This window comes from Leopardus geoffroyi, chromosome B1 (genome assembly GCF_018350155.1).
Source record: "Leopardus geoffroyi isolate Oge1 chromosome B1, O.geoffroyi_Oge1_pat1.0, whole genome shotgun sequence".
Lineage (NCBI taxonomy): Eukaryota > Metazoa > Chordata > Mammalia > Carnivora > Felidae > Leopardus > Leopardus geoffroyi.
In genome coordinates this window covers 28418902-28707259 of record NC_059327.1, presented here as the reverse complement: position 1 = coordinate 28707259, position 288358 = coordinate 28418902, and the positions used below count along the sequence as shown (strand labels likewise).

Below are 288358 nucleotides of genomic sequence, written 5' to 3'. Positions count from 1 at the left end.
CTTACGCACCTTATTTTATAGAATAATGTATGTCATGTTATAATTGCCCTTCTTTTGAGATAATTACTCAGAAAATATAAATCTCTCAAAAATCTGTTGAAGTGTATCAAGGAATATGTTTATCCCAAACTTTGATTATGAAATTCAATGTTTATTCATTTTTAAGAGAAAGAGTCCAAGTGGGGGAGGGGCAGAGAGAGAAGGAGACACAGAATCCAAAGCAGGTGCCAGGCTCTGAGCAGTCAGCATACAGCTTGAGGTGGGGCTCAAACTTATAAACCATGAGATCATCATCTGAGCCAAAGTCAGACCTGAGCCACCCAGGTGGCTCTTATAAGTAGCAGCAACATTACTTACATATTATACAGTTATCATTTAAATTCATGAATATCCAGCTCTAACAATTCTAAACAGCTCTGTAAGAGTCTTGCTAAATATTTGTGTTGTTTTCCCCATGCTATTTTAAAAACTTTTTATTATTGATTTATTTTTGAGAGAGAGAGTGAGAGAGAGTGTGTGTGAGCAGGGCAGGAGCAGAGAGAGAGAGGGAGACACAGAATCCTAAGGGGGCTCCAGGTTCTGAACTGTCAGCACAGAGCCCAATGAGGGGCTTGAACCCACAAACCGTGAGATCATGACCTGAAGTCAGGTGCTTAACAGACTGAGCCACCCAGGCACCCCTCCCCATGCTATTTTTAAAAAGATTATCTTAATGTAGTGATTTGAGAATCACATTGGAATTTAGGAAACTGGGTTGGCCTCACAGCTCCATCACTAAATTCCTCCTAAAACATGAGGTAGTGCTGTTTAAATTCCCTGAACACAGAGAGATGTAACTAGCAAAATAAGTGGACTTTGTGTGTAAAGTGAATTCTAAGTCACATCATTTTCATTGTTAGAAATTATGTCACATAGGTTCTTAAACTAAGATAAAAATAAATCTGCTTAATTATTCACTTTTTTAAAAGCACTTATTTACATACTTTACTATCTACATAGTCGATTCATTATATATATAAAGTTCTAAAGTTCTAAAATTCCTCATCCATCCCTTAGGACAGCATGATGCAAATTCCAGGGTAGTCTGTGCTGGCCATCAAATACAATAGCAAGGACCTTTTGCAGGTGTAAGAAACCTCAGTCTTGGTGATAGTTGCTATCCTGAGTCCATCTTGAATTCTCATTATCAGTGCCCTTATGAAGATGATGCCTTTGGTTAACCATAGCTACCTATTTCCATGACTCTAGCTGTTCACCTAAGTGATGAGTTTCTCTGTAAAACCTTTAGATTTAGAATTCCAGAATTGGAAAAAATCATAGGGATTATCTCTATATACCATCCTGCTCATTTTATAAAAGAAAAACTGAGAGGGATATAATTTGCCAAAGGTTACTCCATTTATACATTTGATTTTGATGCTAAGATTGGTGGATTAGCATATGAACTAAACTGAGGCAAAAATGATCAGTGCACCCTCTGGAGAAGCTCAAATTTGCAAAATTCTATATTATCAAGAGGATCAGTGGGTGGATTTTAATTCTGGTTCCATCAATCTCTAATTTTGGGCAATTCACTTAAATTCATGGATCTCAGTTTTCTATTCTAAAAAGGCAAGCATTCAATTACTCTTGAAATCTCCATGAGTAAATAAGATAAAAATGTTTATTCCTATTAGACAGAATAAACACTAGATGGGAGACATTAGAATATAATTGATAACATTTATTGATAATTTACCATGCTTCAGATAGTGACCTAAATGTTCTATATGTATTTATTTTATTTAATCCTCACACCTTTGAAACAGATTCTACTATTACATTGATGTTGCAAGTGAGGAATTGAGATGTAATGAATTTAAGTAACTCAGCCAAGATTTCACCTATGAAGTGGAACAGTAAGGATTTAAATTCAGGTTGTCTAACTCCAAAGCAATGCTTAAATACTGCACTGCCCTTTGGATAACTCAGTTTGCTGTCTTATTTCTTAACTAGTCACTTTTCTGGACTTATTTTTTTCTCGGAGAACAAACGTGCTTCTCCATGACTCCTGATAAAATCCAATTCCTAGCTCTGTGGGCAGCCATTCACTCTATTTCCGTTCCCACTGGCATCTGTAAATTAGCCTCTGGTAATTATCTGTGTAGGAAGCAGCAGGCAGTGTACAGAACAATGTAACTTTTGGTCAGATTCCAACATGGGAATTTAGCATTCTTGAGTCATAAATCAACCGACCATAGCCCAACTGGAGGATGTATTTGCTCAAGCTATAAAAATAGGCTTAACTGCATAGCTGTAGGCAAATACACCTTCGTAGACCTGAAACAGTAAATCCTCAATCTGTGAAAAGAACAGGTGTTCACACCTTGCCCTCAAAGACAATTGGTTCCCACTGTGTTTGACCAGATGGTGAGTACAATTTGGGGGCATCTGTCCTCCCTTGAGAATGTACTGTCTTCAGTTCCAGAAGTCATATACAGGGACTTGAAATGTAGTCATAGAAATAACTTTCATTCAAAAGTTAAGATTTAGACTCAATACCAGAATAACTTTTTAAAAGGCCTAAAGTTTCACAATGTTGTGTTTCATTACATCCCTATGCTATGGAATACTTACTGTGTTTTCTTATACTATTTCTCTTTAGGGAAACTAGAATAACTTGGGAGAAATAAAACTAGAACCCAAGAAAATAGGTAACCTTGGGCTTAAAGGAAGGGTTGGCAAACTACAACGTGTTTGCCAATCCTACTGCCACTTATTTTTGTAAATAAAGTTTTATTGGAACTCTGTCACATCCATTTGTTTACATACAGTCTACGGTTTCATAGCTTTCATGCTACCTCTGCAGAGTAGTTTTGGCAGAGACTATATGACACATAAAGACTAAAATGTATATTATCTGGATTTTCATAGAAAAAGTTTGCCAACATCTGGCTTAAGGCATGGTGAATTGGTAATTTTTTTTAATTTTTTTAATGTTTATTTATGAGACAGAGCTCAAGCAGGGGAGGGGCAGATAGAGAGGGAGACACAGAATCTAAAGCAGACTCCTGACTCTAAGCTGTCAGCACAGAGCCTGATGCGGGGCTTGAACTCACAAGCCATGAGATTATGACCTGAGCTCAAGTCAGACACTTAACCAACTAAGCCACCCGTGAAAATCTTAATGTACTTACCATTTTTCAGAAGTTTCTTTTAATAATGTATCTATAAATTAAAAAGCAGAAGTGCTCTGATCATGTTAACCATTTTATTTCATAAACTGCAACCTAGCAAGCTAGAATCAACTCCTTTAACATCAGTTCCATTAGCAGATGATCACTGTGCTCTTCCCTTAATACTCAACCATCAAAATGGCTCAGTACTCCTGGTAGAGTTATCTCATGAGAAGTTGTACATACTGAAAAAGATGGGAAGGGAAAGAAACAGCGCCTGGCACCATAAACACATTTGAGGGCAATGAAGACACTTTATTTCATAGCTACTCCTAGGTCCGGCCATATTTTCCCTTACAAAGTATGTCAGAATAGGAGATCATGTAGACCAAGTCTCCTCTGAGGCCTGAGATCAAGCTCTAAAAGTGAAGAACAGCAAACATGCTGATCCTTCGTCTAAGCAGAGATGGAAAACAGCTTTAAAGACATAGCACTTAACAAAGGTGAATCAAAGAAATTGCATGGAACGTAAGTAAACCAGATCCTGAGAGAAATTATGGTTATAATTTTCTACCAAGGATCTAGTCTTCATTTGGTCTCCTATACTTCAAAGTACCTGTCCATTTTATTCATGAATGATCTTAGAATTCCACTAAGTACCACTGTAAATTTGAGTGATAGATCACTAAGGAAAAATCTAATTAATATTTCAACATCCAAACAAGTAAACTCTTGAAATTCTAAAACTTAAAAGTTTACTGAAGCACAAATTTGTATTGCATGCTTTGTAAAATAGGTGAACTGAAATGAGTCATTTAAATAATGAGTGAGCACAGCTGACAGCCAAGCTCCCACATCTCAAAATAGCTTTATAGTTCGCTGTTCACCTTCTAGATGAAGCAACATTCGTAAAGTGATTATAAAAATGGTGCCCCAAGGAATACTACCTGCTACGACTCATGATAGAAGAGAAAAAAGGCTAAAAAATGATCATTCTAAAGCCACAAAGTAGAAAGCTTATGAATACATGCTATAGAGTGATAGTCGTGAACATAAGTTTTTCAAAGTTCTACTGGCTACACTCCATGCTCGTGTCAAGGGAGAGAGCAGGAAAGAATGGGTACAAAGACAAGAAATTTGGTGGTGGTACTTGTATACTCTGGGACTTGCAGCATATCATGTATGGTGCATGGTGCAAAGTATCAAACACCAGAGCAGTGGGTTTTGGATACCTTCATGGTAAAGGAGAACATATACATGATTATCTATTAGATCCTTCAGGGGAATTTAACCATTAAGTCACATGCACAGACTGTGGGCAAGTGCCATCTCTATCTGTCAACATAAAGTGAAATATGAAAAAAGTCAGCACATTTGACAGTTAACAACTAGCATGAAGACTATGAGAAGGAATATAGCAAAGCAGAGAAAGAAACTATCCTTCTGAAAGATCAGATGAAGAGCAAATATCTGCAAGTTCTGTATAGAATCCAGCAGGAAACTTTAGGCAACTATTTAGTATTCTCAGTTGTTGTTCTTTTTTTGGTTTGTTTGGTTTTTTAATTTCCACTCTAAGAGAGTATTGCTATATGGAGAGAACAGGTCAAAATAAGAAATTTGAAGTGTGATGAAAATGGGGGTGCCTGGGTGGTTCAGTCAGTTGAGCATCCAACTCTTGATTCTGGCTCAGGTAATGATCTCACAGTTTGTGGGTTTGAGCCCCATGTAGAGCTCTGCACTGACAGCACAGAGCCTGCTTGGGATTCTCTCTCCCTCTCTCTGCCATGCATGCTCTCTCTCTCACACAAAAATAAACATTTTTTTAAAAAACATGATGAAAATGTAACAGGATGAAATGAGCACATGGATGGATCAATGGGAGTTAGTGTTCCACTCTAAGAATTCACTGGGATGTTATCTGCTCACCAGTTTTCATTATTTTTATTTATTTTTATTACTAATATTTTCATGTCTTTTGACGAAAACAGACATGCATTTTGGAGGTTACATGGCAACTACTGGACCATAAAGTATGTTTATATTCAATGTTAGTAGATACTATCAAACAATTTCCAAAGTAGTCATACCAATTTACAGTCCTATCAGAAGTACAATTGGGGTCCTGGGTGACTCAGTCGGTTGAGTGACTTTGGCTCAAGTCACGATCTCATGGTTTGCAAGTTCGAGACCCACGTCGAGCTGTATGCTGACAGCTCAGAGCCTGTAGCCTGCTTCAGATTCTGTGTCTCCCCTTCTCTCTGCCCCTCCCTTACTCACACTATCTCTCAATAATTGTGTGTGTGTGTGTGTGTGTGTGTGTATAAACATTAAAAAAATTTTTTTTTAAGTATATGACAATTCAAATTGCCCCACACCCTTGACAACACTTGATCCTTAGTCTCTTCCAATTTAGTCATTCTGACATGTATGTGTGTATTACATTGTGATTTTATTTTATTTTATTTTATTTTTTAATTTTTTTTTTTTCAATGTTTATTTATTTTCGGGACAGAGAGAGACAGAGCATGAACGGGGTAGGGGCAGAGAGAGAGAGGGAGACACAGAATCGGAAACAGGCTCCAGGCTCTGAGCCATCAGCCCAGAGCCTGACGCGGGGCTCGAACTCCCAGACCGCGAGATCGTGACCTGGCTGAAGTCGGACGCTTAACCGACTGCGCCACCCAGGCGCCCCTACATTGTGATTTTAATTTGCATTTCTGTAATGGCTAGTGAATTTGACCAACATTTCATGTGTTTCTTCCAATTTAGACATGCTCTTTTGAGTTCACATCTTTACTCATTTTCTGTTGGTTATTTTTTCTTTTTCTTATTCATTTGTAGGTGTTCTCATTGTGGACATGAGTCCCATTTGAGGCTTTCCCTTTCACTTTCTAAATCCTTCTTTTAAACACTCACTTCATTTTAATATGGTCCAATTATCAATTTTTCCTTTATGCTTGGCCCTTTCTGTATCTGTATTTGTGTACCACTCAGAAGTCTGTCCTAGATATCCTCTGCTCAGATTATAAAAATTCTATTTTTTTCTAAGAACATTATTGTTTTACCTTTCATGTCAAGATCTATGAATTCACCTGGAATTTGCTTTTGTGCATTATGTTAGCTAAGGGTCAAAATCCATTTTTCCATGTTGATAGACAATTGAACCAACAGGATTTACTGGCACTGCAATGGAGAACCTTTAACCATCAGTATGGTCACCTATATATGGGTCATTACTGACACCTTTATGAAGCTGAGTCTTCCTATCCACTGGTTCTGACCGAAGGCTAACCCTGTGAACCTAGAACTTACTTAATGCAATACTGAGATCATGGTAGGAGTTTATGGAAGTCATGTAGCAAATACAGTTATGACTTAAGTCCCCACATAGTCAGTCCAATGGAATGCTGGACCTATCACAGAGATATTTTTCTAGTTTCTAGGAATATCATTGAATAGATATACTCAGTAACTGACAGAATATCCACATTAGCTTCCTGACCCATTGAGTAAGAATTATTATGCTAAAAAAGGCAAAGTGGAAGCCCCTGGTCCCCAATCCTTATCAAAATAATAACTTAGAAATACAGTATTGGTGATTTATATTAGAGAGCCATTTGACTCACCACCTGGCCTATGCCAGAAGACCATTGGATCTTGGAAGACAGCACTGAATCATTGCAAACTAAAACAGGTGAGGACTTTAATTGGAGATCCTGTTCCAAATGTGGTCTCTTCATAATGGTAGATCAAAGCCCCTTTAACCTATTTTTCAAAACTGACACAGTGCTATTTTATCCTCTAAAATTGCTTCACAATCCCACATGACATTCCGATGGTCTAGTACACTGATGATCTCATGCTGATTGGACCTGGTGAGAAGTATCAGGTACCCAGATACATGCATGCCAGCAGATGAGAAATAAATCCAATTCAGGGGCTAAGTTCCTAGGAGTCCAATGGTCTGAGCCATACTAGGCTATCATCTCTAATATATAAGACAAATTGCTGTATGTTAATCTCACCAATTCATCACTGATCAATTTTTGTGTCCCACTTGTATTATATGTAAAATATATACCATATTTGGATGGGCTACACTTATTGAGTCATCAATGAGTGGGCTCAGAGCAAGAGAAGGCTCTCTAGCCATCCAGTTGCAGAAAAAGTGAACTTTGGCCTAGCAAATTCAACAGTTCTCAAATGTGCATAGTCCACCAGGGCACTGTGTGAAGATTGTAGCAAGTACCAGTAGAACAATCACAGCAAAATCCCATAGAGTTTTATCAAGTAAGTATGCTTTTGATTAAAACTTTTGAGTAGCTACCAGACCTTGGGAGAGAATCAGTGCTTGACCATGGGACATCAAATTAATATGCGACTAGAATGACCCCTCCTGAGTTAGGTATTAGCTAATCCCCTAAGCCATAAAGAGTAGAGCACCCAGTAGGATTCTATAATCAAAAGTAAGAAGCATAAATGGGATTGGATTCGAATAGATGTCAAGGCATAAAATGTAGGAGTTTGCTTTCCATTCCTAGTGTACTTACTCACACTGCTCTGCCATGTTGCCATTAACACACCCTTATGACCTCATAAGGAGGTCCTCATGTTAAGTTGATGAAGAAAAGTATTTTTCCCTGATTTACAGAGAGCTCTGAAATATATGAGTAAATCAGAATTTCCAGGATCATGTTACCATACTGGTCAAGATTGGAAGATGGTCTGAGGTATGAAAATTCCCAATTCATGGGAAATAGCTGATGGTTTGGCCAGATGGTAAGGGACTTGTAAGCAACTAGATGGGAAAAATTGATGTGAAAGGAGGTTTGGAGAGAAGTTAGTGGACACAGAGTGTGGATTATTTCTATCCCATGAAAATGCTAATCAAAAGACCCCTTCTGTGAAGGAGTCTCTCAAGGAAGAAGCCTAAAAATAGTTCCTATGAAAAGCTCAGTTAAGGGGCGCCTGGGTGGCGCAGTCGGTTAAGCGTCCGACTTCAGCCAGGTCACGATCTCGCGGTCCGTGAGTTCGAGCCCCGCGTCCGGCTCTGGGCTGATGGCTCAGAGCCTGGAGCCTGTTTCCGATTCTGTGTCTCCCTCTCTCTCTGCCCCTCCCCCGTTCATGCTCTGTCTCTCTCTGTCCCAAAAATAAAAATAAACGTTGAAAAAAAAAAGAAAAGCTCAGTTAAGAAAACAAAGTACAGAAAGGACAAAAGTAAAGAAAATTGAGTATAAATGCTTGAAGTAGTTAAGATGGCAGAGAAGGAGGGGGATCCTGGACTTCCCACATCCCTCGAACACAGCTGGATTGAGGTCAGATTACTTGGAACACCCAGGAAATTGATCTGTGGAATGGCAGAAGGTTCTCCATAGTTGGAGGGAGACAGGTTGGCAGGAGTGAGGTGCATGGATGTGAGTTGGGGGAGAAAAAAACCAAGGACCCTTGGAGGGAAGTAAACTCCTTCCATGGAGAGACAAAAGGGAGAAAGAGCAGGGCTGGGGGAGGGGTTGGGGGTTAAGATAGTGGGGCACTGAGTTAGCACAGAGGGAAACCTCTCTGGACAACAAACTGGAGAGCAATAAGTACTGGGTGTCCCAGTTTTTATGAACAGTGTGTGGAGGTCAAACTTGGGGATTCTGGAAATACCCAACTTTCTCCAGAGAAGCACGCTCCTGGGGAGGGGGAGGGAGTGCATAGTGTGATGTAGCAATCTCCGGGATACACTAGGAGAGAACAATCCCCTTTCTGGAGTACTTTTGGAAGAGAGTTTATTGCCTCCCCAAGGACAAAAGACCCTGCAGGCACCAGCTAAAGGCCTTCATCAACGGGGTAGAGAGGCTCTATCCAGAGGAGGTGAGTGGATCCACGCGATGCAGGGTCTTTTAAGGGGGGGGTTTTGAATCCCAGCCATGTAGCAAGTGGCAGGTCCTTTAAGATCTTAGATTTTAAATCCTAGCCATGTGCACCAACGAGACGGTGCAGGATAGTTGTGCCACAGGGTGAACTGACAGCACTTGCTATTCTGCGAGGACTGCCTGAACAGCTGGGGTTGAGATCCCCAGTCTGGGGATGAGAGATTGGAGTGATGCCATTATTCCCCCCACACCAGCAAAGTGAGACTCCAGAGAACAGCACAGTGGGCCCCAAGGGGGCAGGACATACTTACACCAAACCCTGCCCCTCTATCCCTGGCAACTGCTTATTTACTAGGTCAAGACTGCCTCTGAGCCTACACAGCCAGCCTCTTTCCCAGACCAGCACAGCCAGCACCACCCAGACACAGACAGACAACTTTTTTCTTTTTTTCCCTTTCTTGTGGAATCAGGCTCATAGTTTCTGATTTGTTTTTTTGTCATTTCATTTTATCTTTTATCTTTTTTTCTTTCTGAATCAGGCTTTTTTATTCTTTTTATTCTTTTTTTCTCTTCCTTGTTTTTCTTTATTCTCCTTTTTCCTTGGAATAAGTCTTATAGTTTTATGATTCTCTATTTGCTTTTCTTTTGTCCCCTTTCTGTCCCTCTTTTTATGAGATCAGAGTTCACCCCTTTTTCCTTTTTTCCAGTGTTACTTCAACAAACAAATCAAATCACAGCACAGCACACTTAGGTCCAAACACTTCACTACTGCAAGCAAGGAGGAGCTCTGCAGAGGACTGACCGGTGGGAAAGAACAGCTAAAATGCAACAGCAAGGTTTAACAGCATATACCAGAAACACTTCTTGAAGTGCCAGGCCCTAGACAGTGGATGACCCCTTTTTAATACAGAAGTACTCTCAGATGCAGGATGCGTAACAAGCTTCTAAAATATACAAAAGACAGAAACTGAGCCAAAATGACAAGACACACCAATTTTCCCCAAAAGAAAGGTCAGGAATAAATCACAGCCAGGGATTTGCCCAAAACAGATATAAACAATATATCTGAACAAGAATTCAGAGTAACAGTCATAATACTACTACCTGAGCTTGAACAAAAAGCATAGAAGACACCAGAGATCAAAGAACTGGTCAGGATGAATTTTAAAATGTAACTGAGATGCAAAATAAGCTAGATATAGTGACTGCAAGGACTGAAGAAGCAGAAGAGAGAATAGGTGAAATAGAAAATTAAATTATGGAAAATAATATATGGTAATTATGGAAAAAAGAGGGAAAGTAAATTACTAGATCACAAGGGGAGACTTAGAGAACTAAGTGACTCCATGAAACAAAACAGTATCTGTATCATAGGAGTCCCAGGTGAAGAGCAAGAAAAAAGGTCACAAGGTTTATTTGAAAAAATTATAGCTGAGAACCTCCCTAACCTGGGGGAAGGAAAGAATCATCCCAGTCCAAGAGGCACAAAGAACTCCCTTCAAAATCAACAAAAACAGGTCAACATGACAACATATCATAGTGAAATTTGCAGAATACAAAGATAAAGAGAATTCTGAAAGCAGCTAGGAACAAAAGGTCCTTAACCTACAAAGGTAGACACACAAGATTGATAGCAGACCTGTCCATGGAAACTTGGCAGGCCAGAAGGGAGTGAGAGGAAATATTCAATGTGCTAAACAGAAAATATGCAGCCAAGAATTCTTTATCCAGGGAGGCTGTCATCAGAACAGGAGAGATTAAGACTTTCCCAGACAAAAACTAAAGGAGTTTGCGACCACTAATCAGACCCTGCAAGAAATTTTAATGGAGGCGGGGGGGGGGGGGGGCCCTTTGAGTAGAAAGCAGCAAAGACTACAAAGGACCAGAGAACATCACCAGAAATTCCGACTCTACAGGTAACACAATGCCACTAAATTCTCATATTTCAAAAATCATACTGAATGTAAATGGACTACATGCTCCAATCAAAAGACACAGGATAACAGAATGGATTTAAAAAAAGAACAAAAACAAAAAACACAACAAGATCCATCTATTTGCTGCCTACAGGAGATTCATTGAAAGTGAGGGGATGGAGAACCATCTATCATGCTAATAGAGGTCAAAAGAAAGCCAGAGTGCCCATACCTATATCAGACAAGCTAGATTTTAAAACAAAGACCGTAACAAGAGACAAAGGAGGACATTATATCATAATTAAAGAGTCTATCCATCAAGAAGATCTAACAATTAAAAATATTTATGCCCCCAACCAAGATGCATATAAATCAATCACAAACAAATTCATTGATAAGAATACCATTATAGTAGGAGACTTTAATACTCCACTTACAACAATGGACAGATCACCTAAACAGAAAATCAACAAGGAAACAATGGCTTTGAATGACACACTGGACCAGATGGACTTAAAAGATATAGTCAGAACATTTCATCCTAAAGCAGAATACAGATGCTTCAAGTTCACATGGAACATTCTCCAGAATAAATCACATACGGGACCACAAATCAGCCTTCAACAGGCATAAAACGATCAAGATCATAGCATGCATATTTTCAGATTACAACACTACAAAACTTGAAATCAACCACAAGAAAAAATTTGGAAAGCCCTCAAAGATGGAGGTTAAAGAACCTATTACTGAAAAATGAGTGGGTTAACAAGGAAATTAAAGAAGAAATTAAAAAAAAAAAAGAAAACATGAAAGCCAACAAAATGAAAACCGGACAGTCTAAACCCTTTGGGATACAAGGCTATCTCTGGGATTCAGGCCTATCTCAAGAAGCAAAAAAGGTTCCATATACACATGTAGCCTTACAACCTAAAGGAGCTAGAAAAGGAGTCACATATCAAGCCCAAAACCAGCAGAAAAGGGAAATAAAAATTAGAGTAGTACAGGGCACCTGGGTGGCTCAGTTGGTTAAGTCTTCAACTTCAGCTCAGGTCATGATCTCATGGTTCGTGGGTTCAAGCCCCACTTCGGGCTCTGTGCTGACAGCTCAGAGCCTTGAGCCTGTTTCAGATTCTGTGTCTCCCTCTCTCTCTGGCCCTCCCCCACTCGCTGTCTAAAAATAAACAAATGAGAAGTAAATGATAAACAAATCAAAAAAACAAAAACCATAAACAGTAAAACAAATAAATGAAACTAAAAGCTGGTTTTGTGAAAGAATAATCAAAATTGATAAACCCCTGGCCAGACTTCTCAAAAAGAGAGAGGACCCAAATAGATAAAATCATTAATGGAAGATCACAACCAACACCACAGAAATACAATTATTAGACAATACTATGAAACAGTATATGTCAACAAACTGGACAATCTGGAAGAAATGGACAAATTCCTAGACACACACTACCAAAACCCAAACAGGAATAGAAACTTTGAGTAGACCCATAACCAGCAAAGAAATTGAATCAGTTATCAAAAATCTCCTAACAAATAAGAGCCCTGGGCCAGATGGCTTCCCAGAGGAATTCTACCAGACCTTTAAAGCACAGTTAATACCTATTCTTCTGAAGCTGTTCCAAAAAAGAGAAATGGAAGGAAAGCTTCTAAACTTACTCTATGAGGCATTACCTTGATTCCAAAACCAGATGAAGACCCCCCTAAAAAGGAGAGTTACAGAACAATATTCCGGATGAACCTGGATGCAAAAATTCTCAACAATATACTAGCAAATCAAATTCAACAATACACTAAAAGAATTATTCGCCATGATCAAGTAGGATTTATTCCTGGGCTGCAGGGCTGGTTCAACATTTGCAAAATCAATGTGATATACCATATTAATAAAAGAAAGGATAAGAACCATATGATCCTGTCAATATAGATGAAGAAAAAGCATTGGACAAAATAGAGCACTCTTTCTTGATAAAAACCCTTAAGAAAGTAGGGGTCGAAGGAACATACCTCAACATCATAAAAGCCATATATGAAAGGCTCGCAGCTAATATCATCCTCAATGGGAAAAAACTAAGAGCTCTCCCCCAAAGGTCAGAAACATGACAGGGATGTCCACTGTCACCACTACTGTCCAACATAGTACTGGAAATCCTAGTCTCAGCAATCAGACAACAAAAAGAGATAAAAGGCAAACAAATTGGCAAGGAAGAAGTCAAACTTCCACTCTTCACAGATGACCTGATACTCTACATTAGAAAAAAACCAACCCTAAAGAGTCCACCAAAAAACTGCTAGAACTAATACATGAGTTCAGCAAAGTTGCAGGATATAAAAATCAATGTACAGAAATTGGTTGCATTACTATATACCAATAATGAAACAGTAGAAAGAGAAATCAAGAAATTGATCCCATTTACAGTAGCACCAAAAACCGTAAGATAACCTAGGAGTAAACCTAACCAAGGAGAGAAAAGATATGTATGCTGAAAACTATAGAAAGCTTATGAAAGACATTGAAGAAGACACAACGAAATGGAAAAACATTCCATGCTCATGGATTGCAAGAATAAATATTGTTAAAATGTCAATACTACCAATTCTACCCAAAGCAATCTATACATTCAATGCGATCCCTACCAAAATAACACCAGTATTCTTCACAGAGCTAGAATAAACAATCCTAAAATTTTTATGAAACCAGGAAAGACCCTGAATATTCAAAGCAATGCTGAAAAAGAAAACCAAAGCTGGAGCTGGAATCACAATTCCAGACTTCAAGCTGTATTACAAAGTTTTAATCATCAAGACAGTATGGTATTGGCACAAAAACAGACATACGTCAATGGAAGAGAATAGAGAACCCAGAATGGGACCCACAAATGTATAGCCAACTAATCTTGGAGGAAGCAGAAAAAACATCCAGTGGAAAAAAGACAGTCTTTTCAGCAAATGGTGTTGGGAAAATAGAGGGACATGCAGAATGAAACTGGACTACTTTCTTATACCATAAACAAAATAAACTCAAAGTGGATGAAGACCTAAATATGAGGAAACCATCAAAATCCTAGAGGAGAAAACAAGCAGCAACCTGTGACCTCAGCCGTGGCAACTTCTTACCTGACATGTCTCTGGAGGCAAAGGAAATAAAAGCAAAAATGAACTATTGGGACCTCATCAAGATGAAAAGCTTCTGCACAGTGAGGGAAACAATCAGCAAAACTACAATGCAACTAACAGAATAGGAGAAGATATTTGCAAATGACATTGGATAAAGAGTTAGTATCCAAAATCTATAAAGAACTTCTCAAAATTAACACCCAGAAAAACAAATAATACAGTGAAGAAATGGGAAGATATGAATAGACACTTTTCCAAAGAAGACATCCAGATGGCTAACAGACACATGAAAAAATGCTCAACATCACTCATCATCAGGCAGATACAAATCTCACACCTGTCAGAATAGCTAAAATTAATAATTCAGGAAACAACAGATGCTGGTGAGGATGCAGAGAAAGAGAGGAACTTTTGCACTGCTGGTGGGAATGCAAGCTGGTTCAGCCACTCTGGAAAAAGTATGGAGGTTCCTCAAAAAATTCAAAATAGACCTACCCTCAGTCGGTTGGGCGTCTGACTTCGGCTCAGGTCATGATCTCATGGCTAGTGAGTTCAAGCCCCACGTCGGGCTGTGGTGGGGTCTGTGCTGACAGCTCAGAGCCTGGAGACGGCGTCGGATTCTGTGTCTTCCTCTCTCCCTTCCCCTCCCCGACTCATGCTCTCTTTCTCTCTTGAAATAAAGTTCAAAAACAAATACTGATGAAAGAAATTGAAGAGGACACAAATGGAAAGATAGTCCGTGTTCATGCATTGGAAGAATATGATCAAAATGTCCATATTACCCAAAGCTACCTATAGATTCAATGCAATCCCTATCAAAATAGCAGCAGCATGTTTCGCAAAACTAGAATAAATAGTACTAAAATTTGTATGGAACCACAGAAGACCCTGAATAGCCAAAACAATCCTGAGAAAGAATAAAGATGGAGGTATCACAATTACAGATTTCAAGATATACTACAAAGCTGTAGGAAGCAGAACAGTATGGTACTGGTACAAAAATAGGCACATAGTTCAGTAGAACAGGATAAAGACCTCAGAAATAAACACATATTTATATGGTCAATCTAGGACAAAGGAGGCAAGAATATACAATGGGGAAAAGATGGTCTTTTCAATAAATGGTGCTGGGAAAACTGGATGGATCCATCTGAAAAAACGAAACTGGACTACCTTCTAACACCATACACACACATACTGAAAATGGATTAAAGACCTAAACGTGAGACCTGAAACCTAAAAATCCTAAAAGATAACATAGGCACTATTTTCTCTTACATCAGCCATAGCAACATATTTCTAGATACAACTCCTAAGGCAAGGGAAACAAAAGCAAAACTTAACTATTGGGACTACATCAAAATCAACTGCTTTTGCACAGCAAAGTAAACCACCCAAAAAAATAAAAGACAACCTGATGAATGGAAGATATTTGAAAATGATATACCCAATAGGGGTTTAATACCCAAAATATATGAAGAAATCATACAAGGGCACCTCAATGGCTTAGTCAGTTAAGCATCCGACTTTGGCTCAGGTCACGATCTCAAAGTTGGTGAGTTTGAGCCCCACGTTGGGCTCTCTGCTGTCAGCACTGAGCCCGTTTCGGATCCTCTGTCTCCCTCTCTCTCTGCACCTCCCCAACTCATTCATTCTCTCTTAAAAATAAATAAACCTTTTAAAAAAAAAAAAGCATATAACAACACCAAAAAAACAATCCAATTTTAAAACGGGCAGAAGACCTAAGTAGACATTTTCCCAAAGACATACAGATGGATAAGAGACACATGAAAAGATGCTCAACATCACTAATCGTCAGGGAAATGCAAATCAAAACCACAATGAGATATCACCTTACACCTGTTAGAATGGCTAAAATCAAGAAGAAGAGAAACAAGTGTTAACAAGGAGATGAAGAAAACAAACTTCCACCCACTGTTGGTGGGAGTTTAATTGGTACAACCACTGTGGAAAACAGTATGGAGGTTCAAAAAATTAAAAATAAAAATACCATAAGATGCAATAATTCCACTATTTGTTATTTACCCAGGGAAAACTAAAACACTAACTCAAAAAGGTGCATTCACCCTTATGTTTATTGCAGCAGCATTATATACAGTAACCAAAACACAGAAGTAATTTAAGTGTTCATCAATAGACAAATGGATAGGACACCTGGGTGGCTCAGTCAGTTAAACATTAGACTTGATTAAGGCTCAGGTCACGATCTCACAATTTAGGAGTTCCAGACCCATATCAGGCTCCATACTGTGAGCACAGATTTCTTTGGATTCTCTCTCTCCTCTCTCTGCCCTCCCCTGCTTGTGCACACACTCTCACTCTCTCTCTCAAAATAAATAAACTTTAAAAAAAAATAGGCAAATGGGTAAAGAAATTGTGGTTTATAAACAACGGAATATTACACAGCTATAAAAAGGATGATTGTGCCACTTGAGACAACTTTGATGGACCTAGGGAACATTATGCTAAGTGAAATAAGTCAGACTGAGAAAAACAAATACCATAGGATTCTACTCACAAACGGAATATAAAAAATGAATAAACAAACAAAAGGCAGGGGCACCTGGGTGGCTGAGTTGGTTAAGCATCTGACTTCAGCTCAAGATATCATGGTCCGGGAGTTCGAGCCCCATGTCGGGCTCTGTGCTGACGGCTCAGAGCCTGGAACCTGCTTCGGATTCTGTGTCTCCCTCTCTCTCTCCCCTTCCCCCCACTCACACTCTGTCTCTCTCTCTCTCTCAAAAATAAACAAACATTAAAAAGAAAAAAGGCAGAATCAGAACTACAGAGAACGGGGGCGCCTGGGTGGCGCAGTTGGTTAAGCGTCCGACTTCAGCCAGGTCACGATCTCGCGGTCCGTGAGTTCGAGCCCCGCGTCCGGCTCTGGGCTGATGGCTCAGAGCCTGGAGCCTGTTTCCGATTCTGTGTCTCCCTCTCTCTCTGCCCCTCCCCCGTTCATGCTCTGTCTCTCTCTGTCCCAAAAATAAATAAACGTTGAAAAAAAAAAAAAAAAGAACTACAGAGAACAGACTGATGGTTGCCAGACGGGAGGGAGTTGAGAGTTTGGGCAAAATGGGTGAAGGGGAAAGGAAGATACGGTCTTCCCAGATATGGAATGAGTCACGAGAATAAAAAGTAGAGCATAAGGAAAACAGTCAATGGTATTTTAATAGCAACGTAGGGAGACAGACAGTAACTATACTTGTGGTGAACATAGGATATATAAACTTGTCAAATTACTAAGTCTTACACCAGCAACTAACGTAACATTGCATGTCAACTATACTCAATAAAAATAAAGTGATGCCTGGTACAGAGAAATCATTCAATGAATACTTATTGAATAAATGCATAAACATACTAGTATATGCATAAATTTTTTTCTGATAGGATGGAGAAAAGGCTAAGTGGTAACCTTTAGAGAGACGGTGCATGAAATGGGAAGGGATATTTTGTTTCTATTCCACACCTTCATATATTATTATTTCAATTATCCCATTATGTACATGTTGAATCTATTGCTTTTCACAAGTTACCTGATGTTTTTTATAATTTTGTGTCCTAGAAATAAGTGATTTTTAAGTAATGAGATTTATATCTGCAATGAGACCTTTCCTCCCAACTTAAGGGACACATCTTTTCCACACATCAGTGAAGTTAAATACCCACCCTACTGCCCTATTGCCCACCACTCTTCTCCCTGGAGGAGTATACCCTACCTCAGCATGGCCCATTCTAAAGCCCATGCAAGGATTTGCAGTGATTATAAGAAAAGAGTAGAGGAGTGTCATTAGTGAGCATCATTCCCATCAACTTGGGACAACCCTAGCCTAAAAATATTTCTGAGTCCACTTTCTGTTCACCAAGCATAAAATTTAGCTCAAGAGTTATACCTTCCTTACTGTATGGATCTCGTATATATCAACTTCCCTTTCAGGCCAGCCTTCTTTCTCTGGGATCCTTGATCTCCAAAGTGCTGAGAGGCAGCACAAGGCAGATGCACCCACTTACACTTACCACTCTTTCTTCTATCCCATCCACTTCCTCAGCTCAGGCCATCTCTTCTCACCTCCACACCCCACTTCAATTCTTAAAGCCCTCTCCATTTCAACCATGCCTCCAGAAATTGGTTTTTATTGCTGGTATTTTGGGGTTTAAAACAAAAAGCCCCTTAAATCTACCATGGAGTCATAGAAGCCCAGACCTCCAAACAGAAAGCTCCAAATATTCCCATGCTATAGATACCTGATGAGTTTATAGCTTAAAAAAAATTTTTAAGCTTATTTTTCAATCAAGTAGCCATGGTCTATACAGAAAGAAGAATTTCTGTAATTCATTCCTAATCCAACTATCAAAAGATTACCAGAGCTAAAGTTCTGGTGCATTTCCATGATTGTATCACTGAAATTATCTAATGTATTTAAATATGCATATTAATTTATTCACATTCCATTGTAACACAAGCAATAAAACTTCTTTATAAGCAGAATTTAAATGGCCAATCATCTCACGATATGGACGCAAAACAATTTACCTTAGTTATTTCCCATTCATTGGATATTAAAATTGTTTCACTGGATGCACATAATTCTTCTGCACTTTGGATCATTTCCTTAGGACTAAGATTCTGAGAACTCGAGGTGCCAAGTCACACAATATTAGTAGTTTAGGGGCTTTCCATATATATAATCTAATATAGGAAGTTAATTACAAATTTATACTCAGAGCAAGTGTGCTCAAGCATTAGACATTTGCTGTTTGATAACTAGAGTTGAACAATGCCAGAGTTAGGGGTACCGACCCTCCATGCAGTCGAAAATCTATGCATAACTTTTTATTCTGTAAAAAAATATATATATAATAATAATGTTAATGACACTGGCACCTGGGTGGCTCAGTCAGGTAAGCATTCAACTTCAGCTTATGTCATGAACTCACGGTTTGTGAGTTCGAGCCCCACGTTGGGCTCTGTGCTGAAAGCTCAGAGCCTGGAGCCTGCTTCAGGATTCTGTGTCTCCCTCTCCCTCTGCCCCTCCCCAGCTTGCCCTCGCCCTCGCCCTCTGCCCCTCCCCAGCTGGCCCTCGCCCTCACCCTCGCCCTCTGCCCCTCCCCAGCTTGCCCTCGCCCTCGCCCTCTGCCCCTCCCCAGCTTGCCCTCGCCCTCGCCCTCGCCCTCTGCCCCTCCCCAGCTGGCCCTCGCCCTCGCCCTCGCCCTCTGCCCCTCCCCAGCTTGCCCTCGCCCTCGCCCTCTGCCCCTCCCCAGCTTGCCCTCTCCCTCTCCCACTGTAAGAAAAACATTAAAAAAAAAAAAGTAATGAGTAACAGCCTACTGTTGACCATAATACTGATAACATAACTGATTTACACCTATTTTGTGTATATATTATATACTATAGTTTTACAATAAAGTAAGAGAAAATGGTAAGGAAATCATGAGAAAAATACATTGACAGTACTGTGCTGTATTTATCCAAAAAAATCCACATGTAAGTGGACCCTCACAGTTCAAACCCATGTTGTTCAAGAGTTGACTGTGTACACATAAAACAGTACCTCATTCTTTTTGTATTAATTTCATTCTTTTTGAAATTAACGGGTTTTTTAATATTTTTTTTTTAAAGGTTTATTTATTTTTGAGACAGCATGAACGGGGGAAGGGCAGAGAGAGGGAGACACAGAATCAGAAGCAGGCTCCAGGCTCTGAGCCATCAGCCCAGAGCCCGACGTGGGGCTCAAACTCACAGACAGTGAGATCGTAACCTGAGCTGAAGTCGGATGCTTAACCGACTGAGCCACCCAGGCACCCTAAAGGGTTTTTTTTTTTTTTTTAATGTTTCTTAGAAAAGTTTTTTTTCCTCCTTTTTTAAGTTTTGGTCTTAATATATATCTCTGTACGCCAAATACAATATTACCTTAGGTTTTTTTGTTAAAAATGCTTTCCCGAGTTGTTGCATGCCTTTTACTGTGTATTGTTTTGTTTTATATTTTTAAGTAGAGAAAATGTGGGCTTTTTAAGATCATTTTTATGTGAGAAGTCAAGTCTATTAGTCTTCTCTTTCATTGCCTCTAGGCTAACAAATCCTTTCCCATCCCTGGCTCAGATAACATTCATCTATATTTCTGTCATTTTCATGTTTTGTTGACATTTAGTGTTTTAATCCATCAGAAAATAGATGATCATTTAGTAACAGAAAACTTGAAAACATTTTCTAATTTTAGATGTAATTAATAATCCTACCCTTTATTATTGATTTGTTCTGCCTCCTTTTCAGGCATTAAATCTTATTTGCATCAAGTTATTTTTCTAAATTATCTATTGATTCATTTATCTACCAGTACCATGCAGATCTAATTGCTATAGTTTTATAAGAGATGCTAACATTTTCAGTAGAATCCAGGGAAGGTTGCTTCTGCCTCATTATATTTTTTTTCAGCATTTTTTAGTGCTGTTCTTCTCATATGTATGTTCTTCCACATGATGTTAAAAAGATATTTTGGCAATTTTCAAGGAAAAAAATCCTGTTGGAATTTTTATTACATTAAAACTGAAATTTGGAAAGAATTGACATTTTCACATAAATCCTGCTTCCCTTCAAGAACATTTTATATCTACATTGTCACAATTCTATTATATCTCGGTTGAGTTTTATAATTTACTCCATAGAGATTCCCACATTTCATTTTATTGTTATTCATAGACTTTTTCTCCCTTTTATTACTATTGTGAATAGAATCATTTTCTCACTGTTACTGCTAACTGGTTATTGCCTTAGAGATTAGCCACAATAATATTAACCCAGAAAACGTTTAAAGTATTACCAAGTGCTCTTTTCAACAAAAGAGAAATAAGTTTCTATAAAGTATTCATAACGCATCTAACTTTAAGAATGGAAAAATATCTCATGGATTGGAAGAATATCATTAAAATGTGTATACTACCCAAAGCAATCTACACATTAAATGCCATCCCTAATCAAAATAACACCAGCATTCTTCACAGGGCTAGAACAATTCTAAAATTTGTATGGAACCATAAAAGACCCCTAAGAGTCAAAGTAATGTTGAAAAAGAAAACCAAAGCTGGAAGTATCACAATTCCAGAATTCAAGCTGTATTACAAAGTTTTAACCATCAAGACAGCAAAGTGGCACAAAAACAGACACATAGACCAATGGAACAGAATAGAGAACCCAGAAATGGACCCACAAATGTATGGCCAACTAATCTTTGACAAAGGAGGAGAGAATATCCAATGGAATAAAGACAGTCTCTTCAGAAAATGGCATTGGAAAAACTGGACAGCAGCAAACAGAAGAATAAAATTGGACCACTTTCTTACCCCATACAGAAAAGGAAACTCAAAATGGATGAAAGACCTAATTGTGAGACAGGAAACCACCAAAATCCTACAGGAGAAAACAGGCAGCAACCTCTTTGACCTCAGCCACAGGAACTTCTTACTAGATGTGTCTCCAGAAGCAAGGGAAACAAAAGCAAAGATGAACTACTGGAACCTCATCAAGATAAAAGGCTTCTGTACTGCAAAGGAAACAATCAACAAAACTACAAGGCAATGGATGGAATGGGAGAAGATATTTGCTAACAACGTATCAGATAAAGGGTTAGTATCCAAAACCTATAAAGAACTTCTCAAACTCAACACCTAAAAAAACAAATGATCCAGTGAAGATATGGGCAGAAGACATTAATACACACTTTTCCAAAGACAACATTCAGATGGCGAACAGACACATGAAAAGATGCTCAATAACACTCATCAGGGAAATACAAATCAAAACCACAGTGAGAGACCACCTCACATCTGCCAATGGCTAAAATTAGCAACTCAGGAAACAACAGATGTTGGCAAGGATGCAAAGAAAAGAGAACCCTTTTGCACTGTTGGTGGGAAAGCAAACTGGTGCAGCTACTCTGGAAAACAGTATGGAGGTTCCTCAAAAAATTAAAAATAGACCTACCCTATGACCAACAATTCCACTCCTAGGTATTTATCCAAAGCATACAAAAATGCTGATTCAAAAGGGAACATGCACCCCAATGTTTACAGCAGTAAACAATAGCCAAAGTATGGAAAAAGCCCACATGTCTCAACTGATGAATGGATACAGAAAAAATGGTATATAATGTATATATATTATATATAATACACACACACACACACACACAATGGAATATTACTCAGTGATCAAAAAGAATGAAATCTTGCCATTTGCAACATGGATGAAACTAGTATCAATGCTAAGTGAAATAAGTCAATTAAAGAAAGACAAATACCATATGATTTCTATTCATATGTGTAACTTAAACACAACATAGATGAACACAGGGGAAGGGAAGGAAAAATAAGATAAAAACAGAAGGAGGTAAACCATAAGAGACTCAACTACAGAGAACAGACTGTTGGTGGAGGGGAGGTGGGTGGGGGCATGGGCTAATGGGTGATGGGTATTAAGAGGGCACTTTTGAGATGAACACTGGGTTTTACCTGTGATGAATCACTGAATTCTACTCCTGCCACCAAAGAAATTAAAAAAAAAAAAAAAAGGTCTTGCTGATGAACCCTCTAAAATAAACTGTGCATACTCCTATGTAATTCAATAAGTTGATTTGCTCAATTGCTTAGGCCATAATTTTTATATATAGGGTAATGCTTACTAAACCGTTAGCAAAACTTATTTCAGAGCAATTATTCTAACAATTAGGTATCAGAGCCAGTTTTCTACTGAGATTTCTCCTAGTCTATAAAAATGAAAGCATGAGAAAGCATGAGATCTGTATAAAGGAGACTGCTTCATTTTCTCTTCTCAATAACAGGATGAAATGGAGAGAAAGGGATATGGGTCCACATCATTTGAGAATGCTGTAAAGTCTCTAAGATACATATGCCCTAAAGAAAAAAATACCAGAATGTGTCATTTTAATTCTACGAAAATGAATTTCTTCAGACTGTCATGAGCATCAATGGTTGCAGGTGAGAAAACTTCAACTCAATCAAGCTCTAGACCAAACTGACTCACTGACTCACACGATTAGAAAGTCCAAGAGTAGACAAGGCATACTCATGTTTCTTTCCTCCACAGCCCTCCTCTTCCTCTACATTATTCTTCCTTTTGGTTCTGCTTTTCTACGCTTCTCTTTGCATATTGACTTCATTCCCCAGTGTCAACAAATAGGGTTTATCTCCACCCCTGGAATTCATGTGTCTTCCCGTGTACTTGCTACCCATTTCCCATTCTGCCTAATAAACTTCTTAACATAAGGAACCAATGTGAAGTTCTGCATGGTGTCCAGATAGTCTAAGTCCCTTCATACTGTATTATAACAGATGGAAGGAGAGTTAGCATAGTCCTGTGGCAAGATCACAAATATTTACTGTTATCTAGTCCACATGAGTGAAAACTGATTCTGATCCTTTTCTTGATAAGGATGAAAAGACATTCACCATATTGATGGCTGCACACATAGTTCTGAGGCTGTGTTAATCTGCTCTAACAAGAAGTATGTCTGGCAAAGCCACCACAACTGATGCTACTACTTGATTGTATCTGCAGTAGTCCATGATCATCTGCCAGAAACCATTTCATTGTCAAGACTGGTGAACTAGGGGCACCTGGGTGGCTCAGTCGGTTAAGCGTCCGACTTCAGCTCAGGTCACGATCTCGCGGTCCGTGAGTTCGAGCGCCGCGTCGGGCTCTGGGCTGATGGCTCAGAGCCTGGAGCCTGCTTCTGATTCTGTGTCTCCCTCTCTCTCTGCCCCTCCCCCATTCATGCTGTCTCAAAAATAAATAAATGTTAAAAATTTTTAATTAAAAAAAAAAAAGACTGGTGAACTAAATGAGGATTTGATGAAGACCATTTCTGCCTTTTTTAAGTTTGGAGAAAGGTATTAATATCAGAAACAACTCTAGGTTGTAATATTGTGTTTTTATTTACTCTCTTGGCCAAGACGTAGGACAGTTTTTTAGGCTTCCCCCACATGACAGCTCTTAACCATAGGCCAAGAAACAACAGGAGAGTGCTACCAACTTCCAAGTATGTCCATTCCAATAAAACCTTTCTAATTTTCAAATGTAAACATTTAAAGCTAAAACATTCCCTCTATACATGACATCAGCTGCATCTTCCAATGTGTTGTATTTTCGTTTTTAATTAGTTTGAAATATTTCCTAGGGTTTTTCTGGGGTTTCCCCAGTATTGGGTTACCTGAGTAAATAGCCATCATCCCTTTGAAAGAGAATGGAGAAATTCCTTAACGTTTACACTTGTCATAGCACTTCAACATTTTCCCTCAGGGGAATCACCTTCTTCAGGCAATGGCTTCTGTGTCTGAGACTTGACTCAGTCCAAAAATTGGGTAAGGATAGTGACATTTTATTTGGTTACTTGGGATCAGCCTCTTGATCATCCATCCCTAATTTCTCTTAATAGTATCAAGTCTGTAATGCTCTTGTTAATCGTCATCTACTTGGACCCCAATAACACTGTGTGCTAGAAACCATCTCCATAGCTCTCTGAAGTTCAGGCCCACCTCACTACCGCTCCAACCCCACTGCTCCTTACAATAATGGCCCTCATCTTGTTTCAGATGGTTAAGCAGGGCCCACCTAGCCCCTGTCAAGGACAGTTCTGTAACAGCATCTCCTATCATCAGTTCCGACATACAAAACTTCTCACCAGAGGCCTCGCCAATCCTGTGAGGAGCTCTAGACCCGGGTTGGACTTTCAGACTTATCCCAAGTTGCAACAAGTTCTCCAGGCCTTCGTACCCCTGCATTGACCAGTCACTGAATTCAGTCTGCTGCCCCTGTCCCCCACCTGCAGGAGAAGGTGTCACTTTTGGTGAAGCATCTACCTTCAGCCTGAAACCCCCAAAGAGATGCAGCTGTGAGCTGTGACAAGCCAGCACTCCTGGCAGCTAGGGGAATGAGTGCTTCAGTCCAGAACAGGGATATGGTTGGTACATCACAGCATCCACCACAGTAACATACATTTGAGAAATGATTAATAAAATAAAAGGCCTATAGTTTGGGGAGAGTGGAGGAGTAGAGGATTTTGTTTTTTAACTGACTTAATGACACTCTAGCTCAAACCAGCTGAAGCCATTTCCATAGAGCTAATAAAAATAAACTCAGGTGATGAGACATAGTTTCTAAGTTGTCACTGAATCTCTCTCAAGGCAGGACACCTTCTCCAGATACTTTCTTTACTTTTATGAAGAACTAGAATAATTGGATTGCACATTGGAGCCCTAAAAGTGCAAAGCCTGCTCACAGATGTATTTTGATGGGTACCCAGTATTTCTAAAAATCAGATTAGTTGCAAACAGTTAAAACCAATAAATCTCACAAAAATCAGATTGTTTACTTCTCTTGAAAAAAAGATCTAGAAACACTGGTCAAACAAGAGTACATTCTCAGGAATAGACTTCATTCTCCTCTTTGTTCCACTCAATGGCTGGAACCCTAGCTAACCTGGCCAGTCTCCTGGTAAAGGCACTTTTGATGGCCTGTGGCATAACAGATTTAAGTTGGCAGAGGTTCGGGTTGCAGTTAAGTTTGCACCACTGAGCAACTGAGAGCCTGCAGTATATTTTTTATTTCCTGGAGTTTCAGAACATCACTAGACTTTGCAAATACCTTAATCCACTGAATTCTTCTTGACCCTTTATCTCCAAAGGTCAACCATGTGAACAGACAGTCTGGGACAACGATGCCCACAGTGAAAAGAAGACCTTGTAACTTATCAGCCAGTCCAGACCATCCACTTTTGGATGCAGCTGTAAACAGAAATGAATTATTCTATGCCCCATAAGGCTGGCTTCCAGATTAGATATTTTTAAATTTCACCCAGATCATAATCCTACCCTACCGTTCAATATTAAAAGCTATTTTCTAAGAACTTGGCCATTTTAAATGTGTGTATCTTTACCTAAAGAATATCCCGTAGAATAATCCTCCTGCTCATTTACTCCAAAGCATATTCTGGCATTCGGATCCCCAAGAATCATAAATCTCTTGCAGAATATGTAGAATGGGCCAATGAACTTTGTGTGACCATCTGCTCAAATAGACAGCAAGCACCCTGACAAAAGGGAATATAAGTATTAAGAGCAATCACACCTAGATGACCGGAGAACCAAATAAGGAAAGCAGAAGTTTCTTATCACTCACACCAGGGACTCAGAAGCAACCACCTTAAGGTTGGGGGTGGGGGACAGGGGATAGTAGTAACTTTCATTTCTAACAAAATATTGTACTGTCTTTTCCCCCCAGCACCCAAGAAAGACATCAAGTCTAAACCTTGATTACAGTCTATAACACAAATCTACTGATATTACCAGCACTCCAAAAGCAAACCATCTATATGAAAACCCTGAAGACCTTTAATCATGGGGGATCAGCTAGAGGGTTCCTAATAATCATTCTTTTTTTGGCGGTAATGGGTTTGGTGACAGCAAGCAGAACAAAGGGAAAGAGGGGATGGTGACAGCCTGGGAAGAACAAGCTGAATGCTGAGGTAAGAGTAGAAGGTTCTTAACACTGGATACTCTCCAATGATAAGATAAATCCATCTCACTGGCGTCTTGTGGGAATGAGGTAATCAAAATTATGCTATGGCTTATTATGCATAGAATGATGAACAGATGTTTTCACTCTCCTCTGAAGAGCCAACAAGTAGGGAAGGGCACACACTGCAGCACAAAGGATGTAACTGTGTTTGTGCATCCACAACACCTACTGAAGCCAAATCTCTCGGGAACAGGGTCAGGATTTGGCATCTTTAGCAAGCACCAGAGGTGAATCAAATAGAGATGGTCTTCACACCATATTTACATAAACCCTGAACATAAGTGAACCAGAAGGAAGACCTTTCTAGAAGTTGGGAGTGAAGTGATAAAAGGGATTACCAAAGACACAGAACAGAAATCCTGATTAGTGACCTGTACATAGTTCTGGGAGACACAACAAGGGAAGTTTGAGGCAAAAGTTATTTTAGAATAAAACCTCACTGGCTATATCAGCAGGAGGTCAAGAAGTAAACACTAGAGTGGAAAGAGGTCTAAACTGAGCTTCCTGGGAAGTGCCGGTCTCCCACCAGCTCTAACTGGCAGAGTAAACTTCCACAATTGCTTTACTCTGCACTTCTTTAGGTACAGTTTTCTTCATAAATAAAATGAGATTAGCCTAGAATTTCTAGGTGCCCCTAGTTTTATTTATTTTCAGAGAGACAGAGATGGCACAAGTGGGAGAGGGACAGAGAGAGAGAGGGAGAGAGAGAGAGAGAATCCCAAGCAGGCTCCTTGCTGTCAACACAGAGCCTAGTGTGGGGCTCAAACCCACCACACTCCGAGATCATGACCTGAGCCTAAAACAAAAGTCGGATGCTTAACTGACTAAGCCACCTGGGTGCCCCAGTTTTCTATTGCTTTATAACAAATTACCACAAACTCAGTGACTTTTTTTTTTTTAACGTTTATTTATTTTTGAGACAGAGACAGAGCATGAACAGGGGAGGGTCAGAGAGAGAGGAAGACACAGAATCTGAAACAGGCTCCAGACTCTGAGCAGTCAGCACAGAGTCCGACACTGGGCTCAAACTCACGGACCACGAGATCATAACCTGAGCTGAAGTCGGACGCTTAAACCGACTGAGCCACCCAGACGCCCCTCCACAAACTCAGTGACTTTAAACACAGGTTTACTATCTCACCATTTCTGGAAGCTAGAAGTCCAGGCCTAGCAAAGCTCGTAGTGTCACCAGGCTGAGACCAAGATGTCAGCCTGGACTGGTTTTTTTTTTTTTTCTCTAACCTAGAGGTCAGAGTCTTCCTCTGTTATAGACTCAACTTTGTCCCCAAAGAATTCCTACATTGAAGTTCTCACCACCGGTGTGACTGTATTTGAAGAATGAAACTTTAGGGAGGTAATTAAGCTTAAATGCTATCATAAGGTACAGTCCTCATCTGATAGGGCTGGTGTTCTTCTAAGAGGAAGAGGCAACAGGAACCTCTCAGTTGCTCTCTGCCCTCCGCCCCTCACTATCCCAAATGCCCATATGAAGAAACAATGAGAAGGCAGCCATCTGCAGGCCAGGAAGAGAGACCTCACCAGAAACTAACCCTGCCAACATCATCATTTCCAGAACCATAAGGAAATACTTTTCTGTCATTTAAGACACCCAGTCTGTGGCATCCTGTTATGGCAGCCCTACCAGGCTGATACATCTTTCAAGCCCACATGGTTGTGACAGAATTCAGTTTCTTGTGGTCCTAAGACTGAAGTCCTGGTTTCCTTGCTGGCTGTCAGCCAGAAGCTATTCTCAGCTCCTACAATCCACCTGCATTCCTTGCCATGTAGTCCCTCATACCTTCAAGTTAGCAATAAAGAAGTTATTGCACAATGAATCTCCCTCATGCTTCAAATCTTTGACTTCCTCAGTCTCTAACCTATAGGCTCAGATTTTAAAAGCTCACTAAAATGGGGTGCCTGAAGGACTCAGTCGTTAGGCATCTGATTTCAACTCAGGTCATGATCTCACAGTTTGTGAGTTCAAGCCCCGCATCAGGCTCTGTGCTTGGAGCTTGGAGCCCGCTTCAGATTCTGTGTCTGTCTGCTCCTCCACCACTTACACTCTCTCGCATTGTCTCAAAAATAAATAAGCATTAAAAAAAATTTTCTTAAGCTCACTAAATGGACAATGTGATTACATCAGCTCCACCTAATAAACTATCCATTTTAAGGTCATTTGTGACCTACCTTAGTTACATTTGGAAAATCTCTGTAAGCACCACCAACATTAGTGCTTGATTCAACAGTTGAGAGAAGTTGTATGTACAACAGGGTCCAGGAATCTTGGGAGCCATATTAGAATTCTACCTACCACACCCCTTCAAATCAACTAAGTGCTAATGTTTCATAATTGTAGGATGTAAAGATTTTAATCACTCATTATATTTCATGAGAGTACACATTTATAATGTCATGTTCCTGGCAAACCTGGACGTATTACATTGTACCATCATAAAGTTTCTGGTTTTATATGTTTCCCCTTAAAATGTAATTTGTGGGGGCGCCTGGGTGGCGCAGTCGGTTAAGCGTCCGACTTCAGCCAGGTCACGATCTCGCGGTCCGTGAGTTCGAGCCCCGCGTCAGGCTCTGGGCTGACGGCTCAGAGCCTGGAGCCTGTTTCCGATTCTGTGTCTCCCTCTCTCTCTGCCCCTCCCCCGTTCATGCTCTGTCTCTCTCGGTCCCAAAAATAAATAAACGTTGAAAAAAAAAAAAAAATTAAAAAAAAAAATAAATAAATAAAATGTAATTTGTGGTCATTGTCTTTTTTTTTTATAAGGAGATTAAATAGGGCTGTAATTAAAGTTTGTTTTAAAAACTTAAGAACAGGTAAAAAATACACTTGGACTATTAACTTCCATCTATAAAAGATTAAAACTAAAGATAGTTTTTCAACATTTCTTTAGCTGAGAAGCTCTTCAATCAAGTGAAATCTTATACAGAAGTTGAAATAACAAGTAGGCTATTCCTCTGAAGTGAAATGAGATCCCATTTGGCCCACACTAAAAATAGAGGCATATCTGTATGGAACAGAATCCTACTCCTTCACTTTACTGAAACTTTCAAGTTTAAAGACCATATACTTCATCTAAGCCTATGTATTAAAATCACTGGTAAAGTCAAGCCTAGAACTCAGATTTCCCACCTCTTGGTTTAATGGTCTTTATGGTTCAGCATGTGTAACAAACTGTAGTTCTCTCCCTGATCCTTTCTACCATGCAATAGTTGGAAAAGTGGAGTCAGCCCACTTCCAGGGATGAAATCCAATTGTGATTTCACAATTGGGGACAGTGGTCCCCTTACCTTTGCCACAGTTAATTGGTTAAGGTCAACTAGACCTAAACCACTTTTTGAGTAGTATATTTATTCATTTTTGAGATGGAGATAGAGTAGGGGAGGGGCAGAGAGGGAGAGAGAGAATCCCAAGCAGACTCTACAACATCAGCATGAAGCCCAATGCAGGGCTTGAACCCACCAACCATGAGATCATGACCCAAGCTGAAACTAAGAGTTGGGTGCTTACCCAACTGAGCCACCCAAGTGCCCCATGAATAGTATTAAGTCAAAGGTAAATGATTCAGAAATGAGCACATTCAGGCCATTTACTCTTGAGGGTAAGTGAAAATCCCTCCCTCTTCTGAGAGAGTCAATACAAGCCTGTCCTCACAAAGACTGATGCTTAGCTTTGACATATCTCAGTATCTAAGTTGAGGTAATCAGTCCCTGGACTCCCTGTCCTCCAAAAGCAAAAGTAAATCATCACTGGAGAAAGAGAACACAGTCCAGAGTCCCAACTGCTCATTATAATTTTTTATATACTATATATAACATTTAATCTAAAATTAAAAGGCATCAAAAAGATAAGAATTACCTGAAAATTAAGGGTGGTGAAATTTAGGTGAAAATTAAGACAACAAAACAGACTCATAGGAAATCCAGACACTGAACTTATCAGACATAAAATTTAAAATAGCCCTGGCTGATGCATTCAATATAAAAAAGCAAAATGGAAAATTTCACAACTGAAGAGGATTTTTTATTTTTTTTTTTTATTTTTTTATTTTTAAACATTTATTTATTTTTGAGACAGGGAGAGACAGAGCATGAACAGGGGAGGGTCAGAGAGAGGGAGACACAGAATATGAAGCAGGCTCCAGGCTCTGAGCTGTCAGCACAGAGCCCGATGCGGGGCTAGAACTCACGGACCGTGAGATCATGACCTGAGCCGAAGTCGGCCGCCCAACCGACTGAGCCACCCAGGCGCCCCTGAAGAGGATTTTTTAAAAAAATCAAATAGAAATTTAGAAACTGAAAAACACAGAATTAGTCAACTTAAAATAGAATTAAGGTCAAGAAGATAATTCAAAAGAAAATATCCAGTGGATATGAAGACTCAGTATCATCAGTTCTTCCCAACTTTGTCTATAGATGCAACATCATCCCAAACAAAATTTCAGCATTTTGTGGACAGGCTGATTTTAAAGTTTATGGAGAGATAAAAGATCCAGAAGAGTCAAAACAATAATGAAAAAGAACAAAGCTGAAGGACATTACCCAATGTCAAAATTTACTATAAAGCTACAGTAACCAAGTAAGTGTGGTATTAACAAAATAACTTTAAAAAATAAGTAACAGAATAGAGAGCCCTGATATAGGCCCACAAAAATATATTTAACTGATATTTTTACAAAGTAGCAAAGGCAATACAGTGGGGGGAAAAAAAGTTTTGTGTTTTTTAATGCAAAAATCCAGGCTTTATTTTTACTTATTCTTACATTGGTGGGTGGTGATGTCAGGAACTTACAGGCAAACAAGAACTTTTGTTTTCTACCTCTTAGTTGAACAAAAATACACACAATGTGGCATTATCATTAGGCAAGACTTGTTTTACATTTCACACAAGAACACAGTATCCTTTTTTTAACGAAATGCCCAGATTACTAAGGAAATCACCTTTGGGGGAAGTGTTTAATAAGCATATTTAAATAAATCCTCCAGTAAGAAATGGAAGAATTCATTGCCTTTACTTAGAAGAAGGCTATGTAAGTAGTTATCTGTCAAATTTATCTCTGCAGCTCACTAACAGTTCCTCACTGGAAAGGTCATTATTTCCACATCACAGTCCCCAAAATGACTTTCAAGTTTCAAAATTCTGTGTCTCCTTTGGCTTGTTTCTCTCTTGATTCCACCCAGGCTTTAGTAATGGTTCACTTCATATCATCATCTCCATCTTCGTAAGTTTCTTTAGAACATTCATCAATCCCTCACTAGGATCTGTTTCAGTGTCATAGGAGGGCTTTTCTTTTTCTTTACATTCTTTTTCAACCTGAGTCAGGTAGTCCCACCACATGTTTTCAGCTTTCTTTCTTAACTTTTTTTTGGACTGCCTTCCAGAGATGGGTTTCAAGAGATTGTTCACAATCATGGAGTAAAGCTCTTCCCATTTAGTTTCTTTACCAAGAGATCAGATGACCTCTCTGTGAAATGCACCTACACATTCTCAGTGGGGATTTGATGAACTCCAGTTAAGGTAATGTAGATTTTCACAAACTTATCTGACTGATCCCATCGGTAATTACAGATTTTCACTGTGTAGCCCATTGTAATAGGGGCAATCACAGCATCTGGCTTTTCATGGTCAAGAAGTTCTGCTTTTCTCTCATTTCTGCTGGATCTTGTTCTTGATTTTTGTCTCAATCTTGGATTTTTCAGCCATAAGGGCATCACGTACTTTTTCTAGGGGCCTTTTCCAGCAGCACTTTCACCTCTTCTAGACCTTCCTGTAACTCTTCCAAAGCTGAAGCCACGGTCGGGCTGGGTCAGTCAAGGCCCCAGCTACAGCTGCGCAGGGAAGAGAACAGGAAACACCACCCAACCCACTCACTGGGATGCAGGTCCCACCCACACCAGTCTCAGTACCCACAGCCCGTACGTGCATACTTGACCCTGCTCATCATTCAGCCCCAAGAAAGTCTTTTCAACAAATGGTGCTGGAACAACTAAATATCCACATACAAATAAATAAATCTATGCATAGACTTTACATACTTTTCACAAAAATTCACTCAAAATGGATCCTATGTCTACATGTTAAATGCAAAACTATAAAACTCCTAGAAGACAAAATAGGAGAAAACCTAGATGATCTCAGATATGGGAATAAGGACTTAGATACAACACCAAAGCCATGATCCATGAAAAATAACTGATGAGCTGGACTTCATTAAAATTAAAAACTTATGCTCCATGCAAGACACCAGCAAGGAAATGAGAAGACAGACCATAGACCAGAAGAAAATATTTATAAAAGACACTTCTAATAGGGGCGCGTGAGGGCTCAGTAAGTTAAGCATCCGACTTCAGCTCAGGTCATGATCTTATGGTTCATGGGTTCAAGCCCTGCGTCAGGCTCTGTGCTGACAGGTGGGATCCCGGAGCCTGCTTCGGATTGTGTCTTCCTCTCTGCCCCTCCCCTGCTCACACTCGGTCTCTCTCAAAAATGAACATTAAAATATACAAAGAATTTTTAAAACTCAATAAAAACAACTTCAATTAAAAATGGGCCAAAAAGGGGCGCCTGGGTGGCGCAGTCAGTTAAGCGTCCGACTTAAGCCAGGTCACGATCTCGCGGTCCGTGAGTTCGAGCCCCGCGTCAGGCTCTGGGCTGATGGCTCAGAGCCTGGAGCCTGTTTCCGATTCTGTGTCTCCCTCTCTCTCTACCCCTCCCCCGTTCATGCTCTGTCTCTCTCTGTCCCAAAAATAAATAAACGTTGAAAAAAAAAAAAATTTAAAAATGGGCCAAAGAGCTTAACAGCACCTCAGCAAAAAAAAAAAAAAAAAAAAAAAAAAAAAAAATTTATATATATATATATATATATATATATATATATATATATATAGATGGCAAATAAGCATATGAAAAGATACTCCACATAGATCATCAGAGTAATGCAAATTCAAACAATGAGGTAGGACTACACCCTCATTACAGTGGCCAAAATCTGGAACAATGACATCAAGTGCTGGCAAGGGCGTGGAGCAACAGGTGGGAATGCAAAATTGTACAGCCACTTTAGAAGACAGTTTGGTGGTTTCTTACAAAATCAAACATACTCTTACCATACAACCCAGCAATTGTGCTCCTTGATATTTACTCAAAGGAATTGAAGACTTATATGCACATAAAAACATGCACATGTACATTTACAGCAGCTTTATTCATAGTTGCCAAAACTTAGAAGCAACAAAATGTTTTCCAGTAGGTAAACAGATAAAATGTGGCACACCCAGACAATGGAATATTCTGTGCTAGGAAGAAATTAGCTATCAAGCCATAAAAAAAAAAAAAAAAAACAAACATGCAGGTAACTTAAATGCATGTTGCCAAAATGAAAAACAATCTGAGAAGTCTCCATACATATTATACCAACTATATGACATTCCAGAAGAGGCAAAACTATGGAGAAAGTAAAAAGATGAGTGGTTGCTAGGGAATGGGATGGGGTTAGAGGGTAAATAGGTAAAACACAGGATTTTTAGGGCAGTGAAAATACTTTGCATGATACAAGATGCACAGATGTCATACATTTGTCTAAACCCATACAACACCAAGAGTGAACCCTAAACTATAGACTTTAAGTGTGTCACATAATGATGTGTCATTGTAGGTACATCAGTGTAACAAATGTACCACTCTAGTTCAGGTTGTTGATAATGGAGGAGGCCATGCATTTGTAGGGGCAAAGGGATATATGGGAAATCTGCCTTCCGCTCAATTTTGCTGTGAACTTAAAACTGTCACACACACACACACACACACACACACACACACACACACACACGTTTTAAAAAAGAACTATCTGAAATGAATCAGAAAAAAAAAAAAAAAAAGAAAAAATCTCAACAGTTTAAGACCAAAGGAGTACAAAAAATACGTAACACATGTAATTAGGCTCCTGGGGGGGGGGGGGGGGGGGGAGAGAATGGGAATAAAGCAATATTTAGAGTGATACTGCTACAAATTTTCTAAAAATAAAAGATATCAAACCACAGATTCAAAAGATATTACAAATACCAAGTAGGATAAATACCAGGAAGATCTTATTGGGGTACATCAGAGTAAGATGTACCTAGTTTATTTACAGAACTAAAACTGCTAAAAATCAAAGGTTTAAAAAAAAACATTTTTAAAGCAGCCAATATAAAAACATTAAAGATTACTTTCAAAATACAAACAAAGACTTGCAAAAACTTTTCAAAAGAAATAATGAAAGCCAGCAGATAATGGAATAATATCCTCAAAGTACTTTAAAATTCTATATACAATAAAAATACCTTTCAAAGGTAAAAATTCGATAAATCCATCATCAAAAACAGAACTTAGCACCAGATCTACAAAAGAGGAAGAGCAATTGAAAGAGAAAAGACCTTAAAAGGGATTGGAAAAATATAAAAGACTATAATAGATTTAAAGACAAATATTTAAGTAATTACAATAAGTTAGCCTGACTAAATAGTCCAATTAAGAGGCAAACATTGATAGATTTGAAAAACAAAAAATTAAACTCAATTCTGTATTTGTTTTAAATTTTATTAATGTTTGTTTATTTATTTTTGAGAGAGACGGAGACAGAATGCAAGTGGGTTAGGGGCAGAGAGAGAGGGAGACACAGAATCCGAAAGCAGGCTCCAGGCTCTGAGCTGTCAGCACAGAGCCTGACACAGGGCACAAACTCACAAGTTGTGAGATCATGACCTGAGCCGAAGTCAGATGCTCAACCGACTGAGCCACCGAGGCGCCCCAATTCTGTATTTTTTACAGAAGACATGCCTTAAATACAAAGGGCCTAAAGTAAAAAACTGAAAAAAGATATACTATACAAAACACTAACCAAAAGAGTTTGTGTACCTATACTAATATCACACAAAGTAAACTTTTTGGCAAGAAGCATTATTGTAAGATGAGGAGGGACATTTCATAATGATAGAAGTACCATTTTGTCACAAAGTTAGAACAATTTTAAACGTATATACATTTACCAATATAACCTAAAAATGAAATAAGTGTTGACAAAATCAGAAGGACAGATAGGGATGCCTTGGTGTTGGTTCAGCCTCTGACTCTTGATTTCAGCTCAGGTCATGATACCAGGGTTATAGGATCAGGCCCCACATAGGGCTCCATGCTGAGTGTAGAGCCTGCTTAAAGTTCCTTCTCTCTCTGTCTGTCTGTCTCTCTCTCTCTCTCCCCTTCTGCCCCTCTCCCCTGCTCATACACACTCTATAAAATAAAAAGGAAAAATACACAAACTCACAGTGATACTGGAAGAGTTTAACATACCTTTCTGAATAGTTGATAGAATAAGCAGACCAAAAAAAAAAAAAAATCCATTAAACAGAAAAAAAAAAAAAAAAACTTGAAAAACAAAGTGATCTACTTATATAGAACACCAACCCTAGGAACCACAAAGACACATTCATTCCAAGTATATATAGAATATTTACCAAAATAAACCACGTGTTGGACCACAGAGCAAGTCTCAATAAATTCCAAAGAACCACTTAGAATATGTTCTCTGATCACAATGAAATTCAATGAGGACTCAACTACAGAAATACAACTAGAAACTATCCTTATTTTTAAAATTAAACAATGTATTTCAAAATCACCCACGAGTCAAAGACATAGGAAATCAGCAAATGAAAATGAAGGTATAAACATATTGAAAAAATATGTAACATGGCTAAATCTGTACTTAGAAAGGAATTTATAGTCGTTATTGAATATATATCTGATAAGAAAGAAATCTGAAGATTATGGGATCCTTAAAAGGATATCAGTCAATGAATTTAGGGCCCACCCTGATCAAATCTGACCTCATTGTAAGTTGATTACATCTGCAAAGATTCATTTCTAAATAAGATCATATTCATAAGTATTGGGGTTAGGACTTCAACCTAACTTTTGGAGGAACACAATTCAACTTACAACACTAAGTAGTGGAAACAGGGGCCTTTCTTCCACATTTGTGTATAGATTTAATACTGTCTCAATCAAAATTTAGGCAGATTTGTCATGGAAATTGATAAGCTGCTTTTATAATTTAGATGGAAATCAAAGAATTAGTTGAGGCAACTTTGAGAAAGAATAAACAAAGTCAAAGGACCTACACACACTCCAGATTGTCTAAAATAAGAAGACTGGCATTGCCAAGTGTTACCAAGAATGGAAGCAATTAGAACGGTCCTGCATGCTCCTGGAAGGATAAATTGGAGCAATCACGTAGAATATTGTTTGGTAGTGAGAAAACACACAGAATCTGACAGTCCAATCATATTTAGAAGAATCAGAGAGCTTCCTCTGTAACAACAGATAATTGCCAAGGAGAAGGGTAATTGTGAGACACAAGCAAAGCAAGAACAGATTGGTGATCACCAACACCACTGTCCACATTCTTCCTTGTCATGTTAGGAGGCTGAGAGCAGCGCAGAAGGCCATCACAAACAAACGGGAGCTATTTCAGTTGTGAAACATCAGTATTTTATATTCTGATGATTCAATAGCTTAGGTACTATTTTCTTGGAAATCCTATCCCATTAAGGACACATATACCAGGTTTATTTGTAAAAAGCAATCTAAACTATTCAGTGACATACTGCTAAAAAGCATTCCCTAGATAAGAATTCTCACACGAGTAAATACCATCAGTGTATTTGCAAGTCTTTCATTAGCATGTTTACAAGAGCATTTACCTGGGTTTTTTTTTTTTTCTTTTCTTTCTTTCCCAGGCATCCCCACTAAAGGGAGAAAAAGGATTGCAGGAATGCTGCTAGATCTTTCCTTACTAGGCAGGTTTTTTTTTTTTTTAATTTTATTTATTTTGAGGGAGAGAAAGCAAACAAGCAGGATAGGGACAGAGAGAGTGGGGAAAGAGGGAATCCCAAGCAGGCTCCACACTGTCATTGCAGAGCCCAATGTGGGGCTCAAACTCACAATTAGTGAGATCATAAATTGAGCCAAAACCAAGAGTCAGATGCTCAACAGACTGAACCACTCATGCACCTCTCCCCAGGCAATATTTTTGAAAGCTGAACACATGTATAATATACAATAATTTCACTCCTATATTTCTATTAAAACACAAAAGCATTAAATGTACACCAAAAGGTATGTAGTCTGTATTTGTGGTAGTGAAAACAATCCAAATGTCTATCAACATTAGAAAAGACAAATTGTGATATATTTGTAAATGAATACTAGATGGCAATGCAAATTAATTACTTCAGTATCCAACAACATGGATGAATCTTACAAACACAATGTTGAGTACAAAAAAATCAGGTGTCAAACAACAGATACCATATAATTCCAGTCAGATAAAGTGCCAAAAAAAAAAAAAAAAAAAAAGGCAAAATTCATCTATGGTGTTAGATGTCAATTGGTAGTTCCTTTAGGAAGCATTTGTTGCTTAGTAGGGGCACGGGAAGGGCTTCTGGGCTGCTGTAATACTCTAGGTCTTTAAATGGGTGGTGGTTACATCGTTGAAATCACACTCTAATAAGTTACTGGTCAGTACAGTTATGACTTATGCACTTTTCTGTATGTGTTATAATGAAATTTAAAAAAAAATTTTTTATGTTTGTTTTTGAGTTGGGGGGGGGGGGTAGGGAAGAGATGGGCAGAGAGCAAGGGAAATCTGAAGCAGGCTCTAGGCTCTGAGCTATCAGCACAGAGCCCTAGGCAGGGATCGAACCTACAGACTAAGAGATCATGACCTGAGCCAAAATCGTATGCTTAACCGACTGAGGCACCCAGGTGCCCCTATCATGAAATTTTAAAGATTTTTATTTTTAATTCCCTGCTCTCCACAAACCAAACAGTCACCATCTCATGAGTGGATGACTTTGCTTCCTACTTCACAGAGAAAGTAGAGATCATCAGTAAAAATGCTTCTTCCTATCCTACCCAACCAATCACTCCCCCTTTCAAACTCATCTGCCCCTAAACCTAATACAGCTTTCCTTCCAAGCACAGGGGAAGAGCTAGCCCACTCCTACCCACAGAAAATGTCTCCGTCTTTGTTCGGGATTACCTCCTTGGGAACATCATGCCATGAAGTGCCCTTCCCTCCTCTTTCTCACGGTTTTGTCCTTCCCAGTAGCATCGACATTTCTCAGCATGTCCCATTATGAAAACCATGTTGTGGTCATCCTAGGGCCCCCACTGCTACTGCCCCCCTTCCTCTCCTTTCCTAGCAGAGCTACTTGGAAGATGCACCTGCACTTGATCTACTCATGGTCTTGCATTCACTATTCACATCCCCACAACCTGATTTTATCCACGTCATTCCACCAAATACACCCCGACCCCCTGCTTGCCAGGTAATAAAATGTGGGTTTCTCAGCCCTGGTCTCAACTCCCTTCTCTGAAGTAGTTGGCTGCTTCCTCCTGAAAATGCTGCACATTCCTCTCTCCAGGTTTTCTTGCACCATCCTGACTATTTCTTCACTGCTTCAGCAGTTCACAGCACAGTTGTTGGCTTCACCAAAGCTGGCAGGAGAATGCCTGCTACTGGTCACTTTTAAAGGCTACCTTATCAGGCCAGGCCCACCCAAGATAATCTCCCTTTTTATTAACTCAAAAATCAACTAATTAGGGACTTTAATTACATTTGCAAAATCCCTACCCCATTGCTGTATGAAAGTACCATGTAATGCGGTCGCAGGAGCAATACCTTATCATAGTCACAGGTTTGCCCACACTCGAGGAGTAGATTATACAAGAGTACGGGTCACTGGAGGTCACCTTGGAATTCTGCCAACCTCAAGGGCAATGGTTAGCAAAGGGCCCCTAGAGAATGGATGTTTGAAAGGGAACTGGTAGGATTAATAGGAGAATTCACCTGGAAATAAGGGGGACAGATTGTTCCCTACCCAGCACCCAGTTCCGGGGGGTGGGGGCTTTTGGCGGGGGGGGGGGGGGGGAATCATTTTCTTGCCACCCCTACAGGCCACCAGAGGCCCCAAGTGCCCTGGCCCAGGACTAGGAAGTTCTGCATTGGGCAATGGTAAGCCTCCCAGATGGAAAATTTTCCCCTGAAAGGTAATGCCTAGATGGGAGTAGGGATTGGACAGGGAGGAAGTAAATCAAAGTCTGAAAATAAGAAGGTTGCCTTTAAAAAAAAAAAAAATTATCAAAAGGACTCCTGGGTCTTGAAAAACTGAGAGATGTTGCATTAGATATAGACAGAGGAACACAAGAATGTGTGATCAGGTCTAAGTCAGAGGAGGACAATATGAAAGCAAGTGCAGAGGCCTGAGCAGAAGAGAGCTTCTGCACCATCTATCCAGGGTTTCTTCCCCCAAGTACCAAGTACAGGGTCCAAGCATAATGGGGGACAGTTCTCAGTTGCTGCTGCTTGCACCCCTACTAAGCAGCCCTCACCACAAAGAACAGGTCTTATCCTTACAACAGCAAGTATTATGATGTTCAGCTTGCAAATGAAGAAATTTATAACGCGGATCATTCAAACAGACTAGCTCATCAGCAGCCAAGCTGGATTTAGGCCAGACTGTCTGCCTCCCAAAGGCTATACTCCTATGATGTCAAACCCCCACCAACTAATCCCAAGCACAAACTCAACCACACAAGCCTAGAGGCTTTGTAGGCATCCTTGCACTTAGGGTTCCGGGCAACTCCATGAGTAGACATTAGCTAGTCTTACAGATTAGGAAGAAGGATCAGCAAGCACCTTGTCCAAAAGCTTAAGTGTAGAACTTGACCTCAAATTCTGATCTAAAGTTAAAATGTGGATGGTCCAGGTTTGAGGGTATGCCTTTTGTAAATGAGCAAACACAAAATCCGGAGTCTACCGATCAGGTCTGAACCTTGTTAGTTCCAAAGGGCAAAGTTTGTCTTATTTTCTCCCCTTCGTCCTCTACACTTTTCCTCACCTTTCCCCTTTTCTTTATTACTACCACTTAGACTCTGCTTTCCTGAAAGATCTGCATATAAAAGAAACCATCTTTGACACCTTGGGATGGATTTAAGGCAATACTTTAACTTTCCAGAAATATGTACTCTTGGGTCTCATTCTAAACTGCAGATTCAATGGTCTTCTCCCCAGTTAAGTGATTTTAGCAAACACAGGAGAAAATTGGGAAAGGCTCCAATTTTGCCATAGATTGTCAAATTTTCTCTAATGCAAGTGAGAACCCAATCATTTCTTAAATGAAAATTTAACAAACATATGTAAAATATATATAAAAGTTTTGGGGGGGTTGTTTTGTTTAAGACTGTTGGGGGCAAAAAATGAGAAAAATATACTATTCTTCTATCTTAAAACTTCAACTCCCTAATATTACTGATTATAAAAATCCTGAAACATTCAATTATCTTAAGACCAAGAGTAGTATAGGATTGGGACCCTACCCTTATGACCTTAATTACTTCCTAAAAGCTCTACCGCCAAATATAGTTACATTGACGGGGATAGGGGAGAAACACAATTCGTTCCATAGCAAGGACCAAGGGGTACATTAGATATGTATGGTCTTGGAATAAAAAGCATCTTGTCTCATTAAGGAACAGAATTTTATCACTATGTCATTGTGGCAGCTGGTTGTCTAAACTAATCTTTATTGATTGCTTTCTCAAATCAAGTGTCCTGGAGGAACAGAAAATAAAAAAAAAAAAAAAAAGCAATAAGCTTTTGTAAGGCACACATAAAGCAGTAAATGCTCAAATTGATTATTCAATAAAAAGAATTTTTTGTAAGTTTCTATCCTCTCATTTCTATAGCAGCCAATGCTGGCTGCTACAACAGAGTCTTTTGTTAACAACGGTAAAGAACAAGAAACTTCTATTGCGCTGATGTGGGTTTCTGTGAACCGAGCTCGCCACCCAGTGGCTAACACAGAAATTGCAGAGACACACCGCATGCTGTACTTTGGGTGATTAGAGACTAGACCACTTGCTTTTCTCCAGCTTCAATCACTGCTAATTACAACTTCTACCTCCAAGACAATAGTTACTTGAAACTAAAGTGGGTTTTCCTTGGACTTTCTTGTCGAGACGGGGATAGAAACAGATGGATAGTGGAGCTTGTGGGTAGATTTGTACAAAGGTCAGTGTCCTCCCTCGCTCCCAGTGTCCCACCCCCCAAAGTCTCAGCATATAGGTGCCCATCCAAAGCCTTCCAGTTTTGCCAACCTCCACCCACCATTGCTGCTGCTTGTCCCACATGCTCACACCCAACGGTCACTAAGTCAGGCCAGGTTACCACGTGACCATACCTCCCAGCTCCCCTTTCTTCTGTTGCTGCTACATCACTACAGCCCTGATTTTTCAGTCCCCATTCATGTCCCTTCTGCATCCCTCCAATCCATTCTCCATACTGCTGCCCAATCAACTCTACAAAAATTCTTATTTTTTGCAGTTTTTTGGTGCATGAGACAATGTAGCTAGGCAAATTTGAGGAAGCAAACAGAATATTCCTGACAACAATATAAGGTAGACCAAAGAATGAAATGAATGTAGAGAATATATGTAGGATATCTATATAGGTATATATACATACAATACATATGCACACACCAACACTTGTAGATATGTCAAGGTGGAAAACACTTAACAGAATACAAAATCTAGAAGGCCTAAGGAAAAGATTAATTTTACTACAGAAAAATTTTAAATTTTAATTAAAAACATAACAGTGGGGGGTTTCTTGGGCAAAGATCAGAGAATATGCCCTTTCTTTTGGCATATTTTGTTAATGTTTGTTAGAGAGAGAGAGCATGCACAAACAGGGGAAGGGAAGAAAGAGGGAGACACAGAATCTGAAGCAGGCTCCAGGCTCCAAGCTGTGCTGTGAGCACAGAGCCCGACGCAGGGCTCAAACTCATAAACTGTGATATCGTGACCTGAGCCAGAGTCAGACGCTTAACCAACTGACCCACCCAGGTGCCCCGCAAATTACCAGTTTTAATAATCACCTCTGAACAATCCGTGATGGCCCTAGAGGAGGCCTGACCTGACTAGATTACCTACTGACTTAACAAGAAGTTAAAAAGAATTAGGTGAAACCCAGAGCAGAGAAACCAAATTGTGAAGCTGAGAAACACAGTGCCTGAAGGGAAGGTGTTCTAAGAAGAAGGGACAAGAAACCATGCCATGCAGGAGCAGTGACCTCTGACACACTTAACCCTCTCCTGACAGAGAAGCAGACAGATTAGCCCCTCCCTGAAAGCAGAAATCATGGGGGAGAAATTCCCTTCACAACATCCAAAAATAATAACAAAGAAGCCTACCCTTCACCACCAACACCTCCTTAGCAGCACCATATTCGGTCTCTCACTCCGTCTCTCACTCCGTCTCTCACTCCGTCTCTCACTCCGTCTCTCACTCCGTCTCTCACTCCGTCTCTCACTCCGTCTCTCACTCCGTCTCTCACTCCGTCTCTCACACACACACACACCCTTTAACCTTTTCCCTCAGAGCTGGTGATGTGGGGGAAAAAAGGCAGAAGGAAATGGCAGATAAAATTGAATTTCCTTATAACCTGTAGCCCATTGACAGCTACTTGAGGCTGGCAGAGCAAAAGTTTCTCCAGGAACTCGCTGCTGTCTTAATGCTAATGCTCTGTTAGAGGGAAAAACAACCTTAGCTTGACAACAGCTAGGCCTCCAGTATCCTGGGAGTCTTCTTTAGCATATGAAAATCCCCCTGGAAACTTCCCTTGGACCTTACCTCCCCCAAGTCCATAGTATATAACCAGTCTCTCCCGGGGCAGGTCTTTCTGCCCGAGGATCCTGTCCCCATGCTTTAATAAAATCGCCATTTTGCACCGAAGACGTCTTCAAGAATTCTTTCTCTGCTGTCGGCTCTGGATGCCACGAACCCCACAATCCCCGCAAAAACCTCGTCACTGAACAGCCAGGTCCACACGAATTAGATATCTGGCTCTCTCAAGGAAGAAAACCCACAGGATACCAGGGCAGTTTTATGGGTTTTTTTTGACAGAGAGAGAGAGAAAGAGAGAAAGAGAATGGGGGGGGGGGGGGGGGCGGCGGAGAGGGAGACACAGAATCTGAGGCAGGCTCCAGGCTCTGACGCAGGAGTTGAACCCACAAACCGCGAGATTAGGACCTGAGCCGAAGTTTGACGCTTAACTGAGCCACCCAGGTGCCCCAGGACAGTTTTGCTTCCACTTTCATGAGACCTCTCTGCCTACACCTATTACTGCTCCTTATGTATCTTCTTTGGGCTCATGCGGACAAGATTTTCGTACCTAAAGGCTCCGAGATGGCCAACACTGAACATATATTACATTAACTTCAAGGCCAAACTGCACCCTGAACCAAAATTCATTCCCTATTTCTCATCTCAAATTATGCCCCGCCGCACTAGCACAGCTTCCCAAGACAGTGGTCAAGGGGCACAGAGGACATGCTTAAATCCCCAAATCCTTCAGCAGCAATATAAACAGGCACCAAATTTAGACAATAAGAACTCCTTCAAATAGTAAATATCCAGAGAGAAAGTGGACTCTGGAAATAAAATCCTCCTGTAGAGTGCAGCTGAAAAAAATTAATCACCAAACTTGTTCCGCTTAGTCTTAGAGAATCTCACCGCAAGGCCGGGGTAGAGTCAGGCTCCTGCTTTCATAGCCACAGCCTAACTTTCACAGAATGGGCTCCCTCCTCACCTCCCAAGCTGAATTCACAAAACCCAGATCTCTCCCTTCAACTACTCGCCCAAAAATCAGGGTAAACAGGAAAAAATAACGACGCCAAGCCTTAGAGCCCCAGGTACCAAAAAAAATGTAGAAAACACAGATGACCAGCCCCTACCATAGTTACTCCTAACTGAACCATCCTCTCAAAACCCAGTATTTACAACAACCCAGAATCACATTAGGAGAAATATGCCATCACATAAGTAATCGTGATATTCCACGTCCTCTTTCTCGGAAATCTAATTCACCTGTGCACACCGTAGCCCCCCCACAAGGACGTGGGAGACACTCCTGTCTTCAAACATGTGGATTCAAAACTTGAGGAGCTTCCCTGGCGAAACGTGAAACCGCCCCCGCCCCCACCTCCGTCAGAAGGCAAGGAGAAACTGAGGAAAGAGCCCGAACATGCCAGATTGGTAAGTGGCAGGTGACAAACGGCAGAACTTACCTGTGAGGATCACTTGGGCAGCCACAAGCTGACTAAATCGCCACCCAACTCCCTACTGCCTTCTTAGGAGTTTATATAGAGGCCTTAACTGGGTTCAATCACGTGTAGCGCCCAGGTGATTTCAATAACACATTACTCTCTGAGGGCTGTTTGCAAACAGCTGTGGGTGGGGGTGGCGGGCAGAATGTACTTTCCAAGGGCCCAGGAGGTGGGAGGAGCCTCTGGCTGCATGGGTCCAGCCCACAGGTCAAGAAACGGTCACGTCCTCCAAACGACCTCCTCCCATGTAGCAAAATAGGGAAATTTGCAAGGTGGTCCCTGCATGCATCCGGATATGACCTGAAATTCTCTTCCCCCACCCTCGGCGTCCATTCCACATATTTTAAAGACTTTTAATGTCCACTTTCCATTTGAGCCTTGTGTTCCCGTCATCTTCATACTTAGCTGGCATGCTCCTCAAACAACTCAACAATCTATTAATCATCATAAGATCCCCCCTTCCCAAGTCCAGTCCCAAAAGGAACACAGAGGCCACATATTTCAGATCTGTCTTGCCTCATCTCTAAGATTTCAGTCTTTCTCCCAAGGAAATTCTTTTCTTCCTCCAGCTCAACTGGCATTTTCTTCATTTTCCTTTTACTTCTCAAGTGTTCCTATTCTGCAGTCAAGCCTAAAACCCAATTTTACCAATTCTATTCCTCCTTAAGTTTTGGGACAACCTGAATCTTAGAGATACCTGTATTCCAGGTACAGGCCCTTCAATTTTCTTCTGAGTGTCAGGGTTTAGAATTATTTAAATTAGTTTATTATCACCCTCAGGGAGAAAAAAAAAGAGGCAACAAGCACACTTTGTGGACCCTTGAATTTATAACATTTGACTTGTAAAATGCAGAGGTAACGAAAATTAAGGGAAATATGAGTTGTATAAGACCCAGTTTTTCAGGAGGTAATTCTTCGCTCCACACATCAAAATAGATCTATTCCCTAGGATTGTGAATGATTTCTTAAGTATATTCTACTGTCTCTCCTTGGGATCTCTACTTGATCCTTGGGATCAAGATCTTACCCGTCTTTTATTACCAGCTCCAAGCACAGCGTCCTACATGTAGCAGGGGCTCAGTGATTTGGAAAGTACCCATACGCTAACAAAAACCACGAAAATCCTTTGCTTGTATGCTATTGTGGCTCTGATTCTCACCACATATGATGCAGAGTCAAGAAGCCAGGATTTGGTTTCTGCCCAGACAGTAAATGGTTGTATGACTCTATAGGGTGGTTTCAATTCAAGAGTCTCTCTTGCCTTGATTATAAAATGGGAGGATTGGATTTGACCTATCTCCAACATCTCCTCCAGCCCCATGTTGCTGGAAGAGTTATTCTCAAGTCTTTATAAAATGAAGCATGCCTTTTGACTGTGCTGAGATAGTGTGTTTGTGGAAAGAATGTAAATGGTGAGGTAATTAACATATTAGAAGAATTAACTTACTGGTTGCCCCATCCTAGAGCAGTTTGCAGACTTTCAAAACAGCGATGTCTTTAGATTAGTAAATTTTGCGTTTGAAGGAGGAAATGTTGGAGCATGAATCTTGTCCCAATATTGGTACATATCAACAGAACCCTGGGCACCCCACAAGCAGCCTGAGACCCCCAAGGATTCAAAGTTCTCCAAAGAGGCAGGAGGCTCATACAGGCAGGTGGCCCCAGACCTGGTCCATCGTCATCCCCACCACCAGTCTGCCAAGGGACAGCCTTGACCCTGCAGAAAGCAGGGAGCTGTGCTCATTGTTTCACCTCCCACATGTCCCAGGAAGCTACCATTTGTGGAGGCTTTTCCTTTTTGCTTTCAGTAGGTCAACAATTTCTTTCAGAACTCTGCTTTTCTCTCTTAGGTTCCTGCGCATTGCTGGGTCTGACTGTTGTCTTTGGTCCCATCACCACCCTTCACTTTGCAGCCCACAGTCAGTGCCTTCGTGCAGCTGGATTCTATTCACACCATAAATGAGCGGCACTAATTCCAGAGGGCTCCTAGGACTGATCTCGGCTTCCTTAGACTTTCAAACACCACTACCTTCATGAGAATACTCTCACCTTCAATAAATGATCAGGTGTCACTACATTGCAAAATGTGAGTCCTGAACATGCACAGCACACTGTCAGTTCAAGACATCAAAGGGGCTGTAAGGGAGAAAACGTGTCAAGGGGCTGCTGGTGAGTCTGACTCCATTAAACAGCAGGGTTAATGACCCACTTACCCACCACCTAAGATTAGGAATTAAACCTTAATTCTCTATAAGAATAGCAAGTAGAAACTGGATCATGTTTGAAGAAAATTTGTGCACCACCACTGAAAAGTGAAAAATAAATCAGTTCTTCATCACATCCACAGTTTCTAAGGGAGAAAACCCAATGGCTTTTTTTTTAACCTATATGCTCAATTCTACCCACCATATTCACCATGTACACACAGACACGTGTGCCTGCACACTCAGTCACACGTACACATAGCTGCAAAATATTTAAATCCCACCAACAATGTCATCTATATAGTTACACAGTGCCAATCAACATTTTAGCTCCTGATAAACACGCCCAATTTATTGCCCAATTTATCAAATATTATTTATTCTATTTCTTTTTACAATACTGGCTACACTGAGTACTTTTTTTTTTAACCTCACCGAATACTCAAGTCAAAGTTCTCTCTTCTTCATCAATAAATCAGACTGTAGGGGTGTCTGAGTGGCTCAGTCTGTTAAGTGTCTGACTTTGGCCCAGGTCATGATCTCAGGGTTCATGAGTTCAAAACCTGCACGGGGGTCTGTGCTGACAGCTCAGAGCCTGGAGCCTGCTTTGTATTCTGTGTCTCCCTCTCTCTCTCTGCCCCTCCCCCACTCATACTCTGTCTCTCTGTCTCAAAAATAAATAAAATGTCAAAAAAATTTGTTTTAATCAGACTATATTTTTTCGATGTAATCAATGTCTCTTCCACTTATTGTCCTAGATGACTTCTTATAACCAAAACTTCTCAAGAGAAGAGATTTCCATTAGCTTTAGACTCCTTTCAGAGTTTTTCTAGGACTCTAATGGGAACTCCAAGACAAATATAAAGTCTCCCTCCATGGGGAGATGAAGTCATATCTAAAGGACACCTGCTAGAAGGGAGTCTTCACATGGAAGCTTGCCCTGTGAGGCAGGAAAAGGAAAAATGTGGAACATATTCTGATAGCTCCTGAGAGCAACAAACCTGCATATCAAGTCACACAACCATGTGGAGAGAGCCAAAACACACAGAGCAATGTTCCACCAACTCTTACCAAACAGCAGATCAAGCCACAAACTCAACACTTTCCTTATTCCCCATTTAGTTGCAGAGAAGTGACTGTCATGAGATGGGAAAGGCAACCACGATCTTTGTTCTGCCGGGTGCCTTCCTGTAACTCAGTTCTTTCCATGTGTGTGACTGACACACAGATATTGGTGGGACCCTGCCAGGCATTCGCCCTCACCCAGTGCAGAGCACGGCAAATACACCTAGTGCTTTGCTTCAGCTGCCTCCTGTTAAGTCAACCTGACACGGTAAGTTGGATCTTTAAGACTGCTTACAAAAAAAAACACCATAGTTTTAACTTTTATTGGAAAAGTAATTTCATTTACAACTTGTTAGCTAACAAGTTGGTTAGCACAAAATGTGTCTTAGATATCAAAGGATTGGGCATAAAACAATGAAGTTAATATTTGGATAATCGATGCCCTTAGAATCAACAAATAGTTGGACCACTTTTCTTTTTCTTTCTTTCTTTCTTTCTTTCTTTCTTTCTTTCTTTCTTTCTTTCTTTCTCTTTTTTCTTTTTTTTTTTGTTTTTATTTTTTTTTTGGCTTAAAAGTACATACTTGATCTTTTAACAAGATATGTATCAAAACTGAAGTAACTCTTTGTATGTTAGATATATCTGAATGTGTGCAAATCAAATTTCAAATAATTAAGCCCTATTAGGGGGTCTTATAATAGGGAAAGATAGGATAAAATAGGCAGAGAGGGAAAGGTTAGGATCTGAGGTCCTGGGTGGAAAAAAAAACACATATTTTGAAACAATGCTGGGAGGAGCATTTGACCTTCAGGGGTAAGGTCCCTGTTAAGAATGTAACAGACACCGCCTACTTGCCCTCACATTCCCCTCAGGAATTTGAAAATCAAAATACCTAACTAAAACAAGTAAACCCTAAAACTTACATTATATATAAAATAGTATGACCAGTCTGACTCCTCAAACAGGGGAGTCGAACCAATCAGGAATGGACAACCTAGCACCTAGAATTATCCGGCCAATAAGGGGAGAACCTGAGAGGGAACAAGAGGGAACAGAAGAGGGTGCTGACCAGAACCTTATAAAACAAGGACCCTTGCCTATAGTCCACGGACATTCACTTTCGAATGTCCCTTCTCTGTAAAGAGAGTTTTCACACTGTTCTCACTTTCTGATCTGGTACTCTAATCAACTTTTGCCTGCTGCGCATTCTGTGTCCACCTCTTCATTCTTCGAAGCAGCGAGACAGCGAATCCCGGGTATTGAGATAAAAAATCCTGCAACAGTCTCACAAGAGAAACTTTTTTTTTTTTTAAACAGAGACCTATAATTTAAGATATAATCACACCCCTAATTTACATCTTTGGTAAATTTCCATGGTTATTTAAGAGATTTTATTAAACTCAAGTCTGCTTTTAATATCCAAAAACATAGGGATGAATCATGAACCAGAGCTTCTGACCACAAAGGAAAATCCACTTCTATCACATCTGCTGGTGCTGGCAGTCATTTCAGAGAAAATATTGAGGAATTTTGGGTATAAGAAGACATAGGAAATTCTACTTCTGGCATGTAAAGATACAACAGGAGCTTCCTCTGGAAAGTTCTATCATAGCAACACTCCACTAGCGGAAATGCCAGCCCTTCTGAGCTACAGGGAAACAATGAAAGGCCTGAAGGGAGGATCCCCATCTTCTTGCTCCAAGAAGCTAAAAAAAGGAAAGTTCTGGATTCCCCACTCATTTCTTTCCATGGCATCTTTTTTTTTTTTTTTTAATTTTTTTTTTCAACGTTTATTTTTTATTTTTGGGACAGAGAGAGACAGAGCATGAACGGGGGAGGGGCAGAGAGAGAGGGAGACACAGAATCTCGGAAACAGGCTCCAGGCTCTGAGCCATCAGCCCAGAGCCTGACGCGGGGCTCGAACTCACGGACCGCAAGATCGTGACCTGGCTGAAGTCGGACGCTTAACCGACTGCGCCACCCAGGCACCCCATCTTTCCATGGCATCTTAAAAAGCTCCTTAGGAAAGCTGTCCAGGTTAAAACTTTTTTTTTTTTCAACGTTTATTTATTTTTGGGACAGAGAGAGACAGAGCATGAACAGGGGACGGGCAGAGAGAGAGGGAGACACAGAATCGGAAACAGGCTCCAGGCTCTGAGCCATCAGCCCAGAGCCTGATGCGGGGCTCGAACTCACGGACCGCGAGATCGTGACCTGGCTGAAGTCGGACGCTTAACAGACTGCGCCACCCAGGCGCCCCAAGGTTAAAACTTTTTAACTGTAAATGTCCTTTAAAACTATTTTAGATCACCTCCTAAGGGACAAAGTTATTGTTTTCACTGTTCTGCTGCTCTGTAACGACAACCAGGGTAGCTGAAGGTGACCTCAAACAGAGTATTGTTACAGATCACAAATTCTGTTCCCGGAAGGCATAGAGCACGTTAAACCTTAGAGCAGATGGCCTTTCAGCATCACATCTGGTGAAGGCTTTTCTAGTAAATCAACTCAGAGACCAAAGTGTACATCCATGGAAAGAGAAGTCCCAAAGCCCTTGGGAAGCGAACCTTCTGGTGACCTTGAGTGGTCACTGAAATGGACGTTTGTTCTGCAGACAGATTCTCTTCTCATTCCATTCCTCCATGGCCATTACCGTGGGAGCATTTGGAGGGTGGATGGATATAAACAGGCTATCAAACAATCGGTGAGTTTGAAAGATGTGAAGCTCAGCTACTTACCAAGCTCTGAGAGACCTGTATACTACACGGGGAAGGAAGAGCCCTAGCTAACAGGAGAAATCCATACAGGACCCCTCCAAATCAAGCATTAAGCAGGCAGAGGGCTGCTTCTCACCAGGAAATGGGAACTAGTTTGAAAGGAATAAAGATAAATTTCCTACTGATCCTGGAGAGGTTCCCTTGGGGTCTACTGAAGAAAGCTTGAGTTCTCTAAGAGCAGCCTGGAAAGGGGGAGTGAGTCACTCTTTTCTCTCACGGATTAAGTGCAAACCTCCTGAAAGTTAAGCAGAGGCAGGCACCATTTAACATGACAAAAGGCAGAAAAGCCTGAGCTAATTACAGCCCTTGAGGGAGGCAGGTGGCCAGCACTTCCTCAATACCCAGCTGTCACAGAGAATGAGTCACACTGAACCCGGTGGGGGGCAGCTCACTGCCCCCTGAGACTTTATTTATTCAGGAACCACCATCTGAGCCAGCCCAAGACAAAAACTGTGAGCCAGTTGACCATGCCCCTCCTAACCCACCAAAGTCTACTCTTCCAACCCCTTTTGTCTCCTCAGCAGAAGTAGAACATTATCTCCCCTCTCCTGAGATGCATGATTTTTCTGGTTTGTCTTATTGCTAGAACGTTTCTAAAGAAAATTAGAATTATCACCACCTCTATCCACATTATGGGAACAACCCCAAACCCAAATCTGCATCTTCTGGTTGGAACTTACTCCTGAATTCCCAAAGTCCTCCCCACCATGTTCCAAAGCGTGTCTCTACATCACTACCTGAGTGTCTCAGAAGTACCTCTAAACTCAGTTTACACAGAACTGAGTATCTCTCAACCCAGTCCTCCAACACCTGCAGCAATCCCTCTCTTGGTTAAACTACCACCATACAACTGCTCTCCAAAGGGAGAAGCTGGGCACCATTTCAGCTCGCTTCCCTCAGTCCAGTCCTAAAGGCCTAACGATCAAAGCGTTTTAATATCTTTAAAACTTGTCCCTTCTTGGGGCGCCTGGGTGGCGCAGTCGGTTAAGCGTCCGACTTCAGCCAGGTCACGATCTCACGGTCCGTGAGTTCGAGCCCCGCGTCAGGCTCTGGGCTGATGGCTCAGAGCCTGGAGCCTGTTTCCGATTCTGTGTCTCCCTCTCTCTCTGCCCCTCCCCCGTTCATGCTCTGTCTCTCTCTGTCCCAAAAAAATAAATAAATAAACGTTGAAAAAAAAAAAACTTGTCTCTTCTCTCTATCCCCATCACCTGATTAGTGATTACTTCCTCTCTACCTTTAAAAATCTTTCCTTCTCTGTAGCCCTTTGGAGCTCTCTTCTACTTGCCAGATGGAATACTGCCCAATTCATGAATCAGTTAAGAAATCCAATTAGATCTTTAAAATTTGCTCAGTTGAATTTTTGTTATTGAATGCTAAGAAGCCCCTGGGTTATAAAATTGAAGTAAAATTCCTTTTCATTGTGATTTTTTTTAATATTTCAAAGAGTAAAAGATTATTTTTACATTGGAAATTATTTCTATATTAAGAGGAATAAATGAGGCTTTATGGAACTCTTAAGAAATGGGACCCCTACTTTCTAATAGTACTTTCTTCAAGAGACATACATCAACTTAAATAGAAAATTCTTCATAAAGTTTATACACATTCATTAAACCAGATAATACAGAATAGCATGTACATATCACAGATCTGAGAGAAACTAGGCTGATTCCTGCTAGGCAGGCCAGTATTTAGACTATGTTACAGTTAATGCCTATGCTGAATGCCTGCTATTTGCCTTCTTATATGTACTGTCAACCTTTCTCCCAGCATTGTTTACCAGAAGGAGGTTTACTGAAGACGCTACATCAATGGGGTCCTTTGCTCGCTGGCTTCCAGTTGCATCTGGTCAATGGAAGACACCGAGGAGAGATCTGAGGCGAGAAGGAAAGAACTTGAGGGATTTATTCTCTCCCTTCCCCCTCATTTCCCTCCCTTCCAGTTTGCTTTGACTTGCCTGCCTCCTCCTCCCAAACTTCAAAGCCTCTATCTGGAAGCTTTCTCCACAGAGCTTCTTTCTCCAGTCCCAGTAACCACTTCTGCCCCTTGCCTCCTCAGACCAGAGTGGTATTGGCTCCCCACAATTACTGATCCACAGTACCACTTTATCTTCTATGGTTTCCTTAAACCTCACCTACACTTTTATAAACAGTCCCTTATCAAATCCTCTTCAGAATAACTACTTTGAGCATACCATTTGTTTTCTGACAGGACCCCGACTGATGTAGTAATTGGTGCCTGGAGTAGACCTAGGAAAAAGACTTTAGAATGGAATTCTGTGATCTGAAAAGTTCACAGATAACTTTTCTGTTAAGATAAAATGGGATTCAAGTAATCCCTGGCATGGTTGACAACACAATTACTCAAATTATCACAAGGCATGGGAGGTACTACAGGCAAGTTACTGAGAAAAAACTAATTCTAGGACATATCACTGCTATGACAATAATAAGTGCTTATCAAATTTGGAGGAGGGGGGTTATAAAGACTGGAGGGCCAGCTGGATCCTGGTGGCCCTGGAGAACATATATACAGAAAACAAGAAATTGGAGTTTGTGACTGTCCAACTCAAAACACCAGTGGAAAATCAGGAAGATTCTACGGCAGAATTTGAGGAGTCCTTTATCTTACAGTCATATAGAAGATGTGGCTGAGGACCAAGAGCAGGCCTAATTTTAGCAGGTGTAAGTTATAAAACTTACTAAATGATCAGCTCCACCATATCTCTTCACCAACACAGGGGTAGTGGCTGGTGGTAAAGAAGTGAGAACCTGAGATATGGGAAGGAGTGGTTTGAGCAGTCAGAAATGAGGCTGAAAGCTTTGACCCCAGATCTTTCTGAACCTTCCTTAACAGTAAAGCCAACCCCTCCCCCACTTTCCATTTGCGGGATGCAACCTTCTAAGAGAGAAAAAGTTTTCAGTGACTGTATCTGGAACACGTGCTTTAAAAATAGGTGCTTATAGGGGCACCTGGGTGGCTCAGTCAGTTGAGCATATGACTTTGGCCCAGGTCATGATCTCATGGTTCATGAGTTGGAGCCCCATGTCGAGCTCTGGCTGACAGCACAGAGCCTGAGGCCTGCCTCGGATTCTGTGTCTCCCTCTCTTTCTACCCCTCCCCCACTCATTCTCTCTCTCCCTCTCTCAAAAACAAATAAAATACTAAAAAAAAATTTTTTTTAATGAATGCTTATTCTCCAAGGTTAATGGGATCCAGCCCATTAACATTTTCTTGCCTCCAAGTTCATGATGGGAGTTCAATACTAATAGAGCCAAGCCAAAGGAGTGAAATGTCTACCTCAGGATTCTGAAAAGCACACATGCAAGTGATTTGAAGAGTGTGATACCAGAGAAACTGAAACATAAATCTTGATTGGACCGATTTATTGACATGGGTACACTTGTGCAGGAATTAGAATTAAATGAATTGGCTTCAGCACCCAGGAGTGGTGTTAACACCCTACTGGACCGGTTAATTGAAGCCTAGACTCAACAGTGACAAGCAGTCGATAAGGTTAAAATCCCCCAAATTCTCTGGCTTGCTATAGAAGAAGGAATCCAAAATTTCAATGAGATGAAAATGTCGGACCAGATCTATTTTAACCCACCTACTCAGCCACCCCTAACTTAATCTTACCCTCTAGAAGGAACTGAGGATGCTCCCTCCACTAAGACATTAAGAAATTGAGATATTTATAAATGAGAAGGGAAGATATTTATTTGTGAGGAAGAGTGGTAACCAACATCTTGGAAAAGCTCTGTGATGGCTGTCCTCTACCAACAACAGGGGAGATGCAGCAAGGGAACTACACCCCCTGGTTTCAGTGGAAATGATGAGATCGGTGAGCAGAGAGCACAGGTGGTAGTCCTCACCAGCAAGAACAAGGTGGGCACAATTGCAATCAGCCATAAGGACCACTTTGTTATCAGAAGGTTTAGACTCACAGGACTCTGTAAGATCATCTAATTGATCACGAAATCTCCAGAAATAAAGTCTACAAAGGATGCCACTTGGCATTTACATGTGGAAAAATTCCAGGTCTGCTAGGCAGACACCTAACTCAAATTGCTGCAGTAAGGGGTTCACAGTCTCTTAACTAGTTCCCACACCTAAATAAGTTCACAGATCCAGAACTCTTTGATTGAGCAAGAACTTTGGGAGGGGATCCTGCAATACAGTCACAGAAATCTATTCATAAATCATCCTTCAAGGTTTTCCCAGAGATGCCGACAGCCAGTTAAGCTGGACACTGGGGAAGGTGAAACACCAGATCTTCTGGAGTTAGTAGATACTGGCTCTGAAGTGACCCTATTCTCCAGAGATCCAATATACCACTGTGATTCACCAGCAGAGTGGAATCTTAACAAGGTCAAGAGATAAATGGAGTCTTGGCCCATGTGGATCACCCCGTGGGTCCAAATGGGACCAGAGAGACCCACTCTATCTATGGTTATCCCCTAATTGCAGAATGTAGAGTGGGAATAGATATATTTAATAACTGTTAGAATCTCCACCTTAGTTCCCTGGCCTTTGAAGTATGGGCTATTTGTGTGGGCAGGGCAGAATGGAAGCCTTTGGAACTGCCTCAGCCCTTTCCAAGATAGTAAACCATACACAATACAACATCCCTGAGGAAACTGCAGCAATCAGTGACACCATCAAATAGTTGAGAAATACAGAGATGATAATTCATGGTGTTTTTTTTTTTTTTACTTTTTTTTTTGTTTTTGTTTTTATACTTTTTTTTAATGTTTATTTATTTTTGAGAGAGAGACAGAGTGTGAGCAGGGGACAGGCAGAGAGAGAGACACACACACACACACATAGAATCTGAAGCAGGCTCCAGGCTCTGAGCTGTCAGCACAGAGTCTGACTCAGGGCTCAAACCCATGAACACAAGATCATGACCTGAGACAAAGTTGAAGGTCAACCACTGAGCACCCAGGCTCCTCCCTCCACCCCACCTTTTTTTTTTTTACTTTTTAAAAAATGTGGTAAAAAAAAAAATAACATAAAATTTACTCATCTTTAAGTATACAGTTCAGTAGCGTTAAGGGTATTCACATTCCTGTGTAAAAGATCCCCAGAAACTTTTCATCTTGCAAAACTTAAACTCTATACCCATTAAACAATTCCCCATTTCTCCTTACCCCCAGCTCCTGGCAACCACCATCTTACTTTCTGTTTCTATGAATTTGACTACTTCAGCTACCAGGGATGACATTCTTAACACACCATTTAACACTTGTGTTTGCCCAATGCAACAGCCAGATAGAGCACAAAGATGGCTACAGATTATCACAAATAGTAGCAAATAGTAAAAGCCAATCACTACTGCAAATCAATATCATCACTGAAGCAAATTAACATAGCCGCTGACAAGTAGCATGCACTTAGTAATTTTTTTCTCATTCTTATTAAATATAATCAGAAGTAGTTGCCTTTCTATAGTAGGAAAATCAATATACCTACACTGCCTTGCCTCAGGGCTATATACACAGATACAAAAACTCAATAGACAGATTGGGAATAAAAAGAAAATGATATGGGAAATAAAATTTAGTAAGAAAATGAACGGATCAGGTCTAAATCAGAGAAATAGAATCTCATTTTAAGAAAGAAATAGAGAAGAAATTATCTAAGAAAAAGTGTTTTAATATTCCAGAACTTAAGAGTATGAACTTCTCAATTGAAAATATCTACTAAGTGCCCAACACAGTGAATGAGAAAACACACAAAACACATCATCGTGCAATTTCAGAAGCCTAGGGGTAAAGAGAAGATCTTAAAAGTTTCCAGAAAGACAAAAGAGTTCAGTAATGAAAATGATTTCAGATTTCTCAACAACACTGGAAGCTAGAAGATAGTGGAAAATTGCCCTCAAAATTTTTAGGAAAAAGTATTTCTAATGTAGAAAAAACATATATATAGTTTGCTGTGGACTGAATATTTGTGAACCATCAAAATTCATACATTGAATGGGGCACCTGGGTGGCTCAGTCGGTTAAGTGTATGACTTTGGCTCAGGTCATGATCTCGTGGTTTGTAGGTTCGAGTCCCACTTCGGGCTCTGTGCTGACAGCTCAGAGCCTGGAGCCCGCTTCAGATTCTGTGTCTGCCCCTCCCCTGCTCATGCTCTGTCTCTGTCTATTATTAATAATAAATAAATAAGTGTTAAAAAAAATTTTTTTTAATTCATACATTGAAGCTCTTATCCCCAATGTGACTGTTAGAGATAGAGCCGCTTTTAAATGAGGTCACAAGGGTGGGACCTGATCTGATCGGATTAGTGTCCTTACAAGAAGAGACACTAGAGAGCTCTCTTTCTCCCTTTCCATACTTACCAAAGAAAGGCCTTATGAGGACACAGCATGGCGGCAGCTATCTACACCAGGAAGAGTTCTCACCAAAAACAGAATCAGCTGGAACCTTGATCTTGGACTTCTAGCCTCCAGAACTGTGATAAAATAAATGCTGTTTAAACCACTAAGTTTGTGGTATTCTGTTATGGCATCCTGAACAGATTAATACATAGTTGAAAGCACTGAAATGTAATAGTGGAATGAAAACATGTTCAAACATTCAGAATCTCAAGAAATTAATGTGATGTGAATCCTTTATCTAGAAGTTTCTAGAGAATGTGCTTGACCAAGTATGGGAGTAAACTAAGAAAGAGGAAGTCATGTAATTCAACACAGGGAAGAGGCAAAAAGAATTTCCAAGATGATAGTAAAAGGAAAACCAATATTCAAAAATCCTCTTGGAGGCAATCTATCCAGATTGTGGCAGATCTCAGGGCTACAGAAAGTCACCAAGTGGGGATGGGCGGGGGGGAAGAGAGAGAGAGAGAAGGTCGGGGTAGCTAGAGGGAGAGGGAAGAAGGGACAGAGGAATGGAAGGAAAGAACGAAGAAGGAAAGGAAAGGGAAGGAAGGGAAGGGAAGGGAAGGGAAGGGAAGGGAAGGGAAGGGAAGGGAAGGAAAGGAAAGGAAAGGAAAGGAAAGGAAAGGAAAGGAAAGGAAAGGAAAGGAAAGGAAAGCAAAGGAAAGCAAAGGAAAGCAAAGGAAAGCAAAGGAAAGCAAAGGAAAGCAAAGGAAGAAAAAGAAAAGAAAAGAAAAGAAAAGAAAAGAAAAGAAAAAAGAAAACGTGACCTGTGTGTTAGAGTGTATTGTGATGAAATTTATAGTTCTGACAGATGCAGTTTGGGACTAAACTAAATAGGTCAATAAAAAAGCTCAAAATTTGATAATAAATGCTATATCTAATACATGAAAACCTAAAGCTGTACAAAAAAGTAAATGAGGGGTACCTGGGTGGCTCAGTCGGTTCAGCATCAGACTCTTGATTTCACCTCAGGTCATGATCTCATGGTTCATGGGATTGAGCCCCAAGTCAGGCTCTGCACAGCACAGAGGCTGCTTGGGATTCTCTCTCTTCTTGTCTCTCTGACCCTCCCCGGCCTGCTTGTACACATATTCTCTCTCTCAAAAATAAATAAACATGTTTTTAAAGTAAATGAAATTGTAGTACACTACATGCTCATCTATGGATATGTACAAAGTCATAATAAAATAAACTTAAATATTTATCATATGTGATAATATTAGTAGCATGGGGTATTATATGTGTAGGGGAGTACAAAAGTACTAAGTACTTATCTAACAAGTAGAAATTAGGGAGGGGGAGGTCAACAAATAGTGATATAAATATGCTATTTGGAAATATGATGGTAAATAACAAAAGGAATAGTAAAAGTCAAAAATAGAAGTTAGGGTGAGAAGCAATTGGAGCTTGTCAAATATTCTAGCTTATATACGGTTTTATTATTCTTTAATTTAATAATCATTATAATAGAACACCAAAGAAAGAGTACCTTCCTTAAAAGTTATTAAATAACCATTTTTTTTAACGTTTATTTATTTTTGAGACAGAGACAGAGCATGAACGGGGGAGGGGCAGAGAGAGAGGGAGACACAGAATCGGAAACAGGCTCCAGGCTCCGAGCCATCAGCCCAGAGCCCGACGCGGGGCTCGAACTCACGGACCATGAGATCGTGACCTGAGCTGAAGTCGGACGCTTAACCGACTGAGCCACCCAGGCGCCCCTAAATAACCATTTTTAATGGTAGAGCCCAATCCTTAAAATTAGTCTAACAGTTTCAACATGAAGAGTATAGTCTATGACCTTTTTTAAAGAGTAACCCTTTGATTCATGAAGATTCCCTTAAGTAGGCAATCAGTTTAGCTTTTATGATTTTTATTTTGTTTCAGATGTTAAAGCATCAGTACAAACGCCTGTGTTTTTTAAAAATGGAAAGGAAAATAAATACTTTTCTGGTGAATTGTGGCACTTTAATGCCACAGACCAGGGGTGGCTATAATATACACCTGACCCTGCTAACTAATTGCTCTCTGAAGGTTATGATTCAAGATCAACTATTCAAAATCAAAATCTGAGGTTTTTGTAGATGTCATCTAATCCTTTGCCTAAATATCCCACATTATGAGTCCCTTTGGTTGCTGAGGGGTATATGATACAACCACTCTAAACTGAAGGATTCACCAAAAATAATATTACCTAAATTTAGATGCCTTTTTTTCTTCTGTTTAAATTGGAAAGCCTAATTATATCATGACCATGCTATCTTCTATAAAACCTCAGAATTCATTATCCCATTTGTTTTGGTTTTGAAAACCTCCTACTTCTTTATTTTATAAAAATAAAATAGAATAAGTAAAATAAAATCTGTGCTCATTCATGAAAAGAAAAAAACAAAAAACTTGGAGTTTTCGAACCATGACATTTGGCTACATCCAACTCAACTGTTTACGACACAGAGTATCATCCATCTAGGATTTCTGAAGGAGTATAATCTCACAATTCTGCCATCCAATGGTGATCAAAAAGCACAGAGAGAGAAGAGAAAGAATCCTAAGCAGGCTCTGTGCTGTCAGCTCAGAGCCGGACATGAGGCTCAAACTTACAAAACTACGAAATCATGACCTGAGCCGAAACTGAGAGTTGGACACTTAATCGACTGAGCCACCCAGGTGCCCCTGACTATTCCTTCCTGACAATCAAAGAACTAAACACCAGGACCACATCATTTTGAGTCCTCATAGGATGGCTTACACTGAATTATTTGTGACAATGTGACAGCTAGCTTGCTTTGAAAGATATAATAAGCAGCTCTACTGAATCTTTGTAATACCCCATTTAACACATCTTGTTCAGCACATATTTGTTATAAACCACTTTGTGATGGTGAATCTTATGGGTCATGTTGACTGGCCTAAGTGCCCAGGTAGCTGATAAAATACTGGGCATTCCTGTGAGGGTGTTTATGGAAGAGCCTAGCATTTCAATCAGTAGATTGAGTACAGAGATCTGTCCTCACCAATATGGGTAGGCATCATCCAATCATTGGAGACATAAATGGAACACAAAGATGAAGAAAGGGAAAATTCCTTCTTCTCTTCTTGAACTGGGACCTCAATTTCTTCTGCCCCCTGACGTCAGAGCTCCTGGTTCTCAGGCCTTCAGATTCCAGGACTTCAACACCATCAGCACCTCCAGTCCTCAAGCCTTTGGACTCAGACTGAATTACACACCAACTTTCCTTGTTCTCCAGTTGCAGATGGCAGATTGTGGGACTTCTTGGTCTCTATAACCATGTAAACCAATTCCTAGAATAAATGAATGAATGAATGAATGAATGAATGAATGAGTGAATGAATGAATTGTGTGTGTGTGTGTGTGTGTGTGTGTGTGTGCGCACGTGCGCACTGTGTGTGGTTCTGTTTCTACTGGTTCTGTTTCTGTGGACAACTCTGATGTATATACACCTGATTCCAAAATATCTTTCTAAATAAATATAAACAAATGTAGTATAGAGTTTATATACTTTCCCAATGTTCTGCATGCTACTCTTAGGCATTCTTGATGACTTAGAGTCACCTGTTATATTAAATAGTCCTTCTGTCTCCAACTTTGCTATTGGCTGTCACTAGCAGTTTCTTTTCTCTTAAAATGTCTCTTCTAATTTGCTACAAAGCTTTCTTTTCTTTTTAAATGTTTTTTTTTTTTGAGAGAGAGAGAGAGAGTGAGAGACAAACGGACAGTGGGGGAGGGGCAAAGAGAGAGGGAGACAGAGGATCTGAAGCAGGCTTTGCACTGACAGCAGAGAGCCCAATCAAACTCATGAGCCCGGAGATCATGACCTGAGCCGAATTTGGTCACTTAACTGACTGAGCCACCCCGGCTCCCCACCACAAAACTTTCTTTTATGGAATCACTACAAGCTGATTCTACATCACTGGACACTCCTGTAGGCCTCTCTGAGGAAAGGCTCATTCCCAATGGATGGTGGTTCTTAAAGACATTTGGCTACATCTTAGAACCTAGCCTCTTCACTGTCAAACCCCAGCCCTGATTCCTCACTTTTCAAGCCAAGATGTCACCCTTTGAAGCTACTTCTAAGTATCTCCTTCCAATCCCTGTTCATTAGAAATGTGTTCCTACACTCTCTTTCTTCAACTAGTAAGTGTTTACATACTCTTAGAGTTGTTTTTTTCAGCACCAGTTAATCTCGTTTCAGTGAAGGATTGGTCTCCCTTTCCCCAAGAGCTACGTTGTTGACTACACAGACTGAAGGCCAAATCCTAATGCCTTCATTTCAGAGTCTAACCTCGATGCTATCTGGCCTGCTATTGGGTTGGTTGTGTAAGATGTTATATTCTCCAACCAGTGTGCAACTAGGTGCACTAGGTCTGCTTCCTTTTTTACCAAAATAGAGATGCCAAATCCAAGGGGTACTTACCTAGGAGTAAGTAACATTGAACAAGATTATTGGCAATAGGCCAGGCTCATGGTAAGAAGGCTCCTGTTTTCTGATGAGTAGTTTCTGGAAAATAAGTCCAAGTATAGCTCCAAGTCACCAGACATACTCTGAAGCCCAGAACAGGATCCTGAACTCCAAGATGTCACTAAATTTTATCCTCCTTGGTGATGCAGGGTCCCAGGTATCAGAACTAAGGACCTCAGGATCTAGGGAAATTAAGAAGACAATAGAGGCCTATCCTGGGACCTTGTAGGAACACTCTGATGCCACTGCCTATTTTTCTAGGATCCATGATAATGTAAAACCAAGGCCAGTCTACCAGAACCCCAAGTCAGCCACCATAGTCGTCCTCTCCCATTTCCAGCAGTGTCTATGTACAGCCCCACATTTCTAATTAAGCCAGATTTTCTGCTACACAGATCATAGGTAACAAAATCAGAAACCCACTTCCACTAATATCATAGCACAGCAATATGACAGAAAGTAAAGAGAAATTTCAGGGCCACTTAATGAAACTAAACTGGAATCATACCTACTCCTGGTAACCCCTCTGTCACCACCAATCTCTTTATTACTCAAACTATCTATTTGCCTTCACAGTCAACTGTATTGCAAGATCTTCTTGACCTTTTTGTTGTTATATCATGGTGATCATCTGTGAGAGAGAAGCTGCATAAAAACATTTAAGAATCTGGAAAGAATGCAGTGAAACAGCATCATGACCACTATGACAAAAGCAAGAACAATTAATAATCCATATAAGCTGCTTCAAAACCAGGAACCCCAATTGCTCAATCCAGGCCAAGAAAACAATTCCCATAGGACATAGAAAGTCAAATAACTTTCTCCTCAATGTATATTACTATGTACATCCTGTTCTACCTTGCCTGTTTCCCAAGTACAAGAAGTATTAGCAATGGCACAGACACCACCATGACTAGTCAACAAGAAATCTAGAGCAATGCAATCACTCATCATGACATATGCCATTGTGTTGAGACTGATCTGTATTCTATCTAGGGCAGAGACGGTGTCCTTAATAACTTCTGCCAGAGTTAGCAACAGGTTTCCTACAGTCTTTGTGTGATTCCCACCAATGGGAACACTGCTCTGATTATTTACATAAACAAGGAGTCAGTAATTCCCCAACGTAGTATGCCTGAATAATCAAGAGTGACCTCATTTTGAAGCTCAGGTCAGAATCCAAACTTGGTAACTTCTAGAATTTAGATCTCTAACAAGTCTCAGAATACTATTCCTAAAGTGTGTGAGGTGCTAGTCTAAAGGCAAACAAGACCAGATGTCCTGGCCATAAGGAAGTAGTATAGAGTAGGAGTACATGGATATACAGGGGAAAAAATGAGTCATTCATGACATGAGCTTGGAACCAAGACCTTCCATTAGTTGGATTACATACTTGGATCTCTATTAGTCTCTTCTACGTGGTATTTGGCCCATTGCCCTGTGAAGTTTGTTGTATTCAAAGTTAGAATTACCTAGGGTCTGACCAATAGATTGTAATTATGGTTTCTTTATCTGACACATATGAGTATATCAAAGTCACTGTTAATTTAAGGTCAGTTGTCCATGAAGATACAAGTGGAAATGTGATCAGCTAAAAATCACTATGGTCTCATTTGATGAAACCAGAATTGTCCAGAGGTTTTTATCACAGGGTCTGATGATGGATAGCATGTCCAGGAGTCAGTAAGATTGAGGGCAGTGGTTATTGTTTGGATAATCTAAGAATGGTGTTGATATGAGTATGTCCTGACCTAACAATTATAATAAAGAGGGAAGAGGGGCGCCTGGGTGGCGCAGTCAGTTAAGCGTCCGACTTCAGCCAGGTCACGATCTCGCAGTCCGTGAGTTCGAGCCCCGCGTCGGGCTCTGGGCTGATGGCTCAGAGCCTGGAGCCTGTTTCCGATTCTGTGTCTCCCTCTCTCTCTGCCCGTCCCCTGTTCATGCTCTGTCTCTCTCTGTCCCAAAAATAAATAAACGTTGAAAAAAAAAAATTAAAAAAATAAATAAATAAATAAAAATAAAGAGGGAAGAAAAGAAAAAAAAAGGGGTCATTATGAGTGGAAAAGAACAAGGATCTATATAAAATGAGAATTATTATAAGTAAGCAGATAAAACAGGAATTAGATAGAGGTCTTGGTCCAACATCTTGGGCAGAATCTTCCCAATATAAACTGTCATCTGCTTGTTCTGAAGGTCTTGGGTCAGCTGTCTACCTCTGAAGATCAACTGTTTCTACAATCCTCAGTTTGACTTACCCTATTGGAGTAACCTTCCAATTGTGTGGAATTCTGAATTTCTGTTTTAGTTGTGAAACATGGACCCAAGGATTAACTCCCTGGAGTTTCATTGTTGTCTTCATTGTTAATGTTGATAGGGTCCCTTCCAGCAAGTTTCAAAAGCAGTTTTTCTCTGAGGTCTCTTCCAATAGTTGAAATCTCCTGGTTAAAAATCATGAAGAGATTATTTAGGAAAGTGTTGTGGGAAAGGCGGCTTTAACCTGTTGGTGATAGAACCTGGTATCATACATGAATCCTTCGTAATATTTTGCCATATCTGCATGCAGCAGGGCAGAGCCTAGTGATGGAGATGAAATCCTAAATGCACAGACTTTCCAGTTACTAATTCATAGGTGGATAACAAATGTGTCCCTGAGAGAGTGGACTGCATGGCCATAAGGACTGGTGGGAATACTTTTGGCCAACGAGCTAAAGAGTTTCTGAAAATTCACTGATTTTAAGGACACCATTGGTCCTTTCAGTCTTTCCAGATTGAGACTGTAAGTGGTAGGTGTAGGGGTTTTTTATAAGTGCATTTATTTATTTTGAGAGAGAGAGAGCAAACACACAAGCAGGGGAGGGGCAGAGAGAGAGAGGAAGAGAGAGAATCCCAAGCAGGCTCTGCACTGTCAGTGCAGAGCCCAATGCAGGGCTCAAACTCACTAACCATGAGATCATGACCTGAGCTGAAATCAAGAGTCAGACGCTCAACCGACTGAGCCACCCAGGTGCCACAGGACAGTGTAGTTTTTGAGCAAGGGTTAATGCCTTAAAGAGTTCTTTTATGATGGTTCCCATAAAGTGTGTGCCTCAATCACTTGATATGAAAGTAGGAATGTCTTAGGTTGGAAACTTAAAACCCAGCAGTTTTTTAATGATTGTAAGGGCTATAACTTTTTGTCAAGATTATGATTCAACCCTTTCTGAAAATAGGCATATAATAACTAAAACATATTTGAATCCCATGGTGAGTATAAGCTAGATAAAATCCGTCTGAAAGTGTTCAAGGCACCTTGAGGTTTTGGTTCCTAACTATGTCCTATGTTTGCAGTTTTTCCAGGATTATGCTGTCGACAGGTGACACATGACCCAAAAATACTCTATGGCATCTTTTTTAGAGTTTCCCTATCAATGTTGATTGAGGATACTAACCAATTTGTCTATTCTATGAGTTGTTTAGTGGAGAAACTTAGCTAATATCCATTTAAAGTCATTTGGTGCTACTAAGCAGCCATCTTGAGAACACCAGAGATTATCTGAGTGAAGGGTACAACCAGATTTTTTCTAATCTTTTTCTTTCAAAATCAGGGACTAAATGTTGATATCTATAATGACTACTTTGAATCCCTCAAGAGATTTGTCCTTTGAAGGTTTAGACAGGGTCATAACTTAGGTTACAGCAGCTTGTTTGGTATAGTGATCTTCTAGAACATTTCCATTAGCTTCCATATTATCTTTTTACATAGGTCTCAACCTTTATAATAGCCAACTCTCTAGGAAATAGGAGTGCATCTAAAAGTTCTTCACCTTACTATCTATTTTTATTGGGGGTTCCAGCAGAGATGAGAAATGCTCTTTGTTTCCAAAGCATCTCAAAGTCATTTACTACTTCAACAGCACACTTGCTATCAGTACATATGTTGACTCTCTGGTCTTTGGCTAGTTGACAAGCTCTAGTGAGTGCAGTAAGTTATTTCATCTGGACCAATTTTACCGCAGATCAAGGACTGAAGTCTTCGATTAGTGACTGCACATCCTGCTTGGTTTCATTTTGAGGTATGATTCATCAGCAAATAATATTAGGTTAGTATTTTCAAAAAGAGTTTCTAAAAATCTGAGGGAGGTACATTGAGTTCCCTAACTGAGGCAAGACAGTCATGAGGCTCCCCTTCTTCTGGTAGGTGCAGGAGAGTGGCAGAAATTGAGTGGTAGAATTGTAAGGAGTAATAGTATCTTATAAGAGGTTAATTGGCTGACTGAAAATTCTTTTGTGTTCTCAGTCAGGAGTAATATTTACACTGCATGAGGAACCACAAAGTCACACAAGGAGCCTAGAATTTGCTTTGCAAAAGCATCAACAAAAGATTTAGAAAGAGAGATTTCTCATCAGAAGAATAAGGGGGAAGATGGAGAGCTGGATAGATGGAGGCAATGGAAGAACAGGAGGGAGAGAGTTTGCCAGAGGAATTAGTCTAGCTTGTTCTTGTTAACGTTTGCCCAACTGCTTGTTAGCATTGGTCAAAGAATCTTTTAATCAAGCAATTTTTGACTCAGAATTTTGTTTGTAGGCAACTGCCTACCAGTCAGAAAACCCTGCCCATTTGGCCTATGAAATTTTTTTCTCTTTCTTTTCTAAGGTATCTTTCAAATGGACAATTTTGTTCAAATCAAATGTTACCCTGAGTGGCCACTGAAGGTCCGAATCAGCCTTGGTGAAGTTATGCCATTTCGAAAGACAGGCACGAGAATTAGGATTGTAATAAGAGTACATATAAAATGTAGGCATTTTTCCTGGAAGAGGAGAGAATTTAGACTTAGACAACCTCAAGAAATGTGACAATGGTCAGCAGGAATCTAATGCTTGTGCACTGTGTGCCTCAGTTTCCCAACCTTAGGTTGGCTGCCTCTGAAAGCAGACCTGACCATCAGCACCCCCATTCCTACCCCCTTCCACCCCTGGTGGAAAACCAGACAATGCTCTCTCTTCATGAAAGCCAAGCTCTCTGGACAGAAAACTAACATGTAAGGAAAACCTCATCCAGTTTTATTGGTGACTCACAGCAAAGTTTGCCCAAAGAGATGCTAGTACAGTTAGACCTGCAAAGTCTTTGAGGTAGATTCAAAGATTCAAACAAACAAGCTTATGGGGCCTATGTCTGTATTCTACTCCATGACTCTTTTTTTTTTTTATTTTATTTTTTATTTTTTTTTATGAATTTGAGATAGTACACACAAAACAGCAATGCAAAAGACAGCAAAAAGTGATGCAAACTAATGGCTGGGGGGTAGGCGGCACCTGGGTGGCCCAGTTGGTTAAGCCTTTGACTCTTGATTTCAGCTCAGGTCAGGATCTCACAGTTTGTGAAATCAAGCCCCGTGTCAGGCTCTGCACTGACAGCACAGGGACTGCTTAGGATTCTCTCTCTCCTCTCTCTGCCCCTCCCCACCCCAACTCATGTGCTCTCTCTCTCTCTCGAAAAATAAATAAATAAATAACATGAAAAAAAGAAAAGGAAAGGCCTGTCTCTACCAATGATGCCCCCAAAAATGGGAACCTAGAACAAAACCCAGTTCCAAACTGAGAAAAAATAGTCAAGGAACTCAACACAGCAGAGTTCAGACTCAGGACTGACACTGCGTCCTCATGGACTCAACAAGCCTCCAACAGCAGGACACAAAGGGCCACCGTGGGCACTGCAGTACAAAGCCGGTGTCAAACCTGTGACGTAAAGAAAGACCACCAAAATGAGAACAAGCAGAAGTTATTTTTTCAGAGCTTGCTATATGTGGCAAGAGATCAGCCACCATCACTTGCATTTGGTGGAGACTCAAAGGCAGAGGTGTGGGAAAGAGGACAGCCTCAAACGTGCCATTACTGGAGGCTGTTGGCATGAGGAGGCTGTAGGAAAACTAACTGGACTCAGGGCATCCTATGGGATTGGCTAGGAAGTACGTTTGGCTTTCTCTGGGAGTTCCTAAGCTGGAAACAGACAAAAACTAGGGAAACTATCAGTTATTAATCAAGTCCTGGCTGTTTTGAGCCAATTGTTACAGGGCTTGTTGTTTGGCCTACGGCATTATTTTCTAGAAAGAGTGGTCTGATTTCCCATAAGTCTGACCTATAGATAGTAGGCTGGCTTCCTGGGCTGTTTCCAGTAGATAATGGGTTGGTTTCCTGGGCCGGTTGCTATGGATAGTGGGTCAGAGTTCTATTTTTATATATGATTTGGCCACTGTATATTGGCCAATTTGTATACTCAGTCTCCAACAACATAGGGTAAGTACTATTATCCTCATGTTACAATGAGGGGAATGTGACACATAGACACAGTTAGTAAATGGCAGAGCAAGAATTCAAACTGAGGCAATCTTTCTAGGCTGTGCCCTCAGTCCTGCAGGTAGCTGCCTCCAATGTTGCTATCTTGGTGTTGGATCCATTCCATAAACCTTTTTTTGGTGAGAAAGTTAAAAATTTTTAATGTTTTATTTATTTTTGAGAGAGAGACAGAGCGTGAGGGGGGTAGGGGCTGACAGAGAGGGAGACAGAGAATCCAAAACAGGCTACAGGCTCTGAGCTGTAAAAACTGAGCCACACAGGCACCCCTTTGGTGAGAAAGTTTAAATCTCTTCCTCTACCCAGTTGTTTGGGATCCTCCTACCTATTCATTTTTGTGGCCCAACCAAAGAAGATGTGTAAAGTATTGTTACATTAGCAACTTATGAGAGAATTTTTTTAGTTTTTTAGTTTTTGTTTGTAATTGTCTTCCCAGTAACACTAGAAAAGGAGAATTTTTACAATTGGCTCCCCTGGAAGCAGGCTCCGAAACAGAGATTATTATACATTAAGTTTATTAGTGAAAGCTCTTGGATTCAACCCCTGAGGAAGGGGGGGGAAGGAAGCAGAACTGAGCAGAGAGTAACTGAGCTATGATGCAGCCTCAACAAAGGCCTCAGCCACACCCTAGGGATACAATGGAGATGGGATGACCTTTCAGGACTGGCTTTCATTGCAGCAAGGATGCCCAGCCTTCTATTCCCTTAGAAACTGGTCAATAGAACAGGCTACCCCCAAGAACAGCCTACCCCCAAGAATAGCCTCCCCCCAAGAACAGCCTCCCCACAAGAATAGCCTACCCCCAAGAACAGCCTCCACCCAAGAACATCCTCCCCCAAGAACAGCCTACCCCCAATAACATCCATGGGTCATTTCCACAGGATGCTGAAGTCTGAAGGCTGTCTTCTGGCAACACTCCCAGAATCTAGGAGAATGAGTCCATCCCCCATAAAGAGGAATCACTGTAGTGTGTTTGTGTACCAGATATATTATTCTAAGAGAGAAAATCTCTAAGAAATTACTCCTCAGTAACCACTAACAATTAAAAAAAAAGGAGTTTTAAAGTGCTAATTCCATTGGGATGAGCACTTGGTGTTGTATGGCAACCAATTTGACAATAAATTTCAAAAAAAAATAAATAAATAAAGTGCTAATTTCTAGTGGTGCTGTATTTGGCAGCACTAAGATAGAAACAGTTGAGTCAATAAAGAAAGAACAAACCCCTGAGGGCTCATGTGACCACCTTCTGAGTAAGTGAACTAATAGAAATACGGACCCAGAAATGTCAGGGGTGGTCAGGGTGGCCAGGTGAGTTTCTTCCAAAGATGACTTGGGCCCCAGCCTGATCCTCATTCATACCACAAACTGTGATTTCCTTAAGACACCTGTATAAGTGCATGAGATTTGGTTCTTGAATTGGAATTGACCAGAGTATGGGTCAACCCATAGACTCCTTTGGACTTATTCCTACCTGCTCCAGGTATAAATCTTGTGACCTCTGAGCTGGGGGCCTCTCCCTTGAACTAACTCAGGGGTGATCTGGAAAGAGCCTGAAAAGTTCCATGGGGAGATGGGAAGGGGCAACAAAATGGAAGAAGAGAATAGGAAGACCCCAATAAGGAGAAGAAAGGAGAAAAGGAGACAAGAAGAAGTAAAATAAGACTAAATGGGTTGGGAGTGGGGGAGGCTGCTTACACAGTGTCCTACCAGAACATAGGAGACAGATTAGGAGACACTTCAAGATTCTTTCACCCTCATGGTTCTAAGATTAAGTTGGCTTTGCAAGTGGTTTCCTGCTAGAGACGGTATGACCCTATCCCCACCTACCAAAGCTGGTTTTATATTTGGAGAATAAAATGTTATTTTACCCACCAGCAGTTCCTAGAGGAGAACACAGTAAAGCTTTAGAAGGTTTCATTCCTGTTAGTTTCAACAGAAACTGTTTCTACAGAAAGACATAAATCATGGAATGAAACAAACCCTCCCCATAGATAAATAAAGAAAATGGGTGAGAGAGAAAGCCAGGAAGAGTGACACTATTAATGCCTAACTAGTGAAAGCTGAAAGCCATCTTTTCCATTCACACTATAAGTAAGACGATGAAAAGGAATCATCTATTTTCCAAGCGATTTACTCTTTATAACAAAGTGCTCAATACAAAACAAAAATGCTTAACAGCTCAGAAAATAGCTTTGAAAGTTCATACACAGAAACATTTTCTCAAAATGTTTTGCCTACAGAAGACTACATCATTTGTGGGAGAAAACGGGGTTTTTCAAATGTTGAAGAGCTGAATAGATCCATCTCTTAGATTTTCTAAATATCCTAATAGAAAATCCTTCTTTGTACTGCACTGAAAGATCCTATCAGAATATGCAAAAGTGGGGGTGCCTCATTGGTTCAGCCAGTTTAGTCTCTGACTCCTGATTTTGGGTCAGGTCATGATCTCACAGTTAGTGGGTTGAAGCCCCATATCAGGCTTTGCACTGACAGCACAGAGCCTGCTTCGAATTCTCTCTCCCCTTCTCCCTGCCCCTCCCCTGCACCCACACTCAACGCATGTGCTTTCAATCCCTCTCTCTCTCTCTCTCAAAATAAATAAATAAACTTAAAAAAAAAAATTTTAATGCCCAAAAGTGTACTGCTTTGAGATTTGGATCTTTCCTCTTTTTCACAGGTCTCAGAGCAAACCATTCAGCCTCTCCCCATCTCCTGCTATCTCAGACAGCTCAAATCTTCATAGGTTAAGGCAGGTTTTGGAAACTTGCTTTTTTGACTTAAAATATAGCTAATTTCCACATTAATTTTTTAGAAAGTCATTCTTATACAGATTTAGCTAAAACTCAAGTAACCTGAACCACACTGACATTGGAAGATGTTAGAAAGTATAACCCTTGTGTTATGCAACAAGATTATTTTTTCCTCTTAGTTTATATTGTTTGGAGTTCAGCTTATAAAGCCTAGAATATATGGAAGATCCTTATAATAATTAGAAGTTACTAAGACATGTCATAGGTGTTTGGCAACCACTTAACTATTATTTATGCCAAGCTGTCCACTGAGGTCATTTCTAGAGAGGGCTTATTTTTGTTTCTGTTTTTTATTTTGGTATTAGAAGATCTTCCTTCCTTTGTGGGGTGGAAGGACTCTCATTTTTTTAATTAAGTCATTGGAATTTTTTTCATGTACTTAAACTGTAAATTTCTTTGAAGAAATTCATAAGGTTGAAACATTTAGCCAAGAATATGCTCTAAGTTTTCACTGGGGAGTAGCTGGGGGAAAACACTCCATTATTCCATAATTCCCTTTCCTTCTTACCAAACTCTGTTTCTAACACTATCACTGAGTTAGCCACAACCAGGGATGACACCGTCATCTATAAATGTGGCACATGTTACTTCTTTTAAAAAAAAAAAACAAAAAACCTTTACTTACTTTGAGAGAGAAAGCGTGAGTGGGGGAGGGGCAGAGAGAAAGGGAGAGAGAGAGAATCCCAAGCAGGCTCCCCACTGTCAGCGCAGAGCCCAACACGGGGCTCCAACTCACAGACTGTGAGATCGTGACCTGAGTTGAAGTCAGCCACTCAACTGACTGAGCCACCCAAGTGTGCCAGCATATCCTACTTCTTTTTATTTAGTGTTAGGTGATAGTACTGTGGCTATTACCTTAAACATAAAGAATAGGTTCACTTAGCAGCCAATCCCCAGCCACCATCATATACTATACAAAGCGTAACCCCAGTTTCATCAACACTCTGGAACCCTTGGATTTCAGAGTCATGGTGTCTCCAATTTAGTGACTTCTCCACCTCAACAAGGTTCTGAAATTTTATATGACCTGTTTCTATAACTTGTTCCATTTTGTACAGTATTATGTATCCCCTGGCAGACATTACTTGTGGAAGGGGCTCTCAGAATGGAGCAAAGCACTGTATCACAAAAGGCAAAGATCCACAGAAAGTGCAGGAATACATTGATCCATTGCAGTCTGTCACAAGAAGGAAGGTAAATAAAAAATCATCACTTCAGCTGTGATCCTGTTTCCTAAAGCGTTTGGATCTTGCTGGGATGGTGAAGATGACAGTACACAATTTCACTGGCCTCGGGGCTAAGAATTTAATTTCCTTTTCCATCAGGTTTTTTATTTTTTAATTTTTTTAAATGTTTATTCATTTTTGAGAGACAGAGAGAGACAGAGCATGAGCAGGAAAGGGGCAGAGAGGGAGACACAGAATCCGAAGCAGGCTCCAGGCTCCGAGCTGTCAGCACAGAGCGGGGCTCGAACTCACCAACCGTGAGATCATGACCTGAGCTGAAGTTGGATGCTCAACCGACTGAGCCACCCACGCGCCCTCCATCAGGTTTTGAAGTGATATTTCTCTACTTTTCCCATGAGCACAGAGAAACTAACATAGATACAAAAGAGTGAACTGGTTTGTTCTGGTGTTAGCAAATTACACCAGTTTTACTCAGCATAGACTGTGGTGAAATTCTACACAGGGTTTATGTTGTGCTAAACCAATAACATAACTAAAGGGCTAAGAGTGTACAGAGGAGCCAGTAAAAGTTTCTATTTGAGTAGATCAGTGAACGCTTCATGGTAGAAGTGACATTGAAACTAGGCCTTGAAGGGACAGCAGAGTTTCGGTCGATGGAGAGCATTCTAAGATGACGAAACAGCATGAAGGTGCTGGGAACCCATGGCAAAGGTGGTTAAGTGTAAGTGCACATGACTTTGCTGGACTTCTGGAAGATAACAAAATATCCTTCATTCACTTTTAGTCATAAAATAGCTCAAATCAAAAATTAAGACAAGTCCCACACAACAGTGAAAGTTCCAAAACTTAATTTAGTGTTCCATTTCCTCCAACCAATAAATTTTCTGGCTTCCAAGCAGAAGTGGGGGAGGGGGTGTGTGGTTTTTCTGCTCTCTGCTTTCTCCTAGCTTGCCTCCTTCCCCAGGGGGAAGCCATAGTTCCAGAAACTTCCTGGGTCAAAACAGGAGGCAGCAAGTGAGAAAATAAGGGACTCTTGCTTGACTGGTATTCCCAGATAGGTCTGGCTGTTAATTACACATGGATTGCAGTGGTGCTTTCCATGGGCTCTTAGAAGTTCCCTGAAGTTTCCATGACCCAAGGAACTCTTAACAACTCCTGGGCACCCAGAAGTATAGTGTCAGCCTCCATATGCTGAGTTTTCCTCATGCTGCCAGTCAACACTATGTGACAGTCTCTCAAAAGAACCCACATCAGGTCTCCCTCCCTGTTGGTCCACATGTGTCCACAGGATACAATCACACGCTTTTGCTACCCTGATAAACTCTAGGAGAGCAGGCTGCTCCCAGCACACCACATGCCTCATTTGGCTCTGCCACCAGAGCAGCTATTAGTCTTTTCTCTCTCACTTTGGAATTCCTGTACAGCTTTCAGACCCCAGTCCTCTGTGTCTCCCAGCTGTGGAGAACACATTTCAAAGCTGACCAATGGCCCCATAGAAGCCCTTGCAAGTTAAGGGTTAGAAAAGAAGCCCTTCTTGTTCCTCTTCCAAGGGGGGCATTTGTCTGAAATCATTGTTGTACTATATGCTAATTAACTTGCATGTAAATTATAAAAAATAAATAAATTATAAAAAGCTCTGGATACAACACAAAAAGCATTGGAGGGGCCCTGAAAAGTGGAAAGAAGAAAGTGGAATGCCCAGGGACTTCAAGACTTGAGAAAAGATAGTGGTGAACTCCCCGGGCACATTAGTCAAAGCTCTACAGAGCAACAGAACCAATCGTATGTATACAGATATACACAAAGAAAGAGACTTATTATGAGGTACCAGCTCACGTGATTATTTAGGCTGAGAAGTTCCACCACCTGCTATCTGCAAGCCAGTGGCCCAGAAAGTCCAGTGGCGTAGTTCCAGTCCAAACCAAAAGGCCTGAGAACCAGGGAGCCAAGGTATATGTCCTACTCTGAAGGCCTGAGAACCAAAAGCACCAAAGTGCAAGGGCAGAAGGAGATTGGTGTTCCAAGCCAAGTAGAGACCAAATTCACCTTTCCTCCTTTTTGTTCTATTTAGGCCCTCGACGGATTGGGTAATGGCCCACCCATACTGGTGAGAGCAATCTACTTTACTCAGTCTACCTGTTCAAATGCTAATCTCTCCCAGAAAAACTCTAATAGACACACTCAGAAAAATTGTTTTATCAGCTACCTGCTATCCCTTGATCCAGTCAAGTTAACACATAAAATTGACCATCACACTGGGTTTCCTTGTTGTCACCCTTAAATCATGGACACAGTGCTGCAGAAGCCTCCAACCGGGAATCACCAGCAGGCGCAGATGAATAAAACTCAAGAAAAGTCTGTTCCTCCTAGACAAAGGACTGAGAAAAGCGTGACCTAACGATAGAAAGTCTTTTTCATAATTTCTGCCTGACTCCAGCCAAACACCAAAAGGAAAAGCTACCACCATCCCCATCTCCCTGTGGTCTCAAAGGGGCTGACAGGGAGTCAATCTGCCACCCACCATCACCCCATCTCTCAAAAGCAGGCATGAAGTGGTGTTGGTGTCAGTTGAACCAAGTGGGAGCTGATCTTTCATCGCCCCTTGAAAGAAGTACATGATGTCCTGATTCCCCCACCAGGAGAGTGCCAACCAAGTCCAGGGGAGTTGAGCCTTCAACCCCACCTGACAGTTAACAAGACTGAATGATGCCATGCAAAGTTCCTGCCCTCCCACCCCCACTTCTTTTTTTTTTTTTTTTGTAATTTTTTTTTCAATGTTTTATTTTATTTTTGGGACAGAGAGAGACAGAGCATGAACGGGGGAGGGGCAGAGAGAGAGGGAGACACAGAATCGGAAACAGGCTCCAGGCTCTGAGCCATCAGCCCAGAGCCTGACGCAGGGCTCGAACTCACGGACCGCGAGATCGTGACCTGGCTGAAGTTGGACGCTTAACCGACTGCGCCACCCAGGCACCCCAGCCCCACTTCTTCAGTAAACTAGGGAAAATTAAGTAATGTCGGGTGGATTGGTCAACATTCCACTCACCTTCCTCCTCTCCCTGGTGGCAGCAGGGCCCAGTGGGGAGCTGATTTTACACTTCCAATTGGAAACTATGGGATGGAATAAGCCAGCGTCTGTCTTTGACCAGGAAAATATCAGTGAGGGCCAAGGAGAAAAGCTGAACTTCCACCCTACCAGTTTAGAAGGAAGCAATGTGAGTCAGTGCTTCACTCTTTCCACAGGGGTATCAATGGGGCCTGTGTCGAAAGCTTAACACACCACCTGGACTTCCAGCTACACTTCAATAGGGGGATTGCCTGATGAGAAGAAGATTAAAGAACATTCCAAGTCTCGTAATATAATATCCAAAATGTCCAGAAGACAATTTTTTAAATTCCAGTATCATTGACAATGTTATATTAGTTTCAGGTGCACAATATAGTGATTCAACAACTGCATACATTATTCAGCGCTCATCATGATAAGTGTACTCTTAATCCTCTTCACCTATTTCATCTATGCCCCACCCACCTCCTCTCTGATAACCACCACTTTGTTCTCTGTATTTAAGAGTCTGGTTTTTTGTTTGTCTCTTTTTTTCTTGGTCCATTTGTTTTGTTTCTGAAAGTCCACATATGAGTGGGATCATATGGCAATTGTCTTTCTCTGACTGACTGATTTTGCTTAGCATTATACCCTCTAGATCCATCCATGTTGTTGCAGGTGGCAAGATTTCATTATTTTTTTATGGTTGAATAATATTCCAGTGTATATATTTATACCACATCTTCTTTATCCATTCATCTATAGATGGGTTACTTCCACATTTTGATTATTGTAAATAATGCTTCAATTAACATAGGGGTACACATACCTTTTTGAAATAGTTTTTTCATATTCTTTAGGTAAATATCAAGTAGTGGAATTACTGGATCATAAGGTAATTCTAATTTTAATTTTTTAGGAAACTCCATACTGTTTTCTATAGTGGCTGCATCAGTTTGCGCTCCCAAAAGTGCACAAGGGTTTCTTTTTTTCAGGAGACAATCTTAAAAGTCACTTGTCATACCAAGAACCAGGTAAACTACAACATGAATTTTCAAAGGTAGTTAAGGGTCAGATGCATTTACTCGTGAATTCTACCAAACATTCAAAAGAAGAAATTATGCCAGTTCTCCGAAACTTTACCAGTTCTCTACAATCACTTCCAGAAAATAGGAAAATATGGGATACTTCCTAACTCATTTTACATATTTAGCATTACCCTAGTATACCCAAACCAGACAAAGACATTATAAGAAAACTACAGACCAATATCTCTTGTGAACATTCTTGCAAAAATCCTTGATAACATATTAGCAAATCAAATCCAACAACATATAAAAAGAATTATACACGATTACCAAGTGAAAACAGTTGAAAACCAATTAACGTAATCCATCACGTCAAAAAGCTATAGAGGAGAAAAATCACATGATCATATCAATAGATACAGAAAAAGCATTTGACAAAATCCAACACTCATATAACTTTCAGCAAATTAGGAATAGAGGGGAAATTCCTCAACATGATAAATAACATTTATACAAATACTTATAATTAACATTACACTTAATTGTGAGAAACTAGAAGCTCTTCTACTAAGATCAGGAACAAGTCAAGAATGTCTGCTCCCCACTCTTTTCCAATGTCACATTGAAAGTTCTAGCTAATGCAATAAAACAAGAAAAGAAAGTATACAGATTGGAGAGGAAAAAATAAAACTGTCTTGGTTTGTAAATGAAATAATTGTCTACAAAAAATAATTAAAGAATAGGCAAAAAAAAAACAACCCAACTTTCCTGGAACTAATCAGAGATTATAGCAAGATTGTAAGATATAAGATTAAAATATAAAAACCTATCACTTTCCTATAGACCATCAATGAACAAGTGGAATTTGAAATAATTTACATTAGCATCCCAAAAAATGAAATATGTAGATATAAATCTAGCAAATATGTACAAGATCTATGTAAGGAAAATTACAAACTATGATGAAAGAAATCAAAGAATTATAAGCATGTCCAAACTACCCAAAGCAACCTACAGATTCAATGCAATCCCTATCAAAATACCAACAGTGTTTTTCACAGATATAGAACAAATAATCCTAAAATTTAATTTTTTTTTTCAACGTTTTATTTATTTTTGGGACAGAGAGAGACAGAGCATGAACGGGGGAGGGGCAGAGAGAGAGGGAGACACAGAATCAGAAACAGGCTCTAGGCTCTGAGCCATCAGCCCAGAGCCCGAGGCGGGGCTCAAACTCACGGACCGTGAGATCGTGACCTGGCTGAAGTCGGACGCTTAACCAACTGCACCACCCAGGCGCCCCTATAATCCTAAAATTTAAATAGAGCTACCAAAGACCCTGAATAGCCAAAGCAATCTTGAGAAAGAAGAACAAAGCTGGTAGTATCATGCTCCCTGATTTCAAATTATATTTCAAAGCTATAGTAATCAACTCGGTATGGTACTGGCACAAAACAGGCACAGAGATCAACAGAACAGAAGAGTGTCCAGAAAGAAACCTATGCTTATATGATCAATTAATCCACAACAAAGGAGACATAATACACAATGAGGAAAAGACAGTCTCTAATAAATAATGCTGGGGAAATTGGACAGCTGCATGTAAAAGAATGAAACTGGTATACTTTCTTACATCATATACAAAAATAAATTCAAAATGGATTAAAGACCTAAATATAAGACCTGAAACCATAAAACTCCTAAAAGAAAACTTAGGCACAAAACTCTAGGACATGGGCCTTAGCAATATTTTTCTGGATCTGTCTCCTCAGGCAAGAGAAATAAAAGCAAAAACAATTGGGACTGCATCAAACTAAAAAGGTGTTGCACAGCAAAGGAAACCACCAACAAAATGAACAGGCAACCTACTGAATGGGAGAAGACAGGTGCAAATTATTTGCCCGGTAAGTAGTTAATATCCAAAATATATAAAGAACTCATGGAACTCAACATCAAAAAAACAAAAACAAAAACAAAAACAAAGTCTGATTAAAAAATGAACAAAGAGAAATGAATAGCCATTTTTCCAAAGAGGACATACAGATGGCCAAAAGACATGTAAAAAGATGTTCAATATTACTAATAACAAATGAAAATCAGTGAGATATCACCTCACACCAATCAGAATGGCTATTATCAAAAAGATAAGAAATGTTAAATATTGGTGAGGATGTGGAGAAAAGGGAACCCCTGTGTACTGTTGGTGGGAATGTAAATTGATGCAGCCACTATGGAAAATAGTATGGAAGTTTCTCAAAAAATTAAAAATATAAATATAAATATAATCCAGTAATCCCACTTCTGGGTATTTAAGTACAAAAAATGAAAACAGTATTTTGTATAGATATATTCAATCACTATGTTTATTATAGTATTATTTACAACAGCCAAGTTATAGAAGCAACCTAAGTGTCCTCTGATAGATGAATGGATAAAAAAATGTTTTACACACACACACACACACACACACACACACACACACACACAGGAATATTATTCAGCCAGAAAAAGAGAATGTGATCTTGCCATCCAACAACATGAATGTACCTACATGATACTATGTTAAGCAAAATAAGTCAGAGAATGACAAATACCATATGATTTCACTTAAATGTAGAATCTAAAAAACCAACTAACAAACAAGAAAAATAGAATAGACTCATAAATACAAAAACAAACTGGTGGTTGACAGAGGTGGGGAGAGGATGGGCAAAGTAAGTGCAGAGCATTAAGAAGTACAAACTTCCAGTTATAAAGTAAATAAGTCATGGGGCGCCTAGGTGGCTCAGTAGGTTAAGTGGCTCAGGTCATGATCTCACAGCTCGTGAGTTCAAGTCCCACATTGGGCTCTCTGCTGTCAGTGCAAAGCCTGCTTCAGATCCTTTGTCACCCCCTCTCTCTGACCCTCCCCGGCTCATGCTTGCTCTCTCTCAAAAATAAACATTTTTTAAAAATAAAAAAAAATAAGGATGAGGATGAAAAGTACAGCTTAGGGAATATAGTCAATAATACTGTAATACTTTTTTATGGTGACACATGGTAACTACACTTATCATGGTGAGCATTCCATCATATATATCATTGTTGAATCACTATGTTGTACACCTGAAAACAATATAATACTGTGTGTCAACTATACTTCAATTTAAAAAAAGTAAATAGAGAGATGCTCCATGTTCGTGGATAGAGAGACTCAATATTATCAAAATGTCAATTCTTCCCAACTTGATCTATGGATTCAATGCAATCCCAATCAATATCCCGGATAGTTACTGTGTTAATATTGACACACTGATTCTAAATTTTGTATGGAGAGGCAAAAGACACAGATTAGCCAATACAATATTGAAAGAGAAGAACAAAGTTGGAGTACCTATGCTACCTGACTTCCAAGACTTACTATAAAGCTTCAGGACAACTCAACACCATATCAAGACAAATCAATCAAGACAGTATAGTACTGGTGAAATAATAGGCAAATATATCAGTGCAGCAGAACACAGAGCCCAAAAATAGACCCAAATAAATATAGTCAACTTATCTTTGACAAAGAAGCAGAGGCAATACAATGGAGAAAAGATCATTTTTTCAACAAATAGCGCTGGAACAACTGGACACCTACATGCAAATAAATGAATCAAGACACAGACTTTACACCCTTCACAAAATTAACCCCAAATGGATTATAAGCCTAATGTAAAACACAAAACTATAAAACTCCTAGAAGGTAACATGGAAGAAAATCTAGGTAACTTTGGGTTTGATGATGACATTTTAGATATAACACCAAAGCTGCAATCCCCCCCCAAAAAATTACTGCTCTGTGAAAGACACAGTCTAGAGAATGAGAAGATACACCCCACACTTAGAGAAATATTTGCTAAAGATATCTGATAAGGGACTATTATCCAAAATATACACAGAACTCTTAAAACCCAATAATATGATCGTGAACAATCCAATTTAAAAAAGAGGGCAGAGGGCATCTTTTGGGATGAGCACTGGGTGTTGTATGGAAACTAATTTGACAATAAATTTCACATAATAAAAAATATTAAAAAATCTAAAAAACAAACAAAAAGAAAAGAGGGCAAAGGTCTGCAAGAAAACTCACCAAAGAAGATGTGCAACCTATTTGTTTACTTTATTGTACCTATCAAAATTATGTATATATTTGTTTTTTGGGAGCTGAATTTTGCATATCACTAAATTCCCAGTACCTGGTCCACTCCAACAATATATTCAATAAATACCTACTGAACAAATACATGACTGAATGAGTGATGAACATAACAGAGATAAAAATGGGTAACTTCAGTTGGGAATCAAGGAAAAGGTGAAAAGGGCAAAGGAGAGAAAGGAAAGGTAAAAGGAAAAGAGATGGGAAATGAAAACAAAAAAGGAAGAAATACATGTAAAATCAAACTCAGAAATTTTTGTTTAAAGTTGATTTGGCTCAGGGTTTAAGAAATTCTTAGGAAGGTGCAATTCAATTCATTATTCAAGAAATTGACCTGGGGCCTCCTGGGTGGCTCAGTCAGTTGGGCAACTGATTTCAGCTCAGGTCATGATCTCACGGTTTGTGGGTTCGAGCCCCATGTCAGGCTCTGTGCTGACATCTCAGAGCCTGGAGCCTGCTTCAGATTCTGTGTCCCTCTCTATCTGCCCCTCCCCACCAATGCTCTCTCTCTCTCTCTCTCAAAAATAAATAAACATTAAAAAAAAAAAAAAAAGGAATTAACCTGGCTGGTTCAAGTTTGGCATTCATGATTGGTTCATTTTGTCTCAGGAGTTTGATGTAAAGGAAATTTTATAGTCTTGTAAGTGAACACACATCCACATCAACATGCACATCCACATTCATGTAGTAGCAGTGGATCACAGAAAAAAAAAGAAAGATAAAGATGACTCAACTTCTATTTCTCATCCCAGATATTTATCTGGCTTAAGAAAATGCTTATTAAGCTAGTGGCTCCTTAACATATCTAGGGCATTTTGTCACAAAAAGTCAAGCTTAGAGCTATCGGAATTAAACAAGTTCTCCCCAGTTAGAGGAATTGAACTTTTGGAAGCAAGCTAATTGGTAGGTTCTGAAATCACATAGCTTTAAAATTGCAAGACAATTTTCTTTATTATGTTATATTGGATTAGCACACTCTTGAGAAATTAGTTACCTTTTTTATATTATCAAAGCCAGGTAGCACATTATTTTATTTATAAATCAATATCTTGGCTCACTTGACAGAATTCTGAGCAGACTGATTGACGGATCAGCAGTCTGGGATCCTGGCTTATGAGCTGGAGAGGAGACCTGTCACAGTGAGAGTGGGATTAATTAGTAAGGCTACGATAATCTGATCATGACATTTTTGAAGGGCAGAGTTCATCTCATTAATTAGAAAATTACAGTGGAAACTCAGGGCATTTCTGGGAATTGATGGTCATCTGAGAAAACTAAGAACTTCAGATTTTGTTTATTCTCATTATGCCTAACCCATTAACCAGCCATCAGCTGCTTGTTTATCCCCTTGGAACTCCATTTTGCCAATCTTGCTCTATTGTTGGCTTTACTTCTCCAATCCTTCTCCACCATTGTTATCACAACCACCATAATCTTGCCACTTAAAGTTAATTTAGAGGAGAGTTGTTGGGAGGAGGGTGAACAACTGACATCTAAGATACAGTGTATGGTGGAAGGAATTTGAACAAAGAAATGCAAAAAAGCCTTTCCATCTTCAGGAGACTATAAACAAAAGAATTTAATCATGTAATACCATTAGCTGATAAAGTAGACCTTGAAATGTGGTGAGGGCCACCTGAATGCCTCAGCACTCATGAAAAACAAGATTAGATCAATATACTTCAGCTCAATAGTGGGAACTAGCCTTCCTGATAGCAGAGCCAGGTCCTGAAAATAAGAAAAATATTCTTTCCTTTTCTTTCTTTTTCTTTCTTTCTTTTTTTTCTTGTCCTCATGTTGTACATTACATCCTCAAGACCTCTTTATTGCATAATTGGAAGTTTGTACCTTTTGGCCACTTTCACCCATCTCACCCATATTCTTTTATTTATATAGGATTAAACTGTGTTGTGTATTTTTTTTAAAGCCTTCTAGACAGTTGATTAGTTGATTGCCTAGCAGTTCCATTGATAAGAAAATTACAGTAGAATCGAACCATTGTTTCCCTTTCCACCTTCCCTGGACCCCAGCTCGTTTGCATTCTCCTGCCTGAAAACTTGTGCAGAGGCAAACAGCAATATCTTTTCTATTTATTTAGATTCAAGTTAACATATAGTGTAGTATTGGTTTCAGGAGTAGAATTTAGTAATTTATCACTTACATATAACACCCAGCGTTCATCTCAACAAGCGCCCTCCTTAATGCCCATCACCCATCTAGCCCATCCCCCAACCCACCTCACCTCCCGGAACCTTGTGTTTATTCTCTGTATTTAAGAGTCTCTAGGGGAGCCTGGGTGGCTCAGTCAGTTAAGCATCTGACTTTGGCCTAGATCATGATCTATCCCGCTGTTCCACTGTTCGAGCTGTGTTGGGCTCTGTGCTGACAGTCAGAGCTTGGAGCCTGTTTCAGACTCTGTGTCTCCCTCTCTCTCTGCCCCACCCCCACTCAAGCTCTGTCTCTCTCTCAAAAATAAACATTAAAAAAAAAAAATTAAGATCCAAAATCTATAAAGAGCTCACCAAACTCCACACCCGAAAAACAAATAACCCAGTGAAGAAATGGGCAGAAAACATGAATAGACACTTCTCTAAAGAAGACATCCAGATGGCCAACAGGCACATGAAAAGATGCTCAACGTCGCTCCTCATCAGGGAAATACAAATCAAAACCACACTCAGATATCACCTCATGCCAGTCAGAGTGACCAAAATGAACAAATCAGGAGACTATAGATGCTGGAGAGGATGTGGAGAAACGGGAACCCTCTTGCACTGTTGGTGGGAATGCAAACTGGTGCAGCCGCTCTGGAAAACAGTGTGGAGGTTCCTCAAAAAATTAAAAATAGACCTACCCTATAACCCAGCAATAGCACTGCTAGGAATTTACCCAAGGGATACAGGAGTGTTGATGCATAGGGGCACTTGTACCCCAATGTTTATAAGCAGCACTCTCAACAATAGCCAAATTATGGAAAGAGCCTAAATGTCCATCAACTGATGAATGGATAAAGAAATTGTGGTTTATATACACAATGGAGTACTACGTGGCAATGAGAAAGAATGAAATATGGCCCTTTGTAGCAACGTGGATGGAAGTGGAGAGTGTTATGCTAAGTGAAATAAGCCATACAGAGAAAGACAGATACCATATGGTTTCACTTTTAGGTGGATCCTGAGAAACTTAACAGAAACCCATGGGGGAGGGGAAGGAAAAAAAAAAAAAAAAGAGGTTAGAGTGGAAGAGAGCCAAAGCATAAGAGACTCTTAAAAACTGAGAACAAACTGAGGGTTGATGGGGGGTGGGAGGGAGGGGAGGGTGGGTGATGGGTACTGAGGCGGGCACCTTTTGGGATGAGCACTAGGTGTTGAATGGAAACCAATTTGACAATAAACTTCATATATTGAAAAATTAAAAAAAATAAAATAAAAATAAAAAATGGAAAAATAAATAAATAAAATAAAATAAATGATGTGAACATATTGAAATGTCAAAACCTATTTCAAACTGAGCCAAAAAGCAAACCCCTGATTGCAACTATGGTGAACTCTGGGTGGGCAGATCGTAAGAATTTATTTTTCTAATTGTGTTTCTATTTTTTCTGATGAACATATACTCTATTTGCAACTTCGTTTTTAACAAAATGTTAGTTAGTGCCAAGTTGCAAAAGGCCTTGATTTTAGGCTGAGAGGTTCTGAGAGCCCTAAAAATGCAGACAGGGCATCTTCAAGTGTCAAAGAACTCACTCCTGGCTGATTCTCTTCCATTCCCCTTTCCGTTGCTCTGGATGAGCTCAGCATCTCCCAACGGAAGTCTGAAAAGGGAAGACATAGGTTGAGGCTAGAATTCCCACACTGGGGACTCCACAGAATAAGTGTGTGAAGGGAAAACATTGCTCAGAGAAAGACTGTGTGATAGTCAGGTTTTCAGGATGAAATTTGAACAATTGAGGAACTCAATTGATAGGACAGCCATGACAAAATACCACCGACTGGGTGGCTTCAACAACAGAAATTTATTTTCTCACAGTTCTGGAGGCTGATCCAGGGGTCAGCAAGCAGGGTTGATTTCTTCTGCAGCCTCTCCCCTTGGCTTGTAGGCTGTCTTCTCCCTGTGTCCTCACATGGTCTACCCTCTCTGGGGGTGTCCTTGCCCAAATCTCCTCTTCTCAGAAGGACACCAGTCATATTGGATTAGCAGGTTCCCTCCCCATCTCCAAATGTTCTCAGTTTAATTTAATTACCCCTTGAAAGACTCGACCTCCAAATATAGTCACAGTCTGAGGGATTCAACATACAAATTTGGGGGGAACACAACTCATTCCGTAACAAGATAATCCTGAGACTGCAGTTATCACAGCTGGGGATGGGTGGCCTGATGGCAGGTCTCATCCAGGATGATAAACAGTACAGTACTTACCCTAGGCTTCCGAGATGCTCTCTACAGGAGTGCTATTATTCTATCTTCAAGACACTTAGAATCTAGGTTTGGAGACTAGACATAACCATCGCATTTGTCAAATGAGGACTAAGCATCGTTCTCATTCTGTAAGGCTGTGGGATTCTCTACATTGGGATGGTGTGGTAGATGAGAAGAAAGTTTAAGATGCTCTTTTCTGGACTGTGAGGAGCCACAAAAATTTCTAAATACATATCAGTGGAAAATTTCCAGTTGAGAACAGTAAAGCCTATTATGTCCTGTGCATAGGAACTGATGAACGGGCTTAATTCAAATGCCTGCTGCTCTGTAAATGAATGAACAGACTCCAGCTTCTCTGTGACTCATAGAAACTGGCCCAGAGTAAACACCTCTTCCTTTCTGTCTTGACACAGTAGCCATGAACCTTCGGCCAAAACCATAACAAACGATCCCCCCCCCCCCCACCCGCCACGTACCATAAACCTGAAATTACCTAAATTTACCAGTAGGTGGTGCTCTTTCACCAGCTAGGTAAATATTCCTTCCGTCACTCCCAGTGTGAAAATGAGCCACAGGAGAAAAAGAAAGAAATAAACTGATGATTGATTCTTGGTGGAAGCTTAAAACTGTATGAAATTCAAGTGAGTCAATAAAAGTACCAAACTGCCCCATTAGGATCTAAGTCAAAGAGGGTCTGGGCGGCTTATCAAGTCCCATATCTTCTCTAAGGCTTACAGAGTTCCAGCAGATGCCTTTTTCTCCCTCTTTGTTTCTGTCTTGCACTGTCAGCACTCCCAAGCTTAAATATCCTTACCCTTAATCAGCTACAATGAACCCAGAGGAAATTAAAAGTAATTTCTATTCAAAAATGTTAAGGCTATGTCTTCACAGAAAACCAATTCATGAACCAGAATATCTCATCAACTTCCAAATATTTTATTATTCCAGTTATTTTCTTAAAAGCTTCTGGAATGCCCATCCCTTTGTATCCTTTGTTAAATGAAAAGTAACAATTACTTTAGTACATCAGGAAATCTACCTGGCGCCTTTCTTTAAATACCAAAATTACCCAACTCCCTTCTCTTTGACTGAACCACTAGGCAATCTTCTGATTATAATGTGGCTTTGCCATAGCTTTCCTATAGGCAAAGGATGAGATAGCTAACGTTCATTATTCCCACAGTGCCAAGAACTATGCTAAATGCTGTACTTTGTGTAATTCTCCAACTAAGACTGCTTCCTCTTCTTTAAAATGCTATTAATAAATGAGGCTTACAGAGGATTGATTTGCTCAAGGTCACAGCAAAAGTTGCCAAATCCATGCTAATTCCAGAGTTCACATCTCAGCAAGGTCTTCTCTGACCCAGACTGAAACACTGCCCACTGTCTTCCCTGCTTTGTCCTCCTATGGCTTATCACCATGTAATGTTTACCATGTAACATGTTTTGTTTTGCCATTGTTGTATCCCTAGCACCTAGGACAGTGCCAGGCACACAGCCGGTACTCCACATAATTTGTGGAATATTTACTTCCATCTCTGTCAACTTGAATGAGAGCCTGAATCTACTCTTGAAAGAAGGATCCATTTTTGGGTGTGGACACCCCAAATTTCTGAGCAAGAACAATAAGGGGCACACACTGGACCACAGTGACTTCACCAAGTAGTGCCCAAGTAACGTCTAGGGAGATAGATTGCCTCCTCAGGATACCCAGGACAAAGTCTGCCTTTTCCTTTAGAAATTTCTACAGCTACAACTGGGTGAATACCAACTATGTATGCCAACCATTGTCAAATGGTCTACATGAGTTGAGTTTAATCCCAGCAACCTCTCTTCGTGTTACAAATTGTCTGAGTCTCAGAATGTCTATTTGTCCAAAGTCACATAGCTAGTAAAACGGCTAGTAAAAACAGACTTCATTGAACATATGCTGACCTACTAAAGTCCAGAGGAAGTTATAAAGGGAAACTGTGCTATTTGTGTGCACAGAATCCACTCATGGACAGAGCTCACTCTTCCTGCCCTTGGCTCTTTTCTTCACCACAAAGAACTCCGGTGCATACATGTGAACACTCAGCCTAGACATCCAAGCCTTGTCCATAACCCCTGCAAACAGCCATTTCTAACCACCCTTCATGATGAGAAATGAGCACACCAAAGAGTTAAACCAAGGTCAGAGGCTCCTAGGGACTCAGAAATGTTTAGGCCAGGCACTCTTGGGTCCTATGTACTGGGAACATGGTCTAGAAAGGGGGGCAGGTATGGGCTTCTTCAAGGGAGGATGACCCCTGACCCTAAGGATTCCTCACCTTTTGGAAAAGGCAGGGGATGTCCTCTCATTAAGGCTCTGCTGCCTAGAAGTCTCAAAGGAGGTAGGTCATCAGATACCTGTCAAAGCAATAGGATAGGCCCCTGACCCTCTCAATCTCATGGAGTTCTTCTACCTGGAGAATGAAAAGAATTTGATCTGTTCTTTTGGAATCCAAAAGGTCTGACGCATCCCAGAAAACCTAGACCAACCTTCCCCTGCATGTCCAGGCATCTCTTTGGTATCCTTCACATTCCTACCTTTGACCTAGCTTTCCCCACTTCCAGGTGTTGGTCTCACCAGCAAGAGTCAGCACTCTGAGACCCTGCTCACCTGCCAGTCCTAGCCAGGAAGAGAGGCAGGTGGAAGTTAAAACAGGGACCAGGTGGAAGCAAACCTATTGTTGTGCCATCATCCTGGGATGCCCTCCTACCTTAGCTTTAATTTAAAAAGCAATATAGAGGGGCGCCTGGGTGGCGCAGTCGGTTAAGCGTCCGACTTCAGCCAGGTCATGATCTCGCGGTCCGTGAGTTCGAGCCCCGCGTCGGGCTCTGGGCTGATGGCTCAGAGCCTGGAGCCTGTTTCCGATTCTGTGTCTCCCTCTCTCTCTGCCCCTCCCCCGTTCATGCTCTGTCTCTCTCTGTCCCAAAAATAAATAAACGTTGAAAAAAAAATTAAAAAAGAAAATAAATAAAAAGCAATATAGATTTATTTTTTAAATTTCTTTTTTAGGTTTATTTTGAGAGAGAGACAGAGACAGAGACAGAGACAGAGCAAGTGGTGGAGGGGTAGAGAGGAGAGACAGAATCCCAAGTAGGCTCCGCATGGTCAGCGCAGAGCCCAGCATAGGGCTTGAACTCACAGACTGTGACATCATGACCTGAGCCGAGATCAAGAGTCAGACACAATCAACTGAGCCACCCAGGCACCCCAATAGAGATCTAAGAGATTATAACAATGTAAATATCTGGCCCTTCCACCCTTCTCCTTCTACTCCCCCAATATAAGAAATGTCATTAACCATTAGGAGTGTTTGAGTCCACTTCGTTGCCCTCCTATAGCCATATTACGGGCAGATATATGTATAAACATAAACCTCTACTTTTTGCAACTCCTACCAAGTGTCAAATACCCCTTAGTCCCACTGGGTAGTTGCTCCTTTTATATCTCAGCTTAATTTCCATCTCTTTGGGATATTGGAACAGTCTCAATTCAGCTTTCCATTTTCAATCGCACATCTGATTCAAATTCTTCTTACCTCCACCCCAACCCCAGTTCATGCTAGACTGATGGCTGTAGCTATCTCCTCTATGTCACCTCCCCCTTCCATGCACTAACCCTTTGAAGTTAGGGTTGGGAAGAGGAGGAGGAAGAAAATCTGATGACTGACTAGCAGAATTGCTTATTCCCTTTTGGTTGCTTCTGTGGCTAATTGACTGGCAGATGCTCAATCTGTTGGCAGATATCCAAATGCCAGCTCTCTAGGGGTGCATTAGTTGGTCCTTCTGCAGGTCTGGTTGGGGGGAAGGATTACCTTTCTCCAACCTCCTGCCAAGTGTGTTCTTGCTGCTGGGATTCCCATACCCCATAGGTGACCCTCTTCTGAGGGTACTCTCAGAATGGCCTTTAAACTTGGCTCCTTCCAGGAAGTCCACTCACTCAACCCACAGAAAATTAGCACATCCGTGCTGTGCCACATGGTGATGAGCAAGCTGGCCCCTTGGCATCTGCAGTCATAATCCTGCTCTATCAAGTGCCAGGAGCAACGGGTATTCTGCTGAAGCAGCTCAGAGGCTTTTAGAGAGATCACACTCCTTAATCTAGTGCACTGTTCCAACACCTTCAGTCTGCTAGGAATAAGGATGGAAGGCTCAAGTGAAAAGCCTCCTTTCTGGTATAAAGAGAAGATGAAAAGTTTGTTGCCCTCCACAAACTGCGTTCCCTTGTAAAAGTTCTCTCTCTCACCCAATACTCCTCTCCCACAGAGGGGATGATGGGGAAGAAGCAGGAATGCCAGTTTTGCTAAAAAGGTGCCATCATACACCTGCTAGAAACAGCCTGAATTTAAAATTTTTATCAACTTTAAGTTCAGTCAAAATTTAAAAATAAGGCAAGTCCCACATGGCCCCTAACCCCACCTGATTACATATTCATACATATATTGTGATCTTTCTTTTCCCCACTCTCACATTCTGTTTACACAAGTATAAGCAAATACATGATTCTAACTTCAGGCTGTACTGAAGGCTAACTGCCCAGGGTGTGGTCACGGCAAATGCTTAATGAATGATCAGCTTCATGATTCCTTTATATGATCTCCTTTTTTTTTTTTTCTTTCACGTTGGTCATTGTTTTCTTGTATCTTACAGACTTCATGATGTAAATATTTTCTTCAAAATATCTTGCTTCCTGTAAGAAAATACTTTTGTGAGATGCTTTTTTGGTAATTCTTCACAGAGCGTATCTTCTCGTCTCTGAAGCATGGGATCCATGTTGTGTTTTCTTCTTCTATTTGTTCCTTCCTTGTGAAGCCAGTCTATTATCTAGCATCCTATGAATGCCAACGTTTATTGAATGCAGAAGTATTGAATACCTGAGTACACGCTTCTCATTAATCCTTTTAAATTGAGTTAGAAGATGAAGCTGGATGTAAGGCTGAAGTTTCGTTAATTTTCTGAAAAATAATGAAAGCTCTGGGTTTAATGAATGGATACTAATATTAATATTAACCTTAGTATTAACAGTAAGCATAATATTAGATCTTTTTTCTTCCTCCTACAAGTGTAATTTGTTGGTGATAGAATTTCATGCAATAACAAATTTTTTAATTCTTATTAAATATTCCAGTAATGTGTTAAACTTGGTATAATTTCAACTTTAAAAGAACAAGCATATGCTAATTTTTCAATGATACATTTTATTGAAGTCACAGGAATAAGCTGTTCCTCTAAAAGCTAAATTATCTCCAGCATGTCACATGCTCACAATATCAAATATATACCTATTATTCCTTAATCCTAAAATATTATTACCAAAGGTTTAATTTATGTTCTACTTATTTTTAATCTTTTCCAAAGTTTAAATACATTTACCTAGTAAGGATGTATGTACTTTATCCCAAATGATTTTTGGACTGCCTTCCTAAGAAAAATTCATTATGTGGCACTTTCTCAGGTGGCCAAGACTCCTAAGTTTTCAGCTTCCATTAAGACTGCAGTGAACTCTCTTCAGTGTTTTTGTTGATTTTGCATTTCTTTGCTTCCTGTAAGACAGATAAATGTCTAGTCATCTCTAAAAAGGCTTTAGAGGGCACCTGGGTGGATTAGTCGGTTAACCGTCCGACTTCAGTTCAGGTCATGAACTGAGCCCCTCATGGGGCTCTCTGCTGTCAGTGCACAGTCCACTTTGGGTCTTCTGTCTCCCTCTCTGCCCCTCCTCAGTTCCCCGCCTCTCTCAAAAATAAATAAACATTAAAAAAAAATGACTTTATAGCCATGCCACTGGATCTTTCATGTTCTTAGTTACTTCTATTACAACCTCTTTGGACAGGAAGAATCCTATATTCTTTTTTATTCTAACTATTCTATATTCTTTTCTTATTCTAACACAGGTTTTTTTTTTTTTTTTTAATAAATTCTAAATAAATGTCAGGGTGTTGTCTGACTCCATAATCAAAATTCCAAATGACAAACAACACAAAGAGATCCTAATGAATACTTTGTAGAGGAGATAGCATAAGACAAATACCCTAAAAGAAACCCCTTGTTTTTTTTTAAGCTTTTATTTATTTATTTTGAGAGAGAGAGAGAGAGAGAGAGAGAGAGAGAGAGAGAGAGAGAGAATCCCAAGCAGGCTCCACACTGTCAGTGCAGAGCCTGATGCAGAGTTCAATCCCACAAATCGTGAGATCACCTGAGCTGAAATCAAGAGTTGAATGCTTAACTGACTGAGCTACCCACGTGCCCCCAGAAACCCTTTGTTTTTAAGAATAAACCTGAGGCCAGCTTGTGGCCCAAGAATTGCTGAAGAATGATGATACAACTGGGAGACTAAAGTCCAGTTCATCAGTTCTTAATCAGTTCTTACCATATTTCATTTCAAGAATGTTCAAAGCAGTGCATTAAAATAGGAGAGAAATTGGGTGTGATTTAATGTGCAACAATAGGAAATCAGCTAAATAATTCATAGTATGTGTATATAAGAAAATACTATGTCAGCATATGTCTCAGACCTCCTTTATATTCTTAAAAATTACTGAGGACCCAAAAGAGTTTTTCTTAATGTTGGTTATATCTATCACTATTTACCGTTTTAGAAATTAAAACTGAGAAATTTTAAAGAAATGTTTATTAATTTTAAAAAAGCAGCAGTAAATCCATCACATGGTAACATAAATACATCTTTAAAAAATATCCCCCACAAAATAGTGAGAAGAATGGCATTGTCTGGCTTAACAGAGGTGTCTGGATTCTCAGATTTGCTTCTATACTCAGTCTGTTTCAAAATGCATTCTTTTGGTTGATGTTTCTGAAGAAAAGTATGACATTAAACAGGCAAGTAGTTGCAAAAGGGGAGGAGTATTTTAATAGCTTTTCGAGATAATTATAGACACGCTTCTTTGGAACTATACCAAAGCTGGACACCTGTAGTTTTTATTAAAAAAAAATTTTTTTTAATGTTTATTTTTGAGACAGAGTGAGAGACAGAGTGTAAGAGGGGGAGGGGCAGACAGAGGGAAACACAGGATCTGAAGTGGGCTCTAGACTCTGAGCTGTCAGCACAGAGCCTGACGCGGGGCTCGAACTCATGAACCGTTGAGATCATGACCTGAGCCAAAGTCAGTCGCTTAACTGACTGAGCCACTCAGGTGTCCCGGACACCTGTAGTTTCTTAAAGATTGGGTGCAGTGTGTAATCTGAAACATTTATATCTGAAAGTATAAATGAACGTTTTCCTACTCTGCTACATTAAAATCCACTGGGCCATTGTGTGGTTTGAATGAATCATTTACCCCCCATGCATGATTTTATAAGATCATATATTAGTCATCCAGAAAATATTAATTCACTGAGTTATGCAGATCTTCTAAATGTTGACAAAAACCATTGTACGATAACAAAAAATGTATTAATCACAGGATTAACATCTCATTAGAAAAGTCTTTATATTATGGGAAGCTTTCAAACTCCTGGTAGCAGACATAAGTTTTCCAAAACTATGAATTCCGCCAGAAATCTCAAATTTTATCACTGGCAACAAATAACCATAGTTTTCCTTGAAGTGATAGGGTGGCTTCATTCAGTTTTGAGAAAATGTTCACCAAACACCCAAGTCTGAATAGCCAATCACAGTTTTGTCATTCTTTTCAGTAAAAATGGTATTCCATGGAAAAAAAGAACTAATTCAATTCACAATTCAAACAATCAAACAAGTGCTTTTTCTGGAGGGCACCATCACACATTGGTACAGAGCAAAGTGTGTTAACGACTGAGAATTAATAAAATCAATAATTTGGTGTCACTGCCGTGATCTGCACTGAAGCACCAGTGGTTTTACTCACGACTCAACACATATCGCAACAGAGGACAAAAGGCAGATAACGTCTTGAGATGATGAAGATAGTTTTGTCTTTGCAGGTCCCCTGAAAGGGGCTCAAAGATTCCTACAAGTCTGCAGACCACACACTTTCAGAATCCCTGTACTATAGAAAGCCACAAGAAAAGGATCTGTGGAAAACAACTTAATGACATGAGAAAAAAAAATGTTCAGAGCATTTCAAGTGAAATATAAATTTGACTAATTCTACTTCTAGACATAATCTGAAATTTAGAAAAATGACAAAAATCACCGAGAGAAGTGATTATATAACTTTATAGTATATTCATCAGATATAATGGTATGTAGCTATAAAAAAATGAGACAGACCAATATATATACTCAAATGGAAAGTTCTTCATAACATATTAAGTGAAAAGAGTTTATTGCAGGAAATTGCACGTAGTGGACTCTGATTCATGTTGAAAAGCAAGAATGTGGGTGTAGATGTATATGTAAAGCATGTAAATGAATGAAGAATGATTAGAGAGCTATAGGTCACATTTAATAGGGTCTACCTTCTGGAAAGGGGCTGGTACTGACATGGTGAGAAATGGGATTACAGAGGACTTTTGTGTTTTCACTTAAGTGTTTACAAAGTAAATACATTCATGTATTATTCATGTAACAAAGAAATAAAGTGAATATAAAGAGGTTTAGCAGGATACACAAAAGGGGTCAACTGATTACCTAATGGTAAAACCACCGGCGATTTTTTTTTTTTTTTTTTTTTCATTTCTCTGGATTTTCTACTTCTTCTGCAATATTCCTTCTTTATTAACAACAATTATCTTTAGTCACAGAAAAGTCAGTTAAAGGCCATATGGTGAACTGGTTAAAGTTATATTAACTATGGTTTATAAAACCCAGTGCCAGAGTATGGGTTTTGATACTAAAGTTGCACATACTACATAAAGAGGTATTAGAATCAAATCCAACATCCTCAAAAACTAAAGGTGCTCAAAGTAATTAAGCAAATAAAAGTTAAAAAAAAAAAAAAATATATATATATATATATATACATATATCTATCTTTGTAACATTCAGTATGAAGGAATTTATTATTTGAAAAATAAAAAAAGTAGTATATAAAATCAAAGGGCACAGATGCCCAATGCAATTGGTCTCCTTTGTAATATTATTTTTCCCTACTTACATGGAATCCAAAATGCTTCATTTTCACTGGTCTGGTTTATTAATACCATTTATCAATGTATGTAAGAGTTTCTTCTAAAGATAGCAAGGACAATTGTAAAATAACTATGCTTCCTTAATTCACAAGAATGAATTTTGGTAATATATGAAGAATTTATATCACATACATAATCACCACACAACTACCAATCTGTTATTTATATCAAATCACCACTCCTTAAAATTTCCAAATATACTGTTGAAATAAAGAGATTAGAAAACTGAGCAGTAACAGAGTTTCTTAAAGCAATCTTAAAGGAAACTATTACTCTATTCTATGATGTACTCAGTCAGGCTCTCAGAAGACTCAAGTAACTGTACAAGGAGATGCCAGCTGTTCAACAAATAGGTGAGTTTTACTTTAGAGATTAGAATAATTTTTAAACTGAAATGTTGGCCCCCGCTATTTTCAGAAATGAAACAAGATCCCCTCTTATAATACAGCAAGACACACATAATTCCTCTGGCAATCACCAATTTAACTAAAAAGACCTCTCTTTTTTGTTTTGGCCATTGATTGCTTGCTGGTCTCAGCTGAAGTCTCATTTTCTTTGGCAAACCACTCGGGTAATTTTCTCATTGAGGTTACAAGTGAAATCTATAGGAAAGAAAGAGAAAAAGACATATTTATAATATTGAAAATGTATGTCAGTTGTAAGAAGTAACATAGGTTACTGAATGAATATACACCCATCACCCTTCCCTTGCTGAGTGAAACAAAATAGTGAGAGCTACAGGATTTATTTCTGGATGAGAAGTAAATAAAGAAAACAGAGACAAAATCACTGTATCATCTCTTTAGGCAAATGCCTGCCATCTTGTTTTTTTATTCTTAGGCACTTAAGCATACACACACATTTGAGAAGGAAAGAACTGGGTATTATTTCAGATTTATGTCTCATGTATATTTGCTCTAGGTTGACCAACATGGTTAATTTAATGTTCTGAGGAAGGCATCTGCTTGGGCGTGCGTGCACATGTGTGCACACACAGAATCACATTAAGCATTTGAAAAAATATATTTCTATGTCTCCAATGGCAGACTGACTACAGAGTGGTTTCAGCAACCACCAACACCTTGCAGAGTTGCCAAAACGTAATAGATACTCAAAAAACAGCCAGTGAATAAATGAAAACAATTTTTGTTTTTTGGCTCAAAGACTCTTTGGAGAATCTGCTAAAAACTGGAGATCCACTTCTAACCATTTTAGGGGATTTATTTGTACACCAAATGAAGCCTCAGAACCCTAAGTCAAAAAGTCCCTGAAAAAAAAATTTTAAGAACACAAAGGCAGTGGCTGTGTCCTTATGATCTGCACTTGAAAAAGATAAAACAATTTTAAGTTATGTCCCATAAGCCTAAAATGGTATTAATTAGTGTTATCTCAGTTTGACCACAGAGCCTCACACTAACATGACAAAAAAATCAGTCTGACAGGAGTAGACCTTGGAGTCTAGCAGAGTTGGTTTAGTTATTGAACTATGTGAAAGATTTATGATAAGGTGAGCTCATCTAAGGTATAATGTGTCTGTTACCTTAAGGTAAAAAGCAGAATTTATTTAATTTCAAGAATGAAAACTCTACCTATATATTGTTCATCAATTACTCGTTATGTTTTATTATGTTTTCCATGTTTCAAAATGGTTTCAAAGGGATGCCTGGGTGGCTCAGTCAGTTAAGTGTCTGACTTCAGCTCAGGTCATCTCACAGCTCGTGAGTTCGAGCCCCACATCAGGCCTGGAGCCTGCTTCAGATTTGTGTCTCCCTCTCTCTCTGCCCCTCCCCTGCTCGTATTCTGCCTCTCTGTCAAAAATAAATAAACATTAAAAGTGTTTTTGAAAAATTAAAAAATTAAAAAATTTTAAAAAATGGTTTCAAAGTATTTAAGGATGGGAAAAAAAGTAAAATATCCTTAACAGAAAACTGTGAAACCATGAATTTAGAAAAGGTAAAAACTACTAGCTATTTCAGCTTGATTAAAGACACTCAATGGAAAAGAAAGAGTTGTTCACCCTTTAGCAAAAGCTAAAGGAAAAAAAGAGGCTGAGATAGCAAATTTTCCCCTGGGTACCCATTTCCTCACAAGGAAGAGAAGCCCAGGAGAAGAGATTAGATTTATATCTACAGTATGACACTATATTGGACTCAAAAATAATAAATATTAGGGATATAAAGTGGCACAGACAAAAGGCATTTGGGCAGAGAGAAAACTGATCCAGAGATATTTTTTCTTCCCATAAGATCTTAACATCACAATCCTCTGAAGCCTACTTTGCTTACAATTATAGTTTGAATGCCTGTGTGTGTTGGAAAAAGGAAATCAGTTAAGATTATAACAACACCAGGGGCGCCTGGGTGGCGCAGTCGGTTAAGCGTCCGACTTCAGCCAGGTCACGATCTCGCGGTCCGGGAGTTCGAGCCCCGCGTCAGGCTCTGGGCTGATAGCTCAGAGCCTGGAGCCTGTTTCCGATTCTGTGTCTCCCTCTCTCTCTGCCCCTCCCCCGTTCATGCTCTGTCTCTCTCTGTCCCAAAAATAAATAAACATTGGAAAAAAAAAAAATTAAAAGATTATAACAACACCAAAAAGTAAAACAGAGCATGACATCTGAACAGTAACAGAGCAGAGAAAAAAACCCTAAGTCTTGCAGCCAAAAATCATGGAATAAACAGGGACTTTGAAACAAGACAGACTAAGTTGGAGTTCTAACTGGGTCATTTGCTAAATGTATGACCTTATGAATGTTAGCTACACCTCAACTTCTTCACATAGAAAATGAGAATAACAGTACATAGCATCACTGGATTACTTAGAAAAGTTAAATGAGAATAAATGCACGATATCAAAACACATTCTGATTTATTCTTGGCATTCATTAATTAGTAGCTAAAATCACTGAAAAGTGTTTTGTCTTCTATAACATTTCTATGAAATACAATCTTCAACATTTACCATACAATTACAATAATGATCTTGTTTCACTGAGAAAGAAGGAAAACGCTTACTTACACTGAGGGCATCTTTTGAGTCTCAACAATAAGTATCTGGAGAGACTTAATTATGAGAAGTAAGTCACCTAACAGAAACAATGCCTTTCAGTGACTACTTCCTTTATGCAGTAGACAACTAAAATTCCCAGCAATTATAATAACATTTTAGGGGGAATTTATATCTTTTTTATATTCCAAATTCTATTAAGAAATATTATTAAGTTGAGAATACAAAGCAGTAACTCATTTGTTGATTATATGTGCACATACATATGTAAGCAAACAGAAATATATATGTTCTATTCACAATTTTACCTATGAATGAGAATCTGTAAATAAATCTATTTTTGAATTGCTGATTGGCTGATTCCAAGAAGTTAGTCTTTGTGATATTCTGTGACTTTTATCTTTCAGTGAAAAATCACAAGGTTGTTTTCTATCAACTTTAAGAATTGTTACAGAATACAAAACAGTTAACAGCATGCACTATTTTCTTAACAAAAAAGAGAAAACAAAAACTATGCCTAAAAAAAAAAGAAAGCTTAAGAAAATTCTAATTTTTCTGAAGTACTGAATTTTCACAATAATGATATCACTCATAAGGCATTTTTCTGAGTATCTCAAAACAGTATGTAAATAATATTGTACATTTTAATTTACAGTGAAACTTAGTGGCAGGGCAGGAAATATCACATATACTCTTTCTTAGGCAGTGAAGAAAAATGAGAAGGAAAAAGTGATTTGGGGGAGAGGGTTCTGGGAAGATGGTGGAAGCAGCAGCATCGTTTTTTAATCTCTCTGAATGCCACCATTAAAACAAAATGGAGAGCAAAACCAAAAACTCATCATCTACATTTACAATGAAACTAAGTTTAAAGGTATTCCAAGGAAATCCAAACTATAGTGCGTGAGGACAAACCAACAGCCATAAGGCCTGCACAGTACCACTTGTGTAGGAGAGAAAGCAGAGGCAAGCAGTGAGGTACCTGAGAAGAACCCCAAAGTAGCCCACAGGTAGTCATCAGAAACCATGGTAGATTAATGTGAAAACAGCATCTGAAAACGCGAGGGCTCCTGCCCAACCCAACCACAAGTGACTAAAAGGAGTCTACAGTGCTAGAGTCATGGCTTCCTGCAAACACTCCTGACCAGCTAATGCTGTCTTCTAGGAGAACCCCTGGGATACAATCAAATCAAGCAGGACAAGTAATAGAGAGACAAAGGGAAGAGTAGCAGAGGAGTATATCTCATAAACTAAGTTTCCATATTTTGAATGTTACACAAAATAACAGAAGAGAGTGCCCTGTAAGCTTGGAAAAACTATCTCGAAACACGCCTTCTTTTGACAGTACAGGAAAACTACTTTCACATGAAAATGAACAATAGGAAAGTATTAAGGTCAAATTTGACACCAGAAGACTTGCTGAGATACAGAATAGAACTGTAACCACTCAAAATGAGCTGAAAAACATGAAGAAGCTTACTCAAAACATGAAAGAACATCATAAAACAAAATCAGAAAAATTCAAAAAGGAGGGAAGTTCAGTGAAGAATTAGAAGCAAAAGAAAAAAGTGTATAGAAGTGAACATTAAACTACGAGGAACACAGCCATAAACATAACAGATTCTGCCCAAAGATATAGAAGGGGAAAAAGAAGAAAATTTTAAAGAGAAATGAAGAACTAGAAAGAAGTCATGAGAAGTGACAACTAATGCAGCTAGGCAAAGAAGATCCAATATAGACACAGTATGAGTCCCTGAAGAAGAAATATAAAGCAGTGGGACAAATACTAAAAAGTAATATTTAAGAAAACTTTCCAGGAATTAAAAAAATTAAAAAAAGATGTATTTAAAGAACCCACTGTGTATCTACATATGTTGGATCAGAACTGCCAATTATCAGGACATAATTAATTTTCCTTCATTAAACATAGGCACGATTGAACTTCTACAGCAACCACAACACTTGTAAAACTACAACGCATCAACTAATACAAAGAATTTGTTTTCACATTATTATGTATTAGAAGACTCATAATCTTATGATGAAATAGACTAAGATACAATCCAGGTTAGCAGAAAAGATGAGTGTTCACATAGGAAATACGTGAAACCAGCTCTACAGTATTCAGGGTAGAATATTTTCTGTACTTGGGAGGAGGTTGAAAGAAAAATACTTTGGCTGGCTCACTCCTCTCTTAATCCACCTCCTATCCCCAATAACCTTGTTCCTCTAAATGGGGGTGGGGGGAGAGGACTACATCCAGTAGGCTCAGCATGACTTCCACCCATTCACCCAGTGCCCCCAAATCTCCCCACTCTGTTGTCGGCATCTGATGCTATTTCGAGAAGGGAAAAGCCAAATGCTAATATGTTATTAAATACAGTATTTCACATAAATGTGTACTGATAATCAGGAAAAAATAACAAGTTAGACCTTTTCCTTTACTGATAGGTAGAAGTTGGTAAAAATTTAGGTTTAGGGGTGCCTGGGTGGCTCAGTTGGCTAAGCGTCTTGGCTCAGGTGATGATCTTGACAGTGAGCTTGAGCTCAGTGGGCTTGAGCCATGCATCAGGCTCTGTGCTGACAGCTCAGAGCCTGGAGCCTGCTTCAGATTCTGTGTCTCTCCTCCTCTCTCTGCCCCTCCCCTGCTCATGCTCTGTCTCTCAAAAAGGAATAAATGTTAAAAAAATTTTTTTTAATAAAATAAAATATAAAAATTAAGGTTTTAGGCACTTGGTATAGATTTCAGAAATAAAAGGCTGGGAAACAGAAGCCAAATTTCACTACCACCATCCCAACATATATTCTCCTTTATGTCCTTCTTATAGCTAGCTCAATTGTGTAAATAATGAAAAGAAGTCCAATTTAATCCAATTTCATTAGGTTATCTAGGACATGTCTAAATGCAAACCTAACTGAAGTATAGAATTTAAAAACACCAGTTCCTCTCATTTTTAAACTATTGAGAAAAGGAGTTTAACTGCTGGAAATCCCACAAGGACTACCTTAGAACTGAAAGGGAATCCCTAATGCCCTACCATAAATATTAGCAACCACCTACTACTATGCTTTCTAGTTAATTATTAGTTTTCACAACTTTTATCATGTAGTCATATAATTTCAGCTAGAAGATACTGAAGGTTAAATTTTCAAATTATTCAATCATTTAATAGAATCATTACCAAAGAACAGTCATCTCATCCAACATGCAGAGCAATAATTTCCAAAGCATTTAATTTTAATAAATATACCATCTAAAATAATACTAAACTCATGGTCTTTCTCTGATCATGCAAAAAGTATGCTGGGATATACTCAGGACCATGTACAACAATTACTCCTGTGCCTGAAAGATTCAGTATAACAGGAACAAAGCATGATGAATGACAGAATGACAGACACACTGACTTTTATTATTTGTAATAAAATTTGTTTTCCTTTTCATTAACTACATAAACTGCCAAATGCTCAAAGCCAATATTAACTATGTCTATGAAAGAAAGAGAATTGTCAGGCTACATATAGCCAGGATGAGGTAGACGTAAAATTTAAGCTGATAATCCACACAAAAAGCTAAATAGATGGGCTACATGTCCCTTTTTCTGCCATTTAAAAAATCACTTTCCTCAAATAAGATTTATGAAAAACAAAAGAAATAAAGCACAGATTAAAAAGTAACCTTATATCAGAATTTATACATTTAAAAAATACAGCATTCTAGTATTAGAATATGCAAATTGAACCAACTGACACTGTATGAAAATTCTACATATAATTAACACCTTGGTATTAGCACCTACTTCTTCCTTGCTTCTCTTAGAACTTGAACAGCTCTCTTCAGAGTTGGGGAAACATCTCTTTCTGGTGGAATCACAGGAAAGCTGGTCTAACCGTCTGTTGTCACCATCTTTTTCCAGGATCTCAATTGCCATATGGATAAGGTATGTGTCAATGTTTTTAGGAACCAATGCTCTAATAAGTTTGATTTTATTTATATCTGTAAAGGATGAAAAAATAAGATTTAAAAATAAATTACACAGAACATTTTAGAAAGCTTTGAGCTGAAAATAGTGAAATATTTTGTAGAAAGCAGGGAGGAGGGTGTCCAAAGAAAATGTTCCTCTTTCAAATGCCTACAGCCCTACAAACAGAAATTAAGTAAAATGTGTCCTCCCCTCACCCGTGCATCACCTGCAATTAGCCCTTGCCTCCAAGACTCAAAGTCAGATCAATGCCAGCGAATTCATATATATTACGTTTCAAACTGCTTTTTGTGAGGTGCCCTGAGAAACCACTATCTACAGAACTGTTTCTAAAGGAATTATGCTTCAAATTCCAAATATCAATTACAATAATTTTTGAAAATGACTTATTCTTAAAATTTTTTTAATGTTTATTTTTTGAGAGAGAGAAAGAGTGCGAGTGGGGGAGGAGCAGAGAGACAGGGAGACACAGAATCTGAAGCAGGCTCCAGGCTTCGAGCTGTCAGCACAAAGCCCAACACAAGGCTTGAATCCACGGACCATGAGATCATGACTTAAGCCAAAGTCGGACACTTAACCAACTGAGCCACCCAGGTGCCCCATGAAAATGACTTATTCTTAAGATAGAAGGTAATCACACTTGTAAATAAAATGCTAATAAAAAAAGATCCTTTCAATAGATAGTGTAGCATAACAGAACACACTATTTAAAATGCATAGTAACTGAGTTTTCTGAGAAACAAATAACAAGGAATTTTTAATTTGTAACTCAACAGAACCGTTTCAACTATGTGTTGTGTCTTCACACCTTTTACAAATTATTTAGCAATCTCCCACAGACCACTACTTATGTTTCAAACACTTCCAACATCACATTCATGTGAAATGTTCTAGGAGTAGCTTAAAACTAAGCAGCTTAGAATCTATTCACTCATCTTCATGTAATTATAAAACTAGTATAAAACATTTCTGACACCCAATTCAAATTCACAATGCCACCCTGAAAAGGTGGTCTTTCAATTATTCCACTTTTCAAGGTTTATATTCTCCTTTCAAAGATCTTATCTTGCTACTCTTGGACTTAAACAAACAAAACAAAAAAAAACACTGCAGTTACAAAAAAAACGCAACAGGAAGAGAAAAGGTTACACAGCTAATGGAAACTAAGACCATGGGGTATCAATGATTTAGCCTCTACTCTTTCTAACTTTAAAGTTTTAAAATGTGAAACTGATTCTAATCAAAAACTTGGAAAGATAAGGGGTGCCTGGATGTCTCAGTCGGTTGAACGTCCAACTTTGGCTCCTTGGTCATGATCTCGTGGTTTGTGAGTTGGAGCCCCACATCAAGCTCTGTGCTGACAGCTCAGAGCCTGGGGCCTGCTTCGGATTCTGTGTCTCTCTCTCTCTCTCTCTGTCCCTCCCCTACTCACACCCTCTCTTGCTCTTTCTCTTTCTCAAAAATAAATACACATTAAAAAAAATTTTTTTTTAAAACTTGGAAAGATAAGATTAACTCTAAATGTAATAAAATTAGCAATGTGACTGCCAAATCTATCAACCAACTAAAATTCTACTTGCCCTTTGGCCATTATACCATCCAAACACCACAGAAATTTGGCCCATTTTACTACTTCATTAATTTCTTAATGGCTGAGAAGTCTGTGTCTCAGCTCCCTTTCAGGTCTTCAGGTTTTCTTTCAAAAAAAAATTTTTTTTCCAATGAACATTACGTTTATTTTTCCAGATTTCTAGATTCTTAGAAGTGGGATTGCTAGTTCAAAGGGTAAACACATTTATGTTTTCATACATATTGGCAAACTACCTCTATAACTGTGCTATCTCATACTATAAGCACTACCCACATGTAGCTACCTGAAATGTGGCTAGTGTGGCTAAGGAACTCAATACTTAATTTTAAGCAAACTTAATTTAAAATTAAATTTGAAAACTGATATTTGATTCAGTTATCAGAAAAATTTTACATACATTTGGAACACATTGAGTATCTTCATCTACTTTATTCAGCTGTCAATTTATGAAAGCTAAATACAGATCAAGTATTTTCGATTACAATTTACTATCAAAATTGACATATGCTGTAAATATAAAATGCATACACAATTTCAAAGGCATAGTACAAAAAATAAACAAAATATCTCAATAATTTTATATTGATTTTATGCTAAAATTGGAAACATTTTTATTACATTGAGTTAATTAAATTATATAATTAGAATTCATACATCTGTTTATTTTTACTTTTCTATTTTATCTTTTACTTTTTTAATGTGGCTACTAGAAAACTTAAAATTGCATATGTGAATAATAATATATAGACTTGTTGAATCTCTATGCTGCACATCAGAAACTAATGTAACACTGTGTCAACTATACTTCAATTAAAAAAATTTTTTAATTAAAAAAATAAAATTGCATGTATGGTTCATATCATATTTCGTTTTGGATAGTGCTGCCCTAGAAAAACCATACAAAATTTCCTGTACTCCAGCCAACTAACACGACTATATTATACTACATTTATTTTCTTCTATGGATATTTAAGTCCTGGGTAAATAAACTATACATCTTTAATTTCATCATACTGTAAATGTACATTATACAAGCAAATTCTTTGGAAACATAGTTCAATAACTTTGAATTATCATGGCATCATAGATTCAATGAATTATTTTGAAAGGAAAAATGAGATATTTTATTCCATTTGAAACAATGTGTTTCTGAAATTAGAATGTCTTCTTTTCATAAAAGTATGATGTGTAAACATTTGCTTATAGTTTTAAACCACTGTTAATGATTAATAAATGTATAAAGTTATTGTACTATAATTTGAATATAATTTCTATATATAATTAGAAAATCCTTATATTCACATTACACATTTCTGTAAGTACCCTTAATATTTTTATCTTAACGTTGATTTATTTTTGAGACAGAGAGAGACAGAGCATGAACAGGGGAGGGGCAGAGAGAGAGGGAGACACAGAATCTGAAGCAGGCTCCAGGCTCTGAGCTGTCAGCACAGAGCCTGACGCGGGGCTCGAACTCACGGACCGTGAGATCATGACCTGAGCCGAAGTTGGACGCTTAACGGACCGAGCCATCCAGGCGCCCCAATATTTTTATCTTAAAGTCATCCTACAACATATACATGCAAATAAGGGGCGTCTAGCATTAAAGATACATCTCCTGCCCTAGCTTTACAGGCAAGTAAGTGCTGAAAATTTCTACTGGAGAATAATGAACACTGGCTGCAAAGCTTTAAAAGAGATCATATTACTCCTAGTTTTGTGGCAGGTCCCTTGGAAGCCACCCTTAATTTTCCAGTTACATGCACATAAACAATGGAAGAATGAGATTATTCAAATACTATCCAGACACCTCATTAAATGTCTTGCCTAATTTATTAAGCATAGTTATAATTTCAACTCCATAAAAAATCTTAAAATTACATAAACATGGATAAACTAAAATATTAAAAAGTTTTAAAACTTCTGTAAATATTAAATAACAAGGACAAAACCTACTTAGCAAATAAGACAGCATGAAAATAATACATGTGATTTCTCAATTCCCAAATACTCTGTTTTCAGGTATAAGATTAGGCCATAATAAAATAATAGAAAATTCTCAATTTAGTATTTTGCACAACTTAAATGCCAGTCAAACCTGTTCACTAAAACACCAAATTATATAATATGGCTACAGTTAAATAAAACATGAAAATAACGCATCTGAGTCATTAATGTAGTACGTACATCTTCATTTCTTATTACAATTTATAATTCAAAAATGTCTTCTCTGACTAGAGAATAGTATTTCTCTTATCAAGTATCAAGGAAAAACAAAAATTCAAAAGTAAAATTTCACATTTCAATAAGTGTTATCTTACACACTATAAATATACAATCAAAGAAATAAAATTTAGAGCTCATAGTTCTCAAAATCTAACTTTCTCAATTTTGGCTTTGGAAGTAAACTACAGTAATATATTTTTTCACATTATATGTATAACCTACATAGAGTGTATAGGCAGAAAGATGAATTAAATGTTTAATAAGTAGACTTCAAAGTTTTCTTTATGTAGAATTTCAATTTAGTATGAATCTCTAAGTGAAAATTTATTTGCTATATTCAGTATATAGTGGTAAAGACAAATTTTTTTTTTGTTGTTGTTATCTATTTTGAGAGAGAGAGAAAGATCACGTGCATATACAAGCAGGGGAGGGGGAGAGAGAGTGAGAGAGAGGGAGAGAAAGAATCCCAAGCAGGTTCCACTCTGTCAGCATAGAGCTGGACACTGGGCTGGATCCCACAAACCGCAAGATGATAACTTGAGCTGAAATCAAGAGCTGGACACTCAACTGCTGAGCCAGCCAGGAGCCCCAAGACAAATGTTTTTTGTTTTGTTTTGTTTTTTAATTTTTAAAATGTTTTTTTATTTTTGAGAGAGAGAGAGAGAGAAAGAGTGAGAGACAGAGCATGAGTGGGGTAGAGGCAGAGAGAGAGGGACACACAAAATCTGAAGTAGGTTCCAGGCTCTGAGCTGTCAGCACAGAGCCCGGTGAGGGGCTTGAATTCACGGACTGTGAGATCATGACCTGAGCTGAAGTTGGACGCTTAACCAACTGAGCCACCCAGGCGCCCCTTAATATTTCTTAATTTAAAAAGTTGTCTGACATCAGAAATGAAAATTGCTAAACTCAGAATGTAGAGGAGACTAGAGAATATTTAAAGATACTAGACATATAAATATGTTAACCTGATTATATGTAAGTATATTTATTTTACCCATCAATGAGAGGTTTATAAACCCAAATCTTACACCAGGCTTAGAAACTGCATATTTCTTTCTTTAAATAGTTGGCAGTACGCTTAAACATCGTATAGTAAAAAGAAAAACTTGCTCAGTCATTAATCTTGACATGATATTAAAACAATCTGCAACTCTCTAGGCCTCAAATTCATATCTCTGAAACAGGGCTGGATTAGCACAGTGAAAATTTAATCATTTCCGATTTCCTTTCCAGGTCTAAAATCCTGTAATTTTACAACTATATGATTTGTAAAGCCAATTAGGAACACCTGGATTCTTTACCATAGCCAAATAAAATAGATGTTGTCATTAATTGGCTAAATACTAGAATGTTAAATCCTTCCCTACCATTTCCCTCTGCCAATAATGAATCGAAATTAGAACATCTATTTTATGTCATTCAAGAATATCTGCCCAAGGGACACCTGGGTGGCTCAGTTGGTTAAGCATTCCACTCTTGGTCTCGGCTCAGGTCATTCTCTCTCAGTTTATGGGTTTGAGCACCTCTGCACAGCGCTGCCAGTGCATCTGGCTACCGCTTCGGTCATGATCTTGCGGTTCATGAGTTTGAGCCCCCCATTGGGCTCTGTGCTGACAGCTCTGAGTCTGGAGCATGCTTCGGATTCTGTGTCTCCCTCTCTGCCCCTCCCCTGCTTGCTTGCTCTCTCTCTCTCTCTCTCTCTCTCTCACACACACACACACACACACACACATAAAATTTAAAAAAAATTAAAAAAAAAATTTAAGATGAGGAAAACTGGGGCTTGGGGAGATTGGGTAATTTGCCCAAGGTCACATAGCTGTGAAATGGTAAGCCTACATTGAAACAGGTCAGCAGTCACTAGAGACTTTGCTCTCACTGACCAGGCTGACACATTCGCCAGTCTTCAGGATTTAAGGAAGGTCTCCAATGATACCAAACATGATGGTCAACAGGAAGCAAAAAAATAAAAAGGAAAAAGGAAAAAAACTGCACAAACTCTTTCAGAGAATACCACCTACTACCCAACAGCCTCATCAAAAGACAAACATTTCTTTAAGTCCTGAGAGATTATACATACACAAAGGAAAAAAATAATTCCACAAATATTAAAATCAAGAAGGCATTGGAGTCTATGACTTCCTTTACAATACTATTTTACTTTGCATTGGAGAAAGAGAGGTTTGATATAATCATAGTTCTAACCCTACAAAGTAATTACGGTTTTCCTTCCTCTACCTTAATTTCAAGGTAGGTGGCTGGTGGAGTTGGAACAATGGGAATGTGACCAGGACAGCTGCCTAGCTTTCTCATAAGATGATTCACGGCTAAGTAAGCTTGGATGTTTTATCACAGTCCGTGATACAGCACTCAGGTTTTCAGATTTAGAGACCTACTTTAACCTTAACAGATCCATATTATCCATGCTCACGAGCTGTCAATTCCCTGATTTACAATTATGAATTCACAATTATCACACAGATAAGTATCCAGATTAGCAAGACTAGTGCATACTTTCCCTACAGACAGATCTACTTGAGAACTCAAATTATAACCAGAAGGCAAGGAAGTGATATAGAAGCAGAATTAGTTGCTGAAATGTCTTCCTCAAATACTCAAATAAGACCTTGGGATAACTAATCAATAGGCCCTTAATATACTTGAAGTCTCATTGGCCAGGATCAGAACTTGAATGTTTGTTTTTTGAAATAGTTGGCAGTACAACTTTCATATGGTATAATTAAAACAAATATTTTAGGGGTGCCTGACTCAATTGAGAGAGCATGTGATTCTTTATCTCAGGGTCGTGAGTTTGAGCCCCACACTGGGCACAGATATTATCCAAAGGAAAGAAAGAAATGTAAATAAATAAATAAATAAATAAATAAATAAATAAATAAATAATCAATCTTTTAAGGTAAAAAGAAAGAAAAATTTTAGTTCTCTGGGAATAATTTAGATGACTACTACCCACGCTTGACTCTTTGTCTTTGTCTTCCCCCTCTGCCTCCATAGTTGATCAATGGAAGCGATGAAGGTGTCCTTTCTTTAGGCCTTCAGTCAAGCTTTCCTCAAACCTAGAATTATTGTTGCCTTTTAAGGTGACTTTAATATCTTTGTTCTAACCAATTTAATATAGTATTGCCTGTGCTTTCGGAAGGTGATCTTATTTCCCTTATTTCCAAATTTTGGGGGGGAACTGCCTAGTTGTTCCCAAGTGGTAACGAATCTGAGTTAATAAAAACTTAAGTATTTGCATTGCGATTTTGGAGATGAGGCTTTTCGTATGTCTACTGCTCTGCCCTAAGAATGTGGAAATATTTATCGGATTTATTGAATTCTAACATGCCCAGGTTGCACATGTAGGGAGAAAAATCTTCTGAGGTAGCTCATCTTTAATTCTGTAAAAAACAGATCATAATTTTTAAGTTTCTGCAGGGCAAGAAACTTGGTCTCAGCACGGCTGAGGTTCTGCAGCAAAGTGACAAGAGGATACCATTCTACGTGGGGGCCTAGAGACCTGGGACCAGCCCTTCAACATCACACTGACTGAGACCACTGATTGTACTGAATAAGAATTGTAGAATAAGGCTACTTCAGTGAAACAAATGACAAGGAATCTGTAAGATTCAAGGGGAAGTGAGAAGTCAATACGGGAAATGAACATGGGAAAAAAACGTGTTGTTTTCAAGGGGTGAAGCAGAAGTTAGAAACGGATGAAAGTTCATTGTCTTGGGGGCAGTGGAAGTTGTATTCTAAAGCCGAAAAGGAAACCAAGAATTTCTCAGATGCAGTCTCCTCTGAGTGGTAATGGGAAGAAAAGACTGGTTTTGAAAAACAATTAACAAGCATTACCAAAGTAAGTTTTCATAGTAGCATAAAGGGTTAATGCTGGTGAAGTGAAAAATATTAGTGGATTGCTTGTTTACTTCATCTGGGTTCAGTGACTCAAGTCATTAAGGCTGTAGACGAGGGTCACAGTGATCACCTGAGTTGATGGGAGGGTTTCGGATAACATCAGCAATAATCTTCTGAACCTCTGGAGTCAGGCCTGCTCGCTCCGTATCAAGTGGGCAGCCAGCTCTCACCGCCTGGGATAAGTGCATGCCAACTGCTGTGAGAGGCAGAATCCTATTCTCAGCTATCCTCATCTAGAGAAACAGGAACAAAACAACCAGTGAGGTTTCAAATGTTTGCACGGTACTGTATGCAAATAAAAGGTCCAAAACCTTCAGGTAGTAAATGTTCACTGAGAAATAAACAATGCACTGAACTTTCATTCCAAATTTTCAAGTTTACTATTTCTTTAAAACTGCCCACATTATACATCTCCAGTTCTACTTTTTATACTTACTGTATTGAATAAAACAAAATCATCCAGCTTTAGCTAAGAACTCATTCCTCAATCCCTCTATAATTATTCACTTTAAAAACCTATCAGTAGTAGAGAGTAATCATTCTGTGGAAGTCTACTGACTGCCACAGCCTTTTGAAAATAGAGGAAACTGTAATCCAATATTCTATAATTGAACCACTACATGGTATTTCAGTTATATGAATTTCCAAGAAGACAAGTCCTAAAACGCTTAGTGATAGTGTAAGGCTCCAGGTGCATTTTATAAAAGGTTCTTGAGAAGACTTTAATAAGGTTTTTATATTGGCTCTATTCGTAAAATAATAACCACAATTTATTCTGTCATCTCTCGCCTAGCATTAAACTTAAGATGAATTGTTTTAAATTTAGGACAGCATTACAGATTCATGTAGCTTTTTAAACAAAGGTAGTTCCAAATCCATTTACGATGTACATTAGATAAAACATTGCTTTAAATACTCAGAAAGTTTAGTCAGCTCTAAATTATTTCATGATACTCTCTTAATATATCTTTGAAGTATGAATTTGGATTGTATTTACGTGAATGTCGATACTTTCACGGAATAGAACATTTGAAGCACTATTTACATCCTTCAAAGGTAGATTTTAAATTACCTTAATTAAATGTCTACCCTTTTCTACTACACAGTATGCACCATGTGTGCATAATATCAGGGTTATTTGATCCCAGGCATCAAATTACCTAGAACTAATTGTATTATTGCTCCAGATTAATTAGTCCTTAGGTATGGTTAATTGTGTGGTTAGCTGGCACAGACCCTCTCAGACCCGTGGGAAGAACAGATAATTGTACCATGATATTACACAATAACAAACAACAAAATAATAGCGTAAGACATTAATGAAAATACACCATTCTTCACATTTTTAACCATGAATATGTAATATAATACTGAAACTACATGAAACCACATATCATGGCATAGTATTAGAATGTACTTTATAGAAGCTATGCCAAATTTTCTTAGTACCATATTCAGTTATGCCATAGATATTGATGTTCAATTTATGTATATATAAGCATATTTAACACACATGTGTAAATTACTATTTAAATAAGAAATTTTTTCAAAAATAGTTCAATGGAATTATTTGGTTTCTTCTGTAATGGCTTTGGTACTTTTAATTTTAGAAATTTGACTGTTTAATTAGAATATCTATTAAGTGATGAAGACAAACTATGGACTGTTTTTCATATTTACACTGGACTTTAACCAGAATAAGAAGTGTAATGTAGGCTAAGAAATAGACACAGAGAATAGGAAAAGTAGGTATTGGACCATATAGCCTTTTCCAAATCAATTTAATGACAGGATAGGAATTCAAATTAATTAAACCTAGATGGAAACCTAATTCTGTCTCTATTTCACTAAGATATACTCTTCATTTTGTATATTTTGAGAAACCTCAACAGCCTTAAGGATTTAGGCCAGAACACTGAATATGAAAAAACATTAATATGGCCATTTTTCACAGTAATGAAGATTTTTTTCAAAGACCATCAGGCATGGTTTAAAAAACAGAATAGTATTAGAGGATACAGAGTGGAAAACAAGTTTGTTGTTAGTGTTTTTTTTTTTTAAACTTATTTCTAGCTTCTTGGACATCCTTCCAATGATATTCTATGCATTTCTGTATAATACACAAGGATATGTCAATAAATAAAAATGCATATATATACACACAAATTTATGTTTTTCAAACAGCTCTGCATCTCCCCTTTAATGTATCTTGGAGATAATTCTTTATCAATACATAAGCTAATAGTTATTAAACTATTAGTCCCAGCTTTAAAAAAAATAGAGTCTTAAAATATGGCTGCTCTAATATCCCTAAGCTGTAAGTGTGTTTAACAGTACCTCTATACAACCTCTATAAAATAATCATGGTCAAAGTATACTTGCTGTTTTTACTTAATTGACAAAAGTAGGCTTAGCAGAAAAAGAAAATGACATTCTAGTCTAAAATTACATATGGGGCGCCTGGGTGGCTCGGTCAGTTAAGTATCCGACTTCAGCTTGGGTCATGGTCTCATGATCCTTGAGTTCGAGCCCTTGAGTCAGGCTCTGTGCTGACAGCTCAGAGCCTAGAGCCTGCTTCAGATTCTGTGTCTCCCTCTCTCTCTGCCCCTCCCTGACTCATGCTCTGTCTCTCTCTGTCTCAGAAAATAAATAAAAACATTAAAAACAAAATTTTTTGATTAAATATAAAATGAAACAATAGAAAATATTGTAGGATTGATTATAAGAATTTTATCCCAAGTCACAACTTTAATATTTGAAAAACTGATAAAACACATGTTTACATAAATTTGACAATCCCCTCTAACTTGAAAGTAAAACACTTACCAAAGACATCTTCTTTTCTTGGAATAAAGAATACGTGATGGCCACAGACTGCGAAAGGGAGCATGCTCCATTTTTCGGCACCAGACTGTTCCCTTGTTTTTCCTGAAGTTTTGTATTTGGAAAGACGTCTGTCTACAAAATTTAAAGTGTAACAAAATGATCAATAATAATATCAATATAATGATAGAGTATTAATATGGTCATTAGGCATTGGGGGGAAAAGTCTCTAAAGAACAGTAAAAAATTCACTTTTTACAAAGAGCTCAAAAAAGGTTTTTTCGTTTTTTGTTTTTTAATGTTTGTTTATTTTTGAGAAAGAGAGAGAGAGATAAGAGTGCATGCTCACGAGAGAGGGCAGAGGAAGGACAGAGAGAGAAGGGAGACAGAGAATCCCAAGCAGGCTCTGTGCTGGCAGTGTAGATCCCACAACCTCGGGATCATGACCCAAACCGAAATCAAGAGTCCTACGCTCAACCGACTGAGCCACTCATGTGCCCCTGTTTTTGTTTTTGTTTTTATCTATTTATCTAAAAAGATAAAATAAGGCTAGAGGGAATAAGTTTTTTGATAAAATATTTGTAATGGCAAACATGATTATAGGACCAGAAATGTCTAGCCTCCCCATTAGCCAATAAGAGGGAATAACAAATGAACTATAATGTGGACCACTCTGACCCTAAATTTCTTAATCCCTGGAAGTGAATGTTGAATGAATGAATAAACCAAATTAACATTCAAACTCAGATACCACACCCACAAATTCTAATATATCATAAGTAAATATATCATCACTATATACATATAGTTTAAAAAGATATGTACAAACTGTGGCTCTAAACTTGAAGCATTATCTAAATTCTTCAATATAGTTCTTTAGGACATGTTTAAAAGAAAAAAAGTGGGGAAAGGATTGAAAATATGAGATTAATGAAGAAAATATCTTGAAATAAAGACCAAATGAGAGTTAGTGGTAGAATTACATGATACATGATTCACATAGATACATGAAGTTTCTCCTAACTTTACCTTTCAAAACATAAGCACAAATACTAAATTAAAAGAATTAAATCCAATAGAACTTGGCTTACTGTTAACCCACAGAAGTTCATTTCTATCCTAAATAAAAAATGAGTCTGTAGATTAGTTCACAGATACCCAGCACAACTGCAGTTTGGTGAACAGAGAGGCCCAGACAATCCAATGACCTAAAGTCGTTGTTTCTAGGCACCCCTAAATTTTCAAGGAAGAGTATTTTTTATTAAATGAAATGTTTCCATCTGAGACCTGAACGCTGTCAAATTTGGCCCTAAATTCCTAGGAATGCCTAACTAACATCAAACTTCATTAGCCAGATTTCTAGGTATGTCTGTATAACGGTCTAAAGCTGGAGGCAACAATGCGACACTCCTATACCAAAGTTTTGGAAATGTGACCACTGTAAATTATGCTGATAATCCATACAGATTTTATTATTTAGGGGACCAAATCATGGTATAATCTGTAAACTTGTGACCAAAGGGCTTAGAAACATCCAAAACACGAAGAAAAGTAATATGAGAGCAGTAATCTCAAGAAGATAGGGCTAGAATGTGATTCTAATGAGCAAAAGTCTCATCAAATCATGTTCTATGTAGATAAAAGGCTATGTGGATAGACAGTGGTCAATTGTGGAAACATATAAATAGGAAAGGCAGAACGACAGAAGTAGGCAATGCCTATCCAAGCACTGTCTAGAGGAGAAGATGCCTTGGCTAAACTAGATTTGAATAGGACAGCTTCCCGGGCAAGTAATGTATGAGAATGCCTCAACCTGCCTTGATGCTTAGAGACAACTTCAGACACCATCAGAATGCCCCTTGTTATATTCCAGGCATGCTAAGCAACTGTCAGATAAGTCGGCCTCCCATATCCTTTTTTCCTCAATAGGAGAGGAAAATACACTGGCTGGGTCAAGCGAAACTTTCCAGTTGCATTTCTCACTATAAATTAATGAATCTGCATTCCAATATAACCATTTACATTTGCATATGCACACTAGTATATATAAAACCAAGCTCACAGAGAAGGATAATACTCCCCCAAACACAACTATTCTGTGATAAGACATATCAGAGTTTTAAGATTACAAGGATGATTTCTAAAGTGGAATCCAAATGTGCCTGTCCAAAGCTTACAGGAGATTCTTACAAGTGAAAAGAGCCCTTTAATATTGTCTTCCAGGGGTACCTAGGTGGCTCAGTCGGTTAAGTGTCTGACTCTTTTTTTTTTTTTTTTTTTTTAAATTTTTTTTTCAACGTTTATTTATTTTTGGGACAGAGAGAGACAGAGCATGAACGGGGGAGGGGCAGAGAGAGAGGGAGACACAGAATCGGAAACAGGCTCCAGGCTCTGAGCCATCAGTCCAGAGCCCGATGCGGGGCTCGAACTCACGGACCGCAAGATCGTGACCTGGCTGAAGTCGGACGCCCAACCGACTGCGCCACCCAGGCGCCCCGAGTGTCTGACTCTTGATCTTGGCTCAGGTGATGATCTCATGGTTTGTGAGATCGAGCCCCATGTTGGGCTTTGTGCTGACAGTGAAGAGCCTGCTTGGGATTCTCTCTCCCCATCTCTCTCTGCCCCTCCCCCACCCCTCTCTCAAAATAAATAAACGAACTTAAAAAAATTTTTTTTAAATACTTCCATATTTTTAACTCTTCCAACTTTTTTTTTTTTCCAACGTTTATTTATTTTTGGGACAGAGAGAGAAAGAGCATGAATGGGGGAGGGGCAGAGAGAGAGAGGGAGACACAGAATCAGAAACAGGCTCCAGGCTCTGAGCCATCAGCCCAGAGCCTGACGCGGGGCTCGAACTCCCGGACCACGAGATTGTGACCTGGCTGAAGTCGGATGCTTAACCGACTGCGCCACCCAGGCGCCCCTAACTCTTCCAACTTTTTATTCCCACCCTGTTATCTTTTACCTTTCTAATTCATCCATTGTTTCTTTAATATGGGGAAGGAAAGTATGCTTTCCATCCTGTACGTGAGGAAATGGAAACCCAAAGAAGTTAAAGAACACGTTTGGCTTCCCCAGGTAGACAGTGGTGGAATTAAATTCTTGATTCCCTGATTCTGAGTTTAATAGACTTTCTACCACCTCACAATGCCTCACCTTCTATGTTGGAGTACACAGACTAATAGAGTCTACATGTGGAGTTTAAAGAAAGAAACCCAAGGTCCCTGTGGAAATGGTCATTTACAGTGAAGCAAGAAGTGAAAGGATAGGAAGAAAACACTATGAAGACTGAAGAGAGGGGGGCGCATGGGTGGCTCAGTTGGTTTAGCATCCAATTCTTGATTTTGGCTCAGGTCATGATCTCACAGTTCATGGGATCAAGCCCCATGTCAGACTCTGTGCTAACAGTGCAGAGCCTGCTTGGGGATCTCTCTCCCCCTCTCGCTGCCCCTCTCCTACTCGTGCTCTCTTTCTGTCTCTCAAAAAAAAAAAAAAAAAAGAAAATTAAATAAATAAATATAGGTAACTAACATGTTTTTATAAGTGATTTACTATAGAAACAATCTGAACCGCTTTTTTAAGTGTCCAGTGTGGAAATGAAAATACAGTTGACCCTTGAACAATACAGTGTGAATGGAACAGGTCCACTTATATGCAGATTTTCTTTTCAACAAATACGGTACAGCTCCATAAATATATTTCTCTTCTTTGATTTTTCTAATAACATTTTCTTTTCTCTAGCTTACTTTATTGCAAGAATATAGTATATAAAACATATAACATAAAAAATATGTGTTAATCGACTGTCTGTGTTCTCAGTAAGGCTTCCAGTCAACAGTAGGCTATTAGTAGGTAAGTTTTGGGAGATTCAAAAGTTATCTGTAGATTTTTGATCGTGTGGGGCTCAGCGCCCCTAATGCTCCACATTGTTCAAGGACCAACTGTAAATGGAGAAAATGCTGCTGTTGAAAGGTGTTTCTAAAATTATTTAAAAATGTTTATTCTCACAGTTCCTGAAAAATCACAGTATTTTACCTGAATGCTATTTTTTTGACAGAAATGTTTGATAACTTCCAACAGAGGGGCCAACATAAGAGCTTTGCCTTCAGAAACACCATCGATCCTTTTCACATTTTCAACTGTAGTAGGTCTGTCATTCAAAAAAATTAAAAGGTCAACAAACCACTAAAACATTATCACTCCAGTAACATAGCTGATATTTAGTGACATACTAACAGTAAACATATATTTTTCCAACAATCAGAAACAATGTGTAATACAGGCACTCATATTTTATGATGTCTTTCTTTCCTTTCCACCATTTAAAGATTTGCCATTTTAGCAATTTATGAATAAAAACACCACCACCATTGTCACCACAGAAACACGGTACTAACTGATAAATAGGGTATTATCATGAAGAAACTAATGTTCTACTCTATGACTGATCTTATTATTATTTTTGTAAATAATAAAAAAAAGGCTACTATGAGGCCCAGGGCACCTGGGAGGCTCAGTCAGTTAAGTGTCCAACTCTTGATTTCAGCTCAGGTCATGATTTCGCAGTTCATGAGATTGAGTCCTGCATTGGGCTCTGCGCTGACAGCATGGAGCCTGCTTAGGATTGCCTCTCTCCCCTCTCTGTCTCTCTCTCCGGCTCATGCACATGTGCTCTCTCTCTCACTCTCTCTCTCTCAAAATAAATAACTATGAGGCTTTAACTGCGGACAACCGACAGGCTAAGAAACAAAAAAGAAAATCCCATTCATTATTTACGAAGTATTTACCGGTAACAACAAACCTGCTAACTACTTTAGGCTTTTAACTCACTATTTCTTACTGTATCCAATATCCAAGAGACTGTATGTTGTCTACTTTCTAAAAATCTGCCAATCTCATGATTATTCCTTTTCCTTCAAACATCTTCACTAAATATTAAAGTGTGGTCTTGGAATATTTATTTATTTGTTATTATTATTTTTGAGACATGGGGCAGAGAGAGGGAGAGAGAGAATCCCAAGCCGGTTCTGCACTGTCAGTGCAGAGCCTGACATGGGGTTCGATCCCATGACCAGGAGATCATGACCTGAGCCAGAATCAAGAGTCAGAAGCTTAACTGACAGAGCCACCCAGGCACCCCTGAATATTTACTTTTAATGAAATAATTACTATAAAATATAAGCGCTATGTTCTATTATTAAAATTTCTACACTAAAGTAACACCTTTTGGATAAAATTTAGTGACAAGAACAATTTTTTAAAAGAAAGTATAAATGATGAATACAATTTCCAAACAACTATTCTTTGTTAATATTTCTTCTAAATATTTATTGACCAACTTGTGTTTATTAGGCATTGTGTTAGGTGCTTCGGAAGACAGAAAATGATGAGGAACATAGTGTCTTTATTCACAGAGTTTAAAATCTGCAAAATAGAACACATGTATACCAATGATAATAATAACAAAAAAAGTAAGTAGAGCATTGTGTAAGAAGTGCCATAGAAGCTTCTTCTAAATTTAATTTTAAAGTCCTTTATGAATTCTAGCGAGAGGAATTACTTTGCTGTTAAAGAGCATATAAGACTTCATGGAAAAAATAATTAATAAAGCCAGATCTTAAAGGATTCCCTAAAAGGAGTTTTGGGGAATCAAAGAAACTACAAGGCAGAAGCAACACTGTAAATAAATATATGGAAGTTGAAAGTGGGTCTTTAACAAATGGTAAAGAGCCTAGGCAAGATAAACCATTCAAAATCGTATGACTTGGCTGGAAAAGGAGGTTTCAGTCCATAAATGGAGGGGCCTGAATTATAAGCTACAGAAGTTAAGACAGTGGGGAACTAGTTAAGCAGAAGTACAACATGATAAAGACTGATTTAGTGTCATATTATCAGGTGAAACAGAGAGGGAGAGATGAAGGAAAAAGTAACTGGCTTTTGCAACAGTCCAGGAGCACTGGTCCAAACTAACGGGGTGTCACTAAAAAGAGAGAGGAGAGAATACACAGACACATAAGGAATATTTACATGAAAAAGTCTCAAAACTATTTAAATAAGACAAAGACGGGGATCCATGTTAGAAGAGTGAAAATAATACCCGGGGTTTTAAACGTGCATCACTGAGAACATGATGGTATGAATTTAAAAAAGTGAGATATTCAGAAAGAGTTTTGGTAGTTGCCTGAAATGCATGTATGGAGGCTTTGTGGGTAAAGAGTTAGATTTTATATAGAATGAATCTGATTGCTGAAAACAGTTGATTTTCACTGACGTAGAAACATGGGTCTGTAGCTCGGTGGTGACATTGTGGGCAGCAGCATGGGAGACTGGGAAGTCAATGCACAGACACGACAACTGGACCCATAGTCATACTATCACTTAACAATCCATGTTACAAATACATTATGTTAGAAGAAAATAAGTTAGAACATATGCAAACAGACAGCTTACCTTATTTTGGCCATATCCAGCAGTATCTTATTTGTTGCCAGAATAGCGGGAGGAACACCCTTTTGATTGGCATGTTCCTGCCTTGCTTCCACCAGTTTGCTATACAGCATAGTCTGAACAAAGAACAAAGAAAACAACTCAACATTTTTTGTTTTTTTCAAATGTACTTGGAAAAATCCAGCCTTCTATTTTTAGAGCTTCAGATATTACATTTTCCCTTAGGGTGAAAACTAAACTGTATCTCAGACTCCTTGCTAAAGAACAATTTTTAAAATACTGGCAAAAAAAATTTAAGCATGCATATGTTCACAACTATCCTTTCAAATACTGCCTTTTCACAAAAGCCATACCTGAGTCTTCTGCTCTTCAGCTGAAATAACAGGTTCTGAGGACTTGTAAGATTTTCCTGGTGAATGTACCATGATGCTAAAATATTTAAAAGAACGTAAATGATAAAAGCTTTTCTTTCTCCAAGATCACTTTTTGTTTAACCCCCAAAATGAGAATATTGTTCCAAGTCAATAGTAACATTTATTCTTCATAATACCAGTAACATAATTGTGATCTATAACAGCCTAGATTTTCAATAATTTCAATCAAATGCATTCACTATAATGGTAAAGTTAAAACTGCAATTGGAATTCATCAAAAATGAGTATGCTTAAAAACAGCACTTTCCTTACCCTCATCCTCAACTAAATGCTTTAAGACTCCCTATCTATAATGAAAATAACTCTGTTTTGACCAAGAGAGAATCTATTGATTCTGTACTGTGATAGATGCTAAAGAATCTACGATTCTTAACTGTGATATCACTAATTTTTGGCTGATGAGGCACATTAGCATGGAATTAATCAAATTGTTCATACTTTTCTTCAGAATCAAACAAAAATAAGCCAAAGAAAACACTACCACTTTTAGCTCCTCAAAAGGATAAAAAACACCCAATTAGCAAACAACACGGAAGGTGAGAGGCAGCAAAATAGAAAACCATTTTCTTTAACAAGCATTTCTCACTGATAAAGTAATTACAAGGAGAAAAAGTTATACAAATGATATTATATGGAATAGCCCATATAAAAGATGCCACATTTAAATAAAGTCCTCCTTTGGTAAGGAAAGGGGGGAACATGTTTGATACCTGAGAAATGTTTATAAATTTCTCTGTTGCAAGAATTCAAAATCTACAGTGTAAAGTAAGATTTTCACAATTACCAAATCTTATCACTAAAATAAGTAGATGTAAGCCTGAGAAAAGATACGTCAGTTCAAGGAATTAGTAATATCAGTATACTCAAGATAATTATAAATTTGTTTTAAATAATATAATTACATTGACCTTTATCTTAATATTTATAAAAATCTTTATACTAATGTACTGTTTGCAAAATGGTATTTTAAATGATTTCACAAATAAGTGTTATCATCTATACTAACAAATTTTGGGTAACATAGCCCTAAAGCAGAAATATACATGGAGAACATTTAATAAAAAATATTTTGCCTATGAATGTTATTACAAGTGCACAGAAGAAAAGTTCAAAATTACTACTATGAAAATCACCAAAAAGTAGAGATGTTGTATCCACAAAACAAGAAAATGTTGTTATGTTAAAGAAAGAAGAAAGAGAACAATAAATAGTTCTTAGAAATTAAATTTTTGAAAAATAAAATTAAAATCTTACTAGATGGAAGGGAATATAAAGTCAAGGAACTCTCCAAGAGAATAAACAAAAAGAGATTAAAAACAAGGGAAAAGAAAAATAAGGAACAAGAACACTAAAAACCAAGCAAAGAAAACAAAAAAGACAATTACTAACATCAAGGAAAATAAGGTAGTGGTGGCCATAGTAACAAAGTTTGGCTTAGTAGTATATAATGTTTGAGTAGGTTTAATAACATAAAAACAAATTGTTAATCTGACCAAAACTTGAAATGTAATTGCTTTGGTCAAGAGGGGAATGAAGGAAGGGAAATGAGGGGAAGACATATGGAGGATAAGCCCTAATCCACCATTATAGAATGTCAACAAAAAAATTTCCAAAACTAGTTGGTCCAAAACCAGTAATCTAAGTATGCCACTTAGAAATATGGTGGCAGGGGCGCCTGGGTGGTGGCTCAGTCGGTTAAGCGTCCGACTTCAGCTCAGGTCATGATCTCGCGGTCTGTTGAGTTCAAGCCCCGCATCGGGCTCTGTGCTGACAGCTCAGAGCCTGGAGCCTGTTTCGGATTCTGTGTCTCCCTCTCTCTCTGACCCTCCCCTGTTCATGTTCTGTCTCTCTCTGTCTCAAAAATAAATAAATGTTAAAAAAAATAAAAAAAAAAAAGAAATATGGTGGCAAATATCAGAGAGCCCAGCTGGAAGATTTGAGGATGACTGCTTCTACAGAACAGAACAGTAGGTTTGGGAAGGGTGTGAACTGGTGTGCTTTGTGACATGCCATTAAGTGCCAATTTTAAAACCATGTACATGTATTATTTTTTTAATGTTTATTTATTTTGAGAGAGAGAGAGTGTGTGCAAGCTGGGGAGGGACACAGAGAAAGGGAGAGAGAGAAGAAACCCAAGCAGGCTCCACACTGTCATCGTGGAGCCCCAGGAGGAGCTCAATCTCACAACCCATGAAATCATGGACCAGAGCCAAAATCCAGAGTCCCATGCTTAACCAACTGAGCCACTCAGGCGCCCCCATATGTATGATTTTCATAAAAATTCAAATGAACTTTAAAATAATAGTTATTGATGTGTAAGCATAACTCTCACTTCTCTACACTAAGCCCATACATTAAAATTAGTATCTGGACTACTCCACAGGTGTCTCAAACTCAGTACATCTATCAATAAACTCCTCATCCCCTTAATATCCAACAATCTCTCAAATCGGTGTTCCTCTTATGTTGCCAGTGAAGGGAGGGACAACACTCTTACCCGTAATCAAAGACAGAAACCTAAGTGTCATGTTCAACTTCTCCATTTTCCTCAGCCTACCTGACTTTCCAATCACCAAGTCCTAACAATTCTATTTCCTAAATATCTTACAGTTCTATTTCTGCCCATGCCCACTGCCACTTCCCTCATCTATGTTCCCATCTCCTCCTGAAAATTCTACTGCAATAGCCTTATTTGTGTCTCTACACTCTGATCCTCTAGCCTTCTAATCCCTCCACAGCAAGAGTCACTGATCAAGAGTCAGCACACTAGGGTGCATGGGACAAATCCATGTGTTCTGATAAGGTTTGTAAGCTAAGAATGGTTTCTTACATTTTTAAACAATTTAAAAAAATCAAAAGAACATTTTGTGACATGTGAAAATTATATGAAATTCAAATTTCAGTGTCCATAAATAAAGTTTTATTGGAACACAGCCACACTCATTTCTTTACATATCATTTATGGCTGCTTTAAGGCTACAACAGCCAAGTGGAGTAGTTAGACAGAGACCACATGACCCACAAAGCCTAAATTATTTACTATCTGATCCTCTATGGAAATGCCAACCTCTGTTCTCAATCATAAATTTGATGCCACTATCCTACTGAAAATCCTCTTAGATCTCATCTCAACGGATCAAGTTGAGTGCCTGAAAGGAAACTGGATATTCTGGACCCTATTTAATTCTCCAGTCTTAAATATTTACCACTCCCTCACTTCCCTCTACCAGGTAATTGCTAGCATACTTGTTGAGTTCCTCATCGTTTCATCCTTTCTTTTGCTTTCAGGTTTTAATATATGGGCCATTCCTCTGCTCAGAAAACTTCCCCTCATTTCACTTCACTTCTACTTAAGCCTTGATCAAGTGTCACTTCCAAACTGCTTTTCCAAAGTGTTACAACCCTGAATTGTAATTTTATGTTCCCTTACCTGTATATCTCACCAGAGTATAAACCCTGGGAGGGCCTGGGGGGTGCGGGGGCTATGTCTCTGTTTTTCCCCACTCAATCCCACTGTCTAGAATAATACCTGGCACAAGAAGATGCCTAGCAAAACCACAGTAAATGTTTAAATGAAGAAATGCTTCCACATACTGAATGGATATATTGTTTTATACACTACTTAACCTTTTTGTTTACATAAAACGTAGTAATTACTCCATATCTAATCAAAAAGAAATTGTTTTGAGAGGAAGACGTATGATAGTAAATGTTTGTCAGATCCAAAGTAGTATTCTCTAAGTGAGAAATCCATTAGAAAGTAACAGTATCAGGGCGCCTGGGTGGCTCAGTTGGTTAAGTGTCCAACTCTTGGTTTCAGCTCAGGTCACGATCTCACGATTTGTGAGTTCGAGCCCCGCATCAAGCTCAGTGCTGACAGTGCAGAGCCTGCTTGGGATTCTCTCACCCTCTCTCTCTGCCCCTCCCTCATTTGTGCTCCCAGGCTCGCTCGTTCTCTCAAAACAAATAAACTCAAAAAATTTTTTTAAAAAGGAAGTAACAGCATCAGAGCACATTAATTTATTTTCACCTGATACATATATAAACATAGTCCATTCAATAATCTGTGTATAAAGGTCCTGACAAGTTTTTCAAATTCTCCATCTTCAGACCTTCTGTAATTCTCTACATTCTCCATACTTCCATTAAGTCAGCAAGTCAGACAGCAAACTCCAAAGTACAATAGGTACATTCATTATTTGTACCAATTCTCATATTTACCATTTTATATTGCCATATAATGTATTTTAAGTAGGCTGGAAATATATATTTTATACAAATATAATGAGTGCTTAGATGCTAGAGGTTGACAAATATAGATATTTGAAAGTCAGCTCTGGTATGAGCTATGTGCAACTGAACAAGTTAGTTAACTTCTTCACCCTTGGTATCTTCAACTTTAAAGTGGGAATAAATAGTAGTGGTTAACTCATAGGCTGTTGTAAGAATTAAATAAGATATTACAAATAATATACTTAGCATTTAGTACAGAGTTTGGCAAACAATAATACCCAAGAAGTGTTAGTTATTAAATTAATGTTAATACTATCATTTTATAGGTCTTCTTCAATAATTCTAACACTGGAGGCTTATGCTTTAACTTTTAACTTCCTTCTGCCAATTGAAATAGCCCAACATCTGACAGATATTTACCTTTAGGAAAGGAAGAAAAAAGGTATTGATATAGTAAGTATAGAAAATAAAAATTTTCAACTCTGTACCTTCTTTTGGGAATGTTACTGCCAGAAGAAATTTTATCAGATGCTTTGTAAGAATACATCTTCTCCAAGTTAGACTGCTTTTAAACATAGAAAGGTCCATTAAAAAAATCCAAAGTTTCAAAAACTTTTAAATATGAAAAGAATATGATATAAAATCTCACAATTACAATTTCTCCTCTAAGTCATCAAATAAATCACCTGAAAATAAGCTCTTAGATTATCAACTTCTAGGATGCTACTGGCAGTTAGTCCTATTCCTCCCAAATCTAGAGAATATATGATCAAAACAATTATTTGAGACGCAGCAGAGGCCAAAGTTACAAAATGATTCAGTTACATTCTGCATACTTTAATAAAAACTTTACCAAAAAATTTAATTCACCACATTTTCCTATTACTCCAGTGTTCCAATTACGTGAAGTCTACCTGTGGGTATTTAATCTATAATAGTTATCTAAGACCCAAAACATAAAAGAAGAACATATGTATGCATGTGTGTATCTGAGTGTGTATATAGTTTTACTGAGAATTTTTAGGAATCGGGCTTATTTGTTTTCTATCAATTATATGTATCATAATGTGTAAAAAAGAAAAAACTCCAGGCCAAATGAGTTATAAAATAGGCTTTAAAAAAATCAAAATACGGGGCGCCTGGGTGGCTCAGTCGGGTGAGCGTTCGACTTCGGCTCAGTTCATGATCGTGAGTTCGAGCCCCGCATCAAGCTCTCTGCTGACAGCTCAGAGCCTGGAGGCTGCTTGAGATTCTGTGTCTCCCTCTCTCTCTGCCCTTAACCCACTGACATTCTGTCTCTGTCTCTCTCAAAAATAAATAAACATTAAAATTAATTAATTAATTAAATTTTTAAAAAGTTAAAAAATCAAAATAGGTGTGCCTGAATGGCTCAATGAGTTAAGCATATGACTTTAGCTCAGGTCATGATCTCACAGTTCGTGGCTTTGAGCCCCATGTTGGGATCTGTGATGACAACTCGGAGCCTGGAGCCTGCTTTGGATTCTGTGTCTCCCTCTCTCCCTGTTCCTCCCCTGCTCGTGCTTTTTCTCTCACTCTCTCAAAAATAAATAAACATTAAAAAAATCAAAATAAGTTACTTCTCAAATATTTCTGCTATTGATCCCAGAAATTATATACTGCATATTTTATTGTTCATTTCACTACTCTTTCCAAAGTTTATGTTTTGTTATATAAACCATTTCACTTAATAAGGAAATAAATAAGAACCACCTCTTTAACAAACAAACCTTCTCTGCAGTTAATTCAGTTGGTTCTTGAGTATAGGAACACTGTTGCGTGCCAAGTGATACGGTTTTAGAACTGAAAAATAATAAAATTAAGTTATCTCAAATGTCAAAGTGTAACTATCTAATTATCTAATATCGTCACACCTCCACTCTTAGAAAGGCAGATGAGATTTCATTACTGTTTCAGAATTGAGGATTTTTTAAAATAATTTTTTTGAGAACAAGCTCTAGAATGTGCTTTTTAAGCTCTTCAAAGTTTAAGTTTAAAGCTCCTTAAAGTTTAAGTTTAAAGGGGCGCCTGGGTGGCGCAGTCGGTTAAGCGTCCGACTTCAGCCAGGTCACGATCTCGCGGTCCGTGAGTTCGAGCCCCGCGTCAGGCTCTGGGCTGAGGGCTCAGAGCCTGGAGCCTGTTTCCGATTCTGTGTCTCCCTCTCTCTCTGCCCCTCCCCCGTTCATGCTCTGTCTCTCTCTGTCCCAAAAATAAATAAAAACGTGGAAAAAAAAATTAAAAAAAAAAAAAAAAAAAAAAAAAAAGTTTAAGTTTAAAGCTCTTTAAGGTGTTTGAAGTTTAAAAGAAAAATTGACAATCTAATGCACAATTATAAACAATTACAGTGAACAACACTATTATAAACTTCAAAGTTGCAATGACACTAGGTTGCTCTCAACACAGAAAGAAATAATTATTTGACATGCTAGAAGTTTTAGCTAAAGTATTGTAGTAATCATACTGTAGTGTATAAATCTATCAAACCAATATGTTATACACTTCAAACTTACACAATGTTGTATGTCAATTATATCTCAATTTTTTAAAAAAAGGAAAAAAACCAAATGATCAACAACATGTAAAGATATTAAAAAGAAGGCAACAAGTATATTCCCTTCCCACCTTCTACACATAAGAAGGAAATATAATGTATTGACTCTTCAACACTGATCTCAGCACTGCTTCATTAACCAATGGGAAAGCAGCTTTCTAAACACCTCACCTACTTTTTATCAACCAAGAAAATGTTCTATGATTTCTCTTTCACCCACTGACTCCCACCCTCAAACTAGCTAAAAGAGGTATGCTAAAACAATCTTTACTCATTTTATCTTTGTGGTGTCTGTAAATTGGTATAATTTGACATTTCAACTACAAAAAAATCCAGAAGTTAAAAAAAAAAACACCTGAAAAACGAACCTTGGTTGAGGAAACTCTGTTAGACACAATTCTTCATTAGCTTGAAGGATAAGTTTCTTAGGAAATTCTGTTTTGGCTTTATCAAGCCAGTCTCTACCCTGTTGAATACAAGAAGAATCTCTTAATGAAGAGTGAGTAAAATTAAATCAAACAGGTAGACTTCTACATTGTTTACCTTTTTCGTAAGAGTGCAAATCCTTATAAATTTGGAAGACCCAGGAATTTCCATCAAGAATCCCTCAGTCATGAGCTGACGGGACAAAGCCTTCCACCAATTCTCTGTGTGATCCTTGCCATTGCCAAATAAATCATGTTTGCGATATTGATCTGCAAGACGCTGGGAATTCTGAAATTAGGAATAAAATCAACATCTAAAAACGCTTATTGAGTTAAACAGGATAAGTGAAACAGAACTGTCTATTCATTTTTGGGGTTTAACACTAAATCTCAGCTTTAAAAACGTATGAAATTTTATGCCCATCCTCCTTGTTCTGAATACTTAAGCCATAAATAAATATATAATCAAAGTAGAGTTGCTTTTCTGTCTAAAATAATGGCAGGTAATTCTGCATATAATTCACACGCATTTTACAATGCATAGGCTGGGATATGTTTGTAATATTTAACCTAGGCTATTTAGACCTTTTATTAACATACATTGTCTGAAAACAGAAATCATCATCTGCAGCATGAGACTAGGAGCTTGGGTGTTAAGAGGCAGTGTGATCCAGCAGCTAGTAATCAGTGAGTACATGACAACTCACTTCCCACTGCATGGCTGCATTTGTGGTGCTTTTGTTCAAGAGGTACTGCAAAGTTTACTTCATCACTTCTGATTTAGCTGCTTGACTGAGATACCCCAGAAAAAGCAAGTGCATGCTACACAGTTGCTGTTTTTGAGACTTTTTTTTCCCTAAGTGAAGAGAGGATTCCAAACTGAAGACTCTTTGCAAGCCATCAAGTTTTAACAATGTTGGGGAAGCTAGTCTGTCACGTGCAATTCTCTTGTCCTCTAATGGAAATGACTCTTCCCACATTGCCCCCCACAAAGTACTTTTCCATTCATTCGCTCTGCCCTCTCACTACCTCCTTCCCATACCCTACACATTTAAGTACCACCTTTAAATGTCTATAGTATTACACGGACAAAGTGCTTTATGGAAAGGTGCTCCTCTCTAATGTATTTGTGGTGAATAGGGCAGATGGTAATTCAAGAGTCATTCTAACCTTCATCCACTGTGACTTCTTTTCTTGCAGAATCTGGAAAGTTACAAATACTGCTTCTCAAAATCCCTTGCAGCTAGAGCTCTGGGTATGATTTAAGTTCCACTATTCAGATGCATTTTTTCATGACATCTATAGGCAGGAAGTTGAGCTAAGGATACTCTTCCACTATTTTTTGCAGGTATGCAGGATCATGGAGGTGTTTGTTTTTTATGAGGAAGTGTTAGCACAGAACCCAGCATACAACTACTGGCTTCCTGAGTATCAAGAGGCATCCATTTTTTTGGATACAGATTATAGCGACTGCAGGGTGATTACCAGAGCAAGCACAAGGGGAACCTCCCTGATTGTTAGAGCTCCCTCTTTGGTGCACTTTGGGGTCTGGTGCTGTAGCAGTGGCTTGCCAAGCTGACAGATAGCTTCTTGTCACAGAAGAGGCAGCAGCTCTTAGGATTGACTATACAGTACAATGTTATCAACAATACCATAAGCTATTTAATGCACAGTAATACATACTTTTCTGTTTAAATTACTTAGAGTGATCCTGAGATAATATAAATTCTGTATTTTAGATTATGTTTCAAAAACATTCATCCTTTGAATATGTCAAGAGGTTACTATATTCTAAAAATTTTAATATAAAACGCAGTCTAAAATTTTAGAAACAGGCAAAGCCTGCCATTCAACATTTTTACATTTCACTTATACTCCATGAAGGTTTAACAACCAGTGCATTTAAAAATCCAGGGATCAAAATCAAAACAATTTATAGGATGAGTTCCAGCAGACATGACTCAAGCACTATAAAGGCTCTCTATTACGAACGTATTGGTTTTATTGAGCTGACGAGAATGTTACAGCTACCAGTTTGTCATTCTGGAACGTTAAACATGTGAATACAAGTGAAAGAGCCTAATTAAAACCGATTCCTCATACAAAGGAAATCTAGGCTGCAATCAGATTAAACTGGAATGAATTCTGATCAGAGACACATTGGTGCCTAGATACTGAGCTTAACACATAGGCTTCTGATAGGTTTAGTTAACAGAGTCTGTAACATGCATTCTATTTATCTTAAAAATAAAAATAGAAATAGAAGTCTTTTTATTAAAATGGCTAAGTAATGAGCTTTAATATCATGATAATTATATTTACCAAAACTTTACTGGAACAAGATTTAGAGAAACAGAAACACCCGGGTACAACATGGTACCTTTTTCCTTATTAACAAGCCCTATAGCCTACTTTGGATTCTGTGTGTGTCTCTCTCTCCCCCTCCCCTGCTCATGCTCTGCCTCTCTCTGTCTCTCAAAATAAATAAATGTTAAAACAAACAAACAAACAAACAAACAAAAAATCCCTACCTACGCCAACTGACTTTGAGTTAACTTAAACAGAATGTTTAAAATCAAACATCAGAGACTTTCAGAGCTAGAAGGAACACTGGAGCTCTCTGATCTATTTGGTCACTTTTTACTCATGTTGCTAACAAATAATCAGAGGCTCAAAGATGTTTAGTGGAAGCCTAAGGTCCTAGAACTAGAACACAGACCTCAAGACTACTAGTTCTAATCTTTTATTACTATATTATGTGTACACACACACACAAATATACCTATACAACACACACATACACAACATAGATACTATATATGCATATAGTATATATGCATATACATAAACATATACATACACACATATATACACATACACATTGATCATAGTCACTCCAGCAAGACTTCCTGGATTCACATCACAGCTCTGGTACTTACTAGATTCTTGACTTTGGGCAAATTACTTAACTTATTGGGTTTCTATTTCCTCAGCTGCTATAGAAGTATTAACAATAGCATCTATCTCCTGGGGATGTGATGAAGACTGAGTACCCAAGACAGAGCCTGGCTCAGTAACATTAACTTTCTTATTAGTTAACAGCTGATGCTTTAACTCAACCTGAATTTCTTAATCTAAAAGAAAATCCATGACTTAGTACCTAGTCGGTTTTCCCTGTAACACCTGTAATGGCACTCTATCTCTGCTAGGAGCTTATACTAATAGTAGGAGATTCTATTGCTTGCAAACTGGTAACACCAAAGATATTAAATTGCCTAACCAGTACTTATTAGCAATCTCAACACTAAAATTATTCCTCTAGCCTTTCCTTTCATAAGAAAGAAAGAAAGAAAGAAGGAAAGAAAAGAAAAGAAGGAAAGGAAAGAAAGAAAGAAAGCAAGCAAGCAAGCAAGCCTGAAGGCAATGGACACATTTAATAGTAGGAAACAGTGAGATTTTTTTCTAATCAGCAAGGAGTAATTGTCCTTCCCCTCACGATCAATAATCATCATGAATGCTATGTACCGTTGAATAAATTTACGTTGTCTTGTGTCCATGGCAATCCTCATGCCCAGAAAGCTGCTATAGAGACTACTGGATTTGGGCACTGATTTTACACACATTTTACACACACATCCCATACCAGTCACATTCATTCTCCAGATCATTGAACCCAAAAACAAAAGTGTAAAATCGCCTGTGAACAGCATAATAAATAGAAAAGGCACTAAACAGTAGTCGGGAGGGCTGCTTGCTCATCCTGATTCTGCAACAAGGTAATAGTATGATCAGGGCAGGTCCTCTAACTCTTAGGGATTCAGCATTGATCACTGTAAAATAAGGCGATACACAGGGTTAAATAGTCTTTTTGCTTTAGGAGTCTACAGTTCTTTAAGACACACTCAAAAAGGGAAATTATCTCACTCTTTTATTTTAAAAATTAGGTTGGGATAATAAAGAACACCAAACTGGCATATCAAGGAATGTGGAAACCTACTAATTAGCAGATAAGAGTTAGAATGAAGTGAGAAGACTGGCTGGGACACACGACCCAAAGAATCACTTTCTGATAAAAGCAAAATCTCTGAACCTCTACCTAGCAGAGAAAACAAATGCACTTGCCACTTATCTGAAGTAACTTCTTTAAAAATCACAACTATTTTGTGTGGTCATTTTTTGTGGTAGGAATGTCACACTCTCCCCCACCTTTCTTCCCTCATTCCATCTCTAAATGCCAAAATCTACTGTATCTCCCACAAAACAAGAAGTTCCAGTGATAGTGGCAGAATCACAAAGACTTCTCTAATTTCTCAGCTATTAACAAGCACTCTCTTGAGGACTCAGATCTACTCATATGTCCTTTATCTCTTTCAATGCTACACTATACTATCTATCTATCTATCTATCTATCTATCTATCTATCTATCTATCATTAACACCTTTCCTATTAGATGATGAGTTTCATGTAATTCAGGTTTGGGATTCCCCACAAAACACAGTGTCTTACCCACACACACACACACAAAGATGTTTAATAATTAGTGGGAAAAAATAGGTATAAGCTCTAACTCAACAAGTTTTAAATCTCCATGTTATTTAAATGCAAACAAAACCAGCCTAGTTTCTATTTACATTTTCACTTTGTTCCTTTTGACTTTTTCCCAATTCCCACAAGCCAAAGAAGTTCAGAGCTGCCACTCCAGGGCTTAACAAAGTCACTCCCAGAGCTGTTATTCTAAGTGCAAAATAAAATCAAAAGATTAAAAAATATCTATCTCTGGGATTATATTTCAATCAGACAAAATAGCTTACCCAGAAAATTAAATGGATAACCCTCTTCTGTATGATAGATTTAAAACTATACAGGGTGATTAAAACTACCAATAGTTTGCTAGTGGCTGCCTAGTCAAAGCATCTTTTATCAAAAGTGTTACCTAACTCTGGAGCCACGACAAGGTTTAGCACTTTGATAATGTGATTAAAAATGCAGTTTCACTTAATGTCTTGGTTATTAAAATTAAGGACTGTGTTTCTGTTTTCTATAAAATCATGATAACTGCATATCTTACCACTCATTCACACAGGGTGTTTAAAAATATTTATGTGGTGAGATGTTTAGACAGCTAAAACAAAGTTCCTTAGGCAACATTTCTACTATTTAATCTCTAATTAAAACTTTGTTTTAAAAACAAAATTTTAGGGGTGCCTGGGTGGCTCAGTTGGTTAGGCATCCGATTTCGGCTCAGGTCATGATCTCACGGTCTATGGGTTCGAGCCCTGCGTTGGGCTCTGCGCTGACAGCTCAGAGCCTGGAGCCTGCTTCGGATTCTGTGTCTCCCTCTCTCTGCCCCTCCCCGTGCTCACACTCGCGCGCTCTCTCTCAATCTCTCTCTAAAAAATAAACATCAAAAAAATGTGTTTTTTTTTAAACAAAAAAGCAAATTTTAAACTCCATTCACAAATGCCTGAATGGCTGCATAACTGTTTATACCATTTAGAAATATCTTGTGTAAGAAAGGAGAAACATATGCTGCTTAAATCATTTTTGTTATATATATATATATATAAACATCTTTTTAAAATGCCAAGAGTTTTCAGTTTAAGATATTTATCATATTACGGATCAAAATTAACTACAAAGATATCAATTTTTTCTAAATTAGTTAAGGTGGACAATTTGTCAAATTCCTAAAGGAATTATAATTATAATTTTTTAAATAATATCCCAGTAGGTACCAAGATCACTGAAATGGAAGGAAAAAAAATTGCCTTATTTTCCTTGTAGTTAGTGTCTACAAATTTTTGTTAAGTGGTACTTTTTGAAAAGTTTTGCACTTTTACCTAGCAAGGGTAGTATAAAATTTCACAAAGAATAAACTTCTTAATTTGAAGACTCCCAGAAGAGACTGTCAGTATAAGAGGTCTGACTTGGTTTTCAAATAATAGGTGAAATTCGATCCCTCTTGTGACCAGTTCAAGTTTGTGTAGGAGCCCACTTACACTTCTTTGTTGATACTGGATACTGCTGGATCATACCAAATTAAACAAGGATAATTTTTATAAATTACACATTCAACTGGGATATACAGGTTTTGAAGATGACAGAGACAGAAGAAACTTTCACAGATCTCAATTAAACTTAATCTATCCCTTGTAATTTCAAGTCTTTAATAAAAAAGATAGAAAAAAAATATTAGCACTCATAGCAGCTAAATCCAAGTTCCTTAACTTGGAACACTAATTAATTAATTAACTGTGGTAACACTATTAAATTTCTAATCAAACTGGTGATTTGATAACAAAATTAGAATGGGATGGGGGAACAAATTTTAAATTCCATTCAAAATCTAAAAACATTGCTACCTGAAAAGTGAACATATTTTCAATATTCCACTAAAAATATTTCACAACTAACTTGTCTATTTCTAAACAAGAAAAAAACTCGATATAAATATTTATATGAAGCATTCAAGTATTTAACAAATAAATGCTCACTTAAATTATTTTTAAAATTCTACATACAAAGTGAGAATACTCATCTCTACTTTTAAGTTTTTTGTTTTTTTTTTTACTTTTTTGATAGAACACAAGGAGGGGAAGAGAAGAGAGAGAGGTAGTCACAGAATCTGAAGCAGGCTCTAAGCTCTGAGCTGTCAGCACAGAGCCCAACACAGGGCTTGAACCCACAGACCGCGAGATCATGACCTGAGCTGAAGTCGGTCGGCCAAACAACTGAGCCACCCAGGCGCCCCATATTTTAAGTATATTTTTAATAAATATACAAATTTGTGAAGGATTCTATCTCCCACTTTTGGTTTATTTAACTAATATTAATACCTAATAACTCAGCTTTACTTTGCAGTCTTCTAAATCAGGAATAAAATCATATGAACCAAAGGACTACAGAATTTAAGGGTCATGACTTACTCATATTGTACTTGCAACTGTTAGAATAATTCTGGCACACTAATTGCGGAAAAATAATAAAAGTGGCTGAATTGACTATCACTATTTATTCACTGGTAAGGTCAAACAAAAACTTTGGAATTTTAAATATCTGTGATAAGCAGAATAGAAGTAAAGAAAAAATATACTGCCAAATATTGTTATTGAACTGAGACATTTACAAATAATCGCTAAAGTTAAAGTTTTGTTGAAAGCATTTACTACTTTCCTGGGCACAAAAGAGACAATTTTGTTCTATTTGTCTCCTGATACAATGAAAGTTAACTTTTCTTAAGCATCCTAAGAAAGAGCAGGTTAGGGATTCATCCAACCAACTGCAATAAGCTAATACAATGCTTCTAGAAGGAGGTGCAGAGCTGCACATCAACCTGAAATATGAAAACAGGAGTAGGTATGATAACACACAGGTTTTGTCAAAAGTAATGAATGCAGTGCTTAATTGGAACTTAATATGGCTCTCTGAGTTTCTAACAACTCATCTAAGGCCAAAGCTACAATTCTAATACAGCAAACCTCTGAAGAAAAGTATAACAGGAGTGCAAGAAGAACAATGAAGGTGATTCACAGACACTTACAGATCCTCGGAGAAATAAAATCGGAAGCCCAATTCCAAACTTTTCTCCTAAGATGTTCACAGCAGATAATAGCTGGAATGCCTGTGGACCAAAGTCCTGTGGGGTATCATCTGAGTCATCAATGGAAAAGCAACGATCCAATCTAAGTAATAATAGGATAGAAAGTTTAGCTAAGGCAAGTACCTTTAGAAATAAAAAGATTTACTGAAATTATTAGCCAAGTTAAAAAAAAAAAATCTCAAATACACCAACTGCTTCATAAGCTACAAATAAAGTTCATTACAGCCAAGACCACGTGAATTGTGTAAAACATGGAATATAAACTACAATATAGCTCTGCACGTTATGTTGAGAGTTCTCAACCCTAGTGCCCTAGAACACAAGTTTCACAGTTGGTAACTCAGACCATAAACGGAAGAAGAGGAAGGAGTTCAAGCAAGCAGAATGCAGAATTATAGCTTGAAAGGCTCCACTTGACTGATTATATATATTGGACTTTTGGGTTAGGTTGTGATCGAAGAAAAAGTTTGTTGCAAAAAAAAAAAAAAAGTAACTTAAAAACCAAATCTCCTATGCAATAAATTATTAAACTCTGATGCCTGTACAATATGACAGAAAGATAAACTGCACCTCATTTGAATCCATTTAGAAGTTACGTTCCTAAGCCTTCCTTTAGGTAGATTTGGAATTATCATTAATACAAATGAGAATTCTTTAAAGCAGATTGAGAACAAAAGGACTCCTTAGAGAAAATTAACTAATACAGTTCAACTATCTAATTCAATTGCTTTCTTTATAACAAATAGCTTTGAAATAGCAATAAGAATATATTCAATATTCCAGATATAATAATATGTTTGGGGGGGGGGGAAGACTATGCTTAGGTTTATCCTCCTATTCTAATTTTCTTCAGTAGGATAATTAGGTCATTAATTCTCTTTTCTAATATGAATAGTTAAAGCTATCTGATTCTCACAAAGTACCACCTATACTGGATCTTAGAAGTTTTAATGTAAAGATCTTAAAGTTTTAATTTAATAAAGTATTATTGTAAATATCACTAAAGTTCTAAAAATGTTTTAATTTCCATTCTCTTCCTTTGATTTATGAGTAATTTAAAAGTGTTATTTTTAATTTCCAAAGGAATGAGAAGTTTTCTATCCTCTTCTTTTTTTCAAAATTTTTTAATTTTTATTTTCTTAACATTTATTTATTATTTAGAGACAGAGAGAGACAGAGCATGAGCAGAGGAGGGGCAGAGATAGGGGGAGACACAGAATCTGAAGCAGGTTCCAGGCTCTGAGCTGTCAGCACAGAGCCCAACGTGGGGCTTGAACTCATGAACCGTGAGATCATGACCTGAGCCGAAGTCGAACACTTGACCGACTGAGCCACCCAGGCACCCCGTCCTCTTATTTCCTTTAATTCAAATACATTGTGATCAGAAAAAAGTGGTGTGTTCAGGACGCCTGGGTGGCTCAGTCGGCTGAGGGTCCAACTCTAGCTCAGGTCATGATCTCACAGTTCATGGGTTTGGGCCCCCCGTCGGGCTCTGTGCTGACAGCTCGGAGCCTGGAGCCTGCTTCAGATTCTGTGTCTCCCTCTCTCTCTCTGCCCTTCCCCTGTTTGCGCTCTCTCTCTCCCTCTCAGAAATAAATAAACATTAAAAAAAAAATTTTTTTTTAATAAAAGAAAAAGTGGTGTGTTCAATACCATTACACAGAAAACTTCTGAGACAACACTACAGTCTAGTCATAGGGGCTAGAAAACTTTTATAAAGGGCCAAGATAGTAAATAGTTTAGGCTTTGTGGGCTATATGGTCTCTGTGTCACAACTACTAGGCATTAAACTCTGCAAAAACAGCCATAGACAACATATAAACCAAAGGGTATGCTGCATTCCCAGATGTTTGGGTCATCCACACAGACAGCAAAGTGGATTTGTTTACCATGCTCTGCTCTAACACAGAGTCAAATTTTTTATCCATCTTCCATGTATGTTTGAGAAGTGCAGTCTCTAATTCCATGCTTCCAAGCCAGTGTGCTGTATAGTTAACCTCGGTTCTGAACAGAACCTGCCCTCAAGTAGTGCACAGCCTACTGTGCCTACAGGTATTATCATTAGATTTGTGGATGGTGAAGTGAAAATGTTTGAGATACATTGTTCTAACTGCTTAGTACGAGGCTCTAAATACCAAGTGTGTAATAAATCACTTGTTACTATGTTGACCACATTTTCTACAGCTCACCATTGTTGGATTGCTTAACCTGTCAATAACTAAAAATTATATCAAACTCCTCTGCTTTAATGGTGGATTTGTTGATTTTTCCAGCTGTTCTGTCAATTTATACTTTGTATATTTGTAGGGTTTGGGGTTTCTTTTTTTTGAGGTGCATAGAACAATTCTGTCCTCTTGGTGAAGCAACTTTTTGTCACTGCACAGAGATCCTCTCCATCCCTAATAGTTACTTTTTTGTCTAATAGTAACACAGCTACCACACTGTATACAGCTGACCCAACTAGGTATACCATTTGTTTTTATTTTATTTTTTCAATTAATATACAATTGAATTGACTGTATGCCTGAACATGTGTAAACTTCTACAAATTTAACCACATCTATTGATTCATATGCATAGATTCACCTAACTACCACAATCAGCCACCAGCACCATCAGGACCCATAACAACTCCATCACTTCAGAGAGTCCCTTGTACTAACAGCCCTTTGTAATCCTACCCTCCACCTCCCTCTAACCGCTGGCAGCCACTGAGATTTTCTTCATTCCTATACTACAGTCTTACTTTTGAGAGAAAATCATATAAATGGGCTCATACTATAAAACTGGCATGATTTCTTCTTTTAAATGTTTGGTAGAATTTTCCATTTAAACCATTTTGGTGAGGGAATTTTATTTCCAGAGGTTTTTAACAACGACCTGATTTCTTTAACAGTAACTACTATTTATTAATAACAATAAAAATACTGTTTATTAATATTTGTTACTAAGAAATAAAAACAATAACAATTTATTAATGACAATAATAAATACTGTTAATAATAACCATAACTGTTATCATTTAATGGTTACTATTAAAGATTATCTATTTCATTGTGGGTGAATTTTGTTAGTTTGAGACTATCAAGGAATTGGGTCCATTTCCTCTGAATATATGCACACTGAGTTATCCATATTGTTTCCTTACTATGCTTTTAATGTCTGTTGGGCCTACAGTGAAATTCTTCTTTCATTCCTAATATTAAGAACCTGTGTCTCCCCTTTTTTTTTCGTTAGAAGTTTCTATCAATTTTATTGACTCTTTCAAAGAATGTGATTTGGAGGTCTTTGATTTTGTTTTCTATTTCATTTATGCTCTTTATTATCTACTTCCTTCTGCTTCCTTTTAGTTTACTTTGCTCTTACTTGCTTCCTAAGGTGGAAGTTTAATTACAGATTTGAAACGTTTCCTCTATTATGAGTATTTAATGCTCTAAATCTCCCTCTCATTATTGCTTTAGCTGCATCACATACATTTTGCATTTTCATTTCATTCAGTTCAAGATATTTGCAGTTTACCTTGAGACCTCCTCTTTCACTCATGGGTTATTTAGCAGTGTGCTATTAATCTTTAAGTGTTTGGAGACTTTCCTGGTATTTTTCTGTTACTGATTTCTAGTTTAATTCCATTATAGTAGGAAAACACACTCCATATGAACAGAATTCTTTTAAATTTATTAAGGTTTGTTTTATGACCTGGAATATAATCTATGTTTGTGAACATTCCGTCTGTACCTGGGAAGAATGTTTATTCCACTGTTGTTGGGCGGAGTGTTCTTAGATCCAGTTTGTTAATAGTCCTGTTCATTTTTTCTGTCTCAGTGATTTTCTGTCTACTAGTTCATTTAATTACTGAGAGAAGATGCTGAAGTTGACAACTGTAATTATGGATTTCTGTATTTCTCCTTTTAATTGTCACTTCTTTTGTTAACTACATACACATTTAGGATTCTGTATTCTTGGATATGATGGTTGCCTTTATGTGTCAACTTGGCCCAATTATTTGCTTAAACACTAACCTAGATATCGTTACAAAGGTACATTGCAGATAAGGATTAACACTTACAATCAGTTGGCTTTAAGAAAAAGGAGACTACCATGGATAATGTGAGTCTCATCCAATCAAAAGCAGGCCTTAAAGAACAAAGACTGAGATTTGCTGGAAAACAAGGAATTGTGACTCAAAACTGTTCACACAGAAATCCTGCCTGACTTTGCAGCCTGCCAGCTTGCCCTACATATTTCAGACCTGCCAATCCCCACAACTGCATCAGCCAATTCCTTAAAACCACTGTGAGTGTGCGTGTGTGTGTATACATATACATATGTACGTGTCTTTCTGTGGAGAACTATGATTCATCAGTAAATAATACTTTTATCATCATGTAATGTCCTTCTTTATCCCTTGCAATATTCTTTTTCCAAAGGCTCCACTGTCTAATGTTAAAATAACAACCCCAGCTTTCTTCTGATCAGTGTTACCATGATATACAATTGTTAGCCTTTTATTTTTAACCTACCTATATAATTATACTTGTGGTGAATTTCTTATGGACAGATATAGTTGGATCATATTTTTGTTCTTTTTTAAAGCTTATTTATCTATTTGTAAAGTTTATTTATTTTAAGAGTGCATCCAAGTGGGGGAGGGGCAGAGAGTGAGGAAGGGAGGGAATCCCAAACAGGCTCCACATTCTCAGCACAGAGCCCAATGTGGGGCTCAATCCCAGGAACTTTTCAACTAAAGTCAAGAGTTGGATGCTTAACCAACTGAGCCACCCAGGGGCTCCATATATTTTTAAGTAACCTCTACACCCAATGTGGGCTCAAACTCATGACCCCAAGATCAAGAGTCACATGCTCTTCCAACTGAACCAGCCCAGAGCCTCTAGTTGGGTCATATTTTTAAGTCAATTCTAACAATGTCTACATTTAAATGGTACCTTTGAACCATTTACATTTAATATAATTACTGATAGATTTAGATCCATCATTTTATTGGTTTACCTATTTATAGAGTAAAATAATATTGTTTGCTTTGTCTTCTATTTAAATAAAGATTTGGTTTTTTAAAAACTACAATGCAAATCATTCAATGAAAACTCAATTAAAAATTATTTCAAAAGGAAGAAAAAGACTTTCAGAAAGTCTATGTAGAAGAAAAAATCTTTACCTGGACCTGCAATTATCACAGCATTTTTCAGTTTCCATAATACCCACAGAGGCCTTTCGTAGTTGTTTGTCTTCAAAATGAGACAAGATGATTCTACCCAAGAGAAAATTTAAAATTAAATAAAAGAACAAAACCATATATATTAAAACTATTGCTGAAAATAATGAGGTGAAATCATTACTAATTGATTCACCTGAGATCTCATTATCTGGCTTCAGTTTACTGAAGCACAAAGAAAGTTGCCTTAAAAATCAGCACATACGTAACACCAACAAAATACTATTTCTAAATATTTCTAATTACTTTGCAAAACTTTTTCTTAAAAGAGCACCATTCATAAATCTGTTACTAATTAGTATAAGAAAAATAATACATACTGTCGCCTACATCTTCTGGAAAGAAGATAGTTTTCCATCTTTGCCACCATATTTAGTTTATATAATCGAAACTTTTCACTGGGTATCTGACTAAGGAGGTTCCTGTCAATTACAAATATTACAAGTTAATAAATAAAATTGCATCAGTGATTTTCTTACTTTTAAATTTATTGTTATTTTTCATAACCTATAGAACCCACACCTCCATCAAGATAAAAAAAAATTTGTATCATCCCGGAAAGTTATTGTGTCCCTTGCCAGTCAATACCCACACGAGAACCAAGCATTTTTCTGACTTTTATGAAAATTACTTTTAAAAGAATTCTATGCCTATGCCTAAGATTCAATTTTTTAGCTGCCTTTGAAAAATTACTATAAACCCTAAAGTTTTTCATTTTGATTTATATGCTACATGATTTTTGGTAATTTTTCCACTATACATGAATTTTACATTTTCCCAGTAAAAAGTTATTATTTTTATTTATTTTATATGAGAAACTAAAAACACCTATGTAAGCAATACTGAAAGAGGCTCATGATCCAAATATGAGCCTTCATCCCTATTTACTCTTCAGAGGACTTCCCATCCTCCTAAAACTATCTCTGTACTATAGGCTATTATGGGACACCAATAAAACATTAGAATTAAGTTCCTCTTTCAAACAATTACAACTGATCTTTTTCATAATACTGAACTTATTTAAAATTGTTAGAAATGGTAAAGACATGGCACAAGAAAAGACACTCAGATCAATGGAACAAAATAGAGAACCCAGAAATGGACCCACAAACATATGGCCAATTAATCTCTGACAAAGCAGGAAAGAATATCCAATGGAATAAAGACATCTCTTCAGCAAGTGGTGCTGGGAAAACTGGACAGCAACATGCAGAAGAATGAACCTGGGCCACTTTCTGACATCATACACAAAAATAAACTCAAAATGGATGAAAGACCTCAATGAAAGACAGGAAGCCATCAAAATCCTCGAGGAGAAAGCAGGCAAAAACCTCTTTGATCGTGGCCACAGCAACTTTTTTTTTTTTTTTTGCAATATATGAAATTTATTGTCAAATTGGTTTCCATACAACACCCAGTGCTCATCCCAAAAGGTGCCCTCCTCAATACCCATCACCCACCCTCCCCTCCCTCCCACTCCCCAATCAACCCTCAGTTTGTTCTCAGTTTTTAAGAGTCTCTTATGGGCCACAGCAACTTCTTACTCAACACGTCTCCAGAAGCAAGGGAAACAAAAGCAAAAATGAACTACTGGGACCTCATCCAAATAAAAAGCTTCTGCACAGTGAAGGAAACAATCAGCAAAACTAAAAGACAACCGACAGAATGGGAGAAGATATTTGCAAATGACATATCAGATAAAGGGTTAGTATCCAAAATCTATAAAGAACTTATCAAACTCAACACCCAAAAAACAAATAATCCAGTGAAGAAGTGGGCAAAAGACATGAATAGACTCTTCTCCAAAGAAGACATCCAGATGGCCAGCCGACACATGAAAAAATGCTCAACATCACTCATCATCAGGGAAATACAAATCAAAACCACAATGAGATACCACCTTACACCTGTCAAATGGGTTACTTTAGCAACTCAGCAACAACAGATGTTGGCAAGGATGTGGAAAAAGAGGATCTCTTTTGCACTGCTGGTGGGAATGCAGGCTGGTGCAGCCAATCTGGAAAACAGTATGGAGGTTCCTCAAAACACTAAAAATAGAACTACCCTACGACCCAGCAATTGCACTACTAGGCATTTATCCAAGGGATACAGGTGTGCTGTTTCGAAGGGACACATGCACCCCATGTTTATAGCAGCACTATCAACAACAGCCAAAGTATGGAAAGAACCCAAATGTCCATCAATGGATGAATGGATAAACAAGATGTAGTGTATATATATACAATGGAGTATTACTCAGCAATCAAAAAGAATGAAATCTTGCCATTTGCAACTATGTGGATGGAACTGGAAGATATTATGCTAAGTGAAATTAGTCAGAGAAAGACAAAAATCATATGACTTCACTCATATGCGGACTTTAAGAGACAAAACAGATGAACATAAGGGAAGGGAAACAAAAATAATATAAAAACAGGGAGGGGGACAAAACAGAAGAGACTCATAAATATGGAGAACAAACTGAGGGTTACGGGAGGGGTTATGGGAGGGGGGATGGGCTAAATGGGTAAGGGGCACTAAGGAATCCACTCCTGAAATCATTTGTTGCACTATATGCTAACTAATTTGGATGTAAATTTTAAAAAATAAAAAATAAAACAAGTTAGAAAAAAAAAGAAATGCTAAAGACGTATTTTTTTTAAATGTTTATTTATTTTTGAGAGAGAGAGTGAGTGGGGGAGGTGCAGAGAGAGAGGGGGGGACAAGCGGGCTCCACTGAGAGCCCGATGCAGGGCTCAAACTCACAAACTGTGAGATCATGACCTAAGCTGAAGTTGGACTTCAACCTACTGAGCCACTCAAGGGCCCCAAGACATCTTTGTTTTTAAAAAGTTAATGCTGCTGTGACTCATCCTGACTCTGTTAATTCTAGTCTTCTTTGAAGAAACCCCATGAATATCAGATATCAGAAGATGACAATCTCCCTTGGCATGTCTTTCCAAGAATTCTTTCAAGAATAAACATAAGTATCATAATAATACTACTACTACTAATAATAATAATAATAAACAGAAGTCTGAACTGAATACATTTCAGATATTTCAAAAGAAAATATTTACATATAAGATCTAATTCATAATCCTGATCCTCATCAAAACGGACCTCACAAATATTATGACTATTCAACCTTCTGACAGATAAAAACACCTCTGCACAATTCTCAAAGATTACACCAACAGGGAATCCAGTTAAGTGAGTTCTGGAAAGTTTGAACACCCAAATGATCTCTTATTCAAAAACATTTTTATGATTTAACACCACCAACCACCATGACTTCCCACATAATTTACCTAAAAGTCTCTTCTATTAACTCTAGTTCTTACTAATCTCATTCTTCCTAGCTCATGGGCTAAAAATTACAGGTGACCATTGAACAACCCGAGTTTAAACTGCATGGGTCCACTTACATGTGAAGTTTTTTTTATAAATACAGTATGGTACTGTAAATGTATTTTCTCTTATGATTTTTTAAAATACATTTTATTTTCTTTAGATTATTTATGGTAAGTGTATAGTATATAATAGATTTAACACACAAAATAAGTGCTAATCAACTGTTTATGTTATCCCTAACACTTCGGTTAACAAGTAGGCTACTGGGAGAGTCAAAGTTATATGCAGAGTTTCAACTGCCTGGGGAATTGGCAGCCCTAACCCTCAAGTTGTTCAAGGATCAACTGTAGCTCCTTTTTTGCTTTGTTTCTCACTTCCTTCTCCTCAGAAAGAACAAAGAAAACAATGCCTACACTTTTAAGTACTATAGACTCCCTTATATTTGGTTTAAATGACCTACATTTACCTACTTTTTGTCATCAGTGTCAGTAACAAATCTACAAACATGAAATTATAACCATCTAAAAGCAAATTCAGTTAATAGTTATTCTTCTTATAAGACTATTAAAATAAAGCACAATATTCCACATAATAAAAATAAGTTGAAAAAAGAGAAAGATTCTAAAAGCAATACCGTAAATAGAAATCAGATGGAACCAGTTGGAAGATCTATTAAATTGAGATTAAACTTTATAAATTACAGTAACCTTTTCAGTGAGAACCAGCAACTCTATTTATTCTCAAACTTTGTGTTTTCTAAAGAAGAGGTTTGTCACAAGGATGACACAGATCTGTCCTAAATCCTATAGTTTTATTTCCCATAGGATGGCTGCAAAGAACAACCTGTCTACACTCAAGATTCAAGCATGGGTTTTCTGGCACCGTTATTTGATTAGTAATCACTGTTATTTCCTGTGAAATCTTAATGAGATAACCATTTAATATATCTTTTGAGACTCAGATAAACAGGAACTATATCTACTAATGAACCTGGAAAGTCATAATATAAAACTCGGGCTGTTAAGTATTCAGCACCTTTTATCACAATGTACAAATAAATCAGAATTGGCAGGAATCAGCATACGCTTGATACAATCCCAAATTTAATAGTATCATGCAGAGCTATACTCTATACCGATTATTTTAGTTTATAAAAAGGTTTACGTAGACAACAGTCAAGAGAAAAACAGTAATGTTCTGTTTAAGGGGATGGTTTTATTGACTGTGTTAAGAAACAAAAGCTACCACTACTCTTAAAATGATAAGCTTAAAATTTATATCAAACACGTTTACCTAATGAATCTCTATTCTTCTTTCAGATCAACTTACCCTACCACCTCTTGAAAGAAGTCTTACCTGACCTTTTTGGTAAATACACACCCTATTATACACTACTCAATGTAACTTTCCTTCCCTGTACTTAACACAGCTGCAATCTTACACGGATTTGCATGATCTCTTTTAAAAAATCTTTCAGGGAGCCTGGGTGGCTCAGTCGGTTGGGCGACTGACTTCACTCAGGTCATGATCTCACAGATCGTGATTTTGAGCCCCACGTCAGGCTCTGTGCTGACAGCTTAGAGCCTGGAACCTGCTTCAGATTCTGTGTCTCCCTCTCTCTGCCCCCTCCCTGCTCAGTTCTGTCTCTCTGTCTCTCTCTCAAAAATAAACATTAAATAATTTTTTTTAATAAAAAATAAATAAATAAATAATCTTTCTACTATTGGAATTTTCAAACACAAATGCAGAACAGAAAATGAACCCTATGTATTCATACTTGCGTGATTCTGCGATTAAGATCTTCCATTTCCATTATACTCCAAGCCCCATGAAAACAGGAACCATATCTGTTTTCATTTATTTATCACTGTATCCCCAGCACAGAGCATAATGCTTAGAACATAGTGGGCACTCAAAACAGAGCACTGCTGAATGATGAATGAAATAAAAACAGGATTGGATAGGCACTCTTATCATTTTAATAACATGAGCTAATATGTCCATTCAAGAGCTCAATTTATTCAGCCACATGGAGGTGCATTTTGAAAATACCTCATCTTAACAGCCCCATCAGTTACCATATATAAGTTTTTTTCCTGAGGTTTTATCGCCCCTCTGGAAGAGGGAATCAGTTGCTAACTGCTGCCCCTAAAATTTTTGCAAGATGAAGTTTTCCTTTCCTATATAAATCTCATAGAATTTACATGCCAACAAAGATTTGCTTTAAGTTTTCTTACATTTAAACACTGAACTCTTTCATTTTTTTCATGGTAGTCAATCAGTATAGTGAATGGGTACAGTGCAACATGATTATTCACACACAGTCAATGAGAGCTGGCATGCTTTCATAGAACAAAAGAAACAGATGGTAAGGAGAGACAAACAGGAATTGGTAAAAAGTCTCTTGGAATGGGGCGCCTGGGTGGCGCAGTCGGTTAAGCGTCCGACTTCAGCCAGGTCACGATCTCGCGGTCCGTGAGTTCGAGCCCCGCGTCAGGCTCTGGGCTGATGGCTCAGAGCCTGGAGCCTGTTTCCGATTCTGTGTCTCCCTCTCTCTCTGCCCCTCCCCCGTTCATGCTCTGTCTCTCTCTGTCCCAAAAATAAATAAACGTTAAGAAAAAAATTAAAAAAAAAAAAAAAAAAAAAAGTCTCTTGGAATAAGTACCACTGTAGCATGGGAAGAAAGAACCAATAACAAAATAAACGGTATCTGAAGAAACTATGGCTGAACACATATCAAACTTGAGAGGACCTGGAGAGACAGAAAATAGTTTGTCCATGCACGATTAGGAAAGCACCCATATGATCTATGTTCCATTCCCAGTATAGTCCCCATTTAGTTAATTCCTCACACTAAATGAGGTAGAGCTGACATCAGGTCATCTCCTCTGGGTGGCAACACTTACCACGAATGTTCTTGAGATGTCTTGTTTGGGTTTGGTTTTAAATGCACCTAACACATTACTTGAAAGTCTGGATGCTGCTACAAATACTTTCAAAGCTTATGTGGAAAGAAAGAAATCCGCAAGGGTGAAAGCAAGAAATGTTTTTACCTATTTGACTGAATGTCTACTGGAGCCCAGAGTACATGACAAGAACTCTGAAGTCCATCACGGCCGGCTCTCCCAATCTCCTGGTAATAGGATTCCATTTCCTTAGGAGCGCCATAATGAATGACCTTGCGAATGTCAGCTTTATTAATGCCCATGCCAAAAGCTATGGTAGCCACGACACACTAGGAATAAACAACAATGTAGTTTGACAAATATGTAGCAGAACCAAAGCCTTACATCTTTACCTTGTGGTAAAAGTAATTAATTAGTTCATTAACTAAAGTCCCTGGCATGGAACTGAACTTCATATAATTTCAAACAATCACAGGTTAAAAGATCATCTGCACAATTTACAAATCAGGGACTGGCAACCATAAAACAGGATTTCTAATTCCTCACTTAAGTAGCAAATAAAGTGGTCTCTCTGAACACCTATGAGTACAAGACACACAACAGACTCTTAAAGTACTTATTATATTAAGAGTCTTTGTTATTATGACGTTTCAAGAGTCCTTACCTGATTGCACATTATCTTAATATTTTTAGCATTATTATAAGATGGAAGGAAAACTTCTCATTAAAGATGGTAAAATGAAACATGAATTTATCTTTGCATCTTTAAAAAGATAAAATTAGTAGATATCTAATATGTATGAGCATACCGAAATAAGATTTACATGATTGGGGGAAATTCTAGGGAAGAATTAGTGAGAACACAAAAATAACCAAAAAATTTTAAAGTATTAGCAACAAAAGAAGATGTACAAGAAAAGTAACTATATACTACATGGCTTAGAAATAAAAGCATTTGCAGAGAAGTAATTACGTAAATATATAATATTTAAACATATATACATATATATACTGATCTAACCAAATTGTTAATGTTGGGAGGAAAGTGGGTTAGAAATACATAAATGGAGTGAGGAGAAGGGCAGGAAGGGGTGTGAAAGGAAGCTAAACTTTCATTCCTCATAATAGGAAGTCAGTGGCAATGCCTGAATCTAATAAATAAGAAACTAAGTAGTAACAGTAAAAGCAATCATTCCAAGATCTAGGGGTAAACACCAAAAGATTAAACTAAAAGAGACAAGAATAGGAAACAGAAGTGGGGAAGGAAGGAGAGTGAGAGGCTACTGTTCTCATTGTTAGCACTATAGAACCAGCTGGTTCTTTAAACTGTGTGTGTAACCAACATAAAGTGCTATTTTAAAAAAAAAAAAAAATGTATTAAGATGGACCAACAGTGGAAGGAAGGAAGGAAGGAAGGAAGGAAGGAAGGAAGGAAGGAAGGAAGAAAGGAAGGAAGGAAGAAAGGGAGGAAGGAGGGAAGGAAAGGAGAAAGAAACAGATAAAAGGAAGGATAAGAAAGATTAAAGAAAAAGATAGGAATAGAAATTTATTAAGAAAAAGCTTTGAGGGGTGCCTGGCAGGCTCAGTCAGTGGAGCATGAGACTCTATCTCAAGGTTGTGAGTTCAAGCCCCCATGTTGGGTATAGAGATAATAAAAATAAAATCTTAAAAAAAGAAAGAAAGAAAGAAAGAAAAAGCTTTGAGTGAAAAGACTGGGCTATTTTGTTATATTTGAGAGTAAATAAGCAACATAATTTTAAGGGTTTTTTAAACTGTATTTCTGAGTCAAATTTTTTCAGCTTTATTGGGATATAATTGATATATACCATTATGTAAGATGCATAATGTGATAATTTTATATACATATACACTGTAAAATGATTATCACAATAAAATTACTTACAACATCCATTACCTCGCATAGTTACTATTTGCATGTGTGTGTGTGTTTGTGTGTGTATGTGTGTGCGGTGAGAACTCTGAAGATCTAATTTTCATCATATGATACTGTTTTGTTATTAAGATTTTATCTTTAACTAATTTCTATACCCAACTTAGAGCTCAAGTCCACAACCCTGAGATCAAGAACCACATGTTCCACGAACCTGGGTGGTTCAATCGGTTAAGTGTCCAACTCTTGATTTCGGCTCAGGTCATGATCTCACGGTTTGTGGGTTCTAGCCCTCTGTCAGGCTCCAAACCAACAATGCAGAGGTTGCTTGAGGTTCTCTCTCTCTCCCTCTCTGCCCTCCCCCTGCTCATGCTCTCTTTTTCTCAAAATAAATAACTAAAGCTTAAAAAAAAAAAAAAAAAAAGAACCACATACTCTACCTACTGAGCCAGCCAGGTGCCCCTTTATGATACTCTTTTCAGATGAGATCACCCTATTCTACAGGCATGATTTTCAAAATATCATAAACGCTCAGGTGAAAATACAGATATTTTATCAAATAATTTATTCACAGACTCATCCCAGAAAGAAAAGGAATTCAAGTCACCTTGAAAAGGCAAATAAAATATGAAAGGACCTGAAACTAAAAATTAGGACTAAGAGTAAGAACGAATGGTCACAAACTAAAAATGCAAATTTACATCTGAATGAGGTTAGATATGGTTAAGAATAATGGGAAAGAAAAACATTTCTCTAAAATTATAAAATAGAAAATACTAAGATTCTAAGCATCAATCAATCTAAGGCATTAAGAGCTAAGGTAGTGAGCTGGGTGGTCAGCTGTACTTTTAGGTCCACACCAAAGTATAAATCAACTTCAGAAAGAGAGGAGAAGGAACATCCAGAATTCTGTACATGTATGCATTCAGTAGGCACTCAATGAATATTCAATGGAAGGTAATCAATTCTAAGAGCATCAGACTATTCTATATAGATGAGGAAATGTATTTTCATCATCTTGAGAAGGTGTTTGAGAACTCTCAATGCAAATGTGAAGCTTCTGAATTATTTATTAAATAGTTGTCATATACAGCAGAACTCCTGATGTCAGCCTAGGGTGACACCATCAATATTAATTTATTAATTTTCATAATGTGGATAAAACTTTTTGACATCCTGCCATAGAGAGGGAATATATAGTGGCACATACATACATAGACCTTTCTAGATATTAAGTATAATTAGTGATCACTGTGAGGTTTTTAAACCCATATTTCAAAGTATTAATGTTTCAGTGAACACAGGTTTCACTGGAAACCAGATGCCTCCAATAAAGTTTCCCATCACAACCTAACAGGTAAAGTTTGCAATCTCTCATATCTGTAGAAGATGTTTCTACCTAAATGACTAATAATAAAACAAGATGAAAGAAATCATTGATTAGTTAATGGCTCAAACATCAATTGTTAAGATTCAGTAAGCAGCAGCCAATAAATTTTATCTGGTAACTTTCAAATTCCTGAGATAATAGAATAAAAGTATACACATGTAAGAATTTAGGGAACTCTAAGCAGTTGTGATAGCTGTTACTACCTTTGGAAAGAAGAGGAAGAAAGAGAATAGGTGCTTTTAGGGCAGGAATGTGTTACAGCATGACAACGCCCAGTGAGCTTCACAGACAGTACATATGAACCATACTTGAGGTAGGTTGTCTGAACAACACCTACAGAGCTAGGCAGAGGGGAAATGGAAGACCAACTGAGCCGAAAATGCAAAGAAGTTCCTCTCTTGAGAGGAGAGCTAGTCCACAGGCTTACAGTGACAGACCTTGGGTATGATGTTGATGGCGTGAAGCTGTTGATTTAAACCTACCAACGTGGTTTGTATCTAAATCTTCCTAAATATTCTGCAAAACACCCATTAAACTAGGATTCCAATCGCTACAGGAAGCTCAGTTGGAGCACTTCATAGTAAGGTCACTGATACCCATTTAACTTTATTGTTTTTCTCCTTCAAATCAATCCTGCTTAGGGTTGCTAATCCAATGTTTCTAGAATAGTATTATCTTGCTCAAAAACACAGAGTCGTCTTCATGATGGCTTTCCAACTCTATTTTGCGGAGCTCTGCCGCATGGACTGTCCTGGGAGACTGGAAGACTCTTGGAACACTTTCTCCCTCACATCAACTTCAACAAGAATTATTCTACTTTAATTTGTTTTAACTATTAAAAAATGAATTAAAATTTAAATGAAAAGTTAAATAAAAAACTCTAAGGCTAAAGTAGTCTAGAAAAACTACAGGCACATCACATCAATCCCAGCCTGCCTCTCTGCAGGTTTTAAGGCCACTCATAACCTGGCCAACCACCCCTTAAGCTGTTTTCCTGTGACCTTCTAACAGTTCCTCCCTGCCTTTTCACCTATACTTTGTACCATTCCTACTCCACACTCCCTTTCTCTCTAACCATTTCATACTCCCAATTTCCTGAACCTAGGAATAGCACTAGCATGTGCTCTCATACCACAGTGCCTTTGCACATGCTAGTCCCTTTTCCTGGAATTCCATAACCAATGCCCTTTCCCTCATCACCTACTGGCCTAGCATACAACAAACTTCTATTCACTCTCCACTCAAATAGCTTCTTCCTGGATGGACCATCCCCACAGTACAAGCTACCTTAACAGCTAGCGTTCCCTCCTCTATGCACCTAATCTCTATGTGCAGGCTCCTATTAAGACTAGTCTGCAGTAGTTTGTTCATATATCTATCTTACACATTGTATATTAATTCCCTTTATGAGAGAGACTTCTTTAAACTCAACACAAAGTATTCCATAAAGATAGGCAAATATTAGACAAATATCTGTATCCATGGAAGAAGAGAGAGTAATGATGATGGATCTTCACACCTGAATTTCATCTCTCATGAACCTGTGATGAACCTCTCTCCTTGCGGTAACACACATGCCTGCATGGTATGTTCCGCAGGCTAACTTCACCTTCCTAAGTTCAGCTGTAACTTCTTCTGTCATTTTTCTGGAAGGACAATAGATGATAGTTGAACCTTCAAATTCCCAGGTGGAACTAAAACAAAACAAAAAAACAAAACCAAGAGAACAAACATAAATATATAGGCTTCAGTTTGAGTTTCCAAAACCAGTTTGAGTTTTGCCTTATTGAATTTCCCCTTTCTTTTTAAAATTTTAATTTAATTCAATTTTAATTTAATTTTTAAATTTTTAATTAATTTTCTTAGTAAAACACTAAAAAAGAGAAATCATATAGAAAAAAGGATATATTTAACTCCATAAAAATGTGGAAAGTCAAGGGGCGCCTGGGTGGCGCAGTCGGTTAAGCGTCCGACTTCAGCCAGGTCACGATCTCGCGGTCCGTGAGTTCGAGCCCCGCGTCAAGCTCTGAGCTGATGGCTCAGAGCCTGGAGCCTGTTTCCGATTCTGTGTCTCCCTCTTTCTCTGTCCCTCCCCCGTTCATGCTCTGTCTCTCTCTGTCCCAAAAATAAATAAACGTTGAAAAAAAAAAATTTAAAAAAAATGTGGAAAGTCAAATGTGGAAATAAATTATACTAAATCCCAAACACTTTTGACTCATTTTTTTGTTTAAACAAGAGACAAGTTTATTTAAGTAAAAGCCTTGATAAAAGCTTACAAACTACTGAAACGCAATTTTCATACTTTTAGAAATGCAAAAGCACTAGGTGAAAAATTAGTATTCATTTATAGGAGAAAGATAAGTGAATATTTACATAGGAGAATGGATACAATTTATATTACACTATTCCTATTCTCTCATGATCAAAAAAATGAGTTTCTATGTATGTTTACTAAAAAAGCAGTAACTTCTTATAACATTAAAGGTCATTTTTATAGTTCAAAGAAGTATTTACTAGTAATCTTGAGACTGTAACTATTATAGAAAACATCTGTTCAAAAGTCTGTTTTAGAAACCTGTGCTGCTTTTTTTTTTAAAGGTTATTTTTTATATATTTCTTTTTTGCAGGGGGAGGCATAGAGAGAGGGGAGACAGAGAATTTCAAGCAGCCTCTGCACCGTCAGCATAGAGCCCCATGCGGGCTTGAACCCATGAACAGTGAGATCATGATCTGAACCGAAATCAAGAGTCGGACGCTTAACCAACTGAGCTACCCGAGTGCCCTGAAACCTGTGCTTATTTATTAAAAATGAAAAGGTTTGATTTCTCAATACAGTCATTTACATAAATACATTCATTTATGCTGACTTAAGAAAAAGAATGTGCTATTTTGTATTTAGGAAAAACTGGTTTGTTTATTTATTTATTTTGAGAGAGACAGAGACAGCACCAGCAGGGGAGGGGCAGAGGTAGAGGGAGAGAGAATCCCAAGCAGGTTCCGCACTGCCAGCACAGAACCAGATGTGGTGCTTGAACTCACAAAACTGTGAGATCACTACCTGAACTGAAACCAAGAGATGTTTAACCAACTGCACCACCCAAGTGCCTGTTTTATTTATTTTTTAATGCATACACATTTTGATACAATTTCAACTTCAGGAATCTATTTTACAAATACATTTACACATTTACCAAAAGACACATAGACACAAATATTCACAGCAGAACTATAATTGTGAAAAAATCACCTAATGTTCATCATTATGTACATTCGTACTATGAAATTAACTAAGCAAACAATAAAAGATCGTGTGGATCTAAATCCTTTAAGAAGGACTATGGCAAAAGTCACTGCATACTTAGAGAAGAAAAAATAGGTAGTAATTTGACTCTAAGAGTTTTACTGAATAATCTACTCAAAGCAATTTTTGATAGAGACCAAATGGGCTTCTGTAACAAAACTTCACAGCCAATAACTTAAGTATGGGACACCTGGTGGCTCAGTCATTTAAGTGTGTGACTCTTGATTTTGACCCAGGTCATGATCTCAGGGCTCATGGGTTCGAGCCCCACATCAGGTTCTGCACTGACGGTACAGAGTCTGCTTGGCATTCTCTCTCCCACTCTCTCTGGCTTGGGATTCTTCTTTCTCTCTGCCCCTCCCCTGCTCATTCACACATGCTTTCTCTCTCAAAAATAAACAAACAAACACTTTTTAAAAACCCACACATTTCTCAAAGAAGAAAAATTTCTTCAACAAAATGTGAATATTGAAATATCCTACACATTAGGGCCCCAATTTCTTTTCCTTTTTTAAAATTTATTAGTTTTTTAAAAATTTACATCTAAGTTAATTAACATATAGTACCATAATGATTTCAGGAGTAGAATGCAGTGATTCTTCACCTACATGTCACACCCAGTGCTCATCCCAGCAAGTGCCCTCCTTGTTTAATGTGCCCTCACATTATGCAGAAAGATAGCAAAGACACTTTTTTACCAAGAATGATAGAAGTTTCAACTCATTGAGGAGCCTGGGTGGCTCAGTCATGATCATGGCTTCGGTCATGATCTCGCAGTTCATGGGTTCAAGTCCCGCGTCAGGCTCTGTGCTGACAGCTCAGAGCCTGGAGCCTGCTTCAGATTCTGGGTCTCCCTCTCTCTCTCTGCCCCTTCCCCACCTGCGCTCTGTCTCTCTCTCTCTCTCGAAAATAAACGCAAAAAAAAAAAAAAAAAAAAAAAAAAGCTTTAACATTTCAATTTATTGAAGATATGAAAATCCTAAATGTGTATGTACTGATTAATAGTGCTTTAACACACATGAAACAAAAATCGACAGAACCAAATAAAGGGAGAAAGAGATATATCTGTAATAATTGCAGATTTTAACATGTATCTTAGGAAAGACACTTTAAATCAAAGGAGAACATTGCCTAAAAATGGATATACTGTGTACCTATTTCTGCACAAAGCTAACAACAAAAGCTGGCAGTGCACATCTGCACAGCACAGTCAGAGAACAGAAGGGTATATATAAAGGGTATATATATAAAGTGCCCAGACGTCAACAGTGATGATACGTGAGGAATCAGATGGGAAGATCTAAGTACTCTGGGATTTATGCGCATCTGTAGTGTTCACATCAATAATAAGACTGTGTATCACTTTCTACACTAAAAAAAAGGTAAAAAATACACAAAAATTTGAACTTATAGAGCAGAAGAATCAAAGGTGTGAAAATCTCTATTACAAAAGGATTCATTACTGGGGTGCCTGAGTGGCTCAGTTAGCAATGCCTCTGACTCTTTATTTTGGCTCGGGTCACGTTCTCACAGTTTTAAGATCTAGAGTCCCGCTTTGGGAGTGGGCATACAGCCTGCTTAAGATTCTCTCTTTCCCTCTCCCACTGACCCTCCCCCACTTGCACTCTTTTTCTCTCTCCCCCTCATCTCTCTCTCTTTCAAAAAAAAAGGGGGGGTTTATTACTTCACCAAGTGGTTTACTAAACATTGTTATTTCCTCACAACAATTTCTGGGAAGGGAAAAAATCTATCTTCATCTAATCACTAAATTAGATAGATGAGAGGCTTGTCTACCCAATTTCAATGTATTGTGATTATAGAAAACAAATAAAGTCAGGATTTAACAAACATGTTAGCTCAATGACTAGAAAAAAATGGTAGAATTAAATAAAGGGAATAAAATGGAAATAAAAGGCAACACTCTGAAGTCTTAATTACCTTCCATCTAATTATTGCTCATTAAGGGAAAAATTTCTCTTTGCCTATGATCTACAGAAAGCATTCTGACTCTCAGTGGTTGGCTGCTACCATACTGTTCTTGAAGGATTGAAAATGAGATGCAAAAATCTTTTTTGCTTTGCTCTCAGAAAAACCACGTCATATTAAATACAAAAATCTTGGATGGTCTTGGATGTCAGGCTAAGGATTCTGGCCTTTAGTCTCAGGAAAGAGGGAGGCACCAGAGAGAAATGCCAAGACTCAGGGATATACTTTCAGATGGCGAATCTGAAAATTGTGTATAGAAGAAGCAAGGAGGAACCCTCGGGGTGGGGGGGAGTTTGATAACAGTCTGGGCTAAGGGACCTTCACTGGCAGAATTAACATGGAAGATGGTAAGAGAACATTTACATAAGATATCATAAAAGGACAATACAGTCCAAAAGATAAAATGTCACAGTGTCACACACACACACACACACACACACACACACACACACACACACACACAAAGGCAAACAGTTTCAAAAGAAGAAGGTTATTAGGGGAAGGCCACTGAGATTGAGAAAAATATGGATGGGAGAGGAGATCAAAGATTAGGAGAATAGATAATGATCCCACTGTTAAAAGACTCTAGCCTAGAATAAGCAGCCTTCTTCAAGAGAATGTTTTCCCTCTAGGGTACAAAAGAAGTTAAGTGCAATGAGTACTCACTTCAGAGAGATCTCTAGCACAGCCAGAATACTCCGAGTATATTCATTACTTTCTTGTTCTATTTTTTTTTTAATGTTTATTTATTTTGAGAGACAAAGTCAGGGAGAGGTAGAGAGAGAGGGAGAGGAAATCCCAAGCAGGCTCCACATTGTCAGTGCAGAGCCCAACGTGGGGCTCTATCTCATGAACCTGTGAGATCATGACCTGACCTGAGCTGAAATCAAGAGTCGGATGCTTAACCAACTGAGCCACCCAGGCACCCCTCTTGTTTTATCTTTTATTTACTTTTAAAAATATTTTATTTTTAAGAAATCTCTACACCTAATGTGGGGCTCGAACTCACAACCCTGAGATCAAGAACTGCATGCTCTACTGACAGAGCCAGACAGGTGTCCCCATTACTTTCTTGTTTTAATCTAAATGCAGTACAATCAAGCCAATAACAAATCCTACATTAAAACTCATCCTAAAGGACCCCAGTAGTCCTTAAGGAAGAAACTAATGATGTTCTTTAAACTCTATTTGCCTAGATTTGTTTTATCTTTGTGTTGGTAGGACAAACATTATTTTCATGAATTCTGACTTAACACATTTCATAACATGACAGTTATAAGATTTTCACCAACGAGACAGATCAGGGAAATAAGGCAAAGGAAAGCTTCTTAGCATCTATATAAAATGCCTCCAAACAAAACAAACAGGACAAAGTACTAGTGACAGTTTCTTCATCAGTAAAATGAAAATAATATGTAGCTTATTGAGCAGTTACAAGGATTACTACATCATTTACATAAAACACCTACGAGAGTCCTTGGCACATAGTAAGGGCTCAAAAGTACTTATCAATAAGATGGCTTTTAAAATTCCCTAATACTCATGGTGCCTGGGTGGCTCCGTAGGTTGAGTGTCCAACTTCTGCTCAGGTCATGATCTCACAGTTTGTGGGTTCAAGGCCCAAATCAGGCTCTGTGCTGACAGCTCAGATTCTGTGTGTGTGTGTGTGTGTGTGTGTGTGTGTGTGTGTGTGTGTGTGTCTGCCCCTCCCCTGCACACTCTCTCTCTCAAAAATTAATAAACATTAAAAAAAATTTTTTTAATAAATAAAATTCCCTAATACTCAATTAGTCAGATAATTAGCAAACTAGATAGAATTCAGATAAAAGACTCAGTTATTTTTTTTTTTTAATTTTTTTTTTTCAACGTTTATTTATTTTTGGGACAGAGAGAGACAGAGCATGAACGGGGGAGGGGCAGAGAGAGAGGGAGACACAGAATCGGAAACAGGTTCCAGGCTCTGAGCCATCAGCCCAGAGCCCGACGCGGGGCTCGAACTCACCGACCGCAAGATCGTAACCTGGCTGAAGTCGGACGCTTAACCGACTGCGCCACCCAGGCACCCCTCTTAGGACTCAGTTATTTTTGTTGTTTACTTATCAATTATTAAGAGTATCGGTGTGTCTGGCTGGTTCAGTCAGTAGAACATGTGACTCATGATCTCAGGATCATTGGTTCAAGCCCCACATTGGGTGTAAAGTTTAGTTAAAAAAAAAAAAAAAAAGAGCATATATCCTGTTCAAGTAAAATTAAGTAGAAAAATACCAGATGAATTAGTTTCTGACTTCAGAAATAGGCTATTTACTCAGTCACTGTCTTGTTAATATGACATCACACTTGACCTGAATCAAAGCTAAGTAGAATTTGAAATATGTTAAATATGAATTAGAAGAAAATAGTAAAAAATAAATAAATAAAACAAAAATTTAAGAAGGAAATAGTTCACCAAAATTTATCAACCATGAATTCTTCACCTTGTCTTTTGGACAAGAAATTGCTTTAGATCCTGAAGGATGTTTCCTGATTTTCGTCCAACTTCCAAATACAAGTTTGGTCGATCAAAACCAGTACAGGTAATCTGAGGATTCTTCAGTTTTAAGCAATGTATAATGTCTTCCCGGATTGAAGAACTTGCAGTAGCAGTGACTGCGACAATTGGAACCTAAATGAAATAAAACTGATTTGTCAGAAAAGAGAGCACTCATTACTTCCTAACATTTCTACCACCTTCTTACAAAGAGACTGGACAACAATTATATGAGGAACAATGTTAAAAATATAACTTTAAAATTACTTTTTCAAAGAAGAAAAAGAAAACTTCCTATTTACTTGTTTCTCAGCCTTCATAATACATTTACTTTTTAAAAATCAGAAATCATTTGGGGCACCTAGGTGGCTCAGTTGGTTAAGTATCTGTCTCTTGACATTGGCTCAGGTCATGATCTCACCATTTGTGAGATCAAGCCCTGCATCAGGCTCTGCATTGACAGTGAGGAGCCTGCTTGGGATTCTCTCTCTCTTTCTCTCTCTCCCTCTCCCACCACCATTTCTCTCTCTCTCTCTCACACACCTCCCTCACTTGTGTGCATACACGAACTCACTCTCTCAAAATAAACATTAAAAAAATCTTAAAAAAATCATAAATCACTTAAATAAAACACTAAATCCATACGATTTTTCAATACAATCTACCTACTTATTAGCTATCTAACTCTTCATTTATTATTTTGTAAACATTTATTATATTTATAATAGTGCTGATATAAGTCATATGTTATACCTTATTTTTTATTAATCTGTGATTCACAAATCATAAACCCTTTCATTCACTGAAAATCTAACTATACAAAGCAGTAAGTCTTTTTTTTTTTTGTCTCCTATATTGTATATATTGGTTTATGGCTTCTCAGATCTAGAAACACAGCTCTTAATGACCTGGATAACCTCTCTCCACTTCACTAAGTTAATGATTGCATACAATACATAAGAGGAGTACATAAAATGAAACATCTATTATTAATTGGTTCCTTGAGCAACCAACTCATGTTCTATTTTTAGTCTAGAAAAGACTTAACTTAAAAGGTTAGCAGCCAAAACAGGAGACATGCAAGGTACTAAGAAAAACATGAACATGTAATCTTTCAGAAATTCTAAAGTAGGATAACAATATATCTCCCATGAAACTATATTCAATATTTTTGTCCCTATTATCACAGGGAGCTATAATTAATTATGTTATTATTTTATATTCAGAAAAAAATGGAGTAAGTCTTCAAGTTCTTCCTAAATCATTAAGCTGTTCTATATCCAAGAATACAACTTTCTAAAAATACTTTTTGTGGTCTCTTACAAACAAAATAAATGATATCCTCAGAAAATAGCTCTTTAGATGCCCTGCATGTAACTCACAAATCAGTTTAAGCAATCATCCTCATGTAAGTGAAAGTTTATGGGCAATTTGTAAAAAAGCAATTATAGAATTTGGAAAACAAGATACAATTTACTAAACACTACAAAGTACTTTTACAATCAATATAGCTTTACTGAATTAAAAATTATTTCGGGGCACCTGGGTGGCTCAGGTGGTTAAAGCATTCGACTAGGGCTCAGGTTATGATCTTGCGGTTTGTGGGTTCAAGCCCTGCGTTGGGCTCTCTACTGACAGCTCCGAGCCTGGAGCCTGATTCTGTTTCTGTGTCTCCCTCTTTCTGCCTCTCCCCAGCTTGCACTCTCTCTCTCAAAAATAAATAAGCATTATAAAAAATTTTTTTTAATTATCTCAAAGCTCATATAAAAAAATGAAGTCTGGAAGTAGTTTTTTTAATGGAAAAAAAAAAAGAGACCACAACCAGTGTGACCCAGTTATTTGCATTTTTGCATTCTCTATCCTTAAATTCTATGAAATTATTTAAATGTGTTAAGTATTTTTTAATGTTTATTTATTTTGAGAGAGAGAAAGAGAGATTGAGAGCAACCTCTCTCTCGAGCAGAGGGGGGTGGGAGGGGGAGGGGGAAAGAATCCCAAGCAGGCTCCATGCTGCCAGCACAGAGTCCAACATGGGGCTCGAACCCACAAACCACAAGATTATGGGGCCAAGCTGATGTCAAGAGTTGGATGTTTGACCAACTGAGCACTCAGGTGCCCCTAAATGTGTTAAATATCATTAAATGTTTTAATTAAATTTAAAATTTTTAATTAAATTATTTAAAAATTAACCCCTCAAATTAACTTCCTTGAGTTTTGGCTTATAATCAGACTGTTCTCTGAAGTTAGAGAGTGCCATCTATAACAACTTATAAATGAATAGGCCAATTTATAAAGAATTTAGTTTCTCTAAACAAGCTTAGAGAATATATATACATATATATGGAAAGTTCAAATATTAGAAGCTCCTAGGACATGTACATTCTCACTATTTTTTTTTTAATGTTTATTTTTTTTTTCAGAGAGAAAGAGACAGAGTGTGAGTGAGTGAGGGGCAGAGAGAGAGGGAGACACAGAATCTGAAGCAGGCTCCAGGCTCTGAGCTATCAGCACAGAGCCCAATACGGGGCTTGAACTCACAAACTGAGCTGAAGTCTGATGCTTAATCGACTGAGCCACCCAGGTGCCCTGAGGAATGTCTTCTCACCCTTACAACAACAAAGCATTTTCATCAATTTAAGTGCTTTATTCAAACAATTCATAAATGCACTAAGAAAATACTTGTTGCTTAACTACATATGCAGAGAAAGACAGATGTTTTCAGGATACAAAGAATAAGAGGGTATGGTCTGTTTTTCTAAACAGTATAATGTATGAGTGAATAGGCAATGCATTTCTGAAAATAAGAAATTAAGCAATGGAACAGGACACCTCTTGAAGAAGTTAATAGAAAAGTCAGGCAAAAGAGCAGCATGGTAGTGAAAAATATCTGATGTAGTCAGTTGCCCGAGTTCAAATCTTGTCTTTTTTGTCACTGACGAGGTGTGAGATTTTGAGCTGTTTATTTCACTCTCTAAACTTTGGTTTCCTCATCTATAAAATGGCAACAATAACAGCAATCTCATAAAGTCACTGTGAAGACCAGAGGACAACAGGACATGTAATGTGCTGCACATAATGCATGGTACACAGTAAGCACCCGAAAAGTTTCAGCCATTACTGATGTTGTCATCGCATAATGGGAAAGAATTCTACACAAGAACTCCAGAGCCCTAGGCGCTAATCCAAGATTTGCCACTGACTTCGGCGAGGGCTTCTCTTGGCCTCGGTTTTTTTCTCTAAAATATGATATGTACTGGGCTCCACAATGTTAGACTGTCTTCTAACTCAAAATTCCCATGTTGCCACTAGAAATGCCCTATGCCAGCGACCCGCTAATGATAAAAAATCACCGTAAATGCACTCTTTTGCCTCAAGCACTCTAGAAAGTCAGTCACAGTTAAGAATGCTGCTTCCACAACTAGAAAATAGAAGTAATGGAATATATTAATTTTTAAAAATTTTTTAATATTTATTTTTGAGAAAGAGAGAGAGAGAGAGAGAGCGAGTGCACGAGCAGGGGAGAAGCAGAGAAGGAGACACAGAATCCGAAGCAGGCTCCAGGCTCTGAGCTGTCAGCACAGAGCCCAATGTGGGGCTCCAATCCCTAAGCTGTGAGATCATGATCCAAGCCAAAGTCAGACACTCAACCAACTGAGCAACCCAGGTGTCCCTGGAATATATTAAATTAAAAGAAAATAGTTATTTCCTTCCACTTCAGAAATGAATAGAATCTGTTCTCTTAGAAGTCTGTGGTACCTTATGATGTTTAAAATTTATAAATGAGCGTGAAGCCTGGAAATAGCACACAGGCTGGTTATGAGACAGGTGATCACACATCCTGGTTTCCAGGGACACTCTGGTTTATGCTGTCTTCACAGCATAAATATTAATAGATTGTAATCTCTAACATTCCAAAGCAAACTGATTTAGGCACTAAATTATGGTGTCACCTAGTCATATCAAGTTCTTAATTCATGAAAACTCTTACTCTTTAAGTTGGAAAATTTGGCTTCTTTGGAAATAAGTACGAGGTTTTGTTAAAACAGGCAAAAAATATAAGTTAATCTTATGACTATATATTTAGGAATGATTCAGTCCTAGACTTCAATGGTATAGCACCTACAGATTCAGAGAAGTATGACTATTCCATCTGCTTCTAAATTTGGGTCGTGTTGCTAATTCTCACTTGGTACTGCATAATATCATGCTTCATTCATGCAGCCATTCACTCAGTCCAAGTAATTACTGAATGCCTGCATGCCATCTTTGGGAAAGGCTGGGGGAGGGAGGAATGGAAAGAATCAACATGTCTCACGGATCTCACGGTTCCTTCTCCTTGAATCTTAGAGAATTTTAAGACTGGTGTATAGCTTTCTGCCTGGTTGCTCTTTCTGAGACTCACTTTGTCTCATTCTCTCCACATGGGAATCTTTATGCCAAGTGGTTTAGTGATTTCTTTGCTATTTTTAAACTCATTGAAATCATATGGTGTGAAGCTGCATCAGCTGTCCCAGTGTGACTGTAACTAGAAAGAGGAGAAAAGCACAGACAACCGTGAGGAAAATGAGAGTCCTACAACCACCAGGTGGCATTTCTCGCCACCTAGCTAATCAGCAGGATTTGTGAAAACACTAGGGGGAAAGGTTTTCTCAGCCATTGCTTGACAAACACCCTGTGCTATACTGAACCATCACAAGAAATGAAAATGATCCAATGGAGTCCACAGCCAGATATAATAAAAGATTTAATTCACCACTGCAAAGTGTTTAAGAACTGCATGAAATACTTAAAACTCCTCTAACACAATCCTTTTGGAATCAAAGGCCTGGGAAAGGATTACAGAAAGCAATCTTCCTATTTTCCAAAAGCTTACTTTAAACCATTCTAAATTAATGGAAAGCAGACCTTGAGGCACACTGAACCCACTGACTTTTACCACACATATATCTTTTTCCTCTATTATACTACTAACTACTATTAACACTGCTAATATTTCTATTATATTAATTCTATTCTATAGAATTCTATATTAATTCTATATTAATCTATTATTAATCTAAACTAATTCTATATTAATCTATTCTATTAATATTTGTACTGTTCCACACACCATTTACTGTTTGGTACTATTGTTTCTACTCTTATAGGTACAGATCTAAACTCCTTTATTGGACTATGAGCTACTTCAGAGCAGAAACTATACCTATGTTTTTTTTACTTCTTTCAAATCGCTTGTTTGAGAAACTAGCAGTGTCCCACTGTGAAACTACAGCCCAACTCCACCACTATCCGCGTGGGAAGGGGACTTCTCTGATTCTTGGCTTTCTCATCAGAATTCATTTATTCATTTAACCAAGTATTTTATGGAGCATCCACTATGTACCCGGTCCTATTCTTGATGATACAAGCAAGATTATCAACAGCCTGTCCCCACAGAGAATATCCTAGTGGGGACTCACAGACAATAGACAAAATGTAACACAGTAAGTTAAACGGTGGTAAGTGCTTTTAAAAAATAGCAAAGGAATAGGAGGAATATTGAAATGTTGGAGGGAGGAATTGATTTAAAAATTTAATATGGTGGCCCAGGAGGCCTAAACGAAAAAGTAGTATTTCAGCAAAGACCTGAGAGAAGTAAGGGATCACCCCATGTGAATTATCTGGGTGAAGAGTATTCAGGGAGAGGGAAGAGCAGGAACAAAGCCCTATCGCGAGAGCATGCTCCGTTGAAGAATATCAGAGAATGTGGTCAGGACGCAGCAAATGAGGAGACAAGTAGAGAATCAAGTTAAAGACAAGATGAAAGACCAGACCACATAAGACACGGTAGTGAGCTCTGTCATTATTTAGAGAGAAAAGGTCCACTGCTAGAGGATTTTCAGCAGAAGACATAACCTATCTGACTTATTCTAAAAGGATCACTCTAGATGCTGGGTTAATAGACTGAAAGAGGGAAAGAGTGGAAGGAGGAAGACCAACGAGGAGGATACTGCTGCAGGGAGATGGAGATGGTGGCTGGTACCAGGGCGGTGACAGAGATCAAGACAGAAATTATTAGATTCTGTACATATCCTGAAGATCTCATGAGATTTCCTCACTGTTTAAATGGGTGGAGGGGCGTCCAAGTGGCTCAGTGGGTTAAGCACCTGACTTTTGATTTCAGCTCAGGTCATGAGTTCAAGCTCCGAGTTGAGCTCTGTCCTAACAAATCCTCTCTCTTGGGATCCTCTCTCTCCCTCTCTCTTTCTGCACCCGCCCCCCTCCGGCCCATCGCCTCTCAAAAATAAATAAATAAAAATGTTTAAAATAAATAAATACATAAACACGGGGGAGGTAGAGTATGAGAAAAAAGGAAGAGTTGAAAAATTTTTTTAAGTTTATCTATTTTGAGAGAGAGTGAGGGAAGGGCAGAGAAAGAGAGAGAGAGAGAGAGAGAGAGAGAGGGAAAAGAGGAAGAGCATTCCAAGCAGGCTCTGCACTGCCAGTGAGAAGCCCAATTCAGGGCTCTATCTCAGGAACCATGGATCATGACCTGAGCGGAAATCAAGAGTTGGACGCTTAACTGATTGAGCCACCCAGGAACCTCGAAGAGTTGAAAATTTTTGGCCTGAGCATCAGAAGGATAGGCTGCTATTAAATGACATGGGGGAGGGGTGCATGGGTGGGTCGGTCGGTCATGTATCTGACTCTTGGTTTCAGCTTAGGTCATAGTCTCACAGTTGGTGAGTTCGAGTCCCACAACAGGCTCTGTGCTGAGAGTGTGAAGCCTGCTTGGGATTCTGTCTCCCTCTCTTTCTCTGCCCATGCTTGCTCTCTACCTCCCTCTCTCAAGAGGAAGTTTGAAATGTCTATTAAGTATCTAAGTAGAGAGATGTTGAGTAGGCAGTTACATTTAAATAAGTGTGTGTGTGTGTGTGTGTGTGTGTGTGTGTGTGTGTATTTTATAAAATGGTTAAAATAAAAAATAGTGATAATACCAAATGCTAGCAAGGAGGCAAAGAAACTGGATCACTCACACCTTGCTGGTATTAACTGAGTCGGGGGGTATAAATTTGGGAGTTGTCAACATATAGATGGTATTTAAAGCCATATGTTAGATCAAATGACCTAGGTGGGTAAGTGCAAATAAGGAGGAGAATTAAGTCCAAGGACTAAGGTTTCAGGCAGGCCAATGTTAAAAGTGCAGGGAGCTTAGATGAAACAAGCAGAGTATGAAGAGACAGGAAGGAAGGAAGAGAACCAGGAGAATCTGCTAACTTGGTGACAGGTGAAAAACTGTTTCAAGAAGGTAATCAAGATAATAATCTTGCTGGCTTGTTGTGAGGCTTAACCAAGACGAAAGCATCGACCCCAGGGCCAGTCCCATAGTTGGAGCTCAATTCAGTCTAGTTTGATTCTCTCTCAGTATATACTTATAACTGGTACATTCAAGTTTTTTTCTTGTTTTTACTTTATTTTATTTTATTTTATTTTATTTTATTTTAATGTCTGTTCTAACCAAATTTTTATGAGAAGAGCTAACAAAAAGAAGCTCTCAGGGGCGCCTGGGTGGCGCAGTTGGTTAAGCGTCCGACTTCAGCCAGGTCACGATCTCGCGGTCCGTGAGTTCGAGCCCCACGTCGGGCTCTGGGCTGATGGCTCAGAGCCTGGAGCCTGCTTCCGATTCTGTGTCTCCCTCTCTCTCTGCCCCTCCCCCGTTCATGCTCTGTCTCTCTCTGTCCCAAAAATAAATAAACGTTGAAAAAAAAAGTTAAAAAAAAAAAAAAAAAAAAAAAGAAGCTCTCAATTTTGCTACCTAGGGGCGCCTGAGTGCTTCAGTTGATTAAGTGTACAACTTCAGCTCAGGTCATGATCTCACAGTTCATGAATTTGAGCCCCATGTTGGGCTCTGTGCTAACAGCTCAGAACCTGGAGCCTGCTTCAGATTCTTGTCTCCCTCTCTCTCTGCTCCTCCCCTGCTCATTCTCTGTCTCTCAAAAATACACATAAAAAAAAATTTTGTTACCTAGAAGCATAATTAATATGCAATGGAAATGAACTACACTCTACCAAAAGAATAACAAACAATCTCGGTTTTTCTTTCTTTCTTTCTTTCTTTCTTTCTTTCTTTCTTTCTTTCTTTCTTTTTTTTTTTACAATCTCTGTTTTTCTAAGTTTAGTCACACAACTGTTAAATCTTGGCCTCTGACGACATACATGATAGCTTCACTACTATGTGGCAAACCTAAACATAAGTCGACCTTGTTTATTCATTCAAAATTAATACAGTAGACTAGAGAACCCAGAAATAGATTCATCCAAATATACCCAAATGATTTTTAACAAAGTGTCAGAAGCTGTTCAATAGAAGAGGGACAGACAGACATTTCAACAACTGGTTTCAAGCAACTAGATAGACATCTACAGGCAAAAAAAATGAACCTCAATCTAAACCTCACACATTACACGAAATATAACTCAAAATGCATCATGGACTTGAAATCTTCAGGATCTAGGGTTAGGTGGAGAGCACAATGAAAGAAAAAACTGATGAACTGGACTTTATCACAATTAAAAATGTTTGCCATGTGAAAAACACTTTGAAGAAAATGAAAAAACAGCTACAAATTGGAAGAAAATATTTACAAACCATGTATCTGACCAAGGATTCATACCTATCTACAATAAAACACTTTCAATAGTAAAAATAAATACATAAATAAATAAATAAATAGATAGATAAATCCAATTAAATCAGGCATTTCACAAAAGAGGCAATTAGTATATAAGATGTCATCATCAGCCATTAAAGAAATGCAAATTAAAAACACAACAGGCTAATCCTCCACACTTATCAAAATGGCTAACCATATATGGGGTGCCTGGGTGGCTCAGCCAGTTGAGTGTCTGACTCTTGCTTTCAGCTCAGGTCATGATCCCAGGGTCATGGGATCAAGATCCAGGTGGGACTCTGTACTGGTTATGAAGCCTGCTTAAGATTCTCTCTCTCTCTCCCCCTCAGCCTCTCTTCCTGCTCATGCTCTCTCTCTCTAAAATAAGATTTTTTAAAAAACTGTATTTAATGGCTAACACAGAGGCAACTGGGTGGCTCAGTCAGTTAAGCGTCCAACTTTGGCTCAGGTCATGATCTCGTGGTTCATGAGTTTGAGCCCTGCATTGGGCTCTGGGCTGACAGCTTGGAGCCTGGAGCCTGGAGGCTGCTTCAGATTCTGTGTCTCCCTCTCTCTCTCTGCTCTCTTCCATTTCACTCCAACACTCCATCCCTCTCTCTCTCCCTCTCTCTCTCTCTCAAAAATAAATGAACATTAAAAAAAATGGCTAACACCAAATGCTGGCAAGGATGGAGAGAAACTGAGTCACTCAAACACTGCTGGCAGGAATGTAAAATGGTAAAGCCACTCTGGAAAACAGTTTGGCAGTTCCTTAAAAAACTACATATGGGGCACCTGGGTGGCTCAGTTGGTTGAGTGCCCAACTTCCGCTCAAGTCATGATCTTGCGGTCCGTGAGTTCGAGCCGTGTGTCCAGCTCTGTGCTGAAAGCTCAGAGCCTGGAGCCTGCTTTAAATTCTGTGTCTCCCTCTCTCCCTGCGCCTCCTCTGCTCGTGCTCTCTCTCTCTCAAAAATAAATAAACATTAAAAAAAAAAAAAAAACCTACACATGCACTTACTGTAGGACCAGCAACTGCATTCCTGGGCATCTGCCCTAAAGAAATAAAAACTTATGGTCACAGTTTGTTTACACACTTGCCAAATGAAGGACTTCTGGGTTGTACACAAATGTCACAGCAGCACTATTCGTAAAAGGCAAAAACTGGAAACAACACAAAAGTTCTTCAACAGGCAAATGGTTAACTGTGGTACAGCCACACAATAGAATACTATGCAGCAATAAAACGGAACTTTTGATTTACACACCAACTTGGGTGGATCTCAAGGGAATTATGCTGAGTGGAAAAAGACAATTCAAATAGGTGACAGACTGTACGATTCCATTTATAGAACATTCTCAAAATAAAATTATAAAGATGGAGACCAGATGAGTGGTCACCAGAAGTTAGCGTTGGGGGGGGATGGGGAGGATGGCTGGAAAGGAACAGCTTCAGGAGGCTTGTGTTAATGAAGCAGTTCTGTATCTTGATTGCCGGGATAGTTTTACAAATCTACATATGGGATAAAATTGTACAGAACAATACACACACACACACACACACACACACACACACACACACGTACTTATAAAACCAGTGAAATAAGTAGAAACTGTGAAGACTAACTAGTTTTGACATTGTACTACAGTTATGCAAGATGTTACCATTGGGGACATTGTGTGAAAGGTACACAGACCCCAATCGTACATTTTTTTTTTTACAACTGCCTGTGAATCCATAATTCTTTAATATAAAAAATAAACTGTTGCCATTACTTTCAGTTTTCAAGCCATTAATATAAAACATGCCATTCATGTACTTATTTAGAAATTTGCTCTTCTTTATAATTAGGGAAGAAGTGGAGTTCTAATACTAAAAACTTTATTAAAACCTCTTTAGTTCATTTTTCACGTTTTCAATATGATGCAAGAAAAGATAACCATGCTTTCACAGCATCCTAGAGGAAAAGGACATTGCATAACACCTCATTGAGACAGCATGGGAGACCTAAACATGTTCTCAAGTAGTGTCTGTCGGGGCACCTGGGTGACTCAGTTGGTTAAGTGTCTGACTTCAGCTCAGCTCACGATCTCACAGTTCGTGGGTTCAAGCCCAGCATTGGGCTCTGTGCTGACAGCTCAGAGCCTGGAACCTGCTTCAGGTTCTGTGGCTCCCTCACTCTCTGCCCTCCCCCACTCATGCTCTCTATCTCTTAAAAATGAATACATTTAAAAAAAAAATTTTTTTTTTAAGCAGTGTCTATGTTCTACAGGTCAAATATGGCCCATAGCCTTGTTATGGCCCACAAGAAAATAATTTTTACATCTGTTTAAACTTTATTTATTTGTTTTGAGAGAGGGAGTAGGAGGGACAGAGAGAGAGAGAGAGAGAGAGAGAGAGAGAGAATTCCAAGCAGGCTCTGCAATGACAGTGCAGGGCTCGAACTCACAAACTGAGAGATCATGACCTGAGCAAAAGTCAAACACGTAACCTACTGAGACACTCAGGTGACCCAGTTTTTACATTTTTAAAGGGTTGTGAAAAAAAAACAAAGAAAAATATGGACAAAGACCATACATGGCCCATAAAGCCTAAAATATTTATTATCTGGTTCTTTCAGTAAAAGTATACCAATCTCTGCTTTGTGGTATACCTCAATAAATTATATGCCAACCTTAGAAGAAAGTCAAAGTCAGAATTTTTTTTAAATCTTTCCTCTGCTTACACCATTCATTTGCCCTTCATAGAGAAGCCCTCAGCCTAATAACAATTCCCCAATCCTGGACTCTCCTTTGTTAAGAACGTCATTTCAAGACACCGCACTTGGCAAGTTTACCGTGGGGAGTGCTTTCTTTAGGGAGCCCAAAGTCCTGAATGAATTCCTGAAATCATGTCCCCATTCAGAAATACAGTGAGCCTCATCCACAGCAATAAGTGTAATACCTATAAAGTGAAAAATATAAAAATGGGGAAAATAAAGTTTAAAAAGAAGCAATAAATTCATCTAAATCAATGATCACCTTTACTTCAAATATATAAATATCACAGAAAGGAAAATAAATAACTCAAATCAAAGTATTTGGTTCATATAAAAATATAAGCATAAACAACATCAGGTAACACCAAAAATCATGATGAAACAGAGGATGGGAGAAACATGGATAAAGACACATGGATAAAAGAAGGAAACATTGATTCAAACAACATTATTTATTAGATTTCAGCTTTCATCATTATTCCTCAAAGAAATGAATTACTTACTATTACTTTGTCCTCAAAACTATCACTCATGAACCACTTGCAATGATACTGTCTTAAAAAAGAAGAGCTGCTTTTTTTTTCTCTCTCTCTCTTTGGTAATACTTTCAATTTTATCTTATCGATTAGCTATCAAAAGAGACAGAAAGAGCACATTCCTACTGAGATGAAGCACATCATTGTCCATGACTGATCACATATCATACTGCAGAGATTCCTCTGAAATGCCAATATTGGAAGACAGGATGACATCCACATTTTCTATTGTAAGATGGTAAGAACCAAATCTCAGTATGTACCATGCAGGTAAAAAGGAACATAATTCGTTCTTTCCTTCCCTAGCAACCCCTCCACTCTGCCCCCCACCACACACCCACATTGAACCAGAATCAATAGTGTGTACTAATACATTTCAGAGCAGGCTTTATTGTATAACCATCCATTAAAATGTCTTTAGATATTTCAAAGTAATGACAGTAGTGCTTTCGCCTTCCATTACCAAATTAATACTTCAGACAAAAATAATTTTGTCCTTCAATGGAGATGATCACCACTTGATACTTATTTGAGTATTAATCATTTTCTGCCATTAGGAGGGCAATTACAAATATGTGTTCTAGAGTCAGACTACCTGGATGCAGAACCTGGCTCCAGCACTAACATTTGTATTAACTTAAGTTACTTAAGTTTCCGATGGTCAATTTCCCACAAATAAAAGGTAGAAAATAATAGTACTTAACATTTTTTACTTACTCTGAAGATTAAATTAGATCATTCACTTAAAATGCTAAGACAGGGCCTAGCATAAAAGATGAATTTAAAAAAAAAAAAAAAACCACTAAACTATTACAGTTATTAAATGCCCACTCTGATCCAAACACTCTTCTAGGAAAAGATCAATAAAATGTACTCTGTAACCTTGAGAAGCCCACGATTCTACCTTGAGAAGCCCACGATTCTACCCGAGGAGACAGACCAGCAAATAAACAATTATAATTCAGTGAGATTACCAAATAACAACAGAGATGAAAGAGAAAGCAAAACAGTAAACCTACTAAATATGAATACAGGTTGATTAGTATCAAAATTCTCTGGCTGCTACTGTGTAACTGGGAAAAATTCAATGTTACCACTAATTTGGGCTTTAGAAACTAAATGACCCAGATTTTAAATGAAATAGGTTAAAATAAACATGATGGCTCCTCTTTTAAAACCTTCCTTAAAATTATAGGTTTGAAAAAAAAAATTATAGGTTTGACTAAATACCTCTTCATGGAGCTGAACTTTGTCCCTTACCATCAGTTTTACCAAGCTTTTGCTAACTTTAACTTTATATTTTTTAATGTTTATTTATTTATTTTTGAGAGAGAGAGAGAGAGAGAGAGTGGGAGAGGGTCACAGAGAGGGAGACAGAATCCCAAGCAGGCTCCACACCAGCAGTGCTGAGCACGATGTGGGGCTCAAACTCACAGCCCATGAGATCATGACCTGAGCCAAAACCAAGAGTCAGACACTTGACTGACTGAGCCATCCAGGCGCCCCAACGATTTTTACTTTAAATTTGCAAGTCCAAGTGTCTGCCCAAGTCCTATACATATTTCATTTTGGCTTATCTGTCACTCAAGCCTTATTTCTAAAGTCAAAAGACAATTACAAATGTGTTTGGTTTTAAGGAGTCTCCATATAACATTATGTTTGCTGCTTCTGTTACACATGCATACTACTTAAATAATGTAACATAAAAAGCATAAATCTGATTAGCTAAATGTCAGACTACTGTACAAACAGAATTCTGAGCAGATTCACTTTTGCAAGCATTTTACAATTTCCTGCAAACAAAAGCCAAAGAAAAATCTTTCAAAAAGAATTTATGCCCTTTTGTTCAACATTGAGAGTCAACCAAAACGAGCGTTTTCATCCATCCTATGCAGAGTATTCTGCTCTAATGACTGCAGTGTTCATAATTTAATCCATTACAAAAAAATAAAAATAGAGAATCAGAACTAGTTGTCAAAGGATCTAAGCAAATTTTTAAGCTAATAACTAATTAACTCCATCACAGAAACAAAGCAAATATTGAAATGGAACAAAACATATGCGGCTCCCATGAACACAGATCCAGCTTTTGGTAGAAAACGATAAAATTCCTACACCTAGGGTATTTAGGCTTAATCTGAAGTGAAATATCCTTAAGAGTTCCACACAACTGAATAGAGGACACACCAAATTTGTCTTCCATGAAAGGCAAAAATATGCCAATAAGGGATACGATACTGATAATATCTTTGATAACGTATTTAATCAAATGTTAACTTCTGCCCTCATTCTTTTGTTGGTATTTAATACATACTAAAAAGACACAAATTTGTTTTCATTAAGTTGTTACAAAAATTATTAAATGCATTCCTAGAAGTATATGCTACTAACCATTAAATGAGATGTTGCAATGTTGAAAATTTACCTACCCAGAATTATTTTAATATATAATTATTCAGTGAGACCAAATAATATTAGAAAACTAAGACTGGTTAGTTGAGCTGAATGTTTGCACAATGAGCTACGCTATGACTACAATTCTTGGATAGCTTATTCTAGCCAGCAAGAAGGAAAAAAAAGCAGACAAAAATTTTTAAAGTACAAAAAAAAAAAAAAAAAAATAGGGCACCAGCTGTTGACTAATTCTGTATTTACATTTTCTAGGAAATAAGCTCTGACTTACTATCTAACTTTTTAAAATCACACTCGCTGGTGGCAAATAATCAAAGTTACTGTGGTTTTCAACCTTGACTACAAATCAGAATCACTCATGAAAAACCACAGGGGCCAGGGTCCCACCACAGGCATGTTGAATCAGAATTTTCAGGTTTGGAGGATACTACATTGTTTTCAAGTTTGAAAAGTGATTCTCATGAACAAGAGTGGAGAACAACTAGGTTGATTTAATTCAGATTCAGAATATGAAAAAAAGGAAATTATAATTTCACAGAATCTAAAAATCAACATTTATTTAATAATACATTTAAATTCCTACTGTGTGCCAGGCACTGCGCTAGGGCATTTTTGCCCCCAAAATGTTTATAGTCTAGCAGAAGAAAAGAGATCTATAAACAGGCAATTATAATACAGGAGCCTAATTTCTATGGCAGAAGGAATTTTAGGTACTTAGAATAAGACAAGGGGGGCGCCTGGGTGGCGCAGTCGGTTAAGCGTCCGACTTCAGCCAGGTCACGATCTCGCGGTCCAGGAGTTCGAGCCCCGCGTCGGGCTCTGGGCTGATGGCTCAGAGCCTGGAGCCTGTTTCCGATTCTGTGTCTCCCTCTCTCTCTGCCCCTCCCCCGTTCATGCTCTGTCTCTCTCTGTCCCCGAAATAAATAAACGGTGAAAAAAAAAATTTTTTTTAAAAAAAAAAGAATAAGACAAGGAAGACACCAAGTTGCAAAGTCAGAGATTTCCTGGAGGAAATAATGTTTGAAATAAACTTTAACAGAAGTGAAATCCAATATACATTCATATATTTAACTTTAAAGGATAACTCAATTAAATAAGCACTTATAAAAAGATCCTATCATACCACTTACCAATATTAGCCTCAAGTTGCTGGAGTAGGCTCAAGTTACCTGAACAGAATTCTGGAGTTACATACACAATTTGATATTTGCCTCTGAAAAATAAACAAACAAAAAAAGAAATAGAAAAGGAAATATACTACAATAAAGAAAACAATCATCCAATGAATTACAACTTAAAACCATAATACCTGATAAATTTTTAAATAATACATTATACCACTCAAAACTAAATGAACATTACAAGTGTGTGTATATATCCACATGTATTAGTTCTCTGATTCTACTTCAACACATCAAAATAAACAGTGGCAAAGAGTACTCAGGAAGTCCTCAGCATTAAGGTGACATTAGAAGCCAGGTCCTGATTTCCAGCAGTTTAGCCCCAAAACTATAGTGTTTGAGTTAAACAGTTAAGCCTGTGGTAAACCTTCTATGTGTTGGCAATCCACCCACATGCCATCCTCCTTCTTGGAGAATTACAACCCATTATCCTACCACCGACTCCCTCCCCATGATTAAATCCATAGTGCCCATGTTTCTCCTAAGTATTTTGCTCTCTTGCCTAAATATATCTTCTTGGGCCAGAGTTCAGCACTGTATCAATGTCACATCAACTGGTCTCTGTCCTAGAATTTGGAGTTCCAACCAAGAACAACCAGTCAGTCTCTGCAAATGACAAGACCTGTAATTTGTGAAAAAAAGGAGATGCAGGGCAGTCTTCTCTACCTTATGACTAGAAAAGCAGAAAATGCTTCTCTCCTCCGAGAGAAGAATTGAGGAGACACAGAGAGGCCATGGATAAAAAAAAGCCTTATTGTATTTTTGATACCCAATTCAAAGTCTCTTCCTAACGGCTGGCTAATTCGTGTTCAGTGTGACCCATGAGACATTCCTATATCCTTAATATAAAATTCATTATTTGCTTAAGCTAGCTTGACTTTTTTCTATTCTGGGCAGACAGAATCCTAACTAAACAATGTTTGTAATAAAGTTTAGGTCTAGGGCATTTAAAATATATAGAGTCTCCTTTTCATCCTACTAAGTGAAGACATAAAGTTAAATAGAACGAAAACTTAATTTCCTATATAAAAAGACTTTAAAACATTTCATCTACTGTGTGCTAGGCATAGTGCTTTTATTAGGAATTAGGAACAAAACAATTAGGAACAAAATAGATACGCTTTTAATCTCATGAAATTAATTCAATATTCTAATTAACATAGGAAAACAGTATAAATAACAAGTTCTGATGTCAGCCTACCCAAGGTTTGAATCTCAATTCTACTTCTTACAAGCTAAGTGATTTCAACTTCAGTGTGCCTCAGTTTCTTAAATGTAATGTAGTAATAATAATTATAAAGACAACTAATTCAACACAAATCTACATTGAAGGTAAATCCAATCAAATTCCACTGGCATTTGAGTTGAAAAGGTAATTTTGAAATACTTATGGAATGTTCACTTTGGCAGCACATATACTGAAATACTTAAGGAAATACAAAGGACCTAGAAAAGACAAAAAACTTTGAAATAAAAGAACAAAATCAGAAGACTTATACTACCTGATTTCAAGGCTTATTACAAAGCTACAGTAATGAAGACACCAATCCAGATAGGCAAACAGATTGATGGAACAAAGACTGTAGCAAAAGACCCACATGTATGTAGTCATTTTGCTTTTGACAAAGGTACAAAGGCAATTCAATAGAGAAAGGATAGTATCTTCCACAAAGAGAGCTGGAACCAATTGGATATCCTTAAGAGAAAATAAGTTGTAATCAGTAACTGGTACAATACACAAAATTTACATTAAATGGGTTATAGACCTAAATGTAAAACTTAAAACTGTAACACTTTTAGGAGAAAATATAAAAGAAAGTCTCTGTGATTCTGAGTTAGGCAAAGTCTTCTTAGATTCCACACCAAAAGCAAAATCCATAAAAGAACAAATTGACAGGCTAGACTTCAAAATGAAAAACTGCTGCTCTTCAAAAGAACAGTTCAGAGAATGACAAGAGAAGTCACAAACTAGAAATGTTGGCAAAGCATATACCAAATAAAGAATTTGTATTCAGAAAAAATAAATGATTACCAAAACTCAGTAAGGGAAAAAACGATAAAGAATGGGCAAAAGATGTTAATAGATGCTTTCTAAAAGAAGATCTACAGATGGCCAAAAAGGACATGAAAAGATGTTCAAATTCAGTAGTCATTAAAGAAATGCAAATTAAAAACACATTGAGATCTTATTAGAATGGTTAAAATCAAGACTGGCCATACCAAGCAATGGCAGAGAGGAGGAGGGATTAGAACTCTCAGACCTTGCTAGTGGGAATATAAAATGGTACAAATCACTCTCAACAAAGTCTGGCAGTTTCTTAAAAGGTCAACATAGAATTACCTATGACTCAGCAATTCCACTAATAGGCATATACACAAAAGCATGAAAACAATCTTCATATAAAAACTTACACACTAATGTTTGTAGTACAATTATTTATAACAGCCAGAAGTGGAAACAACCTAAATGTCCACCATTAATGAATGGTTAAACAAAGCATGTTATGTCTGTACAATGGAATATTATTCATCCATAAAAAGAAATAAAATACTGACAACTAATGCTAAGTGAAAGAAGCCAGACACAAAAGGCCACATACTGTAGGTCCATTTATATGAAATGTCCAGAGTAGGCAAATCATAGAAACAGAAAGTAGATTAGTGGTTTGAAAGGGTGTTGGGGTTGAAGGGGGAGGGAGATGGGGACACTGGGGAGTGACTGCGTAATGGATACTGAGGTTTTTTTGGAGTGATGAAAATGTTCTGGAATTAGACGGTTAGATGGTTGTAAAACATTGTGATGTACTAAAAGCCACTGAACTGTATAAAATGGTTAAAATGATGACTATTATGTAAATTTATCTCAATCAGAAAAAAAAGTTAAATATATATTCATGACATGATCCAGTGATTCCACTCCTTGGTTTATACCAATCAACACATATGAACACATACCAATAAACACATAAATGAAAACATATGTCCATACAAAGACTTGCATACAAATGTTCAGAGCAGCTTTATTTGTAACAGCCCCAAACTGGAAACAATGCGTGTCTATCAACAGTTGAACAGATGAAACAAATTATGACAATACCCTTATGACGTAATCTAGTTAGCAATAAAACAGGAACGAACTATTGATACATGTAACAGCATGGATGAATCTCAAAGTAATTATGCTGTGTGATTTAAACCAGACAAAACAAGAGCACATATTGTATGACTGGTTCTGTTCATGTGCAATTTTAGAAGACATAAGCTAATCTAGAGTGGCAGAAAGTAGATCAGTAGTTACCTGGTGAGTGGGGTAAACAAGGTAGGAATAAGTGAAAGGAATGCATTACAAAGGGTGTAAGTAAACACTGAGGATGATGGATAAAGGGTCAGCATCTGGATTGCAGTGATGGTTTTGTTGGTATTTATACGTCAAACTCACCAAATTACACATTTTAAGTATGTAAAAATTATTGTACTGCAATTATACCTCAATAAAGGTAATTTAAAATGTTTAAAAGAAAGAAAACGTATGTTCTAAAAAAGATTTTCTGGAATGTTCACAGAAGCTTTATTAGTAGTAGCCTGAACTACAAACAGCTTAGGCATCTACTGCTGAGGAAATGAAAAAACAAACTGTGGTCTTTTCATACGATGACGTTTCATCCTGATATATCAAAAAAATTATGGATACATGCAACAACAGGAAGGATTCTCAAAACATTTTGCTGAATGAAAGAAATCTTACACAAAAGTTTTTATTGTATGAATCCATTTATATGAAGTTCTAGAACAGACAAAAGTATGGTAGAAAAAAATTAGTGGTTCGTTTTAGAATGGAGATAGAACGACAGATGGAATAGGAAGAGATGTGAAGGAACTTTCTGGAGTGACAGTAACATTCTATATCTTGATAGGGGTTTGGGTTATACATTTGTATGCATTTATCAAAACTCAGTAAATACATGTGTATACGTGTGTATATTAATAAGATATATACATTGTTAATATACATACACACACATATTTTCGTGTGTATGTGAGATTTTATCCTTGTTAGAAATTATGCTATGATAGGACTGGTGGGGCAAGAGATTTAGAATCCAGTCCATGCTCAGCCATGAATTCGTTGAGTGACTTCAGGCAAATTACTTGCTCTGGGCCTCAACTTTGTCTGTAAAAATGAGACAAAACTAGATACATACTCTCCTACTTCTACTTTCAAAACCAAAATTTTACAATTCTAAGACGACAATGCTAAATTCACAGTCCAAGAACTAAAAATAATAGATTTCTTTTAAGTCTTAAAATTTTTTTTAATTATCAGTTCTGTAAATGTGCTATAAAAAACAAAGTACATTTTTTAATCAGGAACATTTTGTCCATGAATTAAATAAAAATCTTTTGTGTACAAAATTCTCTCACATATCATAGACACAACCACCTAATCAGAAATCATATAAGTTACTCACAATTTAATATCCTCTAGAACATTTTTTGACTGTGCTGATCCCAGAAAACAAGCTGGAATGTTGGACATTCTATAAGAAGAAAAACAAATATTCTGGAGTCATGTACACACTACAAATATCAACTTAATTCTTAAGGAATAAAGAAACAATGATGAACAATCCTCTTCTTTGCAATCTTCATTCTTTTTATAACTCACTGATTTAATAAACAAATTCCTTCGAAGGCCATATGAGAAAGCAAGTTGTTAAGGCAGGTTTTTCAAAAAGATTGTAAGCTCAAGTTAAAGAGGTTTAAAATGTTTCTGTAACTTAAAATTATACTTCCATGTATACACTTCATATCAAGCTAAAGAGTAAGGGTAACCAAAAGAGAAAAGACTTTTGAGATACGGATGTAAACTGGCTTAGAGTTTGCCGTTACACAAATTTTTACTGGGGCCATCTGGTAGTCTTGGATTATAGAGAACTCAAGAAAGAAGGTAAGTCCTTCCACCAAAGGGTCATGTATCACTAATAAAGACAGAGCAACACTCACAGAAATGTGTTACTGGGAACTAGATTTTAACATACAGGATAGATTACATGTTTCCTTCATGGAAGAAAAAGAAAACATTACTGACTGAAGCTGGAGCACTTGGTCTTCCATCAAAGAAATAAGAGGAGAGATGACAAGGCCAATCTTGCCTACATACACAGGTGGGAACTGGAAGCACAAACTCTTTCCATATCCTGGAAATAAAAATAATACACTGATAGAAATAAAAATAAAGACTTGGTACTTTGATTTCTTCTTACAACATAGTTGGCTGAGATGAACCACTAACATTTTATCCTCTTATCCTCCTAACAGCTAATTTGTGCATAAATTTGAGCATCTAATCTCAGATCCCTCTCTTCTGAATTTTAAATCATTTGCATTTGTATTTATATTTTGAGAGTACAGTGAAAGATTACACCCTTGAAAACCTTTAAGTTTTATATTTAAGAGGACTACATTATTGCTTGAGTACAGCTTACCAGTTGCCATCACAACAACATTATCTCTTCTTTCTTCCAGTACAGAATGAATCACCTTCCACTGAACCCTGCAGGGTAAAAAGCAAAAGGCTATTTTGTTTTACTAACAAAAACCCAAGGACAAGTTGAAACCTGTTTAATTTTTTCGCTACCTCCAACAGAATTTGTTCTCCATTTTTGAGCTTCAATACAAAAAATGTATAAACCCTGGAACTTTAAAACAAAGAGTCCCATGTGATCAAGCTCCCATTCAAGCTGATTTCACAATTACGAGTTTCAATTGGTATATGCATTAAATTTCATTACATATATCAAAAGTATAAAATAAATTCTAAGTTTTGTACCAGAAATCCAATAGAATCATCATTGATTTAAAATAAATAAAAGAAATGCTCCAGGGGCAAGGACTGCCTGAGAAGGGAAATGAGGGAACTTTCTGGAATGACTTTAATGTTCCATATTTGACCAAAGGCTTAGGCTGGTTTGACTATCTCCTCGTATGTAAATTTTACATCAAAGAAATAAATCATAAATATATAGCTATAGTTAATGATTTATACGCTGAAGTACTTAAGGAGATGTGTAATGGTGTCCACAATTTACCTTGAAATGCATTTTTAAAATTGGATAGACTAAGGAATGGATAGAGAGGTGACAGATGAATACATGATAAAGCAAGGATAGTAAAATGTTGAATATACAGGTATTCATAGTAAAAAAAATTCTTTCAACTTTACACTATCTTTGAAAATTTTTAAATAAAATACTGAGGGAAAAATCAATAGGCAAGGTGATCTTCTGATGTGCTGATAATGACCTATTTTTTCTTATGTGAGTGCTGGTTACACAGGGTGCCTAGTTTGTGAAAATTCATTCATCTGTACATTCATGTGCACTCTTCTGTATGTAGGACATAGTTTAATAAAAAAAAAAATTTAAGATCAAAGAAAAAGGGAAAGAAATGTCTCCATGGGTTAAATTTTAAATTCCCAGAATAGGAAAAATCCAGTCTAGATTTTTACATTCTTATTAATTTACTTGTTCTTCATCTCATTTTTATTCATCTCCTTTTAATACTTATAAATGTGCCCCTTAGACATAAATACATTTGAATACATTAAAACTGGTAAGGTTACCACTGTTCTTCTAACTGTTGTCTTATGAATTTCCATTATATCAGCACGCTTTGGAGAGTAAGATGTACAAAACAGACACACAGATATTTATTTAATGAAAAACAAGTCAGCGTTAAATTAGATTAATTTATTGATGTATTTAAACTAGTTTCTACACAGAACTCTCTATGGTAAAGAAAACCATTTTCCTCTCTTACAAAAACAATTTGCAGATATGAATTTTATATAAATATTATTTTAAAATAACTTTGTAGTCACAGGAAATACAGTGTGGAATATATAAACTACAGTGAAGTTGTGCTATTACTATTATACGGATGGACTATTTGCCATTTTTCCTTTGTGTAAAAAATTATGAATATGCAATTTAATTAGGAGAGATTATACTCACGGTTTAAAACTTGAATGGCCAAAGTACTTCTTGAGGAAATTAATTTGCATTTCATTAGGTCCTGGTAATGAATGGTCTTAAAATAAAAGTAAAATGGCATTTACGTTAAAATATAAGTGATAGGGAATAAAAATTTTTATTTCATTGGCTTCTTTTAAAGAATTTGGTGAGGGGCGCGTGGGTGGCTCGGTCAGTTAGGCGTCTGACTTTGGCTCAGGTCATGATCTCACAGTTGAGTTTGAGCCATGCATCAGGCTCTGTGCTGACACAGCCTGGAGCCTGCTTTGGATTCTGTGTTTCTCCCTCACTCTCTACCCCTCCCCTGTGCACTCTCTCTCTCTCTCTCTCAAAAAATGTTTTTTTTTTTAAAGAATACAGTGATAAATAACAAAGATTACGGTTTCCTGTCTTTTAAATCCAACTAATTTGGCCCTCTGGATACTAGTCATGACTCCAGTTACACACTTTGATTATTACCTAATACCAAGGATTAGAACTGTGTTGTACTACTACAAAGTGGTTCATATTTTGCCAACACTATAAGAAAACAATGTTTTGGAATTTGCTACAGTTCTAAAACGTAACATGTAGACCCAGCCACGGGCAAGCAATATACCAATGCAAATGTCATAATACAACCAACTTTCAATTAATTGTAATCAGAAATTAAATGGTCACAAATAAAATCCAGAGATAAAATTAAATCTTATTTTAGTTACCACTCCACCAAATCTTTGGCCAAAATTTTAACTGCCTAGCACAGTGGAGTTACATTAACTTTTACTCAACTGATTTTTATTTTCTACTCAGGTTGAACAGTTCATGAGTGGCCAAGAAGAGCAAAGTATCAAGACCATTTACCTATAAACAAATGAAAACTTATTATACTTCTCAGCTTTAACAATTCCAAATAGAGAACTAAATTGATTTGAAGATACTATGCCTTGATTTAATACAAGAAAACAAACAGAATAACACTTTCTTTACCATCTTCATATACTTTCCACTACAATATTTATGTTAATTTTCCTACATTATAACATTGACGAATCTAACTCTACAGAGTGTTCTACTTCACAAGAAGACCCCATGGTTTGCCATAATGAATTCTGCTACTTAACGCTTGAGTAACAGGAGGTCATTTCATGGATTCCTTATGATAGTTGGCATACACAGTATGAAAATTAGTCTGTTTTGCAGTCTGACATTGTGCCACTTGCTTTAAGTAATAAATTCCTGAAGAACAGAAACTATATCTATGTCTTTAACAATAATGTTTAATATAAGTAATTAAGGATTCTTATTAATGATTTCCTATTAATTTTTTGAATATAAAATATATTTCTTGAATAATATATAATATATATATATATATATTACCATATGTGCCAAATAACACACACATCACATCACATCACCATATGCGCCAAATAACACAACATTTCTATTATGACACTTTTGTTAAAAGTAAGAATTATGCTTTATAAAGACCAAAGCACTAAGGGACTTAACAACAAGCTTTTAGGACCTTATTAATTACATGCCACAAAATCCTTGCCTCCAAAGTGTTTAAAAACTGGACCCTAAATTAGAGTCAGCGGTAGGTACCAAAGATGAGTCACTGCAAACATATTACAGCGCATACCTTCATCATCTCCTTCTTCTTTAATAGTTTCAAACTCATCTTCATCATCTTCAAAAGGAACATCCAGATTTCTGTCCATTTTTATGCCTTTTGAATGAATTGAATCTGCCGTGCCACTATTTAGATTTTCTAAAGACTGGAAGTTTAAAAGAAACCTTAGAAGCAAAACCATTGACAGTGTCGTATCTTTTTCACCAAACACAAAAGGAGTATTATTAACAGAACCTACAATTTTGTTCAAAGCTAACAGATGTGCAACCACTCTCACAAAAGAACATGTGTGCTCTGGTTTAAATATGTACTCAAGAGTGGTTTGTAAGGCACAAGGCCAAAGATGGAATACTTCCAGCATAAACAGGGTTCATTAATAGCATATAATGAACTGCCTATGGGGAAAGTTACCAAAATTTGAATAAAATTTGAATTTAAAACTTTTCTTCTTGGGGGCGACTGGTGGCTCAGTCCATTAAGCGTCCAACTTTGGCTCAGGTCATGATCTTATGGTCCGGGAGTTTAAGCCCCACGCCGGGCTCTGTGCTGACAGCTCAGAGCCTGGAGCCCGCTTCAGATCCTGTGTCTCCCTCTCTCTGACCCTCCCCCATTCATGCTCTGTCTCTGTCTCAAAAATAAATAAACATTAAAAAAAAAATTTTTTTTTTTAACTTTTCTTCTTGGGGCGCCTGGGTGGCTCAGTTGGTTAAGCAAACAACTCTTGATTTCGGCCCTGGTCATGATCTCACGGTTTGTGGGATCCGAGGCTTCATACTTGGGATTCTCTCTCCCTCTCTCTCTCTCAAAATAAATAAACGAAGTTTAAAAAAAACTTTAAACTTTTTTTTCCTTTATCATACTTCAATGTTTTCAATTGCCAAGAGGTAAATGCAGGTTTGACTATTATTTTATGAGTTTCTCCATATCATGTGTCAGCATAACATTTAAACAATAAACAAATAATAAATGTATTTTTTGTGAATTATGTGAATGTGTTTATGTGAATTGTGAAAACAACAATAAAATATTGTAATAATTTTAGGAAAGGAATATTACAAATGTGAAATAAAGCTACTCTTTATTTTGGCTTGACAATATTGGATTTTCTCCCCTAAATGAAGATTATCTATTTAAAGAATGTTAGGATATTTCAAAATTGTTTCATCTATATGGGTTTTTTTTGTTGTTTTTTTGTTTGTTTGTTTGTTTGTTTTTTACTGAGAAGTGACAGGAAGAATTGTTAAACCACAGTTCTCATTTTCTCTTTTTATTAAACCGTCCACTTAACATATTTGACTTTAATAGCTTTTTTTTTAAATTTTTTTTTTAACGTTTATTTATTTTTGAGACAGAGAGAGACAGAGCATGAACAGGGGAGGGTCAGAGAGAGGCAGACAAAGAATCCGAAACATGTTCCAGGCTCTGAGCTGTCAGCACAGAGCCCGACGTGGGGCTCGAACTCACAGACCGCGAGATCATGACCTGAGCCGAAGTCGGCTGCTTAACCGACTGAGCCACCCAGGCACCCCGTTTAATAGCTTTTTTAAAAGTGTATTCATTTCAGGCCTGGAAAAGAAAGAGTGATTCTGTTCCCGATTCTTCATTCAAGTCAACAAATATGCTTAGAAAAGCATTCTGAAAATAAAGTTCTCTCATATGTGCATCCAGATTGCCTTCTAAGAGGTTCAATATACAATGTAAGATTGTGGAAGTCTGCAAGTGTCCTCCAAATGCACTACTTGAACAGCATTCTGCAGAGAAATGGTTAATCAATAAAGGAGTACGATTTAGTATTTACATTCTATTATTGCTATTAGCTAATATTTATTAAACACTTAAGAAATGTCAGGCTCTGTACTAAGCTCTTCACAAATGACACCTTAAATCATAGTTACAGCTGTTAACTGAGTACCAAAAAGACTAAGAAACTTGCCCAAAGTCACACAGCAAATAAATGGAGAAGCTGGGATTCGAACCCACATCTAAATTCAGAATCCAAAAATAATTAATTAATTAATTAATTAATTCAGAATCCACATTCCCAGTCACTACCCACTACTCTGGCTCAAAACTAAAGAATCAGGACCCTAAAAACTCATTTCATTAAAAAGAAAAAAAAATCACATCAACCTAAAGATGAGGAATAAAAGGTACACATTATGATGAACTTCTGTGTTTTTCTTCATTTTCAATTAATTTGGATAAATTTAAGCTTTGCTTTCTTATTGTCCATCCCTAGTTCATACCTGACAAAGAAACTGGAGGTTGGGTGAAATGATGGAAAATAGACTTATAAAATAGTATTTTCAACTGTGATAATAAGATAGGGGTAGATGAAACAACTTAAAACATTACAAAATTATATATAATAACTATATCCATAGTAAATAAGACTTTTTCAAAGCAAGTGAAGAACAATACTGAATGTATAACAACAGAGCTTCCAAATCAAAGGGGATACACATAGATGGGAAGAAAAAGAAACCTATTTCAATAGCAGAGGGCAAAATTGTTACCCATTTTCCAGGAAAAGATTTAAAAGAAGTGACCTGGGAGAAATATGTTTTCTAATATGCAAAAATTAGCGTACTACTAAAACATTATAAAGATGTAAAGAAATATGAAATGGAAAACAAAATCTAGGGGTGCCTGGGTGGCTCAGTCGGTTAAGTGTCTGACTTCAGCTCAGGTCATGATCTTGTGATCCGTGAGTTCGAGCCCCGCATCAGGCTCTGTGCTGACAGCTCAGAGCCTGGAACCTGCCTCCGATTCTGTGCCTCCCTCTCTCTCGGCCCCTTCCCCGCTCACGCTGTCTCTCTGTCTCTCAATAATAAATAAATAAATGTTAAAAAAAAAAAAAAATTAAAAAAAAAAAAACAAAATCTAATGATTATGTAATTGACAGTAATCACACTGTGGGAGGACATTTAGAATTAGGTAATATTTTACTTAATTAAATTCCCTTTTTAAGGAACTGGAAGCAAATTTCCATAATTTCAAACATACCTTAATCATCTCTAGTTCTAAATCTTCATCACTTTCAATTATATAAGATAGATCCTCTTCATTATCCTTGGAAAATAAATCCTTTAAAAAAATAGTATTTCAAACATTAATTTTCCAATGTAATTGACTCAATACCCTGTTTTCTACAAAATAAAGTTACTATGCATGAGATATCTTTAGACAACTTTCTCTTCTTCTCCAGTAGACAAATTTATAATACATATTTATATGTTTATATGACACACAGATAGAAAGGGAGAGAGGGTGGTAAGGAAGAAGAGAAAGAGGGAGGAATAAATAGATGCAAAGAAACAAAGAACCAAAAAAAAGGAAAATGAAGGAAATGTAACTGGAAAGATAGACAAGACAGACTGACTTGAAATAAAACCCCCCACAAGCTAAAAGTGAGTACAAAGTGACAAGTTCGACAATGGTTAAACAATATCAAACTGTGTTTCCCGACTTGAGTACAAGAACCTCCTTACAATGTTGAAAAATTCCATTCCATTCCATTCCCATTCCCATTCCATTCCAGGAACAACAGGTGTTCTTTTATATCTACTGATTTTAGGAGCTCACAAAAAAGCTGCTATGACTGTAATAATACCTTTAGATTAATCACTTTTACAAACAGTACCTACACATATTTGAAAAACTGTATCAGATATGTTATTTATTCAGATATTGCAAAGGTTCAGATATGAGGAAACTTTACAATTTGGCAATCCCCAGAAAGCAAGGGTCCAACAGCATGGGAACCTGCACAAAAATAATGCAGAAGGACCCAAAAAAAGTCCAATCTTTAAATTGAAAGTAGGAAAAGGAAGTCTAGCCATAATTAACCTGCAAAAATTAAGCCTTCAAAAAGGATTTTAAAGTAAGTTTTATAGAAAGAGAAAAAAATTCTTTTACTATTATTTTACCCTTTTAAATAGGGTCTTTAATGAATAAAGAAAAAAATTGCTAATGGTTATTACACAATAAGAATGGCAATAATTGGGGTAAAAGATGGCAGTGAGATCATTAAATTTTGATCATTCTATATCATTTTATGAAACCTATCATCTTAAAATGTATACCTAATATGAAATTTCCAAAAGGTTAAAGGTTGATGTAGCCATTAGCAAAAGATATTTCCTAAAAGGGGAATATGTTTTACAAGTGGTTGGGGTGAAAATAGCTTGAAAATCTTTTTTTACTTTTTAAATTTTTTTTTTTTAATTTTTATTTTTTGAGAGAGACAGCAAGCACGTGCATGCACATGAAAAGGGCAGGGACAGAGGGAGAGGAAGACAGAGAATCTTAAGCAGACTCCATGCCCAGTGCAGAGTCTCACGCCAGGTTTGATCTCACAACCATGAGATCACAACCTGTGCTGAAATCAAGAGTTGGACACTTAACCAACTGAGCCACCCAGATGCCCCTTGAAAATCATTTAATTTTTTTTTTTTTTTTAACGTTTATTTTTTATTTTTGGGACAGAGAGAGACAGAGCATGAACGGGGGAGGGGCAGAGAGAGAGAGGGAGACACAGAATCAGAAGCAGGCTCCAGGCTCTGAGCCATCAGCCCAGAGCCTGACGTGGGGCTCGAACTCATGGACTGCAAGATCGTGACCTGAGCTGAAGTCAGACATTTAACCGACTGAGCCACCCAAAATAAAACGCATTAATATGTAGGTAGAAGTGATTACTAATATAGTTACCAAACAGCGAATTTCTCAAATACTAAGATTTTGATTGCCACTAGAAAACTGAAAAGGGAAATAACCTTATTATATGACTTTCAAATTTAATTTTAAAAACGTAAAACTTCATTATTGCAAAATAAAATGCATAAAATTCTACCAAATATGGACATCATAGGTAATTTTCTAAACTAAGGAAAAACAAATGAGACAAAAGTATAGGCTATATGATGTCTCTTTTTATGGTTTGTCTTTACAATAAAAGAAACACAAAGGTTTTTCTAATACAACCTCATTATTTCAAAAAATATCCTTAACTTAGCCAGGAGAAAAACATTACCTCACAAATTAAACTAATAAAATCAGAACATAATAAGAAATCTAAACATGAAATTGACAGAGAATATAGAAGTTTAACAACAATTAAGAAAAAAACAGGTCAAGACTCTCTGGATGCCAGGAAAGGGTAGTGTCAGGCAAAAATATCAGTTTGTTAGAAACCCTCTTACAACAGCAAGTAAAGAAAATCTGTATGAGGAAATAAAACTACTTCCAAAGCAAACTTGGAAGAGTAAACACTAGTAGGTATATAGGAAATCCACACACAAAAAAAACAAAAAACAAAAACAAAAACAAAAAAAAACCCAGAGTTATCTATTATATAAAAATCAGGAGAAATGCTAAAATAGCAAAGTACAATGAATGTGTACTGACACTTTAAAATCTTTTCATTGTAAGACCGTAAGTTGCTGCTTATTAGACTCAGTCAATGCAGCAAACTAGAGCTCACGTGTCAAATTCAGCCCACTTTTTGTTTTTGTTAGTAAAGTTTTACTTGAATGCAAACAAGCTCATTTGTTTACATTTGTCTATAGTTGCTCTCACATTAAATTGGCAGAACTGAACAGTTATAACAGGAACCGTGTGGTCTGCAAAGCCTAAAATGTTCACTATCTGCCCTTTTACAGAAAAACATCAGCGAACCCCTAGTAGTGAATGAAAATTGTTTTCTCTTTTTTTTTAGTACCTCAGGAGATTTGCAAGTAACATCACTAACAAGTTTTTCCTGAGCCTGCTGCTCCAAAATCTGTAGTTCATATTCTGTAATATCTAATGAGTGCAAACAAATTCTTTCTGTGTTCTCTCTCAACTTATTGTCTTCTTCTAATACATCTTCAAGCCCATCTTCTCTTTGTTTTACTTCATTTCCAAGTACATTTTCCTCATCATGTTTAATTATATCAAGTGTTGTGTCCCACGTCTCATCTTTAACTTTAGTAAAACTTTCATGTTCTCTAATTTGTTTCTGTTGTACTCCATCAGCAGTTGGATTTTCCAATGGTGATAAGTGAAAATTAGCACTGGGCCTCAGTTCAGTCTCAGCTGAACCAAATATCGTCTTCCTCCATGAATACAGATTTTCTGAAATATCATTTAATAGTGTAGAAATCCTAAAAAAAATTAAGAAAGGGTAATTCAACTTTAACTGCAATAACTAGGAACACAAGTCATAATGCTTTTTAGTAAGTACAAGCTTTCTAGCCTGACCTTCACTTAAAAGACAAATTGGATTAAAATTATTCTTCATTCCCTAATAACCACTATCTGCTTATGGCTGTGGGTTACTCTCTAGTACTGTAAGACACTTCTGTATTTAACTTGTACACATACTAAGCATATATGCTAATATGCTTGTTGACTTGTAGGCTTACTAGTGTCAGTAGCGTTTAGTCCCAAACTAATTATTTATGCCAGTTACACTTTTTGTGGCAATTAATTTAAATGTAAGTCAAATCGATGATACATGACCACCAAAAAAAATTTGTTTTAAGTTGAACATGCTGAAAAACTCAGCAAATTTCCTTTTTTATAAAAAAAGTTCTGATTAACTATAGTCAAAGCAACCAAAAGTTTGGAGGAAAAATCTTAAAAACTCCTAGGACTCTGCATTCAGATTGTTTCAAGTGTCTTAAGTTTTCACTCCTAATTTTAAAGAAACTGAAACTAGAAATTGCAAATGATACACAACGGGCATGAGTTAAAAAAGAAACTCCAAAGAGCAGTCCTATATTTAATGAAAAAGCCATGATAAATATAAAAAGACCGAGAAACAAATATATACTAATATGTTAAATTAAAAGAAAATTTTTATGATCCTACATTTTAACTAACTTTTTCAATTTGCTGATCAATTACTAGTCCCAACTGTAACACATAAGAGTGTTTTATGTTATAATTCAAAAATGATGCTGTTTAGCATAGTCAATAATCACAAAACTAGAATATATTCTTTGGAATAAGAAAAAAACTTCCCATCAGTGGACAAATAAGAAAATATGGAGAGGCTGTATGTGAATAAATATGATATGAATTTTTTTTTAATTTATTTATTTTGAGAGAGAGCATGAGCAGGGGAGAGACAGAGAGAAGGAGAGAGAGAGAATCCCAAGCAGACTCCGCACCACCAGCATGGACCTGATGGGGGCTTGAACTCATGAACCAGGAGATCATGACCTGAGCTGAAACCAAGAGTTGGACACTTAACCAACTGAACCATCCAGGTGCCCCATGATAAGAATTTCTTAACTCGTTAATTATAGTTGCTAATAATAGCATTTTAACTAAGTGACTTTAAACATCTATTTATAACCAAACCTGCAAAGGAAAACCACAGCTAGAGTGTAAATTTTTTTTTAATGTTTATTTATTTTTGAGAGAGAGAGAGAGAGAGAAAGCAAGTGTGAGCAGAGGAGGGGCAGAGAGGAGGAGAGGGAAACACAAAATCTGAAGTAGGCTCCAGGCTCTGAGCTGTCAGCATAGAGCCCGACACAGGGCTCAAACTCACGAACCGTGAGATCATGACCTGAGCCAAAGTTGGACACTTAACCAACCAAGTCACCCAGGATCCCCTAGCGTGTAAAATGAGACACACTATCTTGTCTGTTGGTAATAGGGTTTATTAAAACAATTTTTAGTTACTTCATAAAAGTGGAAGTTAGGGGGAGAAAAGAGGATATGATAAGCAAAGAGACATTTTTACTATTTAGTTAACAATTTTGTTTAGCTCTTCTAATTCTTCTGTATTGAAATTAATACTTAATAAAATCTGACATGACTTTTAAAGTTTTATATTGATGATTCGAATAAAAATTTGATCATTTATGGGAATAAACTATCAAAAATGCTGAGTTGTTTCATGATTTTTTCCCATGCTAAAAATAGCACCAAATTTGGGCTCAAGCTTAAGTTGACAAATCTACATCAATACAAACAAAATCAAAATTAAATTCAAAACCTAAAAACTCACTAATTCTAACATTCTAAAATTGTTCAAATCTTATGGAGAACAGTTAGCATTATACTTAGGTATTCAAATATAAGAACCACACATAAATAGTTTAGGAGAAACAGATATGTGACATTAAATTGTTAAATGCATGGTAATGTTGTAACATATAAATACAGCAACAGTGACATACAGATTGACAAGACTGTAAGAGCTTATTTATTCTGTGCTAACATCAGAGGATGACATGCCTCACATGAGGTAACTATTTACTCTAACAAATATCAAAGGATATCTTTATCTTCTTCAGTAAGGCATAATATACTTCTCCTTCTCTCTTGGAATTGTTATTATGCATATTAGTAGCCTACAGAAAGCATCAGCACCCAAAAGAATGCCAAGGACAGGACAGCAATACAAGAGATGTATAATGAATTTAAATCAACAGCTAAGAAGTATTGTACAATCCAATACCTTCCAGGTTCACTGAAGCATAAAACTGTCCCCTTCTCTAACAGACCTCAATTGACTCTACTTTTAAAGTTCTCACTTCTAATTTTTATAGTTTTTTCCACTCTTTCACAGATTGCCACCTTTAACTTCCAGGTGTGGTCATGTGCACACCCTTCCTTATCCATGCCTGGTTTTCACTTTAACTGGATATCCAAGCTTATCAAACTGTATCTATAAACAAAAAGCAAATAGGTTCTGAATGGGTTTCATCCACTACGTACTTCAGTGAGTTTCAATTCATGCTTAGGGCATGTATTTTGGCATTCAGAGGCCTTTTTTGCTCCCCCTTGTTTCTAATGTGTAATTTGGTAAGTTAGGTATTATGCAGACTTCTCACAAAGAACCTGAAATAAGAAATTTAACTAGTCCTTGTTTGACACTGAAACTTGACAAGATCTTTCTTTACTAAAGATGAATCCAGTATTTCCTATTCTCAAGTTTTAAGAACACTTATATAGCTTTGTTATTACAAAGCAAAGCATTAATGAGACATAATCAACATTTAATAGACAGTCCAACTGCTAGAACAAAAATCTGGAATACGTGTAAATACCATGTAAACAGTGATTATTTTTCTTTCATGGAGGGAAAAATGTAAAATTGAATATGAAATGGCTCTACTGGTACCTGTCCCCATTTGACAGTCAGTCTTTCAGAAATTCTGTTACGTAAAAACCACTAAAACAAACTAGGGGGAAAAAGGACTTTGAAAAAGATCTGATTCTCTGTATCATATTTTGAAATATCACAGTCAACATATATCACAAATCTCATCCCCCAAAAATACATGAACATTGCATTTTGTCAAAATCAGAATTCTATTTCAACCAACTGCTGACATTCCTACAAAGTATTTTTGCCTCAATATTATATTACTACATTGTAACCATTCCATGTTCAAGAGTATTCCTGATTTTAGAGGAAGTCATTCAGCAATTAAGGCTCCCGCAAGGCCTAGTCCCTGAAAGAGTCAGCTACAAGGCACCAGTAATCCAACCTCTATTAATCCAAATATCTCAAATTATCTAGGGTTTTAGCTATAAAATTACATTTAAAATCTGAATGCCTCTTGTTCTAACAGTGTCCTGATTAGGTAGAATTCCTATTTAATAATCAGATAAAAAAACCAGAAAAATGAAGCTACTAAATATAAAGTGTTTTTATTTATACATTTTAGGTGACCAAACTGTAAATATAATTAAATGAGAGATGCCCATAAACAAAAGAAAAAGACAACATTGAATCTAAAATATTTTCCTTTCTGTGAACTTCTGAATTTTATTTTACTTTGTTTCATAAAACATCCTACAGAGCAGACAGAAAAGCCTTAAGCTTTTGATCTGCAATGTAACAACTGGAAAGGTATTTCTCAAATTTACACATCAGTCCATGTATATTTCTATGAATCAAGCAAATTGCTATGAATCTACCTTAATGAAAAGTAATTCTTTATAAATAGGAATGTACAGTAAGAACAAACACAATTGGTAAAAACAGGTAATATTTAACCTCTGTGGATCTTCCAATTTTTTCAAAGTGTCAGGAAGACGCTTAGCCAGATCCATCATATCCTCAGATACTGAAATCAGTTGTTTCTTCACATCACTAGATAGCATTTCTTCCTCTGGAAAAAAACAATCAACATCACTTTTCAAACCACAAAGCAGGGCTCACATTGTCCTTTTCTTTCTGTAAGTGAGTTCCAACAAAAGGACTTCTTTATCCTATCTCCACATCACCTTAGTCACTTTACGTCCCTTTCAAACTTTTACTACTTAAATTTTAAATAAATTTCAAATGATCTGTATTCATACATATTACAACCAGTGGTTATCAACCTAATCAGAAGATGGTGGAAATGAGAATCTGAACCCATCTACATTATTTCAAGATCGGAAATCAGCATAACATCACTTGGGCTGTTACTTACGAAAAATAGTTTGGTAAACATAACCTTAGCCAACAGCCATTCCTTACTTCCCTAGTTATTAGGACCAAAATAAAATACAAGCCTTTCCAATCAGCAATCATCTTCCAAACCCTCAGCTTCATTCTGTCTGGCGCATCGTTCCCCATCCACACCACACCTGCCCTCCTTTCCAAGCCCTTCCCCTGCTTAGAATTTCTTACACTTCCTCACCGTCTTCTCTTGTCCTTCAAAAGTCCAGCTCCTCTGATGCATGTGACATGGGATTACACCATCTGCTAGTCCTGCTTGCTGCACCTTGTAACCTCAAAATCACAACCTTTCATTCACTGAAGGTTTTACTGCCTGGCTCACTGTCTTTCCCTTTACTACTACTCCTGTGGTCATTCCTAGTGATTTTACCACTCACAGATGCTCCGCCTAAAAGGGTGGCCTTCTCAGTGCTTTGATCCTTCCGTTTCCAACAATCTTTTCCTCAGCTGACCTCAGCCACCTATTCCTACAGTCATTTGACCTTATAATTGCCAATAAAGTCACTACTTCCAAACTTTAATTGTAAGCATTCCACTCTCCAAACACCAGCATGCTGGCTTTCTTTCTAAAATGCCTTCCTCAATATAACTGTTCTTTCACACTTTCAGAACGAAAATTTCCTTACACACCTATCCTTCCCACATCCACTCCCCACCATGTCTTTTTTTCCTTTCTTACCCATTTTCTAGTAATCACTCCCCTGTTTGGACTCTCCCCTCTTTTGCTCCTTCCTCCCTCCATGGTACTTATGTAGGAAAGCTCGTGCCCTAATTAAAACCAGCTTTTTTTACCTACTGGATGCCTATACTCAAAGAGTTTAATATAAATGAAAATAAAACCCAGCCATGATGACTCAGCTTGCTTTAAATTCTTAACACAGATCTCCACTGAAGTAATGACTGTTAATTATTCTACATTTCCCACTCTCCCACTATCAAGATGACCATGTCATACCTCTTTCTTTCTCTCCAAGCCTCCAACACCTGCTTGCCCTTCCTTTCATTCGGGGAACAACTTCACCTCTCACTACGCTAAGAAAATACAAAAAGAAAACTATCTCATCTGCCCACCCCCAATCTGCTAATGAGTCTGCATTCATAGAACTTCTCTCATTTACAGCAAAATTCCATGAAAGTGTTGTCTATACGCACTGTCTCAAACCTTCTACTCCCATTTTCTCTTAATCTGTCTCCAACCAAGCCTTCACCCCCACCCATGCAGCACAGCTGCTTTGGGAAAGGTTACCCACAGTCTCCACACTGTCAAATCTAATTGTTGAGTCTAGTTCCACATCTCCCCCAAATACTCAGAGGTATTTAAAACAGCTGATAACTTCTTCCTTATAAACATATTCCTCACTTGCCTTCCAAACACTACACCTGTTTCCCTCTGTCCTTCACTGCTGCCCCTTCTCAGGTCCTCTTGGCTGCACTCTCCTCCTCTTCCTGATCTCTAAATGTGGGTGTGCCCCTGACATCAATACTTGGGCTTTCTCTCTATTCACTCTCTATTTCATCTCATCTTGTTTCACTGCTTTATTTATTTTTTAATGTTTTTATTTATTTTTGAGACAGACAGAGCATGAGCAGGGGAGGGGCAGAGAGAGGGGGAGACACAGAATCCGAAGCAGGCTCCAAGTTGTCAGCACAGAGCCTGACATGGGGCTCGAACTCACAGACTGTGAGATCATGACCTGAGCTGAAGTCAAAGGCTTAACTGACTGAGCCACCCAGGCGCTCCTCGTTGCACTGCTGTAACTACCATCTGTACCTTGATGATTCCCAAAGTCACATCTCCAACCTCACCCTTCCCCCTGAACTCGAGTCACACTTCCAAGTACAATGTTCTTGGGTATCAATAAGCATCTAAAATGTAGCATATCCAAAACTGTAACCTGGATTTTTCTCACCCAAGCTCATTCTTCCTATGACCTTCCTATCATAACTGATCCTTCCATTCACTCAGCTGATCCAACCAAATATCTTAATTGTCCTCTCAGTCTCTACAATTCACCCCTTACAGAGAATTCATCGGCAACTCCTTCACAATATATACCTTCAAAACATATACACAACCTACCACTTCCCACCATCTCTACTGCTACCAGCCTAACCCAAACAATTAATTGTCATCTCTTGCTGGGACTATTATAGTAGCCTAATAGACTCCCCTACCTAATCACTTGCCCTCTTACAGCAGCCAAAAAAAAAGAAAAAGAAAGAAAAAAAAATCCTTTTAAATTAAAATTTAAGCATATCATTCTCCTGTCCCAAATCCTCTTGGGTTTCCCATCATCCTACTTTGTATTTATCTTAATAAAATATGCATTCATCGCCTATAAGGACCTAAATGATCTGGCCCAAGCTACTTTTCTAGCCTCACTTTCTACCACTCTCACCCTTACGCATTTTGCTACAGTTATCCTCATTGGTCTTTTTTTTTTTTTTTTTTTTGAGAGAGAGAGAGAGAGAGAGAGAGAGAGGGTGCAAGTAAGTGAGGAGCAGAGAGACAAAAAGAGAGAGAGGGAGAATCTCATGAGGGGCAGAGAGAGAGAGAGAGAAGCGGGCCTCACCCAGGGCTAGTGTTTTACCCAAAGCAGGGCTCACATTCACCTGAAGCGGGGCACAAGCTCACCTGAAGCAGGGCTCGAGCTCACGGGATGTGGAACTTGAACTCACAAACCGTGAGATCAGGACCTGAGCCAAACTCAGAGGCTTAACGACAACATACACTTGTTGCTCCTTAAATAAGGCAAGCAATCACCCTCAGACACTCAGCTCTTCCTCCGAAGACTGCTACACTCTTCCCTCAGATATTCACATGGCTCATTCCCTCATTTCTGTGAAATGAAGTGAAGCGCTTGTCTCCTGTGTTCAATGCATTTTCCCACCAACCGAAACTATACCTGACCCATGATAAACACCCATCAAGTATGTGATATGAATGAATATTCCCTTTCCAAACCAATCTAAAAAAAAGTTGTTTACACATGCTTTCTCATGTTTCTTAGCTCTAATAAGTCCTCTATCATGTTCATATGATTTCCATTCACATCATTCTGCTCATGCTATGGTTTAGCACTTCCTTGTTACCAAAACCTGGGGACCCTTTTCTGTTTTAGTAGCACAATGCACAAATAACCACTCTCTCCCTGGAATACTCTTTTGTCACTCAGTACACCAAAGCTGTAGGAGTAAAAAGGTTACAAACAACTAACACGTTGCCAAAACTAGTGATTAATTCTAAGTCCTCAGTTTCTCAAACTCTCAGCAGAACGTACTAAGAGATAGCTCCTCCTACTTAAAACATGCTCTTCACTTGGCTTTCTGCACATCAAACCTCCTAATTTTCTTCTCTGCCTATGGCAACTCCTTTGCTGTCCACCCCCCATCATGCAAACATTAAATACTAAGAGTTCCTCAAAATTCTTAGTCCCAGTCCTTTATCTCTAACTCTCAATTCTTTTATTTTTTTTATGTTTCTTCATTTTTGAAAGAGAGAGACAGAGCACAAGCAGGGGTGGGGTGAAGAGAGAGGGGGACACAGAATCTGGAGCAGGTTCCAGGCTCTGAGCTGTCAGCACAGAGCCCGACGTGGGGCTCGAACTCACGAACCGTGAGATCATGACCTGAGCCAAAGTCGGACGCTCAACCGACTGAGCCACCCCCAGGGGCCCCTTTAACTCTCAATTCTTTATCTCTAACTAAAACCATCCTCTGAGATACAGCCTGGATATCTAAGTGCCGCCTGGCCACCCACACCTGCTATCTCACAGCCATCCTCCCTTTAAGACATCTAAAATCAGCTGTTTGACTCCTCAGCTCCAAATCTTGCTCCTTCTCTTCAATGGGTTTCATCCCTGTTGCTCATGCCAACAACATAGGAATGATCCTTGATACATGGCTCTCATCATCACACCAAATTCTGCTGATTCTACTGCTCTATTCAATGTATTTTTATCTATCTCCTTCTCTCCATCCTCAATACAACCATCCAAGCCAGGCCACCACCCCCTCTCCCTTGGATTGCTCTTGCAGCCTCCTAACAAGTTTTCCCACTATGACCCTTGCCCTCCCACAATTCATTTTCGACTCTACAGCCCAAGTTATTCTTTTTTTTTTAATGTTATTCATGTCACTCCTGTTTAAAACTCTAATTCTTAGGAGGAAATGTAAACTCCTAATGTAAACATGGCCTATCTGCTTCCCTTGGTCTGCTTCCTCTTCATCCCTCACTCGTCATCCTCAACAGTTCACCATAGTGAACTAGTTTCAGCTGCCTATAGATACTATGATCTCTTTCTGTACCTGCTATTCCCTGTGCCTGTGACACTTTTCCTCTACTCTTCAGCTACCTAACTCCTGTTCCTATTTCAGGGTGTACATGAAACATCACTCTCTGCAGGAAACCCTGCAATACTTCCACATATGCATTGGACGACTCTCCTAGGTGCTAACCAAAGTGCCTTGTTTTCCCACATCCTAAGACTCCTCTCCCTATACTGCAACTGCCTTTTTTTTGTTCATCTCTATAGCCCCTAAGAAATGTAGGTTTCCCTGTCAGGAAGCAGATCATAACTGTCCTATTCACTACTGTAACTCCACATCATAAAGTGGTCAACAATTTTTAATGAATGAATAAGTGCATTTTTACCTGCTATATCATTTAGTGTTTATTAGCTACCATCCTGGGATAAATGACTATTTTAACAGTGAGAAACAACGTGCAAATATCCTTTTGTTTTCTGATGTTATAATCCACTGTAATTCTTTAAAAAAGAAGAAAAAATACCATCTTACAACCAAAAGTGGTCATTTGAAAATATCATCTATAAATACACCAAGGAAATTAAAGGACAATGAGGCTGGCATAACTCTGGCTTCATAATAGGAAGCCAGTGAGGGAGAAAAAAATAAAGAGTACTAATCTTCATTACAATTCACTAGGATCCTAGTCAAAGTATTTCACCTTAGATGTCACAATACACACACACATATAATACAATAAAGAATAAAAGTGAGAGTCAAAGAATGCAGTATTGCAATGACAGGTACACAGATACCAGGACTTCTAGTGGCAATTTATATGTTACTTAATAAGAAATATCTTACACATCTCTTGGAAACATTTTAATTGGGGACAAAATTACAAGCATAACCTAGAAGTAGTTCTGCAAACCACAAACTCAAAAAACCATGAATCCCCTCTGTTGCATTTAATTCTGTTATGATTTAAATAAATTCTATATTATTCTCCAGATCAGCTTCAAAAACGTATCATGTACTCAGTTAATCAAGATAATTTCTAGCCACAGTACCTTTGGCTATAGAGAGTCAGCAAGCATTCATTAGAAGTGGCTTTCCAGGGAAAGAAAGAAAGCATAAGGAGACTTCTACCTTAAAAGGTAAAGAAGGAGGGTCTACCACAGAGGATATGGATCCCTTCTCAATGGCACATATAAAGGGTACAATATAATTTTAAGTGAGATCATGCCATATCTTTAAGCTTATTTAACAAAATCACTATTTTAATTAACATCTTAAACACAACTGTTTTCTATCTCCAAAGAAGCTACACGAATAGGAATAACAACTCTATACAAATCAATATCAGTGCATGGAATATTCTGTCCCTCTTAGTGCTCACAAGTATTCTATGCTTGTGATAGATATTTAGCTATCATCTACATTTCAAACATGGGGAACCATGTACATCTCAAGTCACATGGCACAGATTCCCCTTTGGCTTTTGTGACATGGAAGCCCACATTCTTCCACTATCCATGTAAGTCTGTCATCACTGACCTATCAAGACAGCTAAGAAAAGCACTGAAGTTGAACAAAGTAGTCATTCTTTCTGGAGAAAAACAGTGGTTATCCTACCCTAGAGAAAATTTAGAAATTTAAACCAGGACACTATGAAGTAACTGGTACACTTCAAATATTTATAGCAAGGATGTACATCATCTCCAGCCTGGGAGATAACTAGCTGTATCACTGATATTATCAAAGCCACAAAGCCCCAGCTGAAGAAGCCTAATGAAGTGCAATGTGACAAAGTAGTAAATGCCTGAAACTCTAATCTCTGGTCAGACAGATCTCACACCCTAATATCAGCATGGCTCAGACACTCAAGAGGCTGTAACAATACTAAATAGATTGCACACGTGTGAATATTGACTTTTTGGAGATAAACCTCACAAAAGAGCACATTCGAAATTTCTTTTATTTTTAGATCACATACCTTTTTTTATAGCAAACATTTGCACAGCATCACTTAAATTCTCTAATTTTCGATAAATGATGAGACCAGCCTACAAAAAAAAAAAAAAAAAAAAAGAACAAACACAAAACAAAACAGAGAAGTTATTTTTGCTAAAACTAACCAAAATGAATGAGGTGCCTGGGCGGCTCAGTCAGTTAAGTGTCTGAGTTCAGCTCAGGTCATGATCTCATGATTCGTGAGTTTGAGCCCCATGTCAGGTTCTATGCTGACTGCTCAGAGCCCGGAGCCTGTTTCAGATTCTTTGTCTCCCTCTCTCTCTGCCACATCCCCACTTGTGCTCTTTCTCTGTCTCTCAAAAAATGAATAAACGTTAAAAATTTTTTTTTAAAAAATGAAGCTATATGTCCCATCTTTAGAAAAATCCAAAGTAGTGACTCAAAAAGCACCCAAAAGGCTGCATTCAACTTATTATGTTACACAAAGATCTATGCCTTCATTAAATCACCTTACTGATTATGAGAACAGAGAAAGCAAGTGACTTGTGCCTTAAAATAAACGTTCAAAGTTTTTACTTTTTAGCATTCAATATTACAAGGAGTTATCCAAATCAAATAACTTATAAGTAGACTCCAACAAAATACAAACAAGTAAGAAAAATCTACTTTGACAACACATATCCACTTCCCCATATCTCAGTAAATCAGTTGGGAATGTCGACATATGAACAGCCCTCCCTCAAGGCACTGTTAAGAGGAACAACAAACTCACACTGAATTATCATGAATAAAAATGCTACAGAACTTGCACGATTTCTCAAGTTTTACAATTTTTTTTTTTTTTTAACAGAACATAAAGGGGAATGCCTGGGTGGCTCAGCCAGTTGAGCATCTGACTTCGGCTCAAGTCACTCTCTCTCAAAAAACAAAAATAAAGAACAAAAAACCCCACTTTATTAACAGAACATAAAGGAAAATTACCACCCTATTTCCTGAAAAAAACTGAATTTTTTGTTTATAAAAAAATGGTGGCTCCATGCCTAAAAACGGATTCAAAAAGGAAAACAACAATATATTCATCTACAAATAAACATATAAATTAGGGAATAAGAAATCCACTGTGACATAAGATATATTTCTTGAAAAAACAAAAACAAAAAACAAATAATGCTATAAAGATAAGTCCAAATTTCATGATGTACAAATATGTAAATATGAAAATACATCTGACAGCAGTGGAAAGCTAAATTTGGAGGCAATTTACTTAAATTTTTAGCATGTTTTAAATATAAATATAAGAAATAAGGCCAGTTTCAGTATAGAAACTATAATTATTTTTATTCTGAAGCTGCTTATAAATCAAATACATCATCAATACCATTTGTTGTTTACTCAGCCTGGGCTTATTACTATTCCATGTTTTCAGAGAGATTACATTTTTTACATACAAACTGGACATTATTTTGGCTTCATGACAATTAATGCCAACCTGATTTAAAATATTTGAGTTGCGGCCACCTGGGCGGCTCAGTCGTTGAAGCGTCCGACTTCAGCTCAGGTCATGATCTCGCGGTCCGTGAGTTTTTTTTTTCATTTAAAAAAAAAATTTTTTTTTTTTTTAACATTTATTTTATTTTTGAGACAGAGAGAGAGAGAGAGCATGAACAGGGGAGGGTCAGAGACAGAGGGAGATACAGAATCTGAAACAGGCTCCAAGCTCTGAGCGGTCAGCACAGAGCCCAACAACGCGGGGCTCGAACCCACGGACTGCGAGATCATGACCTGAGCCGAAGTCGGCTGCTTAACCGACTGAGCCACCCAGGCGCCCCTCGCGGTCCGTGAGTTTGAGCCCCGCATCAGGCTCTGTGCTGACAGCTCAGAGCCGGGAGCCCACTTCAGAATCTATGCCCCCCCTCTCTCTCTGCCCCTCCCCTGCTCGTGCTCTGTCTCACTCTCTCAAAAATAAATAAATGTTAAAAAAATTAAAAAATAAAATATTTGAGTTTGTGCAACTGTTACAACAAAATTTTTCTACAGTGATTTGTTATAAAGTTTAAAAAATACATCATAGTCTAAAGAACTTTGGTACATACATACGCATCAGTGGCTGCATACAGTTTCTGATCTTCAGTAAGAGGAAAATTACTCCAGTTGCTACAGCAGATAGACCTGTCTTTCAGAAGCTGTTTGCCAAAGAGGTGTTTAACCAAACCATTGAGGCTCCAGGTCTCTTTACATTTCAGCTAGAAGTAATGAAAGATCAACACTGCAAAAAATTATTTCCATTTTGAGGTACTCCTAGATACCACCAACTGACGAAATCACAAATAAAATTGGAAATGTTATACTAAAATATATAGTATATTTATATATAGTGTATGTATATTATATACATATATAGTATATTTAGCAGAGATAGTCCTTGATAAACTTACCATCATTAAAAACCTCATTTGCAGTCCATATTATATGAATTTAACTCTGGAGTTTCCCTAATGTAGGTATTAAAATTCTTGGACTATAATGGAAAAAAGTTAGATAGGTTGGTAGGCTTTCTACCTAGTCCAATGAATACTTGGCCAAACATGAGAATTCAACCTAATGACTACATTAATAAAATAAGTGAAATAAGAGTGATGGAATTGATGGCCAAACTTCCACTAAGCATCATTCCACAAGAGCTACATTATGCTTTCCCTTAAAAAAAATTATTGGTATAAATGGATCAATGAGAAAAACTTAAAATACAATACTTAAAGTTGCAAATATAGGAAACAAAGTCAAAGAGTACTAAATGCGGGGGGGGGGGGGGGTGGGCAGGGGTGGAACCAGCTTAAAGCAACTTTGCTAAGGTAACCGGTTAGAACTAAAGGTTTTCATTATGGAATACTCATTTGTGACTTCTTTACTGTTACACTAACATACGGCTTAAATTATTTTTTTCAAAATATCTAACATTCAGATAGACAGGACATTCTGTGAAACACAAATTTATCTTCTTTATGAAAATAATATATGTATTACATCTACCCATTTTTTATTTAAATTCCAGTTAGTTAACATACAGTGTAATATTAGTTTCAGGTGTGTAATATGGTGTACCAACACTTAACACCCAGGCTCATCAAAAGTGCATGCCTTATGCCTACCTTGTCATTAGCAACATCTGTCAGCTCCACAAAACTCTTCAACTTGATGTCAAAGTCCTTTAGAAGTTTCCACTGATCTCCTTGGATTCCTACACCTGCTTTTTTAATTGCTTCATTTTCAAGCAACATTTTTAATCCCTGAGGAAAAACTGTAACATTTTATTATTATTTCCATAGGTCCTTTCAAATTATTATTGATTTCTTTCCTACTTCTTACACACTCTATGTTTATATTTAAATTTATATTTATGTTAAGCTTAAATTCAGAAGCACATTCATCTTGAGTATTTCCTTTCTTACCTAAAGCAAAGTCCTGACAAATAACAAAAACAACTAGTTTGAATGTTTCCTCTGCTAACACTAACAGTATATTCCAGATCATTTAGCCTCTCTAAATTTCAGTTCTCTATTATTTAAAACAGGAATAATATCAATGCCTGATGGGAATGTTGTAAACATTAAATAAAAGAGGGATATGAGGGGCATCTGGGTTGCTCGGCTAAGCATCTGACTCTTGATCTGGGCTCAGATCATGATCTCATGTTTCTAATGTACTGATAGCACAGAGCCTGTCTGGGATTCTCTCTTTCCCTCTCTCTCTCTCTCTCTGTGCCCCTCCCCTGCTTGTGCTCTCTCTCAAAATAAATCTTTAAAAAAAAAAAAAAAATAGGGATATGAATGAGACAGGTGGAAAATGAATACTTCAATAAATTTCAAGTTAAAAAATAAAAATAAAAGTAAATGATAAAATAAAAATAAATAAGAAAATAATAATAATAATTAATTAATTAAAAGGGGTGACTGCCTGGGTGGTTCAGTCAGTTAAGCTTCCAACTTTTGATTTCAGGTCAGGTCATGATCTCATGGTCATGAGTTCAAGCCCTGCATCAGGCTCCACATTGGAGCTCCATGCTGGGAGTGTAACCTAGTTAAGAAAATAAAATAGGAGTGCCTGGGTGGCTCAGTCAGTTAGGCGTCCACCTTCGGCTCAGGTCATGATCTCACAGTTCATGAGTTTGAGCCCCGCATTGGGCTCTGTGCTGACAGTTGAGAGCCTGGAGCCTGCTTCAGATTCTGTGTCTCCCTCTCTCTCTGCCCCTCCTCTGTCACTCTGTCTCTGTCTCAAAAATAAATTTAAAAAAACAAAATAAAAATAAATATTTAAAGAAATAAAGGAGTAAATGAATGAATGAATATGAAGCAATGAAAGAAGCAGCAGCTAATTCAAAAGCTTAATTTTATAGGGATAAAGTTGACATAATACAACTATCAACCATATAAAGTTTAAAAAATACAAAGTTTAGGGGCGCCTGGGTGGCGCAGTCGGTTAAGCGTCCGACTTCAGCCAGGTCACGATCTCGCGGTCGGTGAGTTCGAGCCCCGTGTCGGGCTCTGGGCTGATGGCTCAGAGCCTGGATGCTGTTTCTGATTCTGTGTCTCCCTCTCTCTCTGCCCCTCCCCCGTTCATGCTCTGTCTCTCTCTGTCCCAAAAATAAATAAACGTTGAAAAAAAAAATTAAAAAAAAAAAAATACAAAGTTTATATTAAAAAATATAAAGTTTAAAAAGTTAAAAAACGAAACAAAGAAAAGAGATACCAACCTGCCATAGAAGAAATATGAAACAAGTAACATTTGCTCTCTGACACACATAACTGAATCAGTGCAACTCTGCCCTGCTTCCCTGGAGTGTATACTGATGGCCATTCCATGTCAAATCCTACCACATCTCCAAAAGACAGACTCATGCTAAAGGGGGAAAAATAGTATAAATTAAATACATTAAAATTTTAACTTCTGCATTCAAAAAAATTAAAACACAAACCACATATAGTAGAAGATATCTATGATACAAATAACTGATAAGGAATAGCCAGAAAATCTTAAAAATTCCTCGAAAAGTCCCTAAGAAAAAGATAATACAGTAAAATAAAGAAAATGAAATATATGAACAGGCAATTCCCAAAAGAAAATCCAAATGGCCAATAAATCCAAGTAAATAATGTGAAGACAAAAAATCTCACTCAAAATCAGATGCAAATTTATCAATACAATTTCATAAATATATGACTGGCAATAATTCAAGCCTCACAATATCAAATAAAGAAAGATATCTACCAGTGGGACCGTTCATATACTGGTGAACGTTAAATTAGTAAAATCCTCTTAGCTGAAGATGTACAAACACTGTTACCTGCAAGTTTTTCTCATAAATGTATCAAACTCTCATATGTGCACAACCAGACAGATGTTTAAGAATGTTCATTGCAGGTGCGCCTGGGTGGCTCAGATGGTTAAGCGTCTGACTTTGGCTCAGGTCAAGACATCAAGTCAGGACATCAAGTGCCCACAAGTGCAGTGCAACATCTTCACTGGATGTGGAGCCTGCTTAAGATTCTCTCTCTCTCCCTCTGCCCCACCCCCCCTTACGCACACTCACGTGCACACTCTCTCTCTCTCTAAAAAAAATGTATAGATATAACAGAAAACATGTAACATATGACAGAATGCTAAACACTAAACTCATGATAGAAGTTATCTCAGGGGGCTGTGGAGGGAAGAATCACAAAGCTTCAGCTGTATTTTATTGTAACATTTCTTAGTAGAGATTTGAAAAAAAACAGATATTAAGATTTGCTAAAGCTATGTGGGAGGAATATGGGGTTTGTGATATTATTTTCCATTACTGTTTATATTTGCCCTTTTTACAATTTTTAAAAATTAAAAATGTACATAACAAAAAAAATCTCAAACTTTGCTTTGGGACAAGATGGAGTACCAGGGATCAGACATATGTTTCCTCTATGAACAAACAGAAAATTGGACAAAATAGGTAAACAATAGCTTTCAGACACTGAACAACGGGCAGTAAAGGACTCTGTTCTCTGAGGGAAGGGAAACAATGGGGGGGAGCCCCACTGTTGCCCTTGTTTTCTATGTGGAACACTTTCCAGACAACAGAACAGGGAGGAGAATCCAGAGCAGAGCACTGAGTCAGGGAGACAGAGTTCAGAGCCAAAGACACAGAGGACCTGGAAGCTGTGGGTGGTTTCTGGAGAAAAGGGAGCTAGGTAAGAAAGAAACTGAACAAAGAACAACCAGGGAATCATCAGATGAACAATTCCTAGTGCTTACCATACTGGGAAGAGGCACTAAAGTTCTGAAAAGTCACAGCAGAGATTCCTGTTGATCACCTGGGGCAGTCAGCAAAAAGGCCAGACTGGTCACACCTTATTATAGTGCTAAATTATTCCCAGAGTAAAGACTTCTAAAGACCTGCCCTAACAAAGCTTAAAACTAAAGGCTCAGGGCATCCAGCCAGGTGGCTCAGTCGGCTGAACATCCGACTCTGGCTCAGGTCATGATCTTAGTTCCTGAGTTCAAGCCCCACATCGGGCTCATTGCTGTCAGCATGTCAGTGCAGAACCTGCTTTAGATCCTTTGTCCTCCTGTCTCTGTCCCTCCCCCATTTGTGCTCTCCCAAAAAGAAATTAAAAAAAAAAATAAAATATAAATAACGAAATAAATAAGGCTCAAAAGGTAAAAGCTGGTCTTCAGGTAACTTAACTGTTTAACAGAGCAAAGCTCCTTTCTTTGAAAAAAAGCAAATCCAACATTCAACAAGGTAAAATCACAATGTCCAATCAAAATTGCCAGCCATTAGGATAAAACAGGAAGATGTGACCCCTAACCAGGATAAAAATCATTTCATAAAAAAATAACTGAAATAATTGAATTAACACGTAAGCACACTAAAACAAGCATTATAAATATGCTGAATATGTTCAAATATTTCAAAGAAAACATGAATATGATGAGAGCCAAAATGGAAGATATTTTTAAAAAGAAACAAAACTAACTTCTAGAGATGAAAATACAATAAAATGAAAAATTTACAGGATGGGATGATAGACACTACAAAAGGAAAAAAAAGCGAAATTGCAGACATAGCAGAAGGAACTATTCAAACTGAAGCACAGAGATAAAAAGAATTAAGGAAACAATAAAAGACTGAAAGGGAAGAGAGCTACATGACCAGTGACACAGGATTAAGCAATCCAACCTATGTGTATAGAGGCTGCCAGAAGGAGAAGAGAGTACAGGATGGGAACAACAACAACAAAAATCTAAAGTAATGTTTTAAATTTGATGAAACTATAAAGCCACACACCCAAAAAGCTCAATGAAACCCCAAGCAGGATTAAGACAAACTGCACTACAGAAAGGCATATCATAATCTAATTTTTTTAATGTTTATTTATTTTTGAGGGAGAGAGAGAGACAGGGCATGAGCTGGGGAGGAGCAGAGAGAGAGGGAGACACAGAATCCGAAGCAGGCTCCACGCTCCAAGCTGTCAGCACAGAGCCTGACCCGGGGCTCGAACTCACAGACAGTGAGATCATGACCTGAGCCGAAGCCGGACACTCAACTGACTGAGCCACCTAGGCGCCCCTGGCACATCATAATCTAATGGTTGAAAACCTGTGATAGCAAAAATCTTTAAGGTGGCCAGTAGAGGCTAAAAACAAACCTGCCTGTCTTTCCTAACACACACAGAATTTATCAGAACTACATTCCTCAAATCACTTATGCTTACTGCCTTCAGATACGACATGCTATAGCACTGTTAAGATGGTGGAGTTAATATACAATCGTAAATGACAAATTTTACTTTCTCTGTGAGACAAATTTTGTTCTATATAATGAGACCCAAAACTGACCAATTAACTGTATGCAGTAGGAGTGAGGACACCTGAATACTATTTCTAGAATTCATCTACCACCAGGAGATAATAATAAATAGCTAAACTTAACTCTGCTTCTTTTAACCACTGCAATGTATAACAGTTAAAAAAAAAAAAGTGTAACAACTTCAAAGAAGATCTGAATGAATTCTCTACTACTTCCCCTTATAAAATGCTTCAAGTGCCTTACATTGTATTAATGCAGAGTCCTAATTTAACAAGTCAATTTTTAAAAATACTAACAGTCCGGGGTCACCTGGGTGCTCAGTCAGCTAAGTGTCCGACTCTTGGTTCTGGCTCAGGTCATCCATTATCTCACCGTTTGTGAGTTCAAGGCCCACACTGGACTCCGCACTGACAAAGCCTGCTTGGGATTCTTGCTCTCCCTCTCTCTCTGTTCCTCCCCACTCGCTCTGTCTCTCTCTCAAAAGTAAATAAACTGAAAAAAAAAATACTAACAGGGCACCTGGGGGGCTCAATCATTAAGCATCCAACTTGATTTAGGCTCAGGTCATGATCTCATGATTTGTGAATTCAAGCCCTACATCGGGCTCTGCACTGTGTTAGTGCAGAGCCTGCTTGAAAGGCTCTCTCCCTCTCTCTGTCCCTACCCCACATGCTCTCTTTCTGTCAAAATAAATAAACTTAAAAAAAATACTAACAGTCATTTCTAATGTTCTTTTTAAGAATCATTCACTATAATTTTTGCTCACTAAATGCAAGAGAGGTGATCACAACCACTATTCTATATTACTAGGTTGGTATTTTTAATGAAATATAATGGAGCATTTGGAGGTTGAATAATTCTTGTATTTTTTTGTCTTACATTAATTAACAATGTCTTCAATAGTTCTACATATCTGGGGGCACCTGGGTGGCTCAGTTGATTGAGCATCTGACTCTTGGTTTCAGCTCAGGTTATGACCTCCCAGTCATGGGATCGAGCCCCATGTTGGGCTCTGTGCTGATAGCATAGAGCCTGCTCTCTCTCCATCTCTCTCCCTTGTCCCCACTCACATACACATGCTCTCTCTCAAAATAAATAAAACTTTGAAAAAAATAGTTCTATATATCTGAAGTAGCAAAAGCAACAAAAATTTAGCGAAAGTAATAGACAGGCTTATGAATGAACAAACAAGTACGCATTACACATTTAATCCAATGATTTTAAGGGTTTTTTAATGTAAAATTAGAACTCGTCAAGTGATATTCCACATGTAGAAATAATTGTCTATAGAACATATCTTAACTGTAAAATTCAGTATACTGACAAATACTGTCATAACAGTTATCTTCAAATGAAACTAGGAAATTCAAATCTCTTACCTAATATCTTCTGACAGAAAAGAACAATCACTAGCTTCATAACTATAAACAATGGATCCAGTGAACTCTAAGAAGGGGAGAACATCTTCAAAAATACTCCTCTGAACAGATGCCTTGAATTAAATAAAATTCCAAAAGGCACAAATAAAGTTCACATTAAATAAGAAATGTTCATGGAAATCATGAAGTTCAGTGTAGCATTCAAATTATAGTTCTAAGTTTTATCACTAATGCTCTAGAGACTTAATGAAGTCAGAAGGACAATGTAGCAAAAATGAAGCCATCCATAATAAAATTATTTTTCTAAAGAGCTTATTTGTAAACTTATAATCCTATGTATTTTCATAAGAGCACTTATTAATGTTTTTCTATAATTATATTTGTATTCTAGATGTAATAATGTTGACTTAAAATGCTAAAGACTGGCTGGTGGATCTTGAATCTATGAAAACTTAAACTTAATACCCACAAAAATTCCCATAGTAAATACTGTCTAAATTATCTAAATTAGAACATACTAGTAAGGTCAACCATACAAATGTGATAAAAAGGTAAAGTACACAGCAAGAATTCCCATTTTGTAAGCCCAATTAAAATTTAATCCCATTCCACCATTCAATAACTAGTTGTGGTTAAATCACACAACAGCAATTGTAATTAAAATAATGACCTGAAACTTACAAGTGAAGACTGACTCAATTTACAATGAAATTTCACTAAATTTCCCATCTGAAATAAGAATTGGTGGGGCACCTGGGTGGCTCTGTAGGTTAAGTGCTTGACTCTTGATTTCAGCTCAGGTCATGATCTCACCATTCGTTAGTTCTCTAGGAGCCTGCTTGGGATTCTCTCTCTCTCTACCCCTCCCCCACTTGCTCACGCACTTTGTCTCTCTTTCTCTCTCTCTCAAAAATAAACTAAAAAAAAACAAAAAAAAACAAAAGAAGAACTAGTGAACTGCATACCTTTCTTTCTTCTACATGACATCTCTCATTCTGCATAGACATCCATTCTGGAAGTTTCCGCTGCTGTGGAGTTGTTTCCAATTTTTTTTCATTCATCTTTAATAAGGTCAAGTAGCAAAATCCAAAACACAATTACTCTGTGAATAAATACAGTGCAATCTTTGAAATAAAACTCAGAGAGAGGCCTGTGGATATGAATGAAGAAACAAAGATGCATATTTAAAGTTATGGCATTTGGCCCACATATAGGTCTTAAGAGATGGAATTGAAAAACAAAAGGAAACAGATATAATATGCTAGATCTAATAACTATACATTTACTATTTCTTCTTTCTAAAATGAGTGAGCCAGTTTAATTGAGCTCGAAGGTCCTAGCAATTTCAAAATCCTATTATTCTATGACTTTGATCCTTTCAAAGGATCAAAGATAATCTTTATCTCACTACCAAAGACAATCATTGGGTGTATAAATTCTTACAAATTTTTGACATGTTTAATTTTCTTATCACCTCTCCTAAGATCTAAGTAAACTCAGCAAACTGTTGGACTTATTCACAAGTCTACTTGAAAAATGAATTTTTAGACTGAGAACAGCTTTTCGATAGTAAGGGGTTTTTTTTGTTGTTGTTGTTGTTGTTTTTTTTTTAATTAAGCTCTTGGCCTAGTAACTGAACAAATTTCCCTAAGAATAAGAGTTTTACAGGGGATATTTTTAAAAATCTATTACTAGCTTTGAGGGCTCTTCCCAATGTAAACCACACTTCAAGAATAGTTACAGAAAACACAATGAATAGAACCATGATATACTCTTCTTGTTAATGGCAAATGGATCCATACCCTCAGGTGACTTAACATACTAAACTGAAGTAGCTTTAAGTTCTTAATAAAATCTTTCCAACTCCAACCTTAGTTTCTATTAACTCAAATTTCCAGTAAAGGGACAGCAGTTTTGAATATATACCTAAAGATTCTTATGAAGAAACATGATGTTAATATGAAATAATCAAAGCAACTATTTATGATTTAGGGATAGCCTGTTATCCCTCTTAATACTTAGCAACATAAACCCTGAAGAAATTAAACAGCATTAGCAGGTATCCATTTTAATTGCTCATTTTCTCAAGCATGAACCCCCAAAACTGAGAATACTGATAATTTATAAAGGAAAATGTTTAGAGATTACTCTAGCAAAATGTTCTATATAGAACCAACTCCACCACTCTTATGCATTAGGAAGGAAAGGGTTAACAGGAAGCTAGTAATACACTCTCCCAACTGGGGAAGGGTAAATGAAAGACAATGGATCCCAATAGATAAAACACTAATGACCTAAACGATCCATCTCAACAATGGATCCCAATAAATAAAACACTAATGACCTAAAACCAGAGGGTAGCCCTATAAACCTATCAATGGCATTTACTAGCAGAAAAATACCAAAGAATACCTATCTAGAAAGTGCTGTTCGCAAGATATAGCTCAACTATCTTGACTGCTTATCATAAATACGCCCGACATTATGGATTTATTAATTTATGGCTATAAAATGGGACGTAGTCAAGTAAGCTGTGTAATAAAGAGAATATAAAACAGAGGAGTTCCAAAACCAAAACAATTTCTTTTGTGCAAAAAAAAGGGGGTTTTTTTTGCACACAATGCTCAAAACTGTTCTGTTAATCCAAAACTATAACATGTCCTATTGCAAAAGAAAAGGACATTTTTGGAATCTGTGTCTGACAGTCTCGGGCTCCTCCAAAAAAAGAATATGCCATCTGCACTTCGTGCTTGCCTTTATTCTTTGAATCATTAGCAAAATTTTGACATTGGGTAAGATCTATGAATCACTGGATCAGAATGGACAACTCAAGTATGGGTGTTACCACTTGTATTATATGCACTAAGATAAAACATATAAAATATATGTATTAGTCACTATAAAACATTTTACAAACATTAGTAGTTATTAATATGTGTATATGTGTCACAAACTCAAAACTCTTAACAAGAGAGTTAAAAGTTAGTCCCAAAGTCTACTTTTATATATGGTCTGTTCTTAATCTTAAAATATTATTTTTATAGAGCTGAAAAACAAGTTTTTGCTATACACAGAGTAGATAATTTGCAAAACTGCCAGAAAATTGAGGTTCCTTCAAATAATACACCACCCTATAAAACCAACTACAAAATCTTGTAATTTTGTTCATTCATTCATACTACCAAAATGGAAATAAAACTCCAGTAACTCTTCCCTACTGCCACCTATAACACTAAAATTGTTTTAACTTGAAATGCTTAGTTTTCAGATGTAAAATACTCTTTTGCACACAAAATTCTGTCTAGATGCTTCTAGGCAAAGAATTTGAAAGTAAACTTGTTTACAAACCTAGTATCTTTCTCAAATTTACTCAGCTCTCAGCAGATAAAAAGCATACAGAAAATTAAGGTTGTAGAATAATTTGCAACAGGGAAATTCTTCAAGATACATAAGGATTTTTTTTTTTAAGTTTAATGATTTATTTTGAGAGCGAGAGAGCAGGGGAGGGGCAGAGGGAGAGTGGGAGAGAGAGAATCCCAAGCAGGCTCCATGCTGTCACCACAGAGTCCAATACGGGGCTCAATCTTAGGAACTGTGAGATCATGACCTGAGCTGAAATGAAGAGTCAGATACGTGGGGCGCCTGAGTGGCTCAGTTGGTTGAATAACCGACTTTGGCTCAGGACATGATCTCACAGTTCACAAGTTTGAGCCCTGCATCGGGCTCTGTGCTGACAGCTCAGAACCTGGAGTCTGCTTCAGATTCTGTGTCTCCCTCTCTCTCTGCCCCTCCCTCGCTCACACTCTGTCTCTCTCTCTCTCTCTCTCTCTCTCTCTCTCTCTCAAAGAATAAACATTAAAAAAAAAAAAAAAAGTCAGACACTTAACTGACTGAGCCACCATGGTGCCCCAAGATACATGAGAATTTTAATCGCTGATCACATAAAGGCTATTCTCATGAGGGATCCAAGTCATCGATTAATAGAATTTTTAACTTATATATTTAGATGTTATGTTGTTGAGTATGAACCACTTTTACCGGTCTTTCTCTAAAATGAAGCCTTTTCTCATTTTGTAACACTTCATATTGTACCATTAAAGGACTTTAAATTCCTCTTTGAAATAAATACAGATGGTCCCTGATGAACAATGGTTTGACTTAGGATTTTTCAACTTGACAACAGAGCAAAAGCAATACATATTCAATAGAAACCACACTTCAGATTTGAAGTTGGATCTTTTCTCGTGCTAGTGATATGTGGTATGATCCTTTGGGGTGATGCTGGGCAGCAGCGGGGAGCCACAGCTCCCGGTTAGCCAACACCATCACAAGGATAAACAACCAACACACTGACAACCATTCTGTAACCACGCAACCATTCTGGTTTTCACTTTCAGTACAACATTCAATAAATTACATGAGATATTCAACACTTTATTATAAAACAGCCTTTCTGTTAGATAATTTTTGCCCAACTGTAGGCTAATGTAAGTGTTCTGAGCACATTTATGTTAAGCTAGGCTAAGCTATGATGTTCAGGAGGTTAGATATAAGAAACACTTTGGTCTGGGCACCTGGGTGGCTCAGTTGATTAAGTGTCTGACTCTTGGTTTCTGCTCAGGTCACGATCTCACAGTTCATGAGTTTGAGCCCCACATTAGGCTCTGTGCTGAAAGCACAGAGCCTGCTTGGGATTCTGTCTCCCTCTCCCTCCGTCCCTTCTGCACTTGCTCTCTATCTCTTTCTCAAAACGAAAGAAAGAAAGAGAAAGAAAGAGAAAGAAAGAAAGAAAGAAAGAAAGAAAGAAAGAAAGAAAGAAAAGAAAAGAAAAGAGAAAAGAAAAGAGAAAAGAAAAGAAAAGAAAAGAAAAGAAAAGAAAAGAAAAGAAAAGAAAAGAAAAAAGACAGACTTTTGGTCTATCAGGGAAGTCCTCACTCAAGGAAGATCTGTAATGTACTTTGATTTGGTTTGCTTTGGACTTTCTTCAGTTTCTTTTTACTCTTATTTCATTTTTTCTAATTGGCCAAAATTACCATTCATACTTTTTTCCCATGACCAATGACAAAATTTCATTTTTTTTTCCATCCTACTATCTCAGCAAACTAACATGACAATATCCCTTCCCCACCAAGACACTACATTTGCACAGTCCTTCTCCCTAGCAAGGCAAAAGTCAGAGTGTTTTTACTTCCCCACCCTTCTACATACTGTTTTTTGATATGATATGGTTTTAGTTACAGCCTGTTAGTTTACTTAGTATTGCTCTTCCATTTCAAGAATCCTTACTATTTTCTAAACATTTGTGTTACAAATTTTATCAACCATTTTAATATTCCCCATCCCCCCTCAGCTTCCCACCCCCATCAAGTTTCAGTTTGTTCTCAGTTAAGAGTCTCATCATTTTTGTCTCCCTGTTTGTATCTTATTTTTCCTTCCTTTCTCCTATGTTCATCTGTTTTCTATCTTAAATTCCACATATGAATGAAATCATATGATATCTTTCTGACTTATTTCATTCAACATAATACAGAGAACTCTTCAAATTATTTTCTTCAGGTAGAATATGTAGGTAATAAACTCTGATCCCCTGCATATGTGAAAATGTATTTTTTCAAACAGATAGGAGAATGATGTGTTGGCTGAGTACAACCGTCCCTCAGTAGTCTATAAATGTTCTCTTATTGTCTTCTACCTTTTGATGCTGCAAATAAGAAATCCAGTGGTTCCATGATGGCTTTTCTCTTATAAGTAATCTCTATTTCCCATCTGGGAGCTTGAAAGACTTTCATGGATGTTTATATTTTAAGAGACCCAAGTGTAAACTTTATTCTCCCTGGGATCAGGACTCCTTTTCACATCTTTTTCTTCAAATCAGAAAAATTCCCCCTCATTGTAAGTTGAATTGTATCCCTCCCCCCAAAAAAGATATGTTGGAGTCCTAACTTCCAGTAAGTACTTCAGCATGTGGCTCTTTATTTGGAAACAGAGTCTTTACATCAGTAAATCAAATTTTAACAAGGTTATTACAGTGATCTATAATCCAAACTAAGTGGTGTTCTTACAAAAAGGGGAAATGTGGACAGAGACAGGCATGCATAGAGGGAAGATGATGTGAAGAAACACAGGGAGAAAGAGTCATCTAGAGACGTCATCTAGTGATGAACAGATCTGAAACAGATCCTTCCTCCACAGCCCTGAGAAGGAAACAGCTCCACCAACAACTTGATTTCAGACCTCTAGTCACCAAAACTACGAGGACAAATTTCTTTCTATTCATTATAAACTAAATCACATAAATTTACTATAAATTAAATCATAGTTTGTAATACTTAACTATGGCACCTTCAGTAAACCAATATAATCCTATTCCTAGTTATTGATTGCCATTATCTATTCCTTTTTTTCCTGCTACAGCATTTATTCACATGCTGGTGAATTTCTTACCTGGATTTCATCTCCTAGACTCTATTTTTTCCCTCCTGACTACCAACTCTTTAATTTTAAGATACTTCTTCCACGTGACTTCCAAGATGCTAATTTCACTCTCAATGGTGATAGTCCTCTTTCACTTTGTCTATTGGATTTTTACAATGTTAAGAACTTGATTGTTAGTTTCAGAAAGTTTCTTTGTGCTCTAGTTGAGTCTCCCTAAATGTGCTTATTATTTCTTTCTTTTGTAAAAGTTATAATTTAGTTCAAATATCTGTTCCAAAAGGAATGTCCCATTCTGGTGTTCTTCGGCCTTCTGTCCACTGATAGGGGCTTCCTTAGTCGGACTATTATTTTTCTTTGCTTGTAAAACTCTATTTACCATCAGCAGTCATCTGCTCTTAGGGTCCCTCAGGTTAAGCTGTGAATGGGACAAAGACTGTAAGTCTTCCACTGAAGCCTTAAGAGGCAATTCCTCTATCCACAGGTCTCCCAAGTTGTAATCTCAAGACCTAGCCCACCAGCACAATGATCTTACAACTCCTCTGAAGGCCTCTAAGACAGGAAAATCAAGTAGGCATCCTCCGACCAGTTGTTCAGTTTACTCAACAAATACTATCTTGTTTTCAGCCACGTTTGTTCTACAACAGTAATTCCACCAAGTATTTTATTTAAGGAATTATGTTTCAATTCCTTTCTTACCCTGCAACTTTCCTTTTCAACCATCTTCAGTTCCTTCATTAATGTAACTTCCTGTTGAGTCTGTTTTTTGTTTTTTTTTTAACGTTTATTCATTTTTGAGAGACACAGACAGAGTGTGAGCAGGGGAGGGGCAGAGAGAGGGAAACACAGAATCGGAAGAAGGCTCCAGACTCTGTACTGTCAGCATAGAGCCCAACACCAGGCTCGTACCCACAAACCGCAAGATCATGACCTGAGCCAAAGTCAGATGCTTAACTGACTGAGCCACCCAGGCACCCTGCAACTTCCTGTTAAATCTAGCAATAATACTTATAAAGACTTTTAGTTCTTTTTTTTGTTTAGAAATTATTTTTTGGGGCGCCTGGGTGGCGCAGTCGGTTAAGCGTCCGACTTCAGCCAGGTCACGATCTCGCAGTCCCTGAGTTCGAGCCCCGTGTCAGGCTCTGGGCTGATGGCTCAGAGCCTGGAGCCTGTTTCCGATTCTGTGTCTCCCTCTCTCTCTGCCCCTCCCCTGTTCATGCTCTGTCTCTCTCTGTCCCAAAAATAAATAAACGTTGAAAAAAAAAAAAAAGAAATTATTTTTTATCAAGGGTTAAAACTCAGCTAAGGGATTTGATGGCTGTCAACTCTGCTCAAATACATGATGATTCTTGATGCTCACTTCATTTAGAAATGTAGGTCTACCCCAAGAGTCCACAACATTTTCAACTTCATAGCACATTCAGAAAATGAAAATATTTTTATAGCATACTGGGAAGGGGATCTGGGAGTGTACCTGTGAAATTTTGTAAAAATTTTATATCTTCATTATATCTTCATTGTAAAATTAAACTTTTTAAACAAGAAACTAAATTGTTTAGATGAACACACCTTTTGTATATCAGGTTTTCTGCTTAAAATGACTATATACAACTCCTGATTAAAACCTTTTAACAACATTTTCTTAATATCCTATATAGCAACCATCACGGAGAAGCTTTATTAACGTAAGTAGTAGCAAATGGCAAAAGAGGATGCTTTGTTCCAAAGGGCTGAAAACTTCTTTTTCACTATTAACCAGCATTCCAACAATCCAACCTCTTTAAATTGTACTTCAAGAATGCTAAAATTCTTTAAATCTAACAGCTTCTCCTTTTCTTCTACTGAGAAATATGTTAACTTCTTCTGATAATATAAATAAGTCTGGAATACAAATGATCTTTTTATATCAAGTATTTCAATAGACTTGTGTTAAAGCTCTGTCACAGGTATACACGGAGTTTGCTCTATACGTATTATTAATTCATCTTTAGGATTCAGATGATACCAATTAAATGTCACTTCTAAAACTATTTTAACTTCACTCTCCCAAAGCTGATTTTTTACTCTGAAGCCATAAACTTTGTCAGTACATGTTAATATATTTTCCGCGCGATCATTGTCCTTTTAAGTTATTTCAGGTGCTCAAAATTTGGTCAGTTAAGGACACCATTCATTGAAGACACAACTATACTTCCACAAATCTGCAAAGTAAGAACCATTCACCATTTCATAATCCGAAATTTTCTTTGAGCTTATAAATCTTCCTTTGGACAGATACTTCATAACTGAAATAGCTTACATTTCTTCACCTAAGGCTGAAGAGAAGGTACTATAGCAGCTTAGATTTCATTAGGTTCATCATTTTTATGACTTCATTCAATGTGGAACTCAGAACTACACACCAATTTTAATATATAGGAGCTTCTCTGTGAATAAGACCACTTAATACTTAGAAGAGTATTGAACTTAAAGTAAAGCCTAAACCTTACTGTTATTACCAGTCCCAAACTGCCGCTGTTTCCATAATATCTAGTATGTTTCCAAATATTCCCTTGAATATTTTAGTTTTGAAACTTCTTTGCCAAGCAAATAATGTCCTTTCAGGCATTTTTCTTCAAGGAGTCTATACAGCTTTCTAAGCAAGGCCCATTACCAACATTTATGGATTCACATCTGCAATTAACAAGTTTTTCATTAAATAATCTTTTGAATGAGTACTGTCTTCTATGCCTTTGACAAATCTTAAACATATCTTCCTTTTTTTGGTAAATGTTTATTTTACTTTTCAGAGAATGTGCACACAGGGGAGCAACAGAGGATCCAAAGTAGGCTCTGTGCTGACAGCAGAGAGCCTGATGTGGGGCTCAAACTCATGAACTGTGAGAGATTATGACCTGAGCCGAAGTTGAATGCTTCAGCGACTGAGCCATCCAGGCGTCCCTTAAACATATCTTATAATAGAATAATTTAAAATGGCAACTTTTACATTCCCTTTGCCTTATTGATCCCAAACACAGTGTTCTACACAGGCAGGAAATAAGAACAAATTTGGCTGGGCTTTACCAGCCTCTTGAGCTCAATCTGATTATCACAATCTAAAAAGTATTTTGTTCTTATTTTGTGCTCAAAGATGATTTCAAAGGTTCAAACTATTTTTAGATTTATGAAAAGATACCACAGTATTTTGTTTGACACCCCTATTTGTTTTGATTTAGTCTGAAAAGTAAAGAATTGGGGAAACACCATATAATTCTGAGATATTTCTTTACTTTATAGCCTAATTATTGAAGAAATATTTACTATCACATTTAACTCATGAATCAGATAACTTTCCAGCTTTAATCAATTAGACATTACAGAAGGAAAGTAAATATCTGCAGAAATAAAATTTATTTGAATATAAAGCACTCAAAAATAAAGTACTTAAAATACTGTCTTTAATTCCTTAGGAAAAGTTTTTTGTCAATTATTGAGTTTATCTGAATTCTCAAGTTTTTAAACAAATCTTATCCCAAGGTACTTCTTTAGTTAAAAAGAGTAAACAAAAACAACATACTGCAATATTTTTCATTTAGTTTATTTTTTATTTTTTTTTTTTTTATTTTTTTTTTTTTTTTAGAGACAGAGCATGTGAACAGGGAAAGGGGCAGAAGAAGAGAGACAGAGAATTTTAAGCAGGCTCCACACTCAGTGGGGAGCCCAACACTGGGCTCAATCCCACAACCCTGGGATCATGACCTGAGCTGAAATCAAGAGTCAGATGTTCAACTGACTGAGCCACCCAGGTGGCCCAATAATTTAAATTTTTAAAACAAGTAAAATACACTGTAATCAAAAATATGTTTAAGTGAGGGGCACCTGGGTGGCCCAGTCAGTTAAGCATCCAACTTCAACTCAGGTCATTATCTCACACTTCCTGAGTTCAAGCCCCACATTGGGCTCTGTGCTGACAGCTCAGAGACTGGAGGCTGCTTCAGATTCTGTGTCTCCCTCTCTCTCTGCCCCTACCCTGCTTGTGCTCTGTCTCTCTCTCGCTCTAAAATAAACACTGGGGAGCCTGGGTGGCTCAGTAGGTTAAGCATCTAACTTCGGCTCAGGTCATGATCTCACAGTTTCTGGGTTTGAGCCCTGTCGGGCTCTGTGCTGACAGCTCAGAGCCTGGAGCCTGCTTCGGATCCTGTGTCTCCTTCTCTCTCTGCCCCTACCTGCTTATGTTCTATCTCTCTCTCAAAAATAAATAAACATTAAAAAAAAATTTTTTAATAAATAAATAAACATTAAAAAAACTTAAAAAGATATCTTTAAGTGAGCTTCTCAAAGGCCTATCTTTCCCTTACTGAATCAATGGAATTGCATTATGTTCAATTATTGATTATTTTTAGATATAAGCAATAGTTTAAATTAAATAAACATATTATGAAAGTCTATCACAATCAGGGTTTCACAAACTATCACATCAAAAAGACCATCATAAATAAATAAAAATTAAATAACAAGAAAATTAACAAAATTCATTGTTTTCTGTTAGAAAATACTAAATATAATACAATAAGAATTAGCTAACAATCATGATCTTTTCTGTTAGCAGTAAGATAATTATGAAAATTGAGACAAAAATGAAAGAATTTCATGTACACAAACACATATAGCTTTCCCAATTATTAAATAACATACACATATACAATTAAAATAATAACTAGCGGGGCACCTGGGTGACTCAGTCAGTTAAGTGTCTGAGTTTGGGTCAGGTCATGATCTCATGGTTCATGAGGTCAAGCCCCCCATCAGGCTCTGCGCTGTCAAATTTTCTCTCTCCCTCTCTCTCTGCCCATTCCGCTCGCACTCTCTCCCAAAAGGAATAAAAATAAATAATAAAATAAAATAAAATAATAATTAGAATGGAAATTATTTAAAAGGAAAAGTCAGGAGGAAGTTACTACATAACACAGCCACAGCACACAACTCTGTCTGACCATGTTTACTATGCATAGCCATGCATGTTACTTAACTCAAGTAGTTTACAAAAGGATCGCCATCTAGAATAACCTTCAAATATAATTTCACCTATTATGAATCTTTGAATGTTTCACAAAATGCTTTTATATGTTTGAACGCTATAAAAAGTATGCAACCATCAAAATCTTGCATGCCCGTTCATTATGCTACAGCACAAATTAGAAGCAACTAACTGCTCCAGCTAACTCTTGCCAATAGTCAACATGGACACAGTGTTGCCAGGCCTTCCAATTTTTCCAAAGAACATGAATAATGCACGTTCCTGTGCAATCCTCCATTTGATAGCAATACCCAAGACTACTCTACAGGCCAAATTTTGGCCTGCAGACCTCCCAATTTACAACCTCTGCTATAGACAGATCAGTACTAGCAGCTGGTGTGGGTATCCCTATAAATTTTTTTAAGTCAATATCCAGTTACAAATCATTATTTGAGTGAAATACTTGGGTATATTTTTGTAGGTACACTACAGAAAGAGTGGTAGCAAAACCTAGGAATATGCTAACAAATGGAGTTTCCTTTATAAATTGTTTTTTAATGTTTATTTATTTTTGAGAAAGAGACACAGAGTGTCAGCGGGGGAGGGGCAGAGAGAGAGAGAGAGAGAGAGAGAGAGAGAGGGAGACACAGAATCCAAGGCAGTCTCTAGGCTCTGGGCTGTCAGCACAGAGCCTGATGTGGGGCTCAAACCCACGAACCGTGAGATCATGACCTGAGCTGAAGTCGAAGTCAGACGCCTAAACGCCTAAGGGAGCCACCCAGGCCCCCCTGGAGTTTCCTTTAAAGAAGGATACAAAGACCACAGAGAGGTTGGCTGGACCACCTACTTCGTCAGGGCAGTAGCAAGTGAATTATCCTAATAAGGGAGCACATCTCCTTTGTACCTCCATTTCTGAGTCTACTGTGTCAACTCACAGCAACCTGGAGCATCACTCCACTTTTCTCTATGGCTTCCATAATAATGCTAGCAGCATGCTCACAAGAAATTTACTTTCCCAAGCTGTAGAACTGTGAGTAAAAACTATGAGCCCAGAGTGAGGCACTGACCCACTTCCTCCTATCCACCTACTATCAGTATCAACCATATGTTTTATCAGTCAAATTATTAAAAGGACTGGTTTGTTGGTCTGGTGTGAAAATTACTATGTTGAACCAGAGCTGAAGCTACATGGAAGATAAGCCATCTTCTTCATGAAGGCAGACCAAGGAAGTATTTTACCACACTATCAACATTTCCCTTAAAATATCTATTTCTCATACCATTTTACACATAGTTTCATTTTTAAGAATTAATCTTACCAAAAAAACCAGCACTCCTCAGAAAGATTTATATACAAGGATAGTCATACTTGTCATATACAACAGTATTTAAGGTATATATTATATAACGTAATATACAATATATATAATGATAAAGAGTTGAAAATAGACATGTCCAACAACGGTAAAAATAGTTAAATAATGAATTATGGTACATCCATAAAACAGAGCACTATGCAGCCACTAAAAACATATTCTTGGGGCACGTGGGTGGCTCAGTTGGTTGAGCGTCCAACTTTGGCTCAGGTCATGAGCTCGAATTCATGAGTTCAAGCCCCACATCGGGCTCACTGCTTTCAGCCTGCCAGTGCAGAGCCCACTTCAGATCCTCTGTCCCCTTCTCTCTGCCCCTCCCTTGCCTGCACTCTCCCAAAAATAAATAAATATTAAAAAAGTTTTTTAAACATATTCTTATAATTTATCAAGTGAAAAAGCAAGTCAGACTCTAAGTTTACACAATAAATGTGTATTTTTCTATGTGTATATATACATATTCTATACAGACATGTACATATACATATACATATATACAAACATTCATACATATACATATATTTACATGTAATAAATTTTTAAAGGTCTGGAGCAATGTATACCAAAATATTAGCTGTTATCCCACCACTGAAGATAGTTTTCAATTTTCTTCTTTATACTTTTCTAAACGTTCCAAATTTTTGATAAGAACATATATTACTTTCAGCAATCAGGAGGGAAAACTAAACCAATAAAAGAGGGAAAAGTTTTTGTTTTTTTTAATGAACAACTAAGGCTACATTTTTTTGTACTATAGAGTAAGAGCCAACTTTTTCTCTATAGAGTCAGATAGTAAATATTCTATTCAGACATTGTGGCACAAATGCCATAAGTAATACTTAAGTAAACACAGCTATGTCCTAATAAAACTTTAAAGACAATGAAATCTAGATTTATAAAATTTACCAAAATGTTATTCTTCTTTTGATTTTTGTTCAGTCACTTAAAAATGTGAAAACCATTTAGCTCATAGTCAGTGAAAACCATTTAGCTCAAACCAAAAGCAAGCAGCAAATCAAATGTGCTCCACAAGTTAGCCAACTCCTATGACAGAACACAAACAAAATGGTGGAAGACTGGAAAATGTCCAGTGCTACTGGTATTAACAACTACAGCTATTTTTTAATTACCATAATACACTGATAAAATACTTAATAAGAATACAACTTCTTAGTAAAACCTTTTTGATATATCACTTGCAAAATGAAATTAATGATAGCAGAATGAGTGGGTTTACTATAGAGGGTTAGTAATATTAGCCAATTAAATGTTAAGAGATTATCTCCCCAAATTATAAATGACGTTTTGAAAACATTCATCTTAAATGATTTTATTTGACATCAATTAGACAGTAGGACAAGCTGTCTACTGAGGGCAGTTCAAGTGCCTTTTAGTTCATGGCAATAGAAATACACCTATAAGATTCAAGATTTAAATCAGACCAAATACAGGAAAATTAAGACCAACTGCATCATATTAACTAAGAAGGGATAGCTTTTTAATCATCTATAGAGCTTTTAAGTCACATTCTACTTCACTCAGAGTAGAAATTCGTCTCAAGAGTACAACATTTTGGGTGCCTGGGTCAGCCTCAGTCGGTTAAGTGTCCAACTCTTGACATTGGCTCAGGTCATGATCTCACAGTTTGTGAGTTGGAGACTCGCATGGGGCTCTGAGTTGATGGTGCAGAGCCTGCTCAGGATTCTCTCTCTTCTCTCTGCCTCCTGCTCTCAAAATAAATAAATAGACTTAAAAAAAAAAAAAAAAGAGGACAACACTTTCCCACTTAGAATGCTATCATCTTCTAGAAAATGGACAAACTCCTGTTTCTTAGAAAGCTGGGTTTCAGTGGAGCAGCTCAGAGATGTCTTTGTTCCTAAAACCTTTAACTAAGCTAAGGAAATTAATACCTGTTACCATGGTAACTGACTTGCCTAACTGCTTGAGGGCTAAACTGAATCCCAACCTTTCTGAAAAGTGTTTAAAAAAAAAACAACAACAACAAAACACTGTTAAGTTACATGATACCTACAGATAACCACGTCCAGGAAAAAATTTTTAGTAAGTAGTTCAGTGTTTAACTGATAGGCAATTATACTGTTTAACGTGAACAAATTTCTACCTACTATCTAAAATAGTTCACTTCTATTTGTTCAAAATATGTAAAGGCTAATCTGATAAAATGTTTTTATAAATTTTGATTTAGTCAAAAATCAAGAATGTTTACAATGACTCTGAAATCTGCTAACCAAATGTCATAAAAGAGTGGTCATGGTATGGGGTGCCTGGGTAGTTCAGTCAGTTAAGCATCCAGCTTCAGCTCAGGTCATGATCTCATGGTTCATGAGTTCAAGCCCCGTATCGGGCTCTGTGCTGACAGCTCAGAGCCTGGAGCCTGCATCAGATTCTGTGTCTGCCTCTCTCTCTGTCCCTCCCCTGCTTGTGCTCTGTCTCTCTCTCTCAAAAATAAATACTAAAAAAAAAAAAAAAAAAAAAAAAATTTTTTTAAGTAGCCATGGTATATAAGCTGTAATTTCAATTTTTCATTTTGGGCATTTATGCAAATTTTACAAATATCCATTAAGTTTCACAATATTTCTCGGAGGAAGAAAACTCTATGACCATCACCGTATAACAAAGGAATTTCTATCACAAAGGAAAACTAATAACAAAGACTAACTGATTTTGCAAAAGTTAGCAGACTGCTCTCATATTAAACATTATACTATTAAGGGGCACCTGGATGGCTCAGTCAGTTAAGCGTCTGATTCTTGATTTCCAGTTCAGATCATGATCTCACGGTTCGTTTGTGAGTTCAAGCCCCGCATCAATGCAGAGCCTGCCTGGGATTTTCTCTTTCCTTCTGTCTCTTGGCCCTTCTCTGTTTGTGTGTGCTCTCTCTCTTGAAATAAACACACAAACTTAAAAAAAATTATATTATGAAGAGGCAGAAGACTAGAATGGAAAGAAATCTGGGCTTGGAGTCAGAAAACCTAGGCTCCCACATTGCTTTGTGTCAAGAAAATTATCCAAAAGTTAAATTATCCAAAAGTTAAGTTAAAAGAGAAGGCAGTACATCCTTTCAATGTCATATAGGAACACAATCTCGTCCAAAGATAACTTTCATTAGAGAATATACCTTTATAGGACTTGCTATTTACTACTGATTAAAAACTGAGACTCTGTGAAGTTACTTGTTAACTTTAAGTTTTTTGTCTGGTTAAGAAGCAATTGAATTCTGTCATGTAGAAAAGAAAATGTCTGTAGGGATAGCTTTGTAGTTGACCCAGCAATCTTATTCCAAAGTTATTTCTCCAATGTCTACATGTAATGGTCAATTTTACAGGTCAACTTAAGTAGGCTAAGGGGTTACCTGGCCCAGAGCTGGCTGAACATCAATTCTAGGTGTGTCTGGGAGGGTGTTTCCAGAGGAAACTAGCATTTGAATAGAACTTTGTAAAGACTGCCCTCACCAACAAGAGTAGGTATAATCCGATCCATTGAGAACCTCCATAAAACAAAAAGGCAGAGAGAGGGCAGATCTGCTCTCCACTTGAGCTGAGACGTCCTTCTTCTCTTGCCCTCCCACACCACACTCCTCAGTTCTCAGACCCCCCCTAGGAGGGGCACTTAGACCACTGGCTCCTCTGGTTCTTAGGCCTTCAGATTTAGACTGGAACTACACCACTGGTTTTCCTAGACCTCCAGCTTGCTGACAGCAAACTACAGAATTTCTAGGCCTCCATAATTGCATGAACCAATCCTTCGTAATAAATCTCTTCCTAGAGGTGCCTGGCTGGCTCAGTCGGTTAAGCATCCGAGTCTTGATTTTGGCTCACATCATGATCTCACAGTTTGTGAGTTCCAGCCTTGTGTTGGGCTCCACACTGACAGATTCTCTCTTCCTCTCTCTCTGCCCCTTCCCCATCACTCATGCTCCTGCGCATACTCCCTCTCTTTCTTTCAAAATAAATAAATAAACTTAAAAAAATCTTTTTCTATATATCTATATATATCCTACTGGTTCTGTTTTTCTGGAGAACCCTAATATACTATATAATCTCTGTTCCTCTTTGAACAAATTTTATCTCCTGCTGGTTCCCTAATTAGTGAACTGAATGTGACATCTGTTGATTCTGTACTTGTATGAGAATCGGTCTTTAATATTTTGGAAAATTACACTTTGACGCTTGGCCACTTAGTATCCATGTGACTTTGGACAAGTCACTTTACTTTCTGTTTTCGTTTCCTCATCTGTAACATGGGATTAAATTCCTAATATATTACTTGCCTTATTACATTATTATTATATATTATATCACTTGCCTTACCAACCATGGCATCAATATAAAGATAAGCAGTGATAAACAGGACGTTACATCTTTCAATCTACAGTTATACATAAGTTGGTATATCGATAGTGTTAGCTAGGATGCAACAGAAAGTTACTCAAATTACAGTTCTGATAGCAATCAAGCAGAAGGGAGAAAGGGAAGGGACAAAAGCAGGGAAGGAATGTATTCAGCTTTACAGAACCAGCAGTGTGGCCAAGGAGACACCCAGCCAGGTTGTTTCACCTGGTGGTCCCTTGTGGGGTGTTTCATCTGATAGCCTCTTATGTGAACCAGTTTGAGCCCTTGTGGATGAGTTGAGGACCTGCGCAGAAGCCCCGGGTTGTCCTGAAGCCCCGGGTTGTCCTGGGTTAGCTCACTGTAATACAAAGATTTCCTCCTATGGGAGGGGTTTTCTGCCATTTTTTGAAGAGACGATGTATGTATGCACTAGCACATTGACATGCTAGGTATGCACAACTGAACTAAAGTGCCTAAGTAACAGAATATGTATAAGTTCCTTAAAGTATATGCAAGCTCCCTGCCTCTACCCCCAAATACACAGAATAAAAGCTTCCTGTACAACCCCACAGGGAGACAGTGCTTTTGAGACCTAGCTCCCTGACTCCTTACTTATAACAGGTAATAAAAAGTTCTTTGCCTTCAACACTTCCTTGGGTTGTGTTCAATTTAATGCACCCCAAGAGGCAAATCCCTTGAGTTCAGTTACAAGAGAAATTGTGATAGATCTTCTACTGTTACTATACCTCATTCCCTTCAGTGTACTGACAGGAATCAAGTGAAGATACCAAATCCATGCCAACTAGACAAGGTATATTAAAGTTATTAAAAATTAATTAAGCAGAGAAGTGCTTTATCAACAGAACGTTCTTTAAATGATAAATTCAAATAGAGGAGAGAAAATGGATTCATTTTCCAAAAAGACTTCATTCTTACCCATTAGACCTGACCCAGAGTATAGTTTTGATACTGTAAAAGTATATTTAGGAGGTTTCCAAATATAATCTAAATTACAACAGTAATAGTCACATACTCACCTTTTTGTGCATGTACAAAATAAGAATGAATTAAAAAAGTCTCAATGACTTATAAGTTATAAAATGGGACTAATAAGTATTTACAAAATAATTTAACACAGAGAGCTTATAAAACCAAAGCAGCTTAAATGCTTCAGCAATTCAATTTGGTTATCAATGCCTTAATTTTGGCTAGACTCTCTGGGTTTCATCTATATAGTTATATTCTTTTTACTGAGAGGCAGCTTCTAGTCAAAACGTCTTTCAAATTTAATCAACAATGCAATGAACTTTAAACATTCTGGGTTTGCATAAAAATCCTAAAAGAAAACAGGTGGTTAACTCTTGGACATCAATCTTAGCAATATTTTGGGGATCTGAATTCTCAAGCAAGGGCAACAAAAGCAAAAAACAAAACCAAAAAACAATTGGGACTACATCAAATTAAAAAGCTTTTGCACAGTAAAAGAAACCACCAACAAAACAAAAAAGCAATCTATTGAATAGAACAAGATATTTGCAAATGATACATCCAATAAAAGGCTTATATCCAAAATATACAAAGAAATCATACAACTCAACACCAAAAAAAAAAAAAAAATGTGATTAAAAAAAAAAAGGGGCAGAGGATCTAAACAGACATCTTTCCAAAGAAGACATCCAGATGGCCAACAGACACATGAAAGATGCTCAACATCGCTAATCATCAGGGAAATGCAAATCAAAACCAAAATGAGATATCACCTCACATATGTCAGAATGGCTAGTATCAAAAAGACAAGAAATAACAAGTGTTGGTAAGAATGTGGAGAAAAGGGAACCCTTGTGCACTGCTGGTGGGAATGTAAATTGTACATTTAGCCACTATAGAAAACAGTATAGAGGTACCTCAAAAAATTAAAAATAGCAATACCCTACAATCCAGGAATATCACGACTGGGTATTTATCCAAAGAAAATAAAAACACTAATTCAAAAGGATACATCCCGATTTTTATCACAGCATTATATACAATATCCAAGATAGGGAAGAAACCTAAGTGTCCATCTAAGGATGAATGAAAAAAGAATGAAAAAGGTGTGCAATGGAATACTACTCAGCCATAAAAAGGAATGAAATCTTGCCATTTGAGACACCATGGATGGCCCTGGAGGATATTTTGCTAAGTGAAATAATTCAAAGAAAGACAAATCCCATACCAAAATACCAGAAATAAGACTCATAAATACAAAAAGCAAAGTGGTGGTTGCCAGAGGGGAGGGGTGCTGAGGAACAGACAAAATGGATAAAGGGGATTAAGAGGTACAAACTTCCAATTATAAAATAAATAAGTCACGAGCATGAAAAGTACAACATAAGGAATATAGTTAATAATATTAGAATGACTTTGTATGGTGACAGATGGCAACTACACCTGCTCTGGTGAACATTTTGTAATGTGTGCACAGCTGACCCTTTAACAATATGAGGGTTATGGGCACCAACCCACCACACAGTCAAAAATCCACATATAATTTTTTACTCCCCCAAAACTTAACTACTAATAGCCTACTGTTGACAGGAAGCCTTACCAATACTATAAACAATTAACAAATATTTTGCATAAGTATAAAGTAAGCTAGAAAAAAAATTAAGAAAATCATAAGGTGGAGCCCCCAGGTGGCACATTTGGTTGAGCATCCAACTCTTGATTTCAGTCACAGTTCTCACAGTTATGAGTTCTCACAGTTATGAGATCAAGCCCTGCTTTGGGCTCCCTGCTTGAGATTCTCTCTCTCCCTCTCCCTCTACCCCTCCCAACTTGCTCTTCCACTCTCTGTCTCTCTCAAAAAAAAAAAAAAAAAAAAAAAAAAAAGAAGGAAAGAAAAAAGACACAAATCATAAGGGAAATACATTTATGGTATTGTGCTATATTTATTAAAAGTATTCATGTACAAGTGGATGCACTCCATTCAAAACCATATTGCTCAAGGGCCAATGGTAAATGTTGAATCGCTACGTCATACACCTGAAACTAATAATATTATATGTCAACCGTACTTCAATTAAAAAAAAATCTAGATTTAGGGGTGCCTGGGTGGCTCAGTCGGTTAAGCATCTGACTCTTGATTTTGGTTTACGTCATGATCTCACGGGTCGTGAGATCAAGCTCCCTACCCCCACCCCGGGGCTCTACACTGACAGGACAGAGCCTGCTTGGGATTCTCCCTCTCTGTCTGCCCCTTGCACAGCTCGCACTTGCAAGCACAAGCACCTGTGCACTCTCTCTCGCAAAAATAAACAAACATTAAAAGATTCTGGGCTTGATTTCTTTTTATTTATTATGTTACATATTTTCTAAAAATTGTAACCTCACCCTTTGAGTGTATCTATACTTAGTAATATACTAGCAACTAGTTTATGTGTGCATGCACACACACACACGCACACACACACACACACACGCACACATGCACATATACCCAATCTATAATTCACTTTAGGAGTTCCAGTGGTACAATCGGTTAGCATGTGGTACTTATAGAATTCATTTTAGAAGATATAATTTATAAGGTATTCTTCTGTACTGTTTTAGAGAATTCTTTCTACTTTTCAATGTACTACTAGGAATAGGAGGGGGTAGAGGAAAACAAGAGAAACCAAACAATCCATGACAAAGCCCTCATTAAATCCCTAATTAAAGAGGCTTTCAAGACTTTCATTAATCCATTGCTAGACTTCGGCTAATCGTCATTTCCTCCCAAATAACCCAGGCAAGCAAACTAGAAAAGCTAAATAAAATCACCTATTAGCATTTGGTTTGGCTATAGTAAGTTACTGAAATTTTAAAAAGTAATAGAATGTTTTTTTGACAGACCCATTCCTTTATTATAGATACGTACCAAATTTTCATAACTATCAAATATTATATAATATGATTCATATTAATAAGGTATAAATAAAAATTTGTATTAATAAAGTCAACTGAAATAAAGTGTAAATGAAACCAATCAAATATAATAAAATGCCATTAAAACGCTAGCAACAGGGGAAAGGATAAAGCCTCACTCTATGCTGTGTCATTGTGAGAAGCCGCACTGCCCATAAACCAGGAACACGACTTGACCTGAACTGAGTCCATAGCTCATGAAGTGCTTTATAACTGAATTTCACTACCCAACTGAATAATTCATTATTTTTAATGAATTTCCTCTGTTCTGTAAGTAGCTACAGCCAGTCAGCTGAAATCAACCATTATAAAATGGGAGAAACTGCAGAGAAAGTTTTCAAGTAAGTCAATTTAAAACTTGCTTAGGGGGCGCCTGGGTGGCGCAGTCGGTTAAGCGTCCGACTTCAGCCAGGTCACGATCTCGCGGTCCGTGAGTTCGAGCCCCGCGTCGGGCTCTGGGCTGATGGCTCAGAGCCTGGAGCCTGTTTCCGATTCTGTGTCTCCCTCTCTCTCTGCCCCTCCCCCGTTCATGCTCTGTCTCTCTCTGTCCCAAAAATAAATAAACGTTGAAAAAAAAAAATTAAAAAAAAAAAAAAAAAAAAAAAAAAAAAAACTTGCTTAGGCTGCCTATTTTTCCTTTTACATTTATTCCTGTTACTTCACATGGCCTGAGATGGAATTTCATCGGACTCATTATCAAGTGTACATTGATGGTTGCCTGCCCACCATCCATTCCATCCTGCACCCTTTTTACAGTACCATAAATTTAATTTAGAAAAGACTAGTTATTTACCCACAAAGCCAGTATGCTTTAGGAAAACTGCCCTCACTCCCAGCTCCCATGAGAAACCCAAGTGATCTAAAGGTAACCTCATGCCCTTTGGGACAATGATGATTCAGAAACTCGGGTTAAACTCAAGGCATTCCCCCAAATTTGGCTTAAGAATAAAATATACAACCTAATTTAGGCCAATGAGACACAAGAAGAAGGTTCCTGAAGATAATACTGTCTTGCACTGGTAAGAAAGTGATTTGAAGAGATGCCCTCTATTTGAGAATGTGAAGTCTGGGCCATCTACAGCCATTCTGCTACTACAGTGGAAGTCAGCTGGAGGAGAAAACCATCTTAAATAGAAATCCAAAACACAGAAGAAAGCAAAGACGAGAGTGGAGTCACAGTCGATGGACAAAGCCAGATTAACTAATCAGCCCTGCCTTAGCCTTCACGTTACATTTTAATAATATATTTCCTTATTTTTTTAGCCTGTTGAAAGAAGTTTCCTGTGCCTACATTCTAGTAACACACAAATATAACTGAAAATAAAATTGTGTGGTTAATCCTTTTCTTTAATTCCTTATCTTAAATAAAAATGAATTATAAAGATAAAATAGCCAAAGTATACAACAAAAGTTTCATAACTTCATATGTAGAGTTTCGAAAACTTTTAAAATAACAATAAGAATCAAAATAACAGTAAATAGCAATTTAACAGAAACTTACAGCAACTAAGTGGGAGTAATATTTAACTTCAGGATGCAAAGCTCTGCAATCCACTGTGTTGAAATTCAGCAATGCCACACAGAAAGAAAAATGCATGGGGCACCTGGGTGGCTGTCGGTTAAGCATCCAACTTTGGCTCAGGTCGTGATCTCGCGGTTTGTGGGTTTGAGCTCCACGTCGGGCTCTCCACTCTCAGCGAGGGGCCCACATCGGATCCTCTGTCTCCCTCTCTCTTGCCCCACCTCCCTCTCTCTTGCCCCACTGGTCGTTCTCTCTCTCCCTCAAAAATAAACATTAAAGACTTTTTTTTTTTTTAAAAGAAAGAAAAATGCCTAAGTTTTACCACAAGACCAGTAAGTGTGGGAGGAAGGGTGAAAAATAAAAATGTAGACTGGGTAAAAAAGACGTTGGGAAACATACATAATTCTGAAAGCAACCATAAGTTTATCCAATGCAAATCTTTCATAAGAACCTCTTAAAACAGGATGAATTTATATAAAATGAATAAAAGAGGGGCACCTGGGTGGCTCAGTCAGTTAAGCATCCGATTCTTGGTTTCGGCTCAGGTTATGATCTCATGGTTTCATGAGTTTGAGCCCCACGTCTGGCTCTGCACAGGCAGCACAAAGCCTGCTTGGGATTCTCTCTCTCCCTCTCTCTCTCTCTCTGTCCCTCTCCCCACTCATGCTGTCTCTGTCCCTCTCAAAATAAATAAACTTAGAAAAACTTTTAAATGAATAAAAGGAAAAATCAGCAATTTTGTGATTATACACCTCCTAGAAGGCAAAAGTTATTGTCTAGTCCAATTGTCTTTCTATTGTACTTCAGTGCCTTCATTTTATGAATGAACAGCAAAAGCAGATCAGGTGCCAGTAGGCAATGCCTCATGCTGCAAGTCAAAATTTCTAGAAGAAGAAACAAAGCTTTGGTATTTTTTCCAAAGGCATCTATCAATGCTACCACAGACTACGAATATCTCCCATCCCTCTATCCTCTGGGCTTCAACGAGCCTAAAAAGGGGGTGAATCTCTGCCCTCCCCTAGCATATCAGACTAAAGATGGAAGAAAAGATCATAAAAATGTAGAGATAAGAAAATGGAAGTCAGAAAGTAACAAAGATTTAAAGTAGGCTTAGGAGAGAAGGTCACTGGTTTCACATATTTTTGGGAAAATGTGAAATTATACTAATTACTTATTTTCCCATGAAGAAATTATTCAACAACCATCCTCTTTCTTAATTCTCCCATTTTTAAGCATTTTATCAAAAAAAAAGATCAACTTTAAAAGAGGTTGACTGCTACTACTAACCAGCTTTTACAAGAGACAAGCTTAACTCTTATCAAAAAGCTAAAGTCTCCTAAAATAAGTAATTTTTTCCATTGTATCATGAGGGTATCTTATTTGATTAAAAGGAACAAATATTCTGAATGACCAGATTCATGATAAGCCTACCCAAAGTAAGTACTTCTTTATATATGAGCAAGAATCAATTTGAAAATATAATTTATATCTGAAATCAATAAAAGCAAAACGACAACCTACCAAGAAATAAACCTAACATAAAACATAGAGACCCATTTTAAAGACAACTAGAAAAGTTTACTAGGACGTCCAAAAAGGGCTATTTGACACATTTAGTTTCTGGATGGTTAGTCTCAAAATTGTAACCACATTAATTAAATCAGTACACTCAAGAAGTAATACCACGAAAAAATGTCAGCAGGAGTTTTCATCAAATCACACAAGTTTATATTAAAGTTCTCTAGGAAAAGAAAATGCTGAAAAGTAGTAAATATTTTTTTGAAAAATAAGACCAATAAGGGGAAGCTCACTCTGAATATGAAATGGTACAAAACAACAGTAATTCAAATTATGTGGAATTGGTATAAAAAGAGATACAAATCAACAGAATAAAATATACCATGTTCTGAAACAGATCCATGCAAATATAGAAATCTGACATACCATAAAGGAGATTTCTCATCTTCAAGAAAGAACAAAGTACTCAATGAATGAGGCCAACAAAACTGTCTGTAATTCTGATACACCAGTGTCAGCAAAAATTTTAAAGATTAACCATATACAATATATTTGCAAGAGAACAGGAACCAGCCTTATCATTTTCAAAGACATTTTGAAGACATTATCAACATTTTAAACTGCATACCCTTTAAGCCTGCAATGAGATCTATCCTATGGAAATACATGCATACATGCACAAAGATGTATACATTATATCAGTCTGTAATAACAAAAATACTAGAAGTAATTAGTAGGGTAAATTAACACCTAAATAAATGACATATCCAAAAAAGAACTCAAACTCCACACCCAAAAAACAAAAACATCCAGTGAAGAAATGGGCAGAGGACATGACTAGACACTTTTCCAAAGGAGACATCCAGATGGCTAACAGACACATGAAAAGATCATGTGTTTTCACATCACTTTTCATCAGGCAAAATGATGAAACATCATCAACATCACTCACCATCAGGCAAATACAAATCAAAACCACACTGAGGTACCACCTCACACCCATCAGATTGGCTAAAATTAACAACTCAGGAAACAACAGATGTTGCCAAGGATGCGGAAAATGCACTGCTGGTAGGAATGCAAACTGGTGCAGCCACTGTGGAAAAAAATGTGGAGGTTCCTCCAAAAATTAAAAATAGACCCACCCTATGACCCACCAGTAGCACTGCTAGGAATTTACCCAAGGGATACAGGAGTACTGATGCATAGGGACACTTGTACCCCAATGTTTATAGCAGCACTCTCGACAATAGCCAAATTATGGAAAGAGCCTAAATGTCCATCAACTGATGAATGGATAAAGAAATTGTGGTTTATATACACAATGGAGTACTACGTGGCTATGAGAAAGAATGAAATATGGCCCTTTGTAGCAACATGGATGGAACTGGAGAGTGTGATGCTAAGTGAAGTAAGCCATACAGAGAAAGACAGATACCATACGTTTTCACTCTTATGTGGATCCTGAGAAATTTAACAGAAACCCATGGGGGAGGGGAAGAAAAAAAAAAAAAAAAAGAGGTTAGAGTGGGAGAGAGCCAAAGAATAAGAGACTCTTAAAAACTGAGAACAGGGGCGCCTGGGTGGCTCAGTCGGTTAAGCGGCCGACTTCGGCTCAGGTCAGATCTCACAGCCCATGAGTTCGAGCCCCGCGTCAGGCTCTGTGCTGACAGCTCAGAGCCTGGAGCCCGTTTCAGATTCTGTGTCTCCCTCTCTCTCTGCCCCTCCCCTGTTCATGCTCTGTCTCTCTCTGTCTCAAAAATAAATAAACGTTACAAAAAAAATTAAAAAAAAAAAAACAACAACTGAGAACAAACTGAGGGTTGATGGGGGGTGGGAGGGCGGGGAGGGTGGGTGAGGGTATTGAGGAGGGCACCTTTTGGGATGAGCACTGGGTGTTGTATGGAAACCAATCTGACAATAAATTTCATATATTGAAAAAAAAATAATTAACAACAACAACAACAAAAAATAGACCTACCCTATGCCCCAGCAATTGCACTACTAGGGATTTATCCAAAGGATATAGAAATGCTAATTTGAAGGGGCATATGCACCCCAATGTTTATAGCAGCACTATCAACAATAGCGAAATTATGGAAAGAGCCCAAATGTCCATTGACTGATGAATGGATAAAGAAGATGTGGTGTACATACACACACACACACACACACACACACACACAAATGGAATATTACTCAGCAATCAAAAAGAATGAAATCTTGCCACTTGCAAAAATGTGGATGGAACTAGAATGTATTATGCTAAACGAAATAAGTCAATCAGAGAAAGACAAATATATGATTTCACCCATATGTGGAATTAAAGAAACACAACAGATGAACACAGGGGAAGGGAAGGGAAAATAAGATAAAAACATAGAGGGAGGCAAACCATGAGATTCTTCACTTGATCTCAGCCAAAAGGCCGAGAAGCAATAAACCATAAGAGATTCTTAAATACAGAGAACAAACTAAGGGTTGCTGGAGGGGAGGTGGATGGGGGGATGGGCTAAACGGGTGATGGGCATTAAGGAGGGAACTTTGTTGAGATGAGCACTGGGTGTTAAATGTAAGTGATGAATCACTGGATTCTACTCCTGAAACCAATACGTTATATGTTAACGTATACTAACTTGAATCTAAATTTTAAAAGTAAATAAACAATGACACATCCATAATACAGAATAAGAAGTTCATAAAAAAATACAATAGAACTACTGACAAGTTCTATTAACATACGTAAAGTCAAACAGGAAAAACTAAGTATAAGTAGTAGTTACCATTTAAATTTTAAAATACAAAATGAGGGGTGCCTGGGTGGCTCAGTCGGTTAGGTGTCAGACTTTGGCTCAGGACATGATCTCACAGTTCATGAGTTTGAGCCCTGCATCAGGCTCTGTGCTAACAGCTCAGAGACTGGAACCTGCTTTAGATTCTGTGTCTCCCTCGCTCTCTCTACCCCTTCTCCACCTCCCCTCTCAAAAATAAACAAACATTAAAAAAACTTATAAAAATAAAAATGAAATTCTATTTAAAATTTAAAATACAAAATGTAAATGCAAAGAACAATCCAGAAGGATATGTATCAGTGAACAGGGATCCCTATAGGGAAAAAAATGGAATTGAGGTCAGGTATGTGAAGGGAGAGTTTTAAGATTCTATAATTTGTTTCTCAACAACCATATTTCTCTCTCCCACCCTCCCTCTTATCTACCTCCTTCTTTCAATCTGAGAGTAATATGAGCCTCTGTAAATAATGAAATCAATAGTGACTTATATTTTTCCAACTTGGGATGCTGAGGATAAACAAATTCTCATGGTTTTAATAAAATCATGAATGAGAGGAGCAAAAATAGGCTGATTACCTTAACACTAGAAAGAAGGAAGTAACAAACCCATTTCGCCCTCCCCTCCCCCCCCCCCCCCCCCCCCGCCAATGTTAACAGCAAAGTTTTTTCGATGAGAATAACCTCATCGCCAGTACCAGGAATGAAACCCAATTGTTTTAAGATCAGTGGGGAAATTCTATTCCCCTTACCATATAACCAATTCAGGGGCAGGAACTAAAGCCTAGGTCTCAGTTCTCTGGTCTCCATCCTTTGTCCATAACTGTCAAATGCAAAGTGGTCCTCAGGATTCTCTTTACAATGTATAAGATGGGATGCTTTTGCTCCAGCTAGACATGAAGGAAGAAATATATCACCATGGTTGATGCACACAGCCATCTTACAGCCATACAAGAAACTGCTCCAAAAGTAAAGCACTTTCTTGCCTTCTGCATGGAAAAGGGTCAAGCACAGGGCCAGAAAAAATAGTCAGAGCTCTAACTGAACTTGCCTTCAGGTCACTGTATCTTAGGATATATCAATTAAATAAGCTAAACTTTTATCGCTAAAGCCAGTTTGACTTGGGTTTTTCATTAGTTGCAATGATAACATCCCTGTTGATGGGACGGAATAAATAAAATCTAATACTACTTCTTGAACTGATTTTTTAAAGACTATACAGAATTCCATTTTCTTTATCATAATTTCTTTAACTATTCCCTATTGATGACAGTTTACTTACAAGTTTTATCACAAATAATGGTCAATGAACACCCTTATGTGTATCTTTAGGCATTCATATTATTATTTCTATAGGATGGATTCCTAGACATGAAATTGCTAAGTCATGGAATACTCCTACCTCTCTGCCTGCTTTCCACCAATAAATTATTCACAACCCTGAGAGAGAAGACAAGGCAAAGAAGACTACACAGAAAGCCAGGAAAAATTCCTACAGAAGCCTTTGGTGAAAGACTTCAAATTAACAACTAAGAAAAGATGCCATCCATCACCTGCCACTCTTATAAGAACACTTTGGTCAAAGAACAGAAGTCCATGAAGGCGTGGTGGGTTGACTATGAGTTGCAATATATCCATATGTAACTCAATATCTAACTTTTCAGTGTTGGGTATAGAACAAGTTGGTGATATTTGAGTTGCATGTTAATGGACCATCACCATCACCATCAGTATTATAATCATTTATATCTACATCCTACCTCTTTTCCTCTCTACTTGTCCAAGGGCTTACAACGTTTGATGCAAAATTTCCAAAGACAGTGCCTCTCAGTTTTCTGAGTAGGTCTCCAATTGTCTTGCCTACACCCTGCTCTGCTCATTTGTTCCCATAGGGATGCCATGTCATTACCAATGACTGAATCCTTCCATAATCTCAATTCTAAGCATCTCATTCTCTAATCAACACCTCCTATTTTCCAAGTTCATTCCCTTTAGAAATTCAATTCAAAAAATCCTTTGATCCAAGTAGGACCTATAATCCAATCGTCCTACTTTTCCACTCTCCTCACCACCAGGTAGTCCTTACTTCCTCCTTGAGCAGTTTAAATTGCAAAATTATAACCACTTACTTTCATACTCCCTTAACTTCATTGTGCATCTTTGGCTTCATTATTCTCTCCTGTTAAAACTCTCACCCTGCCTGAAGAAAACAAATTCTCTGCCTACTCTATGCCTGTACCTATGCAGCTAACTGAATGCAGCAGGTGAAAAACCCAACCATGCTGACTGGTCTCACCTTAAATTTATGACCACCAAATGTCTTCCTAGCAATTCTACAACTTTTCACTTATCTATTTCCTATCCTCTCCTTCTAAGATAACTATTTCAGGGGCACCTGGGTGGCTCAGTTGGTTGAGTGTCTAACTTTGGCTCAGGTCATGATCTCATGGTTCAAGGGTTCAAGCCCTGTGTCAGGCTCTGTGCTGACAGCTTGGAGCCTGGAGCCTGCTTCAGATTCTGCCTCCGTCTCTCTCTGCCCCTTCTCACCTCACGCTGTCTCTCTCTCTCTCTCTCAAAAATAAACATTCAAAACAAAATTTTTAAATAACTATTTCATATCATTTCCTCTCTGCTTAAACCTATCATATCTCCTCCCCCATCCTCACTTTCAGCTGACCACCTTACTTCAGATTTCACTGAAAATAAAAGCAATTAAAAAAGAACTTCCATATGTCCTTACCCTGAAATGTATTCACATAATTGTATCTATGCCCATATACTCTGCCATGATGGCTAGTTTTATTGTGTCAACTTGAATGGGCCACACTGAGCCAAGATATTTAGTTAAAATTATTCTAGGCATGTCTGTCAGGGTGTTTCTAGATGAAGTTAACATTTGCTTTTTTTTTTTAATGTTTATTCATTTTTGAGAGACAGAGACAGAGACAAAGCACCAGTGGGGGAGGGGCAGAGAAAGAGAGACACACACAGAATACAAAGCAGGCTCCAGGCTCTGAGCCTTCAGCACAGAGCCCCACATGAGGCTCGAGCCCACTGACCCTGAGATCATGACCTGAGCTGAAGTCTGATGCTAACTGATTGAGCCACCCAAGCGCCCCAACATTTCAATCAGTAGATGGAATACAACAGATTGCTCTCCCTGATGTGGGTGAGCTTCAAATCTGCTGAAGGCCTAAATGGAACAAAAAGGTCGAGTACGAAAAAATTCACTCTCTCTGCTTGACTGCAGTCAAGCTAGGTCATTAGTCTTCTCCTGCCTTTAAACTCAGATTTGGAATGAAACATATACCATCAGCTCTCCTGGTTCTCAGACCTTCAGACTTGGACTAGAACTGTACCTTCAGCTCTCCTATGTCTGCCAACTGCAGATTACATATAGATGTAGATGCATATATGTATATAGGTGGTGTATATATATAGTATCTGTATATATATGCATATAATAAAATCTATAATAACATATGATGTATGCAATCATATATATATATATACATATATATATATATATATATATATATGTATATATATTATAGTATACATCTCTCACAATAAGGAATTGGGAACTTGCCCATGCTACTAAGGAGGCAGAGAAATCTACATGTACACATTGACATCAATATTGACATAGGTACCAGGATAGACACACATATATGCACACACATACATATATATATATATATATAGAGAGAGAGAGAGAGAGAGAGAGAGAGAAACAGAATATATATAAATGTATAGATAGATACATATACATTTATATATCTCCTGTGAGCTATCTGTGTGCCTAAATCCAGCCCCTCCATGTGTGTACTAGATTCCATACTCTCTCATCTACTCACGGGCACTTTTCACTTCTCTCCCAAATCACCAATTTTGCTCTCTCTACTAGTCTACCAGAAAAGTCCCAAAGTCCTATCAGTATATACACATACTGCAATTTCTTCCATCTTAAAAACACAAACTTAACTCTGGGCTAATTGCTCCATTCTTTTTCTCCCCTTTATAGAAAAACTACTCAAAAGAGTCATCTACACTAGTGTCTCAATTTCTATTCCTTCCATTGTCTCTTAAACTCACTGTATCACTCCACTCCACCAAAAGGGCTCATATTAAGTTTACCAAAGACTTTCATGCTGCCAAATCCTACAGTCAATTCTCAGTCCTCATCTGGCTCAATACACCAGCCACATATAACACAATTAGCACAATTAGTCATATCCACCTTCTTTTTTTTTTTTTTTTTTTTTGAGAAGTTTGTTTGCTTGCTTGCTTGTGTATTTTGAGAGTGAGATGGAATACAAGCAGGGTAAGGGCAGAGAGAGAGAGGGAGAGAGAGAGAAATCCAAGCAGGCTCCACACCATTAGCACAGAGCCCAATGCGGGGCTCGAGCTCATAAACCATGAGATAATGACCTGAGCAGAAATCAACAGTTGGACACTTAACCGACTGAGCCTCCCAGGCACCCCCACATCATCCTTCTTCAAACACTTTATTAAGCATCTGTGACAATTATTCTCCACCTGTATCAGTAAGAATCCTTCTCAGTACCTTTGCTAGTCCTTCCTTAACTCCCCAATCTCTAAACCTTATAGTATTCTAGATTCAGGTCATAGAATTTTTCATTCTCTTCTCTACATTCACTCCCTTGAAGATAACAGTCTGATGGCTTTAAAATTATCTATAGCACATTAACAACTTCCAAACCTATATAAACCACCTAGACCACTCCTATGAACTTCAATCTTGTATGCCCAATTATTTACTAAATACTTGAGTGTCTAATGGGCAAATCACAGTGGGTATGTATAAAAGTCTCCCCAAACTACTCCTTCTATAAATTACAGTTCTCAGTAAATGCACCTCCATCCTTCTTGTGATTGCTCAGGCCAAAAACCTTAGTTATCCTTGACTCTTCTCCTTTCACACTTCACATCCAATCTAGCAGCAAAAATTTTACCTTCAAAATAAAGCTGAAATCCACCTTCTCTCACCACCTTCATAGCTAAAATCCTGGTTCAAGCCACATTACCTCTTATCTCCTTGTCTCTACAATCTATTCCCAAAACAGTGGCCAAAGTGATTCTGTTAAAAGATAATTCAATTTAAAGAATAATACACCATAACCAAGTGAGATTTATCACAGGAATGCAAGGGTGGTTCAACATAAGAAAATGAATCAGTGCAAATGTATCACTTCAATAGAATGAAAGAAAAATACCACATAATCATCTCAGTTGACACACACACACATACACACACACACACACACACACACACACACACACACACACACACGTAACATCTGAAAAATCCACCACTCTTTCATGATAAAAAAAGACTCAAAAAACTAATAATGAAAGGAACTTCCTCAATATGTTAAAAGGCATTTATCAAAAATCCAAAGCAGGGCACCTAGGTGGCTCAGTCAGTTAAGTGTCCAACTCTTGGTTTTGGCTAAGGGCATGATCTCAGGGTTCATGAGTTTGAGCCTGCTTGGTATTCTTTCTCTCCCTCTCCCTCTGCTCCACCCCCCAAAATAAATAAATACACTTAAAAAAATTCACAGCTAATATATTCCGTCGTGAAAAGATTGACAGTGTGGAGCTTGCCTGGAATTCTCTCTTTCCCTCTCTCTCTGCCCCTCCCCCACTCAATCTCTCTCAAAATAAATAAACTTTAAAAAAATTTAAAAAAAAAAAGGACAAGGCAGGGATATTCACTTTCACCACTACTATTCAACACTGTTTGGGAAATTCTGGCCAGAGAAATTAGACATAAAGAAATAATAATAATAAACATTCAAATTGGAAATGAAAAATTAAAACTATCTCTATTCACAGATGACATGATCCTACATACAAAAATCCCAAAGAATCCACAAGAAATCCACTAGATCTAATAAGAAAAGTCAGCAAAGTTGTAGGATACAAGATCAATACACAAAAAGTCGGCTGTGTTTTACACACTAGCAATGAACAATCTGAAAAAAAATTATGAAAGTAATTTCATTTATAATAGCATCTAAAAGAATAAAATAAAATACCTAATAGTAAATTTATCCAAGAAGGTGAAAAACTTGAATATTTCCAAAACACTGCTGAAAAAGATTTTAAAGATACCAATTAATGGAAAGACATCCATGTTCATGGACAGAAATGCTTAACATTGATAAGGTGCCAATGCTACCCAAAACTAACTACAGCTTCAGTGTAATATCTATCAAGACTCCTACAGCCTTTTTTCCAGAAATGAAAAAGCCAATCCTCAAATTCTTATGGAATTCCAAGGACCTTGAATAGCCATAACAGTCTTCAAAAATAATAAAGTTGGAGACTCACACTTTTCAATTTCAAAACATACTACAAAACTACAGTGACCAAAACAGTGTTGTACTGGCATAAGAATAAACATATAGATCAGTGGAACAGAATTGAGCTTCCAGAAATTAATTCTTACATTTATGGCCAACTGATTTTTGACAAGGATGCCAAGTCCATTCAGTGAAAAAAGAAGTTCTTCAACAGATGATATTGAGACAGTTGGATTTCTTTTTTTTTTTTTTTAATTTTTTTTTTTTCAACGTTTATTTATTTTTGGGACAGAGAGAGACAGAGCATGAACGGGGGAGAGGCAGAGAGAGAGGGAGACACAGAATCAGAAACAGGCTCCAGGCTCTGAGCCATCAGCCCAGAGCCCGACGTGGGGCTCAAACTCATGGACCGCGAGATCGTGACCTGGCTGAAGTCGGACGCTTAACCGACTGCGCCACCCAGGCGCCCCGAGACAGTTGGATTTCCACCTGCAAAAACAATGAACTTGGACCTCTATCTCACACCATATACAAAAATTAACTCAAAATATATTGATTCAAATATAAGAGCTACTAAGACTATAAAAAACTCTTAGAAGAAAACATAGAAGTAAATCTTCATGACTTTGGACTTGGGAACAAATTCTTAAACATGACAACAAGAGCACAAGCAACAAAAGAAAAAATAGATATACTGAACTTTATCAAAATTTAAAACTTTTATGAATAAAAGAACATTATCCAAAAGTGTAAAGACAATCCACAGAATGGGAGAAAATATCTGCAAATCATATTTCTGGTAAGTGTTTAATAAAGAGAATATACTACAAAGATTTCATGCAACACAATAACAAAAAGATAAACAACTCAATTTAAAAATGGGCAAAGGGACTGTCATCACCCCTCATCCCAGCCTTCCTCTGTCCTACTCACCTCCCCTTTTCTCCTCATCTTTCCCCTTTCTTCCCAGCACCCTCACCCTTGGGGCTGGAAGGACTGCTCTTGGACACACGAGAGGTGTAAATGAGGCAGGAAAGGGAGGTGCTGGGCTTCTGGACAGACAAGGACTCCCTATCTCCACCCAGAGCCACCTTATCATGCTGCCCGAAGTGGGGACTGAAGCCCTGAGACTGGCTCAGTCGCATGGGGAACAGGGGCAGATGCTGGAAAACATGCAAGTGTCTCAGTTTAAAATGCTGAATTACTCCTATGATGAAGATCAAGAAGAGCTCAGTCCAGTGTGTGGCAATAAAGTGTTTGGATGCTGTTATGGGCTCCTCACCTGTGAAAGCTGCAAAGGGTTTCTCAAGCACAGTCCAAAATAATAAAAGGTACACATGTATAGAACACCAGAACTGCCAAATTGATAAAACACAGAGAAAGAGAAAGCGTTGTTCTTACTGTCAATCTAAAAAATGTCTCTGGGGGCGCCTGGGTGGCGCAGTCGGTTAAGCGTCCGACTTCAGCCAGGTCACGATCTCGCGGTCCGTGAGTTCGAGCCCCGCGTCAGGCTCTGGGCTGATGGCTCAGAGCCTGGAGCCTGTTTCCGATTCTGTGTCTCCCTCTCTCTCTGCCCCTCCCCCGTTCATGCTCTGTCTCTCTCTGTCCCAAAAATAAATAAACGTTGAAAAAAAAAAAATTTAAAAAATGTCTCTGTGTTGGAATGAAGCTAGAAGCAGTAAAGGGCCAACCAAATGCACAGGGGAAGGAATAAATCTGGGCCAATGTACAAGACAGATGGGTCTCTAAAACAGAAAAAAGCCCTCATCCGAGCCAGTGGACTTAAGCTAGAAGCCATGTCTCCCGTGATCCAAACAATGCCCTCTGAGCTCAGAATCTCTTCTGCAATTCAGAACATGCATTTTACCTCCAAAGGCCTCCAAAGGCCTTGCCTCCTACAGACTATGGCAGAAGTCCCTTTGTAACATCCTCCATTAGCATGACAATGCCACCTCATTGCAGCCCGCAAGGTTACCAAACATACTTTAGTCCCCTAGCCAGGCCATCAAGTCTGAGTACCCAGACCCTGACACCAGCTCACGGGAGTCAGTAACGGGTTATATTCCTCCATGGACAGTTACCAGACAAGCTCCCCAGCAAGCATCCCACATCTGATACTCCAACTCGTGAAGTGTGAACCAGATGAGCCTCAAGTCCAGGCCAAAGTCATGGCCTATTTGCAGCAAGAGCAAGCTAACTAAAGCAAGCACAAAAAGCTGAGCACGTTTGGGTTTATGTGCACAATGGCTGATCAAACCCTTTTCTCCACTGTTGAGTGGGCAAGAAGTAGTAACTTCTTCAGCGAACTTAAGATATGTGACCAGCTATTACGACTCTCCCTTTCAAGAGAGACCTAACTCTGTTCCTAATTAAAATATTCTTAGTGCTGAAAACATACTTTCCTTAACTTTTCTTCTTTACATGATTTACAGAGTTAGAAAAATCTTATAACCTTGACATCAGGACTATCACAGCTTTTATTATATGTGATTCATAGTTTGGGGGAGAGGGGAATAGCATTTCATGTAAACTATAGTAAATTTGGCTGTTTTTTTTTTTTTTCTGAATAGTAGAATGTCTTTACTTATATCCTTTAATTCAGATGGCTATGGCTAGAAAATTTAAGTCTATGTGAACCAGCAACCTAGGGAACTTCTTAAAAACTACCAAATAAAAAGTTATAATAGTGCCAACTTAAAAGAAAAAATACCAACATTTACTTGTATTTAAACCCTAAATAGTGAAAATGATACCACTGGTTACTAGTATCAAATAGGTCTTTACTACCTGTTTCCTTTGACATTTGGTTGGTAAAGCTTTTGTTTTTGGAGCAGATTCCAACAGGATGTTTACGGTCGTTGGATGGGGCTTAGGCAAATGGTGAGTGCTAGTCTACTTGGCTGGGGGTTTAGTTCTAAATATCTATGTCTATTGTTGATTTTAATAGATTGGTACATTGTAAACACAGTTCTTGTTTGTATCTCTGTTTAACTACATAATTATTTTATTTCCTGAAACTTAATACTGAATTAATCTGGGAAAGTGAAACAGAAGTTTGGAAACTAAAAGTAGCTATCAAAGCACATTTGGTAGTCAGTGGTTTCATTCTCTGTTTTAAGAACAAAGTGAATCCTGGATTTGATTTCTCAGTGTATCTGTTACAAAATCAATTTCTCCCTTTTCCAGTCATAGGGGTAGATGTGGCTACAAAATATCTGTAGCTTCTGATCACCTAGGACTTTTGGAGGAAATTTAAAACTCTTTGAGAGAAAGACAATACAAAGCAGACTTTGAATATAAAGGGTGACTGTTAAAAACCGTGCAGAGGGATCAGGGAATATGGAAGCTGTGTGCAAATGGAAAATAGTGCTTTTCACAGCAGTCTTCATTAAGCACTGTGACTTGTACAGGGAAACAAAAAAGTTACCTGAACGGATCCAACTAAGTTGATAGAATACAACCACCATGCTGTTAAGACTATTAACATATCCAGCTCTTTACTCTCTTGTCCTTTATCGTCCCATTTAAAGATGGCTGAAGGTGGAAATAGATACTAGGCTGCAGAGGACAAGCCGAATGCATTGATTTAGCACAGTGAGGCCAGATATTTCCTGAGTATGCAATCACTTTGTGATAAAGTGTTTTCCACTAAAAACAAAAACAAATAGGGGCACCTGGGTGGCTCAGTCAGTTACCTCTTGATTTCAGCTCAGATCATGACCTCACAGTTCATGAGTTCAAGCTCTATATCAGACTCCACGCTGACAGTGAGGAGCCTGCTTGGGATTCTCTCTCTCTCCCTCCCTCTCTGCCCCTCCCCAACTTACACTCTGTCTCTCTCTCAAAAATAAATAAACATTAAAAAATTTTTCAGTAAATAAATAAACTTTAAAAAAATAAAAATGGGCAAAAACTTGAACAGACATTGCTCCAAAGAAGATATACCAAATAGCCAATAAGCACATGAAAAAAATGCTCAACATCATTAGTCACTAAGGAAATGCAAATCAAAACCACAATAAGATATCACTTCACTTCATCACCTAGGAATAAGAATTATATGAAAGAGGAAGAAAATTGTTTGGAGAAGATATGGAGAAACTAGAAGTCTTACCACATCGCTGGTTAAATGTAAAACAGTGCTACCAATGTGATTGGGCAGTTAGCTCCTCAACAACTGAAACAGAATTATCACATGATCCAGCAAGTCCACTCCTAGATATATATCCAAAAGAATTGGAAACAGGAACTCGAGCAGATATTTCTAAGCCAGTGTTCACTGCAGCATTATTCACAATAGGCAAAAGTGGTAAAAAAACCAAGTGTCCATCAACAGATGAACATAAAACGGAATATAAACACACAATGAAATATTACTCCGCCATAAGTTCTTTTTTATTTTTTTAACGTTTTTTTTTTAAAAATTTTTATGTTTGTTTATTTTTGAGACAGAGAAACAGAGCATGAGTTGGGGAGGGGCAGAGAGAAAAGGAGGCGCAGAATCTAAAGCAGACTCCAGGCTCTGAGCTGCCAGCACAGAATCCAACACGGGGCTCGAACCCACGAACCGTGAGATCATGACCTGAGCCGAAGTCGGACGCTTAACCAACTGAGCCATCCAGGCACCCCTAACGTTTATTTTTGAGAGAGATAGACAGAATGTGAGCGGAGAAGGGGTAGAGAGAGGGAGACAGAATCCAAAGCAGGCTCCAGGCTCTGAGCTGTCAGCACAGAGCCCAACACGGGTCTCAAACTCACGAACCATAGGATAGTGACTTGAACTGAAGTTGGACGCTTAACCGACTAAGCCACCCAGGTGTGCCAAAAGAAATTAAGTTCTGATACACGGTACAACATGAATGAACCCTGAAAACATTATGCTGAATGAAATAAGCCAGATGCAAAAGCACAAATATTTTTTTAAAAAATTAAAATTAAAAAATGTTTAAGAACTCAAATATTATGATTCCAGAATGAGCAAATTCATAGAGAGAGATTATATTAGAGGTTACCAGGGGCTAGGCAAAAGGGGCAATGGGGAATTATTCAATAATTAACCAGTTAGAACTTGGGGTGAAAAAGTTTTAAAAATAGTGGTGACGGGGGCACCTGGGTGGCTCAGTTAGTTAAGCACCAGACCTCAGCTCAGGTCCTGATCTCGGGTTCATGCATTTGAGCCCTGTGCCAGGCTCTGCTCAGAGCCTGGAGGCCTGCTTCAGATTCAGTGTCTCCCTCTTCCTCAGCCCCTCCCCCACTTGTGCTCTCTCTCCTTTCAAAAAAAAATGAGTAAACATTAAAAAAAAAATTTTTTTTAATAGTGGTGATGGCTGTGCAACATAGTGAGTGTAATTAATGTCAATGAGCTGTCCACTTAAAAACTGTTACAGTGGCACATTTTGTTACATGTATTTTACCAGTGTTTTCTATTTTTTTAAATGTTTTATTTATTTTTTGATAGAGAGAACAAGCAGGGGAGAGGCAGAGAGAGAGTGGGGACAGAGGAGCCAAAGTAGGCTCTGCGCTGACAGGCTGTCGGGGTTCGAACCCATAAACTGTGAGATCATGACCTGAGCCAAAGTCAGAGGCTCAACTGACTGAGCTAGGCAGGTGCCCCTTACCAGTTTTTTTTTTTTTTTTAAAGATCATTCAGATGATGATGTTTCCCTGACAAAACTCTCCAATAGCTTCCCACTTCCCTCAGAAAGAAAACCCAAATTTTCAAAATACCCTACCAGGTCCTACACTATCTGTCCTCAGCTCTTTCCCGTCTGACTTCACCTCCTCCAACTTCTCCCTTACTATCTCATTGTGCTTTAACTTACTGGCCTCCTAGACTGCTCTTTGAACACGCCAAACAGGCTTCCTCAGGGCCTTTGCACTTCCCGCCCCACCCCAGCCACAGAACTAGCTTTCCTTCAGCTCTTTACTCAAAACTTACGGTTAAAGGATTTAAACTCAAGAAATCCAACTTAATTTGCTAAATTACACGTAATAGGTTATTCCCCTCGACTTTGTTATGAAAATATGGAGTGGCTCCATTTCTGCAGCAGTAAAGGCTGGATCAGAAGGGTACAATCCCAAGGGCCCAATACAGGCAACCGGTGGCACAAGCTGAAGGTGGGAGGGAATGGGAAAGCTCACTTTTTGGCTGACAGAAGCCCTGGGAAGGCCTGCGGCATGTGGGGGCCCTTTTCCGGTATGCTCCGGAGGTGGGAAGGGACAGGAGGTCGCGGGTTTTAACGCACCTCCTACACACTGCCCAGCGGCCTGCTCTTCGGGACTGAGCACGCACCCCCAATGTCTGGGAAGGCTAGAATGATACCCCAGGGTCTGGAGCTGGCTGAAACAGGGGTAGGGAGGTCACGTTACCCTGAGAAGAGCCAGTTCAACGGGTCTCCTCCTTCAGCTGGATGAATTGTGAAGCGCCACAACAGCAGAGCCTGGAAGCCAGGCATCCAGGCCGGATACCAACTCAACAGACCTTATTCCCGCGCTGTAGAGCGCACGCCTTGGCGTCACAGCGCCCACGGCACATTATCAGCTGGGGTAGACCTATCTTCTCCACCCCTCCCTCCGAGGTCCGCCCCGCCCCCGTCCTCCATTCGTGGTGCGCTGCAGCCCTCCCATCAAGCCCATCGGGCCAGGCGGCGCGCATGCGCAAGGACTCTCGCTACCGCTGAGCATTCCGGGAAATGTAGTCCCTGTGCGGATGCCGCTGGGCCGCCAGAGTCCTGCATCCCGGAGGAACGTGGAGAAGTCACAACAGTCTCGCCACCTCCGTCCTCATTACCATCTTCACACCTGTCCAGTCACCTCGCACTCATAGTCCATCTCCGCGCGCCGGGCTTCGGTCAGGGCGCGCCCCGAGGAAGAGCGCGAGACCTTCTCTTCCCTTCAGCGGGCTGTGCTGGAGGAGGCGGGGTCCACGGCCCGCCCCCCGCCGCCACCCCCCCCCTCCCCTCCCGGCGGGTATCGGGCCGGTGCCCGAAGAGAGGCGGCGGCCCCCGCAGCGGCCGCAGGAGGGGCGGCGGCGGCGGCGGGCGCCGCAGGCGATGCCCCTGCCCGGCTGCTCCGGCGGGGGACGGTGCGAGCGGCGGCGGCGGCGGGGGAGTTGGCGGGGGGCAGCGGCTGCGGCGGCTGCAGCAGAGGGGCCGAGAGCTGGCGGCGGCGGCGGTCGTGAAGGGCATCGGTAGCGGCGGTGATGGCAGTGTCGATGTGAGTGTTTACTGGCTGGGGACCCCGGGGCTGCCGAGCCCGAGGCCGGCGGCCCGGCGGCGAGCGGGAGGCCGGGGCGGCGGAGGGATGCTGTGTGCGCGGTGCGGAGCCGGGAGACGCCGCCTGTCGCCGCCGACGGTCGGGCAGAGGCGGGAGCCGGGCGCTGCGGCGGCGGGCGCCGTGCACCGCGGCCCGGTGTGGGGGTCCCGGGCGGAGGCGGGGGCAGCGCAGGCCGAGGGGCGTCTGCGATTGTTCTCAACACCCCTCCCCCACCCCACCCCGTGTGTCTGTTTGTCACTTGCAGCTGAAGATGGAAAGAGCCAGGCGAAGGGGAGGCGGCGGCGGCCGCGGCCGCGGCGGCAAGAATGTAGGGGGCTCTGGCCTAAGCAAGAGTAGACTCTATCCCCAGGCCCAGCACTCCCACTACCCCCACTACGCGGCCTCAGCCACCCCTAATCAGGCTGGGGGTGCAGCCGAAATCCAGGAGCTGGCCTCCAAACGAGTGGACATCCAGAAAAAGAGGTTTTACCTAGACGTGAAGCAAAGCTCCCGGGGCCGGTTCCTAAAGATAGCTGAAGTCTGGATAGGGAGAGGCCGGCAGGACAATATCAGAAAGAGTAAACTGACTCTGTCCCTGTCTGTGGCAGCGGAGCTGAAGGACTGTCTAGGGGACTTCATCGAGCATTACGCCCACCTGGGCCTGAAAGGCCACCGACAGGAGCATGGCCACGGCAAAGAGCAAGCGTCCAGGAGGAGACAGAAGCACTCGGCACCCTCCCCACCAGTCTCTGTAGGGTCCGAAGAGCACCCTCATAGTGTCCTCAAAACAGACTACATAGAGAGGGACAATAGGAAATACTATCTAGACCTAAAGGAAAATCAGCGGGGTCGCTTCCTAAGAATTAGACAAACCATGATGCGGGGGACTGGCATGATAGGTTATTTTGGTCACAGTTTGGGCCAAGAACAGACTATTGTGCTTCCAGCACAAGGAATGATCGAGTTTCGTGATGCCTTGGTTCAGCTAATTGAAGACTATGGCGAAGGGGACATAGAAGAACGAAGAGGTGGAGATGATGACCCACTTGAACTCCCAGAGGGGACTTCTTTCAGAGTGGACAATAAAAGGTTCTACTTTGATGTGGGCTCTAATAAATATGGAATTTTCCTGAAGGTAAGTGAGGTGAGGCCACCTTACCGTAATACTATTACTGTTCCATTCAAAGCTTGGACAAGGTTTGGGGAGAATTTTATCAAGTATGAAGAAGAGATGAGGAAAATTTGCAACAGCCATAAAGAAAAGAGAATGGATGGCAGAAGGGCCAGTGGTGAAGAACAAGAATGCCTCGACTAGAGTGAATTTGAACTCCATCAGGCAAAATTTTAAATCATAAAATTGGCTAAAAGTACTGATCCATAATCATTTGAAGAAGTTTTTCCTCTTTTTTGGCCCTTTGTTATTAGTAATACCTCTGGTAGTTTATACTTCAAGGAGTCTGATTCTCATGTTATACGTAGAACATTATAATTCTTATGGGAATTCCGATCTTCCCAGAGCTAAATAGTTTAGCTGCTTCAACTGCTCCAGACCATTGAAGTATGCAAATCAGCACAAAATGTGACATTCTGACCTTCTAAATACCATAACTAAGATTTACATTGCACTATGACATAATCTTGAAAAAGATACATATACTTAACATGGAAGTGTGAATTTCTATTTAACAAGTTCCCCAAAAAAGTATTCCATCCCTACTTCGTTAAAAGCTGCTAAGCTTACCTGTAGGGCAGTTACCACAGAAACAGAAATTGACCTCAAGTATAATACAAATATATTTATTTATAGAAGTACATGTAGAAATATATCAGTTATTCATTGGATAACAGTATTAAACCATACCATTAAAGAGTCAAATCTTACAGCTACTACAGTCTTCTATAATTTCAAATTTCGTGGTAACCCTGGAGTTTATAGTTGCCATATCAAAGCCGTAGGAGAGTTTTAATTGGTTGTTCTAAACTAGTTATAACCCTATCTTTACCTCTACTTACTGTACCATATATTTTTATTGCCTTTCCGAAGTTTTAGGAATTACTTTTATGTCACTGTTGAGTGGGAGGCTTCATCCTATGGCTTTGCTATGGAAATCTTGGTGTTTTAGCCTTTCATGCTGATTTGAAGGTTGTGAGAGGTTTTTTTTTTTCCCCCCAAAATATATCGTGGACTCAAGGTGTTCTATTTTATGCTTCTTCTTTAGCACTATTTCAGAGGGGTTGGTGCACCAGTTCACTGATACAAAAATGCATCTGTAATAATACATTTTAGTAGCACTTTTGCAATTGCTACCCTTAAAACCGTGTCAACACTTCCAATATAAACCTGGCTTTTACAGGTATTTTAATTCCAGAAAAACAAACAAACAAACAAACAACTCTTTTTCTAAAAACCATTTAGAATATAAATTTTCAGCCTGGGAAAATATTTTAGATTGGTTATAAACATATTTGAAAGGAAAATTCAAGCATTTTCCAAGGTGCTCTTTATGATACTTAAAAAGGTTTACTTTACACAAGACTCACCCAGTTACCTGTATTAAAAATTGCTTTCCAGGAAGTGCCACAGCAATTTTTCAACACCTAAGCAATTTTTAAACAAGTGGATATATTGTATATGTGTACCAACCCACCCTGTATTAACTGATTAGAATTTTATCTGTTGAGCTGCATTTTATTCTGATTGAAACTATTGTCTTTTATCTTGGCTTTATTCACCTCCCACACAATAAGTCCATATAATCATGTTTAAGAGCCAGACACTGATTTCAACCCCCAAATATAGCTCTCGTTTATGAGAGCTGGCTGCATGGATTGAGATCAGAATGTAGCTCTCCTTTTATATACCATAAGTAGTTCAAAATAATTTTAATAATTCTTTTCCTTCAGAAGTTTGTCCCCAAGTACATTTAAGTAAGGTCACTAAGAAAACGTTATGAGTTAAGAAAATAATATTACTGGCTTATCTTATTTAAAAACAAGCAATCAGGAACCCAGACATATATGCTGGTATTGGTTTTCAGATTGTATTTCACGTTTCCCCAAGTAGTATGAAGGAATCTCATTAGTTCATCATAAATGTGGACCATCTGGATTACTATGGAACAACTGAAGGTTGGAAGATAGTTGGAAATACTAGAGTTAATAGCACATGGTGGGTGTTGAGACTCTAAAAGTAGCAAGGATCTTTAAACAGTCCTAACTGTAAAATAACTATTGTAGACTTGATAAAAAGTAGCTTTTGGTATATGAAGGAGTGATGTGCACTTGAATTACTGTACTACTGATTGTTATTCCTGCCCATCATAGTGCCTATTAATAATTATCAACCTGTCAGATTTTGGCAAACTGGAGCTGTGCATGTTCCAGTATTCGAGTGTTCCTATCACTATTGCTATGACTGTATACTCTCTCTTAAAAACCTTCCCTCGTAAAATACTTATATCCATTAAGTCTAAATGATTTCTTTCTTGGTTTTTAGTCTGATAAGATTTGAGAGTGTGTGTCTATATACATACATACGTGTGTATATATACATATACACAATACATGTCAGACTTAACTATCTTTAATTCATTGTATATAAATATTAATTTTGCATTAATTGTTTAAGTAAAGAATTAGTTAAGTAGCCAAATCTTCTACATTGTATGTATACTACAAAGTTATTACCATCTCAAAGCTATAGATTGGTAGATGCATATATACCGGCAATTGAATATACTTTAGAATCACTAAGCCTTCTGCCAGTCCTTTTGTTTCACTTTTTTATATGTATTCATTGAAAAATGAAATGATGTTACAATTTTTTGATACTTAAAATTCCCAATTATTCATTAGCCATAATCAAATAAGATCCAGTTCAAAACTCTGGTATTAGGACATGTATTGCCATGTATCTTATAAAATAAGCTACTATTTTTATCTGTGCAATATACATTTTATTTATTGTCATTTGTAACATAAATGGAGCTGCAAGTGTACATGGTATTCTTCAAAATAATAGGATCCCTGCCTTGAAGACATTAAACTCTTAAGGCAACTGGATGTTAGAAGTCAAAAAATGAACATTCAAGTTAGTAACCAAAATTACTAGTTCATTGTATAATTCTAAAACACTGATGATGTTTGCACATAACCCAAGCATAATGTGGTATAGACTCAAAACTGTAATAATATAAGCTAATAGTATGAAATTTGGAAACGGGTTCCTCATAATAGTTGGCAGTGTGCTCCTAGCAATTGAAAGCAACACTAATCTGTTGCTTAATATGCAAAAGATGCAATGTATTATAAAAGTATTAAAAGTTCTGCCACATTTTATAATTTTCCTTGTTAAAACCCCAAACTGCCATGTCCCTTAAACTTGAGTCAAACACAAGCTTATTTGCACTAAAGAGCATGGCCAAAAAGTAAACGACAGGGTGGAAAAGCTAGTTGGAACCTCTTGAAATAATTGGTTCTAATGGGAGAATTTCACATTTGTCTATTTGAAAGCTATATGGTCCAGGCAGACAATCTGTCAGTTCACTAATTTAATAATGCACTTTACCTTTTGTATATAGAAGATGTACATTTATGCCACTTGAAAGGTGGGATGTGTTTCAATAACTATGTAGTTAGAATCTGTAGGGTGATCTCTTGCATGCAGATGTTTGTGTTGGAACTGCTATAATAACAAGTTTCCATTAAATCAGTGTAACGGAGAAGGGTAGAAGATGCTTTTGAAACAACTCCCAATACATTTAATGAACACTTAAAGTAGAGTTCATATTTGTATTCTTAAGAACTAAAATCAATAAAAAACTACTTCTAGCCCAGATTAGTATTACAGTTGAGACTATATCTAGTTGAGACTCCCCATAATACCCTGAAAGTTAATTTTGGGAATTTGTGCAGAAAAAAAAATTTTTAGTAATTCTGTTTCATTGTTGATGTGTGTTAAAACAACTAATGAAAAGACAGTACATGATACTGTGTAAGAATTAAAGGCATGGTTGGCTGATACAGTGTCATTAAGAAAACACCCAGACTAAAGAAATAAAGTTTCAAATTAAGAAAATGCGAAGAGCCTCAGAACCATTGCTAAAATCAATATAGTATTATTTCAAAATTTGCAGAACTAACTTTCACCAACCAAAAAGGGTATTGGGAGATTTAGTGTATCCTTTCATCCTGAAAACTTCCTGAGATGTACATTTGAAAACTAGATAATTGTTGCTTAATAATAGGTTGTATGTACTTTACTAAGAAACACTGTGTACTAACAATTCATCGAGAATATGCTATATTTACTGCATTCATTTTATATATATGGATAAGAATACATTATATATAATCATCCTATCTTAATATATTCATGTATTTATATTGTAATTTTGCAAATATTTTCAGTAAAATAAACATTTATCTGAGCTGCACAATTTGAAGAGGATGAAATTGGAATACACCCTCAGACACTCATTTTTACTAAGCAGCTACCATTGAAAGCTGGTGTATGTACTATCACTCCTTTAGATTTTGTTTTATGGTTTATTTTAATATCTAAGTGATTAGGACTTAATTTGAATTTTTAAGTGGCGTTCTGAAAATAATTTTTATAAACGTGAGATTTTTTTTCCCTGCTTATTTCAAAATGTCTTTCATTGGAACTATTTATAAAATCCTATTCCAAGCTTTATGTAAGGGCTTTGCTTAGTCACCACATAGTTTGAAGTCTGTGTTTACTAAAACACCAAACATCTTTGGCAGGATAAAAATCTAAAGTAAACCACAAAGAGAAGTTAAAATTGACCCTATGCCAACAGAATAACAGAGGTGTAATACTTATCACTGCCAAGAAAGATTCTTATAGTCCTTCTGAAGTTTCCTTAAAGATTTTTTGAATTTCACAAGTAACGTGGCTAATGGCTAACCCATCACAGGAAGAAAATAAGGATATTAGTATGCTGTCGAGACAGACCATAGTCCACAGTGCTGTAGCGATGAGGTACAGGGAAAATGTGTTTTTCCCAATTTAAGGTCATGTGAAAGTTGAGTTTTTAAGTCACGCTTACTGTCACAAAGTAAAGATACCAAAACTTATGTAGGTGGATCTTGGAAAAACAATATATGTATTAGTATATTTTCTTCTATAACGTTAAAAAAAAAGTTTTTTTTTCTTAATTTGACTTGTTTTTTAAAATTAAATTTATTTTGGTAGTTTTTAATCAATATTTTTGAATAGGGAAAACATATATATGGTACAAAATTTAAACGCTACGGTTAGGTAGACAGTGAAAAGTAACCGGTGTTACCGATTTCTTGCGTATCCTTCTAGAGTTACTCTGAGTATACAAGCATATGTGTCTATACATATATTCTTTATAAACATACAAAGGAAAATATATACACTGTCCTGTGTATATGTCCTGGTAGTATCAGTTTTAGATCTGTCATTTTAAATGATTTTTTTCCCTTTTACTTAGATACCATACTTGTACTAGTTAACATAGCACTTAATTTGAATTATATTATTACACCAAGGGAACCTCAAGGAAATTTTGAATGAATCCCATTAATATTAACTTAAGATGCAAATATGTGTATATATTAATTTAAAGTGTATAAATATTTAATTTCCCTCCGCTATCCCTAACCACCTTGCCCTTCCTGTCTTCCCCTGTTCCTTCTCTCAAAAGACTATTGGTCTTTTTCCTAAAGTAATACAGTTGAGGACTGGCAGGTTATTGAACTATTTTACCAAGTGTTATGTTAGGTTAACTATGTTCTCTAATGAAAAACACTGATATTTAAAGCTTTAATAAATTATTACTTAAGTTTTACTAATTCTTTTAATATCTTATTGTTATCCAAAGACCTTGCCATTATGAGAGCAAATAAGTAATGGAACTATAGTGAAAGGTTGTGCTATGACTGTTGAAATCTTTTGATTTGTTAACATGAGCTTTTATCTTTATTATGATGAGGTTATTAATGAATAATTCATTTAGCAACCTAGTCAAATCCAGTACTAAACAAAGGGGTAACACTAGTCCCGATGTTTAAGGCATGGATTCCCCACTGAAGGACTCAGAGTCCATCAGATGTCTTTGGGACCAGAAAGGGTACTATGATGATTTGCAGAGAGAGTAAAAACTTTGGGGCTATCAGGTTACAAGTACAACTAAACCATCTCCATTCTCTGCTGGAAGAGTATTAAACAGTAAATTGTTTGAAAATAAAGTTAGCATAATGCTTTAATAGTTTTTAAAACCCCTCCCCCCCCAAAATCAAAATCAAATTATCTTCTCATTCATATCAAACATGTATGTTTGAAGTCATTTTTCTAATAACCACCAAGAAAAAATTATCTGAAAAATTGAAAGTCCCATGCTGGAACCTTTAAGGATATTATCTAGTTATAAATTAAATCAACCAGAGGAAAAGACCTAGTACTATTAGAAGTACCTTAAAGAATATGAGGGTTGAGGAGGAATTTTTTAATAGATTGATATCTGCAAATTTTATGAAAATATTAAAAAGTTTTAAAAATTCAAGCACTGGTTTAAACATTAAAAACATATCTCCATAATTGGTGGCATAATTTCCTGTTTGTAAATGAGAGAGTTGTTAGAAGACAGGACCCTCTTAAATATATATTTTTAAGGCATAAAAAATTGTTTATTTTAATGATGAATAGCCCATCATCCTTTACAGAATCTATAACATTGGTAAAACTCTCCAGTATTTACTTGTTCAAGCTTAAAATGGTTTATAGGTATTGCTTCTTATTTAAGGAGTGGGGTCAAAAAGAAGGTAAATTCTCCTGCAGGAATGAGTTTTGCTTAAAAAATTAGGAATTTCTCATCCTTAATCAAGGAGTTTCCCATGTTGGTGCTTTCAGGTAAATTGTGTTTTCTAAACTTTACCTTCTTTCAAATATTCTTTGTGAGAAATGTCTTACTAAGGCCAGTGACATCTACCAGTAAATAAAAACTTATTCATAATGAAATTAGTGCTGCTACAGTGAAGTGAATTTGTGATGTGAATGTAAAGGAAATACTTATTAATGAAATATACATTTTCTTCCTTTCTGTTGTTGACTTTTTTCTAAGATTGTATAGGAGTTGTCTGCCCTCTCATTTCCCCCCTTATATAGTTTCTGTGTTATTCTATTCAAAGTGTTGATTGGTTTCCAGGAAATAATAGGCGTAAATAAAAGGAAAAGTAATCCCTAAGAAAAATGTTCATAGTAGTTAAAAGTTAGACTTGCTCCCAAGTGTAAGATTAGGGGAAAAAATGCTTTGTGGGCTTTTGTCTTTATCAAAATGGTGGTATAAATCTGTTTATTTGTTCTGATTAAAGACAGAATTTCTTGTGAGATACCTATATTCAGAAATCCTTAGTGTCTTATTTTTCTTGGAGTAGTATAATACATACTCTTCAAGATTTTATTTATTATTTGTTGTGGATTTGATGAGGCTGTTGCCTAGAGCTAACAAATACACAAGGAAGAGAGAAGAGAAAGGTAGCGGTTTACTATTTTGTTTGCCTATAGCAAAAGAAATCAATATAACAAAATGGAAGAAATAAGACTTCTCAAGACCAAATCCCTATTTATTTAACCTTTAAAAGATCATTTGAGAAAGAATAATAAGACCTAATTCTTCCAGTGTAAGGCCTGACTCTCAGTAAACCATTTAACTTCAGTAGGATGGCTTCCTTTTATGAAAAATGAACAAGATTGTGCTAGAAGCTAAGGTTCCCTCCTACTCTAAACTTCTAATAATATTCTGTATCAATGAAGTGTGAAAGAAAAAAACAGAATACCAGAATTGGAAAGTATAAGACAATCTGTATTAAAAACAACAAAATAATGCAGCAATCTGTGCTTATACCCAAAAGAACAGGAAGAAGTGGCAGTTTTATCACATGTATGTATCTCTTCAGCCACACAAAATGAAATTTTGTTCCTGGCCCTTCTTAAGATCAAACTGTTTACACTAACTGTACAATCATCCTATGCTTTAATTTTTTTATAGAAATACTTTTATTATCTGTATGAGGTCTTATTCTTTGGAAGCATTACTTGTTTCTACACATTCTGTAATCATTTCTTACCTTCTGCATGACAAAAGAATTTTAAAAATTAACATCACACCCTGAAATGGCATTGTACCTGAAAGAACCTTAAATTACGTGGCTAAGTAATACACCACTGCTATCATTTCAGGGGCTCCTGAGAATCAAATACTACCTTTGACCTCTATTTCCTTGGTCTACTGAACGTATTACGTTACAAATAATGATGTTTAACGAAGAAAATCAGGAAGGGCACTGAACTGTGAACGATACGGTTCTACTTTAGAGGACCCGTAACTACTAGAGTGTGCAAAGATAAAGCATCATAATGAGTTTGTTTGTTTTGTTTTTAGCCTTGAGAAACCACCAAGGTTGGTGATTGAAGGAGAAGAGAAGAACACATAAGGGTTTTTGTCCCAGATGCTTTACTTAGGCGCCCGAATCCTCCAGTATACAGTGCCACCACTGTCAATAGATCAAATGGAAAAGAGTGACACCTTTCTCCCTAGACCTCTCCTTCTGGTGCCCATTGGTTTATCAGAGACCGTGCTTAAGAGTTACCAAAGTGTATTTTGAAGTGTGTATACACATGTGTATTTCATTAATTTCAAAAATCTCTGTGCACATAAAATTCCATTGCAGAAATAGTCCATATGATAAAGCAGCCTTTAAGCCTGGTGGTGCTTTGCAATAGCAATCTTGTTGGTCAGTTCGCAACAAATTCTGTTGAGAGTGGATTGCCTGTTGTTAGAAATTTTTTTTCTCCTCCCTCTTCTCAATATAGCAGGTACATTTTAGGTTCTTCACTGTTTCTTCTTCAATGCTGTTTGAAAGCTAAGTGGGATATGAGAGAACGGTTTAGTTGGCAGTTATTTATTTGCCCTTGCCATTTTGTAGAAATTGTCCCTAGCTTCCCATTCAAACATTCTGAGCACCAATACCAAAAGATCATACATAAGTGCCAAAACTACCCATAAAATAAAACAACAGAACCATTAAGATAATAATTTAGGGGATGCCTGGGTGGCTCAGTCAGTTAAGCGTCCGACTTTGGCTCAGGTCATGATTTCACAGTTTGTGAGTTTGAGCCCCACATCGGGCTCTGTGCTGACAGCTCAGAGCCTGGAGCCTGTTTCAGATTCTGTGTTTCCCCCCCGACACACCCCCCCCCCCCCCGTCTGCACCTCCCCTGCTTGTGCTCTCTCTCGCTTTCACTCTCAAAAATAAACGTTAAAAAATTTTTTTAACATAATTTAGGAATAAGGATAAGGATATGTACAAGACACCTAGATATAAAAAAATTCCTTATCATTTGCTAATTTGCTTCAGAAACTGCTGTATTTTATTTCTAGGTGTTTCAGACTAGCAATGTGGTTTATACCAATGGTTGACCGTCTGGAATTTCAATAGAACAAAATAATTTGAAAGTTCAGGTGAATTTATTATGGAATTTTATCTATTGCTGTTCTCCTTAAAGGTTAAACCATGCTATAATCATATGAAAAATAGAATTTTAAAATGTCCTCCCTTCTTTTACCCCCCTGTCATAGTAAGAACACTAATTTCTCCCAATACCACCACAGCTCCTCTCCATCCTATTTATTTGTTTAGATGACAACTGAAACACAATAAAGACTGAAAAAATTGCCCTATGAAATAGATCTATAGACTCAGAAAGGACTGCTACTTAACTAATAGCAATACTGTTACCGTATTTCTGTACAGGAATTTAGTATGAATAGAAACATTTCACTTGGGAAGATATGAACTGAAAGGTCAGTTATTCCAACTTTTCAGTATACACTGTATCTTTAGGAAATACTTTGACTAGCACGATTGACAAGTAATTTCAGAAACGAATGTAGCCTCTAGGAAAATTGCACCATGACCATTTTTAAAGAGAAGGTGGTAACAAAAGAAAGAGGCAATCTTATTAGTATTAACAACTATTACTTATTGAATACCTACCATATATTAAACATTACTGAACCCCTGTAACTATTCTACTTATAACAACCCTATTGTCACCATTTTTTTTTATCATCACCATTTTAATATGATTTTCCAGAGATTTTCAAAACTGGTTCAGTATTTCAGAACTAATGTATTTGAACCCAAATTGACACCAAGCCAAAGACTGTGTTCATTCAATTAGGCCGAACTATCTTTAAGACTTACTCCAAAATCTAACCCCCTGACTAATATAGCACAGTCTACCCCCATGTATTACTGGTAAATCTGCCTCAGATTACTAGGAATTATTTTTTCCCAAACTAATCCCCATCTATGGGGCTAGTACCACCAAGAGACACTCCTTATGTAAGTGTTCATCTAGTTTGTTAAAGTTCAGTGCTATTAAATACAACTTATATGATCTTTATGGATTGAACCTCTAGTCTCAACCGTTTTAAATAAATGTCAATTTTGGAAAGAGATCAGATGACAATATAAATGGATCATCCCAATTTAACCCTTAAGTGCAGAAAGAAGACAAATTACTATTTACTGTGGATCTACTGTTTCATTTTCATGACCCAAAATCAACTGGTCATGTTGAATTGATCTGGAAACAAGTCGTGTCAATATCAGTGAAAAGTTTATTGTTTTTTGAAACTCTTTTTACCAACTTACTCTTCCTATATCACTCCACTGATTTTCGTATTTCGTTACCAAGTCTCCCCTTCTTTTCCGTATCTCCAGCAGAGTAAACTGAACTGACCCCATTTACAGACACATATTTTCCTCTGTTACTCCAGGCCAGTGGTTTTCAAATTTTGGTTTGATTGAGAATCAATCAGAGGGCTTGTTAAAACAGATTGCTGGCCCCGCTTCCTGGGTTGAGTTCTGTTGGCCTGGTGTGGTGAGGAGGGGACCAAACATTTGCATTTCTGACACATTCCCAGGTAAGCTGATGCTGCTGTCCTGGGGACCACATTTTAAGAATCATAGCTGCAGGTTGATGTGATCTTACCTTAGCTACAAAAGACAAGGAAGGAGAAATGTGGTCATAACAACCGTAAGATCTTGGTAAAAAGAAGTCTCAGTGCTGTTCATTCAGCCTTGAGAAATTTACAAATCTAAAATAATATTTTTTATCAATTGACTAGACTTTGAGTAAAAATCATTTTCTTCTCTCTTTATCCTTTCATGACATTTAATAACTTTTCTTCTGATTTTTTGACAACTATCTTGAGGTAACTCTGATAGGAACTAATAATTAGGAATTCTTATATGAAAAGCCTAGCATTCAAATTTATGGAGACTGAAACATGTTTTTTAATTTATCAAATAACTGGTATATAAATCTTAGTAATGGAAAGTAAATAATTTCTATACTCAACGGTTACTAATACAACTGTTAGGAAATATTAAACATTAGGACTTGAAGGGACTTAGTTTAGTCCCTCAATTTTACATTTTGTGACATGTATCATGTAGCTCAAATGGTTCATAATTAGTAAAATAAGCCAAGTAAGTAAACAAAATAAAGGCTAAAGGTTAAAATGCCAATTGTTTCTTAAGATATATAAGCGATAAGGAATATACTAATTTCTTTTAAATGCATATATTTTCATCATCTTCCTATGTCTTATCTATGTGTGTAGGATAGAGGAGCTATAGATATATACTGTAATGTATTTATGGTACTTTTAGTGGTACCCATTGATTTAAATTTAGAGAAACTTCTGGATGCTCATTGAGCATATTTGAAAACATAACCAACATACTTAAAAATAATTTATATTGTGCTTGCTAACCTTTGGACATTCTATAATTAATGTATTGATCAAAATTAATACAACAATATTTTATATAAGTCTATATAATTAATATCTATGATATAACCTTACTAGCTGTCATTCTAATGGATCATGCTTTATCAGAAATACCAAATCATTCATATATAGACATTTGGCAGTTCTGCAAGTTCATTAACTTCTGTTTCCAACTACTACCCCTTCGATGATTAGTACTCCAGAACAATGAATGAATTCCTAATTGTGAAAAAGATGAACATAACAGAGATAGTCACCAAGTCAAAAGGATTATTATAGGCTGTATAATGTATTTTTAAAATTCTGTGTCCTGTTGTATTATAGCTACAATTTAAATTTTAGGTTAAAAAATTTATGTCTCATTATTTGAGTCAGCTTCAGACAGAATAGATTTATAGGAAATTTCAGCTCAACATGAGGGCCAACTTTAAGAAGTGGTGTTCCTTCCCTGTTGCTGAAATTATTTAAGTCAGAGAATAGACATGCACTTAGTTTAGGATGCAAAAAGGGAATTAATAAATCAAGAAAAAAATGGATTGTTATTACCTTGAAGATTCTTTTCAACTCTGAGAGAATTTCTTGGGAATACTTGGAACTTTTGTTTTCAGGTCTTCTATTAATTTATCACATTGGATAAAGAAGCGTGATTTCAATTTTTCTAGTATTATTCTGAAAACATGTTAAGAAAAAAAATGACTTCCTCCTACCCCTTGTTATTGCAAAACAACATAAAAGACATTTTCAAATTTTCATGAGCTGTACTAATTAAATGAATTAGTTAAGATAGGTTTCATGAGATTTGCACCTCAAAATTAAGTCTAGCTTTTATGATTTTCATAAGAAACTTTTCACTTTTAGTCTTTTTTTTTTCCCAGATACAGCCATATGAAGGAATGTACTTGGTACTTATGTGGCTATTTCAAAAGTACCTGTTACAAGTTTATTTGGGAAGACATAAGTGATGGTACAGTAAATTGGATAACCAAATTATTGCATATTATGAGGTTTTTCTTCATAAAAGTCTAGATTAAATTCTCTTTAAAGATTGAAGCTATAAAATATTTCCATTCTCTATTTTTTCTTGTACTTCTAATTTAAGATGAAAAGAAACAACAAAATTCTCTATTTCCTCTTAAGTTTTCTGTATTAAAGAACAAGATTCTAAGTAAGTCGATTATTGCTGCAAATAATATATGTGATTTTCTCCTGGAGATTTTCAAGGCTTTGTATAGGGCAAAAGGTTAGCTGTGGCAATAATATCTAAATTCAGGGATCTGGCATGAATCAATATGAAACTCGATTCTCACTTGCAAGGTCCATATTTTCTTGTCACTCCTTCCAGGCATCTTATGCTTTCTCATGACACTAACATTTCCAAATTTCAGTGGACAAATAATAATATCTTTTAGAGAGATCTGAGTAAGTCAAAATGTATTACATCAAGTCTATAAGCTATTGACACATCTAAATATTCAGCTAAGTAAATTTTACTCTGCATGAATATTGCACATGTCTGTGCATGCACGCGCGCGTGCGTGAGTGTGTGTGTGTGTGTAAAATTTTAAAGAGAGCCCAATCTCTCCCCTCCACCCGCTCCATGCCCCCAGAGAAGTCCTGGCAAATTGGTTTCATCTTGTTTGTTACTACAATTGATTGGCTGCCCTAAAGTGCTATGTTGAGAATTTGAAATCTGCATCTATAGGGAAAGAGAGAAGAACAGCCTTCATGCCAAATATTTGCTATTTGTTATCCTTGCTTTAGAGCTATAAAAGTTCTCGTTATAGCTCTAAAAAGCTTAGCCAGACAGCTGTTTCTTGCAGCACAGACTACCATTTGACTCACTCAAGAATATCTCTTCTAATATTTCAAAGACAGTTTAATCCAATAATCTCTCCTTTAAAACAGGAGAGACTCTCCAATGTACCTCTCAGGAACTCAAAGAATCATGGCCGTGATGGTGTCATCAAGAATATCCTTAAACATTAAACTCTGTATTTGCCTCCAGTGAGATCTAACTGCCATTAAAATGACAGAAGTTTCACCCTTTAAAATTTAGTCTGGTCATTCTCAAACATTCGTGTACATAGCATATTTAAAATTTTTTTTAATGTTTGTTTATTTTTGAGACAGAAACAGAGCATGAACAGGGGAGGGTCAGAGAGAGAGGGAGACCCAGAATCTGAAGCAGGCTCCAGGCTCTGAGCTGTCAGTACAGAGCCTGATGCAGGGCTCAAACTCACCGACTGTGAGATCATGACCTGAGCCAAAGTCGGAAGCTCAACCAACTGAGCCACCCAGGCGCCCCAGTGTACACAGCATATTTAAAATGTAGGTTCTGGTCCCTGCCCCCAGAGATTATGATTTGGTTGGTCCAGAGTGGGGTTCAGAAATTGGCTTTTTAATCTTGCTCTTTCTGAATGGTGTGGGGGCCATTCTTTGTCATGGCCTTAGACTTGCATTCTTTCTTCCACATCATCTTTCCAGCTGGAATTGTTTAGGTTTTAATACTGTCAGCCAAAACAATTTTTTTGGTTATCCTATTAACAACTAATATCTAGGGCCCACTTTAAACACAGAGAGGCTAAATACATAAACCCAAATATTTAAGATGTCGTACTATCATATTGTCTAGCTTTCTGGGCAATGATCGTTGGTAATGCTAGTTTCTCCCCCACCTCCAATGTTCAAATTCAAACTACTTGACATGTAACCACTAGTTACATATTCCCCAGATGTCAAAAACAAAATATTCTGTCTTTCCAGCCTGAGTTAAGTACATAGGTGATTTGTCTTTCACCTTTTCATGAGATGACCCTCTAAGTCTCAAAAATGACCTTTCCCAATTTTCTTTTTTAAATATAAACTTACAATTTATTAGGAGTACAAAAAAATATCCTTAATCAGTCTGAATACCTCACTTTTCTGGTCTAGTTCAATTTTTTTTTTATTGTGGCTTAAAAAGCACATAACATAAAATTTACCATCTTAACCATTTCTAATATGCAGTTCATTAGTGTTAAGTACCTTGTCGTACCACCAATGTCCAGAACTTTTTTGTCTTGCAAACTGAAACTCTAAGCCCATTGAAAAACTGTCTAATTCCTCCACCCCATCCCCTGGCAACCACCAGTGTACTTTATTCTCTTTTTTTAAATAAGCAAGATATTTGCTTAAACCTTCGCCCATCCATAGTGGATTGGTTTATGGCTATTGATTATTGCTGCTTAGCTCTCCAGGTATGATACATATATCCTGTGTTGTTATAATTCTCACATGTAAAAAGGTTTACAATTGCAAAGCAATTGTGCTTATATTTATTAAGCAATCCTTAGAATCTTTGGGTGGCTGCAAATGAAGTATATTTGGTCCTGGAAACTTTCCTCTGAGTTACAAGGAAGAGTAACCTTTATTGCTCATGAGACCTAGGGGATTCCAGAGGGACAGTTTTTGTATGTTTGTTTGTTTGTTTGTTTGTTGAAGGTGTGAGGTTAGAATTACCAAGGAAATTAAATCATGGAATTTCTGTAGATTTTTCCTATGTACATTCTAGGATTTTCTCATTACTTACAAAGTTGATTAGAAATTTTTCTGGAATTTGGCAGAATTAATGTTCACCAAATGCTTTCAAAATCTTTGCTGAGTACAATATGAAACTCTACCTCTAAGCAGCTTCGTTAGAAATATAATCTGGGAGAAATAGGCATATATAAAAATGCATTTCTGCAAATGGATGCTTCAAATGCTAGTTCAGGAATCATTGGCAATAAGAAAAACCCAAACCCAAAAAACATTCTTAAAATTCTTATTTTTTAAGTTTTTAAAAATTCTTCTTCCTCTGTTATTAAAATTTTCTAAAGAAATGAATAAAGTTTTAAATCCTATAAGCAATCTCCATCTAAATAAACAGAAATACTATAATTATGAGTATTATGCTGGATTTTAACATGGAAAAAAATTGCCTGTTCTTGGCCTAAATTATCTTGGAACTAACACAAAAACCAGTTGATAGTGATTCTTGGATAATGATAACCGAATCGTTCTTCGTTTTATGAATTTAACAATTCATAATATGAGTGTATATGATTTTTTCAGACAAATGCTATTTATTTGCAGCAATTTGAAATAATTTCATAATTTTTGTACACCCAGATATTTCTTTAATGATCTATTGCAACATACTGATGATATTTACTTCAAAGAAAATTCTTTAAAATTGAATCTCATTATTTCCTTGATCTCCACTATAAAATTAGAAATGTTTTCTTTTGTTTTTGTTTCTGGTTTTTTTTTTTTAGAAATGTTTTCTCAATACGAGGAAAAATTTTTGAGTTGAAAATATTTAGTGAAAGAGTTGTAATGCATCTGGTTCAGTAACATAGTAAGCAACTACTCTTTTTCCTTTCCAGTGCCCCATCACTATTTAAGATCTTTCTTCGTTGCTCACCATGACCACCCCAATATCACAGAAATTCGTTTCATGCCACGCAATTCTCAAAGGCACACACTGCCAACAACCTAGAACTTAACCTCTCCTCTAACGTCTCTAACATAAGCTAGGCACTAATATTTTGTCAGTAAGACTCTGTATCTAATATAGTAAAACCTTCAGCCTGAAAATTCCCCAAGTTCTGAGCATTTTTTGACAATTACTTACATACTTTATCAATTATAATATTAAATTTACTTCGAATAAAGAATGCCTATTGGATTTATAATAACTGAAGCTAATTTGCATTATTGTTCTCCAAGCATTATTAAACTCTACTCCTATTTAAGGAATCCTTCAGGTCATTAACTTATTATGTGCAATTTGGTTTGTTAATCACCATTTACTGTTTGACTTATTTTTTTAAAAGACCCAAATATTACATTTAATGACATATCAAGCTGGGATTCAAGCAGTACCTTCTGTTAAAGTGATTTGCTTCTGTCTTCAGATTATACTACATAACATCTATATTTTATTTGATGGAAATTTTTTATAGTTTATATGGAAAAAAATCAATCTTAGTTAAACCCAGAATTTGATTCCTACATTAGATTTTCAATAATTTAATTCTAAATGATTAGTTTTAAAACTTCTGTCACAAAATGACTATAAAATGAATGTCATTGCCAAATTACTCACTACATCTGTGCTATAATTAATAAAGTCCCCCTCCCCCAGTTTATTCGTATTACTCAGACTATTATTTCAAGCATTCATGGAATTTTAAGAATCCTAAGGTCTCACCTTTTCCCTCCCGTTGTGCAGCAGTGTGGTATAGAGGTCAGGGCTCTGTGTTAGAAGCCCTGACTCTGGGCCTTGTAGCTGGCCCAGGGGGAGGCATTTAACCTCTGTGGGCCCCAGCTTGTTTACTCCTCACTTGTGGGGATTGGCTCATAACAGATGATTCCTAAGAACCTTTCAATTTCTATATCCCTGCAGTCATAAAAACTCCGATTACAGTTATCTTCAATTTCTTTCTTTGGTGTATTTTTCTCCGCATCGTCTTTGTTTCATCTGGCATTTATTGACCATCCATTCCTCCTTGGCATCCTTCATATTTAGATATGGTTGCTTCAGTGAAGTATTTCAGTGCACTGTTCCTCTCTCTGATTTGCCCAATCCCCCTTTTGTATTAAGTTTAAGACCAGAGACTGTTTCTTCCTCTTTTCTTTTCCCCTCCATACCTAGCTCTGTGCTGATTGCTTAAATCATCTCTCTTCACTTAATCACCACTGATGCTGTTCCTGCTTTGCCTTTGAAATCTCCTTGCTTCAAGATCACAGTACTTCACAGACAAATCAAAATGGCGACAAGTATGAATGAAAGCAATAACTTTAAAACCTGATAAATACTATGTCAAGGACTGACTCACAGGTTAAGATACAGTAGAATATGGGACCTTTTGTTTCCTGCACCTCCTAAATTTTACTTCAGAAATATTCTTTCCCTTGTTCAATAGATAAATGATCCTGTTCTTTTCACTCATGGATGTTGAGTGGCTACCTTGTTCCAGGCACTATGCTAGGGGCTAAAGATCCAAGAATTTACAAAAGAAAAATACGCCACTGCTATTAGCTTTAAGTGTGCCATGTCCAAAATTGTTTGATTCAGAGCAGCTTTTGGAAGCCAATTGAACTTTCATATTTTTCATTCAACGGATATTCATCTGATTATCTGCCATGTGCTAAGCAGTGTGTTGGTACGTATGAGAAGTGTGTTTGAAGCATTATAAAATGCCAAATATTATTTTCCCTTTAACAATTTATCCTTTAAATATGATTTAATTATCTACATCCTGTTATAATGCTCAAAATATATTTCACTGATGCAGATTTAGAGAATAGCACTGTTTTAAATAATAATTTTGTCTTATCCATTCCAAATCTCTTTTGATGTCCAAGGATGAAAATAATGATTGTGTTTCATCTCATGTGACTACTGTATTCAAGGTAATGATTTCCTAAATTCTAGGTTGGAGATGAATGTGAAGCCCCATGCAGGTTCATCATAAAAGACTGCTGTGGTTTCTATGTGTGCATGGGGGACTGAGGTGGGGAGAGGTGGAGGAAGACAAGAAGTAGTAAACATCATATCCTATATTTGCCCTCCCTGCTCTAGGCTTTAGTATTTAACCTCACTTTAATTTTATTTCACTCTCTTTGCACATACAATATCTTCACAAACTCCTTTTCTCTCCATATGTCTGGATTTACAAAAACCCATCAGTGTTCCCAGCTACGAATCTCACCAATATCTTAGCCAAGTGAAATGAGCCTGATTCTACTGTTACTGTGTTGGTAAATCAGAAACTATAATCATTTTCAGTAGATACATTGCAAAGAAGAGTCACTAATGGATAAATTCAATTAGCTACTGATACAAAAGATTCATTCGTCCTCAAAGTTTTTCCATAACTGGAATTTCTAATGAAATTAAATGTAAAAAGAATATGGAATTTCAATTACAATAATTTGCATATAATTTCACATATTTTTCAAAGATCCTTCACATACTGTATCTCATTTCGTCCTGATGAGAATACTGATTTAGATTAGTTTTGTTCATTATCTCTAACCTCAGTTAACAGATGAAGAAAACAGGACCTGGCAGGTTTAAATGATTTACTATGTCACTTAGCAATCTAATAAAATTCCGAGGTTTATAAGGAGCCCACTTCTCACTGCAGCCTTCTTAAGAAACATTACAGAAATTTTAAATGGTAAACTTGAAATCACAATTTGGTAAAATTAAGCACATGTTTTTACAGATAGTTTAAATAGTTTTTTTATTATAATTGACATACAATATTACATTGGTTTCAAGGGTACAAGAGAGTAATTCAGTATTTTTATACATTACAAAATGATCACTACAGTAGGTCTAGTTACCATCTGTCACCATACAAAGTTATTACAATACTACTGACTATATCCCCTCTGCTGTACATCACATCCCCAAAATGTATTTATTTTATAACTGGAAGTTAATTCCCTTCACCTGTTTCGCCCATCTGCCTTCCCCCTTACCCTCTGGCAACCACCAGTTTATTCTCTGTATCTATGTGTCTGTTTCTGTTTTGTTTGTTCATTTGTTTTTTAGATTCCACATATAAGTGAAATCATATGGTATTTGTCTTTCTGTGACATATTTCATTTAGCATAATACCCTCCAGGTCCATCCATGTTATCACAAATGGCAATATTTCATTCTATTTTATGGCTGAGTAATATTCCATTATATACATATCACATCTTCTTTGTCCATTTATCTATCGATGAACACTTAGGTTGCTCCCATACCTTGGCTACTGTAAATAATGCTGCAGTGAATATAAGGGAAACATATCTTTTTAAGTGTTTTTGTTTTCTTCAGATAAATATCCTGATGTAGAATTGCTGGGTCATGTGGTATTTCTATTTTTAATTTTTTGAGGCACCTCCATATAGTTTTCCATAGGGGTTGCACCAATTTATATTCCCACCACTGTGCACAAGAGTTGCCTTTTCTCCATGTCCTCACCAATACTTGTTACTTCTTGTCTTTTTGATAATGGCCATTCTGACAGGTGTGAGGTGAGATCTCATTGTGATTTTGATTTGCATTTCCCTGATCATTAGTGATGTTGAGCATCTTTTCGTGTGTATGTTGGTCATCTGTATGTCTTGTTTGGAAAAATGTCTGTTCAGGTCCTCACCCATCTTTTAATCAGATTGTTTCTTTTGTGTTGTTGTTATTGAGTTGTATGAGTTCTTTATGTATTTTAGTTGTCAACCCCTTAACAGATACATAATTTGCAAGTATCTTCTCCCATTCAGTAGTAGGCCTTTTCATTTTGTTGGTGGTTTCCTTCACTGTGCAAAAGTTTTTTTAGTTTGATGTAGCTCAAATTATTTGTCTTTGCTTTTGTTGCCCTTGCCTAAGAAGACATATCCAAAAAAATATTGCTTAGACAAATGTCAAAGAGCTTATTGCATGTTTTCTTCTAGAAGTTTTATGATTTCAGGTCTTGTATTTAAATCTGTAATTCATTTTGAGTTTATTTTGTATATGGTGTAAAAACGTGGTCCAGTTTCATTCCTATGTATGTATCTGTCCACTTTTCCCAACACTATTTATTGAAGAGACTGTCTTTTCCTCATTGTATATTCTGTTTCCTTTGTCATAGATTAATTGACCATTGACCACAGGTTTATTTCTGAGTTCTCTGTTTTGTTTGTCTGTTTTTGTGCCAGTAACATCCTGTTTTGATTACTATAGCTCTGTAGTATATCTTGAAATCTAGGATTGTAATACCTCCAGCTTTGTTCTTGTTTCTCAAGATTACTTTGGCTATTCAGAGTCTTTTGGGGTTCCATGCAAATTTCAGAATTATTTGTTCTGGTTCTGTGAATTAGGCACTTTTTTTTTTAATTTAAATTTTAGTTAGTTAACATACTCCTGAAATATTGGTTTCAGGAGTAGAATTCAGTGATTCATCACTTACATATGACACCCAGTGCTCATCACAACAAGTGCCCTCCTTAGTACAGATCACCCATCTAGCCCATCTCCTACTCTCTGTCAACTCATAGTTTATTCTCTACCATTAAGAGTCTCTTGTGGTTTGTTTCCCTCTCTTCTCTTTTTCCCCCTTCCCATATGTTCATCTGTTTTGTTTGTTAAATTCCACATGTGAGTGAAATCATATGGTATTTGTCTTTCTCTGACTGACTTATTTCACTTATCATAATACATTCTTGCTCCATCCACATCATTGCAAATGGCAAGATCTCATTCTTTTGATGGCTGAGTAATATTCCATTGTATATATATATATATATATATATATATATATATATATATATATACACCACATCTTCTTTACCATTCATCAGCTGATGGACATTTGGGTTCTCTCCATAGTTTGGCTCTTGTTGATAATGCTGCTATAAACATCGAGGTGCATGTGTCCTTTCGAATCAGTATTTTTGTATCCTTTGGGTAAATACCCAGTAGTGCAATTGCTGGATCGTAAGGTAGTTCTGTTTTTAGTTTCCTTAGGAACCTCCATACTGTTTTCCAGAGTGGCTGCACCAGTTTGCATTCCCACCAACAGAAGCAGATGCTTTTATAACTAATTTAAATAGTTTTTTGAAATGCATTCTACACATTTTTCTGTTTTCATCACATCTTTAGGCTCAATTCTGCACTCAGTATTCTGAGTTTTGGCCCTGGCAGAAGGCATATCAAATCATATTTTGCTAATCAATATACACAAGTCATTTGCCTAGATTCAGCCTTTTTTCCTCTTTTGACCATCACTATTTTTTAATCTATTTCCTGAGCTCCCACCTTAGTGAACCTTCCAGAACTTGATCCTAATGACTAGAATACAGATCCCTAGCTGTCTTGCCATCACAAATCTTGTCATGGTACCTGCATTGATTGCAGTGTAGCCTTCAAAAAGTGTAATTTACAGAATTTAAGAAATAAAAATACTTCTTTTTCACAGTCAGTTCAGTAAACAATTAAAAAGCAACTAGAATTTTTTTCATAAACTCTTAGGAGCAAAGATAAATGACCCCATAATAATTTGAAAAGGATATTCTAAGTTTATATGAAATTAATTCAGGAACCTACATATTCTTCATTTACATCATTATCTGGTGATTATAGTTTTGTTTTGTTGTTATTGTTTGGTGTCCCTGCGGTGATTATAGTTGTTAACAATAGATTCTAGAGCACTGAAGTATCCTCATTCATACAAAATTTAATTATGCTCACTATATTGTATTCATTCAGTATTCAATAGGATTCGATTTCAATAGGATTAAAAAGTATTGTAGTTAAAGGTCTGTTGACTAGGAAATTCCATTAAATAAATAACCTTGCTCCTGGCATTCTCAATTAACCATGGTTTTGCAGCATCACTGAGGAGTTAGGAGACTTGAGTTCTAAATTTTGCATGCTGATTATATTTTTCTGTCCCTGTAATAGTTTCATATTAGCTCAATCTGCACAAATTATCACATAGTTCTTCATATAAAAAGATCAATATGCTTAAGATTATCAAGAAGGAGCTTAATAGAAGTTCCACTTCTGCTTTTTGTTAGGAGAGGAATAAAACAACAATAACTTTAAACCATTCCCTTTGTCCGTATAAGTAATGGCAGTAATTTTAGCTGTATCTCTAGGTTGTGGATTCCCCCAGAGTCATCGGGCAGTCTTTGTGGCCCTAGTACAGACTTTGGCTGTACAGACTTTGACGTCAGCCAGTCCTGGGTTCAAGTCCAGATTCTGTCAATGTTGTGTAATTTTGGGAAAATTATATTAACTTTGTAGAGCTATTGTGAAAATTCATTCAATCAGCATTCAGCTTATACTTTATAAACTGTTCTGGGGCAAATCTTCTTGGTCCAGAGGATGTACTAATAACAAAATAGATAAGATTTATTGTCCTCACAGAAACTATAGCCAACCAGAATTCTCTTTAAAAAAATTGAAGCAATTAGCAAAGTTTCTATCACATAATAAGCATTTAATAAATACTAATAACATCATTATTAATTCTTCCCAACCCATAACATGGACAGTTCCCCAGAAAGTATAACAAAATTATGTAAAATTTGGGGCACCTGGGTGGCTCATTTGGTTAAGCGTCTGACTTTGGCTCAGGTCATGATCTCACAGTTCGTGAGTTCGAGCCCCCCATCAGGCTCTGTGCGGACAACTCAGAGCCTGGAACCTGCTTCAGATTGTGTCTCCCTCTCTCTGTCCCTCCCCTGCTGGCACTCTGTCTCTCTCTCTCTCAAAAGTGAGTGAACATTAAAAGAAATTAGACGGGAGCCTCCTTTTACCACAAAAACTCTCGGTTATAGCAGTAGTCATAATCTCTTGAAGCTAGTTATAATCTCTTGAAGCTATTGCCAGTCAAATATAAAAGTGCACAACTATGTAGGCAGAAATTTCTTGGACAGGAAACAAAAGGCACTGACTTTTATAAAAAAAAAAAATTAAGAATTAATGCTTCACCAAAATTAAAAATTTCTGTTTATCAAAAGACCATTAAGAAACTGAATAAACTATCCACTGGCTGGGAAATATCAAAGCATAATTGTATTGCTGGTGACAATCAATACAGCTTTGTTTCATTTTTTAATAGGATGATCATGGGGTGCCTGGCTGGCTCAGTTGGAGAGCGTACAACTCTTGATCTCAGGGTTGTAAGTTTGAGCCCCACGTTGGGTGTAGAGATTGCTTAAAAATAAAATATTTTTTTAAAAGATGGTCATTAGGGGCGCCTGGGTGGCGCAGTCGGTTAAGCGTCCGACTTCAGCCAGGTCATGATCTCGCGGTCCTTGAGTTCGAGCCCCGCGTCAGGCTCTGGGCTGATGGCTCAGAGCCTGGAGCCTGTTTCCAATTCTGTGTCTCCCTCTCTCTCTGACCCTCCCCCATTCATGCTCTATCTCTCTCTGTTCCAAAAATAAATAAACGTTGAAAAAAAAATTTTTTTTAAATAAAAAATAAAAAATAAAAGATGGTCATTAGTTTGCATGATTTGGGGATCAATGACCCCACTTCTGAAAGGATTATATTCACCTGTTTACTTAGTGACTTGACAATTTAAGATTTTCTTGTCTAAATCTGCCTTTAACTTTAATTTTTTTTTTTCTACCAGAAAGAGTCTTTGGAATCATGCCACACCATGATTTTATAACAGTGTGTGGTTTTTTCGTAATCATCTAACCAGTCATTTCAGAACCAGAACTAGGTTTTAGTAAGTTGTCCTTCCACTACTCAGAGTCGACTTCTCTATTATTTTGCTTGCAAATCAGTAGGAGATAGTATGTGGACTTTATTCAGAATATTTATTTTCTTCTGTCAGCTGGAAGGGTTTTCACACTTGTTTACTTTAAAGTTGAAAACACTGCAGGATTATGGTTGTGGGTCATTTCTGACTGAAAAAAAAATAGCTTTTCAATAGTTAATACATACTTTAACCCTTGGTTTCAGGATAGTAAAGGAACCATTATAGTTACTGGCCTCAGTTACTGTCATAAAGAGGCTTCTACAGACCATCATCTTGATACTGAGCTTTTCTCATTTCATATAATCTTGAGGTATATTCTTTCTATCTTCTAGCACTCAGTATTTTGTTTGTCTTTGGTACTTAATGAAACTCTAAATCTCTATCTCAGATATGTTTATGTAAAATGTCTCACAACTATCCATTCTATTAATTACAAAAGTTTTTATTGTTCAGTATAGAGAAGCAAACCATGTCCTTTAGCGTCATCATTAACTGAGTTTTTAAGGAAAATTCTGTAGCCAAAAATCTAGGTTATATTCTATCAATTTGTTATTATTTCACAATTGTGTTGACTTTATATTTATGTGATTTTTACGTGAACAAAAGCAGTAGAAGCAATAATGACATGTGGTTTAGGGGTTTCAGAGCATTGCTGTCTTTTACTAAGTAAATGTCTATGCTTTTCCTTTTCAATCATACTGAATTTTTAATGTGCAGTAAAAAGCCCCTGTGTGAGGTAAGAAATGGTAATCAAGGGAAACAAAAGCATTCATTCATTTATTCAACAAATACTGAGTTGCTCCCATAGGCCAGGCATTATGCTAGGGAAATTGCTTTTTTTTTTTTTTTTCATTTTTTTTCTGTCTAATCTCAGGTGGAGATATTGATGAGTAGTAAAATTATGTATTTTAGATTTGCTGTATGACATGTGGGTTTAAAATATAAACATTTGGTGGGTTTGAATTGGAAAAGAAAGAAATGAAATGGAGAAATTATTATCTGGCTTTTGATTTTAGGGTTGTTTTTTTTAATGTTTGAGAGAGAGAGAGAGAGAGAGAAACAGAGCACGAGTGGGGAAGGGACAGAGACAGAGGGAGACACAGAATCCAAAGTAGGCTCCAGGCTCTGAGCTGTCAGCACAAAGCCCAATATGGGTCTGGAACCCATGAGCCGCGAGATCATGACCTGAGCCAAAGTCTGGTGCTTAACCAACTGAGCCACCCAGGTGCCCCTGATCTTAGTTTTAATTTTTCTCATGAATACTTGGCATCACATGTAGATAAATTCTTTTCAAGGCATGACAACTTTCTTCTCAGAACTAATAGAATTGTTTTGCTTATTTATTTTGAACTGTCAGATAGGGTAATAAGGTTATTTCCTTAGGGAATTGGAATATTCATTGGATAATGTAACCTCTTTAAAGTTGATGAACACGTGGCCCCTTAGATTTGAAGTGGCAAGGTGATCATAAATTAAGCCCCAAACATTGGCATTCAAAATGGTTTTAAAATGTGATACTCAATAAATACACTTGATTATGCACCAAAGTAGCAAAAGTAAAATCTTGTTTCCTTCCCATGTTTTAAGTCCCTCAGTATACCAGTGGAATACTACTGAGCTACTGTGTTCACTCATCCTTGGGGAAATAAGACTGAAGGCCATACTGCCATGATCACTTCTAAGTAGTATTTGAGCCACATTTTTTATTGATTTTTTATAGCTTTATAAATTAATATTTTCATGGTGATAAATTTAACTTAAAAACTTTTTTCTGTTCTAGGCTATGTTTTAAGCGTGAGAGGTTTTATATCCTTTTCTTAGAGCCAATACATTCAGTATGGTCCATGTAAGAATTTGTCTTCTTTTTTCTCCAGCAATAAAAAATCTGGTTTAGTTCAGTGCCCTGATATAAAATCCATGTTCTCTGTAGAGTATTAGTCGTGGATCCCATTCTAAGGATCTGTTACTCCTGTAACAGATCTGTAACATAAGTATATGTTACTCTTTATAGGACAGTTGCAAGGCAGAAGTCCTTAAAATGAAAAAAAGAAAAATGCCGCCTAATCTCTGATGCATCAGCAAGAACATTGTGTTTAGTGGCAATGCTCCTTCACATTTTATATTAAGCTATAATTTACATACAGTAAAATGCTCAAATCTTAATATATCATTTAATCCATTTTGACGGATATCAAGACATAAAACATTTTTCTCACACCAGAAAGTTTCTGTGTATCCCTTTCCAGTCAACAGCCCCACCCTCCCCCAATCCCATCTTCCAAAATCAATCACTGATCTGATTTGTATCACCACAGGCTAGTTTTGTCTATTCTGGAATTGTATATAAATGAACATGTGTTTTTTGTACTTGGCTTCTTTGACTTAGCCTAATATTTTTGAAATCATCCATGTCGTTGAGTTTACCAGTTAAATAGTTTCTTTTTATTACGGATAATATTTTTGTAAAAAAAAAAAAAAAAATTAGATCTTCACCAAGTATCTTTTTTTTTTTTTAACCAAGTATCTTAATTGATACATGACTACCTTTGAAATCGGGGCAGCAAAACCACAGTAAGAATGAAGGGGACAAAATACCCTCCAATATTAATATTAAGTGACAGTACTCCTAACATTCAAATGGCTCTCCCATCTTAATTACTGTTATGTGCATCAAGAGGTACTCTTCTGGAAGATTCTAAACTGTTCTATTAACAACAAAGACACTGGGCAACTGCACTTCAGCAATTGCAATGGCCGCGGATCTGTCGTTTCTTTCCCTTTGTATTTCTTCTTTGACCTCAGAAAGCAAATGTGAAAAATAATTCCAGGTGAGAAGATGCTTCTGATGATAGGTCCATGATCAAAACATGCTGGAAGGAATGCTTTCACTGTTCATCAATATGGTGATGCCTTGGTAGCTTTTATGTGCTCTTAAAATTGTATAATAACGTAGACCTTATGAGCTCAGTTTTATTATTACAAACTCACTATGTTCCATAATTTATACAAATGGAAGGAAAGTAGATACAATGAAAGCAACATCCAGATTGCATTCGCATTTTTTTTAAGTTCTAACTGGATTTACCAAAAAATTGCCATTTTAAGCAAAGATTCTTTAGAATTTGGGAGCAGTAATAAGTTTAAGTGAAGACTATACTGTGATTCTAGGAAGTCATAGTAAATTGCATACCAACAGATCCTAAAGGATGAATTGTCGCTATCTGCTGTTGAGATTCAAGGGAATTTTTTTCTGACCAAAAAGAAGTCTGAATTTTGACCTAACTACATAATGGCAAGGATTGAGCTGGCCCTCGGCTAGTCCATCCCAAACCATCTCCACTTTTCAGATTCTTAAATAAGAAGAACCACAAAGAGGTCCCAGAACACTAATGCACACATCAACAACACACACAACAAGCACCTTCTTAACTTTATGGAATGTTATCATGTCATTTTCAGTGTTTATACAACTATTCAGTAAGGGGAGAAATGACGATAAAGTACTATAGTGCTTGCATCGGTTCTATGGAAAAAGGCACTCAAACGAATAAGAAGTTGTGCCAGATTACTGAGAGAATAAGATTTCAGGTTATGTCCATTCTGCGAATCCCTCACATCCACTGATTTTCTCATTTCTTTCTGCCCTCCACTAAATACACATTCCTTCTCTCCTCTCATACTTATTTTTCTCATATGGTTCCTACATTCTGTTACCACATTCATATTTCATTCTAATAATTCCAAAAATGTTGAAGTGACACTTCCCTTTAACACAACCTACTTTAGTATACAATTTGGCTTAAGTCTTACTTCTCATTCGTCTTATTTTACATAAAAAAGCAGTTACATTTAAATTATCAAGAGTATCTCATTAGTGGGGCACCTGGGTGGCTCAGCAGGTTAATTGTCCACGCCTTGATTTTGGTTCAAGTCATGAGCTCACGGTTTGTGAAATCAAGCCCTGTGTCAGGCTCTGAGCTGACAGTGTAGAGCCTGCTTGGGATTTCTCTCTCCCTCTCTCTCTGCCTCTCTGCCACCTGTGTACATGCTCTGTTTTTCTCTCTCTCTCTCAAAATAAATAAATATGTTTTTAAAAAAAGACAGATTCTTAAAAAAAAAAAAAAAAAGAGTATCTCATTAGTATAATTTAACCTGTATGGAGGACTTTCAATGCTGTCATACCAAACCTCAAGGATCTATGTTCTAAACTATAAAGATGATTAACTACTTTTGAGCAGTGTGCATGAATTCTGTCAGCAGTTCATCATCATTTTAGTTGTAGTAATTAATTTTAATTAACTGCCAATGCTGTTTGTTGCCATGTGGAAAAATGAGAATATGGCCCTTCTTCCCATTTGAGTGTGAGTAATGATATCAATTTAATGTTAGAAGGGTAAAGAGGTTTTAGGTTGTGAAATAAAGAATTATGAACCTGATTTCCCAGGGGATACACTCTGCTTGGAGGGTGTTGAGAAGTCCTAGCTTAACAGAAATTAACACTGATAGTGAATCATCTTTCCTCCTACCACATTTTTAAGGTTCTGGCTAATGAAAAGTAGATTTTGCTTCCTAGTTTTGGAAACTAGTATTGTTTTTGTTGCTTCTCAAAGTGTTCTAATTAATAGTGCTGTTTTTATAAACATATACAGTAATTTAGAAATTCAAACTTAATGTCATAGCCATTGGTTTTTTTCCACTACTGTGATTTAAAACAATAATTCTAATTTTTACAAGAAATAATTTCACCTCCTCTCTTTGAAGTTGGAAATGAGATCATGAATTGTACTTAAGACTTATTCTTTAGGGGACATGTTCATGTAAAGTAGTAGGAGTAGGAGCAAACTCCTCACTACTAATTTTGCTAACAATATAACGTATTGTCAGCAAAGTAATATCCAGACTATATTGATATAATTTAATTATATTTATTCAGGATTTAAAAGGCTTTACATGGTATTGTTGGGGGAAAAAAAGGAGTAAAGGTGGTTTAAAAAAACTTAATATTCACAGTTGTTCAATCGTTCCAAAACATCAAATTTTTCAAGTTTATCATGTTTACTTTAAAATATACTCTGAATACTGAGTAGATTCTCATCTTACCAGAAGAGGAACCAGTTAGCACAACGTAGAATTTTAGAGCTGGAAAGACTTTCACTATCATCTAGTTTAAATGTGACATTAACCTAGTTCATTCAAATCACTATTTTCTCAAGGATCTCAGCTTCTCTGCACTAATTTCCAGAAAATTAAAGGACCTCTAGTCCCTAATCCCTTTTGCTGTATGTCTGTCTTTTTGGTACCTTCTGATAGACTCCATATTCATGCCAATGATGACAACAGTGAGGATTTTCTCTATTCCTTATGCCTGAATTAGCTTAAGAATTGTCTATTGTGTGCAGAAACATAACTTTTAATTTAAATAGTTGTTCAAAGGGGCTCCTGGGTGGCTCAGTCGGTTAAGTGCCCAACTTCAGCTCAGGTCATGATCTTGCAGTTTGTGAGTTCAAGCCCCGAGTCTAGCCCTATGCTGACAGCTCAGAGCCTAGAGCCTGCTTCAGATTCTGTGTCTCCCTCTCTCTCTGCCCCTCCCCTACTTGCATGCTCTCTCTCTCTCAAAAATAAATAAACATTAAAAAAATTTTTTTAAATAAATAGTTGACCAAAAGAAAGGTGAATAATTTAGTTTTAGGAGTAGTTGTAGAAAGAGTCGAGTTATTGCTACTCTGGAGGACACATACTGTAAGGTCTTCAGGGAGATTTAAAAGTGAGTAATACAACCCTATTGTGTAAGACAAGTAATACCTCTTAGCCTATTGTAGTGGAGAAGCAAGAGTGAGGTAAACATGGCTCTTCACTTGGAGGTTGAAGGTGAGAGGGGCAGTATGCTGAGGTTCTTTGTTTTATTTTCTCAGTCCTGTTTCTCAGTCATTAAATCAACAGACATTTATTTTGCATACAACACGAGCTAAACATTCTGATAGGTATGGGTATACAGCAGACAACGAGATCTAGTCTTTGGCCTCAAGGAGCATAGCCTCAAGATACATAGCAGAGGGCAATGCAGATAACTGCCTATCTAACAGAGAAGATACAGAGGATCTCTGAAAACCCTGTATAGCTCCACCACTGCACAAGCAATTTATTAACTTGGCTCATCTTGTAGAATGAGAAGTAACTATCATAATTAGTTGTGCAGCGTTTTGGAAATGACAAGTGCTATAAAATAGCCGAGTAATAGAAAACAAGATTAAATTATATGGTAGGAATGGTTCTTATATATTTATGTCAGCGCTAAAGGACTACTACCAGGGAAAAGCTAAATTAGGTAAATACACTTTCCTAGGTAGATTTTACAAAGCCAAGAAAATATCTGTGTGTATTGACAAGAGAGATTGCGCAATCTTACTTTGGGTAATGCAAGAATTAAATATAGCATGGGGTTTCCCCATTCTTCACCTTCTATTAAGAATCTTCTGCATTTCAGTGTTTATTTGAAGTGTTTCTTTAACAATTTTTAAATGCTGCCACTATCCAAGACTGTTATCTACCAACAAGCAATTATATTTTCATATTGAGAAACTAAAAGAACGTTCATTAAATTATGTAGAATGAATGTCTACCTTTCTGTGATTAACCTATCAGTATATTGGGTTTGGGGGAGTTGTTATCAGTGATTTATCATGCCTGATTCTTTCTGCTTTTACTTATGTTTTTAAAGTTTGTGAATTCTCCTAGAGGACTAAGATACCAATTTACATCCTATTCTATATCCTCAGAAGGTGAAGAATTTATAGAATTGGTCATTTCTTTCATATCCTTTTATATGGTGACATTCTTACACCCAAGATTAAGATTATCAAATTGTAGGAAAAGGAAGGAGTTCTTTTTCAATAGTCATTTAATGTTCCATGACTACAAAGTAATCTTATTTTATTATTAGCATTTTTACATTTTACCAGCATTTTCATCCTAATTAAATGAGACACTACACCGCTATGTTTAGCCTGTGGCATAACAGAAGGCAGATGACCTGTCACTGAGAATCATGATCTTACACACTCTTTTTCCTCTGAAGAATATAGTTTTGTTTTGTTTGTTTTTTTGGTCTCAGTTTATAATGACATACCTCTGTAGCTTAACTTCATCACATTCAAACAATAAAAACATTAAAAATTTAACCTCATTATATGCATGCACTTATTTTTAAAAATATATATTAATATAATTATTACTTGGTAAAGAGATCTTATTTTTTATTGTCTTTCCCTGATTTAACAAATTTAATGATATGGAGAATTTCTATATAGTTGCTTATTTTATTCATTCCATATATTGGATGTTTTGGTCTCTAATGTCCTGTTGTCCTTATTAGATTATTGCTATACATTTCCATTTAGATGAAGAGACAGAAGCATGCAGATTAATAACCCATGCATCAGACATTTTTGCCGTGCTTAATAGGAATGAGCAATTAAGGCTAGAAACCTCAGTGTTTAATACTGTTTTCAGAACTCAGATATTACACATATATTGTCACTTCAGTGATTAAAGAGAGTAAGTATAATATGTAGTCAGATTCAAACAAGATAATTAAACCAATATTAAAAAAAAAAAGCTATGGTGTCTGTGCACTGCATGGCAGAGTACTAATAAAATTTGCCTAAATAAATTCTCATGGTGTTTTGGGATATTATGGGAATGCTTTGGCTATACCTGGATTTGAATCTTCATAATAACAAACGTTCTAACAGTTATTTTTTAAAAACACACTATACTGTTTTTAGAAGGTTATAATTACTTCCTGCTTATATTTATGATAAATTTGTAAAACTACTATGCTGTCATGAAAAAGGTAAAAGTTTATATGTACTTTGATTTTGAAAAGTAGCATCGAATGCATTTAAAAAAATTTTTGGTAACTTGTGGCACTTTGGTAAAGGAATGTGCAATTATAGAGATTTATGCTGTTTTAATTTTTTTTAATTGCCAGGAGTTACTCTTACTAGGCTTTAGACTGAAAACCAAACTCAGTTTTAATACTGGCACTTTTTCCTCCTGGTACTTCCCGTTTCTCTAATTATGTGGAACATTTAATTTAAACCATTCTTTGCAATGAGGTTTAACTTTCCTCCTCCATCCTAACCTCAAAAACCTTTAATTTAAAATTAATCCAGTGGTAGTTAGATAAGCATTTTGGGTATCATGGCCATTTGATCTGGCACCTGACTTTAGTAATCTCATAAAAATAGCTAAACTCCTGAAAAACAATATTCAATCATTTTAATTAGTTTTTATTGACTATAACCAATTGAGTAACTTGACATCCATAGAGTCATAATTTATCTTAAAATCTGGGGCTGCCAACATAACTAACTACACAGCATCGCTTAAAATACCCTTGTATATTCATTCCAAAGAGAAATGACAAGAAAAAATAGAATTCTGTATGATTATGGCTATTGCAGACACTTCTGTTAGGTTTCCAGTATTTTACTGTGATACACCCATGGGTGGTACAAGTAAAATAAAAACAAATATAAATGCTTTAACATTGGATGGTGGCATCCATCAGTGCAGATTATGCATAAGCTACTGCAATAAAAAACACTCATTGTGCCTGTATTTGAAGAATTTATCTGAGATTTCCTCTGGCCTTTTCCATTTAAGGCTGTGCAATCGTTTTAAATGTAAAGATGACAGAATATATAAATGAGTGAAATGATGGCCCTGTTTGCCATAGGATAAATATTCTGTTGAACTTGTTGAGGGGCATTGGCTGTTGCATATTACAACATAAGCTAGGTTGTTATAAGCCACATGCGAGTCTTATGTACAAATCAGAGCATTTAGAAATTATACATCTTTCTTTTTCCTCACAAAAAGAATTCAGACTTTATAATCCAAATTTATAATTTTAAGCTGCTGTTTATTGAAAAGCACCTAATATGGATTAAAAGACTAAATGAAATAAGACCTATGAAAGAATGCTAATTAATAGCCTAACCCTGTATATTATCAAACTTCTAATAATGTTAAGTTTCTTACAAAGCCTTAAAATATTTTAATGAAAAATTAATTACCTAGAAATGAAGGCACTTTATTACCTTAAACTAGCTATTTGTCTGTATAGAATTTGTCTAAACCCCATAAAATATTCTTTATCCTTTTATAAATTTATCCTGCTTATGTGTTTTTCTAAAGCTTCTTATAATATAATAATTCAAAGTATTTTACCTTAACAGAAAATTGTGTTACATGGTAGAACCAATGAACAATTCAGAAATAAAACTCTAGAGTAACAAAAGTATGTGTGATAATAGCAAAACTGTTAGTCTAAGTTAGTCTACAGTCATTTGGGGTAAAAATGTAAAATTTGAAGGCTTTTTCCTTGAACAATCTTTAGTCAGCTTTTTGTTTTTTAAATCTTATTTTTAACTGGCACTACCTTGTGTTTAAGTGTTGGTCAAATATAAGGGCAATCAAAATTATTATGCCAGCCTGTCGTAACTCAGTTTTGTTTAGTTGAGTTTTTTTAAACTAAAACATTGAGAATTAGTTTTGTTTCTTCTATGTTCAAGTCAGCCCCGCCTGGTAAATTATCAAATTTAAATCAGTATTATGGGTGTGCTGCTCTGTATAGCTGTACCCTCTTCAGAAAATTAATAGTTGATTTATACAAGGGAGGTGATTCAGCAGAAAAAGCCTAGGATAATTTTTTTCAAAAGTTAAATTTTTTCTGAAGCTCAACCTTACATCTTTCTGACATTTATAAAACATAGGCTAGCTTTCTTTTATCCAAGAAATTTTTTTAACACAAGAATATTTCAAGCAAACAAACTTTGCTTTCCTTTTCATTTGGGGGCAGTTCACTTAAGAAGAAAACATTTGTCTATAATTGTACTTATCTTTAATTCTTTCTCTGTGGTGGCCATTTTTCTATCACTAGTTTTAAATGTTTTGCTAAATGTGAATGCTGCTTCATAGATGCAGTTTTCATTACATGGTACAGACAGGAGTCAAGTTTATTAGCAGTCTACTCTTATCAAGGAGAAACTAAAAATAAGTTCCATGTCAATTCTTTGGTTTGTATCTTGGTATCTTTTTTTTAAATAAGATATATTAACCCAAAGGTGTGTTAATTGTCATGGCATGAACAATCTTAAATGTAGATCTATTGAGTATTTTGTGATGCTGAGTAAACAGACTTTTCTCAAATCTCTGTGATGCTAAATATTTTCCTTAGGAGGTTTTGTTTAATGTTAGATTGTTGTTCTGAAAGATGTTGGTCTTAGTGGGATTTTTTTTAAACTGGGAAAACAAATAAACGCATGTATTACAAGTATAGAAATGGTGAATTGTAAACTTACCGTATAATAATGATTCTATTTTCAAAAATGTTTTGCTGTTAAATATATACAACATAAAATTGCTGCCATACTGTAATTGAATACTTTTTCTTAAATGACCCTGTTATCACTATTCCAGAATTAGAAGTTGGGCAGATACATGATTGATTCATGTGTCTGCATAGATGCTTCAAGGTATATTCTTCTCTTGGTGAGTAAAAATATATTTTCCTTGGCATCAGTGCATTGAGATCTGAATATACCTGTATCTATCCATTCTTATTGCACATTTCTTATACAGTATCTTCTAATATGCCAAAATTGGCCTAGACATAACTTAAAATTGAGGGTTTGTTACATGCTTTCTAACAGAAAGGTTTTCAATGATATTCATTATGGGTTTGTACTGTGAAAATAGTGAAACTCCCTTTAAAATTTCATATATGCTAAATTTAAATTAATATTTTTTCTTTAGCTCAAATTTCCCTAAATCCAGGGAGAATACCAACCCTTTTCACTGTTGTCAAATCCAGCATAAGGAACAGCCCTATGACACTACAAAAACAGTTGAGGAATAAGGAATAAGTCTCTTATGTTACACTCCAGAATAAAGGCATTGTGTGAAAGAAATGAACCGAAGTTCACCGTGAATGCAAGGCTTCTGTACTTGACATCCCTCCACCGAAGGGAAGACAAGTGTCAACACCACTGGCATCATTTTCAAACTCATCTTATGTGGAATATCTTCCACCACACTGGAGTACTTATTGACTCTTACCGGGTTTTGGCTTTGTTTTGTTTTGTTTTGTTTTGTTTTGTTTTGTTTTAATTCATCAAGCCTTTCAGTTTTCAAAAAACCATTTGTCAGCACTGAGGTAGAGGGACATAGGTTTGAAAATACTTTCTTAAGAGATCATGTAACTATTTAACTCAATTTAAAAAGAGGAGGAGGGATAGTTTCAACCCACTGCCTCTCACAAGAAACATGTTTTTAAATCTGTAACTGTTTTAGTGTTAACAGGGTACAAAGTGTTTTTTGTCCTGTATTGTACTTAAAAAGTTCTCATTGATTGGTGATTGTATTGTACTGTATGGAAACAAATCATAAATTGCCTTGTATTGTTTATAATAGACCATACCACGTACCACTTCAGTTTTTATGTTCCAAGTTTTCCAGTGATGCATGTTAACAGTTAGGTCCTAAAATTCTGTGGTGCTAATTCTTCCATATCCAATGGTGCTTTTGTGGATGCTAACTGCACACATGCTGAACAAAGCTTGAAGTTTAAAACTTTCCTCCCTTCCTCTGTTTATATAAAGTAAAATAAAATAACTTGAATTTGTCTCAAAGTATCACTGACAATCTAATAAACTGGTTTATATGTGTGATTAGTTTGGATTCTTGATTATTTTTCAGAAAGCAGATTAGCTCTACTGGGCCCTTCCTTCTATCAAACAGAAATTGATTTTACTATGTGTTTATTTTGTTATTTCATTTTGTGCCCCCAAAGTTGTGGTACCTTTGGGAATTTAAATCCAGGTGGCCTGGCTTCTATCATCAAGTTTATGTCGGATCTACAAAAACTAGACCTATCAGACCTGGAAATTAGTAAGTTGAGAAAACCAAAAATGTACCATGAGAGTGCCTTTGTGTATTTTAGTATTTTATTAATAAAGTTTTATTATCTATGTACCATGAGATAGCATTTGCATGGAAACTAGTATGCCTTCAGAACCTTTATTATTGCTCAGATGACATTGAAAAGCCCATCCCTCTATGCTGATATTTAAAGTAAAAGCTCCACTTTACATGTATGAAAATACAGACAAAAAAATATATAATAAAATTGGAACTTTCCAGGACAAACTGATAACCTATGCCAGGATGGCATAATAGATAAACCCATGCCTAGTCTTACTGGATTTTTAATTTTAGCATCTGCACTAAGAATCACAGCATTAGGACGAGTGAAGCTGCTCCTCGAGAGGGCAGAAGGCTGTTTCTCCCAAGCTAGAGATAAAGTCAGTATTAAGGCAGTGTGCAAATTTGCATTCTAATCTCGGTATTTTGCCTAACCCATGGGTAACCTTAAATTTAAAAAGAAAAGATCAAAATAAATCTATTAAAACTCCTCAAGCAACAACCATTGATGTCAAATAAGAGATGAGCAAACCTGTCTATCTGTCCTAGTGGGCCTGATGACTGAGGTTACATTCCCATGTTGCTGGGGTTCTTTATTTTATCAAGAGCATATATTCAGTAATTCTGCCTCAGATAGTTATTAAATCATGTCTAACTTCTAATATCAGAAAATAAAGTTGACAAAAATAGAGCCAATATGAGCACTGGGCTTACATCCCCATGACTGTCTTGAACAAATGCAATATTTACTAAATCACAGCCTCTCCAAAGATATTTCTACTGTGTATTTTTGTAACTACGTTTACAGCATGCCATTTTATGAAAACTGGCAAATAATAAATGTGTGGCAAAATAATTCCAGGTCTTCTTTAATCAAAAAAAGAGAAAGAGGGTAGGTAGATCTATGAATGTTTTAGAGTATCTTTACTTCTGCGGTAATATTTTGCCTGTTAATTGAAAGAAAATTTAATTATAATTTTATGAAAGGATAAAAGGATAAATTGCTTTTGGAAAATCTCTGCTTTTTAATCTACATGAAAAATCTCTCATTTTTTCCCTACAGCCACCAGATTTGTGTATTATTGTTCACCATCATGTTTGTCCCACCTAAAAAGTTATTCTCACAAAATTTATCAGGTTTTTTTTGTATGAAATTATTTTTAAAACTCAGCCTTAAATAAAATGAATACACTTTGTAAGTTTGGTTCATTTATGAAAATAATGTAGTCTCTCCCTCTTTATTATTTAAGCTTTTTTAAAGTTACAAAATTATGTTTGTCTTTAGTTTTATCAACATTATTTTGGCAAGTTGTGTTTTCTGTTCCTAAAATAATAATTTCCCTTGGAAATCATAACCTCAAGGTGTCATCTGTAAATCCATGAATGAAAGCACTTTCAATAAAGATCCAGATATTCTCCATTGAGAAACATCTTTCAAAATAAATTTCATGTACATTAAAAACCTAACCTACTCATTTTAGGGAACTAACTTTTCTCATCAGAAATTGTGTTGAGTTTGAAAATGACCAATAATAATAATCTCGCCCTTATTTTTTTAAAAGCCAATAGGGGCACCTAGGTGGCTCAGTTGGTTAAGTATCTGACTTTGGCTCAGGTCATGATCTCACAGCTCATGGGTTCAAGCCTTGCATTGGGCTCTGGGCTGACAGCTCAGAGCCTGGAGCCTGTCTTAGATTCTGTATCTCCCTCTCTGTCTGCCCCTCCCCTGCTCTCTCTCTCTCTCTCTCTCTCTCTCTCTCAAAAAATAAACAGTAAAAAAAATTTTTTAAGCCAATCTATAACCTATATCATTTCAGATTTGTCTTCTTCATTTTTTTTAAAACCATTGAAGTAGGTGCATACTGAGTTCTCTTTAAGACTAACGTCACTTTTCTTACTCTCCACTTTATCCGTGGGGCAGTAAAAAGACTCCTAGAAAATAACTAAAAACTAAGTAAGACAATTCACATAAAAACAAATGAGTGGTACTTCATAAGACTGAATTAACCATATAATGCAGTGAGCAAACATTATACATATTCTCCCCAAATTGGTCTCGATGCTGTGAATGGTAGCTAAAGCTTACACTTTCTGCAGAGCATACCAGACCTTGAAAATAAAAAGGACTCTGAATGAAAGGATTGGCCCTCCATTTGGGGTATGAAGAAACTCAGTTTTACTGAGTAAAACTCTGAGTTACTCTGTGAGTAAATACACAAGAGATCCCTTTTAAACAAGGTCATAAAGAAAACATGTTGAGCATGAGATATCCTGTGAAGAAAATTAATTTACAACAAAAAATAAAGTGTTATTCCCATTGAGTAGGACTGAAAGGAAACTGTATAAGAAGTAACCTTTATTTTTACCTTATATTCTTTACGTTATTTAATGATAAGCATGTATTCCTTATCTTTTTAAAAATTATTTTTTGGGGTGCTTGGTGGCTTAGTTGGTTAGGCGTCTGGCTTCAACTCAGGTCATGATCTCATGGTTCGTGAGTTGGAGCCCTGTGTCAGGCTTTGTACTGATAGCTCAGAGCCTGGAATCCGCTTCAGATTCTGTGTCTCCCTCTCTCTTTGCCCTCCCCAACTCGTGCTCTGTCTCTCTCTGCCTCTCAAAAATGAATGTTAAAAAAAATTTTTAATGATTTTTTTAAGGGGTATCTGGATGGCTCAGTCTGTTGTGTATCCGACTCTTGATTTTGGTTCAGGTCATGATCCCAAGGTTGTGGGATCAAGCCCTGCATCAGGCCTTGTGCTGAGTGTGGAGCCTGCTTAAGATTCTCTCTCTCCTCTCTCCCCATCTGTCCCTCTCCCCTGCTTGTGTGCTCACTCTCTCTCTAAAAACAGACAAAATAATAATAATAATAAAAATAATTAAATAAAAATAAAAATTATTCTTAGAGGAAGGAAATAAATGCTCAACAAATTAGAATACCTACATCAACTGGTTGCATATTCTCTTTCTAGTAGGAAAATCTGCTTATAGAATCTAATTAATGTCAGAACATCACTTCACAAGTATAAGATCAGGTAAAAGGAAATATTAATGAATATTAATCATGTTATGATGGGGCTCCATTAAAAAAACAGAAATAGTCACACTAGCTCATTAGAGCAGTCACCCCAAGTCAGAGACCAAGATTACTAACACATCCTTATGTTTTGTATCTTTTTTTTTTCAATTCCATATGACACCATCTTTCAGTGTGAAAATGTTATTGCTTATCAACATAATCAAACCACATAGTATATTTGCATCACTTTAGGCTCCTTAATGATATAATATCATGTTATCATTATCATTCATCATTAAGGATTATCATTATTCATATCTTGTATAGTCATTATGTACTACATCATTATTTCATATAATAAGAATATCATTATTACTAATGTAGTCATCATTATTAGTAATAATTAGCTATATTTGGCATTATTCATTCACTATCATAATGTCATTCATCATTAATGAAAGTTTCCTATACAACAGATACCCCTCTGACTTTGACCTTTCTTGATAGAGACTTTGGGAATATCCCAAATCATCAGTAGCAATGAATGAAAGGTCAAAACCCTCTTCCCTTGCCCTCATGACAGAACATGTCAATAGATCATGGCATTCTTTCCAGTGGACCACATACATCTCTGGAATCTTTTTCAACTCAGCACTCCCGGCAGCCACTACCAGTTGACTAGACCTAGTATACAAGGTTGGCGTATTTGCCACTCTGCCTCTGATGTCTCACGGACATAAAGAAGCCATCTGTATTTGTCTGGGTCCTCCAAGAAGCAGATTTCAAGATAGGGTTACATGTGGGGCACAAGGGTGACTCAGTCAGTTGGGCATCCATCCGACTCTTGATTTTGGCTCAGGTCATGATCCCACAGTTCATGAGTTTGAGCCCCACGGTGGGCTCTGTGCTGACAGTGATGGAGCAGAGCCTGCTTGGGACTCTCTGTCTGCCCCTCTCCACTCATGCTCACAGGCCCCCCACCAACAAATAAATACATAGATAAATAAAACATTTTTTAAAGATGAGATTGGTTGTAACAAGAGATTTATTAGAGGAAATGCCATTGAGGGAAAATGGAGAAGGAGTTGGTGGAGCCATCAGACTGTGATGCAGGTCTGTACCCAATGACGGAGAAGACAGAAGAAACTAAGGAGGAGGGAAGAAGGGAGTACAGAAGGTACTTCTTAGACTTCAGCACAGTTTTAAGAAAATTTCAGCCAAACAATGGGCAGTCCTCGAGCCAAAGCCACCCTTCAGAGGAGGCCAGCGTCTTACAGGTATGGGCCTGCTTAGTATCCTTGCCATGCTCAGTCATCAGCTGGGAGCCGCCTAGGCAAAGCACAACCTCAGTACAAACATGGTAATGGACGTCAGAGCATAGCAGCTGGTCTGTGGGTCAATTATGCTCCCTGAAGTAGGAAATCTGAAAGATGCATTTTCAGGGCCCCCACAGGCTCCTGTCTGCACTGCACAGACTTACGTGTCCACCTAAGTTAGAGGAGCACTCTCTCCGTGGTCCTCACAGGCCTCTCTTCCTAAAGGAAAAACTCAGGAAAGAGAAGTTAGGGAATAAAGTACAACCCCTGATGTTGCATTGGATCTCAGGGTCGCAAATGGAACTTGTCTTCCTCCTCTACCATCCTTTCTAAATTACCCCTTACCTTGGTATGACTCAATGACTTCCCTGGTGGTATGACTGAGACCTTCATTCCTGAGGAATCCGGCTTATTCAGATTGGGCTACGGTTGCCGCACAGGTCCATCAGCAGTTACAGTGGGCTAGGAAGTACCAGGAGGCTGCCTGAGTGGATCACGCACACATTCCTTCCTCCCTACCTCCATTGTGTAAAGCATCGTTATCTCCTCCTAATGATCAGGGTTAATTAACCCTGTCCAGCTGGTGACTCCTCTCCTAACC

At 37.5% G+C, this 288358-nt stretch overlaps 2 protein-coding genes and 3 pseudogenes across 8 annotated transcripts; 2 read left to right on the top strand and 3 right to left on the bottom strand.

Annotated features, from left to right (window-relative positions):
• Nucleotides 1-31774: 31774 nt before the first annotated feature.
• Nucleotides 31775-32527, bottom strand: LOC123582707 (annotated as a pseudogene).
• A 58904-nt stretch (nucleotides 32528-91431) lies between these two features.
• Nucleotides 91432-245771, bottom strand: WRN (WRN RecQ like helicase). 6 transcript variants are annotated; one of them, XM_045456141.1, is made up of 34 exons: nucleotides 245421-245771; nucleotides 206761-206945; nucleotides 205796-205908; nucleotides 201327-201472; nucleotides 199726-199874; nucleotides 198670-198819; nucleotides 196599-196668; nucleotides 189905-190019; nucleotides 185624-186047; nucleotides 182911-182991; nucleotides 179914-180049; nucleotides 178269-178344; nucleotides 176742-176809; nucleotides 176345-176453; nucleotides 175725-175793; nucleotides 171205-171287; nucleotides 167205-167311; nucleotides 155667-155854; nucleotides 149425-149599; nucleotides 144772-144953; nucleotides 138685-138786; nucleotides 138308-138400; nucleotides 133075-133216; nucleotides 125652-125822; nucleotides 125477-125574; nucleotides 124288-124360; nucleotides 123028-123104; nucleotides 118226-118301; nucleotides 117876-117988; nucleotides 115461-115575; nucleotides 111429-111560; nucleotides 108673-108835; nucleotides 100685-100881; nucleotides 91432-94489 (listed from the first exon to the last, which is right to left on the bottom strand). In XM_045456141.1, exons 2-34 carry the CDS (start codon nucleotides 206854-206856, stop codon nucleotides 94370-94372), a joined length of 4209 nt encoding a protein of 1402 aa, XP_045312097.1. In that variant the 5' UTR covers nucleotides 206857-206945; nucleotides 245421-245771; the 3' UTR covers nucleotides 91432-94369. The 6 variants fall into 6 exon arrangements, with proteins under 6 accessions (XP_045312097.1, XP_045312105.1, XP_045312102.1 ...); XM_045456149.1 differs by having other exon boundaries at nucleotides 123028-123101; XM_045456146.1 differs by having other exon boundaries at nucleotides 206761-206897.
• LOC123596664 lies at nucleotides 232234-232373 on the bottom strand (annotated as a pseudogene).
• On the top strand, nucleotides 239930-241554 carry LOC123596335 (annotated as a pseudogene).
• A 273-nt stretch (nucleotides 245772-246044) lies between the features above and the next one.
• Nucleotides 246045-283172, top strand: PURG (purine rich element binding protein G). Of its 2 annotated transcripts, XM_045456192.1 has the most exons (3): nucleotides 246138-246266; nucleotides 246571-247440; nucleotides 282259-283172. In XM_045456192.1, exons 2-3 carry the CDS (start codon nucleotides 246577-246579, stop codon nucleotides 282271-282273), a joined length of 879 nt encoding a protein of 292 aa, XP_045312148.1. In that variant the 5' UTR covers nucleotides 246138-246266; nucleotides 246571-246576; the 3' UTR covers nucleotides 282274-283172. The 2 variants fall into 2 exon arrangements, with proteins under 2 accessions (XP_045312139.1, XP_045312148.1); XM_045456183.1 differs by lacking the exon at nucleotides 282259-283172 and having other exon boundaries at nucleotides 246045-246266; nucleotides 246571-254690.
• Nucleotides 283173-288358: the final 5186 nt, after the last annotated feature.

Coding starts and splice junctions, on each gene's coding strand:
- WRN (XM_045456141.1), bottom strand. CDS start 206,856: ATGAATGAAAAAAAATTGGAAACAACTCCACAGCAGCGGAAACTTCCA. Junction 178,345..179,913: donor AGAAGAAGGAGATGATGAAG/GTATGCGCTGTA, acceptor TTTTATTTTAAG/ACCATTCATTACCAGGACCT. Junction 175,794..176,344: donor GACCAAGTGCTCCAGCTTCA/GTCAGTAATGTT, acceptor TTCTTCTTATAG/AATGTCCAACATTCCAGCTT.
- PURG (XM_045456183.1), top strand. CDS start 246,577: ATGGAAAGAGCCAGGCGAAGGGGAGGCGGCGGCGGCCGCGGCCGCGGC.